The 287729-nt window shown below is 32.1% G+C and overlaps 18 protein-coding genes and 9 pseudogenes across 108 annotated transcripts; 11 read left to right on the top strand and 16 right to left on the bottom strand.

Annotated features, from left to right (window-relative positions):
• Positions 1–2400: 2400 nt before the first annotated feature.
• CLE1 (CLAVATA3/ESR-RELATED 1) lies at positions 2401–3193 on the top strand. Its single transcript, XM_089754618.1, has one exon. It carries the CDS (start codon positions 2513–2515, stop codon positions 2984–2986), a length of 474 nt encoding a protein of 157 aa, XP_089610744.1. The 5' UTR covers positions 2401–2512; the 3' UTR covers positions 2987–3193.
• Positions 3194–9788: 6595 nt separating this feature from the next.
• On the bottom strand, positions 9789–11367 carry LOC111276535 (UDP-Glycosyltransferase superfamily protein). The gene has a single exon (XM_022862280.2). The coding sequence runs from the start codon at positions 11067–11069 to the stop codon at positions 9906–9908; it is 1164 nt and encodes a 387-aa protein (XP_022718015.2). The 5' UTR covers positions 11070–11367; the 3' UTR covers positions 9789–9905.
• Positions 11368–12494: 1127 nt separating this feature from the next.
• Positions 12495–16677, top strand: LOC111275878 (transcription factor GTE4-like). Of its 2 annotated transcripts, none has more exons than XM_022861469.2 (5): positions 12495–14509; positions 14605–14650; positions 14768–14881; positions 14963–15031; positions 16359–16677. In XM_022861469.2, the coding sequence occupies exons 1-4, from the start codon at positions 12854–12856 to the stop codon at positions 14989–14991; spliced, it is 1845 nt and encodes a 614-aa protein (XP_022717204.1). In that variant the 5' UTR covers positions 12495–12853; the 3' UTR covers positions 14992–15031; positions 16359–16677. The 2 variants fall into 2 exon arrangements, with proteins under 2 accessions (XP_022717204.1, XP_022717203.1); XM_022861468.2 differs by having other exon boundaries at positions 14765–14881.
• A 301-nt stretch (positions 16678–16978) lies between these two features.
• On the bottom strand, positions 16979–21508 carry LOC111276246 (malate dehydrogenase, mitochondrial-like; annotated as a pseudogene). Its single transcript, XR_016333606.1, has 7 exons — positions 19686–21508; positions 18903–19034; positions 18796–18871; positions 18284–18328; positions 18012–18132; positions 17763–17880; positions 16979–17479 (listed from the first exon to the last, which is right to left on the bottom strand). The product of XR_016333606.1 is annotated as a malate dehydrogenase, mitochondrial-like (transcript).
• Positions 21509–21776: 268 nt separating this feature from the next.
• On the bottom strand, positions 21777–27288 carry IPT9 (isopentenyltransferase 9). Of its 4 annotated transcripts, XR_002688411.2 has the most exons (12): positions 26931–27288; positions 26690–26743; positions 26039–26081; positions 25761–25869; positions 25192–25390; positions 24824–25049; positions 24415–24509; positions 23670–23764; positions 23309–23384; positions 22834–22973; positions 22192–22687; positions 21777–22108 (listed from the first exon to the last, which is right to left on the bottom strand). XR_002688411.2 is itself a non-coding variant. In XM_022861470.2 (11 exons), exons 1-11 carry the CDS (start codon positions 27174–27176, stop codon positions 22624–22626), a joined length of 1347 nt encoding a protein of 448 aa, XP_022717205.1. In that variant the 5' UTR covers positions 27177–27288; the 3' UTR covers positions 21777–22623. The 4 variants fall into 4 exon arrangements, 3 of the variants coding, with proteins under 3 accessions (XP_022717205.1, XP_022717206.1, XP_022717208.1); XM_022861470.2 differs by having other exon boundaries at positions 21777–22687; XM_022861471.2 differs by having other exon boundaries at positions 21777–22687; positions 24415–24503.
• A 1258-nt stretch (positions 27289–28546) lies between these two features.
• On the top strand, positions 28547–31101 carry TBL31 (trichome birefringence-like protein (DUF828)). The gene is made up of 5 exons (XM_022861475.2): positions 28547–29024; positions 29144–29315; positions 29415–29614; positions 29921–30067; positions 30575–31101. The coding sequence occupies exons 1-5, from the start codon at positions 28663–28665 to the stop codon at positions 30927–30929; spliced, it is 1236 nt and encodes a 411-aa protein (XP_022717210.1). The 5' UTR covers positions 28547–28662; the 3' UTR covers positions 30930–31101.
• On the bottom strand, positions 31044–35872 carry LOC111275880 (uncharacterized). 2 transcript variants are annotated; one of them, XM_022861474.2, is made up of 6 exons: positions 35805–35872; positions 34833–35021; positions 33184–34633; positions 32983–33102; positions 32187–32341; positions 31044–31484 (listed from the first exon to the last, which is right to left on the bottom strand). In XM_022861474.2, exons 2-6 carry the CDS (start codon positions 34923–34925, stop codon positions 31284–31286), a joined length of 2019 nt encoding a protein of 672 aa, XP_022717209.1. In that variant the 5' UTR covers positions 34926–35021; positions 35805–35872; the 3' UTR covers positions 31044–31283. The 2 variants fall into 2 exon arrangements, with proteins under 2 accessions (XP_022717209.1, XP_089610911.1); XM_089754785.1 differs by lacking the exon at positions 32187–32341 and having other exon boundaries at positions 31293–31484.
• LOC111275882 (UBP1-associated protein 2C pseudogene) lies at positions 34495–42345 on the bottom strand (annotated as a pseudogene). Of its 3 annotated transcripts, none has more exons than XR_016333822.1 (2): positions 40980–42345; positions 34495–34633 (listed from the first exon to the last, which is right to left on the bottom strand). The product of XR_016333822.1 is annotated as a UBP1-associated protein 2C pseudogene, transcript variant X3 (transcript). The 3 variants fall into 3 exon arrangements; XR_016333821.1 differs by lacking the exon at positions 34495–34633 and adding an exon at positions 38160–38440; XR_016333820.1 differs by lacking the exon at positions 34495–34633 and adding an exon at positions 39042–39473 and having other exon boundaries at positions 40980–42344.
• A 40896-nt stretch (positions 42346–83241) lies between these two features.
• On the top strand, positions 83242–84325 carry LOC111276247 (uncharacterized; annotated as a pseudogene).
• A 17224-nt stretch (positions 84326–101549) lies between these two features.
• LOC111276248 (receptor kinase-like protein Xa21) lies at positions 101550–104421 on the top strand. The gene is made up of 3 exons (XM_089754765.1): positions 101550–103397; positions 103536–103895; positions 104099–104421. Exons 1-2 carry the CDS (start codon positions 101564–101566, stop codon positions 103889–103891), a joined length of 2190 nt encoding a protein of 729 aa, XP_089610891.1. The 5' UTR covers positions 101550–101563; the 3' UTR covers positions 103892–103895; positions 104099–104421.
• A 1363-nt stretch (positions 104422–105784) lies between these two features.
• Positions 105785–114747, top strand: LOC111275884 (uncharacterized; annotated as a pseudogene). The gene is made up of 15 exons (XR_016333605.1): positions 105785–106431; positions 107269–107514; positions 107690–107902; positions 108183–108458; positions 108891–108896; positions 109314–109495; positions 109960–110067; positions 110158–110218; positions 110390–110528; positions 110599–110671; positions 110843–111173; positions 112516–112803; positions 113293–113337; positions 113432–113485; positions 113881–114747. The product of XR_016333605.1 is annotated as an uncharacterized LOC111275884 (transcript).
• A 13031-nt stretch (positions 114748–127778) lies between these two features.
• On the top strand, positions 127779–133734 carry LOC111275885 (uncharacterized). 5 transcript variants are annotated; one of them, XM_089754820.1, is made up of 7 exons: positions 127779–128085; positions 128784–129087; positions 130251–130577; positions 131099–131143; positions 131270–131314; positions 131577–132252; positions 133255–133734. In XM_089754820.1, the coding sequence occupies exons 2-7, from the start codon at positions 128806–128808 to the stop codon at positions 133311–133313; spliced, it is 1434 nt and encodes a 477-aa protein (XP_089610946.1). In that variant the 5' UTR covers positions 127779–128085; positions 128784–128805; the 3' UTR covers positions 133314–133734. The 5 variants fall into 5 exon arrangements, with proteins under 5 accessions (XP_089610946.1, XP_022717222.2, XP_089610945.1 ...); XM_022861487.2 differs by having other exon boundaries at positions 127780–128085; positions 128744–129087; positions 133255–133733; XM_089754819.1 differs by lacking the exon at positions 127779–128085 and having other exon boundaries at positions 128119–129087; positions 133255–133733.
• A 61-nt stretch (positions 133735–133795) lies between these two features.
• LOC111276249 (pentatricopeptide repeat-containing protein At1g05750, chloroplastic pseudogene) lies at positions 133796–135547 on the bottom strand (annotated as a pseudogene). Its single transcript, XR_016333834.1, has one exon. The product of XR_016333834.1 is annotated as a pentatricopeptide repeat-containing protein At1g05750, chloroplastic pseudogene (transcript).
• Positions 135548–136014: 467 nt separating this feature from the next.
• LOC111275886 (ER membrane protein complex subunit 8/9 homolog) lies at positions 136015–139022 on the bottom strand (annotated as a pseudogene). Its single transcript, XR_016333837.1, has 5 exons — positions 138641–139022; positions 138122–138272; positions 137953–138008; positions 136759–136925; positions 136015–136651 (listed from the first exon to the last, which is right to left on the bottom strand). The product of XR_016333837.1 is annotated as an ER membrane protein complex subunit 8/9 homolog (transcript).
• A 910-nt stretch (positions 139023–139932) lies between these two features.
• On the bottom strand, positions 139933–142991 carry LOC111275887 (heterogeneous nuclear ribonucleoprotein 1-like; annotated as a pseudogene). Its single transcript, XR_016333836.1, has 6 exons — positions 142786–142991; positions 142577–142617; positions 142242–142406; positions 141813–141912; positions 141533–141711; positions 139933–141261 (listed from the first exon to the last, which is right to left on the bottom strand). The product of XR_016333836.1 is annotated as a heterogeneous nuclear ribonucleoprotein 1-like (transcript).
• A 2685-nt stretch (positions 142992–145676) lies between these two features.
• LOC111275888 (uncharacterized) lies at positions 145677–149969 on the top strand (annotated as a pseudogene). Its single transcript, XR_016333835.1, has 5 exons — positions 145677–146032; positions 147226–147269; positions 148245–148446; positions 148757–148788; positions 148981–149969. The product of XR_016333835.1 is annotated as an uncharacterized LOC111275888 (transcript).
• A 6988-nt stretch (positions 149970–156957) lies between these two features.
• On the top strand, positions 156958–162576 carry LOC111275892 (uncharacterized). 8 transcript variants are annotated; one of them, XM_089754201.1, is made up of 7 exons: positions 157055–157298; positions 158281–158690; positions 158782–158834; positions 159150–159187; positions 160099–160516; positions 161337–161611; positions 162438–162565. In XM_089754201.1, exons 1-6 carry the CDS (start codon positions 157282–157284, stop codon positions 161568–161570), a joined length of 1170 nt encoding a protein of 389 aa, XP_089610327.1. In that variant the 5' UTR covers positions 157055–157281; the 3' UTR covers positions 161571–161611; positions 162438–162565. The 8 variants fall into 8 exon arrangements, 6 of the variants coding, with proteins under 6 accessions (XP_089610328.1, XP_089610327.1, XP_089610326.1 ...); XM_089754200.1 differs by lacking the exon at positions 162438–162565 and adding an exon at positions 161884–162158 and having other exon boundaries at positions 157056–157298; XR_016333546.1 differs by having other exon boundaries at positions 157057–157298; positions 161337–161627; positions 162438–162576.
• A 139-nt stretch (positions 162577–162715) lies between these two features.
• On the bottom strand, positions 162716–165494 carry LOC111275891 (multiple organellar RNA editing factor 3, mitochondrial-like). The gene is made up of 4 exons (XM_022861491.2): positions 165059–165494; positions 163795–163892; positions 163642–163707; positions 162716–163528 (listed from the first exon to the last, which is right to left on the bottom strand). The coding sequence occupies exons 1-4, from the start codon at positions 165469–165471 to the stop codon at positions 162930–162932; spliced, it is 1176 nt and encodes a 391-aa protein (XP_022717226.2). The 5' UTR covers positions 165472–165494; the 3' UTR covers positions 162716–162929.
• Positions 165495–182556: 17062 nt separating this feature from the next.
• Positions 182557–187582, top strand: LOC111276250 (uncharacterized). Of its 8 annotated transcripts, XR_016333809.1 has the most exons (7): positions 182561–182863; positions 183380–183465; positions 184063–184250; positions 184343–184464; positions 185638–186055; positions 186770–187047; positions 187297–187582. XR_016333809.1 is itself a non-coding variant. In XM_089754758.1 (6 exons), exons 4-5 carry the CDS (start codon positions 185735–185737, stop codon positions 186989–186991), a joined length of 543 nt encoding a protein of 180 aa, XP_089610884.1. In that variant the 5' UTR covers positions 182557–182863; positions 183771–184250; positions 184343–184464; positions 185638–185734; the 3' UTR covers positions 186992–187031; positions 187297–187582. The 8 variants fall into 8 exon arrangements, 1 of the variants encoding a protein (XP_089610884.1); XM_089754758.1 differs by lacking the exon at positions 183380–183465 and having other exon boundaries at positions 182557–182863; positions 183771–184250; positions 186770–187031; XR_016333814.1 differs by lacking the exon at positions 183380–183465 and having other exon boundaries at positions 182560–182863; positions 183771–184250; positions 184343–184393.
• Positions 187583–188134: 552 nt separating this feature from the next.
• Positions 188135–190985, bottom strand: LOC111275890 (uncharacterized). Its single transcript, XM_022861490.2, has 4 exons — positions 190470–190985; positions 189224–189321; positions 189085–189150; positions 188135–188979 (listed from the first exon to the last, which is right to left on the bottom strand). Exons 1-4 carry the CDS (start codon positions 190901–190903, stop codon positions 188249–188251), a joined length of 1329 nt encoding a protein of 442 aa, XP_022717225.2. The 5' UTR covers positions 190904–190985; the 3' UTR covers positions 188135–188248.
• Positions 190986–192098: 1113 nt separating this feature from the next.
• On the top strand, positions 192099–194326 carry LOC111276537 (ABC transporter G family member 10-like). Its single transcript, XM_022862286.2, has one exon. It carries the CDS (start codon positions 192313–192315, stop codon positions 194140–194142), a length of 1830 nt encoding a protein of 609 aa, XP_022718021.1. The 5' UTR covers positions 192099–192312; the 3' UTR covers positions 194143–194326.
• Positions 194327–194484: 158 nt separating this feature from the next.
• On the bottom strand, positions 194485–198950 carry LOC111275893 (cold-responsive protein kinase 1-like). 4 transcript variants are annotated; one of them, XM_022861496.2, is made up of 7 exons: positions 198794–198950; positions 197569–197699; positions 197069–197184; positions 196725–196935; positions 196413–196650; positions 195895–196045; positions 194759–195487 (listed from the first exon to the last, which is right to left on the bottom strand). In XM_022861496.2, the coding sequence occupies exons 2-7, from the start codon at positions 197642–197644 to the stop codon at positions 195119–195121; spliced, it is 1161 nt and encodes a 386-aa protein (XP_022717231.2). In that variant the 5' UTR covers positions 197645–197699; positions 198794–198950; the 3' UTR covers positions 194759–195118. The 4 variants fall into 4 exon arrangements, with proteins under 4 accessions (XP_022717232.2, XP_022717231.2, XP_022717235.2 ...); XM_022861500.2 differs by lacking the exon at positions 198794–198950 and adding an exon at positions 198689–198762; XM_022861502.2 differs by lacking the exon at positions 198794–198950 and having other exon boundaries at positions 197069–197144; positions 197569–198773.
• An 8977-nt stretch (positions 198951–207927) lies between these two features.
• LOC111275898 (putative disease resistance RPP13-like protein 1) lies at positions 207928–221333 on the bottom strand. Of its 35 annotated transcripts, none has more exons than XM_089754276.1 (18): positions 216842–221333; positions 216624–216731; positions 216137–216449; positions 215587–215867; positions 214866–215469; positions 214653–214757; positions 214161–214473; positions 213604–213883; positions 212867–213486; positions 211859–212762; positions 211373–211654; positions 210917–210978; positions 210575–210718; positions 210264–210409; positions 209294–209528; positions 209015–209218; positions 208641–208742; positions 207928–208516 (listed from the first exon to the last, which is right to left on the bottom strand). In XM_089754276.1, exons 1-2 carry the CDS (start codon positions 221100–221102, stop codon positions 216718–216720), a joined length of 4275 nt encoding a protein of 1424 aa, XP_089610402.1. In that variant the 5' UTR covers positions 221103–221333; the 3' UTR covers positions 207928–208516; positions 208641–208742; positions 209015–209218; positions 209294–209528; positions 210264–210409; positions 210575–210718; positions 210917–210978; positions 211373–211654; positions 211859–212762; positions 212867–213486; positions 213604–213883; positions 214161–214473; positions 214653–214757; positions 214866–215469; positions 215587–215867; positions 216137–216449; positions 216624–216717. The 35 variants fall into 35 exon arrangements, with proteins under 35 accessions (XP_089610402.1, XP_089610411.1, XP_089610394.1 ...); XM_089754285.1 differs by having other exon boundaries at positions 211859–212166; positions 216673–216731; XM_089754268.1 differs by having other exon boundaries at positions 216137–216731.
• A 15709-nt stretch (positions 221334–237042) lies between these two features.
• Positions 237043–243939, bottom strand: LOC149511662 (putative disease resistance RPP13-like protein 1; annotated as a pseudogene). Its single transcript, XR_016333579.1, has 5 exons — positions 239323–243939; positions 239110–239213; positions 238635–238930; positions 237420–237983; positions 237043–237309 (listed from the first exon to the last, which is right to left on the bottom strand). The product of XR_016333579.1 is annotated as a putative disease resistance RPP13-like protein 1 (transcript).
• Positions 243940–246617: 2678 nt separating this feature from the next.
• LOC149511661 (uncharacterized) lies at positions 246618–258525 on the bottom strand. Of its 9 annotated transcripts, XM_089754304.1 has the most exons (14): positions 254908–255479; positions 253656–254242; positions 252216–253545; positions 252042–252110; positions 251212–251493; positions 250729–251007; positions 250542–250607; positions 250368–250432; positions 249372–250179; positions 249020–249193; positions 248760–248904; positions 247826–248025; positions 247593–247719; positions 246618–246980 (listed from the first exon to the last, which is right to left on the bottom strand). In XM_089754304.1, exons 7-9 carry the CDS (start codon positions 250544–250546, stop codon positions 249947–249949), a joined length of 303 nt encoding a protein of 100 aa, XP_089610430.1. In that variant the 5' UTR covers positions 250547–250607; positions 250729–251007; positions 251212–251493; positions 252042–252110; positions 252216–253545; positions 253656–254242; positions 254908–255479; the 3' UTR covers positions 246618–246980; positions 247593–247719; positions 247826–248025; positions 248760–248904; positions 249020–249193; positions 249372–249946. The 9 variants fall into 9 exon arrangements, with proteins under 9 accessions (XP_089610430.1, XP_089610426.1, XP_022717252.2 ...); XM_089754300.1 differs by lacking the exons at positions 246618–246980; positions 247593–247719; positions 247826–248025; ... (6 more) ...; positions 251212–251493; positions 252042–252110 and adding exons at positions 254357–254638; positions 255592–256058; positions 256895–257194; positions 257373–257476; positions 257585–258525 and having other exon boundaries at positions 252955–253264; positions 254908–255482; XM_022861517.2 differs by lacking the exons at positions 246618–246980; positions 247593–247719; positions 247826–248025; ... (6 more) ...; positions 251212–251493; positions 252042–252110 and adding exons at positions 255592–256058; positions 256895–257194; positions 257373–257476; positions 257585–258525 and having other exon boundaries at positions 252955–253545; positions 254908–255199; positions 255379–255482.
• LOC111275896 (putative disease resistance RPP13-like protein 1) lies at positions 257706–262427 on the bottom strand. The gene is given in 3 exon segments (XM_089754296.1): positions 257706–257793; positions 257795–261600; positions 261603–262427. Coding segments are annotated over 3 exon segments (4134 nt in total). The 5' UTR covers positions 261877–262427; the 3' UTR covers positions 257706–257739.
• Positions 262428–267397: 4970 nt separating this feature from the next.
• LOC111275894 (putative disease resistance RPP13-like protein 1) lies at positions 267398–286287 on the bottom strand. Of its 13 annotated transcripts, XM_089754085.1 has the most exons (12): positions 281862–286287; positions 281586–281689; positions 281095–281406; positions 279843–280438; positions 279630–279733; positions 279154–279450; positions 270532–270610; positions 270080–270254; positions 269816–269961; positions 268912–269112; positions 268691–268802; positions 267398–268098 (listed from the first exon to the last, which is right to left on the bottom strand). In XM_089754085.1, exons 1-2 carry the CDS (start codon positions 286086–286088, stop codon positions 281606–281608), a joined length of 4311 nt encoding a protein of 1436 aa, XP_089610211.1. In that variant the 5' UTR covers positions 286089–286287; the 3' UTR covers positions 267398–268098; positions 268691–268802; positions 268912–269112; positions 269816–269961; positions 270080–270254; positions 270532–270610; positions 279154–279450; positions 279630–279733; positions 279843–280438; positions 281095–281406; positions 281586–281605. The 13 variants fall into 13 exon arrangements, with proteins under 13 accessions (XP_089610211.1, XP_089610209.1, XP_089610210.1 ...); XM_089754083.1 differs by lacking the exons at positions 267398–268098; positions 268691–268802; positions 268912–269112; ... (1 more) ...; positions 270080–270254; positions 270532–270610 and adding exons at positions 276215–276712; positions 276882–277777; positions 277884–278491; positions 278606–278887; XM_089754084.1 differs by lacking the exons at positions 267398–268098; positions 268691–268802; positions 268912–269112; ... (1 more) ...; positions 270080–270254; positions 270532–270610 and adding exons at positions 276215–276712; positions 276882–277140; positions 277884–278491; positions 278606–278887.
• Positions 286288–287729: the final 1442 nt, after the last annotated feature.

The raw sequence follows: 287729 nt of genomic DNA, 5'->3' as shown, positions 1-287729 counted from the left end.
TTAGGTAATTATGCGTTATATGTTCCTCACCATATAGGTAGTATGAGATCAGCTCACAGTCTCTCGTTGCCTTCCACTTCCTTGCTGATGGTTTCCTTTGGCCATTTTTGTCCAAACAGTCTCGATCTCTATCCTTGGACTGCTTGTTATGATTCTTTTCTTTGAACAGTCTTTCTCGATCCCTTTTGTCCTTGCCCTTCCCTTTGGGCTTAGAAGACTTGAACTTGTTTTGTGGTTTAAACTCCATTAAAGACTCAACAGTAATCATGGCTTTAGCCAAGTCATGAACTCCCATCTATTATAGCTCATGCTTCACCCACGGCTTTAGCCCATTCATAAAGGCAAATAGATCCTCTATCTCACTCAGATCAGAGATCTGAAGCATTAGTTTAAAAAATTTCTAAACGTACTCTCTTACATCCCCTTGCTGGCTAAGCTAATGTAACTTTGCCCGTGCCTCGTCCTTGGCGTACTCCGAGTAAAATTGCTCCCTGAACTCCTTTTGAAACTCCTCATAGATTCCAATCATTATGCCTTTGCATCGAACATCATCACATCTGTGCCTCCAACACAGTAAGACAACATTAGTAAAATACATTGAAGCAGTGCTTACCTTGATAGTATCATCTTGAATGTCTATGGCTTGAAAGTACTGCTTCATCCCCCATAGGTAGTTATCTACTTCCTTAGCTGCCCTAATCCCCTTGAACTCTTTGGGCTTGGGAATCTCCACATGGATCTTGGACATTCTAGCGAACATGCCATTCCCAATGGCAATTTTGCAAACAGTGAGCTCACCCTTAAACTTCTCCATCTCTCTACACGTGGCCTCCATCCCATTGTGCATGGTTTCCATCTGGGCCTCTAAGACTTCATTCTTCTAAGTGATCATGTCGAGGCCTTCATTGAGAGTAGCTTGCAACTCACCCTCGAGCTTCTCTTCTATAGAGTCTAGCGCTTCAACATGAGTCTCCACATCATCAAGCTTTTTCTTCACATTGCCCATGGTCACCTCTATCTTGGACAGCCTCCCGTCTATGGTAGACCAGATGTCTCTCGAACTAGCTTTCTTGCCCCTTCCATGGCCTTGCTCCTAATCCTTTGGTTGTTAACTAACCACATTGCTTTCGGATGCCATCTCTTCGACTATAATCTAACTTGCACACAAACACAAGCAAAATTTGAATCGAGCTTGTTCTGATACCAACTCTTGGTTGGAACCTGCTCTAATACCAACTCTTGGTTGAAACTTGCTTTGATACCAACTGTCATGGGCTTCAACTTAAGACTCAAAATTTGTGTGGCTTTAGGCTTGAAATCACATCCTTTTAGCCTAAGTCAGCCTAATACGTAAGTGTGCAAGCACTAAAATAATTGAAAAGGCAGAATGCACAAGTTTGAGAGAGCAAGAAAATTGCTAGAATATATACTATATATTACTAAAGTAAAGTGTCTGATGATGTATAAATGAGGGTGGGACAATCCTCTATTTATAGTTAAAGCCCCTAGCTCTACTTATGGCTAGCTCTTAAAATCAAGGGATTACAATATCTCTTAAAAATCAGGGATTACACAGATTACACTTTAATATAGAAGGCTTATCCTGATTTTCAGGGTCAACCAGATCCTCTTGAAGGCTCTTGCCAATCATGGCTGCTTCTAGAAGATTCTAGATTGGTCCTACTCTCCTAAGCCCTCCTAAGTGCAGTGCAGTCATCTTGCATGCCTGGCCCTGACTGTGCGGGCAAGCCTTCATACTGTGCAGGTGGTCTGGACTCTTCTCCAAGACTTAATGCGCAAAACCCTGCCAGTGTCCTTGGTGCTCGAGCCTATGTGCCTGGTGCGCTCGCCCAGGGTGTGACATGGCAAGAATATTCACAAAGAAAATGGAAATTTGCTTTCCAACAAATGCTGATGCAAAATGCCAAGGCCCTAACTAGGAACACAACTTTTTTTTCCAAAAAAACCAAAAGTAAAACTCAGTATGCTAGAGCCTAGAAGATGAAAATAAGAAGATATTCTCTACTTAATCTTCAGGCGAATATGAATGGAACTTGGATTGGTGGGGTTTTAATTTTATCTTCAAAGCCGGCAAAAAGCATTGAGACGGTGCTATTATCAAAAGGAAAAAAACTTTTCTGCATTTGGTTCACACTTTGAATTCAAAGTTTAAACAAGGCCAACCAATTAGCTGTTAGCTCGGTAGTACTAGAATTGGCTCTAGAACTGAGGGTCTCCAGATCGAACCTTAGCCGTAATCCAAAAAAAAAAAAGTTTAACAACACTATAATGACAAAATGATCCAGAATTTGGAATTACTGTAAGTGTCGGTTAGTGTTCATCTTCTTCAACCATGCTTGGCCTTAAATGGTTAAATTAATCTCCCAAGTGTTGCTTTAACAATAGGTCAATGCAAGCACTGAGTTCATCAGTAGACAAAGAAAAAAAAAAAGATTATCCTTCCAATAAAATCGTATCCCATTTGACCAAACTTTAAATATTCTGGCAAAATATGGCATTGGGGTCTATATATACCTATCCATGTGCACCAAAGTTATGCAAAATCAACCCAGAATTGAACATTAAAATGGCTAGCTTCAGAGTTTTGTTCTATCTTTCCTTGCATGTTTTGTTCTTGATTTCTAGTTCTGGTACTCGTTTGTTTCATCCATTTTCGATTCATAATCAGGCACTGAAAGAGGAAGCTGAAGCACAGAATAAGGTAAGTACAGATCATGAACTAGAGATAACTGACAGACATTTTGAATCCAAGCAATTTTCAGGCATAGACAAGTTGGCATCGGCAGTTGAAGCTAAAGAACAACCAAAGGCCAGCATTGAATCCAAGCAATTTCCAAGCATTAGCAAGCGTTCACTGATAGAGGAAGCAGCAGAAGCCATTCAGGCCAGTATAGAGAGAAATGGTGGAAATCCTTACGAGTCGACACGAGTCAGTCCAGGAGGGCCTGATCCTCATCATCACTAATCCTACATTTACAGTAGCCGGTGATTTACACTAGAAAAGAGAAAAAAAATGTGTTAGAGATTCTGTTTTCCATACATTTTTTTTTTTGCTTGTAGAGTGTAGATCCTTTGGTTTCTTTGATGAAATCGGCACTGAATCTTATCACTATTAATAATGTATTAGAGATGGAACTTTTAAATAATCTATATATCCATCGTATTCCAGCTACTCAACTCTCTGCAAATTTTTTATATGCATACTTAGTCAGTGGTGCCCCTTTGAGAATTATTGGTAAAAGAATAGAGTCTCTTTAATTTTCTCTTTAAACCATTTTGGCAATGGTGGGACAATTGGACATTTCCATTGGATGCACTCATCAGTAAAATATAACCAGAATCATAAATTTTTTGCATCAATCCCCTTGCATTCTGAAGCACATGCATTTTTGTTGGTGTTGGCTACATTGCTTAATTTCATTTTCACCACAATTAGTAATACCTATTCTTGTGAATCACATTTTTCATTCTAAAATTTCAATACGCGTTATTATGAAAACAATCGCAGATGTTAGTGTGATAACACCACAAATGTATCACGGTTTTCACTCCCACGAGTTTCAAATCACATAGAATATATACAAGATGATGGCGCATGATTATGAAAAAAACTACAAATCTTAATTACCTCATGATATTAATTACTATGATAATAATTTTAACTGTAGGCCATAACTTGGTACTTCCTAAACTTATAATTTCAACCAATATGTGCTTAATATTTTGATATACTAAAGAATATTTTTGTAATTAGAATAAAGTTATATCAAGATTTTATGATTATTTTTATGGAATTCCAATGTGGGAATATTACAATGTGCAGTGTACTGTTTGTTTTAAACTACCAACCCACCAAGGAGGGAAGGCCCCATACATAAATAGCCTCCAACGACATTTGTAGGTCCTGTCAGGTGTCAATTAACAAAGAAAATCAACTCATCTATTGCTATTGAAATATGAAATGGCTATATTTTTTTAATTTTTATTAAAGTGATAAGGAATTTTTTAATTTTACTCAATATATTATTTTTTTTAATCAATTCAAATAAATTTACATATGTCGGATTTAAATATAATGGTTTTTATTTATATATGCATAACATAAAAATATATAAAAAATGAAGCTTTGAACATTGAATCTCAATTCTCTTAAAAAGATAACTGTCGTTATGCGTTTCATACTATATTCTTTTATATCGATGAAGGGTCACCATCCATTCAACAAATGTGCAAAAGAAGTGGTGGGCTTCAAGTGGATCCTACTAAAGAAATCAAGATAGGAATTGAGACGAAGACGGCTCAATGAGACCGACCAAAACAGAAAAGTGCCAATACTATTCTTTACTTTTCGAAATTGCATGATCTGATCAATGGGGCAAAAGCGTGTGTGTGCGTCTATGCATGTTCGCCTAATTTTAATAGGTAGCAATGGCTAACCATTGAGCACAAAAACTGAATCGAATTAGGTTACTTCCACATGACATTGTCCTTTCCAGCATCACTGAATGTCACAACTTCCTTCCTTTTATCCTGAAATCATTTTTTTAGTCAGTATTGATGCCGAAATCCTTACAATGAGTCAGCACATATTTTACAATGATAAAAAAAATCACTAAAAGTCCAATTCGCTGTAGTGATCATGTCAAAGAATTTCTTGATTTAAAAAATTTTAGGTTGCTTTACATGATTTGACGTCAAAACCCTTATCATGATGATCAGTCAACAAATATTTCATTGTATTTCTACTTTGATACCATGTTAAAGAATTAAAGTATGCAGTAAATCCCAAGCTAATTAATCAACTTCAACACAAGAATATTCTCATGAAAAAGAAGAATTATAAGCAGCCAGACTTTGCTGATGAAGTCGGCTTAGACACCTTACAAATGACACTTTAAGTGATAAGGGTCGGGTGGAATCTAAAAGAAACGAATATTAGCTCAAGGTATGTAGTTAACCACAATAATTTACAGAAAAACTAAGTAAAATTAATTAGAGATATAACTGGCCAACAAATAGAGAAAGATAATTTCTGGATTTGCTAAAATGAATAGAAAGAGAAATTATCATATTCATACTCGTATTTAACTCGATTGGTTAGCGCATGATTTATTTCTTAAAGAATAAAGTCGAACTCCCTTATCAAATATTATATATATACATAAAAAAAAAAAAGTAGAATTTTATTACAAGTCTTCATCGTACGGTGCAATTTTAATTTAATTAATTAGTTTCTCCAAGCTAAATGATGAATATCGTTGTATATTTACACAAGTAAAATGCATTAGATCTGGACATTGTTTTAAGTTTTTTATACCTACAAATCCTCCAAGCAATTAACCAAGAATCTATCAAGCTTCGGTTAGAATCTAAATTTTGAACAATATGACTCAAAGCGTTGAGCTTTTGAAGGCAACATGACTTAAACTTCCTTTTCGAAGAAGTAGATAGTCAATTTGGAATCCCCAAAGGACTCGATTTTTAGAATTTGATTAAAACTTTTCAGGTTGGCTCTTGCATCTGCTTTTTATCAAAATCTTCACTCTTTTTCACTTTGCCGGCACCCTTTTCCTCTTGTGTCATAATTTTCTAGCTTGGATTCTACATAGTTAAGCCTTTTTTTTTTCCTTTGGAAGTTTCAACAAAAACAATCCAAAGAGATCATATGAATTTGCATGATTTAAATGTGAAAGCCAAATTCCTACCCACCCACCTTTCCATCACCAATGTAATGGTCAAATCCTATAGTGTTCAAAGCAAAATTTAGCACAAAGATCGAATTCGAACACTTTGACAGTGACATGGATACATTCATGTGATTATCTATAGTTCAAAACAGGTCTTAACCGGCCGCCGCATTCAAGGTCTGCTTATCTTCTCCTGCCTTCCCAATACTAGTGGAGAAAATACGTGCCCCACACTTTCTTTCGGCTATGCTTCAATAGCTCATTCACTAAATGTGAATACCTTTACGTGAAAAAGGAAGATTCGAACTCAATTTTTTTTAAGAGAAAAATAAATACATTTATTATTAAAACAAATGTTCGGGCGTATAAAATGATTTTTATATATTAATGAAATTTAATGTCATTTTAAATATGACAGGTTTTTTAATACGATAATTTTATCCATAGTTACAAAATGTTATTTTTAATATTTTATTTTATTTTTTAGTATAACAATGTGTTAAATAAAAACCCTTAGTAATATTAAGTTACATGAAGTTGTTTCTGAGGTCATTTGGCTAAATTTTCATTCCAGCACACCTAATTGCACTACTATTGTAGAGGAGGGTTGAGATAATCAAAGGTATTGCTAGGAAGAGATATATCTTTAATTTGTAAACAAAATTTTTCAGGTCATAGATAAGAAATTACATATGAAGAATCAAGATTATGTATCTTTTTATAAAATCAAAGAGAATTTCTTTTGTTTTTTCTCCTTTAAAAGTATAAAATCAAAGAGAATTGAATCAACAATAGCATAGAACGGAAGATGAGGTGAACAAGATATACACAAATCCATTTCATAAGTATAAGGATAAGATGATGAAAAGCAGAAGAGGAATATGATGTCATAGAATATTTAGTTGCTCAAGAAAAAAAGCTTATGCTAGCTATAGCTAGAATCGATTATATGCTTTTCAAAGTAGATTTCCAATATATTACAACGTCCTTGAATTTTATAGAATGTTCCAATACTTCAAAGTTACTTTACCTATTTTACGTATCTTCACTCCTAATTGTTCAAATTAATGGATATATATGAGTTAGATATATATATATATATATATATATATATACATACAATAGTTAATTGATCCGATTCCCTTTCGAATCCATTAGGGAAAATACAAGTAAATTACATCAGATATCCATGACCTTTATATAATATTTCATTTTCGTTCATTACTTTTAAAACATATATGTTAGGTAAATCATACTCAACCGATGCTTAGAATTCTAAAGTGACTCATTGAAACTACCCATTTTGAGCAGTAGTAGTGTTTTTCTTGCGTAATAAGTAATATAATATACCATGTTAATCCTAAGGCAACTATATTATGATCTACTTGTCATCTAAACATATATAATTCAATCATCGATGACGATACCTTCCACCATTAAATGTGGGCATATTTGAGTATACTTTGACAAGTTTTGGTACATATGTTGACGATTGAATTTAGTAGACACTAGACATGTATGCATACTTAACATTCTACAAATGCTGTCTTAATCAACAATCTGTTTCCATGCGGATAAGGGGCGCTGATGTGTGATTCTATCCACACCAATTTTATCCAATACCTACAGACAATTCTTATTCAAACCCTACCTTAAACTTTCTGAAATTCAATACAAAAATGATTTAGTACTTGAACTTACTGCCATTTTGCCTGCAAAAATATAATGTTTATTTATCTTTACATCAATTGTAAGTATATGTTTTGGGATAGCACTTATGCCAACTTTTATGTGTGGCGGATAAGATTGTGTTGTTCTGACTCTTCCATTCTATATATATATAGAAGTTTGACTTTCCAAATATATATATATAATAAATTTAAAAAGAAATTGAATTTAACCAAATGAAAGACGTATTTGGATCTAACACTTAACTTAATTTTGAGTATATAGGTTTTAGATACAATTACGTAAAATTCGACGTGTCAAGATATGTGGACAAAAGAATTTGGTACCAAAAATGTAAATATTTTGAAGTAGACAGAACTTAGTGGAATATGCAAGCGTGCGGCTAGCGAAAGGCCAAAACAAACCACAAATATAAGATTAAAGAAGTTATACTTTCCATATTCATGCGCAAGGACAACTTTCAAATTCCCTCTATTGGAAAAACAGGCTTAAGAACAGACGAAAGGCAATATGAGCTGATGATCAAAGGTTGTATTGTCTTCATGAGCTTTTGAGTCAATTCTGTCATAATGTTAATAATTAAAGATAAGCACAAGAGAACAAGAATGACTAGATTTTCTAGTTGCCACACCAAAACAGCGGCTTTCGGCTGTTTGTGAAGGGAAAGAACACCAACTTTGCTACGCAAAAAAGGATTGGAAATGAAACATATCATGCTTTTATTGTCTAAGTTAATGGAGATGACTCAAGAAAGCAGAAAATTAGCTTTGTTTTGGAGAGAAGCCAAACCATTTTCTGTCAAATTTGATCTAATTATACGTCGAAGTTCCAATATCAATGTATCTTATATTGAAGAATTAAGGACTTTTTGTGATAATGTCATTTCAATCTTGTCTTGTCCCACTGTTAAACACAGGTTTCTCCTTCACTATATAAGATGATTGTTACTTTAACTTGCTTCATCAAGGTTGGCAAGTTTATGGATCGATCACTTACTTCTTTTCTCATTGTTAAAAGAGTAAACTATGGCCACTGCTTCAAACACTAGGTTGGTGCTGCTGTTCATGATCATGCTATTGATGCTTGTAATGAGAAACTCTGAGGCAAGGTCTTCTCATGGTACCCTATCTATGGCGAACAAGATCAATAGCAGCAGTATCTTGCAGAAGCTTGGTTATGATTTATCGAAAATTAACTACTACAGAAGGATGCTGGGAGATGATCCTGATAGGGTCTCGCCCGGAGGACCAGATCCTCAACATCACTAATAGTCATCAGCTTTGAGGTAGATGTCAGGAATTGCAGAATGTTGTCTAGGTTCTTTTCCCAAGAGAGGATAGTTTAAATTCTTTGCTCATTTGGATATGAACGTAGCATGAAGAATAAGTTCATTCCTCGGGTAGTTCGGGAAGGTGGTTTTTTGAGACTTATTGGGTTTCAAGTTTGAGCTGCAGAAATTTTCCTTGTGTACCAAAAATAATAACAGCAAGCTCATCCTTCTCAAGGATGCTTGTATGCTTGCATTTCGAGTCTGGGTCAAATAAGGCTTTTAATTCTCTTTCTGTCTCTCTTTTGGTGTAAGCAGTATGTGCTGACTGCCTGCATGTGAGCAGCCAGCTCTGTACCTTTGATTAATGTAAGCTCTATGAGATTTTCTTTTTCTTCTTAAAACCTGAATTATAACATATACAAATTTCTGTAAGTACTCTGACAGCAATCAGCAGCCAATAGCACACAATCTTCTATATGATTATTTTCATCATATGATCTTCATAAAAAATAGAGCTGCAGTAGTTGTAGATATATCAGACAATATGTATTTTTTAATTGAGAAAGCGAAATTTCGGATTAGGTAGGCAAATGTCATCTGAAATATACGTTGCTTTCAGAATTGCGAATCTACGTAGCATGATCATCCGAGAGCCTCCCATCCAATAAGTATAAGTTGTTGAATTTAGATTCTTTGGCCACTAACTGCCAAAACGGTCTTCAATCTATCTGCAATTGATCATAAAGAATTGAAGATGTCTCACAAGAATGAGATCTAGTTTTTCAGTGAACCAGCTTAATGTTACAAAGGTAGCAGATTGATACTTCTTACTGCTGATTGCTTTCAGTTTTCAGTTTAGATTCATACAGGTTTTCAGTTTCTGTAGCAGCTTGGACATGTCACTGCCTAGGTTAGAGAAAGGAAAGCTTTGATGAAGATAAGAGGAAAATTAAGCACTAATCAAATGCTAGTCTAATCTATCCAATTAATGATAGAATCAAAGAAAGAATCAAGCTTGAAGTTCAGCTAGAAATTGATCCATGAGAAATTATCTGTGGATAATCCATTATATTTCTGAAATGATTCTGTAAAGATACAGAGAGACGTTAACTGAAATTTAGATAAGGGTACAGTATTGGAGTATAAGCATATAAATAAATCCAGATTCTATAGTATATTAAATCTTCATATACCAACAGCAATTTGAGAAAAATAAAAAGGTTAAGAAAAAAATGTTTCTAACAATCTGTGGGAAGAGGGTACTGACAGAATCTTCCATTCTTCATGCAGAGAAAGAACCTTTCATAAGCAGATGCCATTTTACTAGCTGTAAACATTGAAAGTGCATATTCCCTGCAAGCAAAGCGCTTTCTGTGCAACACTTTAGGCCCATCTCTTATAACTGATTTCAAGGCTTCAACAAAGGACTCTACATTGGGTGAGAAAGTGTATCCAAAACTTTCATTGACGACTACTGTCCCAACTATACTAGGATAATTGGGGGTCAAAACTGGTTTCCCACAGTGCATTGCTTCGATCAAGGTAAGATCGAGCCCTTGAGGCCTCAACGTTGGGTTCACAAACACATCGAGGGCATTGTAGAATTCGGACAGCTCTGAAGGCTCCAATGCGCCTAAAACCTTCACATTTGGGCCTAATTCTGCATATCTTTTTCCCCATGGACCAGATCCTGCTACAAGGAGATATGTACCAGCATATCTTTTGGTTATATTTGAGAAGGCTTCACAGAGAAGTGGATGCCCTTTGTCTCTAACTAAACGCCCGGCAACTCCCAACACTAGGCTTACATTTTCAGGAATTCCATGCTTTTCCCTGAACCTTGCACCGGCTTTTGGATCATGAACAAATTTGGTCTCATCAACTCCGTTTAGTATCACATGGACATTTCTTTGAGAGAGCTGATAGATGTTGACCAGTACGTCACCAGCACTCTTGCTTATACATATATGTTGTGTATAGCTTGGAAAGAACCTGATCTCATCCACTAGTCTTGGCATTGCTTCCTGAAGCTCTCCAACTGGTTTTGGCATAGCCTCTTGTGCATTAAAAACAAGCTCTTCAATTAACTTTGAATGCATAATTTCATACCAGATCCCATGCCAAGTTACAGCCACATGAGGCACCATTTTCGCACGCCAATGAGGCAGGGAAACACTCTCAGTATGCACATAATCAAATGCTCCATTGGCGTTTATTGTGTTAAATATCTCAAATACTAAAGAACAATTTACTGAACCATGATCATTGGCTGCAAAATATACATGTAGGTTACCGTCAGGGATGTCAAGGTGGGGCTTTCTATCAGAAGGCACGGTGAAAACATGAATTTCATGCCCCATAGCAGCTAAAGCATGGTATAATGTAGCAGCATGACGCTCCATGCCACCAGGGGCCGCACCAATTGGCCATGTCTTGGAGAATACTGCAAGCTTAAGCTTCTCAAAATTATTTCCAAAACAAAGACTGTTCCAGGGAAATTTAGCATCTCTAAGGTCACCATTGAATCTTGCTTGCCTTGCTACCCAAGAGAATGGTTCAGGCACTTGCCTAATCGGCGAAATGAAGAGCTAAACTGTAGTAAAGAGGATAGCGATAGTTAAAATGGTTGAGGATCTGATAGAGAAGCAACCAGAAGAAGAAGAAGAAGAAAAGGATCTGCAGTTTTGATGTCTCAAACCCATTGCAGCCAGTAGCTTGAAAAGAAGTTTCAATTTGGTTATTTTATCAATTTGAATATAGTACAATTCTGAATGATATTAATGCAATGTACCAATTCTACAGGATCTCTCCTGGCTTTTGCAAGTTTTCATGGGGATGCACATGGCCAAACTTGAGATTTTATCAACTCCCTCCCAGCATTAATTTCAAAGCTTCAATTGCTAAAGTGAAGTCTACTTCTGAATTAGTTTGCTTATTTTAATGCCAAAAGTCCACATTGCAATTTTCCAAGGTCAAGAGGGGACAAATTCTCAATTTAAAGGTTCGTCTGGGAGTTCGTTGCCTGGAACTCCCAAATGGATCGTAACGTTAGCCGTTTTCTTCTTTTGATTTTATCAGACTTTCTGTTATCCAATACATAAATTAGTGATCTGCACTTTGTTCCAAGTGATAAAAAATTCAATTTTTTTAAAATAAAATTTTATTTTTGAATCTTATAAATAAAAAAAACAAATTTAAAAAAATTTAATTCTTTTATAAAATTCGATACGATTCAATTTTGAATTAATCGAAATTTAAAGTAATTATCGAACATTCAAAAATTTAAAAAAAAAAAATAATATTTACTCACGTTTAGCTTAAATTTGTAATGAATTTCTCAATTGCATGTATACCTTATGAAATAGTAACTCAGTTGTGTAAGGAAAATTCTAATTTTTAATTTCATTGTCAGAATTAATAAGGTAATAACACTCCTTGAGATATAATAACAAATTAAAAAAAAAAAAAGAAATGGGACAAATTATCGTCTTTTAATTTTATTTTTAAAATTAAAAATTTTATTGTGTATTAAAAATGGATTTTTTTACCTTATTTTTGTATTTTAGAAGGTATAAGATTAAGAACTATCAAATTTTAAAAAATTTTATTCATGTAAGATTTAAGAGAAGCCTTTATTCAGTACAAAATTAAAAAAATAGAAAAATTAATAAAAAAAAGTTACTCACACAAACTCATCGGCAATTTTCTTACAAAAAAAAGTAACCAAATTATGGCAAAAAACAATTATTAGCTAAATTGTATTCAGGTCCCATCTGACATGGCAATACCGTAAACATTCGTGCCCTTTTCCCTCACTCGCTCTCTTCAGCGTGTGCAGTGTCTCATCTCTCAGACTCTCACTCTTTCTCGAGACCCCCTCTCTTCTCCACTCTGAGAACAACCAAAGCAGAAAGAAAGAAAGAAATCGTACGGACCCAATCCTCCAAAACCCAAAACCCTAATTATTAATTTTCTTTGCCTCTTTCAAAAAGCTAAAAAGAATTTACCTTTTCTCCTTCCCTCTCAAAAACCCAAATCTTTCCGTACAACCCAACATAAACCCTAAAAACCCATTTTTAAGCCTTTAGCCTAGCTGTGTGTTTCTCAAATTAGGGTTTTCCCCTTTTTTTTCTTCAAAATTCTGATCTTGTTCGGGTTTTTTCTCTCTTTTTTTTTTTTTATATGAATGGCTACAGGGAATATAGAAGGTGAAGAATCAAAGAACAACAAAGTTTATACCAGGAAAAACCATAACAAACCCAAAAATCCCACCTTTGTTCCTCAACAATCTACTCATCTGACTCTAGCTACCACCACTACAACCGATGATAACAACTCCTCTCAGCCTCTGCTACACCAAACCTTCGACGTCGTGGCATCGGACGATTCGTCGAGCCATAATCGGTTGCAGCAGGGTGCCCAGAATGCTACCAATGGGATTGGAAAAGCTGGGTATGTTAAATATGATAACCTTGTTAAGATTAACTTGAATGTTTTATCCAAGAATGAGGTTAGACTTTTGAAGAGGAAGCTAGCTACTGAACTTGAGCAAGTTAGGGGTTTAGTTAAGAGATTTGAAGTTAAAGAAAGTAGGTTGAGTGGGGGGTATGCGAATTCACGGGTTTCAGGGAATGAGAATGTTGATAGAGGTGGTGTAAGCTTAGTTAGAGTGAATTCTGATGTTGGTTCTGTAGGATTGCCTAGTTCAAGGTCTTTTCATGGATTATCTGTGTCAGTAGTAGAACATGATCATAGTAACCATGGTGATGGTGGTGGTGGTAGTGAGTTTGTGGAGAAGGAGAAGAGAACCCCAAAGGCAAATCAGTATTATAAGAATTCGGAGTTCGTTTCGGGAAAGGAGAAGTTGAAGCCTACGGAGAGTAATAAGAAAATGAAACCGAAAGTTGGGAAGAGTAATGGGGGTCAAATGGGAGGTGGGATTTCAACAGAGAAGTTTTCAAATCAGTTATTTAAGAGTTGTAGTGATTTGTTAGGTAAGTTAATGAAGCATAAGTTTGGTTGGGTGTTTAATAAACCAGTGGATGTGAAGGGACTTGGGCTGCATGATTATTATTCAATTGTTAAGCATCCTATGGATTTGGGTACAGTGAAGAGTAGGTTGAGCAAGAATTGGTACAAGTCACCTAGGGAGTTTGCGGAGGATGTGAGACTAACTTTCAGTAATGCAATGCTGTATAACCCGAAAGGACAGGATGTGCACTTTATGGCTGATACATTGTCAGGGATATTTGAAGAAAACTGGGCAGGTATAGAGTCTGATTATAATCTTAATAGGCGGCTTGAAAGGAATCATGAATACAGTTTGCCGACTCCAACTTCAAGGAGAATTCCTGCTCCAGCGCCGGCTCCAGTTCAAGCTCATGCTCTACCTACGCCTGCTTCTGCTCCTGCTCCTTCACCACTACCATTTGAAGCTAGGACTCTGGAGAGATCAGAATCCATGACAATGACTGTTGATCCCAAGTCAAGAGCTGTGGACTTGACTCCTACAGGTAGGATTGCAGTACCAAAGAAACCCAAGGCAAAGGATCCTGATAAGAGGGATATGACTTACGAGGAGAAGCAAAGACTCAGTGTAAACCTCCAGAACTTGCCTTCAGAGAAACTTGATAGCATTGTCCAGATCATTAAGAAGAGGAATCCAGCACTCTTCCAGCAAGAAGATGAGATTGAGGTGGATATTGACAGTGTTGATCCTGAAACGCTTTGGGAACTTGATAGATTTGTGACCAACTATAAGAAGAGTTTGAGCAAAAACAAGAAAAAAGCTGAAATTGCTCATCAAGCAAATGCAGAAGCTGACCATAATATTCACAAGACTGTAAGATGATGGACAAGTGATACTTGAACATCTAACTGTTTTGCCTGTTTAAAATTGTTGTTCACTGGAACATTTTGTTGTTATTCTTTTGGCAGATTCTGGAACCACTTGCTGAAGACGTAATGAAAGTAGCTGAAACAGGTAATCACTATGAACCAACAATAACTTGCTCTGCTTTGGTTATTCTCACTTGTTTGGTTCTGAAGAAGGTGAAATTTTCATGCACTCATTATTAAAACTGGTTGGATTGTTAAGCAGTGGAGAAGATTGTTCCCACATCACCTCCAATTCATGGAGAAAGGCTACAAAATAATGAGAGTGGATCAAGTAGTTCAAGCAGTTCTAGCAGTGACTCTGGCTCCTCATCAAGCGGTAAACATTATCGGTTTTCCTTTTGTTATGCTCTTATGAGTGTTTGTATGCCAGATTTTTCACGCTAATACTTTCATGCAGACTCTGACAGTGATGGTTCTTCTGGATAATGTGAACTGTTCACCTTGTTTTTTAATGGACTTGACTGAGGTAGGGGTCATTATCTTGGTAATGAACTTTTTCAATCCTTATTTCACACTTAAGTTGTGCAAATTTTTTATGGTACTAGTATTGAATTTCATGTGAAATATATATCAAGAGATGAGATTACATAGTTTCTGAAATATCCATCTGAGATGCCACTTCTTATTCCTTCTTCTTTGCTTCTTTATAGAGCCTATAATGGCTGATTTTATTCGAAAGAGGCAAAAAGGAGCTCTAAGGTAGTTTTTTATCAGCACAAGTTTTGAAATTGGACCATATCATGAACCTGTCAGAGATGCTTGGATAGCATTTTGGAACTTTTGGGGTCAAATGTACAACTGTTGTTGCATTCTGCTAATGGATGATATGCATCATTTGAAGTTTTTTCCTTCTTTTTCCCCAGCTTACCCGTTACTAATTTTCCATTCTAATATTTCTTAAGTCTTTAGTTGTGTGTAAATTAACGGTTTCACTATGAGTTTTTGAATTCTTTTGCATGCAAATACTACTCCTTGATGGATTTCTCACAGAAGGTTGTAATTTTCAAAATAACTTTTATGAACAAAACCCGCAGAGAACTTGTCATTTGTTAGCCAATTCCTTTCATCGACATTATGTTTGTTAATTCTGAAGTTTTGCAGCTGTCAACTTCGTTGAGTATTTAGCTCTTTCTGAGTGGGAAAATACAGTTTCCATTAGTTTCCAAAGATTAATTCACCCAAGGTCAATGGAAGCTGTAGCCCAAAGGGATTTAAATATTAGTCTCCTTCCTCTTTATGTTTTTTAGTGGAGCCCACCTGTATCATCATTCCGCATGTTATGTGGAGTATAATTTAATTAACTGAATAAATATAATTGCATTGCAGTTTGGAAAGGGAATCATTCATGTATCCTTGATAATATTCTTGGCCACCGTCTTAAGAACTAGGAAATATTAGTTACTTATTGCCTGTAACAGATTTCGACTTCAGATCTTTATATCTGTTGCTGACAACGTTTCATCCGAATTCATTTCTATCATCCATCACGTAATCGCCTACATCACCAAGATCTTTACCATGACTGTATGAGAACTCTATATATTTGACATGAATCTTTTGTTTTAACTATGGTTTGCATTCTTCTTTAGTTTGATATTCCCCCATGCATAACAGAGTATTAAATCGGGCTTAACCTACATTCTCTCTGGTTATGATACGTTTATCTTGGTAGAACTATAAATGATGATTTTTTATTCCCTTTATAGGTGTCAGTATATGTATCATAAGAGTATTGTGATTTCTCTGCTTTTGAGACTAGGCTTGAGTTAATGATTTTCTTGTTGCTTTTGTAGATCTTAAGATGGAAGCTGGCTCAAGATCATTACCAAGTATCAACCAACAATTTTTAAAATGTGGTCCTGCTTAGCATTTCAAGAGGAACCATCGAACTGCATAACAAAGTCCCTTTTATTCTAACCTTTTAATAGGGATGAATATGATAGAATGACATGCAACACAAATTTTTGTCTAATTGAATTGCTAAACTGGTTCTTTCAGTTACATCATGCAAATCTGATCTAATGGTAATGGTTTTTTTGAACCAAATTATCAAATCTTAATACAAGGAATAAACATAATTATGGTATGAAAGTTTTCTGTAGTTCATGGTTCCATGCTTTATCAGCTGCTTATCTTTTTCTTTTCGTGGTCCACTCGTTGGAGGCGTTTAATATTAAAACAAACACAGTTGAAAAGAAAATTTTCTGATGTAAATTTTTTTAGATGAATTATCAACTTCTCTTACATCAAACACGTTAAGCCAACCAGATTGAGAATAAAGTTCAAGAATGAGTGAATCATTTGCAATTAGCAGTTCCAAGTATCCCCTTATAACTGAATAAAGTTTTAACCAAACATTCCGGTGACATGCCACTTGAAATATCCTGTAAACTTATGATATCCTATTAATTTATGATATCCTATTAATACCAGATGCAAAATTTTCATTAGTAAATAAGAAATAATTTTAATTAATTCTGGTTGACGAACTTAGTTTCCTTCTCTATAAATGCTTTCAGTTCTGGCTTAAGCCTCTTCAAGACATTAGAAAAAGTTCTAATCAAACATTCCTGTAACATACCACTGGAAATTATTGCTGGAAACTTACGGTATACCATTAAGAACAGCAAAGTCGATGCTGGCTGCAAAATTTTAATTGGTCTAATGGAATAAATCAGAAATAATTTCAATTAATTCTGGTTGTCGAACTCGGTCACCTCATCTATAAATGCTTTCAGTTCTGGCTTAAGAGTCTCCAAGCTTTCGGTCTTTGACTGAAAAAAGTTTTAAACAAACATTCCTGTAACATACCACTGGGAATTATTGCTGGAAACTTCTGATATCCTATTAAAAACAGTAAAGCCGATGGACCCAACCCCAAAACTTCCTCCACACCATTCTTTCCAAGCCTTAGCTGCAGTCAGATAGAGTTTACGTTACAATAATCCAAATCAATCAAGCCTTAATTACAAACAAGTTTGGCAAATTTGACAGCAAAACTGTAGGGAACACTGCTAGGGCTCGGTTTAAAGTATAGGGTGAGGAAGGTTTAGAGAGATCATAAATCCAACTGGTACTCTCCTTTCACACATTAACAAAGTGGAGCACAAGTAGCGTCGCTCAAATTCAAAAGCAAAGACGGGATGAGCTTAGGGGATGTCAAAGCCTTTTGAATAAATCAACAAGGGAACAATCACCTTAGAAGCAAAGCAAGGAAGTTCAGTGACAGTTGACTGCACAAATGAACATTCGATGACATCAGGTACGCCATTCAGTCCCTTAAGTCAAGTATCAGCAAAAATGGCTCCAGCATAGCTGCAGCAAAGAAACAAGACAACTTAGTCAGGCTAAAATGAAGCAACTAAAATCATATGCTTCGATTTCATGACTATACATTTGCAAGGAAATCAAAACTCGTAAATGAAGAAAGGATAATTAATACTAACGCCATTGATTATGTTGCTGAACCCTTTTCAACCTTTGCTTCCAAACTTCAGTGCCTCCATCTTGAGCTCACTTTGTGAGAGCCTTGATATCTTCTTCACCCAAATTAGCTTTTGGTGTGGCCTAAAAAATTTTTAAATGCAACTAAAAATTATCAAAAACAATTATCAACAAAAACTGAAAGGAGCACAACACTATCAAGTATTGATACATTTTGATATCATATAAAGTCAAATGATTAAAGGAAAAAGGGATAAGAGAAACAGGGAAGTACTTGAGAAAATAGTGGGAGAATGGTTAACAACTGGGACATTAACATCTGCAAGCAAGCAAAGAAACTTAGTCAACCAGCAAGTTACTCATATAATTCAAATTTTCTTATGCTTTGATATGTTTAGGGTGAAAAGACTTTCACGAAGGAGAAAAGAAATCTATTTAAAAATTTCAGTTCTCAACCCTAGAAATCCTCAATAAGCCTTAACTAAAAATTTTGGTTATTCTCGTGAAACATCAGTTTATTTGGGATAGACCAAAACTTCTAGAGGTAGACCATGGGTGCAAGTAATAAGAGATGATATGAAGCTCAAAGAAGTAGATGAAAAGATTGTTTTTGATAAAAATTAGTGGTGCAAGAAGATTCAAAACTACAACCTAACATAATTCCTTCTTTTGGTCTTTCACCTAGAGTATGGGATATAAGCCTTAGTTTGTTGTTGTTGTTCTTGAAACAACAGTTTCAAAAAAGAGAGCGTGGGGAGAGGTGAACTAGTTTTTTTTCAAACAAACCTGCAACATTTACTTGTGCCCTGGCAGCGTAGAAAGTCTTAGCCCTAACTACATCAAAGGTAGTTACACCAAACAATTTTCTCTATCATAAGTCCCTTCAACAGTTATCCCACTTTGGAAAAATAGGCTTTAACAGTCATATAGAAATTGAACCAATCTATTAAATTCCTAAAAGGATCAAGGATCCCTAATCCCTCCAAAGCTTTCCCCAATTGCTCTTCACTAGCATATATGGAAACCTGAAGTAAACACAAAAAAAAGATGATTAAGGAACAAGAGATTATCAAATGAATAGCAATAGGAATCACAGCACAAATGCAGATCATAACCCTGAAGAATGAATAATCACGTAGAAAAACAGAGTAAATCAATTAAAGCAAACTAAAGATGGGTATAACATGTATCAAAGACAAATGGACGAATTCATGAATCTATAAACACATAAAAAAAAGCTTAAAAAATAATCAGGTAAGCCAAAAAGATATACATGTATAGATAAATGACATGAAACTAAGACAGCTATGTATCAAGCTCATCTATATAGCACAATCACATGAATTTCCTAAAGATATAAAAATACACAAGTAATGAACATTGAATCAAATACCAATAATCAGTCAAATGGATTTCAGCATGCATCAATAAACATGCAACTGAATCCTAAACTCTAAAATTAAAAGTAAGCCACATACATAATTATTAGATAAAAATCTACAAAAAAAAAAAAAAGAAAGAAAATAACCCAACATAAAAGCACAAAAATAAGAAAAAAAAAACCTACATCATAATATCTTAAAATAACGTTTTAACATTAAAAGAAAAAACAAATTAAAGCTAAGAAATACACTTTTTTAAGTCCAAATAAAAAGTCAAGTTCTTTTTATAAGGACCTCGGTTTTGGTGTTGATGTGGCTGACATCAGCTGCAACGCCAGGAGTATTAGCAATATCATAGAGAGCAAGACGTGAAACAAGAGGGTTAAGCTTCATGAGTAGAGCTAAAGGTTGGCCGATCCCTCCAGTTGCACCCAACATCGCGATTTTCCGGTCAGGGACTGATTCGGTGGCATACCCTCGGTGGAGAAGGTGCTTTCCGGCGACCGATCGAGCTACAGATCGAAACATTTTTGCCGAGGGTTGAAACTGAGTAGTCAAATAAGGGGGTTGAAGGCTTGAAGCTAAGTAGTCAAAGAATGACTTTTGGAGTTTGTTTATTAAATTTCTGAAGGAAGAGAAAATGTTTGGAGTTTTGTATTTACGAGTGAAGAGTGGTGAAAAATAAGTGAACTGACTTTTACCATTTTTTACAGTTTCACTGTGGTAGTCAAAGAGTTATTTCATATTTTTGGGTTAAAAAGGTACATTTTTTTACTCTGTCATGGAACCATCTCAAACCCTCAATGAGGCCAGATTATCATTATCTAAAGGTAGTGACAACAATAGTTAAGTGTGACGCGCCGGAACTTAAGTCTAACATGGTCTTAGATTGAAAGTTATTGTTTATGTATTTAAGTCAGTCTCTTTTTTAATTTTGTGTCGAACATTTTTGTGTCGTATATTTCATTGATTATTTAGAAGTTTGAGAAAAAATTTAAAATAATTTAAAATAATTGTATTTTTATTTATTTGATATTATATGTAATTGTTCAATATTCATTAGTTATTTAGGAGTTTGAGAGAAAGTTTGATGCTATATATATAATTGTTTAATATAAATTAATTATTTGGTTATTTAAGAATTTGAGAGACAGCTAGGACAATTGTTTAATATTCATTGGTTATTTAGGAGTTTAAGAGAAAATTAAAAATGAGAGTTAAAGTAATTATATTTTTATTTACTTGATTATATATACAATTATTCAATGTTCTTACATGATTATTATTTGTCACTTTTTATTGCTTATGTACAAAATGACAGGAAGCCTTCCTATTTATATTTGAGCCATCTTGATACTTGTGGTTATAATAAATTCAAGTGTATGATCATTATCGATTTTTTGAACAGTTCTAGAATGTCTAGATAAATCCAAGTGTATGATCATTATCGATTTTTTGAACAGTTCTAGAATGTCTAGACTCCGACAGGATTAGTTAAGATCTTTCTGGAGATACGTTAGTTTCAAATTCCCTGTCGAGCCCTTGAGTTTGAAAAAGCCCGGGCACTTCTGCTAAGTGCCCGTGCTTAATGAGTTTCAGAGCCTTCTCTATTTGGGTGTCACTCTGCCTGCAGTTAGGGTCTTCTAGAGGCTTATTTACCCGTCACCGTGCTCGTGCCTGGGCATTCCAGAACCTTCGGTGACCGCACATCTGGTCTGCCGCATCTCTAGACCCTTCCATGCCCGCTCGCCTGACTTGTCTCCAAACTGTTTTAGGACTTTTTGTGTCTGACTACTCAAGTTACATATTGAGATATTCTAAAACCTTCCAACAAGTAGTCATTATCCTTAACATCGTGCAGCTCACCTCGAATATACTCACCTCGAATATACTCTTACATTTCCACTTTGGCTTTAGCTTCGGCCTACACACTTGATAAAATATGTGCTTTTAAAGTCTTGATTATAATCTTTTTTAATTTTTGGTTCGTATCATCTCGAATAAATCTCGTTACATAATTTTTTTGATCTCGAAATCGTGCGTTATCCATGACATAAGCACAAAATTTTGCTAAATCTTATCTCGATTATAACCTCATTTTATAAAAAATATATTTAATTATGATTCGATTTAATATTAAAATATTATTTTTTATATTCAATTTGCTCTATATATATATATATATATATAATTATAATTAACTTGATTCGAAATTAATTTAATAAATTTAATATAATATATATAATATTATTTTTAATATAAATTATATTTTAATTATATATAAATATAATATTTTTATTAAATTATTATCTTAAATTAAAATATTAAATAATAGTTTTATAAATAGAAAATATAAATATAATATAAAATATAAAATTAAATAAATAATAAAATATTTTATATATATATATATATATATCGGACTAAAATTTAACCTCAACTTTCTCTTACAACATATTGATCCGACTCAACTTAAAAAAAAAAAAAAAAAAAACTCCATAAAATCAAGTCAGATCAAAACCAAACATATTTGTACCCGTTTGCTATCCCTATTTAAGAGCTTTATCTCATACTAGCAAAAAAAAAACAGGCTTTATCTCATCAGAAAGAAGGAAAAAAAATGCATTGAGAAGTGACGTTAATATAGAAACTGCAGCAAAACCTTATGACATGATATTCACCAGCTACCAGTATGACAAGCAGAAATTTTATGGTACCTGAAAACACAATGAAAGAACAGTTTTTAGGGCTGAAATTAAGAAAATTTTGGCTACCATCTTCCAGCAATAACTTTACGTACTTGATCTGATATTACTACGAGCAATTGGTTCCTGTAATTGCCAAAAAGGAGAAGGCAGAGATAGATAATCTATTGAACTAGGAAATGTGGCTGCCTGTCTCCGCTAACACGATATTCAGGTGAATACATGGAAATACATAAACTCTCATAAACAATTCCTTCCTTTCCAGGTAGATTATCAGTATGGCTTCCAATGTGATGATGGCTTCTTAAACAATGATTAGTTGACAGAATGAATAAGGCTTTCTGCAGGAAAATATCAGCAAGTCGTAGAGATAACAGTCCGAGAAGGATTCAATAGATTGTTCGAGAGCAGTAGCCCCGAATCACACCTTGGCAAACAACTTGGAGGTTATTGAAAAGAATGTCTGATGTCCAGTTCTTTAAGGCCAAAATGGAGTCACATCAAACTGAAAGAACAAGTTTATGTATTCACCCTTGAGTTCTCCTTACCCAGTCAAGAATATCTGAACAATCTTCACGGTGGACAAAATGCCTTCATATTTATAAAAAAGAAAAAGAAAATAGACCCCTTTTAGCAGATTCTTAAAGCACATGCACAACATATAATATACAAATGCATGTGTGTGTGCACAAGTCCAATCTGTACAAACACAAACATATAAATAGACAGACATGTACCTGTTTTTAGCACGATAGGCCTTTAGTCCAGAAGCTTCTCGCCTGTTTGACACATCTTTCTTCATTTGAAGTGATTCAGGCACATCTAGAGTTCCACTTTTGTCATTGTATGCATTGTAAATGAAATTAATCACCTCATCCTGAAAATTTGCGCTCTAAAGATTTTAGAGAAAGGGTTCAAAAGGTTTCAAAAGAATCTTTAACGAATTTTGGTACATTTATGAAAAGAGATTTAACTAAACCAATCAAGTATAGCATTTGGTGTTCTGTAGTTGCAACTATATAGAGTCACATCAATAACAGACTTCAAAATACATCAGAAAATTTGGTTCACAAAAGCATTATGGGAAGGAAAAATAGAATAAGAAAATGTCTGTTTACCACCTAGCATAATGATTTAATTACCATCAGATCATCATGTGGAAAATAAGACTTCATTAACTGACAAAGAGAAACAGAGGTAGAAGTGGAATACCAGTGGTCTAGAAGCATTGAGCCAGTGATAAATTTGCTCATTACGGAACCATGTTAGTTGTCTTTTAGCAAAATTCCTGCAAAACAAATATATAGGAGATGAATTCATAACTTCAGGATACAGTTTTTGTACTCAATAAACTCATGTTTCAAAATCATTATACATTATTAAGTATGTAAGATATGTCAATGTGTATGATGTATGAAAAGATGAAATTAATTACTTTTTAACTAATTTAGTGCTGTACAAACTTAATATAAAATAAAAAATAAAAAGTATGATATGAGGGACATTCTGAAACAACTTTAGATTTGTAACGTAAAATGAATAACTGTGGCTACTGAAGTCATAAATACCATACCTGGATGCTTTTTGAAATTCAGATAAAAAATAATAGAAGTCTCTGGTAGAACTCATGCCTCCTTGCTCCCTACACCTCAACAAGTATTCCATTGCCTGAAATCAATTGATTACAAAACACCAAATGAGCCCTGCCATTCATTTTCAGACTTTGGAAAAGCAAAACAAAATGTCAAATAAAGAAAAAAATTCAGAAAAACAGGTGAAGAACTGAATAAGATAATTGTGAATTCCAGCAAAAGCAGAAAATCAACATGTGGTAGCCACAAGAGCAATGTATGAATTTTTTAGCCAATTTATTATGTGCATGATCATCTAAAATTCGCATTCATATCTGGAGACTTAACCAGAAATCTATTAAGATGTTAAAGTCATAAAGCAGCAAGAAACAGCAATATTACACACTAAGCTGTTCAAGACTTAAGATGCCAATACCAGACAGCATTAGCAGTTAGAACAGAAAAGAAAGGATGTAGATGAAACTGTTGACTAGGTTATTAGTTGCATTTGCCTTGTGCTGGACAGCTAGTTTCAAGCAATTTGGCTTTACCTTTGATTTTTTTAACTAATTGTCATTTAATTTCATATTACTTGTGAGGGGATGACGTGGAACACATAGGACATAATTCACAAATAACCCTATTATAAGGCAGAAGAGATGAATCAGAAAGGTACCATTGTTTGCACATCATAAAATAAATTATTATGCAAAGGGGGAAAAAGCAAGAAAACATACAAAAATATACCTGTCTGTAACCAATTGCTCGAGTTGCAGAGTTTGAATTTGGAAGAAGACCCTTATCCAGAAGCCATCTAGCCTCAGACAAAATACCATCTGTTTCTACAATTGAAGCCAAGCAACGTGAATGAATACCACTGAAGAGTTTTTTGTTCTAAGCAGAGGAAGGAAAATATTTTACACAAACACAAGCACAGCTAAAGGAGATTCACAAGACTTCTTCGTTATAAAACTAATAACCTTGCCAATTATTGAAATTATGATCAAATATGAACATTCTTCTCAAAGAACAAATGTCAAATCTGTTGAAAATCAAGACATACTTCACAGGCAGATAATTGTATACATTGCATAAAATTAAAAGAATACAACATTTGAGAATTATAAAAAATATAGATCAGAGCAATATGACCTACCTGAAAGCATATGTTCACATCGCAGGTCAATCAACCTATAGAGATCAAGTCTGGGGCTTGAGAGGAAAAAACAAATGAATTCATAATCCAAATCCTTCACCTTATCTTGCTCAGGTGCATCAGCAGAAGGGTTTAAGTCAGAAGAGTCAATTGTTTCACTTGAGTCAGACTGATGTCTGAAAGAATCATATGGTATATGAAAAGCAGATGGAGGTGATCCACTAGACTGCCACACCAAAAGACACCAAATAAAGATGAACACCTATTCTCAAGACATCTGAGCTCTATATGTGAGCGTCTGTCTGGAGAGAGAGAGAGAGAGAGATGTATCGAATGATCTATGTAGATTAAAATCTCAATAATCATACCCTGATAATCTCAAGGCTACGCCGTAAGCGATACCAATCATTGGCAGCCAAATACTGGGCCTTTGGATCTCCTGCCTTGACCACCAACTGCACAGCAGCCTCCCAGTTCCTATCTCTCTCAAAATCTACAAGCTCAGAATATACTTTAGCTGCAATTTTTGGAGAGGCCTTTGGAACATCCGGCTTTCCATATAGAAACCTAACATTATAAAATTTTTAAAAAGAAAGAAAGAGATAATAGTAAATATTTCCATATAGGTTGTTTTTCAGCAACTTTTGAGCAAGGAAATTCAACTACACAAGAAGTACCAATAGGAATTTCAATTCTGCAACTAAACCATATGATGAACCTATGCTATCCCAGGCGTTCTAACAGAGAAACAGTGAGCAGAGAAGAGCAGGAAATACACATGGGTGCTGAGAAAGAGAGAGACACAGGCAAAGCAGGGAGAAGAACATCAAGAAGAAAATGCAAATTGCTACCGAACCAAATTAGTTTATAAAACTCAAGTGGTTATATTCAGGATAAATCAAAGCTCACCTATGCAAAAGGACATGTGGAAACATACCATCGCAAGTATAATCCAGTCCCACCAGTAACAATGGGAACACGGCCACTATCAAGAATATCTCTTGTCACCTGCCTAGCATCCTCAAAAAATTGTCCTACAGAATAGTCTGCATTGAAATAATAAAAAGTTATTTTAATCAGTGAAGTAAATCAGAAACACAGAAGCAAAAAGTCACCTGAAAATCAAGAGAATGCCTTCATATATATGTTTTTTCTGCTCAGCAAGAATGCCTTAATATGCCTTATTGACATTAGTTGGGATCACCAGAAACTTACCTTCAGATGGGTGCAAAATGTCAATCAGATGATGTGGCACTTCCTGCAAGAAGAAAGGCATAAATCTTTCAATCTAAATGCATCAAAGTTTTGAAGGACTTTTAGATTTAAAAACCCGCAAGAATTGAAACCGATTTCATCTCAGCAAAAACAATATATGATGTGAATGAGAATTAACTTGTAAACAATACGGAGTAGCATTTTTCTGGATAACTCTAAGAGGTAAAAAAAACACAATGTCTCCTTACATTAAGGATTCAAAAATCATTATTTTAACCAAAAAACTGCACCCTCAAGAGTACATAAATGTTTTAAAAGACAGAACTGAAAAAAATAATAATAATAATGCCTGCAAATTTTGAAAGTGTGTCATACGGTGCGCATTGAGTAATGAACTGCCAAAGAACAACAACATAAGAAAATGCAAAAAAAAAAAAAAAAGCTTCAAAGGACACTATAAGAACACTCAATTCTACACATTAGTATACATTCATTGATATTAGAATCTAAAAACAAATTGAATTCAAAACATTTTTCAAGGAATTGATAATGCTTTACACATTGACAGTGAAATACGTTGAAACTTGAAAATGAAAATCCTAGTAGAACAAAATGCAAAGCATGTACTAATAATATACTATAATTAGGCACCTTTCTATCACTTGAACAAGGCTTCGCGGATCCAACGTCAAGACCCCGATAAACCTACAATTAAACAACATCTTAAAGAGAAAACAAACAATATTTTAAGAAACAATTAAAACCCAAGAAATTTCCTCAGCAACCAAATAAAACACAACAAAAACCAAACCCAAACAGCCCAAAACGAAAACCCAAAATTTCATTTTTACTTCTAAAAAAAAAATTTATTTTTTGGAATGAAAGAAGTAACCTGAACGGAGTCAGCACTGATGATTTCACCATTAAGACGCTTAGCAAGTTCCAAAGCAAGCCTGCTTTTGCCTGCCCCAGTTGGCCCTGATATTACTATCACCTTCTCTTTCTTCTCTCTCTTGTTGTTGAAAGAAACACAACTTGAGTTTGTAACTAAGGTTTTTCTACTACGAAGAAGTGAAGGAAAAAAGGGTTTCTGAGGCAAGCGGATGCTACGAAGGCTGTAAAGTCCACTTGGGATCATCTCTGAAAAATGGATGCTTTAGACAGATTTTTTTGGGTTGGGTTTTTTTTTGGATGTCAAAGTGTTTTTAAGGTTTTGAGGTTTGGTGTTCTTGTCTTGGGGCTAAAGTGGCACAGTGGGTAAGGTTTTATCTAGGGTTTTAGATTTTTGGTGGGAAGATATTTTTTATTTTTTCTTTTTTCTTTTTGAAGTTAAAATTGATCATTGTTTTGCCTTTTTAGTTTTTTTTTTTAATTATTATTACTCCATTATTTAATATCAGAAGTGAAAATTTAAGCTTTTAATTTAGTGTATTTTTCTTATCAGAAACACATTTTTAACATACTGAAAATCTCATTAAATTTTTTAACATGGCTTAAAGAGATTTTAATTTGTTTAACTTAATTTTGCTTTTTTCAATTTATAAAATAAATTTAGAGTTCCGTTTCTACATATTAATCGTAATTTTTTCAATTTTACAAAAGAAATTAAAAAATTATTACATGTTTCATATTTTAATTATTTTTTATTTTTTTATTATATTGTAAGCTCAAGTTTATATATCATTTTATTAATTTTATCCGTAAAAATTTATAGTTTTTCCTAAATTTACACCGTTACGAGTTAGCCACACACACAAAAAAAAATTATATTTAAAGATATTTTTACCCTCTAATAGAAAAAAAATGGAAAATATAGTATTGAGTTTAATTTTCCATATAGTATTGGTTTAACCTGAATTTAAACCATTGTTTCATTATCTTGAATTATTTTAGGTGCAAAGGTGTTTTTATTTTAATTAAAAATGAAAAAAAAAATCTTACTAACTTTTATTGACAAAGAAAACAACACACGGATTTATGACCGACAAAGCAATCGGTTGAGCTATTACTTCTAAAAATAGACTAGAAGCAATTATTATTTGCCTTAATCTAGCATTCAAGTTTCCACAGCTTGAAAATTGAATCTGTTTCCCAACCCCCAATGTGTCACAATCTAAAGCATATAAAAATCCAGAAGAATTGAAAAACATGAACCAGCAAACTCAAAGCTACCAACCACTGATGTTGATCATTGTCTAGTTTGGGAATTTGATGCTAGACCTTTTTTGAAGCATAGAAATTAGAAGGAAATAAAAATTCTCTTTTGCATGTGGGGGGGCAAAAAAAAAAATGAAAATCACTTTCATTCATGATTTCTTTTTTTTTTCTCTTACTCAAGATTAGGAAAAATTTAATCCTGATCACTGAGATTGAGTCCAACACTTTATCAATATATCACATGACTGTTGGTCCAATTTCATTCATGACGGCAAACTTCCAACTGGAGTCAAATTGAAAATCTTAGCCTGCTACCTAAACTTGATCCTAACAACTGGTGGTTACATGGAGTTTCTTTTTTTTAGATGCTTAAGTTTCAAGATAAAGCTTCAAATACATAGAAAACTGTAACCAACAATGAGCTAAAAAAGCAATACAACAATTTTTTTTCCATCCTCCTGGACTCAATGAAGACACAAGCTGCAGTGAAGATCCAATCATTGTTTCCTGTCTTATTGGCTTCCCTTCTCGTTTTAGGAACGGCACAACTAGTTTTTGATTGCTTGAAGAGTAGGAAAAGCTATGTTTTTCAGTTATATGGCAAGCCAGGGAAGCAAAGGAAATCAGTTTTTGTTTTACCAGAAGATCGGATGGATGAAAGTTGCAATCTGTTTGAAGGGCGATGGGTTTGGGACAATGTGTCGTATCCCCTTTATAAAGAAAATAGCTGCCCTTACTTGGTTAAGCAGACTACTTGTCTGAAAAATGGCAGGCCTGATTCTTTCTACCAAAACTGGAGGTGGCAGCCTCATGCATGCAAACTACCCAGGTATATGTTCTTGAAACTACAAGCCTTCAATTCTATCTTTATCGACTATCTAAACTTCTACTTAAGCAGTAATGTTACTAAGGTTCAGGAAGCACTTGAAATATTCTGTGACCTTCCAGGTTTGATCCGCTGAAGCTATTGGACATTTTGAGAAACAAAAGATTGATGTTTATAGGAGATTCGGTTCAAAGAGCCCAATTTGAATCAATGGTCTGTTTGGTACAATCTGTTATTCCCAAAGGAAAGAAATCCTTTGAAAGAATTCCTCCCAGGAAGATCTTTAAAGCTAAGGTATTCAACCTGCTTCTCCACTGAGATTTTGAATTGTGTTTTCCTGTGATAAACTTCGTTGGGTCATTCCTGATTTCCTTCTTCTGGATTTGAATTCAGGAGTACAATGCATCGATCGAGTACTATTGGGCTCCTTTCATTGTGGAATCGAATTCAGATCATGCAACAAATCATACTGTACTAAAACGTCTGGTGAACCTTGACTCTATATCTAAACACGGCAAGAGTTGGGAAGGAGTGGATGTGTTGGTATTTGAGAGCTATGTTTGGTGGATGTACAAGCCTCAGATTAATGCTACGTAAGTACTTGGTATACCTACAGACTAGTTCCTGTTCTTTTCTGTCAGTCATTTCATTAGACTTGCACTTCAACCATGGCATTGTCTTAGATTTCTCATTTCTTTGTCTTAAGCTATCATGGAATTTCAACCAATACAGCGCAGAATGAACCAGAGACATCGCTGTAGTTGTAGCACAAAATCCTAAACTCACTTGAAAGGATTTTGCATTTGATTTTCAAACTTAGTTTTTTTTTTCTGCAGAAGTTGAGAAATTTTGGAATCTGAAAGAAGGTAATAGTTTCTTTTTCTGGTTATTGCTTTCAGCTATGGATCCGTGGACAATGTTCAAGAATATAATGTCACCAAAGCTTACAGAATTGCATTGGAGACTTGGGCAAATTGGCTAGAATCCAACATTAATCCTCATCTGCAAAAGGTCTTCTTCATGAGTATGTCCCCAACACACTTATGGTGAGTTTCACTCATTATTTGACAAGTACCATGATAGCAAACTGCCTGCTTTTACATTACATCTGAGCTAAAGGCTTTAACTGGCAAAACCAAGTCTTTGTTTTCCATTTTTGTTTAACTCCTTTCATTTAATTTCTTCCCTGTTTTTAAACCACTGACAGTTCATTTCTTGGTTAGGAGAACTTTAATCTTAATTGAAAATAAAGAAAAAAAAAAACCTAAAACTTAGATGAATTAGTTCATGTAACCACCTTTAATAGGTGGCATTGATAGGTTTATGGTTCAAATCTTAACACCGGAACTCTCTTCCCCTATCTCTAAGATATGGCCTTCTTTGTAAAACTTAATTGAATTAGTTTATACAATCACCTTTTATAGGTAGCATGGGCAAGTTTAAAGTTCAAATCTTAACACTCGCAATCCTTAATCCTTTCTCCTCTCCTTAAGATGCAGCCTCTTCTATACCAAAAAGAACTCTTAAACTTATTGTAAATTTTCCTTTTGCAGGAGTTGGGAATGGAAGCCAGGCAGCAATGAAAACTGCTTCAACGAGTCTTACCCGATCCAAGGTTCATACTGGGGCACAGGATCTAACCTAGCTATCATGAAGATAATTCATGATATTTTAAGAGACCTTAAAATCAATGTCACATTTTTGAACATCACCCAATTATCAGAATACAGGAAAGATGCTCATACAACAGTTTTTGGCGAAAGAAGGGGCAAACTCTTGACAAAGGAACAGAGAGCTGCCCCAAAGAATTTTGCTGATTGCATTCATTGGTGTTTACCTGGAGTACCTGATACATGGAATGAGATTTTGTTTGCATATTTGTTGCAGAGTTATCAAAATTTTTTGTAACCTCAACAAATACTATTGCCTCTCAAAAATTTGAGAGGTACATCAAAATAATGATACAAAAAATAGTGATTGGAAGCTTAATAGTGAAGAAAAAATGGCTCCTGCCACTGTATGTATAAGAAAAATAGATAGAACTAGATAAATATACCATTGAAAGTTGAAATGTTGTGCCACTTATGGCAGACTATTTGATTTACAAGACAGATTGATTAACCGTGCTTTTATTGGAAATACCTTTACAGAAGGTGGAACTTTGAACATGATTATTTACAGTGCAACTCATTCTTATGGCACAAGCAAAAGGCTTGAGAATGAATCCGGTCAGAAGCCATCCAACCTAGTTTCTTTATTTACTTAGAGGAGTTCCCACTCAGAATCACATACAAGTTCTGTTTGCAGATTTTTGCACTCCAAGGTTGTGGTAGAGGAAGATGGCCGTAGAGTTTGTAAATGATCCTGGTTTGACCCCATATCTGCATCTCCAAACCAAATAGCTAGCTGCTCATACTCCTTTGTCAGCCTCTTTTTTGAAGTTAAAGCATCCTGGACCCTTTTCTATTGAAAGAGAATAACAAAGTAGCAGGCAAATCAAATTAGCTAAGTTTATTTAGAAAGTAAAAGAAGCTATTAGATAAGGCATAGGACATCCTAATTAGGTCCCATTTATCTAAAGCATCAACATAAAAGTAACTTAAAGTTCATTTTCATTAATATAATATCATACGCGTCAAGCAGATAGTTGGAACTCCACATACCAAGTATTCCTCATTTCTAAATTTCTAACTTCCCTTCAATCATGGAATCTCAACAGACGTAGTCTTAACTTCTAAATTCTTCCATTTCAGAATCCTCGAGAATATAATCAATTTTTGTTTTTTTAATCTAAATGCACCATTAATAATTGCTAATTATTCCCACAAAATCGAAAAAAAAGTCAATTGTGTTGGATCCTTTAGAAAAACTAATGAGAAGAAAATGAATAAAGTAACTATGAGTATCAAATTGTAAGGATTTCAAATACTTAGCAAATAAGTTATGTTTATGTTCAGAGACACTCATAATATCAACTCTCCGTTTTCATATGTACAATTTTCTCATCAACAACTTATTCACCAAGTATGATTTGATACTGATTAAACAGAAAATTCATATGGAGAACTGCTATCATATTTTGTCATGTTGAAAAGTAATAAGTCCAATGCATGTAACTATGAGTGTGAGTGCGTGTGTGTGTGTGTCAGAGTCAGAGAAAGAAACCTTGTATGATCTGTGTTTTCTCATTATACGAGAGACAGCATAAAGTGCAGTACTATCAACAATGACACAGCTATCTTCAAGCTTCACCTCATCACACAATTCAATGGTCTCCATGGAAGAAACACAGATATCATCGGTGGAATCATCTATAGGTCCTGTTCATGGTTTTTAAAATTAGAGAAGGTAAAGAATTAGAAAACCTTCCCCGGTCAACAGTTCTTTCATTCCAATGAGAATATCAAAAGCCACTGTAAAACAGAACTTTTTATGCTACGGTGCAAACCAAGTCCTCCAAAAATGCACAACATCAAGGAAATCATTCATCATTGGTAAAAACTAGTGACTTCATACTTTAGAAATACACAAACACACATACATTGATTATTTTGAAAGTCATTATGATCACATTACTGAATCATCTAACCCTATAAATATATTACCCACATATTTTTTCCAGAAACTTTCTTTTTGAAGTTATATTATTTAATTACTGGACATAGAATGGCCTTGTACTGCAATTGGCAGAAAAATAAACAACTAGAAATGTGCATTGCCACTGATGTAAAGCAAGCTAGGTTTCTGAAGGTTTGACATTTGAAGTACAAAATTATTATCATTATTACTATGTCATGCAAGGTTGAAATTGTAGAGTTTGCATCATCATTATCATCATTATTGATATCATAATTACAACCACTGCAATTGAATTTGACATTAATAAAGGTGAGGATAGAGAAACACACTTAACAAGAGGGAAGAGAAGAAAGCTATCAAATTATGCATTTTGCTTACGTACCAATATCAGAAGAGGATAAAGCCTGAAGTTGAGCAGATTCACCACCAAAGTAAACATTTTTTATTCCTGATATTGCAGTCAGAGACTCTGTGCCATTAACAGTTCTGGAGGCATCATTTTCTGCCAAATCAAAAGTGAGATGAAAACCAACTGTACAAGGAAACAAAATAGATGCTCATTACATAAGAGCAGGATACTAACCAAGTAATTCCAATGATAAGTCACTGTTAGATGACATAGATACTGCCCCCGTCAACTTCTTCTCATTGGATAGAAGTGGGGTCAACATGGAAGATGAATGCACATTGTGAGAAACCAACTCAGCCACATGAACAGAGTCATGATAAAGAAATGCTTTTGCAGATGAATTCTCAGGCAAATAAAATTCGTTAAATATTGAACCACAAGAAGAATCAACTCCAATCTCTGCCATATTTTCCTCACAACATATGACTGAAGAAGTCATTTTTGACGAAGTAATACCACCTGAGGCGTCTGGGACACACTCAGAATCATCTGTAAAGTCATTCTTAACTGTTTCTGAATTTTGGTTGCCATGAACTAAAGTTGCAGGAGAAACATCAGTGCAAACCACACGTGGACTTTTATCATTACAATCAACAAACTCAGGGACCAATGAAGCTCTGAAGGATTCTTCCTCACAAGGAGAGATCAAGTCTGAAACATCTGATGCAGATGGCCTTCTCACATCATGAACTGAAGTTACTGGAGAAACCTCCGCTTCAACCCAAAACCTTTCTTTATCATTATAATCAATGAACTCATTCAACAATGAAGATCCACAGGATTCCTTCACAACAGGAGAGATAAACTCTGACACCTCAGATGCTGAAGGCTTTTCCATTGTGGCATTTTCCTCTATGTTCACTTCAGGTTTTGTATCTTTCAAAACATCAGCAACTTGTTCTGAAGTTAAGTGTTCTTTCCCCAAAAGGGAATCCACAGAATTAGAGTTATTTGGTTGGTCTACAAGGCAAAGCTCACCAAAAGCACAATCAAGCTGTTTTTTGACCTCATCAACTGCAATGTTATTAACTGTTCCCTCCTTTTCAGGGGATTGAAACTCCATGTCATGAAATGACTTCGTAAGAGAAACTTCACCTACAAACCTGCATGAATTTTTATTATTACAATCAATGAATTCATTTGCCAATGAATCTCCAAAGGATTCTTCCTCGCTAGGAGAGATCAACTCTAGTACATCAGACCCAGATGTTTTTTCCATTATGGTATTTTCTTCTATGTTTACATCAGAGCTTGTATTTTTCAAAACATCATTGACTTGTCCTGACATTATGTCTGACTTTGCTCCATTAAGGGCATCACCAGAAGTTGGAGTACTAAGTAGATTTGAAAGGCAAAGTTCATTAGAAGCATGATCAAGCTGTTTTTCAATGGGATCAACTGCAACAGGCTCGACATGTGATAGCTTACCAACAGTGTCTATGTGATCTTCCTCAATAGCAGCCTTTGGTTTAACATAGGTATCAATTGTGGCACTTCTTTTTAAAGCAACTCCTAGACCTTCATGTTTTAAAGGAGGCAGTATTTCATGTATGACATCAGAATAAAATCTCTTCACGCTTTTACCCACACTTTGTGCCTGGTTTTCAACATATTTGACAGTGTCCTGCAGATAAAGCCATTTACAAGATTATGAAAGAATTTCAAGCCAAGCATACATATTCTTGAGTGCATAAAACACTACTGATTGCATAATATCATTCAGCCAAGTGATACCGCAGCATGGATGATAAAGATGGGAGGGGGAAGGCAGTGGGGGGAAGCGAGAAAGCAGTTCCCTCATACTCGGATTAAACTATTAATACCTGGTTCACAATATTATCCACCTCATGGCACAACGTTTCAAACTTCTGGTAAATGCCCCCCACCCAGCCGATACTGTTAAATTTAAAATCCATTTCTGAGTATCAGACTGTCAAAGCCAATTTCACGCATACATCTGTTCTTTTAACAGGTATATGGCATTATTCCTGCCCCGGGATCATTAATTTAGCCTGAAAAGATTACAAATTGTACTGAACACTCAGAGAACTTGATGAGCTTCAAAGGATGTAAGCTACAATAGACTAAATGTCAAATAGAAAGTGCAAACAGAATGTGAAAATAGATTTAACCAAAATGTCTTCCCAACTACCATGACAGCAATCAAAGTACCGTTAATTCATCATACATTATAAACAGAGTGATGGAAAAATACATTTTAATTACTCACTCCACAAATTAACAGCTCATAGTACTTGAAATCACAATACCCTACATGGCCAACCATCTCAAGAAAACAAGTTTCAAGAAATCTAAAAATTTTTACTTCCCAAAAGCTGATTTCACAAACTTAGCTACCCAAAAGTATCATCACTCTACAAACAACAACACAGAGAAAACTGTTTCCCATTCTTGCCTTCAAAAATTCCATTAAAGGAGTATTTGCCTTTCTATTATTTCCCAAGGAAAAGGGAAAGACAATGTTTATCACTTTTTCACAACCATACATACATAAAAAAATGAAGACATGCATGCATCACGCATATACAAAGAGAGTGCGAAAATCATCCGAAAATTGTATCTTTACAAAATCATCAGATTTTTTTTATAAATAAAATTCGATTTTACATAAAAATATACGTATAAAAATAGATACTTTACATAGGAAGAGAACCCAATTTCATGAAAAGCAACGATTTTTATATGAAATTTTACTCGTGAAAATTCCAAAGACTGAGGAATATAATAAAAACCCAGATAGGGAAAAAGCAGGTAGAGAAGGTGCGGTGGCTCACCAGTGGCCGGAGCAGGTTGTGTACGGGGGATGCCGTTGGTTTTTGATCAACAGAGTTTGGAGAGAGACAGAGACAGAGGAAGAGAGAGAAGGCGTTTATATGAGGGCAAATCGTAGGGGTTTTAGTAGTAATTTACTTTAAATGGGCAAAACGCACCGTTTTTTCTCCTCTTTTATATTTTTAAAATTTTATTTTATTCTAATACGACTAATTAGAATTAAGAATTCACATGTTAATATATAAAATAAAATCTACTATCTAATATAATAAATGTATAAACATCAAAGTTTTAAAAAAAATATTCAATGTGAATGACTTATATTATTGATATATGGACGAATAATTTTAAAATATGATTATATGCCTTTTAATAAATGTAATAATGTATTTGTATTTATTCGAGACAATGTTATTAATTAAAAATAATTATTTTTATTAAATTAAATATATTTATTTTCTTTTAAATATCTAATATTTGTATTTTATATGAATAAATTACAATTAATTTAATGAATAATAATACAAATAAAATATAAAGCTAATTAATTATGAATATATTTTTAATATTAAGACAAGTAATAAAAATTTTCATATGACTTAAAAATGTATACTTAAAACATATTATGCATTTTGAAAACTTAAATGTGATTTGTGTATTTATTTATATATATAAAATTAATCCATACATTTCATACAAACCGCAATTTAATTAATAATAACAAACAATTAATTAGAAAAAGTTAAAAAAATCTATAAATATAACCAATTTGAGACAGTTTTAATCTCCCAAACTGGCTCCTTTTTCTTCGTTGAACATAACTTGTCTTGGTTAACCTACAATTTCTTTGATAATGTTTTGAAACTAAAAAATAATGCATATTTAGAAAAGATTTTTGCAATTACTCAAAAATAATTATGCATTGTCTTCCTTGCCAAGTTGTCAAGTTGATTAAGGAATTGAGAGGATAATTAAAGAGTAACCAACAAGTTTACCATTCATTTGTTGGTAATATCACTATCATCACCGTTTGTGTGTATATATACATAAAAAAATTAAGACAAGTTGCTTCTTGATAATCCCATTCCCTTTCAAATTCCTATACGATGGCCAATCACTCTTTTAACTTGGTGCTTTACATTTTCAATACATGTCAAGTCTCTATCCATTTTGTCCAAAATTCTCCATAGTGAGGAAAATAAAAATATAAACGTAAGAAATTTGTTGGAATCATTGGAAATTGTCAAATATGACACTTTTTTCTCCTCATTCCTAGAAAGTTCAAATCAAGGGGGGAAATTTGACAAAGAAATCGTTTGATTTTTAATCCACATATACACAAACAAGAATGTCAAGGAATTTTCATGACAAATTTCTTGGGGTTAGGATACAATTGCATGTTCATTGCACCAATCAACCACCATGTCAGACATTTATCTCGAGAAAATTACAAGCAGGCTCATGGTTAGCCAGCAATATCTAATCTTGATTTTGTCATATGAGCAGGCTCATGGAGGGCTAATGATCGATATTTTCTCGGACTGAATCAGTGGAGATCCTCACTCCACTCCATCTTGCTTCATTTGAGTGCTGTGAATACGCATCCTCCTTCCATGATTCCATCTTTATCTTTGTGGTTGATTTTTATATCCTCAGTGAGTCATAGATCCACATCAAACGGCCCAAAGATGGGAAGCAAAGAAGGGGGGAAAAAAGAAAACACCAACGCCATTAGCATAGAATCAGAGCATCAATTCCACCCAAGACCATAAAAAGATGTCAGGTATACAACTTTCCTACCCAACAATAAAAGAAGAGAGAGAAAGAGGAGAAACATGCTCCTAGTTCCTCGAAAGAAAAAGAAAAAAAAAAAAAAAAAATATATATATATATATATATATATATTCTTGAAAGCAACCTAGATAGACAAATGCAAGTCCAAATAGGAATGACAATGAAACTAGTTAAATATTTGTGTCTTTAACCAGGACCTCTTGAGTAGTCAGTTTAAAATCTTGGGACCAAATAGCCTTATTTTTCATCTACTTATGAAACCAAGCAAGACACTCCCAATTTCCAAAAGCTAAATTTAACATCTCAGAAAAGACATTTAAGGTCAACAATGAATCGTGGTAAAAAGCAAAAAGCTTTCAACAACTTGTGCAATTCAGTCCGCAAATCGCATTTGAGGTATAATTTGGCAAGCACAAATCAAAATTATGATAAAAAGGTTTCTACAAAACCACTAAAAATCATTCACATCATTTGCATCAGAGCCTCCTTTTAGAGGAACATGATGAGAGAATTGGATAGGCGCAGATGTCAAAATCAGCTACCAAGCATATAACACATAGAAATTCTTTTCAAAAACACATTATATCCATTCCAATAGGATACTGACCACGGTTTCAGCAAGTAGATTAAAATTTTTCATGATGTACAGAAACCTAGTTAATAGATGCAAACAGCTGCCACCAGAAAAGACAAAAGGAAAGTAAAAGCTAGCCTTTCAACCAGTCTCCTATAGAACCTATCAAAATGTCTAACTTCAATACATACAGATCACAAAGTCCATCACACCACTGTGCACAAAAAAAGCGTCTCCAACAAAGACAGCCACCAAAGACAGTTGCAGCACCTGGGGGAAAAGAGACTCATTTTATGTTGCAAATGAATTGGTAAAGCCACAGCAAGAGCTCATTTATAAATCCAACAAAACCCAGCTTAGGCCACACAGATGACAATACAAGGAGACTGTCAATTATGTACATCAACACTCAACAACTAGCAGCACCACATCAAGAAGCAACCAACAAAATCACTGGCACACTTAATGAAATACTAGCTGCTCCAATATCATTAGATTCTTCACTGAAACAAGAACCCAATCAAAAAATCCATGTCATGAGGGCAACCTACCAATTTTATACAGATCCAGGCAGCCAGAAATACATCCACTTGAACAAAGGAACATTAAGTATCAGAAGAAGACTAGCAAAACTCTAGCCCCTAAGTAATAAAAAGATGGCACAAAAATCTTCAAGACATCTTTCGGTGGCAACTTTAACACATAATTGAAAAGTGAATGTTGTAACAAGAATGCAATAAATTACATTAGAAAAGGATCTTACTTAACTGAAGTGTTAAAACTCATTTATGTAACAAGAAAGTAAAATTTTTCTGGTGCAGTTTCTCAACACCCCATTAATTTATATATCAAAATAAAGAACTACATATAATTTCAATAAAAATAAGCTGCAGGTTTGTTTATAGTCTATATACCATCAGAGTACATAATAGAAAATCCAACATGAATAGCATTATCTACCAACATAGAAATAAACTTCCAAGTAGAGGAGATGCATAACAAATATAGTTACTAGCAAAATAGGCAAAAATATTATGTCACTACTTATACTATTAGAAAACTATACTAATGACTAAAATGCCCCACTGGGACAAAGGTTCCTAATAAAACATAGAAAAACTAATCTAGATCACAAGTTTGAAAACCAGCACTCAGAAATAAACATCTTAAAGATGCAGATCAAAGAGAAGTGGCTGTAAGAGCCCAGCTAATACATTCATCAAGCCAGAGAGTATATATAGTCTGCATTCACGCAATCACCAGAACCACAAAAAGCATCTGCGCCCAACAAGCTGTCATAAACCTGAATCAAACACCCATTGACAACTCAATTCATCATTCCACACCATCAAGCAAAACAAATGTCAACACTAATTGGAAGGCAATGTATTAAAGCAAAACTAGTGAAACAAAAACAACCAACCACTGCACTTACTTGAATGGGATAAGCTCAGACGTTCTCACTTGTCAAACAAACAAATAGAATAAACAGAAATGGAAAGCAACTGTAACAACTGTACACAATCAACTATAAAGAGATAAGCAAACAGCAAAGCAAACTATCACGCAATACAACTGGAAAAATTCATAATAACTCCACAGTGATGGAAAACTTTTCCTAAAAGAGAGTTTGAGACACCGAATAAAGCAAAGCTAGATTTCATTTGAAATCAAAGAGGATAATATTCCCTCAGATTAGTTAACAATGGAAATCAACACCGTTTACACATGCCAGGCTACCAAAAGCAAGTCAAAAAAAGATGAATGTCAAAGTTATAATCTACTATGCAAAAATAACATGTTTATGCCAAGTTGAATTGGAAATAATGGCCAAATAGGTATCAATAAAATCAAATCAACGAAGATGGTTACAATATGTACCCAAAAAACTAGTTTGCATACAGACGATTACTAACATTTCAATTTCAAAAAGTTTTCAAGAATGATTGTTCTTCTAAACACAAGTTCAGGCCAACAACTAGTAAAACCCACAACCTACTTAATACAGTTCTTTATACATGATTAAACATAAGAACATAATATGCCTTAAACACCATAACTCAAAAGGCAAATAAAGTATTTCTCTATGGGGTACAGCACAAAGAAGGAACCCTTGCTGCCATACAGAAATAAGCAAAGCTAGATTTTAGCACAGCAACTATGTGGGTTAAAAGAAATAAAGATGTGAGAAAAAAATAGACGGAAGAAAAACGAAGTTCTGTAACTGTGGGAGTGGGTAGTTTCTCTCAATTGCATGTGTTAAAAATTTTAAAACAAAATTAATTAAAAATATGTAAATCCTCATTTATAGGTATAATAAATGACATTTATATCCTTAATTTTATATATTTTCTTAATTAGAGAATTCATTAATACTAACAGTATAGATACCAACCATCAGCCACACATAAATAAGGTCAAGTAATGTATACATATATTAAAAAATATGGGCATATAATTGAAGATATAAAGCTAATGCCCAACAGTGAAGAACCATTTGAAAACACAATAAAATGTGGCAACATATAGTATCTTTGACAAAAAGCAACAGCAAAATACTACACGCAGACATCTACAACTATATAACACACAAGTAACACAACTCAGAACAAACAAAGCAGGAAAAGAACCAAAAGGTTTCAATTTTCAAGTAATCACACACGGGGAACAAATATCCACAATAAAGCACGAGCATTCACAAACACAGACATTATCTCATTCTAACTAATCACCAGAAAGTCAAAATCAAAACGCATAACACCTCATGAAGCATAAAAGAGTTTACAAAAAGGCAATGAAGGAGAACTACCTCAGTAGAAAGATGGTCCATTGGGATACATTCCACCAGGTGGAACCCTTGGCAAATTGGATGTCCCAGCTCCTTGATGATGTTGACCAGGGAGAGCAACAGACGAAGACAAGCTATAATGGGCACTCTCCGGATACCCACCAGACGGCAACCCTACAGAACTCGGTGGCAATCTATACAATGAAGACCCTCCACCAGCACCACTCAACCCACCATAGCCAGTCGAACCCGGTCCACCATACCCACCATACGGTCCAGCAAGTCCAGAAACATAACCACTACCAGCACCCCCTCCACTCCCACTCAAAGTACCCACCCCAACTCCGGATGAATTCAAGTGATGAGGATGACCCATTGGACCCGGCGGCCCTTGCAGCCCACCCGAAAACCCACCATAACCACCCATACCACCTGGTCCACCAGGACCACAATATCCTCCTCCATGTCCTCCCATCCCCATCTCTGCATTTCCCGGAGCCCCACCTCCACTTTGCATCATCCCATCTTGTCCTGGCTTCCCTTTTTTTCCTTCAATAGCGAACTTACAATTCATTTGTCTCCCATCAATGTTCTTCACCGGTTCCACCAACGCCGCCTCAGCCCCTTCAGCCGTCTTATAAACAAAAAGAGCAAATCCCCTTGATTTCCCCGTCTGCTTATCGAACCCCAACGGACCCTCTTCTATTTCCCCATACTGAGCAAAATGACCCAATAACTTATCCGCCGGCATATCATACGGCACATTGGCTACATAAATCTTCCTCATATGAATATCCACCAGGTTAGTATTCGCCCCCGAATTCCCAGCCGCCGCCAGCTGTGTCACCGTGACTCTCCCGTCGATTTTCTTGCTGGGTTCTTTGAGAGCAAGCAAAGCACCATCGACGTGCTTGAAAGTAACAAACCCGTACCCTTTAGATTTCCCAGTAGCCTTATCGAGGATAACGACCGCTTCTTCGAGTTCCCCATAGAGGGAAAAAAGTGAATGAAGGCCATCGGTGGTTGTGTCCGAACCCAACCCACGGATGAAGAGCTTCCGTTGAGATGGGTCTTGATCCGCAATAGATTGGACGGCGGAAAGGACGTCCTCATGGCAAGAAACGGCGTCTTGGAGGATATCAAGGAGTTGATCGACGGTGAATCGCTCGATTAGTTTGCGGCCGTCTTGTGGCGTAAGGTTGGTGATTGGGTCAGGTTCCGATACGGATGAAACGATGCCGTTATCATCCGGCTTACGTTTCTTTGTTGGATCGAAGGATTGCATCTTTGGGGTTCTTAACGTAAAACCCTAACCGTAACAAATTCTAGTGAGAGAGAGAGAGAGACGACTTTCGACTTGAGGTTGAAGAAAATACAAAGCTGTTTCTTTTATAGCGGGTTTATGGTGTTTGTGTTTGATAGTTTGGGTCGAAACTTATACGCCAATTTCGTTTTGGGCCGTAAGTCACACAATTTTTTTGCATATCAATTGTCTATTGGATTTTGGGCTTACCGTCCATTCTTGGGCTGCCGCTTGAAAGTGGTAGTAACTTCATCATGGCCTTTTTTCGACAATTCTTTTATAAGTTTTGAGATTTAATCCTTTAATCTCTTACAAGATCATACTGGCTTTCCATTACCAGTGTTCAGCTTTTGATAATTTTAAATAGGTGAAATGATTTATTCAGAATTTAATGTTAATCCACATCATACGTTTTTTAATTAAAGTTTTTTTTATTTTTTATATATTTGTTAAATTAATTAGATTAGATTGATTCATTTTAAAAGTAGAGATGGTAGTGGATGGTAAGTAAATAGCTATTCGTCATTATTCAATTAGTTTATGTTGGATTCGGATCATTATAAATGGATAATCAACAAATTTGGATATGATATTTATTATCCAAAGTGGATACGAATAATATCCTCTAGATATTCAAAATCCAAATCTGTTTCAATTTTAATGAATAGTAATGGATATCTGAATTCGTATTTAAAGCTGACATCCATTTATATATGTAAAATATATAAAATTTTATGTATGTAGAAGATTTTGGCTATTAAAAAATAACTTTTATTTATTATTAATTAAGAGTGAATTTGAATTTGAATTTTAAATTAAATTATTATTTATTTTATATTTTGACGAAATTTTTATATAAATGAATATTTTAACGGGTAATGCTTATTTAAATATATTCAGATTTGGATAATAATATTAAACTTAAACAATTATTTAATTGGATTCGAATATTATTCACGTACAAATATCTTAAAAATAGCAGATATCTGCTTTGTTTTCATTCTTATATGAAAAGATATTATTGTAGTGAAGGCTTGAAGAATATATTATGTAGACCTAAGGTTTGTTTGGATGGATGGTAAAATTGAATTTGGTGAGATTAATAATAACGATGATAGTAAATTGATTATTGTAAAGGTAACATTGGTTACTGTAGCAATGAAATTAAAATCAATGAAGAGATATATATTTGAATGCAAAAACAAGATAACAGTAAAGTGAATTATAATGAGAAGATAAAATAAATATTAAAGATATTAAATTAAAATTTATGTATAATAAAATTTTAAATTATTTGAAATTTATGAAATTAATAAATTATTAAAATTATTAATGTCATAACGGTTTTGGGTCCTCCCGACGAATTTGGAAACGAAAATAAAAAAATAACGGAATCGTCATCAATATTTTTTGGTTAGGTGCAATTGGTCACCTATTAAAACATATCCTTTTAATGAAATCTTAAAATTAATTAAAATTTATTAAAAGGATAATTTTAGGGTCTGCGTAACAGTCTGAGTTCGGGAGTCGGTTATGTGTAAGGAAGGATTAACACCCCCACAGCGCTCATTTAAAAAATGGTACCAATTAACTACATGTTATCTTTTGATTTTGATAGAAAACAGTCTTAATTTCGGTGTTTATAAAGTAATTTCTTTGATTTCTTTTTGTTTATTGCATTTTTTGGTTTTTCCTTTAATTTTATTTCATATTTATTATTCAAGTTTAATTCGAGAAAAATAAATTTGAACATTTTTATTGAAATAATTCTTAAATTGTTCCAATACGTTGATAATATTAGAAGAACTTTTTCTCACTTAGAAATTTTTTAGGCATCGCTTTTCGAAATATCTTAAAATCTCATCATCGGAGGTCTGAATTTACTTTTTGTAAAAATTATGTCATGCATGCAATGCAAATAATGACATGTAGATGCACACATCTTATTTTTTATTTTAAAAAATTTATTAATTTTTATTACTATTTTCATTTAAACAAATGAAGAAAAGAGGAATTTTTATTATATTGAAGATTTTTTATAAATATTTCAATACACTAGTAATATTTAAAAAATATCTTTTCACCTAAAGAGTTCTTAAAGCATCTATACCTGGAATATTTTTAGAATCCCATCATTGGATAAATTTTTCTTTTTTTTTCATTTTTTTGCTTATTCTTATTTATTAGTTAATTTTTATTTATTATTTTATAAGAAAAAAAGAAATTTTTTTTATAAATACTCCAATACACTGATAGTATTTAAAAAAAATCTTCTCACCTAGAGATTTCATATGTATCACTACTTGGAGTACCTTTGAATTTCATCGTCGGATAAAAAAATTTTTTTTCTTATTTTTTATTATTTTATAAGAGTTATTTTAAAAATAACAAAATTATCACAAATTTTTGTTGTATATTTCATTATTTATTTTTATTTGTTAATATTACAAAACAACAAAAATTTATTCTAGCAAATTTAAATATTTTAACACGCATAAATATTAATAACAAAATTTAAAATAACAAAAATAATATTTTTAAAAAAATCAAAAAGATCAAAAAATAATTTTTTTACCTGAACCGAACTAGTCAACGATCCGGTCAACACGAAGTCTGGTCTGGTTCGACGGCTCAATTTGGTCTGGGTGATTCAGCAGTTTAGCGAAGTCTGGGTAATTCGACGGTTCAGCGCGATCTGGTTCAGTCTAGTCTGGTTTATCTGGACCGATCAAGGTCAAGGGTGAGTCGGGTTATTGGGTTGATTTTACGGACCTCGGGTCAAGTCATTTTGGCACTTATTAAAACGGCGTTGTTTTGGCCTTTAACAGTTTCTATAAAAGCTTAAAATTTTTTTTTTCAGCTCATTTCTTCCTCTCCCTTCAAAATTTTTTTTCTCTCTTCCTCTTTCTTTTTTTTTTAGACTGGTTTAAGGCCGGTGACCATCCGCAATGACGACGATCATGTTCCTCGTCACCGGTGAACTCCGACCACCGTCGTCGGTGTTGAAAAATTTTTAAATCCCTCAAAAAACTCTTTACAACATCCTAAGTCCAGATTTGAGCTCAGTTCTATGAAAAAAGGCTCCCAATCATGCAGATCTGGCCTGAAAAGATTCAATCAAATTTTTTTTTAATTCTGACCACTTTTTTTTTCAGGTGATCTCAATGCTGGATTCCCCGTTCGAAGGGACTAAGTTGATTGTTTTGTATATTTTTTATTGTTTTTCTAGCAAAAAGCTTTTTTTTTTTTGCAGTGTATCCTTTTTGATAGAACATTTTTTTTTATTCTGAAAATTTTTTTGGCAGTTCTTTTTTTTTCTATCTTTCCCTTTTTTTTTTTGGTTTCGTTAGGAGCTCTATTTATAGAGCTCTGATCGTGCCCTATGCTTGAATGAGTGATAATTGACTAGCATTATATTAGCTATCTATTCAAGATATTTTACCACCTTCAAAAATCCAGCATCAAATTGCTTCTTCACTTCCTCTTTAATTTTCAGTAGCATCTCCGGCTTCATACGCATTAGCTTTTGTTACATCGGTTTGCATTTTGGTTTTAAAGGCAACTTGTGTTTTATAATATTAGTACTGAGGCTTGGCATATCCTGGTAAGACCACGTGACTACATCCACATATTCTCAGAGCAGCTCTTCTAGCTTTTGCCTTTCACTTGGTAAAAAGGATGTACCAACTTTGATCTCGCTTTTGTTTTCACTGTCTCCCAAATTCACTAATTTAGTAATTTTCTAGTGGGGTTCAATTAGCTTATCTTTATGTTCTATTAATTTTAACAAATCAAAAGGCAGTGTGTAGTTATCTGAATCTTCTTAATTATCAAGTTCATCAATATGAATTAAGTTTTTGAAATCAAATTCGAGATTATTGCCATGATTATCTTTATGTTTATTATTTGAGACCCTGTAAATGGTAAGATGAAGAGAATATTAGCATACAAAAATGAAATGGTAGGAAAATGATGGAAAGAGAAAATGAAAAGCAAAATAAAGATGAAAACAATAGAAGAAATGTGGATGTATCTTTTAAGTCTTTTATTAAAACGACAAACATAAAGACACCACAAAAGATCACCTAATGCTCATAAAAGCAATTAGGGATTTAAAGTTTCATAATACATTACTTTTCAGAAGTTTTAAAGATAACAGATAGCTCTACGACTCTTCAATTATTTAGCTCAAATTTGAAAGACAATGGTGCATGAACAGCTCTTCATCTCGTCTTTTCTTTTCTTCATCATCCACCATTTGAATGGTCAACTCAGAAAACTCTTCCACAAATCTTGCATTTAGGGCTTTAGGCAAATTTGGGTAAATATATCCTCCCGAATGAAAAGAATCATAGAGGTATAGAATAATTATAGGCCATCATTTTAGCCATCATTTTATTTTTTTCTCATTCACCTTTTTTATTATATCCCCTCTTATTGGCTTATATCCTAACCCGAATCTGTCTTTCTTGTCATATACTGCTGGTGGCTCTATAATTCATTATAGGTTATTTTCTAGTCCAGTTTCAGGTTACCATCCCATTTTAGTGAACTACTTAACGACCATTTTAATAGTCGTAGACAGATGCGGTGAATATAATTTAGATCTTTCAGTCATATAGGTTACATTAGTAATCTCGAAAGATCTATAAGAACATTTTAGTGCTTCATTTACTGATTTCATATAAGAAGTATTTACTGGTTGAGTTACCAGTAAATCTTCTTCTTCTATCACACATGTTAATTTTTTAACACTAATGAATTTAATTTTTTGATGCAATGAAGATGAAACAGCACCCGCCATATGAATCCATGACCTACCCAATAAGCAATTGTATGAGAGAAAGATATCCATAACTTGAAATTTCACGTTGAAAGTGTACAGACCAATTTTTAATGGTATTTTTATGTCTCCCAGCACCTCTCTTCGAGTTTCATCGAAGGCTCAAACTATCATATGATTAGGCTTTATATAAGATCCATCAATAAGGAGTTTTGCCAAAGTATTCATAGACATAACATTGATGGATGAGCCATTATCGATTAAAACCTTAACCATTATATGACTCTTACACTTTACAGTAATGTGAAGAGCCTTGGTACTTCATCGACCTTCAGGAGAAATCTTTTCATCACTAAAAGAGATATAGTTTGAAATTGTCAGATTACCAATAAGTTATTTTATGTACTCAATGGATACATTATGAGACACATATGCTTGATTAAGCACTTTCAGTAGAGCATTACGGTGTGACTTTGAGCTTAACAGTAATGATAATAGCGAAATTCTAGCTGACATTTTGTTAAGCTATTCTACCATACTATACTCATTATGTTTTATTAACTTTAAAAATTCACAAGCTTCACTCTCAGAGATCGACTTCTAATATTTTTTTTTTGAGACTGCAACAAGATTATTTTGACTTCCCTCTTTTTCTACCATCTTTGTTTTCTTTTTCTGACTTTCTCTAAAGCTTTTAGAGTATAATACCTTTCACTTCGAGTTATACCTCTTACGCCCATTATGTTCGTAATATCTGAATTGACTACGATATCATAATCGTACTTTCATGATATTGCTTTGTCATTCTGGTATGAAAAAGGGCCAAAAACTTTGATTATCACTATTGGTCGAGAGATGGGTTTTTCTGGCCTCAATTTTGACTTTTCCTCATAATAAATTATTATTGGTCTACACATAAACTTATTCTTTAAATCAATGGTAGACATTTTAGCTTTCATCAACTATTCTCTTTCTTTATAAAACTCTATCCGACCTATAACCATCAACTTCTGCACCTCTTTAAAAATTTGTGACAACTCTCGATAGAATGTCTCAAAGTATCTTTGTGATAATTATAGCTCTCGGTTGAGTTAATCGCTTCAAAGTAATTTTGAGGTTCTATTGGCATCAACAAATTAGCTTTAATCACGACTTCAAACACCTTAGCCATTAGAGTTTTGACTTTTTCTATCTTTTTCTTCACATAGCTTGCATGCCCATCAATTGAAATATTTATTGATGGTTTGATATGGTTCGGTAGAGGGTTCTTATTAACATTTGGAGTTTTTCATTGGCTGGTTTCAAAATTTAACACCCCTTCATTGATTAATCCTTACACTTTGTGCTTAAGGATAGTATAGTTCTTAGTAGAATGGCCTGAGTTTCCATAATGATAATCGTAATATGCATTAGGGTCATACCATTTGAGAAGCAGATGTTTTAAAGGCTCAACAATAACAAGGGCTAGTAAATATTTTTCGATAAATTAAGGGTACAGATTCGTGTATGTCATGGGTATGAGATCGAAAGTAGTTTTATTTTGGGTAATTTTTAGGGCTCTTGGACCATTACTAGGTCTTCATTCTAGCCTGATAAGTGCAGCAGGATGGTTGTAAGAATATGTGGATGTCTGAAAAGATGGCTGAAACTGAGATAGATAAGCTGGTTGTGGTAATGGTTGGTATGGCTAATATGGATGAATAATGGATGTGATATTATTTATGAGAGGGTAATAGGTATGATAGACTGACGTAGGGTAGGGCGTGAAACCTCTGAACTGTTGCCCTACATAGTTCACTGTTTGAACTTCATTCTCTTTTTTTTTAGAACTCTATATTTCTTTACTCTATTCATCTTTCATGCATCGAGCTTGCCATTCTTAATGGTATTTTCGATAATCTCACTCGATATCACCATATCTGTAAAGTTTTTGGTTACATTGCCTATCAATCTCTTATAGTACAATACTTTTAGAGTATTCATAAATAAGACAGTTGTTTCTTTTTAGGTGAGAGAAAGTTGAACTTATGCAGTCACATCTCTTCATCTTTGTATATATTCTTTAAAACTCTTAGTTGTTTGATTTTTCATACCTTGTAAAGATAGACGATATGAAGCTAAATCTCTGATATGCTAATATTGTGTAAGAAATGCCCTTGTGAGCTCTTTCCAAGAATGAATATGAGTCCTGTCTAGTTGAACATACTATCTAGCTGTAGATCTCGTAAGATTATTTTAAAATACGTGTACTAATAACTTCTCATCACGAACATGTGCTATCATTTTACGATAATACATGGTGATATAAGTCATTGAACATTTTGTGTCATCATATTTTTTAAATTCATGGACCTTAAATATTGGTGGAATGATCACATCTGGGACTAAACAAAGGTCACTGCATCTATGGAGCCATAAAAATTCATTTTTTCTGTGGCCCTAAGCTTTTCTTCTAATAACTTCATCTTCTCCCAGGTATTAATATCTTTCACTTTTTCAGGTATCTTTATCCTTAACTTTTCTCTCTCATTGGGATCATCCAAATCAGAAACTAAGATTGACTCAAGTGGTTTTTTCATCATAACGAGATCAACAAAATTTTGAAATTATCTTGAAGCAGGTGTAGATGTCATTCTTGGATAAGGATTGAGATATCCATTAGGAGTAAAAATTTATACTCTAGTTCATTGAGAAAGTTAGGTCGGTTGTGGCTCAAACCCTAGAAGGTAAACAAGATCTACCATATTTGGCGATTGCTCTTGAAAGTTAGGATTTTTTTCCACTATTTTTCCTTTGTCAAGTTTTTTGAGCATATCCATTATTGTATTGAGATCTCTTCTTAGTTCTTTTTAAACTTTGTTGATTCTTTCAAATCGACTATGAAAATGATGTACATGATGCATGAACATAAGTGGGAGATATTTGCTCTTAAACAAATTTTAACACTAAAAATTTTATTGATTCCATACAACTTTTATTACATGAAATTTACCATTGTAAAATTATATCCATAGAAGCATTTGACTTGTTCATAATGGTCTTTTGCTTCGTCTAGAAAGTTCACAAGGCGCTGTCTATATTTTCTTATGGGATTGACTTCTCTTCTTAACGTTTTTACCTTTTCAACCATCTCTCATGCTTTTCTTTATTACCTTGCAAACTTGATCAGTCAGGTGCTCTATGTATTGTTGCCTCCCTAAGTTTTTTACTTTCTATCTCATACGAGCATCCCTTTCTAAATCACATGTGAAAATCCAATATTTTTTTCTTCTATGCCACTCATCTATTATTGCTTAAATATGGCTCTTGTGGTCTTGTAGTTGCATCTCTAACCCTTGGATCACCTAATGAAGTGATTCTTTTTCATTCAGTACTCTAAAATATTTTCTTTTCTCTTTTGCAAGCATGACTTTCAACCTTTCCTTTTCTTTTTGGCATTTCACCAATCTTGTTGAAGCTGTAGAGTATAACCCCTTCTAATTTTGGTATTTTTGAAAAATTCTGGTGGCCTCCTCTTACTTTTCTTGAGTTTTGCCCTTTCATTAGTTCATTTCCTCTCGAAGCTCATCCATTTCATATTACCGACTAAGGTAAGACTTAGTAACTTTTTCAATTTTGAATTGGACTCGTAACCTCTTATTTTTCTGGTGTAGATATTTCAAATCACTATTGGCCACATCCTATTTTTTTATGACTTTTTCTAATCTGCTCCTCTGTATCTCTGTTTCATATTTCAATTGTCCTACTTTCTCGTGAAGTCTCAAATTTTCTCTTTTTATTTCTTCTTTTTCAGTTTTTAATTTTTTTCTTGACAAGCTTGACTTTTGATAATTGTACTTTTGTTGAAAGATTAGCCGATTGATATAAGCTATCATCAGGAGGGAGTATTACGTCTCTAAGTCCCTTTACCTTTCAAATTTGATAATCAGAGGTGATTTTATTGATGAGAGGCCCTAACCTCATTTTTCATGTTCTCTTCTATGCTTGGATCAACTACTCTGAGGTTTTTGATGGATTCGATTCCCTATAAATGAATTCTACTTAGACCAGGCCATGAGTGGTAAGAATAAACTACTTTGCATCAAACTGCCTAAGCACCATTAATGAAGCATAACTTACAATGCCCCATGGCCTTAACAACAATATTTTTGGCTCATTTTCTCTATGATACAGTAAGGGTACTCAAGGCATTCAAGGCGCTATCCATTCAATATCATCCTCGATAAGCCTTTGTAAGAATAAAACCCACTATTTCTTGGTCTTTAGTGTCAGCCATCGACTTTTACAGAACTTTTCAATTGGTGTCTTATTTCAAAGATACGGCTTTGAAAATGTACTTTTCTCGTACTTGAAATGACTTATAACCTATACATATAATAGTGATACACATCTTATGAACCGTCTTTTTTCATTCCATTGATAAAAACTCAATAATCTGAGGGTTTCAGCTAGGACTGCCAGAGCGAGATTAATTGCTTAGGTTTCAATTTGCTCAAAAAAGTCTACCACAGTTATCTCAATGTAACTCAAAATCTTCAAAAAAATTATCATGCCATACAATGCTCGAGCAAACACTGCCATACCTTGATCATCATTTAAATGCTCTTGAATGAAGTTTCGAAGAAAGTCCCAACGAACGTCAAGATGTTCACCTTTAGGCTTCGCAAAGGAGTCAATGGCTTCTACTTTAACCCCCATAAGCTTGGTCAACTTTTTACGATAACTTGATTTTAGCTTTCGGGTAAATACTTTATCTAGACATTGTAGTTTTATTCTAAGAAAAATCGAATACTCTTCAATAGTTAACACCAAATTTTTTTTATTAAAAATAAAGCATTTATAGGATGGATCCCAAAATTGTATAGCTGTCTTAACCAGCTATTCATTGATCATTATTGAGATAAGGGATGCAATCTGCCTGTACTTCTTACAAAAGTTTTTTTTCTTTCTTTATTTAACTGACCCCAGATAGCAGTTAAGTTTTCTAAATCATTCTATGTGAGATCCAAATGCACCTTCTCAGGTAACTTAGACACATAGCCGATAGGCAAGCAATCTCCATTCTTTTATTGGGTTTTTTTCGACCAAACATATACTTCATTATATGGCTCACATGGGACACTGATTGAGGATGAGCAAATCTGTAGTTTTATGGGATCTATGAAAACTTCTTAGGAGAAATATGTCTTAAAGTAAATATCTCGATACAAAACTGTATGATATGATTAATGCAAAGAAAAATGAAACAAAATTGAGTTAGTGTGAGGATACGACTTGAGAAAAACATTTTTTTTTAGTTTTGAGATTTTTTGTTTTGTTTTATTTTATATTACACATAACTTTTATTCTTAGGTATTTCTTACAAAAAGATGGATGAGACTATACCTAAGGCTGGTTTTCTTAGCTTATTACATGCTAAGTTTGGATTGACACGTGTGTAAAGGTTCTCAAATTGTTTCTCATTGTCATTTACGCTGGACTAGTGATGCACCCCAATCCTCACCCATTACAGGCTACGAACGAAAATGGTTTAATTTGAGTGAAAGTATTTCATTTGCCATTGCAGAGGTTATCACCTCACGAGGGTATAGGTACTCTACTTTCTTTATAAAAGACGGAGTCCGGGCATAGAGCTCATGCATGAAATGGATTATGTCATTATGTGTGCAAGTATATCCTAATTTATTGAGAGTAATATATACAAAAAAATAAAGCATAAGAGGCATAGTAAAAGAAACGTAAGGGAAATTTTTTCTTTTTGCTTTCGATTTGTTTTTTTTTTTCTTGACCTTTTTATTGAAAGTGAAAAATAAAAAACTAAGAGACCAATTAGAACTGTTTAAATCAAAATTTAAGGATAACACGTAGTTAATTTTGGCTTGACTCTCGAAAACAAATGGCTTCCCTAGTGGAGTCGTTAAGCTATCGTAACGACTTTGTGTCCACCTGATGAATTTGGAAACGAAAATAAAAAAATAACGGAGTTACCATCAATCTTTTTTGGCTATGTGCGATTGGCCACCTATTAAAACATATCATTTTAATGAAATCTTAAAATTAATTAAAATTTATTAAATGAATAATTTTAAGGTCTGTGCAACAGTCTGAGTTCGAAAGTAGGTTACGTATGGGGAAGGATTAGCACCCCCACAGCACCCATTTAAAAAATGGTATTAATTAACTACATGTTATCCTTTGATTTTGATAAAAAACAGTTTTAATTTCGATGTTTATAAAGTAATTTCCTTGATTTCTTTTTGTTTATTGCATTTTTTAGCTTTTCCTTTAATTTTATTCATATTTATTATTCAAGTTTAATTCGAGAAAAATAAATTTGAACCTTTTTATTGAAATAATTCTTAAAATATTTCAGTTCGTTGGTAACATTAGAAGAACTTTTTCTCACCTAAAAATTTTTTAGGCATCGCTTCTTGAAATACCTTAAAATCTTATCCTCGGAGGTCTGAATTTACTTTTCGTAAAAATTATGTCATATATGCAATGAAAATAATGACATGTTGATACATACATCTTATTTTTTATTTTAAAAAATTAATTAATTTTTATTAATATTTTTGTTAAAAAAATGAAAAAAAAGAGGAATTTTTATTATATTCAAGATTTTTTATAAATATTCCAATACACTGGTAATATTTAAAAAATATCTTCTCACCTAAGGAGTTCTTAAAGTATCTCTACTCGAAATACTTATAGAATCCCATCATTGGATAACTTTTCCTTTTCGTTTCATTTTTTTACTTATTTTTAAATTATTAGTTAATTTTTATTTATTATTTTATAAGAAAAAAAGAAAATTTTTATTGTATTAAAATTTTTTTTATAAATACTCAAATACACTAGTAGTATTTAAAAAAAATCTTCTCGCCTAGAGATTTCGTAGGTATCACTACTTGTAGTACCTTTGAATCTCATCATCAGATAAATTTTTTTTTCTTATTTTTTCTTATTTTATAAGAGTTATTTTAAAAATAATAAAATTATCACAAATTTTTACTATATATTTCATTATTTATTTTTATTTGTTAATATTACAAAACAACAAAATTTTATTCTAGCAACTTTAAATATTTTAACATGCATAAATATTAATAACAAAATTTAAAATAACAAAAATAATATTTTTAAAAAAAATCAAAAAATTAAAAAAAAATTTTTTTACCTGAACCGAACAGTCAACGGTCTGATCAATGCGGGGTTCGATCTGGTCTGGCAGCTTGGTTCGATCTGGGTGATTCAACGATTTAGTGCATTCGGTTCGGTTTGGGTGATTCGACAATTCAATGCGATCTGGTTCGGTTTGGTCCGATTTATTTGGACCAGTAAGGGTCAAAGGGTGAGTCGAGTTATTGGGTCGATTTTCACGGACCCCTGGTTGAGTCGACGGATCTTGGGTGCTTAAAACGACATCATTTTGGCATTTATTGAAACGATATCGTTTTGGCCTTTGGCAGTTTCTATAAAAGCTTGAAAATTTTTTTCAGCTCATTTCTTCCTTTCCCTTAAAAAAAATTTTCTCTCATCCTTTTTTTTTTCAAACAGTTTGGGGCTGGTGACAATCTGCCCTGCTTTTTATCCCCGGCGAACTTCGACCACCATCATTGATGCTGAAAATTTTTTAAATTTCCCAAAAAATTCCTTACGACCTCCTAAGTCTAGATCTAAGCTCAGTTCTACGAAAAAGGGCTTATAATTGCACAGATCTGGCCTGAAAGATTCGATCAATTTTTTTTATTCTGACCCATTTTTTTACTGATTTTGCTTTCTTTTTTATAGGTGATCTCGGTGCTGGGTTCTCTGTTCCAGGGAATTGAGTTGACTTGTTTTATATTTTTTGTTATTTTTCTAGTAGAAAGCTTTTATTTTCTTTTTTTGCAGTGTATCCTTTTTGATAGAATGCTTTTTTTTTTTTATTATAAAAATTTTTTTGGCAATTTTTTTTTCGATCCTTCTCCTCTTTTTTTTTGGATTCGGCCAAGAGCTCTATTTATAGAGCTCCGATCGTGCCTTGTGCCTGAGTGATTGGCACAGGGCACGGAATGGGGTGCAAGCACAAGCTTCTTACCCCTTTTATTTCTTCTGTCTTATTCGATGTGGTAGGGCATGATAGTTAGGAGTATAAAGCGTGGTGGTTTAGGAGTGCTGATGGGGTGGATAAGGTTTACATGGTATGAGTGATCAGAGAGATCGATGATTAGAGGGGTGGGTGGCCAGTGGTGCCGTGCAAGGCACCATTGCCATCAGCCCCCCTTTTTTGTTTTTTTTTGTTTTTGTATTTTTGTATTTTTTAATATTTTTGTTTAATTTAATAAAATAAAGAAAATAAAATACAAGTTGGGCCTAAAGAACAAAATGAGCTTCGAGCTTGATCGAAATCAGACTTTAGGCTCAATCGAATTGAAATCAAACCTGAAGCCTGATAGCCTGAGAACTATTAATTAAAATTCAGACAAATTTGGTGTCTATAATTAAAAGTAGTAAAAACATATTAAATGATTTTTTAAAATTTTAATAACAAGATATTTATACAAATTGATAATAATCTAAGAGTAATAATCGATTTTATTTTAAAACAATATTTATTTTTGTTTAAAATAAAGTTTAAAATAATAAAAAAAAGAAAATAACCATTTTCCCTTCAATGGATTTTTTCATCATGGCGAATATTTTGGTGCAATAGCACTATCATTTGCTTTCCAAACAATTTGCTGCAGTGAAATTGTTAAAAAAAAAGTGGCTATTTCCCATTGAAATGGAGCCTAGATAGGATCCAAATGCACCCCTAATAATTAAGAAAACTGATACGGAAATATAAAATGAAAATAATATAAAAAAATTAAAAAAAATACATATTAAAATTTTAACAAAAATTATTTATAAATTTAATAAAAAATTATTTTTTATATTTTTTATATCGATATAAATTATAACATATAATTTTCATATAAAATATGAAACGAATAAATAATTTATCATTATTTTACATCATCTAAATACATAAATTATTAGATTTAATATTAGACATATATGCCTTAAAAGATTTTAAGAGTCTTGTAAGAGACTAAGAGTTGACTTGAACCCCATTCACGGGGTAAGGTTTTCCAAACCATTTGCGGAAAAATCGGTTAACAACAAAGTAAAGTATAACCCCAAAGATCCGTCTGCAAATGGAAAAATATGGGAAGTAACCCTATTTAAACATGTTCAATCGGCTTTTCCTTTTATCATCCTCCTATTATATCAATTTAAGTTCCTTTCCACATAATAAAAAAAAATTTATTCCTTTTTTTTTTTTTTAACATACGTACATAAATATCTCATTTTGTTTAAAATTCAAAGCTAGAAATTTTTTGGAGTTTAGTAAGCCGTCGAAAATGACCTATTCAAGCTTAGGTTTTTAGATTTTGAGGCCATATTGATTTTGGGTATCATATAGACTTACTTTGGATCTAAACTTAAAAGTCTAATTTTTCTTTTATTATTTATTTTCATATTTATCTTCATTTATTTATTCTTTATTATTTTTACTTTGTTTTATCATTACTATTTAGCTATTTATCTTTTTATTTTATTATATTAATTATTAATTATCTTCATTACCTTATGTTTTGGTAAAAAAAAGTTTTGAAAAATGACCAGACATTCAAAGAGGGAAGGATTAAAATTCTTGCTAAGAGATTTGAGTGCCATAAGAATGATGTTTCAGGGTTGAATTATTTTGGCCCAAGAGACATTTTAGTTGTGATAAATCCTCATTCAAATAAACGGAAAAGATAAAATGTTTTAGTTTTAGGAAAATCCGAAGTTGGATGTTGATGAAATTGTGAATGCTAATTTTTTAAATAATATATAAGTCTTTCTAGGATTAGTCTTTTTTGATTAGGGATTCTTGTTACAAATGGGATTGATTTCTTATAAACACCCCAGCCATTCAACAAGCAACAATTACACTGACATTCAGAAGCAAAATTTTTTTGGTGAAGGCAGTGTAATTAGATTGTACACATTTTAGATGATTTGGAGTTATTATAGTTCGAATTTTAGAAAAATAGAGTGAGAAGCAGATTTGAGAAGTTAGAATCCGCCAAAAAGAGGATTTTCTGAAATTTTTAGAAAATTTTTTCTAAAAATTTTAAATTTTTGACTAAATTTTCAGTACTTTTCAATGAAAATTCGATTAAAATTTTAAATTCCAATAAAATTCTGACAGATCCTCAGTTTCCGGTAAAGTTTCTAGTTCTAGATGAATATCATGGTCAGATTTGCAGTCTTTGACAAGTTTTTCGATGAAGTTTCAATTGACATTAAAACTTTTCGTCTAAGCTTTGAAATTTCCGATTGCCGAAAATCACTTTAGAGAGAGAAGCAGAAAAAAGAAAAAAAAGGGAAGAAAAAATCTGAAAAAAAAAAAAGGAATTTTATACTCAGTCGATGCGACATTATTTCACCTTATCAGTCTTCGCTTCCCAACCTGCGTTTAGACCTGACCTGTTGCGCCTCAACCTTGACTTATCCTCACTGAGTCATTCCTGAGCTACATAGCCGAGCCGTGTTTCAAATCACCAAGCCACGTTTTGTGCATGTAGCTGAGCAGCTTTCGAGCTTGAGTCGAGCTAGCGTCCTTTTAGTTTTTTTTTTTTTTTTTTTGTGTTTTACCTTATTATTTCATTTTTTTTATTTATTTAAATTAACTAATTTTTAAATATAAAAATTTTAAAACCGAATTAACAAATCCTATCAAATTATTAGAAAATTTTTATAGGTTTAAAATTATTTTAAATTCTATTAAACTATTAGAAAATTTTATAAAAAAATTTAATAAAAATATTTTTTAAAATTAATATTACTAAATTATTGAAGAATTTAAATTTTAAAATTAAAATTTATCAAATTATAATAAGGTTTAATTATTTTTTAAGAGAAAAATATTTTTTTGAAATTAATCCTATAAAATTATTGGTGATTCCAATTTTGAATTAAATCTTTCAAAACTATTGAAAGGTTTAATGACATTTTAGAAAATTATTTTTGAAATAAATTTTATCAAATTTTTGGAGAATATATCTCGAAACATAATCTTACCAAACTATTTGAAAGTTTTATTAATTTTAATAATAACAAAATTTTGAAAGAAAATTTTAATAAATCCAATAACAAAATCTCTTTAGAGAGTGATAATAGTTTCTTTGAATACTCGTGAGAAAAAAAATATTCTTATTGCTTCTAAACAATTGGAGTAATTTTAAAAATTATTTTTAATATTAATTATTTTGATAAAATCTTTAAATATGTTTTAAGGCTTTGATTAATACGAAATTCACTAATGCCATTTTTTGGATAGACGTTGTGAGGATGTTATAACTTTCTTCACATGTAATTGTATTTTTAGATCTTATTTGGTTTTGTAGATTAGAACTTATTCTTTTAAGGAATCAAAGTTAAGCTTTGAATTTTTTAAGAATTATAGATTTAGTTAAGTGACTAATCACACTTAGTTAAAAAAGATTGATAATAATTCCATATTTGTATGTAATAGGTTAATTTGTGGACATGTATGTTATGACAATGTCCCATAATCATGAATCTCAATACTTGTTTTCATTTTGTTTATCTAATCCCAATGAGTTGGTTATAGAGGGTATTGCACAAGACTGAAATGACTATTGGTTTTTTGGTTTTACTAAGAGAATTAGACATGGTTTTATTTTTCCTGTTGAACTTCATGCTATTTGGATGGGTTTTACCTTACTGTGTTTAGGTGTGCCTGCACCTAGGTTTGATCATGTGCTCGTACCTCGATCATCAATACTCTTACTTGGGCCTGATTAGGTGTTCGCGCATTACGTACCAGCATTAGCCCTTGAGCCTTGCTCAATCTTGTTGAACCTAAACACCTTCCTTGATCTTTTAAAGTCTTGATCATTGCCTGCACAATTGTTCTAGGCTGGTTCCCTGTGACTTGGACCTCTAGTGCACTTTAGGGCTTGATCCTCTTAGATGTCAGATTATATCCTGCTAGAATTTGAACTATCACCTGATTCAGAAAGAATCCTTAAGCGTGGACTAACTTTCAGACCATGACATTAGTTTGGGAAAAAGGTATTTGATGTTTGATTATTGAATCGGATTCTTTATTGGTAGTGAAAAAATTACTAGCATATTACATGATAAAGATCCTTCATCCTTGCTATCATGTAATTACTAGTGTAAACAGTTTTTATGTAGAGATTGAGATACTAGGATTATATATATTTTTCCATAAGCTAACTTTTGTACAGGTTTTTTGGTTACTCGAGCATTTAGTGGCAATGAAATTTAAAAGGTGTTAGCCAATCCTCCATTTGGTAGTATGAAATTTATAAAGGTAGATATGTCAAGATTTGCAAGGTCTAGAGCCTTTAAGTTGTAAGTGGGATCTCCCACTATTTTGTATAAAAAAATGTTAATGTTAATTAAAATATAAAAAAATTTAATCAATATTTTAATTTAATAAGAAATTTTCAATTAATGATGAAATAGTTAATTTAATAAATTGTCAAGTGTATATATACTATTAGAGATATCCATTGGCTACATGAGCCCAATTTACAATTAAAAAATTTCGATTAAAGGTTGGTTCGACTCACCCATAAAATCTCATTTAGATTTTTAAGTTTAAATTTAATATTAAAATATAAAAAAAATAGTTTTTAGATTAATATTTTAATGTATTAAATGTTTATAATTAAATTAAATAATAAATTAATAATCAATATTAAAATAATCTCACAGGCTTAATATTGGGCCCAAACTTGAAAAACTTTATTCAAAGCCCAGTGCAAGTCGAGTATCGAGTTGTAACAGGTCTACACGTTGCTCATTATTTGTAACTTTGGAGTTCTTCCATTTTATTATACTAAGTTTAAGCATATAATACAAATATAGGAAAAGATATCGAAGATATCACTATATAATAGCATTTCATAACTAGAAATTTATAAGCGCTTAGGTAAAATGACAAAAGAAAATGCATGAAAATTCAATAAATTAGTGGGGAACATGATACAGATATTTTGGACTTCATGGATAAAATAATCTTTCATCAAACCCAAAGATATTTTCAAGAGTATTATTATTTGCACTCCAACTTCTTTTCAATACATCCCATTATTATTAACACTTAATTTTTACTCAACACACCACAAATTCAAAACATAAATTTATTATAAATCCATACACCCCATCTCTTCACACTTCATCTCCTTTCCCTATTTATTCTAGCCGAAAACCCTAAAAACCTTAAGGTAATGTTTGGATAAATATTTATAAAGGAAAGGAAATGAAAATAAAAGAAAGTTTTTTAAAGAAAAAGAAAGGATATATGTACTTTTTGTTTGGATAATTAAAATTAATAAAAGAAAGAAAAGAAAAGAAAAAGAATTGTAACACTCATTGTTTGGATAAATAGTGAAAAAGAAAGGAAATGATTCATTATAATAATTTTTTTCAATCATAACATTTCATTGCCTGTGATTTTAGCAATTTTTAGACCATGATATGTTTGCTATTTTGTATGGCCTCACAATTGTTGCTATATTAGTGATTTTTAATCAAGTGAAATAGAAAGATATTTTACAAATATGCATTGATAGATTTTTTGGTCATTGCCAAAATTTTAGCACACTACCACTTTCGTAATGTATTCATATAAAGGCTATTAAATATAAAAAAAATACAATCACATAAAAATATTACATATCATAAACTTAAAAAATATGTCTATTCATATTCAATCATTTATCAAAATCAAATCACTAAAAAACTATAAAAAATTTTTATATTGGAAGAGACATGTGAAACTTACTTGAAAAAAGAGATGGCTTTGAAAAAATTATATGAAAATTATGATGTGGTTAGGTTTTTTTTAGTAAGTTTTTAATATAATAGTCTTTTTGTAAAAATAAAATTTTTTTAGCTTTCCTTTCCTTAACTTTTCTCCCAAATTAGGGCATTAAAAAGTGAAAATTACAAGGAAAACCAAAGGTTATTGAGTTTTCACCTATTTTTTTTCCTTTAAATTAAAAGTTTATTCAAACAAAGGAAAGGTTTTTTTGTTTCCATTACTTTCCTTTATTTTCCTTTTGGTTTCCTTCATTTCCCTTCAATCTAAACATAGTGTAAGGGATTAAGTCCTAAATCAAACCCTAATCATCCATTTGACATTCGATAGCTTAGAATCAAAGGCAAATCATTTGTTCTTTCTACTCTTTTCATTTTATGTTGTATTTAGTTTTGTGAGATTTAGAATTTTAAGTTTTGGGGTGCGATTCAAATATTTCAGAAATGAATTTTCAAAAATTATTAAAGGTTTCTGAAAATAGATGTATGGAATCATTCAAGAACTTTCGAAAATTTATTTTTAAAATCTCTTAAAAGCTTCTGGATATCCATTTCTAGAAACCTTTAAGAACTTTTGAAAGTAAATTTTCAAAAAATTTAAATGATTTTCAAAAGCCTTTAAAAACTTTTGAAAATAAATTTTTGGTACATTGAAGATGTTTACCTTACTCATGTAGATCCATATCCTCTTAGTTGTTTAATAATGACTTAATTGAAAATCTTTTAACTTATGAACCCATTTACTTAATCATGTGTGTAAATAAAAGAGACATGATAGTTCTTGAGCATGCATGGTTAAAAAGGTGTTCTTATCTTGAGACTCCATCAAACCAAAAACACCATTTTGTCTATACATGCTTGAAAACTTGTTTCCAAGATATTGATCAAAATATTAAAGTCTATCTTCTTGTACCTAATATAACAAGAAGTTGAAATAAAAAATTACTTATAAAAATGCATTTTCGGATAATTATATTACTTTTCAAAAATTCATTTCTAATACATTAAATAAGTTTTCAAAAATAAATTTTTAATACATTGAAGAAATTTCAAGAAATGAAATTCTAGTAACTTTTGTTCAATTCTGAAAATCAATTTTTGGTGAATAATTACTTTTTTAAAAATGAATTTTCAAAACTTACTGAGAAAATGAAAGGGGTGTGTTCTGGGATTTGCCTTGAATATTATAATCCTACATCAAAAGTGAAGTGAAGTTATAAGAGTTTAAGTTTATCTTGTATCCCATATCGAGAGTTTAATAAAGGTATAAAACGTTTCACCCTTATAAATAAAATAGTTTGGTTTTAGTTTGGTAATCCTAGATAGTTAGATACCAAGAGAATAGCTAGGTGAGTAGGTTATTAAAGTAGTGTAATTGAGTTTTGGGTTAAGTTTTGAGTAATGAGTTTTTGGTGACTTCTCTCATTCCAAAAGTCTCTCAGTTGTGAAGATTTATTTAATAGTAGATTAGGTTTGGAGTGGGCCATTTTAAGTTGGGTAAAAATAATTATATTTGTGTGTTTTTATTTTTGATTTGAGATTGCCATTTTGTTCGTGGGTGCTACGTGTGATTAGGCATTAAAGAGTAGTAAGCTTGAGGAAATGTCTGACAGTAATTGGAATAGAATTTAGAAGAAAGCTATTAGTATTATCAGATTGACATTAGCCCAAGAGGTATAGTATAGTATGTTGACTGAGAGTACTCAAAAGAGTTTGTGGGATAAGCTTAAAGGTATTTAGGCATTGAAGTCATTGACAACAGATTGTGTTTGAAGGTGGATCTGTATTTTTTGAAGATGAAATAAGGCATTCATAATTACCTGAATGAGTTTAATAGATTGGTTTTTCAATTGCTAGCAGTTTCTGTTAATAAGTTAGAAGATGAAAAGAATGCTTTAATTTTATTGTCATCTTTGCCCAAGTCTTATAGGCATTTAGTTCAGACTTTGTTGGTAGGTAGATCTACTTTGAAGTTGGATGATGTGACTGTCTTATTACATGAGAACGAAAGGTTTATGGAAACACAAAATTCATCATCTGAACGGAGTAAGTAGCTATAGAGGGTTTTGATAGAAGGATGACTCAAAAAAAGATTGATGGATCAAGAGAGGATCCAATTTAAAAGATAGAGATTATAGTGATGTAGAATGTTATTATTATGGTGAAAATGAATATATCGAAGTGCGCTACAAAAAGCTGAGAAAAGATATGACTGTTTTCAAAAGGGCGAATGATAAAAATAAATCAAATGAAGGAAATAGTGATACTGCTACCATTGTATCGATGATGATGATGTCATTTTGACGACTTATGTGGATGAGACTCAGATTTTGAAAGGTCATAAAGATTAAGTTTTAAATTCAGCTGCTACAGTCCATGTCTGGAATGATAGGAGTTGCTTTATGAAGTTGAAAGAGAATGAAAAGTATGAGGATATTATGGTTGCAAACAATGAAAAGCTACAGATTCAAGACATTGGGAGTGTTCACTTTAAATCTCATAATGGTGTTGTTAGAACGCTTTATCATGTAAAGTATGTACCTAGTTGTAGCTATAATTTAATTGCTTTAGGTGAGTTAGCTTTTCAGGAGTACACATACTATGACAGTAATGATTCATTGAAAGTGTACAAGAATAGTAATGTGATTCTACAAGAGAATAGGGTTAAAAATTACTCGTACATGCTTGATGGAAGCTCAGTTGCTGGGATTCCTGTGATGAAAGAAAAAGAAAAAAGGCAAGTGTGTCAGCTTTGCAGGTACTGTTAAAGTATTTAGAGATTCAAGTCAATGGAGAATTTGTTGAGATTTGCTTTGAATCTCATAATCTCACATCAAAAGTAAAGTGAAGTTATAAGAGTTTGAGTTTATCTTGTATCTCATATCGAAAGTTTAATAAAAGTATAAAGGGTTTCACCTTTATAAATAAGATATTTTGGTTTTAATTTGGTAATCCCAGATAGTTAGACATTAAGAGAATAGCTAGGTGAGTAGGCTATTAAAAGGGTGTAATTAGGTTTTGGGTTAAGTTTTGAGTAAGAAGTTTTTAGTGACTTTTCTTATTCCAAAAGTCTCTCAGTTGTAAAGATTTATTTGATAGTAGATTAGGTTTGAAGTAGGCCATTTTGAGTTAAGCTGAAACAAATATATTTGTGTGTTTTTATTTTTGATTTGAGTTTGCTATTTTATTCATGGGTGCTGTGTATGCGTATTGATTTTTCAATAGTGTGAACAAAAAAATAAATAATTAATAGATATTTAAATAATTTTACTAAAGATTAGTTTTGTAATAAAAATTTTGGAGCGTATTAAATAGTTTTTGGAGTTCAAATAGAAATACTATATTTTCAAGCTTTAAGGCATTATGGACTTTGTGCTGATCTGACTGGACTAAATGGTTATGGGAATGCCTCCCAACGAGACCGAGATGGGTCTTAGACAAGCATAGCTACCTCAAATCTCGTTAGTATAACATGATCAAGCATATGTTTCATACTGCCACCTCAAGTCAGGGGTAAAAAAAATGAGAAAATAAAAATTAATATAAAATTAAAGTATTTAGTTTGATTTGAATATTTTTTTTATTCGATTCAAATTAAATTTAGATATTAAGTATATATTAAATTTAAATCAGATTTTAAATTAAAAAATAAAAATTTAAAAAAAATGAATCAGACTGAATTATATATTTTTATTAATTTATATATATTTAAAATTTTTAGAAAATAAAATAATTATTTAATATCTAAATCTATTTAAATATATTAAAAATTATATTAAAATAATATATAAAAATAAAAAATTTAAAATTTAAAAACTAATGAACCGAATTGAACCATTGAATTTGTTCTAAATTGGATTATATAAAACTTTGATTTAAATTCAAATCAAATTTAAAAAATTTATAATTTTATGTATTATCTAAAAAATATGAACCGAATATGATTCAATTGAACTATTCTCACCCTTACCTCATGTCAAATCTAACCATGTTAGCTAAGTATAAATATTCCATTTTCTCCTTAACCATAAGTTACTATTTCTCTCATTTCCTCATTTGCCAACATATTCTTGCTTTCCCTCGCTTCTTTTAATCCTCTAGCTTAAGCGTGGAAGTACATATAACGACTTAAAAAGATCAAAGCACTGGAGAGAAAACTTATGCAATCAGCAACTTATAATCTTCTTGAAAAGACTTTTGCCAATCAATCCCATGGACGAGGGCGTTGGCCTTTTCAAATCAATTGCGGAAAGTCAGTCAATAATAATCGAAGTTAAGAATAACTCCAAAGACCAAAAACCCGTTTTAAATTGATGTTTGAAAAAAAAATGGCTTTATCCTTGACTTTTGCAAATGGAATTAATCAATTCCCATAGAAAAAACTTGCCAATCAACGCCATCTCTGTTTCACCTTTTCGAACCAGTTGCTTATTTAATTCCATTGATACATAGTATGCTCCTCATAATAATACATATAATAATAGATAATGAAATTTGGATTTGGATTTGGATTTAAGATCATTTTAAATTTCAAATTGTTTAGTTGAATTTTGGATCCGGAATTCAAAAATTTTAGATGAGAGCTGTAATTGGAATCGAATTTAACAAATTCCTTGTTAAGAAAGTAAATTGGAATCGAAGTTGTACTTCCTAAAATCTCTCAAAAGTGCAATAAACTAATAATTTTTTTTATATATTTGGAGTAATTATCAAGAATTGAGTGTTGTGTCAACTAATGCAATATTTGCTAAAGAAAGAAATTTGGGTCAAAAATCGGTTTTTCATTATGTTGCAAATGGTCTTTAAAAATGTTGTCTCACGAAATAATGCCCAATGAAAAAGAATAGGATTGCACTTTAAGTTCTTCTTTAATACACTTAAATCAAAATAAAAAAAAAAAACATGAAGGAAGAATCTGATGTTTTGATTCGAAAGATGTAAAGATGTGTTAAAATGAATGTTAATGAAAGAGGGCTCAACTAGTACTTGAAACACCATTTTATCAATGAATATCTTTTGGATGAAAAATTCTCTCTTTTAGAATAAAATACCATGTCCAACAGATATATTTTTTGACTTTTCAAGAATGGCATTCGAATATTCAATTTAAGGTATTCGAATGCTTTATATTATTTTCTCAAACAGAATGAAAATTCTACAAGATAATCAACTGCCTCCATTGAGTATTCCACTGCCACAAAATTTTGTTTGGCATTCGACTGCCTCTTCATGGTCATGTGAATGCCATGTTCAACATTAAACAGAATGCATTTTGGCATAGGATGGTCCAATGCTATCTAAGCTGGTTTTCACTCCAGTACTTCCAAAATATAATTTCTCAACACATGCGTACTATATAATTCAAAACCAACGTTTTCATTTTCACGAACTTAAGAAAACATTTTCTTCCATAATATATACTATAATCGCTCGTTTATTACCATGGAATGCACATGTATACAATTCTAAAAAATGCAATGTGATTCTTATGTAAAGTGTATGTCTAAAAATGATCATGACTTGAACCTTTAGATTAAATATGGAATACAAAGAAACATATTCATACCTTACATTGATTCGTGTGTTCCTCAAAGGGTAGGGCAATTTAATAATGGATCTTTCTAGATTTTTAGCAAATACTTTAGAATCCGAGGATATATTACATTTGAAAGTAAAGAAATAATGCAAATCTATCTATATATTTTCTTTCTCTTCTCTTATTTTTCTCTGCCAAACAAAGGAAATTAAAGATGGAAGGAAGAATTATATTCTTTCCACCTTCTTTCTTCCTTGCTCTTTATTCCCTCCTACCAAACACAGTTTTAGGAAAATCCAATTTTGTAGCCATCCGCTATTCTCTTGCATCCATAGAACATGTTATGTGACAAAAAATTTTGGGATAAAATTCAAGATATTTTGTTAATTTTGTTCGGATAATAAAATAGTTACTGTTAGCCATTAACACTATGATCTATTGGTAAAGCATTAAATTTTTACTTTAAATGATCAAATCGTTGACAGTCTCGAGTACCATAAATAGTTACTCTTCGATATATATAAAAATAATAAAATTTTCAATTATATGTTTTTTTTTTCAAACCACAACAACAACTTAAACTCATTAGATATGTTTTTCCACAGCGTAAAGATCCTGGCATCGATTTATGCTAATTATGTGGTATTCAATCCTTCTAGCTCATCAGTCACTTTCATTTGGTGACTTAGCCCCCAGTCTTCACGTCTTGATTAATTGATTTTGTGGGTTGTAATTAATTTGACTGGGAAGTATGTTGAAAAAGCATGTATCAGACAAAGGATTAGCTAGCTCGTATGATATAATTCAAAAGTGAAATCAGGAATATGACTGTGTTGATAGCAAAATAACCCAAGGAATGGGGTAAGGAATTTAGCCAATTAAGTCTAAAGTAGGTTTAGCTCAATAAATGTGATTAAAGGATAAAATGGGTATAGACTGATATGTATATACAGTCCAAAAGAAGAAAATTCTACCCAATTTATCAAGTAATCCTATCTCTATCATAATTGCAAAATCATGATACAAAACAATATATAATGAAAATTAATTAATAATGTAGATAACTATTTGTGTTTGAGCCCATTAAGGATTAGGCCCGATTGGGCCCATTGATGTCCCAGATCAATTAAGCCCCATCAATGTTCAGGTCCAATTAGGCCTATTTGAGTTCAGGCCTAAGTGGAGAGCTTGTTCATTATTATTATTTTTATATTTTCGTTCTTTTTTCCTTCTTTGCTACTTTTCTTTTCTGTTTCAATCCACATGTGCACAATGGAATCGGGATCAGAATTCATGAGTCAAACACATGATCAAATTGCTAGAATTTTTTACCATAAATTATGCTAGACAGAATGCAATCCTAGGATTCAAGTTTGTGATTAATTTTGTTTGTTTCCTAAAATCATTCCTTAGCCTACCTATAAATTGGATCAATTCTAATGTTGAGGAACACATAAAAAACATAGAGGAAATTATTGGTGAATTCTGGGAAAAGTTTGGTAATAAAGATTTTTGGGATTCGAAAATTTGAATTATGGATTTGATTCGGAGTTTTGGTGGGATTTTAGGTTTCTGGAGGTGAATTTAAAGTTGTAGGAGGTTCAAGGAAGGTTTAGAACAATTTAGGAATTTTTTTGGATTTTTTTTCAAAATTTTCAAGGTTTTTTCTAGGTTTTTGGGAGGAACATGAAGTTTTCGACGACCATTTAAAGTTTTCAGCGAGATTTTCAGAATCTGGCCAAATTTTCAAAAACTATTAGGCCACTAGTTTTTTGGTTAAATTTTCTGACAACTTTTCCAAAAATCAGTGGGATTTCGATCATCGATTAAAATTTTCGGTGGACATTTCTAAAGAAAAGGCAGAAGAAACAAAGGGTAGAGAGAGAAAAGCTTAGTAGGTTTTGAGGAAAAACGTTGAAGGATAGCTTTTATATCATTGCAGCATGACGTCGTTTTGGAACAGCTAGGATCAGCGCATCGACCCGATGACTCGCGTGTTGACCCATGCTCTAACCCGACCCAATCATAAGTTTTTTTTTTCTATTTTATTTTTATTTTTTGATTTTTATTTTATTTTATTTTTAACCTATTTTTTTATTATTTCTTGGTTTTATTTTTAAAAAAAAGAAAGCAAAATTTATTTATGCCACTTTTATTTCCAAAAGAGTGAAAAAAAAAAGAGAACAAAAATGAAGAAAGAAGAAATAATTTTTTTTAAAGAAAATGAAACAAAAAAATTCTTTCAATAAAAAATATAAATATATTTTCAAATAAATAAAATAAATTTTTTTATCCCCTAAACTATTGAAAGATTGCTTTGAAGTGAGTCCTACCAAACTATTTGGAGGCTTTACTAATTTTTTTGAATAAAAGTACATTAATAAATCCAACGACGGAACCTCTTCAGAATGGAACAATAGTCTCCATGAATACTCATGAGGTGAGAGAATCACCTTAAATTGCTGCTAAACTATTGGGATAATTTTAGGGTTAATTTTCAATATTAAATTATTTGATAAATCATAAAAATGATCAAGGCTTGGATAATTTGAAATCAAATTGGTACCGTCCTTCATATGGGCGTTATAGGAGTGTTACAACCTTCTCATGTGTAACTGACTCCCGAACCTAATATCTTTTTTGCAGATCAGATTCAATTAGGTGGCCAATCACACCTAACAAAAGATATTAGTGGCGACTCCCTTTCATCCATGTCTAGTGGTAGGTCTACAGATCTATTCATTATGACAGTTTGGCGACTCCACTAGGGACATTGAAAGTCAAGCCAGTAAATAATTTTTTATTATTCAAGCCTTACTTAATAGGTTTGAAATTATTTTATTCTTTTTTATTGCTTATATCTGCTTTATTATTTATTTTTCTTTTTATTGTGTATACCTATTTATTTTTCATTGCTTATATTTGCCTAATTAGCTATTTATTGTATATATTTGTCATTCATTTGCATGTGCATAATATAAGCCCTCCATTTAGGCTTTACCTTTAGAAGGGAGTAAAATACCTATGCCCTCGTGAGATTTTATGTCTCTGCATGGGCTTGCGAAACACTCCCATTTAGATTGAACCCTTTTCACTTGTAGCCTATGATGGGTAATGACTGAGGTGCCTTACAAGTCTATAATGGACCATGATATAGGGAACAATTTAGTGCCCTTTTAGAATTAACCTAAATCGCATATAGTCAACTTTAAAAGCCCAATCATAGATAGAGCCTTGTCTTTCCACCCTTTGTAAATAATCCAAAATTTTAGGTCATGTTGTTATCTTAATTGCTATGTTTACTATATGTTTTATTGAAGTGATTAACTAACCTCTTTGCCTTTTTTATTTCTTTTCTTGCATATTCATGAACATTTTTACATATTGCATAGTATTTTTGCCCTAAAGCTATTTCAACAAAAACCCTTATAGATTCCACAGAACGTCAGGTTTGTGCCTCATCTATGTTATTCAAATGTGACTCTCCCATAAAAGGTAAGGATGGAATAAAAAAAGAGGCAACTAAAAGAAGGAGACTATTTGCCACCTTGTCATGTCCCTACACTATGAAGAGAAGTCTGCCTACTCCTCAAACATAATGATCTGAAATGCTTATTAGATATATGGAATGGTATGACCCCTTCAAGGCATGAGGCTTTTTGTGAGAAGTTTAGGCACATTGCATATCTTATGTCAGTAGAGGTTGACTGTTCACTTATTAGGGTGATGGTATAATTTTGGGATCCTTCATACCAATGTTTCATCTTTAATGAGGTTAATCTAGTACCAACTATAAAGGAGTACTCAACTTTAATGGGTATGTTTCTATTGTATCCAGACAGAATATACATGAAGAAACATAAATCAGAAAGTCGTAAGAAGTTGGGTCAGATGCTAGGAGTGGGAAAGGAGACTATAGATTCATACGTTCAAGAGAAAGGAGATCACAAAGGTATTCCATGAGAAATTCTTCGGGATTTCATCCAGATGATGATCAGGGAATGAGTGTATTTGCTCTAGCCATATATAGGTTTGTCATTTTCCCCAAGATCTTAGGATACATTGAGATAGAAAATGGTGGATCTATTTGAGCAGATTGAAATGGGGTGTAATCCTTCACCAACTATATTAGCAAAAATTATCAAATCTCTAAATTTTTATAGGCAGATGGACAAAGCACGTTTCATGGGTTGCATACCCTTATTATTTGTATGAATGAAGAGCCATTTTGAATGCAAGAAAAGTGCTTTTACCAAACTTTATTTTCGCACTTCGAGTCCAATTACGAAATTTTGCTAGAGCACTTGACCAAAAGCAAAGACTCAAAAGGAATGGAAATGTCTACTACAAAGGCTCACAGCTGATTAGGTAAAATGGTTAGCTCCATGGATGGATAGGAAACCTATGTTGTATCAATGTGAAAATGAGATAGGGGTCCCACTTTTAGGGCTATGAAGGTTAACAAGTTATACACCATTGATGGTAAGGAGACATCATGCAGCTAAACAGTTTACTCTTATGACCTGTAAGCTTGGCTAGTTTGATTGCTCATATGGGGAGTCTGAAACTTTTCAGAGGATTGATGGCATGATTAAGGCCTGGAAGAAGCCCAAAAGAGTAAACCCAGGGCCATTTATTGATCGAGTTCCTCAGAGGTATCTGATTTGAAGAAATAAGAGAGGCTAGAAGATTACATTTATGCTTTAGGATCATCACACACCGGTGGGCCAAGAGTCAGACAATAAGCTTTTTGAGTTAAAGCATAAAACAAAAAAGGAAAAACTAAAGTAAGAAATTTTGAAGCTACAAGAAGAAAATGACCAGTGGTAGAATAAAGCAAAAAAAATAGAGATCCAAGTCCATAGGATTTCCAAAGAGTACAATAAGGCCCAAAAAATTGTTAGAGAATGGGATGATGCCTTTAAAAAGCTGAAGGAGCTGCAATAGGAGGTTAGCATACAGGTACAATCCAAAAAAAAAATAACACAAAGTTGGTTTGTGAAAATGAAGAGCTAAAAGAAGAGCGTGACCAAATAGAAAATGCTTTTCATGAAGGTTTAGAAAGAGAATCAATGGCTTTCAGATTACATTTTGACTCTAACATCAAAGTTAAGTGAATAAAACAATCGTGTTAGAATCCTCATGAAAAGGCATATAGAGCTATTTTATCAGGTGTGGTGCGACAAAAAAGAAAGGTTGGGAAGACAGAGGTATATAGAGCACCTTCCAACTCAGATAGGCAAGGCTATGATCCAAGCAGGTGAAATGACAGAAAAAGCTAAGGCATTGAAAGTTTTGATTACACCAGTAGGGGAGCATGGACAGAAGCTATTGAATTTCATTGAAGAAGCTAAAGATCGGTATGAGCAAGTTAGGTGTTTTTATAAAGGAATAGTATTAGATTTGATGTAAAACAGACTCCTGTGGAATAAATGAAAGTTTTTTTTTGTTGAATTTCTTTTAAGAGACAAATATGTTATTTTCTTTTCTCCATTTTTCTTTTTTTTTTTCATGCATTAGCATCACGCTCATTCATTCATTCATAACATTATCATTAAAAATTTCAATTATGGTACTAAGGTGCAATAATAGCTACACATCAATACAATACTCGGGCTCGAGCTAGAAAGATAGAATAGGACAATATAGGCTACCTTAAAAGGATAAAAAAAGCCCAAAAAGTACTGAAAAAAAATTGAGCCAAATTCTAGAGGCCTTGAAAAAGGTAAATAAGAGGAAATCAGTGGAAGAAGATACTTCACAAAAAGCTACTAACTTGACATATCCTCTAGGCCTCGGTCCACAACAAAATTAAATCGTACCATTTTTTAAACCTCAATAGGTAGCTTTTTCGAAATACAACTACCAAGAGTGACTTATGCACTAGGTCATGAGAATGTCTAAAGCTATGATAACCCTATTTTTGCTAAAAAGGTAGCTAAGCCCATTCAACTTTCTACTACAGATGAAGTAAAGGGAAAAAAAAGCCACAGACAGCTATACCCTTAGAGAATTCTAAAACTGATTAGGTTATGAACAGGATTGAAGAAAGATTGAGGGCTATAATGGGAATAGATTTTTATGGATCCATGGATGCAGTGGGACTTTGCCTAGTACCAAATGTGGTAATGCCACCAAAGTTTGAGAAGTATGATGGTACCAAGTGCCCTATCACGCATATCATCATGTACTATCGTAAAATGGTGGCACATGCTAGTAATGAGAATTGCTTATGCATGTTGTCTAAGACAATTTAATTGGGTTCGCAGTAAGATAGTATGTCCAGTTGGATGGGACTCGAATAAAAACATGGAAAGATTTGACTCGATCCTTCATTAATTAGTATCATCATATTATTGACATGATCTTGGATCATCTTTTTTTATAGGTAATGAAGAAAAATGCATTCGAATCTTTCAAGCAATATGCCCAAAGATGGTAAGATATAGCTGCTCAAGTATAATTTTCTTAACAAAGAAAAAAACTATTGTGCTATTTGTAAGCACTCTAAAGTCACCCTATTATGAAATGATGATTGAAAATGCGACTAAAAACTTTACTGATATGGTGATTTCAAGAGAGATTATTAAAAATGCCATTAAAAATGGCAAACTTGAAGGAGGTGAGTCTTCCAAAAAAGCACCTATAAAAAAAAGAGTGAAACTCAAGCTATGAGTCTTAAGGAACAGCAATTTAAGAGTTATTTTCGACTTATCTACCCTACATACTACCACATAGTGAACCATACTTTTGTATCTACCTATCAGTTAACCACTCGACCATCTTATCCATCTTCATCAAGATCTCTTACCCACCCAATCAGTACTACAAGTAATACCAGGGAAACATGAACCAAAAAAAGATTCACTTTTGATCCTATACCCATAAGCTACACAGAGTTATATCAAGAACTCTACAAGAACCATCTAATTGCTCCTATCCCTGCCAAACAACTCGAACTTCTTTATCCCAAATGGTATGACGCCACCGCCCATTGTGACTACCATTATGGAGTAACGGGCTATTCTATTGAAAATTACCTTTCTTTAAAATAAAAAGTGCAGCATTTGATTAAAGAGGAGTTGATAAGTTTTAATACCAGTGGGAGTTCAGCACCTAATGTTAGTGAAAATTCCTTGCGTAGTCATATAGTTAATGCTCTGGACAAAGACAAAAGGTATGCAAAAAGAAAGGTAGAAGGGATTAAAATGCCATTTAACCAGTTCTATGATGCCCTATATAAAGCTAGCTTGTTATAACCAGTGACTCTATGTACTTACATGGAAGGATGCATCCCCAATCAAAAGTGTAAGTATCATAGTGGAACTCCAGGGTATTCTATTGAAAAATATTGACAATTTCACCATGAGGTGGAAAAATTAATAGACTCTTACCAAATAGAGTTATATGAAGAATTAGGAGCTTTAAAAAACATTAGGGTGGCTATAATAGATAGGTGGGTGCCAAAACCTATCATTATATGTTGTAAGAAGAAGTCACAATCAACTGAGAGCAAGTTTATTCCCAAACCAGTAGCTTTCAGAGTTCTTCACCCATTTTTTTTATAAAGATAATAAAGTAGTGCCCTAGAGATATGAATGTGAGATGATAACTTGAGGGCAACAAAGGCCAAAAGCTAAAGCTACCAATATAACATGAGTATGAGGCATAACTAGAAATGAAAGATATTATATTCCAAAAACTTTAGAAAAAGCAAGAAAAAAAAAGAGAAGCAAACTGAATCAGAAATCCCAAAGAAGGATACTCTAAAATTTATGCCTAAAAAAAAGGCCTATGAGTTTTTGAAGCTAGTTAAGCATAGTGAGTATTCTGTGATAGAGCAATTGAATAAGATGCCAACCAAAATTTTTCTAATATCACTTATCCTGAACTCTGAACCATATTGCAACACTTTGTTGAAGGTATTAAATCAAGCTTATATGGCTCATAATGTATCTGTGGGGTATGTGAATCACTTAGTAGGGAATCTAGTGGTGCCACATCACATCTCTTTCAGTGATGATGAGATTTCACTTGAAGGTAAAAAGAATACTAAAATGTTGTACATTTTCATCAAGTGTAAAGGTCATATAGTAGCTAAGGTCCTTATTGATAATGGATTCGCTATTAACGTCATACCAGTGTTTACTCTAGCTAAGCTACCCTTTGATATGTCTTATATCTAAGACAGTTAGATAGTGGTTCGAGCATTTGATGGGACTAGGTGAGAAGTCTTAAGAGATGTTAAGCTGCTTATCCAAATTAGACCATGTGTCTTTAATATAAAGTTCCAAGTCATGGATACATCCTCATCATATAGCTACCTATTGGGAATACCATGGATCCACAATGCAGGCATCGTCCCATCCTCATTATACTAAAAAATCAAATTCAATGTAAAAGGATAATTGGTGATTGTGGTCGAAGAACAAGATTTGCTGGTGCCCAACCTATAAATGCCTTATATGTGAAAGTAACAGAAAAATCATTGGAATACTCGTACAGATCCTTTGAACCTATTAATGCAATAGGCAAAGGGTTTAAATTCAGTAAGATTATGATCAATCAGATGATTAATAAGGGTTGAAGTATCCGATTTGACCTGGGCAAAAGCCTATAAGGGATAAAAAAGATTTCCAAAATTAAAGATTACAGTTATAGATCTAGATTAGGTTATAAAATAGAGAAAATGTAGAATGATAGCAAAAAGGCAAAGAAATAATCCACAGTCTTTCCCCATTTCAATGAAACCTTTATTCTTGGAGGATACATGCACCAGGAAGCTGAAGATGACACAAAAAGAGAACCAAAATGGGAAGAAGCTTTTACTAAGCTATCCATTCATATGGTGGATGATGAAAGTCAAGATGAGAAAGCTTGGGTTTACCTATGCCCACTAGGATATGAATTGAGAATTGGAAGGTCATCCAAATGCCCATTGTTTCTAATTTTCTTTCAATGTCATCACATCTCCTAATTGCTTATGCCCAAAAGCATTAGGATGAACTCTTATGTTTGGGCCTTTTATGTTTCATTATTTCAATAAAAGTAAGAGTATGCATTTTTTTTTCATTTCTTCCATTCCATTCATCAACCCATCAAAATTTCTTGCCAATATTTCCTATTATATTAATTTTCAGGTCCCCAAATGAATGTGAAGGTAATCATGATAATGATCCAGGGTTTATTGAAGAAAATTTTGAAGAATACACTTTATCTCTGGATTTAATGAGGTTAATTGAGTAGGAAGATAAATTTATTGAGCTTCATCAAGAGGTGGTTGAACTAATCAATTTGGGTGACGTCGAAAATAAGAAAAAAGTTAAGATTGGTATTTCACTTTCAATTATTAACCGCTAGTGGTTAGAGGAGTTGCTCTGAGAGTTTATAGATGTATATGCCTGGTCTCACCAAGATATGCCTAGACTAACTATCGAAATAGTAAAACATAGGCTATCATTAAAGCCAGAATGCAAACCAGTGTAGCAAAAGCTAAGAAAAATAAAATCGGAGATGCTGTTGAAAACAAAAAAGGAAGTAAAAAAGCAATTTGATGCAGGTTTCTTACAAGTGGCCAAATGTCCTGAATAGGTAGCTAATATAGTACTTGTCCCTAAAAGAGATGAAAAGGTATGGATGGGTGTAAATTATAGAGATATGAACAGAGCTAGCCCTAAAGATAATTTTTCCCTACCTCACATTGATACTTTGGTGGATAATACAACTCGACATTCAATATTCTCTTTCATGGATGGATTCTCTGGCTATAATAAGATAAAAATGGCTTCAGACGTCATGAAAAGGACCACTTTTATCACCATATAGAGAACCTTTTGTTACAAGGTTATGCCCTTTGCACTAAAAAATATCGAGGTAACTTATCAGATGGCCATTGTAACACTTTTTTATGATTGAGGTGTACATGAATGACATGATTACAAAATCCAAAAAAAAGAGAAGATAATGTAGTCAACCTCAGAAAATTATTTGAAAGGTTGAAAAAATTTTAGCTTAAATTAAATCTAGCCAAATGTACATTCAGAGCCAGGTCAGGGAAGTTGTTAGGATTTATAGTCAATGAAAGAGGGATAGAAATGGATCTAGATAAAATTTATTCTATCCAAAATTTATCTCCATCAAGCACATAGAAAGAGGTTCAAGGTTTCTTGGGTAGATTGAACTATATATCCTGATTCATTTCCCAACTCACTCTTAAATGTGACCCCATTTTCAAACTCCTTCGAAAAATATAATCCTTGGATAATGGAATGAACAATGCCAAGAAGCTTCCAATAGAATTAAGCAGTACTTATCAAACCCTCAAATATTAGCACCCGTTATTTCGAGAAAACATTGATTCTATACATAATGGTACATGAAGGTTTAATGGGATGCGTATTGGGACAACAAAATGAATTCGGTAAGAAAGAAATAACTATATATTATATAAGTAAAAAATTTACAGAGTATGAGTTCAAGTATTTGTCACTAGAGAAAATGTGTTGTGCTTTAGCTTGAACAACTAAAAGACTCAAGCAATACATGCTCTACCACACAACTTGGCTCATAGCTAAACTAGATCCCATTAAATACATATTTGAGAAACCATCACTGTCAGGAAGAATTGCAAGATGGCAGGCAATGCTTTCTAAATGCGATATACACAAAAAAGTAATTAAAGGAAACGTCATTACTAAATTCTTGGCAGACGGGTTGTTGATGATTATAAGCCTATAAAGCTTGATTTTTTGAATAAAAAATTAATGATTATCTCAGAATTAGAAGAAGATGATGATGAGGAAGAAACATGGCATATGTATTTCAATGGGGCCGCTAATGCTATAGGGCATGAGATTGGAGCAGTTTTGATATCTCCAACAGAGCACTACTATCATATTACAGCAAGATTGAATTTCAACTACACCAATAATGTAGCTGAGTATAAAGCTTGTATCATAGGATTGTATGCTGCTTTGGATGGAAAAATTAAAATATTAAAGGTGTTTGGAGATTTAGCTTTAGTCATTTATTAGCTAAAAGGTGAATGAGAAACAAGGGATTTAAAGCTTATTTTTTATGACAAATATATCTTAAAGCTGTGTAAACAATTCAAAACAATCTAGTTTAAACACTTACCTCGTGAAGAAAATCAAACTGTAGATGCCTTGGCCACCTTAGCTGCAATGATACGAATCGGTGATACTGTAAAAATTCAGCCCATTAAACTAGATATCAAAGACATACCAATATATTGTGCCGATTTGGAAGATGAAGATGATGGCAACCCCTGGTATTATGATATTATGCGATATTTAAAAAATCAACAATACCTAAATCAAGCAACAGAAAATGATAAAAGAATCTTGAGAAGGTTGGCTATGAGATTCTTCCTAGACGAATAAGTTTTGTATAAACGAGGTAAAGACCAAGTGTTATTACACTATGTAGGTGTTTTTACACTATGTAGGTGTTTTTGAAGCCAAAACGATTATTGAAAAAGTTCACAATGGCACATATAGAGTACATGCAAATGGAAATATGATGGCAAGATAGGTTGTACAAGCTGGATATTACTGGTTGACAATGAAAAAAGATTGCATCGATTTTGCTTGAAAATGCCAAAAATATCAGATTTATGCTGACAAGATTCATGCTACGCCTAGTGCTTTGCATGTCATAGCACCACCGTGACCACTTTCTATGTGGGGAATAGATGTCATTGGGCCTATCACACTAAAGGCCTCAAACGAAAATAGATTCATTTTTGTGATGATTAATTACTTCACTAAATGGGTCGAAGTCACCTTTTTCACAACTGTAACTAGATCTATGGTCTGTAAATTCATTAAAAGAGAAATAATCTATAGATATGGGCTCCAAAAAAGAATCATCTTAAACAATACAAAGAATTTGAATAGCAAGATGATGTAGAAAGTATGTGTTCAGTTTAAAATCAAACATCACAATTCAGTTTCATATCATTCAAAAATAAATGAGGCAGTAAAAGCTATAAACAAAAACATCAAAAAAATTCTAAAAAGATGACTGAAACATACAAAGACTAGCATAAAAAATTACCTTTTGCTCTAAATACATATCGAACTTTGATACGCATCTCTACTAGAGCAACTCTTTTTTTCTTAGTTTATGGGTAAGAAGCTATGTTGCCAGTAAAAGTAGAAATCCCATCTCTAAAGGTCCTAAGGGAAGAGATTAGAAGAAGTTGAATGGATTCAGAAGCATTATGAGCAATTGAACTTTATTAAAGAAAAAAGATTGATGGGCACTATGCCATGGCCAATTATACTGAAGAAAAATGATGAAGCTCATGACAAAAAGGTCAAACCTCATTAGTTTTGAGAAGGAGAGTTGGTGTTGAAAAGGATTCTTCCAAGTCAGTATGATGATAGAAGGAAATGGATTTCGAATTGAGAAGGACCTTATGTGGTAAAAAAAGCTTTTTCGGGATAAGCTTTAATCTTGTCAGAAATGGATAGAGATAAACTTCTTCATCCTATCAATTCTAACATAATAAAGAAATACTTCGCTTGATTAAAAAAAAAACAAAAAAAGAAAAAGAGAAAGTTCAAATCGAAAACCTGAAATGGCGGTTTGAACCCAAAAAACAAAACAAATAAAAATAAAAAAAGAAGAGAAAAGTTCAAGTCAAAAACCTGAAAGCGTGACTTGGATCCAACGAAAAAGGTTTGGATTGAAACTTTGAAAGGCAGCTTGAATTGGCATCACTTAGGAAGGCATACTAGGGACAGTAAATTTTGAAAAGCTTTGAAGTGCTAGGGCATTAAATTTTGATTGAGTTTTTGAAAGAGATCCAAGATTTGTTGTCATGGTTATCTAATCATTTATCTTGGGGCATTGCTACCCCAAATAGCTACCCCTAAATACTCTCATTTTATCTCTATGTCATCATTTGTAATTTATTGCTTATCCAAATAAATGAAAGCCATCTTATTATTATTTTAGTCCTATACATTGCCCTTTCTCTTTACACCATACCATGAATGGAAAAAATGCATAATTTACATCCTCACATTTTGAAATTGGGATAATGATTAATAACTGAATAAAATCATAAGAAGTATGTGTTACTTTGAAAAATTAAAAGAGACAAAGACCAAGGATGAGCTCCTACTAAATAAGAGCAAAATGGCCTCCATAGCCCTATTGGGGAAAAGATAAATATGCAGGTTAATGCAAAAAAAATATGCCTCCAAGCGGATGAAAAATAGTTTTTTTTCCAAAGATGTGCCCCAAGCAGATGAAGAATAATTTTTTTGCCAAATATGGGTATTCAGGTCGATGAAGGATGATTTTTTCATACAATGAAGATAAATATTTAGGATAATGAAAAATGGTTTCTCTGCTAAGGGTGTGCAAAAACGAGAATGTAGAAGCCTTAGTATCATAATTGATGTTTCATTTGCATAAGACATGCACTTACATTATCCACTTATCTGATCTGGGCTTAGTCTGAATCATTTTTTATGATCTGTGATTCAGTCCAATCCTTTATTTTTGACCTCAACTCGATCCTGGTAGCTTTATTTTGACTCACGGTATTGTCTCAGTCATTTGATCTCGACTTAGGTTAGATCATCGTCAGACTTGCGACATTAGTCCAATCATTTATTTTTTACCTCGATTCGGTCCTGGTCACTTTATTTTGACTCACGATATCATCCTAGTCATGTGATCTTGACTCAGGTCATATCATTATTAAATTCGTGACATCAGTCCGATCATTTATTTTTGACCTCAACTCGGTCTTGGTCGTTTTATTTTGACTCACAGTATCATCCCAGTCATTTGATCTCGACTCAGGTCAAATCATCGTCAGACTTGCGACATCAATCCAATCATTTATTTTTTACCTCGACTAAGTCCTGGTCACTTTATTTTGACTCGTAACATCGTCCTAGTCATTTGATCTTGACTCAGGTCAAATCATCGTCAAACTTGTGATATCAGTCAAATCATTTATTTTCGATCTTGACTCGATCCTGATCATTTTATTTGGACTAGCGGCATGGTCCCAATCATTTGATCTTGACTCAGGTCAGATCATCATGACTCATGACATTAATTCGATCATTCATTTTTGACCTCGACTCGGTCTTGATCATTTTATTTTGACTCACGATATCACTCCAGTCATTTATTTAATCTCAGTTTTGGTCAAATTGTATTTTGACTCGCAGCATTATCCCAGTCATTCAACATCGTCTTAGGTTAAATCATTTTACTTTTGACTCGAGGTTCACCCCCAGTCAATTTTACTTTTTAATTTGACTCGAACGGAACGGGTGTCTAGGTCTTTGCATCATCTTTGTCTAATAAAGATATGCAAAGAGATATAGCTATAGACACCCATTTGTGTTCAAGCCCATTAAGGTTTAGGCCTGATTGGACTCATTGAGGTCAGAGCCCAATTGGGCCCCATCAAGTTTGGGCTCAGTTAGGCCTATTTGGGTTCAAGCCTAAGTGGAGAGCTTGTTCATTATTATTATTATTTTTTTTTCTATTCTTTTTTCCTTTCTTGCTACTTTTCTTTTCTATTTCAATCTACACGTGCACAAAAGAATCGGGATCAGAATCCGTAGGTCAAACATAGGATTAAATTGCTAGAATTTTGGACCAAAAATTATGCTAGACAGAATACAATTCTAAGATTCAAGCTTGGGATTGATTCTGTCTGTTTCCTAAAATCATTCATAAGCTTACCTATAAATTGGACCAATTCTAACACTGAGGAACACATAGAAAACACAAAGGAAATTATTAAGGAAATTACGGGAAAAGTTTGGCAATAAGGGTTTTTGGGATTCGAAAATTTGAATTTTGGATTTGATTCGAAGTTCTGGTGGAATTTTAGGTTTCTGGAGGTAAATTTAAAGTTGGAGGAGGTTTATGGAAGCTTTAGAATGATTTAGGAAAATTTTTTAATTTTTTTGGGTTTTTTTGGGTTTTTGGAAAGAACATAAAGTTTTCGATGAATTTTTTAATGGCCGTTTGAAGTTTCCAGTGAGATTCCAATGAGATTTTTAGAATCCAGCCAAATTCCCAGAAACTAATAGGCCACTAGTTTTTTGATTAAATTTTTTAATAACTTTCTAGAAACTGATGAGATTTCGATCCTCGATTAAAGTTTTCGATGGGCATTTCTAGAGAGAAGGTAGAGAAACAGAGGGTAGAGAGAGAAGAGCTAAGTGGGTTTTGAACAAAAATGCTAAAGGATAGCTTTTATACCGCTGTAGCACGACGTCATTTGGGAACAACCAGGATCTGCACGTTAATCCGACGACCCACGTGTTGACCTGCGTTCTGACCCGACCTGATAGCAGGTTTTTCTTTTTCTATTTTATTTTTATTTTTTTATTTCTATTTTATTTTATTTTTAACCTATTTTTTATTATTTCCTGGTTTTATTTAAAAAAAAAAGAAAGAAAAAAATTTATTTATGCCACTTTTATTTCCAAAGAAGTGAAAAAAAAAAAAAGAAAACGAAAATGAAGTAAGAAGAAATAATTTTTTTAAAGAAAATGAAACAAAAAAAAATCCTTTCAATAAAAAATATAAATATATTTTTAAATAAACAAAATAATTTTTTTATCCTCTAAACTATTGGAGGATTACTTTAAAGTGAGCCATACCAAACTATTTGGAGACTTTATTAATTTTTCTAAATAAAAGTACATTAATAAATCCGATGACAGAGCCTTTTCAGAGTGGGACACTAGTCTCCATGAATACTCATAAGGTGAGAGAATCACCCTAAATTGCTACCAAATTATTGGGACAATTTTATGGTTAATTTTTAATATTAAATTATTTGGTAAATTATAAAAATGATCAAGGCTTAAATAATTTAAAATCAAATTGATACCATCCTTCAAATAGGCGTTATGGGGTGCTACAACCTTCCTCATATATAACTAACTCCCGAACCTAACATCTATTTTGCATATTAGATTCAATCAAGTAGTCAATCACATCTAACAAAAAAGATTATTGGTAACTCACTTCCATCCATGTCTAGTGGTAAGTCTATGAATCTAATCATTATGACAAATAATATATTTATAATATATTTAGTAATATTAAAAATTACTATAGATAACGAAAATAGGTCCGCTGTGTTGTAAATCAACTTTTTTTGAATTGATTAAAACATTTATTTATTTTATATGAATGTAAATACACGTTAATATTAATATTAATTCTAATAATACTTCTGAGAAATAAAATGGTTATCATAAATTTAATATGTAATGATATATATAATTATAGCAAAAGTTTACATTTATAATATGTTTCTTTGTATCTTTCATATTAATGCAAGCTTATCGGGACTATAATATATAATTTAATTTATTCTTACTCAAAAATGTCCAAATTTTAGATTTTAACATAATTATAGTTTTAGAAACTTTAATAAGAATAACAATTATTTTTAGAGAATTTTTTGAGATAATGAAATTTGAAGGAATTAGATAGAATAAAATTGGAAAGTATAGTAATTTTTAATTTGAGCCAGACATCATTAAAATAAAATAAACGAATATGACAAAAGCGACCTGGCTTGATGGGGAAGACCAGTGGTCCATCTATTAGTGCACATTTAAGGCCTGTTTGGCATTGCAATTGGAGCGTGTTTAATCAGAATTGTCAAATTTGATCATAATCGCAATGTCAAACACATTGTAGAATTTCGATTAAAATTCTAATTGTGGTGAAATTGCCATTGGAGAGTTGAAACCTATTTAAGCATGCTCTCTAGGCTTTTTCATGATCATACAACTATTTTATCAATTTACGTTTCCTCTTCCTGCTTTGTTATTCACATACGTCCCATAATCATGAATTTTAACACTTGCTTTAATCTTCTTTCAGTGTTTTCCATACAATGTTTCATACTTGGCTTAGCTATGACGGTCAGGAATCTCACCACCGGTCAATTTGCTCTTTCGGATTTAAAGATCATATCCTTGACCCTCACAATGTCTTGGCAAACAATTGGTCGGCCTCTAATTCTGTTTGCAATTGGATTGGTGTTTCTTGTGGTGTCAAGCATGGAAGAGTGACATCCTTGACTCTTCCAAATACGAATCTTGGAGGAACTATCCCTCCACATCTTGGAAATCTCTCATTTCTACTCTATCTTGACCTGAGTAAAAACAATTTCTATGGTAATCTACCTAAAGAATTGGGGCAACTGCGTCGTCTGAGGCTCATTCAATTAAGCTTCAACGGCTTTTATGGAGGAATTCCATCATGGCTTGGGAACCTACAAACAGTTAAAGAGCTGAGCTTGTACCGTAAAAATTTCACAGGTACAATCCATCGTACACTTGTTAACATGTCCAAACTAGAGATTTTGGGCTTGGGATACAATCAACTATCTGGTCAGGTTCCATCTTCCATCTTCAACATTTCCTCTTTGAAAGAGATTTATTTCGACGATAATATTCTTTCTGGTAGTTTACCGGATGGTTTGTGTGTCCATCTTCCTAAACTTGAGGTGCTTTTCTTGCATAAAAATGGATTGTCCGGTTATATTCCATCAAGTATAGGCAAATGCAGCAACCTTCAAATACTATCAATGGCTATTAATCAATTCAATAGGGTTATTCCAAGAAGCATTGGAAATTTAACGCATCTCAAGGAAGTATATTTGGGTGTAAAAAACTTAGAAGGTATGTCATGCACTTACCGTTGATTTCTTTAGTCTAAAACAAATTTTGATTTATTAATTTTCATTTTGGTTCATATCTAACCACTCCAATTTAGTTTGGAATAGAAAGAATACCTCTCTGATTTACACTAACAAAATGAGTAGCCTAACACCTTGATTTTTCCACTAAATGTGTTTGAAGGTGAACTTCCTGACGAAATTTGTAATCTTCTTAGTTTGGAGATACTAAATATTGGAGGAATTATGGGCCTTACTGGTCAGATTCCACCTTCCATTTTCAACATTTCTTCTTTGAAAGATGTTGCTCTCGACAACAATAGTCTATCAGGTAGTTTACCTGATGATTTGTGTCATCATCTTCCCAAGATTGAGGAGATTTTCTTGGATCGGAATCAATTATCTGGTAATATTCGATCAAGTATAGGCCAATGCTACAACCTGCAGAATTTATCATTAGAGACGAACCGATTCACCGGGCTCAATCCAAAAAGTATTGAGAATTTAACCATGCTCAAATTTTAAAATCTTGCTGGAAACAGTTTGGAAGATATGCTTTTGCCTTTGATTTTTTCTCCAATTCTAAAAGCATTATATCTAGTTTGTTTCTTCATTTTAGATCATAGAGCTATTTGGTTCCACAAAGTCTCTTGTTTTAGAAATTTTTAGGTCCAATTTTAACCTAATAGACTCATTGCTAGAATATTTTTTATAGGTATACTAAAATATGATCGCAACATAATTAGACTTTAGGCTCTCTTCGTTACCATACACTAGCTAAATTTTCTTCCTTTGAGATAACATTTGCAATAAAATTTGAATTATTATTTTGGTTGATTTCTTCTTTCCATTTCCCTTCTTTTTTTAAAACTTTCTAATTTAAAAAATTTCAAAAATATCCCTAATCTTTTCATTTATTAAAAATTAGCTAATAATTAGTCACATTCTTAAAAAAAAAAAAATCGAAGAGTTAAAACTTCAAAGGAAAGAAGTTAAGAACTTTCATTTGCAACTTCTGGTAACGTTAAATGTCAAACCTAAAATCATTATATTAGGTAAAAAGACCCAATTTAAATATGAAATTATAAAAATTCCAAGATTTTTTTAAAAATTATAATATAAGAAATTTAAGACTTAATATATATGTGATGGTATCAATTAACAGACCTATTCACATATAATGAAACTTATTATATGATAAATTCAAAAAAATAAAAACAATTTTTCTTAAATAAATTTAGAATATAATATTATATTAAATATCAAACTTAAAATTAGTTGACTTTAAATTAAACGCTTAACTAGAATCATGAATTTCTCACAAAAAAGAGACCAATAAAAGTCCATATATTAAACAAATCTTTACCTAAAATGATGAATGAATTCAGACTCATAAAAGTTATTCATTTTGAAACTCTTTTCGTTGAATCATAGAGATTTCACTCCATCCCACAAAGATTAATCATTAATTGTCAAACCTGACAAGTTATGTCTAGGTGGATAATAGTAACATGGATTGAAGTACCAAAAAATTAAAAGTACCCTTGTATAGGGAAAAAATTTTTAATTTACCTTATCTCTAAGAGAAAGCTTTTGCAAAAGATGAATTTAATCTCTTTTCCTTTATTTTTATAATTTAAATTCTTGTATTTATGTTAAATGTAAATTTCAATCTTTTCTTAAGGAGAATAATTCATTTATAATTCTCTTTACTATAATACTATAATTAATTATTCACAATAAAAAATTATGTAGGGTTTACCATTTAAAAGTATGAGCTTTACATAATTTTTTATAGACCTATCATAACATTTAGACCCCAAAAATCTATCCATTAAATATAAAAATCATAGTATACATTAATCTTTTTTATTTATGTGTAATTGACCACTTATATGAATCTATTTTTAAAGTTATTCTAAGTGTAAACTAATGATCCTTAAAAAGAATATATTCTAATCTATATCAACAGAACTAAGGTTCAGGTGTCAGTTAATTGTAAGGAAGGTTTTAACACCCATTAGTCCAAAATTGGTACCAAATTAATTATATGTTATCCTACTTATGTCTTAGTCAAAGATGATTTTTTATCATGCGAATAAATCAATTCCAATCCTTCATTTATTTACACAATATGGTCATACAAAAATTTTATAAAAAAAATCATCTAATCATGCAAATCATGCTAAATATCATGCCAATATATAAATTATACCAAAAATCATGCTATATATTAAATTCATAAAAGATATTATGCAAAAATTATCATGCAATAATATAAAATATCATACAAAAATTATCATGCAATAAAAACATCATGCAATAATATAAAATAAATCATACAAATAAATATATTAATGATCATGCAAATAAATTATAAGTCATGCAAAATCATGCAAATAATGCAAACTCATGCAAAATATATATTAAAGCATGCAATTAATTAAATTCATGCAAAAATAAATACCATGCAAAACTAAATTCATAAAACATCATGCAAATAAATTATAAAATCTTACCAAAGTTTCTTTTCCTCATCACTTTTAAATTCAATCACACAATAATTAATAAAACAAAAAATAAAACAAAAAATAAAAAATAAAATAAAAATCCAAATTGAAAAATCAAAAGAAAAAGAAAAGCAAAATAATGCGTTTTGAGTCGGGTTTTATTGGGTCAATGCGCAAATCCCATGCGGGTGAAAATGTAGGTCCTAGGAAGCAAAAATGACGTTGTTTGTAACCTGTATAAAAGTTTTTTTTTGCTTTTTCTCAGATCCCCTTTATTGCTTCTGTCTCTAACTTCTGTTTCTTTCCTTTTCTCTCTAGAAATCCACACCATGAAAATCAAGCAAACCTAGAAACTGGCCAAATTTTGTAGAATTTGGTATCAAAAAATTCAATCAAAACCGAAAAGTTCATGCTATGCCTAGATTTTTCTAGAAATTTAAGCAAAAAAAAATTAAAAACTCAAACTAAATTCCTAATGAACCCAGAACTCAAAAATCAATCTTAGGAATTCAAAACAACCAAAAAATAAAAAACAATGATCAAATCAAACCTAGAAAACCAAATCTCCAAATTTCCAAGATTCAAGCAAGATTCCAAAATTCCCAAAAAAATAAAAAACTCAAAATCCAAAAACTTTAACAACTCTAATTGCTTACTTGCTTCTATATTACTTGATTGCTTCTTGCTTCCTTGTTGTTTGTTAATTCCTTCTGTGATTGTAGACTGGAAGTCCTTTTATAGGGATAAATCCCACTTCAATTTGGACAAATTTTAATACTCACTGAATCTCCAAGATATTTTTTGGTGTGATTTTCCTTTTTTCCATGGATTAAAGTTCAAGAATTTCCATAGGCATTATCAGTCAATAAATTCTAGAATCAGAGGTTGAACTAGAATCGAATCCAAGATTTACCCTTTTTGCAAAATCCAATGTTTTTGTTTTTTTTTTTTTTTTTTTTGTTTTCTAACTTTTTTTTTTTTTGTTTTTCTAACTTTTAACAAATTTTGACCAAAACAAGATTAAACCAAAAAAATTAAAATTGAAAAATCCAAATCCAAATTAAAATTAAAACCAACATTAAAATGAAAATTAAAATGAAAATGAAAATTGAAATTAAAATTAAAATTTTGGGGCTTTTTTTCTTTGGACCCAAAATTCACTTTTTTTTTATTAAGGCCTAATTGCACAACCAAATCAAAATTCAAAACTCAATGAATTTCGAAAAAAATCCTCAAATAAAATAGAATATTTACAGTTACCTCTCTCTGTGCACTTTTCTGTGAAATATAAATTGTACAAAGACAAAATATATCCATTTTGTTTGGGTCTAAAAAAATTTAAAAAAAATAAAATTGCAAAAGATCTTCCTCAACAGAGGTTTTGAAACTTTAAATAAAATGCTCCCCGATAATTGAGACTTGAGACTTTAAACAAAATACTCCCCCCATAAGTGAGGCTTGAAACTTTTGAAAAATAAAGTGCTCATTCACCGAAGCTTCAAACTTTTAAATAAAATGCTTCCCCACAATTGAGGCTTGAAATTTTAAATAAAATATATATATGAAATTTTCAAGATCATACACCGAGGTCTTATAGATCATTCTTACTTTTGAAAAAATTTCTCCTTAACAAAGGCATTGAAACTTAAAAAAATCTTACCTTAAACTGATTTCTTTCATTTCAACTGGATCATCATTTATGTCTCTTCTCAAAATCATATGCACTTTCTTCTTACTACTTTCCAAGCATATGCAATGAGTGCATACAATGAATGAAAAGATTTTCCAAAATTCTTAAATGCAACTTCAAGATTCAAACTTTAGTTTTCCTATCTTTTTCCAACATGCATGATGTATGAAATGAATAAGATGAATGCATTGCATTGTTCTCAACATGATATATGCAACATGTAATGGATGCAATGAATGTAGTGAATGCAATGCATGACATGCAAAAATCTTATCTATCATAATAGTTTTGAGATTGGTAGACAATTAAAATTTTAAAATCGAAAAAAATAGGGGAGTTGTTACCAATCTTTTTCAAAAAATTTTATCTTTTTAATAAATTGGTAAAACGGGTTAGAATTTATTAAAAAGATAATTTTGGTCTACGAAAACAAATTAGGTTCGGGAGTCGATTACACATGGGAAAGGATTAGCACCCTTACAACGACCACAAAATTAGTAGCAATTAATTATGGGCTATTTTAATTCTAGATAAAAATGATTTTTTTATATGAAATTTAATTATAATTCTCTTCCTTTTTAAGAAATATAATTAGTTTAAGAAAAATCTTCATTTATGAATATTATAAAAATCTTCAAATTAAAGAAATACATTCAAAGTCTCTAACATGAAGGCAAAATTCAAAGATAGTCTTTTCATTTAAGATTTATTATAACATTTCTTCAAAAATAACACTTTTTGTAAATAATAATCATTGATCAACATCAAGGTAGAATACTAATAATTATATTTTATAGAATGTTATTTTAATGTTATTTGTTCAAAACTAAAAATTTTTAAGAAAACTCTTTATGCACTAGAATACGAATAATAATATAATTAAGACTAAACATCAGCAAACATGTATATGTATTATGAATATACACATTATTCTAAAATGAGTTATATGCAGATAATGATAAAATATAAATTCAAGAATTAAGTTTTCAAATATAAAAAGATGACTTAGACTCTTCAACATCTAAGCAGAGTTTGAGTATGACTTTTTATATTTAAACTCTTATCTTATTGTTTTTATTATTTTATATTTTTATATTTGTTATTTTAACAAAATGAATTTATTTTTTATTTACGAAAATATATGAAAATTCTTAATGAAATAAAATTTTTTAAACAACCCAACATTTAGGCAGCATTCATAAACATATTATTTCATAAAAGGTTTTCATGCAAATCCTTAAAAATTTAAAATGAGTTTGGGGTTTTGGGTAGGTTTGGGTTTAAATTTTAAGCATTTACGAACATCTCTAAAAATCTTCAACATCTAAGTAGACTTTTGGAGCAAACTCGTTTTTATAGTTCTTCTAAAAAATAAATTTTTATATTCTTATATATTTTGTATATATTTCTTCTTTCTTTAAAATTATTATTATTATTATTATTATTATTATTATTATTGTTATATTATTATGTATAAATATAAAGTACATGAAAAATAAAATATACCAAACATAAATTAAAGTATGAAAAATTAAATTAAAACTAGCATAGAAATCTAAACAATAAGGAAATTAACAATGCATAAAATTAAACTTGTAATTAAATTCAAACAACATAAAAAAATTGCATAGATATAATTAAAATTAAACACATGTAAAAATAAACTTTATTGAGAATAAGCTTTAAACCTTATATTTTAAAATTTTTGCTTATTATATTTTGAACTTATTCCTAACTAAAAGAAACTTTCTGAACTTATTTCATTTTAGACTAAACAAAAGTAGGGCAAGAAAAAATATTTAATGCAAGATCCTTACAGTAATGGCCCCTATGCCATGCCTTCGACACTTACATGAAAGGTATCAGGGAAAGTCTAAATTCACAGCCAAAGTGTAGGCATCTCCAGGGACCACCTCGGTTTTTTTTTTTTTGGCAAAAAGAAGCCATTTTTTTTACATGTACACAACATGTGAACTGAAAGGGATAATAGAAGTTTTATTTTCTATTACTTTTTGAAAGGAGAAAAGCAATCAAACCAGAACTAGAGCATTATTTTTAATGGAAAAGACAGTGGTGGATGGACTCCCTAACAGCATCAAAACATGGCTGCCATTGGTTGGCAGTGGTTTTTATTTTTAGCTCCAGGATATTGTCCACGCATAACATGAGAAACATGGAACAAACTTAAGGTTTTAAGCAATCAAGTACACCAAGCAACAGTTCATACACCAAGGCAATGGCGACAGCAGAAAAGGAAAAAACTTTAAACTTTCATGCATAGCTACTGTGTTGAGACAAAGCTGAATGTATATGAATGATGGGATTTTAAAATTCCCTAAACAAGATACGTCCAAAGAAACAGATAAGCACATATAGAAACGCTAAAACCTTAAACTAATACACATAAGCTACACACAGGAATAGGACATGGACATGCGCTAGTCGGGATGAAGCCTGGGTTTCTGCTACTGAACAATGCACAGGACTGATGAGCATGACAAGGAAACCAGTTTTAAACTACCAACCGAAGATCTATTCAGGAAAAGAAATATCAAACACGAAAAAGGCATGAAGCTCCACTCTTTTAGAGTAGGCCATGGGCTGGGGAGACAGCAAAAGAATGGAACAAAGAACTAAACTATTTTCTAAAGGCAACTGTCTATTGAACCCCCTTTTTTTTTAACAGAGAACATTCAATGCTTCAACTTCACGTGAAAATGCAAGTAGAAATGAGGAAAACAAATAAAAGAAAACTACCCTTTTTTTTTCGAGCTTAAACTTCTTTTATTTTCTTTGCTGGTTTGGCAAAACACCTTCCTTCTCTTCGCCTCTTTCTTCTTCTAGTTGCCCCTCAGTTCCTTTTTTTTTTTAGTTTCCTCCCTAAGTTTTTTTTTTTTTTATGAAAAAACCCCTCTTTTATCTTTTGTTCCTTCTTCTTCCTCTCGACCACCTCATTTACTAAACTCTTTACCACAAAACAAAAAAAAACCTTTTTTTTTTTTTTTGTTAGAAAACCTTTTATAAGACCCCAAGGTCCCTCCTCTTCCTTCCACCTCAAGTTTTTTCTTTTGTCTTCTTTGGCTTTCCTCCACTACCACCTGCAGGGCATTTATTTTATGTTTGTTCTGCTGCAGGTTTTTTTTTTTTTTTTGCTTTGTCGTTTTTCCGGCAAAACAGCTAGTTTGGCTGATTGTCCCTCCCGTACATATGGGTTTCAGGTCTCACGCGAATGAGGAAAGATCCCTTTTCTAATGTCCTGCTATCCTATTTCCTAACTACCCTTTCATGTGGGTTTTTATTTTCCATTCGGGTTCTTCTACCCCTTTTTTTTTTGGGCCATACTATGGACTTCATTTGGGCTTCATAAAAGGCTTTTAGAAAGGCGTTACGGACCGCACTTTGAGCTTTAAATGGACTTTTTTTTTTTATCAATTTTGAGCCTTATTTGATAGTTGGCTTAGGCTTTTAATCGGATCAAAAAATGAGTTATCTTAAATTATTAATTTTGATCTTCGTTTTGGTATTTTGTAAAACAAAATCGGTTTAATGATATTAGATTATTCTAGACAAAATTAAATGTTTACATTATCATGACACATGAATGCAGTGATTATAATAAATGCAATGAATGCAATGCAAAGGTCAATATCATGTATATTTAATTGTGGTAAATGGTTTTCAAGACTCTTTTTAATGATTTCTCTCTTTTTTAGCTTCCTTTTATGTTTCTTTTTAAGCTTCTTTAAAAATTGGCTAGTAAATGTATTAGCTAATTTCCTTTCACCAATTTCATCATTTGATCTTAACCTTTGGAATGTTTTTTTTTTTTCTCTCATTTATACATAAGGATCAACATTATTTTAAACTTCTTTCATCATTCTCATTTCATTTTTGATCTGCCCCGATCATTTTCAAAATTTTCGAAATAATGCAATAATTTTTCATATTAGTCATTTGTTCATTCATCATCCTTTCAATTTAATGAAAAATGTAAGACATTACATTTCCTTAAGAAATAAATGGTGAAGAATAAGGAAAATCAAAGAAATGATATTCAATATAAAAATAAGTCTAGGAAAGAACAAATAGGCTAAGAAACCATTTCAAAGTAAATTATTAAGAGAAATGCTAGAAAAGGTTTACCACATCTAAGATAATGAATATTTAGAGAATTCTAAACAAATTAATTCTAAATTCTTTTTCAAAAGCTCATTCCTTTTATATCCTTGATCTTTGGGCTCGTCAATCCAGGCATTATCCATATCTCATGAGATCTTTATTAAAGTTATTTTTTTAAGTTCCCTTTTTACTTAAATTAACTTTTTAGATTTTCAGTTTAAGTCTTCATTTTTTTCTCATTTTTCATTTTCTCATTTTCATTTTTTCAATTTTGCTTTTCTTTCTTTCTTTTTTTTTTTTCATATCTTTTCTCATCTTTTCCATTTCATTTGTTATCTTATTAATCAATTAATAACATTTCAATTAAAATTTCAAACAATCTCAAACCTGTTTTAGTTCAATTCATGATTTTACAATTTGAGTATTCCCATTTGATCAAAATAGTTTTTTAAGAAATATAATGTAGGCTAAGGTGAGGGGTTATGAAAAAAATTGATAAAATAAGCCCAAAATGTATCTGAAAGGTTACAAACTAAAGGATCATTGCTTATAATGTGTAGTACCTTGGCCTTTTACCCTATTTTTCATCAATTCTCTCTTTCTCTTTTTCTTCTTTTCTTTATTTTCTTCACATTTTTTCTTTCATCTTTGATTTTGCATTTTTTATCATTTTTCAAAAAAGATTTAAGTACAAAAAAGTTTTGCCTATAAAGTCATTAGGGCTTTCACTTTTTTTTTTGGTAAACAAACTTTTTTCAAATTTTTACCTTCTAGTGTGGAGGGTGATCTTTAGTGAGTTTTTTTTCAAAAGAGATTCAATAAACTCAAAAGAGGTAGCAAACAAATAATTTTACTTTTTGTGTGAAAGGTATATGAAATATGATAATTTCTCATTTCAAACATAAAATTCTAAATGAAAAATATTTATTGACTAAGAACAAACTTATGAATGAACCATCATAAAAATCACATACTACATAGAGTGAAACTCCTTGTTAGATTTGACTCATTTTATAAAATTTATCTTTCTTTACTTCAGTATTCTCAATAGATTAAGAGTCTTAATTTATCAATTTTACCAACATGAACGATGCTTTCAAAATTGAATCTTGAATATTGTCATAACTGTTTAAACATTTATTATTTAGAACATGGCAGTGGGTGAAATATGAAAGACATATATAATGGTTATAGAATACTGGAGGAAATGCAATGAAAATGCATTTGTCATTTTATTAAAATGATTAAAGATAAATAAAAGACATATAAAATACTCTTAAATGCTCATAAATATTTAAAGACTTGCATTATTTCCTAAAGTCCTAAAGTGATAGTCATTCATAAAAACTTTTTCAAAATTATGCCTTTATGTACTTACTCGACTCTGCTTTTTTATCAAAATTCGCCAATTCAGTTTTAACCAAACTTTACACTTTATACTTCAATGTTGTATAATTTTTTGTAGAATGGCTAGTAATCTCAGAATACTAGTCACAAGTAACATTAGCATCATACTCTTTGATGTATGAAGGCTTTATAAGTTTTAAATAAATTGGTGCATTCAAATGGCTTTTAATGAGTTGAAAGTAGCTAAGTGTATGTTATAAGGATTGGATCTATGAGAGTTTTATCTCTTTTTACCCAGTTTTTAGATTGAGCAGCTGGCTAATGTGTAAGTGTAGAGTTAGATGGCTGCATGACTGGTTAATAAGCATAAAGACTTGGAAAGATTTTGTTCATGGTTAGATAATTAGGTTGGTACATCGGATAAGGACAATATGGCTTGAAGCCTCTAACCTGTTGCCGCTCATGAATTACTACTTAGGCATCTTTTTCTTTCTTTTTTGGTATAGCTCTTTTTTTGCATTAGTTGCATTACTACCTTAAAAGCTTGTCATTCTTGATTGCATTCTCTATTATTTTCTTAGAAATTACCATATCAACAAAGTTGTTTATGGCATTTCCAATCATTTTTTCATAGTAAGAAGCTTTGAGATTGTTGACAAACAAAATTGTAGTTTCTTTTTTAATCAACGAAGGTTGAACTTGGGCATTAGCATTTCTTCACCTCTAGGCATATTTTTTGAAGCTTTCAGTATCCTTTTTTTTCATGCTTTGTAAAGACATACGATCTGGTGCCAAATCTATAATGTGCTTGTATTGTCCAATAAAAGCCTTTTCAATTTTATATACCATCTAATAGTTGAACTAGTAAGACTATCTTGAAATACACAGATGAGTAACTTTTCATCATATGTGTGTATAACCATTTTGTGATAATACATTATCACATGTGTAACAGGGCATTTGGTCTTATCATACTTCTAGAACTTAGGCACTTTAAATTTTGATAGAATTACAACATCAAGCACCAAGCAGAGGCCAACAGCATCCATTTACCTATAGAAATTTATCCCCTTAATAGCTCTAAGTCTTTCTTTTATGAGGTTCATTTTTTAAGAACCAAAGCTCTCTTTGGCTTCTACAAGGTCTATTGTTAGCTTTTTTTTATTCTTTTCGATCATTGAAATTAGAAACTTTGGTTGGATCAATTGTCTTAACATCAAGAACATGGGTAATGGGAGCAAAAGTAACAGTTATATGCATGTCAACATGTACATAGAGATAGCTTATAGTGAATGGCACTTAGTGTTGGGCCCCTTAAGATACTTGGGTCGAGTATAGGCCAAAACAAAAAAGATATAATAGGTCAGTTTCATTTTCAGGTCACCATCTCTTCCACCCTTTTTTTCTTTTTATTCATGTTTTTTAGCAATTTAGTAATTGTTTCCAATTGTCCGTTTAGTTCTTCTTGTGCCTTTTCTAGCTTTTAGAAATGAAGAATATTTTTTTCTTTTATGATCCTTGCTTAGCGTTTAGTGTTGTGGCGATTCAGATTGTTTAAAGTTTAAGCTATCCTTGAATCTTTATTTACCACAATTAAGGTGTATATTTAGAGAGATGTTCATGAAACCATCCTATTTTTAGTTTATGTATGAATGAATAAATGTATGCATGAATGCCATAAAGAGGATTTAATAGTGTAAATGCATACATATATAGTAAAAGAAAATGGTTAGTATGCAAGGAATAATATAAAAAGCTAGTATGCACTTAATATATACAAGAAACAATATAAATTTACAAGCAAAATAGTAATAAATATCCCATCATGTGTTCTATTTAAGATTTTCTAACACATGGGAGGACAGGGCTCTAAGTTAGGTTCGGACGCTTAGGTTTTATTTACATATTGGGTTCAAATGTTTAATAGTTTAAAGGCTCCCAAATTGTTATTTATATTATTGTCCTTTATACACTAATAAGGCTTTCATATCCTTACCCATTATAAGCTACAAGCGAAAAAAATTCAATTTGAATGGAAGTACTTTGCTAACCCATGCAGAGATATAAAATTTCATGAAAGCATAGGTACTCTATTACTTTTTAAAAGATGAAGCCCTAGTCTAGAGCTTATGTATGAATGAAAATATGGTGTGTGTAAAGGGATTAGCAACTCAAATAATCAAATCAAAATTTATAAAATAAATAGATAAATTAATAAAAAAAATCATAATCTACAAAATAAACAAAAGGGTTAATGCACATAATCACAAATAATCACACATAAAAATCATCAAAGCAAGGCTTAAGATAGCACATAACTAACTAATGGTTTGACTTTCTAAGTTCTCAATGGAGTTGCCAAACTATCATAATGTTTAAACTTGAAAACCTACTAATTAGACACAAAAATCATGGAGTCGCTACCAATGTTTTCTACCTATGTGTGATTGGTCACTTATGTAAATCTATCCTTTTTAAAATTGTCCTAAGTGTAAATTAAAGGTCCCTATTAAAATATATTTTGGTCTACATTAATAAAATTAAAGTTCGAGAGCCAGTTACGTGTAAGGAAAGTTTTGGCACCCCATTACGCCTAAAATTGTATCAAATTAATTATATGTTATGCACATAAATAAATTCCAATCATTTTATTTATTTATACAACGTGTTCATAAAAAAATTCTATTAAAAACACCATGCAATCATGCAAATCATACTAAATATCATAACAATAAATAAATCATACCAAAAATTATGCAAGGATATCATGCAATAAATTAAATTCATAAAGGATATCATACAAAAAAATCATATGATATAAAATAAATCATACAAATAAATATATTAATGATCATGCAACTAAATTATTATCCATGCAAATAAATTATTAGTAATGCAAATTCATTCAAATAGTCAAACTCATGTAAAACATATATTAAAACATGCAATTAATTAAATTCATACAAAAATAAATACCATTTAAAACTAAATTCATAAAATATCATGCAAATAAATTATAAAATCTTACCAATTTTTATATTCCTCATCACTTTTAAATTCAATCACATAATAATTAATAAAAACAAAAAATAAAAAATAGAAACTAAAACAAAAATCAAATTTAAAAAATCAAAAGAAAAGCAAAATAATACGATTCGGTGGGGTTTTACTAGGTCAATGCGCGGAACCCATGCAGGTCAAAGCACAGGTCATAGGGAGCAAAGACGGCATTGTTCGTAGCTTGTGTAAAAGCCAAATTTTTTATTTTTTTTCAGATCCCCTTTGTTACTTCTCTCTCTAGTTTTTATTTCTCTCAATTCTCTCTAGAAATCCCTACCGTGAAAATCAAGCAAACCCAGAACCAACTAAATTTTGCAAAATTCAGCGTTGAAAGTGGCACCGAAAAGTTCAAGTTAAAACCAAATTTTTTCAGAAATTTAAGCAAAAAAAACCAGAAATTCAAACTAAAATTTCGATGAAACCAAAACTCAAAAATCAATCTCAGGAATTCAAAACAAAAACCAAATGCTAGAAATAAAAAATAATGATCAAATCAAAACCCAGAAAACCAAAATTCCCAAGTTCCATAAACACAAGCAAGATTCCAAAAATCCTAAAAAAACCAGAAATTCACCCAAAAAAGTTTAACAACTCTAATTATGTAATTGCTTTTGTATTGCTTGATTGTCTTGCTTCGTTGTTCTTTGTTAATTCCCTTTGTGATTATAGATCGGAAGTCCTCTTTATAGGGATAAATCCACTTTAATTTGGACAAATTTTAATGCTCACTGAATCTTCAATATTTTTTTTCCTGTGATTTTCCTTTTTTCCATGGATTGAAGTTCAAGAATTTCTATAGGCATTATTAGTTAATAAATTCTAGAATTTGAGGTTGAATCATAATTGAATCCAAGATTTCCTCTTTTAACAAAATCTCTTTTTTTTTTTTTTTTTACTTTTTTTTTGGGTGCTTTTCTGGCTTTTTGACAAATTTTGACCAAAACAAGATTAAATCAAAAAAATTAAAAAAATCCAAATCCAAATTAAAAATTAAAATTAAAATTAAAACCAAAATTAAAATGAAAATTAAAATTAAAATTGAAATTAAAATTAAAATTTTTGAATTTTTAATCTTTAGAACCAAAATTCACTTTTTATATTAAGGTCCAATTACACAATCAAATCAAAATTCAAATCTCAATGAATTTCGAAAAAATCTTTAGACAAAATGATATGTTTATAGAATCTTACACAATACTGAATTATAATTTGTTAATTATACAATAATTTATAATTATAAGTGTTATATTATCTTTTTCAACACCATTCTACTGGTGATGTGATACGGTTATTTTTAAGTGTAAAAATTATTAAAACAAAATATTTGTAAAACAAGTAGATAAGCGCTAATCAACCTTCCTTCTTTCTCACTCTTTAATTTTTTTAATCTTATTTTGTTTTGTTTTATTTTTAAAAATGTTTTCTTTTAATCATTTAGACCGAAAAACATAATAGTTGTCCGTAATATTAATTTTATGAAATTTGGAGGAATGTGAGGGTTTTTATGTAGCACTCCACCTTTCCTCCAAAATGTATATATATTTTATTTTTTTTAATTTTTTAATTTTTATTAGATAAATTTTGTAAAAAAAAAATTAATAGAGATACGATGATAGAATATTTCATATCTAAAAATTTTTTATTCATTTTAATTCAGTTGTTACATTTTTTTTTTTAAAATCAAGATTGCATCGAGATCTTATTTTGTCGAAACTCGAAGTCAAGATGAAAACAGATTTAGGGTATTATGTACCATATCAAGTATATATAAAATATATATTTTATTATTTATTTAATTTTATACTTAAATATATGTATTATATTAATAAAAGTACTATTTAATATTTTAATTTAATAAATCCACATAGTACCCATTTGATTTGATTTTCTTTTCTTTTTTCCATTTTTTTTTGTTTTTTTTTTTTAGTTTTTAACTTTTTTAATTAGATAAATTTTGGAAGAAAAAAAAATCAAAGGAGATAGGAATGACAAAACAAACTATATTTGATAGGTTTCGATTCTCATCGACCCAATGGATATCAATTTTTTTAATCCAATATTGGGTTGAGATTTTTTTTGAAAACCAAGCTTAAGACACAGGCGGATTTAGGATATTTTGTCTTGTCTTAGGTATATTACAAAATATATTTGGTTATTTATTAAATTTTATATTTATATAAAGTTATTATTTAGTACTTTATTTCAATAAAAAATTATACTTATACATAATTAAGATGTAATTTATATTAAAAATAATATTTTTATAAATATTACATTAAATTAAAATTATTGAATTAACTGTTAATCAATTCGAGTTGGATGCGGGTTATTCATACATACATACATATATATATATATATATATATATATATATGACAAACTGAGATCAAGTATCAATAAATAAAACTTAATGTTGAGTCAAAATCAAAATCAAGTTGAATTATTAAAGAGATGGGTCAGAGTCAGTGTGAACATAAATCTGTCTCTACATATTTCCATCCTTAAATTGATGTATCCATTAGTCATCCCCATTAATTTGGCTTTTTTTTCCCTTTTTTCTTGGGTTGTTTCTTTTTCTTTTTCTTTTTCTTTTTCTTTTTTTCAAGTTTTGGCCTTTTTATTTTTAATTATCTATTTTAATATTTTTTATCTATGTTTGAAAAAATAAATTAGCAATAGAAGTGTTTATGTGGCACCCCATGCATTTTGTTTTTTTTTTTTAGTTTTTCCTTTTAAAAAAATAAAATAAATTTGTAAATTAGTAGAAGTTTAGATGTCATAATAATACTTATTCGATTGGTTTTGATCTGTCGATCCAATAGGGATAATTTTTTTTTTAAATTGAAGTTGGGTCAAGATAGGATGATTTTTCCATTTTAAAGATCTAGGTCAAGTTGTAGGCAGTTTAAAGTGCTTTGTTCTATCCCATCACGGTGTATATATATAAGAATATATATTTTATTTAATTTTTATATATATTACATTAACAAAGTTATTATTTAATACATTTATTGAATAAAATATTATATTAATATATAACTAAGATGTAATTTATATTAAAAAATTATATTTCATAAATATTATACTATTAAATTGATTTTAGATAAAATCAGACTAAATACTATAAATATATATGTCAAGTCAAGATCAAGATCAAGTATAAATATATATATATATATATGATATCGAGTCAAAGTTGGGACAAATATAAACCCGTCTCTAGCCTACCCATTACCATCCTTAAATGGAGATATTCATGTGGTATCTCTATTTGGCTTTTTTTTAGTTTTTTTCCTTTTGCTTGGGTTTTTTTTTTTTTAGTTTTGCTTTTTTAATAATTTATTTTAATATTTTAAACTATGTTTAGAAAAATAAATTTGAAAAAATGAGTTTATATTTGAATTTTTATAAAGTTATGAGAATGAAATGTATATATTATTCACAGATTAATTAAAATATTTTCAATAGACGTTGTTTTTATTAAAAATTATAAAGGAATTTATACTCATTAATTTATCAAATTCAATATTATTGAATACAAATAAAGAAATTTTGGATCAACAGGTATGTTGCTAGTAGCAATAAAAAATTAATGACATATACTTGCCACATCACCAAATTAATCCACATCATCAATTCAATTTTGCTTGTTGATGGAGGTACCAAAGTTCACACTTAATGCATATAGAAACGTAATTTTGAAAGTAAACGAAGAGAGATCAAAATACACTTTTACAAAGAAAAAAAAAAGACTAAATTTATAATTTAACAGTCAAGTTAATGGTGTTTACTATTTACGCATAAGGATTTGTTTAATTGGTAAGGAAAGAGCTTCTTTTTCTTTTGTCAATTTTGGTTCAATCCCTATGAAGAATATTCCGAGAATGATTCTTAATTGTCGTTCCAAGCTTATGTAAAGGTGTGTGCCCTTGAAATTATTAAAAAGAAGATTAACTTCAAACAAAACTTGAAAGATACCCTTTGACTATATTACCCAAAAAATGGTGTCCATAATTTCTAATCTTTGTAAAAGAAGCATTAAGTTTGAATAATTTGATTAAAAGAATGAGATAAAAACCAACCCTCCATCAAATTAAATATCAAAAGCAGCTTACATGTGTCCATTAGGTTGATGGTAGTCATACATCAAGCTTCCATAACAAAGATACCAAGTTCAAAATATCCTCCTTTAATTCGAAAATAGAATTGTTATATGTAATTTGGTATTTATTCAATGGTGGTTAATTAGTTTGTGCAAAATTTCGTGTAAGAATACCATAATAATTATTACAATTCAATGCATTCAAGAATTTGGCTCCACGACAATGTTTAGTACCTGTAACTAATGCTTAAGGACTGAGTTAATCCCTCATTTCTTACATTAAAAAACTACAATTTAATATTCTTCAAATTTAATTCTTGAGAATGGTGCGATGGAAACATTTTATATGGCCAGAAACCAAACGGTTTCTATGCGTACCCAAAAATATATTTGGAGAAAATTCACTTAGAGCCTTTATACCATAATTATTGCATGGGTGAAAAAAAGTATGAGGAAAAAAAATATTTACTCTCTTTGACAAAATTGTGATAATTGCATAGAGTACTGATTTAAGGTGCAATTTTAACAGGTAATTTACCACCCATAACCATGGCGGGAAAACTTGAACGGCTTATACTGTGGGGAAATAATCTTAGCGGAAATATTCCCAACTTCATTTCCAACTTTTCCATGCTCAAGTCGCTTGCATTACAAAACAATTCTTTCTCCGGCCTTATACCGAATGATTTTGGCAACTTAAGACACCTTGAGTGGTTCCAAATTGGTTACAATAATTTGGTTACAGAACCTGTGGTTCACGAGTGGAGCTTTCTCTCTTCTTTGACAAATTGCATGAATTTGAAATTGTTAGAGGTTTCAGGAAATCCATTGAATGGCATTCTTCCAACTTATGTTGGGAATCTTTCAACATCTCTTCAATATTTTTATGCTAGTGATTGTGAGCTTAAAGGTAATATTCCAATTGAAGTTGGTAACTTAAGCAACATGCTGCTTTTAGACCTTAGTGTCAATAAATTGAGTGGATATATTCCACCAAAAATAGGAGGACTACGAAATATGCAAGGTTTGAGTCTTATGGATAATGGATTACAAGGGTCCATCCCAAAAAAAGTCTGTGGATTGGAGAGCTTATTTGTGTTGGAATTATCTTTTAATAAGCTCAATGGACCGGTACCCACATGTTTAGGCAATTTGACTTCTTTGAGATATCTTTATTTAAAATCCAATAAATTGAGTTCTGCAATATCCTCAGCTTTGTGGAGCCTTAAAGATATTTTAGAAATAGATTTGTCATCAAATTACCTTAGCAGTTTACATTCATTTGATATTGGAGATTTGAGGGCATTGGTGCATTTGAATTTGTCAAGGAATTTACTAATTAGTGATATCTCATCTACAATTGGGAGTATTGAAAGTTTGGTTTCTTTAGATTTCTCTAATAACAAATTTCATGGTCATATCCCTGAATCAATTGGTGGCTTGATTAGTTTGGAATTTTTGGATTTAAGCAATAATAATCTCTCCGGAATCATTCCCAAGTCTTTGGAGAAGCTTTTGTATTTAAACTATCTTAATGTATCCTTCAATAGATTGGAAGGAGAAATTCCCAGTGGAGGATGTTTTCGAAACTTTTCTAATGAATCATTCATGAAAAATTATGCACTTTGTGGTCCTCCTAGATTCCGAGTCCCGCATTGCAAAAGTAGCATCCACAAAATTTCCAAGATGACCGTATCGCATTTTTTAAGGTATGGTTTACCAACAATTGCTACTTTACTGGTAATAATAGTCTTAACTGTTATGTACAGAAAATGCAAAAGTAGGAGTGCAACTCTACCACATAAGGAAGATTTATTATCTTTGAGAACATTGAGAAGAATTTCACATGCTGAACTTTCACTTGCAACTGACGGATTTGACGAATGCAATTTGCTTGGTTCAGGGAGTTTTGGATATGTATATAAAGGGAGGCTTTCAGATGGAATGAATGTTGCAATAAAAGTTTTTAATTTGCAAATAGAAGGAGCATTTAGGAGTTTTGACATTGAATGTGAAGCTATGCGTAATATACTCCATCGCAATCTTGTCAAGATCATTACTTGTTGCTCCAATGTTGACTTCAAAGCCTTGGTGTTTGATTTCATGTCTAATGGAAGTCTTGAGAAATGGTTACATTCTGAAAACCATTTTCTTGATATCTTACAAAGGATCAACATAATGGTAGATGTTGCATCAGCTTTAGAATATCTCCATGCTGGACATCCAACACCTATAATCCATTGTGACTTAAAGCCAAGTAATATCCTACTAGATGAAGATATGGTTGCACATGTGGGAGATTTTGGCATTGCCAAATTGTTGGGAGAAGGTGAATTAATGAAGCAAACCATGACTCTTGCGACTATTGGCTATATGGCACCAGGTGATATTTTAATTTTTTTATGGTTATTTTCCATTTTGACATTTTTTTCTTTTCCTTTAACGAGTATACATAGAGTTTGATAAGCATTTTAGAATTAATTAATGATTGATGATGGTTTCGATTATGTTTCAAATGCAGAATTTGGATCAACTGGAATTGTTTCTATTAAATGTGACATCTATAGTTATGAGATTCTCTTAATAGAAACTTTCACAAAAAAGAAGCCAACTGATGAAATTTTTAATGAAGTGATGACTATAAGACATTGGGTGAAAATGTCACTATCTAAGGGAATCATTAATATTGCGGATGTCGATTTATTAAGAAGAGAGGACAAGTATTTTATTGTTAAAGCAAATTTTATCTCATCTATCATGGAGTTAGCTTTGAATTGTTCATCTGAGTTACCTGAAGAAAGAAAAGATATGAAGGATGTTGTGGCTACACTCAAGAAAATCAAACAAAACTTTTTGAACAAAATTGAGCAGGTTTAATACGGTAATATGTATTTACAAGTCATTGATTTATTCTTAATTTTGTATTTAATTCAATGTTTTAATTTATTGTGATGATGATTTGACTTGTTTTGTTATTAAGATTTGAAAAATCATAAAATACTTATAAACTATGAAAATAAATAAAATTGCATGAAACTCATTAACTCATTTTAATTTGCTTACTCAATTTCTCTCATGCACTAGGCTCTCTCAGTTCAAAGTTTTATTGCAAAACCCAGCCTGAGACTCAGCAACCAGAACCGAGCAGCAGGCTTTTCATCAATCAATTCCAGTTTATGCTGGCAGCGGGATCAAATTATTTTCTTATATTGTTAGACTGATGTCTGTTTGAGTACTTTGGTTATGTCTTTTACTGTATAAGAGGTTTTAATCTTTTGTTGATGATTTTAGCGTGGCTGTACTTTGTATTGGACCCTTTTTTTTTTGTTACAGAGATTAAATTTTAGTTGCTGAAATTAAAAATTTAGTACTCTATCAATAGATCATATGACTGTTGATATTTAGAATCTCCTTTGCGTCTCTCTAGTTAAATATGATATTTACTTTCATAAAAAAAGTTTTTAGGTATGCATTTCAATTTCATTTATCTGTTAAAAATAGATGTATCTTGTTTTGGGGATAAAAATTTGTGCACTACCAAACTCCATTATGTAGCATAACTGACAAGTCAGGGCGCCAAGTTAAGAACAAGGTATGGATCTTTACTCAATTTGGTTGTTAAAATTTATATAATCTATTAAAGATTTGTAGAATTTTTATCCCCTTTAATTTGAGGTGTTTTCTAAAGTTTCAATATTCTTAATTGTTTAATGCAAATAAGTCTAACATAGTGATCTTGAGCTAGACTACCTCATCGGGTGTCAGATATCTTCTCTTTCTACTAAAAACTCAAAAGAAAAATCAAATTTAATGTGACGTTGAGTTTGATTTTCATGAATTCTTATTAAGTTGGAAATTGGTTTGAACAGCTATACCACTTTTTGAGGTCATTTGTCATTCTATCTGCGTTTATTATTTTGCAAAAGAAGTTAAAGTTAGTCGTTTGCAGATGCTCATTTTATTAGATTTTTAAGGAAAACCCCCTGTTTTATGCCTCTAATGTTTTACAATAAGAAGAAGCTAGCCAAACTTATTTCCTCACCATCTATGATCTAACGGTTCCAATAATTTTCTTAGGGTCTAATGGGACGGTTCAAGTAGTTTCTGAGTCCAACTGTTTTGTTGTTGGAAATTTTTTGATTCCTTGGAGACTGAATGTGCAAGTTGTTGTCGAGAAAAGTAAAGCAGCTTTATTACAGGATTCTCAATCAGGTAAGTGTTTGATTTTTTTTTGGTCTTTATAAATCTGCTTTGATAGAAATGTATTAAAAAATTTTTTTTTTAATTTATGAGTCGAAAAAAGTATATTTTTTTCATGCCCTTTTTCTTTGTTTTATTTAAGAAAGTGAAGTGTGAACTCCATACTTACAAAGTGAACCACGGAAACGACCAGAAGATTCAAATGAACGATGACGTGGAGTTTTCGCTCGCGCGATTGAGATAGGCAATTGACTAAAGTGTAAACTCTATCGTTTAAAACACTATAAAGAGGATGTCGCACGATAAATGATCCGATGGTTGAGATTGAAATGATTTTTCGTGCGTGTTAATCGGACGGTTCAACAGCAAGTCAACTTCACACAACATATAAGGAATATATTTATTTGGGATTGTTAGTCTTTACTAATTTGGTTGGTAAATGAAAGAACATTTCATTTTGTTTCATTTCATTACAAACTTGAATTTCCAGGCTGGGTATTAAACCGCTAAAGCAAAGAAACAAAGCAGGATTATTCTGGGGAAATTTTGAATTTGTGAGCATTGGTTTTCATTCTTCAAGCTGTTGGTTTATAGAACTGTTGATAGTTTGATAGAATACCATTTTATTCTTCTTGAATTTACGATCACAATGGTTTAGCAGCCTAGATAATGCTTGGAGAGCAGTTCTTCTGTGGAAATGGAGGGTTCTGCATCTATAGAAAGTTCAATCTCTTTGTGCTTTTTTTTTTGTTATTTTATTTTTACAGTTTCCCTGTTTGGGTTTTTAGAGTTGACAAATCTTAATCTACAACATTAGATTTTCAATTTCTTCCTTAAATCTAAGATTTTATACGACTTCCATCACATTAGGTATAGTGTTTTATTCTGAATTATTCAATTGTGTACCGTCTAGATCAACAACAACTGTCAGTCTGACAATCTAAATACAACATCCAGGAAACATGAAGGATACATCATTAGAAGCTTCTGCGTCAATGCATGGTGGAATTAACCAGACTGATCAATCGAAATTTCGGCATTGCACAAATGGGGGAATGGTACACTCTCAAGCAGACCAACACGAATTGATTCGAATAGAACCACCTGAAGTTTCAGAGCAACCAAGAGCAAGAAGATGTCGTCAGGTTAAACTAAGTGAATCTCAAAAAAAAGAAAGGAAAAGAAAGAGTGATGTGAAGTATCGGCTAAAGAAGAAGGTATTGAAAGCGAAATCTCTATCTTTCTTAATGCTTTCACTCATTTTTCCCAGTAATTAAATTTGTTGCTATGAGGGTAACGGTATATGATGCTATCTCCAAAGGGAAATATGGAGAATTTAAAAGATTATTATGACAAATTAAGTCTCCATTGTCCTGATTGGGCTGATACTGCATGTGAATTTTGGATGCATTTGAGTCTTCCCATGAGGATGACATTTCACAGAAACTTAGAACAATGACAAATTGAGACTCTATTGTTCCTGATGAAGTTGATATTTCAGAGAAACTTCAATTGGCATTTGGAACTATTTATATCTGATATTTTACACCAACTAGTAGTAGCAGAAAAACATTTTTTTTTTTGTTTCCTACCTTTCTTAGGTCAAAGGGAAAAAGGTGACCGAACCAGTCATCAGAAATATATTCTACAGTGCTTTGCCAAAGTTTCAAATGACAAAAGGAAAAAAGAAAAAAAAAAGAAAACATACATATTTTTTATCTGCAAGTCTCTTCGTTGATGGTTTGATGCTGTGCAGAAGCTTTAATGGTCCAATGGTTGTTGCTTCAAGACCTTCATTGCTTTGACATCCTGAGCCTAAATTCTCAGGTCAGCACCACCCTTATGGATTAGGAGGGTTGCTGTCACCAGTAGGTTGTGAAGGGTTAGGGCCAGGATAGATTTATCAACCGACCAGTATTTTCAAAACTGATTTCCTAGAGTATGTAAAAGACATTTTTGCAGCAGTTATGAGTACATTCAGACAACTTTTAAATCTCCACGAATGTATTTGTCTCTTCATTGTTCTCTCTGTTGATGTTAGCTTATCTGTGCAGACAAAAGTAAATGAAATGACTGCCCAGAACAAATCCTCTCAAGAGGAAATTGGACGGTTGAGTACTGAGAACAGGCGCTTAAAAGAAGAAACAGGACGGTTGACTTCCGAGAACAGACACTTAGAAGAGAGTATCAGACAGCTGAAATCCAAGGAAAAGCTTCCACAACAAGTTCTATTACAGATAGAAGGCAGCAATATTTCCCAATCAACAAGCCAGGTTGATCATCAAAGTGTTCATGTCCAGGTATCAGGCATTGGCTTCAGTTCTATTATTTTAGGAACTGAAACCAAAGCAGAATTGATTTACACTCTTAAGTTCTCTTTGGTTCATAGTTTAACATCTTTTGCGAACTAATAAGCATTCATATCATGATATCTTTAATTTCATTTCTTAAACTTTAAATGAAATGACTGCCCAGAACAAATACTTGCAAGAGGAAATTGGACGGTTGAATACTGAGAACAGACAGTTAAAAGAGGAAACAACAAGGTTGACTACCGAGAACAGACACTTAGGAGAGCAAATTAGACAGCTGCAATCCAAGGGGAAACATCCAGCAGAAGTTCTACCACAGAGACAAGACAGTTACATTTCCCAATTAATCATCCAACTTAATCGTGAAACTAACCAGGTATATCAAGTGTTGGCTTCTGAAGTACTTAGCATGCAAAGATAATTGAATTGAACTTGATTTAATAAAAAATTGCCTTGAAAAACCTTTGAAATGACTCTGGACAAAATGAGGTGTGTACAACTCGTACATTCTCAGTTCTATTATTTTAGGGACTGAATCAGAACAGATTTTCACTCTTCAGTTATCTTTTTGCTGCATATTGTATTATCTTTGGGAAACTAATAACCATTACTATCAAGATTTATCTAATTTCGTTTGCTGCAATTTTTTGGGTCAGATCCTTGAAAGAATACATATCACCACCCAGCATTATATGAATATTGAGGCTGAGAACTCTGTGCTGAGAGCTCAAGTTATGGAACTTTCGCAAAGACTGCAGTCTTTGAATGAGATCATCATTTTCTTAAATGAAAGCAACAATGATGCTTCTGATGCTGAGTATACAAGCCTTGCTTTCATTGAGCTTGCTGAGTCCGAGTATGACAGCTTCCTGAACCCCCCATTGAATTTTCTCCAGAAGCCAATTTTAGCCTCTGCATGTATGTTTCAGTATTGATCTCCAGGAACTTACTGGAATTTGTTCTCAATTCTTATGAGTCTCAAGCTAGGACGAAAATGAAGACATTGTTTTAGTATGTTATTATTTATTTAATAATGGATTTGTTTTTTTTTTATTTTTTTTTATTTCTATCTATGCCAAAATAATTTATTAATAAAGAAACAAAGAGGCTACAAAGATCCAGCAGCTTGGTTAGTAAAAACAAAGAACAAATTAAAGAACTTTAGAATAACAATATCAAACAAATTTAAATTGAAAGTCACAGGCGGCAATAAAACTATAGTTATCTGCGATTGTAGAGCAAATTACAACCCCATGGCACGTAAGTTTGCTCCAACCTCCTAATTAGCTAGGATGTAGTTCTTGAAAATTATTTATAATTCAGCATAAATTATCAATAAGTCTTAAACTTAAAACCGTTTGCAGGTAGAAGTTAATTGAGTTGATAAAATTTAAATATCTCATATATAAGATTTAAATTTGAATTTTATTATCAATAATTTTTTATAAATAATTTATAAATTCAATATAAAATTGTTTTTTTCTGAATTTTGTGATCTGTACTCATTTTGAAATAGAAACTTATCCTGACCTTAAACTTTTTCCACACCAATTAAAAAAACGTGACAAAAAAATCACCCAATTAATATATTACCAGTTTTTGATATGATTCTAGATGGCTTAATACATTGATATTTCAAACGAAAAATATATAGGTTGTGGTGGAGATTGGAGAATTGACCCTTTTTTTTTTTCTCTTTTTTAAGACAGTCGAACGACAACTTGTGCTTTTCGCGCGACATATAAATAGACGGCAGTCGCATTTTAACACATGTCATGATCTGACAGTTCCAAATGATTTTCTTGCGTCGTCATCGAACGGTTCAGAAACAGGCCTTACTCACTATAACATCTTATAATCAGTTTTTATCTAGGAAGTCTTTTGATTCATTAAAAAACCAGGAAGTTTCCGGGTTTGAAGTGAACCAACAACGTAAAAATAAAAAAAAAATGCAAAAGCAAGATTCTGGGTAGCCATGTTTGGTACAACACATCAAATTGGTAAGCATAGATTTTCCTTCTTTTTGTTAGTTATTTGATACTTTATAGAATTAGAATTTTGTTATGATTCACTTCCCAAAATTAGAATCAGTTTATTTTCTTTCTTTTGTTGTCTGATCTTGGTTTTCTTCAATGGAAGATGATTCTTTTGTTTCCCTTTTTTTTTTTGGAGTTGACTCACTTCCTGTTTGATCTGTTGTTTTTCTCTTTTTAGTTTAGCTAGCAATAATCAGATAATCTGACATGACAACACCATTAGCTGCTTGTCTTGAATGAATCAAGCAGCCAAGTGAAACTGAAATGTTCAGCTCTTAATTTGTGTTGTAATTTGTAAATTATCAGTTTTTTTGCTAATTTTTACCATTTTGGGTTACTAGTACATTAATTCGAGTATCTAGAATCTAGATAATGCTTGCAGTCGATTAATCTGCAGCGCCTATACCAGATTCTTCGTTGATAGTTCTTGGTGGGAGGCCTATTCTTTTTTTTTCCCCCATAATTATCCCCTCTCACTTTCTTCCCATCCAATCATTGGTAAACGGTTTCTCTTTATATTCTTCGAATAATATTTGATATGATTTTGAACCCCGGTAAGTTGAGTGGTGTTGATGGTGTTTTTGGGATGTCTTAGCTGTGAGGAGGAAGGTGAGGTGGAGAGGGAAGACAACGGTGACCTGCAGCCAGAAAATATGGTCAGGGGGGCGCCGGAGTTGTTACTCCTGGGTGTGCTCCGACACCTAAGTCAGTATGGTACCCTAGGTAAGATTGGGAAGTAGGAAGGTGAAGTGTGTGTGGGAAGTGTCTATGGAGAGGAAAGAGTTCAGAGAGTTGGGTATAATCCGTGTTACTTTGCGAGTATCTAGTCTTTTACCTACCTCTTGCTTGAGATCAAGGGTGACGGCCTGACTGAGACGGTTGACAGTCGATGGAATGACTGTGTGGAGCTTGAGAAGAGTCCATGGGAATGGATGAGAATTGCATTTACTGATCCCAGGCAAACATGTACCGCATTTAATGATCTCAGTCCCGTTAGGTGTTGATAGGTCATTTCTGATGTGGTTGACTTGATAAGTTACTGGTGGGACATTGCGGAGTCCTTTAGTGGATGGTGAGCTGTCCTTTAGAGTGGATGACGTGACCTTTAGGTGTGTTTTGCCTGAGGACCCAGCCATGCTGACCAAGCGTTGACTGTTGACAGGTTAACTTTAGGCATAACAAGTGGAATGTCTTCCTTATCATCTGTTTTTTGATTCATAACCTGCAGTTTATTCACATCTGTGTTGTTAATATTATTGTTATATCATTGAATTCTCCAGATCAACTAGATTCTGTCAATCTACACAGATAAATTTGACATCTGGGAATATGGAGGATACTACATCTGAAGCTTCGAGTCCCTTTTTAACCTCGCAGATGGCATGTGTTACAATGTATGACCAATTTAACCATTCTGATGCATGGAACTTTCGGCAGCATACAAATGGTGTAATTTTGCATTCTCAAGCAAACCAATACCAATTGATTCAAGGGGAACCATCTGAAGCTTCGGATCTACCAAGAGCAAGAGGCTGCAGGGCTAAACTGAATGAGTCTCAGAAAAAGGAACATAAAAGACAGAGTGATATAAAGTATCGGCAAAACCAGAAGGTAATTAAATAGAAATGTCTTTCTCATTTTTTTTACTCATTTTTCCTGGTAAAGTTGTTTTTCTATGAGGTTAATGTGATCTCCACGTGAAAATATGGGGGAACTTAAATGATTATGATGTATCAAGGCTTTATTGCCCTGATGAAGCTGATACTGCATGTAAATTTCTTGAGGCATTTGTAAGTCTCCGGATGAGGATGACAATTCACAGAAACTTAGAGATTGTCCTTGCTGAAGATCATATTGTGGAGAAACTTCAATAAGCATTTGTAAGTCCCTTTATCTGATATTGCACAGAAACTTCAAAATTTATTTGTAAAGTCTCTTTTATTCTTTTTCATTGAACCAAAATCATTTCCAAAATGCTCCGATACTAGAAAACATGGTAAGAAGAAAGATCACAAATGATAACTAATGTTTTTATGCCATACATATCCTTATGTTATTTTTATTAGCTATCTAGCTTTAAATCCAATATTTGACATCATTGTTTGAAGCCCTAGATCTCCATCATAGAAAACATTTTTTATGTATTCGGTCATTTACTCTTGCTTGGCATGGTTTATGAGAAGGAAGATAGTAAATATATGGGAAAGTTAAATGGGACTTGTCACAATTTCATCAGATTCACATGAGGAGAAGCAAATTCTGATCATTTGGTGATTGTGATGGGAATATTTGATTCTTCAGAAGATAGGGATGCTGCTGGATATTCTTGATTCTTTGTGACACGTGAATCTGATAACATGTGACAAGTCTTTTGTAACTTATATGCACTCAACTATCTTGTTCCTGGTTAATTGTAATATAATAGTTCACTTCAAATAGTATAGTGGCTACAAAAGGCATTTGTTTCCTAGCTTCTTTCACCCCTCGAAAGTGACTAGAACAGTTATCATAATTTTATATCATCCATCTTTGTGTACAAATATAGTGAAATAAAAAATACATATCTATGGTATCTATAAGTCTCTTAAGTCTTGTTGGTGGTGTTGCAGGTACACAGAAACTCCAAGGGACTTTTTAATGCCTTATGCAATGCTAGAGCCAAAAGGAGATGAAAAAAATTGAGTTATTTAATGGTTCAATTGTTATTGCTCGAATGCTTGATTTCTTTGAAGTCCTGAGGTCAAATCCTGAGGCCATCAACCTCCTCAAGGAAGGTTGCTGTAATCACTATCAGTAGGTTGCAGAAGGTTCAGGATGGGCTAGAATATCAACTGTACTATAAAAATTGATTCTTGCAAGAGATAAAAATAATTTTGGATAATGGTATTCCTGGCATGTATTTGGCTATCCACCTGTATCTTTCCTTAGATGATGTCAGTTTTCTCTTGTGCAGATAAAAGTAAATGAACTGACCGCTGAGAACAAACGCTTGCAAGAGGAAAATAGGCAGTTGAGTACTGAGAATAGACACTTAAAAGAGGAAAATGGGCAGTTGAGTACTGAGAATAAACACTTAAAAGACGAAAATGGAAGCTTGAAAGTTGACAACAGACACTTAGAAGAGTGTATCAGAGGACTAAAATCCAAGGGGAAACTTCCAGCAGAAGATACGCAGAGACTAGACAGTTATATTTCCCAATCAATCAGCCAGCTTGATCATCAAAGTGTTTATGTCCAGGTGGCAAGTGTTGGCTTCCAAAGTAGTTTAGTACACAATTATTTAGGAACTCATTTCCTTAGTTCTCTTTGGTGCATTGTCTTAATATCTTTGGCGAAAGAACAATCATTGATATCAAGATTTTCCCCATAAAATTAGTTAGTACCATTCTTGTCAAAATTGACATCATATATATTGTCATAGGTTGGCAGATATCTTCCTTCTTATTGCTGGTAATATCAAGCAAATATTGTTAACTTGGGAACACAGAAATATCATGAATATGTTTTCTTTTTCCTTCTCTGATGCACTTTTCATGTTTCCTTTTTCCTTCTCTGATTCACTTATTCTGATTCCTATCTGTTGTTTAATTCCACCATCTCCAAGAATCGTTTTGGAGTAAAATTTGTTGTTTGATTTCTTAAACAAATTGTGTTATCTGTTATGTGATAATTAAGACCTATCAACTTATCAATTACTCATCTCTCACATAATCTTTTTCTTAACTTGCAGGACCACCATGGAGTGGACTCTAATAATGAAGAAGCTGTTTACATGGTAGGGTTAAGTTGTAAATCCTTATTATCACATTTGGTTTTAGGTATCTACAAAGTTACCTCTAATCTTACATATCTTTTTATCTCTTAACTAGCAGGAGCAGGACCAGCGTAGGATGGACTCTGATATTGAAGGAGCTGTAGACGGGGTATGATAATAGTTTCAGTTTCTTTAAATACATTCAGTTTTAAATGTGTTGAAAAATTACCATAGCAGTAACCTTACATGTTTGGAAATCTTTCAGGACTTTTGTAAATGAAAGTGTCTTTGGTCCAAAAGTTAAAGAATTGTATCTTTTTTTTTTTTTGGTGGGTTTACGATTTTAACTTGATAGAAATGAAGCTTATTGTAGTTTGGGATATCTTAAAATTGCATGTTATTCAATAATGACTGGTGCTTGGAGATTTAAGATAGCTTGTTATTTTTCCTATTCCCTGAGAACAGGATGCCTAAAGTTTAGCTTCAATATCTCAATCTAAACGCACCATTTCTTTAAAGTTCTAATTCCTGAAGCATGATATGTTTTCTAACTTCTTGTTTCAGGCTGATGGTTTGGAAATAAATGACCTGCGAAATCTGTTGTTACCTGAGAATGAAACGAATCAAAATGGAAGAGTTGCTATCCACGAGTCTGCTTCAGAAAATGCAGAGAGTTCTCTAAGTTGCATGCACCATGCTGATATGGCTATGAAAAAATTCCTTATGAAACTTGATGAAGAAGTTTTAAGCAATGTAGACTTCTCAGACTTCACAGGCTTAGACGGGGAGCAGACAACAGTTGGGAGATACAGTTTCCCATTATCTCTAATTCCTACGGTTGAGAGAATCAATGATGTATGTGGCGATGTTTCTGCAAAAAGTCTAATAAATCCCAGTGCTGCCACGACAATCTATATTCTGTTCTGTGCTACCATTAAAGAGATGGATGATCTACAACTTGAGCAAGTTACTGAGAAGAAAATGTTGAGGTGGAGGGATGCAATCAAGGATGCACTACGCATTAATTTCAATGTGAGATTTGCGATGGAACATTTGAAGAAAGTTGCGTGTGCTTACTTTGGTCTAATAGGATGCATACTACTCCAGAGCATAGATGCAAGGATCTCACAATTAGAGGCTGAGGTGAATGATTGGAAGACGAAACGTGCTGACATATGTGAAGGATCTAAGTTGTGTATAGCTGCTGCCGAGGAGTTCATTGGAGTGCCTGTCAGCACAGGTCTATTTCCTTAGTCCTCTTGCAACAGATTTATTCATATTTGACATTCCTATACCTTTCTGACACTTACACTTATGAAACAGATAAAGCATCTCACTTGGTATCTTGTTCCACCAAATTATTGACAGTCTTTTGTATTTAATTCTTATTTGCTAAAAATATAAATAATAACACATCATTTTTTTCCACCATCTCCATCAAAATATATCCATTAATAGCACAGAACCACCACCGATCACCATCACTGTCATTTATATCTGTTTCATAACACTCCATGTCTCCAATGAACTCCACCAAAGGCTTTCTTTATCAGCTATTTATGCCCAAACTGTTACCTAAACAATGTTGTTGGTTGGCTCAAACAGACAAAGACGCAGACAGCCAAAAGGAAAAAACAATTGTTCCTCAAAGATTGAGAGAAGATCTACCACATAGTTTTGGAGTACTTCAATTGGAGAAAAAAAAATCATTGTATAGTTTCTTTTTATTTGTAATAGAATTTTTTTTTGTTCTTATTTGATTTATTCTACTTGTTTTTATCGCCACCTGCATAAGCTTTGTAAATACTAATTACTTGTATATTAGCAGCTTTTGGAAAACTGTTTGATGGTGATTGTTTTGATCTATTGATTGGTTATCTTAATTGATTTTTTTTCAATATTGAGACCCTGTTAATTACTAATATGACTTCAATTACTAAATCCTAACTCATATTAAAGAGATTGTTAGCTTGATATTAATAGGATTGATTTACAATAGACCATGCTAACAGAAACTTCTGCATAAATTGTTGCTTAGATGATTCTATTTTTTATTTATGATTCTTTTGACTAGTACAATATTGATGTGGCAACATTCTGCATTTCTTTGATAAACAAAATTTTTATTACTAAAAAGCAAAATTGAAAAAAAAAAAAAAAAGGAAAAAAATATAATTGAGTTACTATATGAATATCACAGTTGTGCTTAATATATTTTTTTAAATTAATATATTAAATAATAATTTTATTAATAAAAAACAAATAAAAAAAAACAGAAATCATTGAGGTGACATTTAAATTGAGTTTAAAACGATAATATCTTAAATTAAAGTATAAAATAATAATTTTATTAATATAATATATAAATATAAAATTAAATAAATAATAAAATATATACTTTTACATATATCACAAAGTGACTTGAAAAAAAAAATCTTAAATCCGTTTATAAATCTATGCTTTTTATAAAAATTTTTATTTGATTTGATTTAATATCATTTTTTTTTCAAAAATAATATACTAAAAAAATGAGAGGGAAAGAAGTCTGAATTTATAGTTTGTGAAGTTTGATTTGATTGACTTTTCGCTAAATGTTCAATTTAAAATTTAATATTTGAATTAGTTCTCAATTAAAAAATACTATTTAATTTAATCCAAATTAGGATCATATGTTTTTAAATTTGATCAAATAAGAAATTTTAACGAAAGATAAAAAAATGGCCAAAGAAGTATTATAGTTGACAAATATTTTAATTTTTAAAAATAAAAAAAAAATCCGACGTGTTACTTTGTTTTTGTTTGATAAAAATACATAATAATTTTGCGCAATGAAGTGATAATAAAATATTTTCTTTTCATTAAAGCATCTCAACTTTAATTCATTTTTCATTTCTCTTAATTAAGTGAATGTTTCTAATTTAATTAATCTCCTATTGGATTTATACATCTTAAATGTTTCTAATTTAATTAATCTCTTCTTATATTCATACATCTTGTTTTTTCTAATCGGATGGTTATTTAGAATTTAAAGTTTATTAGAACTCTGTGAAAAATAGATTAAGTATAAGTGATAAAAGATTGAGTTCTACCTAATATATTTTCACGTTCCACAAAATCCGGATTTAACTAGCAACTAGATCAAATATTTTTTACCACAAGGTTCATTTACTTATAGTATAATTTTACTTTTTACTTTTTAGTTGGTTAATCTGTTCATTATATTTATTTGAAAGAAGTGATTGACTAGTGAGGAAAAATTATTATAACTAAGTTCTTAAGCTTATTTCTCGTCAAACATATATCGATGAAATTTAGAGATTTTAACTTGTAGATTTTTTTTTTTCAACTTTCAAATCTTGTTATTGTCAATATCAATTAAACATGTAATCAATCCAGCTTTCAAGTTCTGAAATTATAAAGGATCCAACACCAATAGTTTCACATCATTTTTAATTTCAAAGACAAAAAAAATATTCATGTCAAATTAAGTAAATCAATTAAAATTATTGAAAATTTGAAACAATTATCAAACTAATAACTTTTCAGATAAATGAATAATATTGTATGTATAAATTATTATTTTTACATGAACAATATTAAATTCACTACCTCGATCTATCTTCAAAAAAATATATATCTTTAAAGTAGAAAAAAGAACCATGAACTATAAAAAAAAATAAAATAAAATTGCTACCATCGTATAGAACTTATTACTCAATTTAATGGTCAAGATTGAACCTTAAATATCACACCACCTAACATTTCCTTGCCTAATTTTTCAATGGCTAAGATTAAATTTTTGTCAATTTTCAACAAATTTTCGCCTTGATCAAATAAAACTATATACATACTTTCATATTTTTTGTATAAAAATTTATACTTATGTTTTATTTATAGTAATATTTCTCAAAACAGAGAACCAACGTAGTTTATCATAAAAAATAAAATTAATAAATTCTAAGAAGAATTATCACTTCAACACAGGGATGCACTCTCAACCAACAAACCACCATCTGTACAATTAAGCACATCAGATTCAGATTGGGATTGATGAAATAGCTTTATGTGATTTTCAAGTTATGGATGGTGCAATCTCAACAAACCAGCCAATCTCAATTGAATGAAGCATATCAGGGTCAGAATGATCCAATTAAACTCTCCACAATCTACAAATGGTGAAGTGATTCTCAACAATATCAATTGAATCAAGTGGTTAGAGTCAGATTGATCAATTGAACTCCTTCCAATATACTTCCTTTATCCCATATTTTTGTTTTGTTTTGTTTTTTTTAATGTCCCAAAACTATGTCTTCTTTTTTAACCACCTAAAACTCTTACTTTTTTATATTTTAAAATTATTTTTCATGAATTTTTTTTACTTGTTTACATTAAAAATCATAAAAAAACAATTTTAATTTTATAAAACATCTATAACTTTAATTTTATAAAAAAATTTTAAATTTTAATATTAAATACAGTAAAGGAAAATTTTTCTCATAAATCTTGCGAAAGTTAGAAACTCCAAAATAATTTGGAACAGAAGGGAGTACAAGTACAATGATGCGTTCTCTACAAACAAACCAACCTCTTAATGCTACATGTTAAAGTTAAACTGATCAATCAAACTCTTTGCAATCCACAAATTGAGTGAGGCATTTTCAGTAACCTCAATTGAATTAAACACATTTAGACTAATCAAGTAAACTCCCCATAATGTACAAGTGGTAGAATGTGCATTTTGAAGAAACAAGCAACCTCAATTGAGAAGAACCATCTCAACATTTACAACAAACAAAATCTAGAAATGACAAAACAATTAGCAAAGCAGAAAAACTAAAGAGAAAAGCTCATTATAAGAATTATTAAACAGAGGGAGGGGGAAAAAAGGTAAAGAAATATATGAAAATAGTAACATGAAAGTAAAATTTAAATATCTAATAAATTAATACATTTTGATACTTAAATTTTAAATATCAAATGGATAATTTGATTATAATTATGTTAAATGCTAATTTAATCTTGATTTTCAAGCTCATTTAATCCATTAAAAGTAAATAGCTCAGATGGGAAATTGTGAGAAGAACAAATTTTTTTCTTCTTCTTTTTCCAAATTAATAAAAATTTAATTATTTATTTTATTTATAAAAATTTAATTATGCATCATAATTTCATTTTTTCATAAACTCTGTAACTGTTTATTTTATTTTTATATTTTCATCTTTATTTATTATGATTGTTTGAAAAATAATCTTTTATATTGGAGGAATTTTTTTAGAGCCTTCCAAATTATTCTAGGCAAAAAAAGAAAAAAAATTATTCCTCACATTAAAGATATTTCTTAAAAAATATTATTACACATTTTCATGAAATTTTCAACATCGGGGACTTTCCAAACATATTTTTATATGTTAATTTATTTACCAAATAATCTAACCAATATCATATATTTTTAATGTCAAATTGCTATGCAAAAAAGAAAAAAAATTATATTAATAAAGTTAGATTGCATCTAAAAAGGTTTGAATTATATTTTTTATGTTTGTAGAATTTGTGTTCAAGAATGAAATGTGCATTAACCTTTCATTCCAAGCTGGTCAATCATTGGTTGTTTCAGTACTTTGTTTGTAATAAAAAATTAATGAAACGATCATATATATTTATACAATTTAACAAATATATTAAACTTAAATTACATTAAATATTAAATAAATTCATTCACAATTAATTGAATTCATGAATATCATAAATTCATGAATAATTAAGTTTTTAAATAATTAGATTCATTCAATTTGAATTTGATTTATAATTAATAAATATTTCTAAATTGTTTGAGTGATATTAACTTTCACATAGTTTTAAAAAAAATTGATTTTAATGCATTTAATATTAAAATTAATTTTTTTTATAAAATTAAAGTTTCATGACTCACCAAATGCCAACACATCATTTTCAAACCATTTAAATGCTTACACTCATCAATCATGACTCCATATAAACATTTACTTTCGCTTAATAATATTATGATAAAAAAGGGTGATAATCTTTTCCAAGATAATGAATAATTGAACAATCAATTTTGAAACTAAAATTTGGATTTTCTAGAAGATTAGGCAAACATGATATTTTTTTCTTAAGAATTTGGATGTGGTAACTTGATAAATGTTAAAGCTATGTTGTAACTCCAAAGTTTTTTTAAAAATTAAATAAAATTTTTTTAAAAAAATTAAAGCCACCTAAACCTTTTTAAATGATCATAAACATACCAGCTTTCTAGTTCTCCGTAAATTTGTTCTTATCTAGATCCTTGGAGCACATTAGCCAAAAAGAAAAATTTTATTGTCCTTAAGACAACCTGAATTGTGATCAACCTTATAATGGAGTAATATGGAGTTTTTGACACTTTAAATAAGTTTACTCCACGTGACTATTTTTCTCACATTAACCTTTATCATGGGTAATTTGTCAAAACATGATATTTTTCTCGAATGATAGTTGAGGGCATGCAAAAAAAAAAAAAAAAGAGAGAGGAAAAAGTTAAAAAAGAAAATAAAAAGAGAAAGAAAATAAAATAAAGAAAGAGAAAAAAGAAAGAAAAATTTTGGTTATGGCATCATGTATAGGGATGTAATCGAGCCGAGTCGAGTCGAATAGTGAGAAGCTCGAGCTCGACTCATAACTCGGAGCTCGATACATAACTCAAAGCTCGATACTCGATTCAAGCTCGATCGAGTTTTATTTTTCAAGCTCGAGCTTGATTCGTGATCGAATTCGAGTTATTCGAGCTCGCTCGATTAAACTCGATTAACATGTAAAAATAAGCTCGATTCGTATACTTGACAAGAGTTCGATTATTTATGCTCGAACTCGAAATATTTTATTAATTAAAATAATAAAAATATATTTAAATATAAAAGCTCGATTAAGCTCGCGAGCTACTTGAGTTGAATATAAGAATACTCGAATTCAACTCAATCGATAAGTCGAGCTACTCGAGCTCGAGCTCGACTCGATAATAATCAAACCGAATTCGAGTTTTTTTCGAATCGAATTCGAATAACTTGCGAATACTAATGTATCATTTACACCCTTAATCATGCATCTAAGATATTCAAAGAAATCTAAAAATAAAAAAAGTTTCAAAAAATTCATGAAAAAATCAATGAGAGAAAACCAAAAAGTTCAAAAAAAACTTTTTTTCAAACCATTTTTCTAAAAAGAATTACTTTTCAAATTTGAGTAATCAAGCTTAAGATAATAAATGGTCATCTTTCATTATTTCTTCACAAATATTAATATTTATCCATTGTTATCCTTTTTTAGCCTAATAAAATTTTTTCTAAATAAACTTTGATCAAGGATCACAGAGATGCATTTAGGGGTTTAAGTGCGATAAAATACCTAATGAAAGGTTCCAAAGTTTTGAATCTATTCTAAAGAAAAAAAAAAAAGCAAAAAAAAAAAAAAGTAAGAAAAGGCAAAGAAATGAAAAAAAAAAAAGGAAAAAAAGAAAACAAAATGAGGGGAATAAACAAAAGAAAAAGAAGAAAAAAATAATGAATGTTTGAATGGAAGGTATGAAAAAATGAAAAAACAAATGCCCCAAAGTGAATCCTTAAAATGAAAAAAATGATATTTGGTTTAATTACCATCAAACACTTATTTTGGGCTAATTTAATTTTTTTTGGCAACTTTGGACTTTGGCCTACATTACATCCCAACAAAAATTCATATTGGATCAAACACAGGTATTTAGAATTGAAGAAGCTTTCTTTAAAGAATGACCATCAAACCTACAAACCTTTTTATGTCTTTTTATTACCTAACTACTCATTTGGATCAAGGGTCATTTTGGATAAATTTGAATTGATGAATGCATGGTGTGATAATCAACAAAAAAAAGAAAAGAAAAATGAATGTGGCTCTAGGGTTAAAACCCTATAAAAGGGTAGTTTAGAGCGAATTTGGAAAGCCTTAAAACCATTATTGATGTTAAGAAAAATAGATGCTAACCAATAATAATACAAACTCATGATAGATCTGAAGAAGTTAAGATCCCCAAAGGTTTGAATACACAAAAAAGGATCATTTAAAGAAAAAAGAAAGACAAAGAAAGAAAAAAATATTTTAGGCCTTTTCATCCCTAAATGATTTTTCAAAATTTTGAGCTCATCACAACTAATCTTGCCATCCATCAAAATGCCACATTTGAATGCTAAAGAAAGTGTCAATTATGTTTGATTTTCAAGAGATTCATGCTTTAAACAAACTTATATCTTATTTATGAGCCAACACTAAAAAGTATACACCTTTTTTTTTTTTTATCTCTTTCAAGTGTGAAACCCCTTTTTGATTAAATTAAAACCTCTACATGCTGAACAATCCAATTTGTTGAAAAAAAAAATTTCATCTCTTTCATTTCTAATAGGGAATGCCAATTTTTAGAAAACTCTCAAAGTCACATTTGTTCAAATATTTCATTATCTTTAACTAAGAAATTTAATTATATGAGGCAAATTTTTTTGAACATTTTGAAAATTTTTGAATAACCAATCATGCATTTTTGTGAAAAAATAAGGAAATCATATTTGGTAAAAGAAAATCATTAGACTATGATAACTTTTAGACAGATTTATATTCAAGAAAAAAAAATTTTTAATGGAATAATTAATGTTGTTGAAAAAAAAAGAAGAAAGAAAAATGTTTTTAAGAATGATGGTGTCTCTTCTTATTAAGTTCAAACATATGTTGTATATTGAGTGTTACATGTTGCATGATTGTATGAAAGCTTGTTGAAAATGAAAGGAAAATCAAGAAAAACATTTTGACAAAATAAAAAATGTAAAAATTGGTAAAAAGACCATAGGGAAGATAAGTCAAGGAACAAAGAAAAGGATATGAGAAAATGGAAAAAAAAAAAAAAGACCTTTTCGAGAGGAAATTAAAATGCTAAAAAGAAATCATTAGAAATAAAATCTAAAAAATAAAAAAAAAATCTTGGCATTTGTATCTTTATGCAGACACTTGCATTATGTAAAAAGAGTGTACATTTTTATCATGGTAAGGATTTTTGCATTTGCATCATCATATTTTCATTATGAAAAAGGTCTTTATGCCCGCATCATCGCGTTACATTTGCATTGCTAGGATATAAATTTGCATTTATATGGATCATTTGCATCAGGAAAATATATTTGCATTTGTATCAAGAAAAAGACATTTGCATTTGTATCAGGAAAAAGACATTTATGTTTGCATAGAGCATTTATTTGGACTTTTACATGAAGTAGAAAATTTTTAATTGCATGATCATTTCAATAGCCTTTTGCATCTTGGTTATGCTTGCCAAATTTATGTGGTAAAACAAGAAAGAGGAAATATGTTCTTTGAACTTTTAAAACACTTAAGAAATGGCTTAAAGCACTTTTGGGGGAAAAAAAAGGGTTATAACAAAGATGAAATATTGAACATTTTCAAATCCAAAAAGATAAGATCTTTTGGAACAAAGAGTGAAAAAAAAACTTTTAGAGTGAAAAATGAAAATTTCAAACTTTAAAGAAGATTATGATTGAGTGAATGAGTATAAAACTTTCATTACCTTTGGGCAAAACTTTAAATTTTTGAATGATTTCTAAAACTTCCAATCAAAATTTTAAAATTTTGAAAGATTTCCAAAACCTCTAGGCAAAACCTTAGATTTTTTATTTATTTCTAAAACCTTTAAGCAAAATTTTAAATTTTCAAAAAATTTTGAAAGACCTTTGAGCAAAATTTTAAATTTTTTTATGAATTTTCAAAAATCTTTGAGTAAAATTTTAGATTTTTCACAAAGTTTTTTAGGTACAATCTCAAAGTCCTCTGGGTACAATCTTAAAGTCTTCTAAGCACAATTTCAAAATTCTTGGGACATAATCTTTAAGTGATTTAGATAAGATTTGTAAGTCTTTTGAATTGAATCTATTTTTAATGTTATGATTTGTAAGTTCTTCGAGTATAACTTTTTAAAATTTCAAGGTTAAGATTTTAGAATTTTTAAAACTTTTGATAGCAAAAAAAAAAAAAAACAACAACAACAAACAAAAAAAGAAAGAACAAAAGAAAGACTTTTCGAGATCAAACTTTCAAAACCTTTTCAAAATGAAATTTTCTTAAAAATCCCTTACTATGTTTATAAGAGCCCTTTGTAAAAAAAAAAAAAAAAAAAAAAAACCTCTAACTTGAGAACAAACAAGTAACACACAAGCGAACTTTTTTAGTCCTTGGTCCTAGACAAAATCAATGTATTTGATTTTTGTATTATTTTTTATTATCAGAAATATGTAAAGAGAGACAATTGTAAATATCTAATTTTATCCAAGCAAAATCTGACTACTTATGAAGCTCTTTAAATTCAATTCAGTTCAAATATAACATTTTGTTAGTTTACGAGTTTTTAAAATCAAAATTTGGACTAATTTAACCCAAATACCCCAAAGTCAAACCTAATCAAATTTGATTAAATAAAGTTAAAATTGGCCAAACTTGATCAAAATAGATAAAATCTTGGTCAACATTCAAATTTCACTACCAAATTAGAATTAATGTGGATTAAGATTGAAATTTGTGAATTTTAAAACATTGAAACCTTGTTTGCACTTCGAGAAGGGTAAAGTTACAAAAGGTATTTTTATAATTTAGTCTTCTCGAAGTCAAACTGTTGTGAAAATTTTTATATCATAATTGAATTTTTTTTTATAATTTTTATGCATTAAAAATTCAGATCACATTTTGGGATGAGTGAAATTATAAAAATACCTTTGGAGATATTTTCATAATTTGATCTTTTCAATGTTGAAATTTTGTGAAACACTCTAGATAATGGTTTGATATTATTTGATAATTTTTAAAATTTTAAAAATCCTGATTGTACCTTAGAAAGTGTAAAATTATCAAAATGTCCCTCAAGAGTAATTTCGTAATTTGATTTTTTCAAGATTTTTTTTTTTGTAAAATTTTTTATATCACATTTTTATAATATTTGATGATTTTTGGTGCATTCAAAACAATAGTAATACCTTAGGAGATGTGAAATTACCAAAATACTTTTTAGGGATAATTTTGTAATTTGGTATTTTCGAGGTTAGATTTTCATAAAAAAATTTTAGATCTTAATTTTATAATATTTCATTATTGTTGACGCTTTAAAAAAATGAATATGGGAACATTGATTTTCAAGAAAATGGCATAAAGATAAAAAATTTTATATTAAGGGCAAAATAGTCTTTTCACTTGGTTTTAATGGCTGTAAAAATCTAACATTTGCAATGAACAATCTAGACCGTTAGATCACATAGGGAATCTTGATCCAATAACTAAAGTTTGCTCTTTGAAATAAAAACAAGAAGAAAATTTTGACCTTTTGATGAACTTTTGATCTTGAGGTCAAGATTCAATTTTAATGAGATATTTTTCCATTTTCTTCAAGAGGCAAAGAGGACATTTTTTCCATGGAAAAACCAAAAGAGAATAGTGTAGAATGGAGGAAGAAAAATTGAGAAAAAAATCTTGAAAAAATAAAAAAAATAATCCCTGTAAATAAAGTTTGAAGGTATACTTTTTTTGTCATCTATTTTGCATTTTTTTTGCATTCTTGTCATATATTTCATAACATTTTCATATTGTTTCTTCCCATTTTCTTTGTTTTGTTAAAGCTTTTTAGTTAATTTTTTTGTTTGCTTAAAGTTTGAATCATCTTTATTCAATTAAGTAATAGTTTGTTTGAAGCTAAAATTCAAGCAACAAAAATCAAATCCACCATAGAAAAACCAAATTAGAGTTTGGCCATGGTGTCCCTCTTGTTGGCCGAACCTAATTTTGGCTCTTTTCATGTTTTCCTTGTCTTTAAATATTGCTTATGATAAATATATGTTGAATTTGTTGATGTTTTGTATGATTTTTGAATGATTGGATATATATGTTATTGTTTGGTTGATGTTTTTGTTCACATGAATTCCTTACCGTGTTTGGATCATTACATATTTTTTAAAGTTGTTTTAATGCTATAAATCCCTTCATGAGGTAATTTAGAAATGAATAATGCATGTTTGGATGAAATGAGATAAAGAAAATGCTAAAGGGAATGCCAAGTAGGTTCGGCCATGGTGGAGCTCTTGTTTGGCCAAACTTTTTTTTTATGTTTGGCGATTGATAGTTCTTTGATTCATGTATGGGATTATATTTTTTTTTTTTTTATGATTGACAAGTTTTTGAAGTGTTAAAAGAAATTTTCATTGAAAAAAAGTTAGTTTATTGGTTGTTTTGGTTGAATTTTGAAGTTGTTTGGTTGAGTTTTTAAAAGAAAAAAGTGGAACATTCAGACAAACTTCAAAGTTTTTTTTCATATTTGATCATTTTATTCTTGAATTTTCATGTACAACATGTTTGTAATTTAATTTTATAAATAGCTTGGTTTGTAATTATTTTTTAATATCATTTTTTTATCATATGTATTCATTAATGACATTTTTGTAATTTGCTTTTGTCATACGCCCAAAAAATCTTAAATTCAAACCCTAAATTCCAAACTCTAAATTTTAAATCTTAAATTATAAACCCTAAACCTCAAACCAAAATCCTAAACCAACCTTAATCCCTAATCCTAAACCCTAAACCAACCAAAATCCTAAAACCAACCCTTAAACCCTGCAACCAATCATGCATTTACATTTCATTTTACCTTGTCATCACAAAAACATTTTATATTGCCATACATTCATACTTTATTATTCATGTTTAATGTTCTTGCATTTATCATATTATCATATTCATATATTTCATGCATCTATTTTCAAAAATATATTTTTAAAAAGTAAAAATATTTCAAAATAAGATAATATTATAAATATAGTAATCGATATATAACCTAACTATAGGAGGACTCTCGGTGATTATTATTTATGAGAGTTGTTATCTCGGTTTTGTGAGGCAATTTGAAAACTTTTAAATTAAAAATATTTCAGAAGTTCTATCTAATTATAAGAGAGTGAAAGAAGTGTTTCGATATTTAAAATATTTTTATTTTGATCTAAAAATTTAAAAAAAAAGTAAAAAAGTTTTGTTTTTAAAAAATTTTGATTTGTTTTTGTTTTCTAAAAAAAGAAGAAAATAAATTAATTTAAACATTAAGAAAAATATGACCGTTTTAACCAAAATTCAAGTATAATATACAATCAATGGGGTAGTAATCTTTTTCGACATGTAATCGACTCTGAGACATAATTCTAATTTGGTAGATTGCAAATGTGTTCTTTTGTAAAACTTTTAAATTCGTTTTTAAATGTTTTATAAATGATAATTTTTTTGAGTGATCGATCATACCCAAAAAAAAAATAGTAATGACTCCTTATTTTGTTTTTATTGAAAATATTTTTAGCCTCTGTTTTTCAATTCCTCATTCAAATGGCTTTCGAGTCACCCACTTTCGGATCCTGAGGCGTTCCGATACTATGCACACCAAGGTTTGATCCTGTTCTTTTTATATTTTTATTTGATATAAAAAATCATTCTTCTTATAAAAAAATGATTCTAATAATAAAAAAATTATTTAAATTAATTTTTTTAAAAAATTACTAATGATATTTTAATAAATTATTTTTTATATTTTTAAAATTAAAATTTTATTAAGAGTATTTTAGTCAATTATTTTGAGCACATTTTTAGTCTAATTATAAAAAAAAAAAGTTTTACAATAAAAAATTCATTTAAATTAAAATTTATAAAAACATTTATAAAGAATATTTCAACCAATCAATTTTAACATTTTTGAATTTAAAATGTTAAGTAATTTAATTTCATATAAATTCTATTTTTAATTTTAGTTGATTTAAATTAAATTTAAATAAATCAATAAAAATTATATATTTACAAATAAATTTATTAATTTAAAAATAAAAAAAATTTAAGTTGATCACTATTATTATTTTTAAAATTTAATATAAAAATGATATATAATTCAATTCATAGTTGACCTATCAAATCCATGTAATATTTTGGCGAGGATGAAAAGTGTAAACCAAAGGGAATGTGTTAATTAGTTCGTTTTATATTTTGAGATTGTCACGATTAATTCTGATCACTATTAAATAATCATACGGTAAGTGCTAATGCCATTTTGACTCTCATCGAGTTTCAGTGTGCTAAAGTTCAGCATTAGATCACATAATTGTTGAGATATCAGATAGATTTGGACGAAGATTTTGTAGTTGATTTTAGACATTTGAAGATCTGACCTTTCGATGATTCTACAGATGATTCTAGACGATTGAGGATTTGACCTTTCAAAGGTAGGTAATGGTAATAGTGTGGAAGACCCTGACTTTGCAAGGCTTGTGTGTGAACTGAACTCTAACTGTTATGTTGACAGCTATAAATGAACAATACTGTCGAAATCCGAACAGCAACGTGCGACTCTCGCGCGACTAATGGAACGACGTTAAAATAATGGTGGCTGCGGGTCAGCATTCGGCAACAGCTGTTCTGCACGTGTCATGATCTAACAGTTCCAAATGATTCACTGGCGTCATGATCCAACGGTTCAGTAACGACCCTTTTCTCACTATAAAAATGTTCCCCATTTTTTTGGCATCATGAGTCTTTACTTATTTTGTTCTTAAAATGCCCTTTGATTGATGTTTGAAGCTGGGAAAAAAAACCGACTTGGGAAATGAACCTCTAAAGCACAAAGTAAAAGCAAGATTTTGGGCAGCAATCATTTTTTACTATACTTCAAATTTGGTAAGCCTGGATTTACCTTGTTTTAGCTGATAACTGATACTTTATAGAATAAAGTTTTGTTGTATATTCGGTTTAGAAAGTTGAATCATCTTCTCTTCATGATCTCCCCTTTATTGTCTGATTATTATTCTCTTCAATGATTGATGATTTTTTTTGTTTCCATTTTTTTGGTAGAGTTGACTTATCTTCAACTTTAGTGTTGACTTGATTCTGTTTTTATGGTTTTGCGAACAAGATTCATATGATCATGGACCATTTAGATCACCATTACCTGCATAATCCCTTAATCTTTACATGGATCAATCATATAATGAAATTAGCCAAGGAAATGTTTGTCTCTTAATGGTGCTACAATATTGGCTTTCTTTTTTACTCTTACCTTGTTGAAGTTACTGTCACAATAATTCAAGTGTCTAGATAATGTTGCACACTATAAATCTGCTGATCTTATGCCAAATTATGCATGCAAGGATCATGGAGAGTTCTTGATGGGAAGTCGAATCAGTGTTTTTTGTTTTTTGAGTTTCTATTTTTTGGGTTGATATTGACTTATCTGCAACATGTGAATTTCATTTTGTTCCCATCTAATCATTAAGAATATTTGTCATTTAGTTCTGCAGCAAGATTTTGTTTATTTTCACAAAATGTATCTTTGCAGTTTTTACTTAATCTCAACTACAATCTGTCAATCTGAGAAGCCAAATTCTTCATCTGGGAAACATGGACGATACTAGATCAGAAGCTACCAATCCCTGTTCAACCTCAGAGATGGCATCTACATCAATGTATAATCCATCTAGCCATACTTATCAATGGCACTTTCAGCAGCAAATGAATGAGGGAACGGCACATACTCAAGCAAACCAATACCAATTTCTTCAAGGAGAAGCATTTGAAGCTTCGCTCCAACCAAGACTGGGAGGTCGTAGACGTACACTGAGTGAAGAGGAGAGAAAAGAACGCAGAAGACAGAGTGATTGGAACTATAAGCAAAGGAAAAAGGTAATGACAAACAAATCTTTATCATTCTGAATGTGTTTTCCTCATTTTTCCTGGTAAAATTGGTTGTATATGAGGGTGACATATCGCACAAACTTAAAGATGATGATGACAAATTGAGGCTCTATTGTCCCTCATGAACATGATATCGCAAAGAAACTCCAATAGGCATTTGTAAGTCCCTCATCCTCACATTGAACGGAAACTTCAAAAGGTAATTATATGCCATATTTATGCTCCAACTATTCCTATTGTTTACCACCAATCTAGCTTCAATATCTACCACCATCTTTGGAGCCCTGGATGTCATGTGGAAAACATTTTGATTGATTTTATCATTTCTCTCTTGCTTGGCATGGTTAATGGGAAAGAAGATAGTAAAGGGCTAGGAAAGTTACATGGACCTTAAGCTTATCGGATTCATATAAGGAGACAGGGATATCTGATACCATCAGAAAATTTGATTCCACAAAAGATAGTGATAATGCAGGTTGTTCTTGATTCTCAACATCATGTGATGAATCTACTAGTATGTGACATTCTTATGTAACTTCTATGCTCTCTGCTATCTTTTTCCTCATTAATGGTAAAATTAAAGCCCATTTCAGCTTTGAAAGCTTGTACTAGCTGCAAACTTTTTCCCCCTACTTTTTGAGTCCAAAGAAAAGTGACCAATCTGGTTATCAGAAATTTATTCTGAATAGCTTTGGCACAGCTGCAAGTGAAGGAGGAAAAAATAAATAGAAGAAACATACATACATGTGGCATCTGTAAGTCTCTAAGTCTCTTCGGCAGCATGCAGGTGCACAGAGACTTCAAAGGACTTCTTTATGCTCTATGATGCTGGAGCCAAATGAAAATGGTAATATTCAGTGATTTAATGGTCTAATTGAGTTCTTTGAAGTCCTCATACTATATCCTCTGGCCAGCAACTCCCTTATATATGGATAAGGAAAAGTGCAATCATCGGTAGATTGTGAAGGATCAGGATGGGATAGAACTATCAACTGAAGTTCTGAATTAGAATAAAAGAAAACAAACAGGTTTCTTATAAGATTTCAAGAAAATGTTGCAGCAGTTACAAATATTATAATCAATATTTAAAATTCTGGCTTGTATTTGTCTCTTCCTTTTTTCCTCTTTGATTTTAGCTTCCTTTTATGCAGAATAAAGAAAATGAAATGATTATCAAGAATAAATTCTTGCAAGAGGAAATTGGGCGGTTGAGTATTGAGAACAGACACTTTAAAGATGAAAGTGTACGGTTGAGTATTGAGAACAGACACTTTAAAGATGAAAGTGTACGATTGAGTATTGAGAACAGAAACTTAAAAGAGGAAACTGGACAGTTGACTCTCGAGAACAAACACTTAGAAGAGCGTATCAGAGGACTGCAAGGCAAGGGACAACTTCCAGCACAAGTTCTTCAGAGACAAGACAGTTATGTTTCCCAATCAATAAGCCAGGTTGATCAACCAAGAGTTCATGTCCAGGTAGCAAACGTTGACTTCTGAAAAAGTTTATGATACAAACTTGCCTCTACTTAGCTTTACTGTTTTAGGAACTGAAACAGAATTGATTTTCACTCTTGGCGCATAATGTAATATCCTTGGAAAACAAATAAACATATTGATCAAGATTTCTTTGGTTTCAATTGCTGCTACCTTGTGTTCTGCATACACCTCCCCCATTCCCCCAATAGCATCATTTTTGCAGTCAAAACTGATATACTATTTATCATCAAAGGACAATAGATATCTTTCTTTCTTATCTGCTAATACTAAGTGATCGAAGTTAATTTGGGAACACAGAGAATATCATGAATAAGTTTAATTTTTCCTTCTGCAATGTACTAACTGTCATTTTAATGTATCATTGAATTTCACCATCTCCAAGAGCCACTGTGGAGTAAATTTTATCGTTTGATTTAATTTTGCTGTTATTTTATGATTAAAACTACATTAATCATATCATTATTCATCATTAAAATTCTATCCTTTGTCTTAACTTGCAGGACCACTATGGAATGGAGCCTAATAATGAAGAAGCTGTTTACAGGGTATGGTCAATGTTATAAATCCTCTAGCACATTTGGCTTGTGATATCTTTACTGATTACTGTATAATTGTCAAAGAGGAACATTGCTTTTAATCTCACTCAGCCATCTGTTTCTTTTAACTTACAGGAGCACTACTGGATGGACTCCAACAATGAAGGAGCTGTTGATGGGGTATGGTAATTCTTTCGATTTCTTTAAGTGCATTTGACTTGAGATATCTTAAAAAATTACCATACAAATATCCATAAATGCATAGAAATCTTCCATGGATTTTCTAATTGAACCAAAAGAAAAAGAATAACATTTTTGCTTGAGAAGGTGGGTGCCAAAATCTCAGTTGATAGAAATGTTATTAGTTGTACTTAGGGATATTCTGCATTACATATCAATCAATAATTGCTAGGACTTGCTGACCAGAGGTTTTCTTTTTCAGTTTGACGGTTTGGGAATGGATGACTTACTATGTCTATTGTGCGCCGAGAATGCGATGATACCAAATGGAAGAGTTGCTATCAATGAGCCTGCTCATGAACATGAAGAGTGTTCTCATAGTGGTTTATGTCCCGCTGAAATAGCCAAGACAAAATTCCTTATGAAGCTCGATGAAGAAGTTATGAGCAAAGTAGACTCCAATGACTTCACAGGCCTAGAGGGGGAGCCGAGAAAAGTTGGGAGATACAGTTTCCCGTTGTCTCTGATTCCGACTGTTGTGAGAATAAACAATGTCTATGGTGATGTTTCTGCAACAAGTTTAATAAGTCCCAGTATTTCTGGGACAATCTATTTTCTTTTCTGTGCCACAATCAGAGAGATGGAGAATCTACAACTTGAGGAAGTTACTGAGGATAAAATGCTGAAGTGGAGAGATGTAATCAAGGATGCCCTACGCCTTAATTTCAATGTGAGATTTGCCATGGAACATTTGAAGAAAATTGCCTGTGCTTACTTTGGTCTACAAGAGTGCCCACTGCTCCAAGGCCTAGATGAAAAGATCTCAAATTTAGAGGCTGAGGTGAATGACTGGAAAAAGAAACGTGATAACATATATCAGGAGTCCAAGATGTGCATAGATGCTGCTAAGAAGTTCAGAGGAGTACCAGTCAGCACAGGTCTATTTCCTTAGTCTTCTTCCAGCAGAAATTTGCATTGCTGAAATTTCGACTCCATTCTTACACTTGCTACAGAGAAATAGCATCACATGAAACTGGCATATCACTTTACCTGATATCTTGCTTCTGCAAAACAATGACACAATCTTGCTGTATCGTATTCTTGATTTCTAAAAATATATTTGGCATTGTTATCCACTTTAACCCTTAAATTTTAGAACCCAACCAAATAAGAACACATATTTTCTACCATCTCCACCAAAAATATCCATTACCTGCCTCAAAACCACCACTGATCACCGTCACTACCATTTACATCTGTTTGATAATATGCTACTCCAAGTCAGCAGTGAGCTTTCTTTATCAGCTATTGATGCTCAAACTGCTAACTAAACTTTGTTGTTAGTGGCTCAAATATTGGAGGTGTGGTCGGCTAGCAGCATGGAACCAAAAAAGTAAACTTGTTATACAAGGATTGAGAGATCTACAACATATTTTGGACTTCAATTAGAGAAAAAAAAATCAGTGTATAGTTTGTACACTATCTTAATTCTTGTATTCTTCTCACTTGTTATGAGTCTCTGAGTATGTCTCAAAACTGAGACATTAATATTTTATTTATTCATTTTATATATTTAATAGCGGATTTCTAGCTGTTTTTTTTTTTTTCCTATAATCTATAGTTTTCACTTTACATTGGAATAAAATGTGGTTTCTTTGTATCATTAGTTAGGCTAAAATACTAAAAAATCCACTTTCTTTTTCTGAATTTTCCAGGTGAGCTCTTATCCTTCTATTATGTCCAATTAAGTTTTTAAAGTACTATTTAACCAAATCAAAGCAAAATTAATTTTATGAGCGGCCTCTGAATTAATTTTCCATTGTTCACATAAACAGGCTCTGAATTCTGATACAAGCCGGTTTAATTGTTTTCTGCAATTTCACCACATCCCAATTCTCCACTACAGTAGCATAAAATTTAACATGTGTAAATTTTTGTAGATGACTTTTATCTGGTGGGATGTTTGACTTTAAGACAATGCGGAGATAGTGAAACATGAAGCAATAATCGAGTCAGGCGACCGAAACGCACGAGTAGAAGCTCTCGAACGATTGAAGTAGCTGGCAGTTTTCGAACGATGATTTTAAGAAAAGATACAAGTAATCCCAAAAAAAAAAGTTCTAGCTGTTCAGAAAACTTTTCTTGCCGTCTGATTTGGGGTTCTAAAGCAACAATTTGTCTGATCTACAACTAGTCTATGAATCAGGTGATTCAGGTCATCTTAGTTCAAATGTTTAAGGTCAAATTGACGTCAGGTTTCAGCTAAAGTAAGGCCCAAGAAGCATTCTGTTCTGTCTGCAGATCTTTTTTGGAGGATTTTGGTTGAGGTAACCCTTTATTTTTCTAGTTGGTCGAATGTCATATAGTTCAAACGTTGTTAAAGCATCTTCTCTTCATTCTACTCTTGTCTGATCTCACTTCTTTTTGGTAGAGTAACTCATTTCCATTTAGTTAAGATTCATCAGATTGGAAGTAGGATAAGGCCTGTCAGCTGGCTAGTTTTGCTATTATTAGAATGATAAAATCTAGTTTTTCCTTTGCTTCTTTGTTTGTGTTACCAATCCAATACATGGGATCCAGTTGAGCAAGATGTCTGGTAGCTTCCTCTGCCAATTCAATGTTTTTGTGAACCTTGCATCCACCAAGGAGAGCTCCTCATACAATCCCATTTGGTTTTATAGGCATGTTCATTATAAACTCATGGGCTTCTTGAAGGAGCCCTGCTCGGCTGAAAAGATCCACCATGCAACCATAATGCTCAATTTCGGGAATAATACCATAGTCTCTATTCATGCCTGAAAAAAATCGACGACCTTCATCAACCAACCCCATGTGACTTCACACATGCAAGAGTCCAATAAAGGTTATCCCATTAGGCTTCAGCTCCATCTCAATCATCATTGAGAAAAAGCTTAGAGCTTCTTGAGCTTGTCCATGAATTGCAAGCCCTTGTATCATAGCTGGCCATGACACAACCGTCTGTTCATCCATCTCACCGAAAACCCTCCTAGCTTCCTCCAAGCAACCACATTTCACATACATATCAATCAAAGTATTCAAAACTCTAACATTCCTCCCAAAGCCATTTCTTTTCGAGTATTGATGAACCCTCCTCCCCAACTCAAGTGCGCCCAAATCAGCACAAGCTGCAAGAACAGCCACTACAGTGACCTCATTAGCCTGCATTCCAATCTTCTCCATCTCCATAAACAACTCAACCCCTTCCTTGGGCTTCCCACAGTGAACACACCCAGAAATCATCATTGTCCACGACCTCACATTTCTCTCAGGCATACGCGAAAAAAACCCATAAGCACCCTCAAAGTCTCCACTTTTCACCAAATGGGCAATCATAACATTCCAACTGACAACATCCCGTTGAGGCATATTATCAAACAACAACCGAGCCGTACCCATTTCTCCACACAATCCATAAAAATTCAGGATCATGTTTTGCAAAACCAAGTTCCATTTAAACCCAAGTTTCTTAACAACCCCATGTACACATTTACCATTTTTATCATCCAACAAAGCCGTGCAGGCCTTGAGAACGAAAGCACAGATGAAACTATCAGGAACAACATCGCATTCGCGTAAACGGCTGGACAAAAGGATTGCCTCAGAAGGGGACTCACTTTCAGCCAAACTTTTCAAGCAAGAGTTCCAAATGACGACTTGGGATTGCGTGAAATGCGTTAAAAGTCGATGGGCGTAAGAGAAGTCGGGAGAGAGAGCACAAACGGAAGCGATATGAGAAGGAGGGAGGAGAGAGAGAGGGGTGTTGGTTTTGATGAGATGGGCATGAGTTTGTTTCCGTTATAGTGGGGAGTTGAAGTTGGAGACAAGGGTTTGTGCTGATGAAGGAAGAGAGTGAAGTGAAAAAGAGAGGGAAACTTTCATTGCTTTCTTTTCCCTTCGGTCGGCTGATGAGATTAGATGACTAACGGTTTTTCGAATTTAGCGGCTTGTCTTGTCTTGTCTTCGGTTGCTTTAACGTTGCGAGTTTGGGTCTTATGTTGGAAAAATATTTTTTTTTTGACTTTTTAGCTTCTCCGAAAGACAAAAGCATATTAAAATAAAAAAAAAAATTAAAAACCAATCTATAGAGGTTAGCATAAGTGGTTAAAGATTTAGAGTTTAAATACAAAACAGTCAGATTTGAATCCCACGATTATTTGTTAGTAGACGATTTATAAGTTTGAAAATTTTCAAAAATTTCATAAATTTCATTTGTGAGTTGACAAACAAAAATTCAATAATTATTTAAATTTTTATTATTTTTTCAATCAATTAAACCTTCAAACATTTATTTTCATTAATTAAACCTTTGTTAGAAAAAAATTTGTTAATTATTTTCGTTTAAGAATTCAAAACTTAATTAATTATAATAAAATATTAAAATATTAAAAATATTGAATTTTTGATTGCGGATTTTTTTAATCCTTTTTGTCAATCCAAAACAATATTTACGGTAATAAAAATTGAAGATTAATATAACAAAACATAGATTTAGATACAAAGAAAATGTTATGTTTTATTAGAGGATTTGTATTTCTAGCCTAGCCAGGATCTTGCCCAATGAGGGAAAATTTAAGATTAACTGCATTTTTTTAATCTTTGTTATGTAAAAATGGGTTTGATTGCAATGAGAAAAACCTCCATGGAGAAAAAAATCACTTGCTTATGGAATGTCCAGTTGGTTTTGTCATAACTTGATGTGTAAATATTTATAAGCAATGATAATTTAGTGATATGACTTTCTTGGGAGAAATGCATGTAAGTGCATTCTTGAAATGATCAAAACATAAAGCAAATCAAAGATCTTGAACTGGTTCCTTGAACTTGAACTGTGGTCTCCATTTTCAGAACTAATCATGTTCATCTTCTTTAGAGCTTGTTGAACATAGCCCATGCATCCCTCATGGGTCAGGTTCATCCCTGGCTTCATTCAAGGATAACTGCTTGAAAATGCCATTTTAGACCTGTCTGAGGTGACATCATGAATTCATGACCCATTAACATCCTCGTAGTCAAACTCAATCACTAGGTCAATACATTCAAAACATAATGGCTTTGCATTCTACTTACGAGTTCCAAAACAATGAACTCAAAACACATGTTTCACTAAAGAAATGTTGATGATATCTTCTTGAACTTATGACAAATACCCCATTAATACATCACAACAAAATCTTCTGGCAAATAGAATATCTGTAACCCTATGGTTTGTCAAATTAGTTGTCTACTTCGAGGTTTTCAAGACGTGTCCGCGTCAGCCATTGTCTTCAACCAACCGATGAAGGATCTTACTTGAAGAGTTCTGGATTAAGCTAGTCCCTGCAAGCAGAAAGATAACATGTAAAATGACATAGAACCAATCAAATATAGCCAAGTACATCAAATATTTCAACGTTCTTCTGTTAAGAGGAGACCATAGGACTTACTTCTTAATGTCATCAAGGTGATCATCAAAATCTACAACATCCTGCCATTTCTCAGATGAAATGTAATCCAACAAAACTACATTTGCCACAGGCTCCTTAATTACCAGTCGGCTGCCTCCATCCGGTCCAGCCAGTTTCCAGTTCTTGGATGCATCCCTTATATAAAGCTAATGCATGACGAGACAAATATTACCATTAACCAAAGGCATAGCAACACTATTGGACGATGAATACCCCATCATTCAACAACTTTTGAAGGAAAATACCTCTAAATGACCAGAGACTGGCATCAAAAGTCAATTTCAAAAAAATCTAATTGAACTTAAACAGTAGCTATTGGAGGCCATATGCTGTAACTAATGCACAAAATCTGATGGTCACTACAAACATTCAATGCAAAATAAGACACTTCCACATCCACTAACGAGCAACAGGAATATTTTGAGAAAGTTTTTTTTACCAGTGGCACTGATATTGTTATGCTCGGCATGTAGCACATATTGACAAAATGATGTTTAAAGCATTAAAACGGGAAGAAAATCAGGGGATAGGAGTGGCAGTGAATTCACATATGAAATAAATAAATCACAGCCCTCCCAAGGAGCAACAGACAATTACAGTCACAACATTCACATTAGTTCCTTTGCTATTCAATCCTTTCAAACAACAGACAGCTTATATTTCAAAAGCCAAAGGGCCCTTGCTCCTTTATGGTATCCAACCTTCTAATTCGGAGAGATTCGGAACGACTACACCTCTGAATAGGGAATAGCAATTAGATTTGCGGCCTACTCTATAGATAGGACTACAACATAGACCAACAAACACAAACCAAATATACAAAACCCCAAGGTTGGCAACGTACTCAGCATGACAGCTGAAGTCACGGGGAGCAGATATGTCAAACAACCTTACACGCATATATGAAACAACAGAACCTTCAGCTATACCTTCAAGCCCTCTGATTTTAACTCCTATTACAGCAAATCCTAAGAAAGAACTAATGCCAGCTCCCTTCTTGCATCTGCATATAGCTTTTATCCTAAAATTTTCTTCCAACTATAATAGTGCTTTTTTTTTTCCCACATTTACACCGAAAGTAATTACTAAGGCCTTATTCCCGTCACTTCCCCCAAATCAGCCAAAACCAAAAAGGCAATAATTAAAACTCAAAATTCACAAGTAAATACAAACCTGCATCACAGGACTCTGGTCTTTCCCCTTGGGCAACGCTTCAAGCTTTTTGTTATCTAACTACAAAAGAGAAAAACACAAGCAAAACAGAACTGAGACCTATCCCTAACAAGCTTAGCAGCGTATATATATCCAATAAGCAAAATACATTATACAACAATCAAAATACATAACAAGAGAAGAGCAGCTTGGGGAAAGTACCGGCAAATATGATCACCAATATTCTTTGCCACAATGCCAACCTCTGCATCATCAAACCTCTCATTTGCATGGAAATAACTCACAATTCCCAAGCCCTGAGATCCATAATGCTCCTCTACCTGATCAAAGCCAACCCATCGGAACAGCTCTAATATATATATATATATATATATATATATATATATATATATCATCATCATCATCATCATCATCATCATCATCATCATCATCATCAAATTTCAAAGCCAATAACTTCCAACAAAATAGCCCAAGAGGGACTTTTCTTCAAAAATTAAAAAAAAAAAAAAAAAAACTTGGACAAATCAACAACGGTTTTTAGCTAACCAATTGAATCTCTGGTCAATACCCAATAATTAAACCACCATAAAACTCTGATTTTTCAAAACCATAAGAGTTCCAAGAGAAAGAAATTATTAAAAGAATAAAAAGCACATTAAAGAAAACCCTAAAAAGAGAATATAGAGACCATGATGAGGGCGATCTCGAGGGGAGGCAATAAAGCAAGATTAGAGTGAAACAGAGGAACTGAGTCAACGATCTCAACGACGTTTTCATTTTGTGGGTTGACTCGGCCGAGTAAGACGCCGTTGACCGCCGTGGTTTTGTGCTTCAAAGCATGTAGAACCAACTTCATGTAAGCGTTCTGTGAGATCTCGTACTTCAGCTCGGCCACCATTTTTTTATTTTGTTTTCTAGATTGGTTAGACTCACTGAGTCTCTGAGTTAATTGGATCGCCGACAATGAGAGTTTGTAGTGAATTCAACTCGGCTCTTTACTTCTGTAGAATTTTGAGTTCAATGCTATTAAGGCTGACAAAAATGGATTTCCTAGGAAGCTGTTAGGAGTGACCAAACGATGCCGTTTACACCTTTTTTGTTATTTTAGTGGAAAAATCAACTCGGCTTGTCAAAAATGCATTTTTATTTTCCATTTAATTATCTTTATCACTCGTATTTACGTTTTCTACTATTTTATTTAACATTTTTATTTGCAAAAATTATTTTTATTTTCAATCTGTATTTAGAGTTACATACATCTTTGGCATTGTTTCTTGTTTTTAAAGGTTTTAAAATAAAAAATATAAAAAACGATAACATACAATATGATATATAAAAATATAGATTTTGAGTTTTATAGGAAGCCGGTTTCATGGTTTTGAAAAATTTAGTTAATTCAATGTAGAGATCGAGATGTAAATATAATAATTTATGTATTCGATTATTCGTATTATATAAAATATTTAAATTTTTATAATTATATAATATTTTATATAAAAATTCGTGTTACAATTTTTATTGACCCATAAAATATGAAAATATTTTTTTAATTTTATTAAACCTATTATTATTAAAATTTTAAATTATTTCACTTTTATTTTTTTATTATATTCGTGTTATTAAAATTTTTCGTATTGTGTTTATATTATAGATCAACAAGTCTACCGATGAAATATCGGAGCCAATTATAAAAGCTTTTGACTTTTTGATGGAGTCAATTATTTATAGCTTGTTTGCATCTTGAATAGAATTTGCATTTTAGGGTTACACAAAATGCTCTGCAACATTGTTAACATGAAGCAAGCACTAACAAGTAACAAGACTTGTTGTCCATAAAATCCCATCATATGTTATAAAAATGCTTTGAACACATTTTATATATTGGAAGCCATTATAATCAGAATGAGGATTTTTCCCATCATCAATATCAGCATATCATGCGCACACAACATCCAACATTTTCATCATAACCATCAAGCATATTTCACAATTGTTTGGTAACAGATTTTTTCATTGAATATGAGATGTCCATATTACAATAACATTGAAAAGAAAAAGAGAAGCTTTACATGCTTTTTCACAATTTCACCAACAAAAACCAAAAGTAACAACCTATGAACAATTGTAAAACTACGTCGCCGGACAAGAGCAGTAAGCAGCATACCACCAGGATGATGGAACAAATATATTAAAGCCTGCAAAAAATCTTCCTTCCTAAAGGTATCTCATATGAACATTAGGAATAGGGGGTGATAAGAATACATCCAAATACCAACCAGTTCCTAACAATTTCCAGGCATTTCCTATTTTAATCCCTATAATAGTAGTAGTAAGTTAGGTGATCGAATATCAAACTAACTTATATGTTCTAACATTTATAATTGCAAATCTATGCATTGATCCATGATGAGTCGACATTTGCAGTAATCTAATTGATTGCTAAAAAAGGATTAGACTGACCTAAAGAAGATATAGCATTACTATATAAGAAGCTAAAACAGAACTAAAGCGGATAGAATATCTAACTAGCAAAGTCCAAAACAGGTTGCTATAGTCTACATGACAAACCAAATAAAAATAGACCAGAACAAGGCAATCAAGCACTGATATGAAGGTTTTCTAAACCATACAACAGAACAATAGTCTAACATGATGTGTCCTCTGATCTTGATAGCCTTCCCCACATGCTATAATTAGAAGACTTCTATTACTTGTGTCAGAAAGTGCCTAGTGATGCACAATGCAGATCTAAGGAGCCTGTATGGAACTTCTATGGCAAATCACAATGCCTTCATTCTATCTTGCATATGGATGGTATCGACTACTGCTACTATAGCCTCCCCTTCCATAGAGCCCACCTGCTCCACCATAACTAGCACCAGGACCATATTCATAACCACCACCATAGCCTGTACCTGCATAACTACCATAACCATCACCTCCTTGGCCATAGCTGCCTACACCACTTCCACCATAACCCCCTCCAAAGCCAGCAACATAACCAAAGCGGCCAGAATAACCAAGGGAAGATTCACCTCGGTAGCCTCCTAAGCTGTTGCCTCCAAAACCCCCATAACCTCCACCAAATTCACTACCACCACTACCATACCCATAATCACCACTGAGTCTACCACCAAGACTCACAGGTGTTCTATAAGGAACAGGACCAAATCCTCCATTAAAACCCCCATATGAACCACCATATCCACCAAAGCCATCATCATAAGAACGGCCCCTAGAGTTGCTACTGTATGCAGGAGCAGGTGGTGGGTTTGAGGCTTTCTTTGGTTCAGCTTTCTTGATCTCCACCTACAGCAAAGCAACTTAGTTAACCTAAGTTTGGCTGCGTGTAAACTAAATTGATAGCCCTTTCCCAGGGGAGATCTACACATGTATCAATCTCCACCTATAATTTGAAACATAAACCACTGGGGTAGTTTATGTGGTTTGGTACTGAAAATTAATCGAACTAGCAAGCCTACTATTATATATATTAATAAGATAAATGGAAAATGCAAAAATGCAAACTCCACCAAAACCTTTTTACATGCTGATTCTTGGAAGGTATGTCCAATTTCACTAAGCTTAGCAAGTTACCTGCCATATCAATCATATTTCCTTTTGATAACATATCATCTATAACCTCTTCACTGTCAAAAATTATAAAGCCAAAGCCACGGGACCTATTGGTTGCATGATCACGAATAATTTGGTGCTTCATCACAGTTCCATACTTGGAGAAGAAACTCCTTAATTCATCTGAATAATAAAGCACCACACAGACAAGATTTTATATTAAGCAACACTTTCATACTCACTCTACTACTAAAATGAAAATACCTAAGACTTGGCATTCATACCTTCCGTGATTGAGGATGGTATACCACCGCCAAATATTTTTTTTGTCTTAAAATCCTTTGACCGACTAGAGACTTTAGGAATTGTCCTCTTTATCTCAACCTGCTTAAAGTTGATTTTGTGAGCATCTTCCATGGTTTGTTTAAAGAATAATAATATTATACAAAAACCAAAATTTCATAGTTCATTGACCAAAAACTTTCACCAACATCCTAATTACGCTACATATTTCAAGCATCAGCTACCTGATATCATGGCAGAATAACTCTATAATTGGTTTTACCCATAATTGCTTTCAACCACAAAAGAAAGATTATTGACTAGTAAAAACTTCTCAACAATAAATATAAAACACAATTAAAGCATAATCCGGGAAAAAAAGTATTAAATTTATTGTATCCTCAATTTTGTAATGTTACAAATATATTTACCTGTTTTCCATTGATGACATGGTCTTCTTCAATGACCTTGTCCACAACAGATGGATCAGCATATGTAATAAATCCAAAACCGCGAGGCTGAGCAGTGTATCGATCTTTCATAATTACAGAATCTATTATCTCCCCATACTTTCCCAAATTGCTTATTAAATTGAGCTGAAGATCCATCAATTCAATGGCATTAGAAATAAAACAACAAATTAACAAACGAATTACTTCCTAAAATAATAACCCAAAAAATCTAATAATCAACAAAATTAAATCCAATTCAATAAATCTGAAAAAAAAAAAAAAAGAAAGAATAAATATAGAGAATCACGAGTCACGAAAGGTAGCCTCTTTGGCCAGTCCTACGATAAAAATATTCCTGCAGATAAAAAAAATTTAATATAAAGAACTTGGTTAGACGAATTGGATAACAAAAAAAAAAAAGCATGACTAGAACAAAAAAGAAGAATTTGATCGAAAGTTTTTCTCAGGAACCAAACATGTGAATTTTTTAATTGAATCGAGAGGCAAAAAGAAAGATACTAACCCGGGGCTAGCTCCATCCCCACTGAGGGGGTTATGGTTCTTGGATTTGGAACGCATTCGATTAATTCGCTTTGTTTGTTTGTCGGGAAAATAATTTAGGGGAAATCGAAGGCGGATTACGATTTTTTACGATGAGAACGTGAGTGGAGAAAATGTAAAAAAGACATGCTTTGTTTATGAATAACAGGTTTGCCACCAAATAAAGTAACAAATAGACAAATATATAGACCGACATCTCTGTTAGCCACGTAAGATTATAGATAGCGACATGACCAAGTCAGGTTGTCTTGTCGGCTTGATGGTTTAAGGAATCGTGGCAAATATCTGTACTGGGATTAAGGATACTAAGGGTAACTAATGCCATTGATATCACATTTATTTTGTCATTGATTAATTAATAAGTTTATTTTGCTAATTAAAAAATAGTTTTAATTTTTTTTGAAAAATACTAATGGTATTTTGAGTTAAAATAATTAATTACTATATTTAGATTTTAGACTATAATTTTTCATTTTTTGTTAATTATCCCTTACGTTTTTTTTTTTCATTTTTTTAGATATTTTTAAATTATATATTTTTTAAATATCTAAAATTCTTATTTTTTATAAATTTTTTTTTATTTTTTGACATTAAAAATCATAAAATTTTAATATTGTATATATTAAAATTAAATTTTTTAAAAAAATTCGTGAAAATTAATAACATTTAAATAATTTGAGATATTTTTTATTAAAAAAACTATGGCTTCCAAATTTTTATTGTATTTTTTCAAATTTTTTTATTTTCAATTTCTTACATAAAAAGTTAAGCACATACTTTTTCTTTTTATTTAGCAAAGTTGACCCATAAAAACCTTATATTTGTTTCATGGTAATAAAAATGAAAAATACGGAAAAAAGGGTTGTGGTAGATCAAGTGATGTAATCCATATCTATAATTGATGTTTCATTGATTCCCTTTAGCCTTCAAATCCAAAGCAATTGAACTCAATTTCAAAAGGTACAAAAAGCACATGCACATTATTATTCCCTTACAAAGGTGCAATGAAAAAAAAAAAAATCTAATTTCATGAACTAATTCCCTCGACACTTCACAAAGTGTTGTACTAACACTTTTCACAATTCTCCTATTAATATATTTTCCTTATGAAAAACACCTATTATATGAATATTTCTATATTTCTTTATTTTTAAGTAGAATATTAGTGTAGTTTTCTCTGTTTTCCTAGTAAAATATATATAAATTATTTCAATTTCAATTAGCATATGTCATGTAATAAACTCACTTAAGTCATTCTATTAGAGCCCTCATTCAATAATGATTTGATTCTTACAAGAATTATAATGAAAAATGTAATCAAGTCGAATTAAATTAATAAAATGAAAATTTTGAGTTCAATTTGAAATTTATTTTTCAAAATTTAAATTACAAGTTAATCGAGTTTTAATTTTTAAATTTAAATTTAATTTGAGATAAAAATTAAATTATTCAAATTTTCTCAATTAAACTTATCTATTGAATAAAAAACACTTAATTTTTATACTCAATTTCAAATCTTGATTATTTGTTTTTCAGCTTGAATTCAAGCTCAAATATATAAATAATTGTAAGGGCAAATAATAAATTTTTAATTAAATTAATTATAATATATTAAAAAATAAAATTTTGATTAAATTGGTGAGTTACTTGAATTGGATATTATGATATTTAAACTCAACTTATTTGATAAGTCGAGTTGTTTGAATATAACTTAACAATGATTAAATTGAATTTGAGTTTTATCCTAATTAAATTAAAATAACTTTATAAATATTAATATATTATTTATATATTTAACTTTGGTACGTTACAAATAAATTAAAAAACCTTTAAATTCCTTTAATAATACAATAAAAATGGAATTTCAATGGTTAAAGTGCAGTTTAATGTATGTAAGACATTTTGAAAATTTTTAATAAACAAATTTAATTTAAATAATAGGCATCAATTTAAATCTATCTTTTACAAAAAAAAAAGCTTAAATAAATGAAACTAGCAATATAAACACGTTTTTATGTTAGGAATGGGTATCCAACTGCAAAGGAAAAAATAGTAAGAATCTTGAATTGACTTGATTATTTCACATATTTTAATTGATAAATAAGATTTTTTTAATAAAGATAAAATAATATTTTTATATTAATTAAATTCCCTCTACAAAAACAGAAAAGCGACACCCATTATCAGAAATTATAATTTTATTCATACTAATAATCTTAATTATAAGGAAATAAATACAATAAATACTAAAATAAAATAAAAAGAAAAACCTTTGCTTCTCTTCTCATTTTTTCACTTTTTTTTTTATAGACAAATAACTAATCATATCATTATTTAAGAATATAAATGATATATCAATACTTATAAATTATTTAAATTTAATTTGATCATTATTAAATTAAACTCAAGCTTGAATACTTTATTTTATTGAATGAATCAAATTTAAATATTTTAATATTCAAATAAAAAAAAGCATAAGTTTAATAAAAATTTTAAATTTTAATATATTTTTATTATTTTAATTAAAAATTATTATTTTACTTTATATATATTTTAATTCGAATTCAAACTCTAATTTAAGCATATAATCAAATTTAAAATAGAGTATGAAAATGAATTTATCTTTTAAAAAAATTATAATAAAATAAATTTAAATAATTTAATTTTTATTTTAAATCAAATTAAAATTTAAAAATTAAAATTCATTTAAACTTGAACTAAATTTTAAATAATAAATTTTAAATTAAAATTAATTTTTTATTATTTCAATTCAATTAAGCTTGGGCTCAACTTAATTACGTCGATACTCTCGTTATTTATACAACATCAATTAAAAACTCCAAAAAGTATTTACGATTTTTTTTTTCACAATTCCTCCTCTTGTATTATGCCCTAAGTTATTATTGTAACTATAAATACATAGCACATTCAATTTTCTCTTCTTCTGTTCTTTGCTTCTTTCTCCCTTTTTGTCCTCCCCTGTTTCTTTTTATCTTTCTTTGCTACCATGAGCAGCAAAGGTGGCGGCGGCGGCGGCCGTGGAGGTGGCGGTGAGGGGTCAAGGGTTTCAATCCCAGACAATGTAAGGGAAACGATCCAAAGCATTAGGGAGATCACAGGGAAGCAACACAGTGATGAAGAAATCTATGCAGTCCTCAAAGAGTTTTCTATGGATCCTAATGAAACTGCCCAAAAGCTTCTTTATTTGGGTAAAAACAAAGATTTAGATATTTCTTTTTGGACTTCTTTATATGTTTTGTATGTTTTTCTTGCTTCTTTTTTAGGGTTTTGCCATTTATAAGGGTTTGCTGGGTTTATGATCTGTTTTTCCTGTGTGGGTTTTGTGTTTAAAGTTTCAAGAAAGTTGGGATTTTTGAGAGGTTGGATTTTCTTGCTTTTTCGTATGTTTTTGCTAATGGAAAGTGGATTGTCCATCGTTTGGTTTGTTGGTTTCATGTTTTGTGTTGCAATAGTGAAGAAAGTTAAGATTTTGAGAGGTTGGATTTTCTTACTTTTCGTATGTTTTTGCTAATGGAAAGTGGATTGTCCATTTTGTTGGTTTCATGTTTTGTGTTGCAGCAGTGAAGAAAGTTAAGATTTTGAGAGGTTGGATTTTCTTGCTTTTCGTATGTTTTTGCTAATGGAAAGTGGATTGTCCATCGTTTGGTTTGTTGGTTGCATGTTTTGTGTTGCAATAGGGAAGAAAGTTAAGATTTTGAGTGGTTGGATTTTCTTGCTTTTCGTATGTTTTTGCTAATGGAATGTGGATTCGTTTGGTTTGTTGGTTTCATGTTTTGTGTTGCAATAGTGAAGAAACTTAAGATTTTGAGAGGTGGGATTGGCTTGTTTTTGTGTGTTTTGCTAATCGAAAGTGAAGCTTGCTCTGTTTGGTTTCTTGGTTTTGTTTTTGTCAGGAAGAATGTTGTTTGGTTGCTGGGAAATGAGAGTAGATTAAAGAAATTCAATATATTGAATAATATTTAACAGCTATAGCTGTCTGTAGATCTCTTTGTTTTATTTTTTCAATCTTTGTCCTGTTGATTAGACTTTTAAATAATTAGTTTTTACCATCATCATTTGATAATGTTGTTCAAAACAACAAATCATTGTTCTAAAATTTTTCATCCTTGGTTTGGTGGTCAATGGTAGATAAAATTTTCTTTAAGTCAAAAACCACCGTGTCTAACTTAAATGCATGAAAATGCTTAAACAGCTCATTGCTGGTAAGTAATTTTTCTTCTTTGTTCTATTGAAGTGTGCTTTCTGGATTGACATACTGAGAGCAGCATTATTTTTTTTTTTGGGGATATTCTAATTGCATTTAGTGCATACTTTGTTCTTGCATAATGTATCTTACGCTTTACTTTTTGAAATTATGACTATCACATTGTTTGGTTGGCAGATACATTTTATGAGGTGAAAAGAAAACTCGATAAGAAAAAGGAGGCAAGTGTTCATTTCCTTTCCAATGCGAAAACAAAACCTTTTTCATTTTAATCTTCTTTACTTCCCACCTGCAGTTAGAATTTTGGGTAAAAGGGAAGTGCCATGTCTGTTGATGTTACAAAGAAACATTAAGATACATTTGTAGCTTCCACAGAACTGATTACAAATATATTGTTACTTATCCTTTACATTCATCCATGATAAGAACTCCAGCTGCATTCAATAATTTGAATAACTGGATATGCATGCAGTGTTAAAACTTGCAATGGTTGTGCTTTTCATCCAAGATAGATTGAAGAACTGAATGTCTAGTAGAGCCAGGCTTCCATAGTTGGGAGGGGAAGGTGGCGATAAAATGAGTGGTGTTATCTTGCATTAGACCTGGCAATTCATGTCACCGTGTCATATAAAATATTATATTCGTATTATATTTTATACGAAAATCTTGTGTCACAGTTCGTCTTGATACTAAAGCATAAAATATAATTTTTTGGTTTTATTAAACATATTTATAGTTTTTCTAAAATTTTAAGCCTTATTATTTCTATGTTCTCTATTTGTATCATTTTCAGGTCATGTCACCATGTCGTGTTTCAAATTGTCAAGTCTATCCTGCATCGGTTGGCATTGACATTTTTTGTAGTTTTATGTTCCAGTTAGATCTCTTCATCTATTACCAATTGGTTTTGGATGGGATTAAATGGTACCTACACTAGATGATAATCGAGAATATAATAAAGAAAATAGAAAGTTGTTAGATGGAAATGTTGGGATGAAGGAAGATGCCAACAGTTGCGTGATGTATTGGTAAAATGCTAAATTTTGAATTTTAGTCTAGAGTAAAAAGAAACTTGGCAGTCAATTAACATTATATTTTAAGAAAATAGCCTTAGTAAAGAAATTTTGAAATTTTAATGACCCCAGAAGCAATTTTTTGGCTTTGCATGTCTCTTGATGTTGCTTTTTAATGTGCAGTTGACATTGAAAGAATTGACTGCCGAGAACAGTTTCCTGAAACCAGGGTATGATCGGTTGACTGATGAGATAAGAGAGTTAAAAGTGTATATTAAATGGCTGCATCCCAATCGGCAATTTCCAGACCAAGATTTAAACAAATTAGAGTTATATTTCCGAATCAGCCAGCCAGCAGCATGATAATGAAAGTCTTTTTGTCCAGGTAGCAATCCTTGGCTTCTGAAGAGTGTTAGCGTAGAAACTCATAGTCATATCTACTCTGTTTTATATCTTAGGGACTGATGTCATACCTGCACTCATTCTTTGACAAAAGAAATATGTATCTGATAAGCATAAATCAAGAGGAAAAAGTGACATTTGTTGCAGCTTTTGCTTTTTCACTAATATTACTATCATTCTTGCTGTCAATGAAAATTCTTTTTTGTTATTGCTGCTAATACATTCTAAGCAATTTAAGGTAATTTGGAAATTAGAGGATATCATGAATAAGTTTTCTCTCTCCATTTTGGCAGATTAAATTATATATATTCCTCTGAAGCAAACAGTAAGAACTCCCAATACCTTTCTCTGTTTGAATTACAGCATTTCCAAGCATCATTTTTGGAGTGAACTTTTTGTTGTTTGATATGACACTTGTCATGTGATTACTGGAAGTCAAACCAAAGACATCAATTACTCCTACCTTTTCTATCCCTTTCTCCTTATTTTCAGGACTGACCTATCTGTTTCTTGCAAGTTGCAGGATCACCATGGAACTAACGCTGGAGCTACTGACAGGGCATGGCAAATCCTCTTAACTTAGATGCGTCTAATTGGGTTTTAGATATCTTATCTTGCTTGTCTAATAATCTCATACTAAACCATCCTTTTGTAAGCATCTAATATTGGAATCATGGTTTATTTCTTCTCAACTTTTTGTTTCAGCTAACCGGTTTAGAAGGGAATGACTTAGACTTGCAAAATCCGAAGATTCCAATTACTGCGGTTGCCACCAATACACCCATTGCCCAACTTTTTATGCAAAAAATTGAGGCAGACGATGATAGCAATGTTTGCTTCTCAGACTTCACAGGCTTAGATGGAGAGTACGTAAAAGTTGGGAGATATAGTTTTCCAATCTCTCTGCAGCCTGTTGTAGAGAGAATCATTGCTGTCTATGGTGATGTCTCTGCAACAACTAAGATGAACCTGTTTATTGCTGAGGCAACATATATTCTGTTCTGCGCTTCTGTCAAAGAGATGGGTGATCTACAGCTTGAGCAAGTGACTGAGGATAGAATATTGAAGTGCAGAGAGATGCAATCAAGGATGCTTTACGCATTAATTTCAAGGTGGACTTTGCCATGGAACATTTGAAGAAAATTGCCTGTGCTTATGTTAGTCATATCGAAAGCCAAGAGCTTGAGAGCTTGGGTGAAAGGATCTCAAAACTGGAGGCTGACTTGAATGCCAGAAGAGAGGAACTTGCTAAGAGAAAAGAGCAGTGCAAGAAGTACATGGATGCTGCTAAGGAGTTTAATGGCAAGTCTCTCAGCCTATTTCCGTAACCTGCATATAGCAGATGTATGTTAATTCTTTTTCTGAGCATGCTAACACATGTTAATATTGATTATCAGCATCCAGTGAAAACTTTTGATCCAAGTTTCATTTATAGAACATATTGCATAAAAGGTTAATTGTTGTATTGACAAATTTAGATATGGTTATTTGGAGTTCTCACCTTTATCTCCTTTTTTTTTCCTTAATCTCTTGAAATTTCATATGTATTTATTATTGTCACCATGCTAATTAAAATATTGGTTAATGTAGCAAAACTCAAAGGTAAAGTTTGGGTTCGACAAATAAAATAATAGTGATCGTATCTTTTCTCTTATAAGATACATGATTTTAAAAGACGAGAATTCGAATCCAGCTCAAAAATAAAAACAGCATACATAACGTTCGAAAGCCATATACATACATGTAATCAAGCAAACCACAAAGATAATTTATTACAAGCTCTCGAAACGTAACATGAAACGCTCCCCACCTGCTTATTTCTAGCAAAAACAACAAACCCTTTTCTTATAATCTTCAAACATCCATACAACTATCCAAACGTTGGGTCTCAAACTAAGACATCCAAAATTCTGACAATACAGTACATAAACACATATTAAAAAAAGCCAGCGGCAGCAGCTTACTTTGATATTTTAGCCCCGGAGCCACTCTTTGTCTTTGGTCCAACTTTAAAATTGGAAAAACATATGGCCATACAAGTCCTGCTCCTGGTATTCTCCATGATCGAAATATCTTTCTTTTTCTCTTGTTCCTTTTCAATCTCAAGATTAGAGCAACATAACAGGAAACAAGTCCTCTTCCTGTTTTTCTTATGCTTCTTTTTCGGGCCGTCGACCATGGGATCAGGCCCCCGAATCACCTGAACAGCTTTTGCCTCCTGAGAGGACACCGTGACGATGTCTTTGACGTTTGCATTTTCAGTGTAACCCATGACTTGATTTGCATCAAAATTTGCAGGTTCCTACAAATTAGAAAAATACATACATACAGCTTAAATATATATAAAGGGAAAAGTCAAAGGCTGAGAACATTTCTTAGCAGATATTGATCTTAAAATTTTAAAACCAAATTTAAATTAAGGTAAGGTTTTGAATTCAAATTTCAATATTTGTAATCTATTTTTTTATACTAAACTATGACTATTTTTGTAAATTATTCCGGTTGACCGATTAAATCTCAAACAATCTTAATTGCTTCCGGCGGAAGGCAACTTAAAAAGTCTTTTATATAGACTATTGTTTTGATATTCACAGGAAAAAGACATTGATTATGATAAGAAAACATTTTATTTTGAGAAAGATGATAAGAAAAGATTTAATTTGTTTTACAAACACTAGCGGATGGCGTAACACTTAAACTAATTCAATGTCTAATTAAATTTATTTATAATTGTGGACATCAAATTTATCCGATCATAGAAAAAAAATAAATAAAATAATAATATTATTATTAAATACAATAATAAATTAAACAAAAATATCAAAATATAAAATACAATAAAAAAATAAAGACCGGTGATAGTGGTGCCTGGCGTGGCATCGTTGGCCACCTTATCCCACCATTCTACGCACCCATAGCACCGACTGCCTTACCTTATCACCTATACCATTACCATCACTCAATTGGATAAAACAAAAAAAAAAAAAAATAATAGGGCATGGGGCTCGTGCTTACACCCCATGCCGAGCCATGTGCCCTTCCCTCAAACACACGTATGGTCGGAACTCTATAAATAGAGCTCCTAGTCGAATACAAAGAAAAAAGAAAGAAGCTACAAAAAAGGCTGTAAAAAAAAAAGCTTTCTGTCCAAAAAAAAAACAAAAGCTTAGTCCTCTCCGCAGGGATGAACCCAATGCTGAGAGCCCCTGCACAAAGACAAAAAACAAAGTCAATTTCAAAAAAAAAAAAGTTAGAATATCCAAAAAAAAAAAATTTCACCAAAACTTCGAAAACAGATCTAAAGAATTTGGGACACTTTTAGGTGAACCCAAGCTCAGATCTGTGCTCAGGAGGCAGGGAGAACATTTTGGTGTTTTTGGACATTTTTTGACGATCGACCGGCGACTACCGACGGTGGTTTGATCCTATTTCAGATTTTAAATTTTAAAGTTGTTGAGCTTCTGTTGAGAGAAGCTTTTTTAAGATAGATTTTAAAGTTGTTGAGCTTCTGTTGAGAGGAGCTTTTTCAAGAGAATTTTAAAAGTTGTTGACCTCTATTGAGAGGAGCTTTTCTAAAAGAATTTTAAAAGTTGTTGAGCCTCTGCTGAGATGAGCCCTTTTCAAGATGAGATTTTTAAAGTTGTTGAGCCTCTGCTGAGAGGAGCTTTTTCAAAATAAGATTTCAAAAATTGTTAAGCCTCTGTTGAGAGGAGTTTTTTCAAGATGAAATTTTTAAAGTTGTTGAGCTTCTGCTGAGATGAGCCCTTTTTAAGATAAGATTTTTAAAGTTATTGAGCTTTTGCTGATATGAGTTTTTTTTCAGATTTTAAATTTTCAAAAGTTATCGAGCCTCAAGTGAAAGAAGCATTTTTTATTTGAAAAAAAAAACCTTTTTGAGTAGTCTATGTTCAAAAAAAAAAAAAAAAATCGTTTCGATTTCGGATAAAATTGTTGTCTTTGTTTTTACCCTATTACTGATTATCGATAATGTGCAAAGAAAAGCAACTGTAGACATCAAATTTGTCCGATCACAGAAAAAAATAATAAATAAAATAATAATATTATTAAATACAATAATAAATTAAACAAAAATATAAAATATAAAATACAATAGAAAAATAAAAACAAAAAATAAAAAAATGAAGACCGATGGTAGTGATGCTAGACGCGGCACTGCTAGCCACCTTACCCCACCCCTCTGTGCACTCATACCACTGGCCACTTTACCTTACCACTCATATCACTATCTTTGCTCAGTTGGATAAAACATAAAACAATAATATGGCATGGGGCTCGTGCTTACATTCCATGCCGAGCCTTGTGCCCTTCCCTCAAGCACACGCACGGTCGGAGCTCTATAAATAGAGCTCCTGATCGAACACAAAGAAAAAAGAAGAAAGCTGCAAAAAAAAGCTTTCTGCCCAAAAAAAAAAAACAAAAGCTCAGTCCACCCCACAAGGAGGAACCTAGCGCCGAGAGCTCCTGCATAAAAGAAAAAAAATAAAGTCAGTTTAAAAAAAAAAAGAAGTCAGAATATCCAAAAAAAAAAATTCACCAAAACTTTGAGAGTAGATCTAAGGAATTTGGGACACTTTTTAGGTGAACCTAAGCTCAGATCTGTGCTCAAGAAGCAGGGGAAATATTTTTGTATTTTTGGGCATTTTTTGATGATCGACCGACGACTATCGATGGTGGTCGGAGCGACGGCGATGACGGTTTAACCGACCGACCGATCAGTTAAAGAGAGGAGCTCTGAAGAGCGTAGAGAGAGAGAGAATGGGGATGAGAAAATGAGAGAAATTTTTTTTTTAAACTTTTATAGAAAGCTGAAAGCCAAAATGACATTGTTTCATTAAACGCCTAAAACGACATCGTTTTAACCTCTGAGGATCCGCGCACCTGACCTGCGACCTGTGTCTCCTTCAACCCCTGACCGATCCATCTAAATGGCTGAAATTGAATAGGACCACCCCGACCAGCTGACACTATATCGAACGTCGGACAAAACCCATGTTGACCAGACCATTGATCGGTTCGATTCAGGTAAAAAAAAAATTTTTTTAAATTTTTTTTTTGAATTTTTATATATTATTTTATTGATATTTATGCATATTAAAATATTTACACTTGTTAGATTAAATGATAAAATTTTTAATTTTGTTAATTTTTTAAAATAAACTTTAAAAACAAAATAAAATAAAAATAAATTTAATAATAATACAAAACTAATAAAAAATGTAGGAAAAGGAAATTCTTATCCGACGATGAGATTCAAATGTATTTCGAGTAGTGATACCTATGAAATATCTAGGTGAAAAATTTTTTTTTAAATACTATCAGTGTATTGGAGTATTTATAAAAAAAATTTCAATAAAATAAAAATTTTTCTTTTTTTTTGTTATAAAATGATAATAATAAAATTAACTAATAAATTAAAAATAGTTAATAAAAAATGAGAAAAATAGAAATTTTGTCCGATGATGGGATTCCAAAAGTATTCCGAGTAAAGATGCTTTAAGAAATCCCTAGGTAAGAAGATTTTTTCTTAAATATTACCAATGTAATGAAATATTTATAAAAAATCTTCAATACAATAAAAATTCCTCTATTCTTCATTTCTTTTAGATAAGAATAATAATAAAAATTAATAAAATTTTCTAAAAAATAAAAAATAAAATGTGTGCATCATGTTATTATTTGCATTGCATGCATGATATAATTTTTACGAAAAGTAAATTCGAACCTTCGATGATGAGATTCTTAGATATTCCGAGAAGCAATGCCTAAGAAATTTCTAGGTGAGAAAGAATTCTTCTAATATTACCGACTTACTAGAGTATTTTGAGAATTATTCAATAAAAAAGATTCTAATTTATTTTTCTCGAATAAAATTTGAATAATAATTTTTTTAAAATAAAACCAAACAAACCAATTTCCAATAAAAAAATCAAGAAAATTATTTTTTCAAACACCGAGAATGAGACTATTTTTAATCAAAATCAAAGGATAACACGTATAAGTGATACCATTTTTAAACGGACGTCGTGTGGGTGCTGATCCTTCTTCACGCGTAATCGACTCTCAAATCCAGACTATTTCGTAGACCGTGAAATTATCTTTTTAATAAATTTTAATTAATTTTAAAATATTATTAGAAGGATAAATTTTAATAGGTGATTAATCGCACATAACCAAAAAAAATTGTTAACGACTCCATTTTTCATTCTTTTATTTTCATTTTCAAATTTATCAAACGGACACAAAACCGTTACAACAATAATTAATTCCGGTTCTAATTAATTTCGGTTCTTGTCAATTGTTATCTCTTTAATTAACAAACCATTTCACAAATTTTTTTTAATATTATCAATTAGTTATTACAAATTATTATATATAGCATCTAGAAAGAACAGCATTACCCGTTGCATTTTTTCCTCTAAAAAACTGAGTTTGTGTTTGGATTCGTGCATGCTGCTGATGGAGTGGATTGTGAAATCAGATTTATAAAAGAAAAAAAAATGAGAGCATAGTGTGGTTACTCAGTCATGCTTGTTCTTTGACAAATTCCTAGCATGGTTAAGTTCTCCACATATATTTCTCACAAAGAAACGAGGATTATATTTTCTCCCATAGGAAAATGTTGCTCATAGTAGAATTTGAATTCTTACTTAAACGTCATGATCATTACATAACTAATTGAATAATCTTAAATTGTTAAATTCTTTTTTTTTTTTTTGTAATTAAATCTCAATCTTACAAGATCTTATTCTGTTTCTCTTCATTTTATTTCAACTTTTCAAATGGAATCTCAGGGAAAAATACAAAGATATTTTAGTCATATTCAGGCCCTTCCAAATGCATCTACATCGTTGCTTAGTGAAAATCATAAAGCAACTTGCTAAACGTTGTTGACTTTCAATTTTACAATAACTTGGGCTCGAAGGACCAGAAATCATAAAAATATATCAATGAAAATGACTTCTACTGAAAAATTATTCACACTTTATTTAATTACAGACTAGAACTCCAAAAAAAAAAAAAAAGCAACAATTGTTTATAATTAGATATATTACAATAAAATCACATTTTATCCAAAAACTACAAATCAAGCTAATTAAATCATTTTTCTTTACACACAGCCATATAAAAATTTTTATTTATTTTACAATATCCCCAAAAATAAATTCTTAGGTATTTTATATTTTAAGAGCTATTTTTCTTAATCTTTTATAATTTTTTCTAATCTCAACTTTTTTTCCAAATGGAAAGGAAAAGTAGCTCCAATTTGCCAAGCTAAACCTCACTTGGCAATCTTCTTCGGCCCAAATTCATCGTTAGGACCAACTTGAAAATTGGAACAACACATCACCATGGCAAGTTTGCTGTTTTCACCCTTAAAAAACGCCAAGGTTTTTTCCTTTTCCTCCTCGTTCTCAAACTGCATGTTGGAGCAACACATGAACAAACACCTTTTCTTCTTGTTCTTGTTCATCTTCTTCCCTTTAGAGCGTGAAACGTCCACAGCCGGGGGCGGCATATCCATGGCAGCCGCAGGAAGCATCTTAATGTTGCTTTCATGAGGGGTCGCCGTGGTGGAAACGGCCATGTGCTCAGTAGTCTTGGTGGTCTCGGTATAGCTAGCCATAGCTTGCTTTAAAATTTTCGATGTGCAAACTAATGGAAAAAATATAAGCATATATAAAGGGCAAAGTCAACTAAGCAGATAATGTTTTAGACTTTAGATACGTGTATGATAAGCAATTGAATAAAAAACAAAGTTATATAAAAAAAATTTATTTAACGATTAGTCTATATGAATCACATAGCCAACAATAACCGTATAATCTGTTAATAATATATTAAAATTTTAATTTTAGGAAAAATTCTAATAACTTCAAGCAAAAAAAAAAAACTTGAATTATGTAACGTTTTGTGAATAATTTCATGATTTTTAATGTTTTTTTCAAGGTTTGTTGCTTTGTTCTATGGGCATTACCAATAGGGATTATAGTAATACAGGATAAAAGAAATGGATTTTATGAAGAACATTGGGTTACGCCCATTGAATTCTAAAAAAAGTAAAAAAAAAAAACAAATGGAAGACTAGAAAAATGAGAATAAAAGAGGATAGGAAACAATTGAAGGTTGTTTCTTGTGGTACCGGCAGCTCAATGGCTAGAGGTTTCTTCAGCACATTATTTGGCAATTGAAGTTTCTAAATAACCGGCGGAGTTTTTTCTTTTTTTCTTGCCATAATAAACATACATCTATGCTACTCTTAAACCCACCACCCAACCTATTTGACAATTAACATCCTGGCCGGATGAGATCGCGGGTGGCATTGAACCAAAACTCAGTTGGCAACCAGCCAACCAGCAAAGATTTCATATTTGAAAATGTAAGACTTGGTATTAAAACAATATTTTAATTTTCTTAATTATAGTATTGACAACATCGATGGCTAATTATGAAAAGGGTTTAAAATAATTTTTAAAATAAGATTTTTGTTCTTTTGGTTTGCTAAAGCCAAGATGATAGTTAAATATAAGACAAGTTGTGGAAAACTATTTGTTCAACCCCTTTGTTTTGCACTTAACCTGTTGGTTAAAAAGTTAAAAAACAGAGTGAAACAAATCAAAAGAAAGAAAAGCAATCCTCAACGTCTGGTTATTATTCAACTGCTTTTCTCTCTCTCTCAAACTGTACTCTGAAAGCTCATTTCTTCATTAAAAGCTAAACCCATAAAAAAAGAACTCCAATAACATTGCTCCTCATCTCGAATCTGACTGTTAAAGGGGTCTACAATTGATCATCTAAGATGTCATATTTTCACTTGTAAGTTACTCTCTCTGTCTGGAACAGTTAACTTTTGTAAAGAAATGAATAAAACAATATTGCCTTTCCTGTTGTTTGCGGCTTAATTGACCATTTGAAAAGGCTCTGTCTTTTCAATTCTGGGTTGATTTTGAATTTGGGTCTTAAATGTTATAGAGATTCTTTTAGTAAAAGTATCAAATTTGCTTTTCTTGTGGATACCTTGTCTAACTGGAAAATAAAGGATAATGCTTTGATGATTCATGATTCTAATAACAGAAATGCAACATTGAAATTATAGGCTTGAATTGCCAACAAATATGAAATTTCTTACAGTCTTGCATTGGAGGGACCAAAACTCTGAATTCTGCTTGTCCTATTTGCTAAATTCTGTATATTGGGATGAATTCCATGAACCTGGAAAATATCCTACAATGGTTAAAGAGGAAAGGGTTTTTGACTGATATTTGAAATGTTTTGCTTATTGTGATTCGTTGGACTGGTCACACTGTGATTTATGGCATTGGCGTGCTAGGAACTTTATGAATTTTGCCAGTAGCTTGAGTTTTGATGTGCAGCCTAACAGAATTTGGAAATTGGAATTATTAGCATTGCCTTGTGGTAATCTTTTTGGCCACTGGACCACAATGCATTTCCCATGTATTCTTGTTGCATAGTGAACTCTTGGATAAAACTTGTTTGAATGATTCATTGTATTGTCAAGTACTTGTTTGAAAGAGAAAACTACATGACTGACATTCTTGTGATTGTAGTGAAGTTCTATTATCATAGAAAAGCTGTGATTGTTCTTCTTGTCTAGTCTACACAGCATTGATCTTTTTTATGCAATGTCTTTAAAATCAAAAGCATACTCTCATTAACTTATACTCCTAGGTTTTTTTGCATTCAAAGGAATGATTTTATATGCTCAAAAAGTTGCTTCAGCATCAAGACTGTTCCAAAGTATAACCTTTTTTTTTTTTTTGGAGTTTTGACCCACCAGGAGATTGTCTGTTCGACATCCACCTTCCAGTCATGTTCCATACACCCTTTTGTGGCCTCTTTCCTCTGTGGAGGATTATACGCCTTCCCATCCAAACATATTGCAGTCAAATTACCATAAATTTGTTATAAAGAAAGTATATTTCTCATACTCCCTTAGATGTTCCTTGAGTCTTCAACCTGTTAGAGCCTTGCAAACTTCCATGGGTGCAGGCAACACTAGTTGGTCAAAAGATAGTCTAAAATCAATACAGATGCAAAACTTGAGTGAGAAGGCTCAGGTATATGGTTGTTATAGCTCTCAGGAATACTCTAATGATGAAGACTACAAGGAAAAGCAAAGGAGGAGGAAGATAGGGCTGGCAAATAAAGGGAGGGTGCCATGGAACAAAGGCCGGAAACATAGTGCTGGTAACTCTGTCCTAAAATTTAAATTAATCGCTTTGGTTTCAATCTTTATGCAGCTAGTGAATTCCTAAGTCTTAAATTTTGTATCATGTAGAGACACGTTTACGAATCAAGCAAAGAACAATAGAAGCCTTGAATGATCCCAAGGTGAAGTCATATAAGACTGAAGTACTTTTGGGATGTTTTTAATTTTTACATGAATATTCTTGAAATAGGGGGTAAGCACTCATGATATGTTGACAAACAAATAAGAGTTGTTCTCAGTACATCTGCATTATCATTTGCTACACATAGGCGTCAATTTTAATATACTTATAGAAGTAATCACTTTTACTAGCGACTAGTTTTTCAATAGGCAGCAAAAATATGGCATCTTGTTTTCCTATTTTATCTCTATTATTGTTTTTGTTTATTATTTTTCCGATGATTTCATTGAAAATTTGTCCATCCCTCCATTTCCAGGTTAGGAAGAAGATGTCTGAACATCCCCGACCTCATAGGTAATTTTGCATAGACAAAATATCATTTTTGACTCAACAAAAATATTTGCAGTGGATCTGTCATTAAGCATCAAATATGAAGTTGATTCCATGCTTTTACTTTAAGAGATGTATTCAGAAAGCCTTAGATCTAAAAGCTTAAGCAATAGGTTGAGACCAAACTTACATTATGTTTGCTATAACTCCCCCTACATACAGGCCGGCTAAACCTTAAATGTATTAAAATTAAAATTGCTCTGAACACTAATCCTTATAGTTGTTAAGATTAAGTTATAATATAAAAGGGATGCTTAGAGCTTCGGATCATTGTATCAAGCTAGTATTAGTACCCTGACAACCCTGACAGCCAACCATAGTTGGCTATATTACAGGCATGCTGAACCTAAGGATCAAAAAGTTCAAAGCTAACTATCTGACTAAAAAGCTAAGTGAATTGAAGATTTGCCATTCAAGATGTTAATATTACAGGATAACATTATGAAGGACATTTATTTCACAGAGTCATATCAAAAGCAACTACACATGATTTTCTTTTAGATGGTCTCTAAAGGTCTTTCCAATGAATAGCTGTTGCTGTTTGCATTACTTATCAATGCCATACATGGGTACTGTGGTTTCTATCTCAAAATAACAAAAAAGGCATGTTATTGATGTGCATGTTTGCATTATCAACATAAGAAGTCATCATGTATGTGACAAGTTCTGTAAAAATTAATTTTAATCATCCTTGGCTGCAGATGCATTCTTTCATTACTTTATATCTATTTTCTTAGTCTTTTTTCTCTTAATAAGCATCTTGGAATGAGCTTCTCAAACTTTTAGCATGAATTTGTATCTCATTGCAACAAAGATAACTAGTTCGGTAGTTCTCACCTCCAAAGATCTTGAAATAGAGAATGATAATCCTGCAGTGAGGAAAGCAAGGCAAGAATTGGGTCTTCAGTGAGACGTGTTTGGTGCAAGCGTTTGAAATGTAAACGGTTAGGGGAGAGATTCTTTCTATCATGGATGAAAAGTATAGCTGAAGCTGCTAGGAAAGGAGGGAGTGACCAAGCAGAGCTAGAATGGGATAGCTATGACAAGATAAAACAAGAAATAGCTTTTGAACAGCTCCAGTGGACTACTGAGGAGGCCAAGGGAAAGGAGATGGCCAAGGAAAGAGCAGCAACAGCAAAAGCAGAAAAGATAGTTAGGATCGCTCAAAAGAGAAAAGAGCAGGAAGAGAAAGAAAAAGCAAAAGAACAAAAGAGAAAGATGCAAGAAAAATCAAAGAAAGATGAGAAGGTGGCAGATTCCCAAGGATTGAAACTTAAGCAGAGATTAACAATGGTAAGAAACCTCAGAAAGACATAAATTTTGACCCTCCAACCTGCAGCAGTTCTGTACTAACAATTATTGCTTGTACATAAATGCCATAGCATGAAACTTGACCTTTTGTGTGGATAAGTTGATAACTCTGCCATTTTTGGGTGATCATAAATAATGAGGATGTTTCAAAAAGGTAACATGTAATTTTGTAGTTTGCCCAAGAATGGACAAAGCAGAGAAACTTAAGAGAAAATAAAAAATAGAAAATTCTAATCATAACTATGTATAACAATGGGCAAAGGATATTTCTAATCACTGGCTGCTGTTGGTACATTCTTAGGGCAGTTTCAAATATTCTCTTCCCAAAGTTTCTCTTTGAAAGAAAACTCTTCCATCATATTTTGATTGCCTGTGTACAAATACTGATTGAATGGAATAGAGTGGGATGGACATATATCTTTGAAATATTTCCCATCTAAAGTTCATTTCAGGGAACGATCAGCACCATAGAAGTCCTCTTTTTCCCCCTTTCCAAACCTATTAGATAAAATTGCCTAAATATGTGCTTGCATTCTTATGGATTGTCATTCTATTGTATTAGAGACATGTAGCTTTTGAAGGATTTGTGTTGATAGAACTATTATCAGTAGTTTCAGCATACAATAAGTCTCTTGTTTCCATGGTTCCGTTCTTATGGATTGTCATTCTATTATATTAGAGACAAGTAGCTTTTGAAGGATTTGTGTTGATAGAACTATTATCGGTAGTTTCAGCATATAATAAGTCTCGTTTCCATGGTTCTGTAAGTCATTTTCTCTATGGTAATATCTTCTATCCTTAGATCCGCAGAAAGAAATCCATAAATAGTCAAGTTATTATTCAAGGAGACACAGTGCATATCCCAGCTCTGGAGAAATTGAACATAGAGCTTATAAAGAAAGAGAAAATGCAAAGTGAAGTTTCACTTGCGGAGCAGATCAAAGCAGCCAAAAGCAGAAGAGCAGGATCAATTTCTGCAAAGGTTCTGGCAGTTTCATCATCCATTCTCTCATACAGTGAGAGACTAGAAGACTAAGCTCCAAAGATGATTGTTCCTGTAAACAAAATCAAAGCAAGGTATATCAGCTAGAAGGTGATTGCCCTTTCCTAGCTTCTATGCTTCCTTTTGCTGATATGTTTATTCAATGGTTTCATTATCACTTTCATGGTATAGGACAACAGTCTAAATATTGGATCCATTTCGATTGTCCATGTCTAATCCATGAAGTAAATTTTGATCAAAGTGATCATTGACTTGCTTTGTTCTTCCCCTGCTTCTTGCTCTTGCTTTATTCATATTTTTCCAATAATGTTCAGTCTTCTAATTTCCTGCTCTTGTCACTGGGTAGCTTAGTGGATGCTTTGCACTTTGAGCTATTACCTCTCATCTGATTACCATATTCAGACTCAAACTGGAGCAATTGCTGATATCGGGTTAAAGATTTTTTTGAGGTTTTGAGAAATAGAGTTTAGTGTTGCTTTCCCATGATTCTGGTGAAACTAGTATGCGTATGAAACATCACAGTAAAGCTTCTTAGTTATTCTTCAATACTGCTATACACTTTGTGATGTCAACTAGCATGCAAATGAAACATCACAGTAAAGCCTGTTAGGTATTCTTTAATACTGCTCTATTCTTTGTGATGTCGATTATCACGGTAGCTGACAAAGAAATTCTGTTGATTGTATCATTTTAGTTATCAAAATGGTATGTTTACTAATTCTGATTCTTGTCCAAACTTTTTAACACTTTTTTCTTTTTATCTTAATCTTCTAGCCATTTTTTAAAAATATTGAAGAAATCTTTAAAATTGTTGGGATTCAAGGGATACTTCAATAAATCTTTTAATTGCAAAACATAGATCGTATTGTAAGATTCATGACCTCTTTTGAGTTGGTGCAGACACGTCTTTGCAAGCTCGGTAAGGTGATAAAAGATTTTGAATGCTCCATCTCAAACAAATTTCACATTTCCACTATCAATGCTGAAGATGAGATCTCCATAAAAGAAAACCGCATGTGCTTTTGTTTAAGAAAGGGAAGATGGATGGAGTTGCTAGATATAACTGCTCTGAATGAACAAACCAAAGAGCAGGAACAACTTATATCAAAAGAAATAGGATGCAATAAAATCTTAAACCTGGGCTAAATCAACTCATAAACCTGGGCGAAATCAACTCATAAACAGGCAAAAATTTTACCTAACACCAACCTTGCCATAATCATCATGCTAAAAATCCCACCAAATTTCAAGCTATAGGATACAAACAAAGGAACATTGATAAACCTACCAAGAATCGTAAGTCCTAGACACGTTCTCTTTATCTACAGCATTATCTAAAATAACAACAGCATTACCTAAAATAGTCTGAGTTCATGTAAAACAAACGTTTTTTTAAGATCGATAGTTCCCACCAGGCATGTTCCCTGCATCCATGTTTGGAGCATAGTTATTCTGGTACTGGTATTGTGCATTTGGTGCAGCACCTTGGTAAGGCGTGTTTCCACAGTCAGGGCCATTTTGGAAGTTCTGTGCATTTCCAGGCATGTTACCGGACCACCCTTGATTTGGTGGCACATTCCCCATATTCTGCTGCATTCCTGGCATTCTTCCTCCCATGTTGTTTGGTGCCATTCCTCCTCCCATGTTGTTTGGAGGCATCCTTCCCATGTTGTTGGATGGCATCCCTACCCTATTGTCGGGTGGCATCCCTCCCATGTTGTTTGGAGACATTCCTCCCATGTTGTTTGGAGGCATTCCAGCTGTATTAGGACCAACATGCTGCATGCCCTGATTTGAAGGAGGCATCTCCCTACTCTGATTATCTCGGGGCTGCATGCTCTCCCTTCTTCTCTCATAGTTTTTTGATCTATCATAATTACGAGGCCTATCATTTCGCCTATTTCTTTCATTTGCTCGAGCATTGTTCCTCACCCATTCCTCATGGTACTTTGGATCATATGGAACTGCTTGCCCATTAATAAAAGGTTCCCCTGAAAAATGATAGATTATTATAAGTACTAATAGCTTAAAACAAAAGGATCCAATGGAAGAAATATTAAAGATTGAAAAAAAAAAAAAAAAACAGATAAAAGTGCTTATGTACCTCCATAATCCTTATTCTTCACATCCAAGTAAGAATCAGGAAGAACCCACCTAACTCCAGGAAGTTCTGAAGGAACATGAGAACATCCATAAAAACTTTTTGTTAAAACTTCACTATAGACAAGAAAATTTGATCACTTAAGAGGACATGCACCTTTGATCTTATATGAGAGCTCTTCAGACACAAGAGCTCCAAATGCATAGTAGTGTCTGGTAGAAACTGAATAAATTTTCATTCTTGCTTCCTCCTCACTGTATACAAGAAACTCAGGAAATAAACAAACCATTATATACAAAGAAACGCACGCATTCTCATTACATATATCATTCTGTTATGGAGTGATAAAAAACAAGCATATAAAGAAAACCATTCCTAAAAATACTAAAATCCCAATGGTTAGATGATAAGTTACAAGCATCATGCTGATAAATGGTGCTTTTGCTACTAATAATAGTCTAACATGCTGCAGTGCATAAAACCAAACCTAAGAGCCCTTGTAAAATAAGGATCATATGTTTCCAAAACAAAGAGGGAAACAAAGCGGGAAAAAAGTTGTTTTGAAGACAGTAGCCAATATGCAGAGATTCTTCAATCCATATCCATTATGTGCCGGCCAAAAAAAAAAAAAACCTTACCATCAACACAAATATCTGTTTGTGTATCACAAAGTGATACTCCAAATAACACTCCCATTCAGAAAATTTCAACAAAAAAAAATGCGGTTCATAGGAAACAAAAATTACAAAAGTTTAGGAACCAGAGCAACTAACAACAAGTTTAACATTGCATTAATAAACAAGTTCCATTCTAATTGAAGGACATCATTAGTAAAAGAATCACCACCACTATACTAAATCTAAAACCTTATGATTTTCTCAATGCAGCTTATAAATTAACAACCAAACAAAAAATTGTCAAACACAATATATTATTTCTCTTCTTTCCATTCTCTTCCAAACTCAAAGAAAACAAAACCATGTAACATCAATAATAAAGCAATAAACCCTGACTACCAGCAATCAAGATTAAGCATTGCAACTTAATTAAAGAGTAATCCAGCAACCTCTAGTCTCACTAGAATCATTTTTCTCATAAAAAAGATACTTTAAAACATAACAATGAAACTACATTCAATCTCCACCATAACTATTTCATCAGCATTCAATGGAAGTAAAACTGTAAAACAAATACATGCCGTAACTATTTCATCAGCGTTCAACTGGAAGTAAAAATGTAAAACAAATATATGAATAAATAAGGCTCTATAAATAAAACAATTAAAAATTAGTAAAAATAGGTCTAAAAATTTAACGCACACATAAAATAAAATAAATAATTTTTCTTATTAAAATTTATTTTATTATTTAATTACAAACAATTAAAAGAAACTATTATAAATAAAAAATAATAATAATACCTGCCCAGCACTTGAGACAGGGTTTTGATATATCTATCAATAATTTCATCCCTAGTAGCATTCTCTGGAGGTGGCTCCATCACGACGAGCCAATGCTCAAAATCACAACCGTCCAGCAAAATAGTCTCTTTCGGGGGCCGATTCGAGTAGTTCGGATTTGGGTCATTGAGGGAGGACCTCACTGCTCGTGTGGAGAACGATTTGACAGAAAGGGAGTCAAGAAAAAGGAGAGAGAAGAAAGGTGGGCCACGGATGCGACGAAGGAAGAAGAGGGGAGGAGGTGGCGATGAGGGGATTAGGGGTTTGGAGGAGGAAGCTACAGTGGAGGAAAAAGAAGGGGTAAAGGAAGAGAAATAACGGGAGACAGGGAAGAGGAAGGAAGAAAGGGTTTTGGGTTTGACGAGAATAGCCATTTGGAGACTGAGAAGAAAAGAACGAAAAATGAGAGTTTTGGAAGGGCTTATATAAAAGATGGGAAATTAGATATTTTATTTTGCGTTGAATCTTTATTTAATTATTATTATCTCTCACTTTATTTATTTATTTATTTATTTATTTTTGTATAATATTTTTGAGTGTTTTTATTAGAAAAAAATTATAATAGCGGTGTATTTTTAAAATAAAAGAAAATAATTTTCGTGGCAACAGAAAAATGTGTCAAAATTTGTCCCTGCATAACTTTTTTCAAAGTTTTATCATGTTTTAATTTTATTTCTTTCTCTTTGTAACAAAAAAGAAAATTATCAAACTGGTCACAATAAATTATATTAAGTCTTAATCATATTTGTAATAATCTTTTTATTAAATTAAAAAATTGAATGATAATTAAATTATAAATGTTAAAATTTTTTTATTTATTAATATATTTATATAAAAATTTTATAACTGTGATATCTAGTGAATGGTAGGTGATTAAAGCTAATTTAAACATATTTTATATCACCTTGAAAGTTTAGGCCTTTAAATGTCCCATTGAATGTATATAGTTTTGAAATCAAAACATTTAAGAATGTGTTTCTTTTATAAAGATAGCTTGGTTTGGATTAGAGTTGGCATCGAGTTGGGTTCGGGATGAGCCGAAACCCGACCCTACCAGAAAATTTTTTTGTTTTTTTATATTCAAACCCGAACTCGATCTGGTACTATATAAATCGTACCTGATTCAATCCGAAATTAATAAAATATTTATTTTTTTAATATAAAATATTTTTTTAAATATAAATATTTAAAAATATCATTATATAAATATATATAAATAAAAATTAAATAATTAATTAAAAAATTTTTTTATATAATATCAGGTCAGGTTTTGCCTAAAACCTGAACCCGATTGTTTTCATAACATTATCTTACTCGATCCGAAACTCGAATTTTAAAAAAAAAAAAATCGACCCATAAGATTAGGTAAGGTCTGAACCCGTTGGGTACGGGTTGAATTGTCATCCCTAATTTGGATAAACAAATGCTAGATCAAAAAGTTATCTTAATTTTATAGTTCTAACGTGGGATTTAATTAATTGATTAAGTTTAAGATTGACAACTAAATTAGGAGCAATTGTATTTTTGTACTTGTATCAACTGAGTTTATCACGTGATAGTGCGTTTATCATTGCTTTTATATTTATTATTTTTCTGATGATTTCATTGAAAATTTGTTCATCCCTTCATTTCTAGGTTAGGAAGAAGATGTTTGAACATACCCGTACTCATAGGTAATTTTGCAAAGACGAAATTTCATTTTTTGACTCAACAAAAATGTTTACGGTGGATCTGTCATTAAGCCTCGAACATACAGTTGATTTCACGCTTTTAGTTTAAGGGATGTACTCAAAAAAACCTTAGACCCAAAAGCTTAAGCAATAGTTTGAGACCAAACTGACATTATGTTCACTATAAATCCCCCTACATACAGGCCGGCTAGGCCTTAATTTATTAAAATTAGAATTGGCCTAAACACTAATCCTTATACGTGTTAAGATTAACTTGTAATATAAGAGGGATGTCAAGATTAGAGCTTTGGAGTGAGCTTAGGAAAATTTTAAGATCTAAAATATTGAATCAAATTAAATTTGAATGAGCATATAAAATATTAATATCAAATATAAATTCAATTCAAATAAATACTTTAATCTTTCCCTTATAAGATACATTATTTTTAAAAACAAAAATACGAATCCAGCTCAAAAATCAAATCAGCATACATAACTTTCAAAAACCCATATATAAATGTAATCAAGTAAAACCACAAAAATAATTTATTACAAGATATCGAAACATAACATGAAACCCTCCGGACCCGCTTTTATCTAACAAAAACAACAAACCCTTTGCTTATAATCTTCGAACATCCATAAAACTATCCAAACCTTGGGTCTCAAACTCGAACATTCAAAATTCTGAAAGTACAGTGCACAAAAGCATATTAAAAAAGCCAGCAGCAGCAGCTCACTTTGATTTTTTAGCTCCGGAATCGCTCTGTGTCTTTGATCCAACTTTAAAATTGGTAAAACATATGGCCATACAAGCTTGTTACTACTATTCTCCATGATCGAAAGATCTTTCTTTTTCTCTTCTTCCTTTTCAATCTCAATTTTAGAGCAACATAACAGGAAACAACCCCTCACCCTGTTTTTCTTATGCTTCGTTTTGGGGGCCGTCGACCATGGGATCAGGCCCCGGAATCACCTGAACAACTTCTGCCCCCTGGGAGGGCACAGTGACAATGTCTTTGATGTTTGTATTTTCAGTGTAACCCATGACTTGATTTGCATCAAAATTTTCAGGTTCCTACAAATTACTAGAATACATACATACAGCTTAAATATATAGTGGGAAAAGTCAAAGGCTGAGAATATTTCTAAGTAGATGCTAATATTAAAAATTTAAAACAGTACCTGATTAAACTGATATATATAACATATAACAAATCTTGAGTTTAAATTGTTAGACTAAAAAGTTTTTAATCCAATTAATTATTCAAGTCAACGAAAGTATAACAAACAATCAATTAATTAAATAAAAAATAATAATTTAATATAATTCATTCAACCGATTTACATCAATGAATAAGAAAAAAAGTTATTAATTGTATAAAATTATAAATATACAATTTTCAATTAATCACTTACAATTAATATTTATAGATCTTTTCATTTTCGTAAATGTTTTTAACCTGAACAAATACATACTCATGTACACTCGTACATTACATCTATATAAATCCTCTCATTCTTCTTTAATCCAATTAAACATATGCTTCATAAAGACATTAATCTTTTATAAACTCTCTCATTCTCTTTTAGTTTACTTAAACATATATTTCGCAATCTTCTAAAGTCTTATAACATATGTACCTAATAAAATTTTACAATTTTTTTATATATTTTTTTATAATTAATTTATAAAAAAAATTTACCTATTTATATATTTTCAAACGTGCTTTCAAAAATCTTTTTTTTCTTAGATTTTTTTTTATAAATTTTTTTGTCTGCTAGCAATATTTAATCAATTTCAAATAAATTTCTTAATGAGAATTAAATCACTATTTTCAACATAAATTTTAATATCCGCAATTCATTTTTCTATACTAAATTATAACTTCCTTTGTAGAAATATATATATATATATATATATATTAACTTTAAAAGAAAACAGTCCAATTATACATAGGGTTGATAGATTAGATCTTAAACAATCTTAATTTGTTACAGAAAAAGGCAACTTAAAAGGTTTTTGTGGACTTAATTGTTTTGATTTTCACAGGAAAAGGACATTGATTATGATAAGAACATATTTTATTTTGGGAGAGATGATAAGAAAAGATGTAATTCGTTGAACTAACATTAGCTGCTGCCGTAGCACTTACACTGATTCAATGTTTAATTAAATTTATTTATAATTAATTTCGGTTCAAAGAAAGTATTGTCAATTTTTTTTATCTTTAATTAACAAATCATTATATATAGCATCTACAAAGTTTGGTTACTCAATCATGCTTGTTCTTTGACAAATTCCGAAGATGGTTAAGTTCTCCACATATATTTCTCACAGAGAAACAGGAATTATAATTCCTCCATAGTTTAGGGATAGAAAAAAATATTAATGTTAGATTTGAATTACAATCTAAATGTCATGATGATGGCATTAATTAATTAAATTAAACTTTTATTTTTTATTTTTTTAATAATTAAACCTCATTTTTAAAGATCTTATTCTATTTTTCTTCATTTTATTTTAACTTTTCAAATAGAATCTCACAGAAAAATACAAAGATATTTCCAATTATTAATTACTTCCCTTATTTCAGAATATTTTAGTCATGTTCAAGCCCTTCTAAATGCATTTACATCATTGCTTAGTGAAAATTGCAAAAGAACTTGTTAAACGTTGTTGACTTCCAATTTTACAAAAACCTAGGCTCGAAGGAACAAAAATCATAAAATTATACCAATGCTAATGACTTCTACTGAAAACATATTCACACTTTATTTATTTACAATACTGGAACTTGAAAAAACAAAAATGAAAAAAGGCAACAATTGTTTATAATTAGATATATTATAATCAAATCACATTTTATACAAAACACACAAATCAAGCAAATTAAATCATTCTTCTTTACACACAACCATATATAATTTTTTATTTATTTTACAATATCCCTAAAAATAAATTCTTCAGTATTTTATATTTTGAGAGCTATTTTTCTTATTCTTTTATAAATTTTTTTTAATTTCAATTTTTTTTTTTCCAAATGGAAAGGAAAAGTAGCTCCAATTTGCCAAGCTAAACCTCACTTGGCAATCTTCTTCGGCCCAAATTCATCGTTAGGACCAACTTGAAAATTGGAACAACACATCACCATGGCAAGTTTGCTGTTTTCACCCTTAAAAAACGCCAAGGTTTTTTCCTTTTCCTCCTCGTTCTCAAACTGCATGTTGGAGCAACACATGAACAAACACCTTTTCTTCTTGTTCTTGTTCATCTTCTTCCCTTTACAGCATGAAACTTTCACCGCTGGCGGCTGAACGTCCACAGCTGGCGGTGGCACATCCACAGCAGCCGCAGGAAGCATCATAATGTTGGTTTCTTGAGGGGTCTCGATGGTGGAAACCGCAATGTACTTGGCAGTCTTGGTTTCAGTATAATTAGCCATAGCTTGCTTTAAAATCTTCAATGTGCAAACTAATGGAAAACATACAAGCATATATAAAGGGCAAAGTCAACTAAGCATATATTGTTTTAGACTTTAGATACGTGTATGCTAAGCAATTGAGTATGATAAGCAATTGAATAAAAAATTAAGTTATATAAAAAAAAAAACATTGTTTAACAATTAATCTGTGTGAATTATATAGATAACAACAGTCGCGGACTGCCATAGGAGCATGAGGGGTCTTTGGCTCCCATCGCAAGTTTTGAAATCCTCTTCATATATATCATACACTAATAATTTTATATGTATTTGTATTAAATTAAAATGGCTTTCACATTAAATTGTAATTTATTTTTTTAACTTAATTTTATGCATTGTACTTTAAGCAAATTAATTACATTATTATTGATCTATTTATTATATTTACAATCGTTATTCGTAAACTCTTAAAAATTATAAAATTGTCATAAATATTGTCGTATTCACATAAACTTATAAGAAAGAAAACCTCATTAACTTTCTAGTTTTTTCTATTAGATTCCAAATCTTCAACTAAATATCAAAACTTTATTTTGTTTTAGTTGACTGCACTTATCTTTTCATATCTCTGTGGCTGTTTTCAATTTTTTCGGTTTGATAAATTTTCAAATGAATTATGTTAATTGTTTGATTCTTCATTTTTCTTGATATATCCGTGTTTGATAAATATACTATAAATATAGGTACAAAGCACAAACAATCCAAATATATGAAAATTTTTTAAAAATGAATATATTTATGTTTAACACATATACTGGTATTTGAAACTAATCCCTGAGTTCGAACAATATAGCAAATGAAAAATATATGTAATCTTAGTTGGTTTTTCTAAAATTAAATTTCAAGATCTGTCATTGACTAACAATGTTATAATCTATTGGTAATGTGTTGAATTTTTAATTTTAATATAAATTCTAACAACTACAAGCAAAAAGAATACCTGAATTATATAAGGTTTTTGTAGATAATTCCATGATTTTTAATGTTTTCTTCAAGGTATGTTGCTTTGATCTGTGGGCATTGCCACTAGGGATTATATTAATACAGGATAGAAGAGATAGATTTTATGAGGAACGTTGGGTTAGGCCCATTGTGTTGTCAAAACAAAAACAAATTGAAGACTAGAAAAATAAGAATAGAATAGGAAACTATTAAGAGTTGTTTCTTCAGCAGATTATTTGTCAATTGTAGTTTCTTGTTTTCTTGCCATAATAAACATCCATACTACCCTTAAACTCTCCACCCAACCTACCTTAACAATTAACACCTGGCCGGATGAGATCGCGGAAGCTCGAACCCGAACCGGCTAACGACTCTCCAAATTATGCCTCAACAACACCCGGTGCCATTGAACCAGAACTTAGTTGGTAAGCATCAAACATTTCATACATGAAAACGTAAAACTTAGTATTAAAACAATATTTTAATTTTCTTAATTATAGTATTGACAACATCAATGACTAATTATGAAAAGGGTTAAAAGTAAGATTTTTGTTCTTTTGGTTTGCTAAAATCAAGATGACTAGCATTATTTTTGCGTTTTGCTGTGGATCAAAAAATTTTTATTTGTAATTAATAATGTTTATGATTAATTTAATAAATTAGTGATGAGTATAATTTTGTTTATATCTTTTAATAAAAGTAATGATCATCGAAAATTTATTAACTTATTCATTAAAGAATAATTTATTTGTCATCATCATTAGATTAGATCACAAAAAATTAAAATTGGTTTTCTATAGGTAATTGACACTTAACAATTCAACAAAAGATAAATATCTATTTGCAATCCAAAACAGAGCAATAACCAATATCTTAATATAAAAAGAAAGATCTATTGCTTTGAAACACCAAGTAATAAAAAAAAATCATCGGTGTTGATTGTTTAATTGGAGGTATAACAAAATATCAGTAACTTGTTGAGTTGGGTCATGGAATATGCTCAGCATTGCATTTTTTTTTCTAGTAATGCATTAAGCCATACTTGGAACTTATTAAAAAAAAACCAAAAAATAAATCTATAATTTGAACTTTCATAGATGCAGGGAATTCAACCTGGTCATTTAGCTGTCCTGGTATGAGCCATCAGCTTCAGATTTCTCAAAATCCCAGTTCATCCTTTTTCAGCTAGAGTTGGGTAAAGGAAGCAGGAAATCATGATCATTTTCAAGAGAATAATTTTCAAGGAATGGGGATCAAGTTCTCTTGAAAATGACCATCTCCTAACTTACCAAATCCTTTTCGGTAAGAAAAAATTCTCTACTTTTTCATCTATGTTAACAGTTAATATTATCATCTTTATTTGCTAACTAAGCTAACATTACTAATCACTCCTACTTTTATCTGATCCTCATGCTACATCTGCAAACTCATAGTCTCTCACTACGACTTGCCTGTGACCCGAATAGTCTAATGCTATTCTAAGTTCATTCTCAACATCCCAAAAATGATTATCCTTTTTTTTTTTTTAATATAATTGGTCAGCAGATAAGCCTAAAACCACTGATTTCTAAATTTTGCAAACTCAAAAAAATAAACATTCAGTCACCTCATGTATCAAAAGAACTTCACTTTTAATGAATTTGGATGAAATTTTCTTTAAATAGAAAAGCAAAACCACACTGTCTATCACTAATTGCAAAAAAAAAAAAAAAGAATAATAACAACATCAAATTATTAACTAAAAAAAAAAAAGGCAAAAGAGCTCATATAAAAGGAAAAAACCATCCACTTAGAAAAAGAATCAAAGTTAATTAAAAATTTTTAAAACCTCAACTTGAATCTTTTTCCTGAGGATTCTTCAACTAATGACAGGAGCCGAACTCTAGATCAACAACTTGCTGTCAATCACAAATAACCAAAAAATTCATATTAAAAAAGCAAGAATGGAAGTTGAACATAAGAATTTAAAACATAACTTTAAAGCAAAAAAAAAAAAAAAATTAAAACATTGAAGAACAAGTCATGAAAAAAATTGAAGAACCAATAATTTTCATTAAAAATTCTCATTAAAAGAAAACATGCAACCTCAAGTTCAATTTCCAAAATTCAATTTGAAAATGAAATAAATCACATTAACGCAACTGTCAAATAAATTCAAACTTGAGTCAAGCAAGACATGGACTGCTATTTCAACACTGACATTATTAGTTTGAAAAGAGAAATATTCTCCTCTTCAATTGTAGGTTCTTGGACTTAGGCTTGCAAACTCCATGGAGGAGTTGGATCTTGATCTCAGGCTTGGGGCTCTACCAAAGGTGAAGTAATGAATGGATCAAAGTGTTGCAAGAGAATGATATCAAATGAAGATATTGTTTGCTCTTAGAGAACTCAACTGATCATTATCAGTCTAACTTTGATTTTGTTTCCCTTTATTTCATTTCGTTGATATTCACTGGAAAAAGAAGTCAAAGCCTATAATTGTTCAGACAATGAAACCTTATTTTTCCAATCATTTTTCTTATATTCTAGTAGATAATAGCTTCTTAGTTTTTCAACCTTTTTATATGTTTTCAGTATTTCAACTATCCTTCATCTCATGACAATAATGATTTGCAAATGATAAATGGCACTTAAAAATCTTCATGGTCAAAGATAAAATCTTCATGATCAGAGGACTTGAATCAAATGATAAATGTTAGCTTGACTTTTACAGTTTACGGAATATATAGGACTATTTGAGGTTGATATGTATAAATACTCAAATCGACTTTGGACATTCCAAAAACTTGATAGTTTATATATTTTACAAATAATTTCAAGTTTGCAAATATTAATTTCCCCGTAGATAGCAAGATTAAGAAGTTACTAAGTGTTCAATATATCATATTATTTCTAAAAATATTTTAACTAATCTTAATAAGTGTAAAAATAATACTTTAACTAATCTTACTAAGTGTTTTATAAACTACTTTTAATCAAATTTTATAATTTCATTATATCATATCAGCGCTAAAAAAAAAAAAAAAAAGGACACTCGTATAATAGAGCTGTGTTACTTAGCGACATTATCCTCTTCTTGCTTGTATATTATTTACTCATCATTTCTTCTTTATTAACATTAGAAGTGGCAATTGAAATATTACTAAATTTAGCTTCAGTTTATAAAAAAAGTTCACTTCACTAATTCTACATTATTCCAGTATATGGCCATTAAAAATCCTAATAACTGTTCAAAGCATCTGAATTAATGACCATTGGTTCCATGCTTAAAAGATCCAATTAGAACAGGAGATGAATACATAACAAATAGCTTTGGTCACATCAGTGAAGAAGATAAATACCAGTTCGAGTAGGGCTTAACAGTCATAATATATAAATTCATTGATTTATCGCTAGATATGACTTAAAAGTCATCATTAATTTTTTTTATTTTAATGTGATTGATCATCTAATTAAATTTATCTCATTTTAAAAAGAAATTTCAAACTTGATCTGAGTATCTTTAAAAGGTAAATACATGTCTATGAAATCAAAACTAAGTTTAGAAATACAATTATGTATGAAAAAAGTTATAACACCTTTATAACGTTCATCTAAAGAATGGTACTAGTTTGATTTTATGTTATTCAAGAGCTTTAAAAATTTATCAAATAATTAATTATTAAAAATTATTCTTAATTGACCTTAATACTTTAACAGAAAATTAAAAGAATTCTCTCACCTTAGTAGTATATAAGAAACTATTATTTTTTTTATAGAAGTTTTATCATCGGATTATTTAACATTTTTAAAAAAATTAAATTCTAAAGAAAAATTAATATTTCAACTTTTTCCTAAAAATTTTACTTTATTTTAGAAAAAATTAATGCTTTATTTAAGGGATAATTGATACTTTCAACTTTTTGCCATAATATTTTTGAAATATTTTTTGTTTAAGAAAAACTAATACTTCAATTTTTTCTCAAAACATCTTTTGAAAAAAAATTTATTCTAGGAAAATTGATCCTTCAATTTCTCCCCAAAACATTTTTTTGAAAATTTTTATTTTTGATAAAAATAAATTTTATCTTCTTCTATTTTTTAATTAATCAAAATAAATAAAACAAAACATATAACCTAATTTAAGAGATAAATAACTAAACAAATTAATTAATTAAACAGATAAATCAATACGATAAAATAAAAAATTTGAAAAAATATATTAATACAGATAATAAAAAAACTAAAATTAAAATAAAATAAAATTTCACAATTAAGCTTAAATTAGGTCTAAGTTCAATTGGTTTGAGTTTCAAACTAAATAAAAGTGTTTATATTGACAAACTTAGAATTGGATCTGAAGTGAATATCCAAAAAGCTCAAGGTGTTCAACCATGGCCTTCTTCATGGTTGGCAACCCACATTATAGAATCTACAAATTACACTATCAAATTAGAGTTTATTCTTGGTACTTTTTATTACAAAACATTTTGTATCCATGATTCAGTGGCAAGATCTGTATAGTTAAGCATACTAAGATTAAAAAAAAAAAAAAAAGCTTAAGGAGAAGAGTGCAACGTGGATAGGCTGAGAGATAGTCAAGGAAATTTAACCTCTTTCCCCTCAACAATGCATCTATTTTTTTTTTATTTTTCTTTTCTCATTACACAATAATACTGATATAAAAGAAAATTAAAATTGATCTTTCGCAACTCGCTTACTCGATAATGTTTCTCGAGTCAAAAGTCAAAACTTTTTTTAGATTTACGTGCATTAATATATTATAACATGTGAGTGTCATATGATGCCAAGCTACCAAAGATAACCCTAAGTAAAAAGATTGGGTCCCACATATCATACTTAATGAATAATATTATCAAAACCACATTCTTTTATATAAAAACGTGATTTTTGTTTAAAAACAATGTTTTGAAAGTAAAAAACGTGGATTTTGTTAAATTTTCAATCAGGTTTTTTATGCAAAAATGTAATATTTATAATGTGTTCAAAGATTATCTTTTTTATGTCAGAAATATGATCTTTTTAATTTAAAAATTATATTTTAATTTAAAAAATATTGTTAAAATAATTTTTTAAATCTAATTTTTTTATTTATTATCAATCATGTTTTAAAACTAAAAAGGTGGTGTTTGATAAATTATCAACTATAATTTTATATTAATAAACGTGATTTTTGTTAACAAAAATTATATTCTTAAGTATCATAAATTTTTTTTAATATTATATCAATTATTATGTTTTTCACAAAAAAATATCGTTCATATAAAAATATTTATTTTATTTTGTTATTATTTTAATTGATCTCTTATGTTCAAATATAAAAAAATATAATGTTTTCTAAAATTAAAAAATATAAAATATAAAATTGTAATCATTTATTACGTTTATTTTTTAATAGTTGTCTCCAAAATTAATTATCTAAACCTTCTAGCAATCCCTTTATCATTTTTCTTTTAGTTAAATCAATGAATAACTGTTGGGCTAAAAGCCTCAAATCCAATCACACTAGCAGAAGCGAAATCAAATAATAAATCAAACACACAAGAGACAATAATTTAATGTGGTTCGGTCCAACTGACTTACATCCACGAATGAGAAACAAGATCCACTAGTTGTAGAGAATTACAAACTTACATCAAATCATCAACCTCACTCAACAATCAATACTCATAAGACACTCTCAATCTTCTCTAGTCCTATGGAGTATTCTCAACCCAAACAAATACAAACTCAAACCCTTGTGCACCCTTTCAACATAACCAAACACATACTTATATGCTCTCATACATCATACCTATGTGGACCTTCTCAGTTTTCTCTAGTTCACTCACAAACAAACATACACACTCATAAGATGTAGAGCCCCAATACTCCTATGGGGTGTCTATCCCACAAACCTAACCCTGTAGAGACTTCACCTATTTATAACCATACAAACTTACCCATTAAGAATCTCTCTCCTCTTAGAATTCTTCTCCTGTAAGTCAAACTTGCCTATTAAGAATCCCTTTTCCCTTAGAATTCTTCTCTTGTAAGTCAAACTTACCTATTAAAAATCATCTTTCTCTTGGAATTCTTTTTTTGCAAGTCTTTTTGTCCATCAAGCAATATCTGAAAAATCTCAAACAAATCTCTTATGGGATTTGAGTCAATATTCCCAACAATCTCCACCTTGACTCAAATTTCATCAATCATCTGTCTTCATGCTAGACATGTTTGGCTCCACCTGCAATGAAAATCTTATAATCATCTTCTCTTCTCTTGTGTCTTCACGCTTCATACAAACCAATCCTCAATCTTCAAAACTTGAACTCGAACTCTTCTCTTGAATCGAGCTTCTCTAAGCTTACTTCTTTCTATGTCTCAAATCAAGCTCTTCCCATATCTCAAACTGTCAACTCTTCTTATGTCTCGAACCATCGGCTTTTTTCACATCTTGAATCTTTAACTCCTCTCACGTTTCAAACCTTCAACTCCGATACCACTTGTTGAGGAACACCACAGCTCTGATACCATTTGCTGGGGAACACCACAGCTCTGATACCATTTGTTGAGCTAAAAGCCTCCAATCCAATCACACCAGCAGAAGCGAAATCAAATAATAAATCAAACACACAAGAGACAATAATTTAACGTGGTTCGATCCAGCTGACCTATATCTACGGATGAGAAACAAGATCCACTAGTTGTAGAGAATTACAAACTTACATCAAATCATCAACCTCACTCAACAATCAATACTCATAAGACACTCTCAATCTCCTTTAGTCTTATGGAGTATTCTCAACCCAAACAAATACAAACCTAAACCCTTGTACACCCTTTCAACATAACCAAACATATACTCATATGCTCTCATACATCATACCTATGTGGACCCTCTCAGTCTCCTCTAATTCACTCACAAACAAACATACACACTCATAAGACGTAGAGCCCCAATACTCCTATGGGGTGTCTATCCCATAAAATCTTACAACTCTCTTACATCTTTTTCTCATACCTAACCCTGTATAGACTTCACCTATTTATAACCATACAAACTTACCCATTAAGAATCCCTCTATTCTCAGAATTCTTCTCCTGTAAGTTAAACTTGCCTATTAAGAATCCTTTTCCCCTTAGAATTCTTCTCTTGTAAGTCAAACTTACCTATTAAAAATCTTTTTTCTCTTGAAATTCTTCTTTTGCAAGTCTTTTTGTCCATCAAGCAATATCTGAAAAATCTCAAACAAATTTCAAACAAATCTCTTATGGGATTTGAGTCAATATTCCCAACAATCTCCACCTTGACTCAAATTCCATGAATCATCTATCTTCATGCTAGACATGTTTGGCTCCACCTGCAATGGAAGTCTTACAATCATCTTCTCTTCTCTTGTGTTTTCACGCCTCATACAAACCAATCTTCAATCTTCAAAACTTGAACTCGAACTCTTCTCTTGAATCGAGCTCCTTTAAGCTTATTTTTTCTCATGTCTCAAATCAAGCTCTTCTCATGTCTCGAACTGTCAACTCTTCTTATGTCTCGAACCATCGGCTCTTTTCACATCTTGAATATTTAACTCCTCTCACGTTTCAAACCTTCAGCTCTGATACCACTTATTGGAAAACACCACAGCTCTGATACCATTTGTTGGGGAACACCACAGCTCTGATACCATTTGTTGGGCTAAAAGCCTCCAATCCAATCACACCAGCAGAAGCGAAATCAAATAATAAATCAAACACACAAGAGACAATAATTTAACGTGGTTCGGTCTAACTGACCTACATCCACGGATGAAAAACAAGATCTACTAGTTATAAAGAATTACAAACTTATATCAAATCATCAACCTCACTCAACAATCAATACTTATAAGACACTCTCAATCTCCTCTAGTCTATGGAGTATTCTCAACCCAAACAAATACAAACCCAAACCCTTGTGCACCCTTTCAACATAACTAAACACATACTCATATGCTCTCATACATCATACCTATGTGGACCCTCTCAGTCTCCTATAGTTCACTCACAAATAAACATACACACTCATAAGACGTAGAGTCCCAATACTCCTATGAGGTGTTTATCTCACAAAACCCTACAACTCTCTTACATTTTTTTCTCATATCTAACCCTGTAGAGACTTCACCTACCCATTAAAAATTCTTCTCTTCTTAGAATTCTTCTCCTGTAAGTCAAACTTGCTTATTAAGAATCCCTTTTCCCTTAGAATTTTTCTCTTGCAAGTCAAACTTACCTATTAAGAATCCTCTTTCTCTTGGAATTCTACTTTTACAAGTCTTATTGTCCATCAAGCAATATCTGAAAAATCCCAAACAAATCTCAAACAAATCTCTTATGGGATTTGAGTCAATATTCCCAACAATCTTCACCTTGACTCAAATTCCATCAATCATCTATCTTTATTCTAGACATGCTTGACTCCACCTGCAATGAAAGTCTTACAATCATCTTCTCTTCTTTTGTGTCTTCATGCTTCATACAAACTAATCCTCAATCTTCAAAACTTGAACTCGAACTCTTCTCTTGAATCGAGCTCCTCTAAGCTTACTTCTTCTCATGTCTCAAATCAAGCTCTTCCCATATCTCGAACTGTCAACTCTTTCTATGTCTCGAACCATCGACTCTTTTCACATCTTGAATATTTAACTCCTCTCACGTTTCAAACTTTTAACTCTGATACCACTTGTTGGGGAACACCACAGCTCTAATACCATTTGCTGGGGAACACCACAGCTCTGATACCATTTGTTGGGCTAAAAAACTCCAATCCAATCACACCAGCAGAAGCGAAATCAAATAATAAATCAAACACACAGGAGACAATAATTTAACGTGGTTCGATCCAACTGACCTACATTCACGGATGAGAAACAAGATCCACTAGTTGTAGATAATTACAAACTTACATCAAATCATCAACCTTACTCAACAATCAATACTCATAAGACACTCTCAATCTCCTCTAGTCTTATGGAGTATTCTCAACCCAAACAAATACAAACCCAAACCCTTGTGCACCCTTTCAACATAACCAAATACATACTCATATGCTCTCATACATCATACCTATGTGGACCCTCTCAGTCTCCTCTAGTCCATTCACAAACAAACATACACACCCATAAGACGTAGAGCCCCAATACTCCTATGAGGTGTCTATCCCACAAAACTCTACAACTCTTTTACATCTTTTTCTCATATCTAACCCTGTAGAGACTTCACCTATTTATAACCATACAAACTTACCCATTAAGAATCCCTCTCCTTTTAGAATTCTTTTCCTGTAAGTCAAACTTGCCTATTAAGAATCCCTTTCCCCTTAGAATTCTTCTCTTGCAAGTCAAACTTACCTATTAAGAATCTTCTTTCTCTTAAAATTCTTCTTTTGTAGGTCTTTTTGTCCATCAAGCAATATCTAAAAAATTTCAAACAAATCTCTTATGAGATTTGAGTCAATATTCCCAATAATAACTGTTTTTTTTTTCTTAGATATTTTTAAAACGCAAAACAAAAAAACCAAAAAGCAATATAAATGAAAAAACCATAAAAAAACCCATGTGGCACTCTTAACGAAGAGCATTGTGCTCCATGCATTTGCAAGGATGGAGGGATAGTGGAATGGATGGATGGATGGATTTTCACAAAAAAATCATTCAATGTTTTTATTATTTTATGTTATGTTTTATACAATAATAATAAAAAAAGATAGTAAAAGTGTACGATGATTAAAAATATTCATTTGAAAAAGCAACTAACAAACTAAATAAAATCAAACTATTGGAAAGTATGAATTGAAAAAGCAACTGACAAACTAAATAAAATCAAACTATTGAAAAGTGTGAAGATAACCCATGTTCAAATGTGAGGTAAAGTGGGTTTTAGTCTAAAAATAGGAGGTGATATTGGTCTTTCAGAAACCATTTATAGAAAAGCAGGTGTAAAGATCACGTTTTATACATAAGAAACGTGGTTTTTGTTACAAAATTTTCATTTTGAAAGTAAAAAATATCATTTTTCTTAGATCTTCAATTATGTTTATATAAAAAATATGGTTTTTATAATGCATTTAAAAACTACATTTTTTATGTTAGAAACATGATTCTTATAGTTCAAAGATTATGTTTTTTTGTATAAACATATAGTTAAAATAAATGTTCAAAGCAAATTTTTTTATTCATTATCAATCACATTTTAAAATAAAAAAATATAATTATTGATATATTATCAACCATATTTTCAAATTAATAAACATGACTTTATTAGTAAATACTATATTTTTAAGTATTATAAATATTTTTTTAATATTATATCAATTAATACATTTCTTACATAAAAAACATTGTTAATATGAAAATATTTATTTTATTTTATTATTTTAATTGATTTATTACATTTTAAATATTAAAAATATAATGCTTTTTAAAATTAAAAAATTAAAAAATATAAAATTACAGTGATTTACTATGTTTGTTTTTTTAATAACTATCCCAAAATTTATTACCTAAATGTTTCACCTACCTCTTTCATTATCTCTTTTGTTTCTCGTATATTTCTACGATGAAAAAAAAATCATAAAAAGAAAAAAAAAAGAAAAAATCATAAAAACACCACCTGCCACTCCTATAAAAAAACATTGTAAAATTTATCTTATGAATCGATGGATGGACTAAAATTATATCTATGCTTTGTTGTGTGTATTTTTATTTATTTTTAAATTACATTTTAAATATAAAAAAAATTTATATTAAGTTTTAATAATGATAATATATAAATAATTATAAGTGTACTTATTTTTTAATAAAAATTATAACTTAATTATAAATAAATGTAAGTTTTACAAAATTGAGACAAAAATTTATATAAATATTAGTAAAATTTATATAACCTAAATGACACCAAAAAATTTTTAAAATAAAATGATATACAGTTCATCTACTCCCATCAATCCTTTTTAAATCAATTCATTTATTGTTCTTCACATGTGCTTCCTTCATCCACGTGGTTATCTAGGCCACTAACAGTAGCCTCTTCCTTCCGTAAATACATGATGAAAAGCTAAAAACTATATTTATAAGTTTAAAAGCGTATTCTTTAGTGTTTGTCAACTAAACATTGTATTTTTAATTGAGAAAATATAAATATATATATATTTAATTAGTGATTCCATTTATTTTTTAAAAACGCTATTTTTGTAAATTTTTTTTAAACATCAACTATAAAAATATAAATCAACTACTAAGAGCTAAAGGAAATCAAAAAGTAAAAAAAAAAAAAAAATCATGAAACAGTCACGTGACACTTTCAATAAAAAATTTTGTGTTTCGTACAATTGCAAAATTTATGGTATGGATAGTAAAATATATGACAAGTCGTGGAAAAACGTTGGTTCCACTTTCTTTTGCTCTTAACTTGTTAGTTGTAACTGTTAAAAAACAGAGTGAAACAAATCAAAAGAAAGAAAAGCAATCCTCAACATCTGATTATTATTCAACTGCATTTCCCTGTCTCTCTCTGTCAAACAGTACTCTGAAAGCTCATTTCTTCATTAAAAGGCAAACCCATTTAAAAAAAAATCCGATAACATTGCTCATCATCTCGATTCTGATTGTTAACGGGGTCAACAATTGATCATCTGAGATGTCATATTTTCACTTGTAAGTTCCTCTCTCTGTCTGGAACAGTTAACTTTTCTAAAGAAATGGATAAAACTATATTGCATTTCCCGTTGTTTGTAGCTTGATTGACCATTTGAAAAGGCTTTGTCTGTTCAATTCTGGGTTGATTTTGAACTGGGGTCTTGAATGTTATAGAGATTTTTTGAGTAACAGTATCAAAATATGCTTCTCTTATGGATACCTTTTCTAACTGGAAGATAAAGGATAATGCTTTGATGATTCTAGTAACAGAAATGCAACACTGAAATTATCGTCTTGAATTGCCAACAAAAGTGAAATTTCTTACAGTCTTGCCTTGGATGAACCAAAACTCTGAATTCTGGAAGTCCTATTTGCTAAATTCTGTATATCTGGATGAATTTCATGAACCTGGTAAATCTGCTACAATGGTTAAAGAGGAAGTTTTTTTTTTTTTTTTTACTGATATTTGAAATGTTTTGCTTATTGTGGTTCGATGGTCCGGTCACATTGATATTTATGGAATTGGCATGGTAGGAGCATTGTGGATTTTGCCAGTAACTTGAGTTTCGATGTGCAGACTAACAGAATTTGGAAATTGGAATTACTAGTATTGCAATGCGGTAATCTTTTTGGCCACTAGACCACAATGAATTTCCCATGCATTCTTGTTGCATAGTGCACTCATGGAGAAAATTTGTTTGAATGATTCATTGTGTTCTCAAGTACTTGTTTGAAAGAGATAACTATATGTCGACATTCTTGTGGTTGTAGTGAAGTTCTATTATCATAGAAAAGCTGTGATTGTTCTTCTTGTCTAGTCTATAAAGCATTGATCTTTGTTATGCAATGTCTTAAAAATCATAAGCATACTCTCATTAACTTATACTCCTAGGTTTTTTTTTTTTTTTTTTTTTTGCATTCAAAGGAGTGATTTTATATGCTCAAAAAGTTGCTTCAGCATCAAGACTGTTCAAAGTATAACCATTTTTCTGGAGTTTTGACCCATCAGGAGATTGTCTGTTCAACATCCACCTTGCAGTCATGTTCTAGACACCCTTTTGTGGCCTCTTTCCTCTGTGGTGGATTACATGCCTTGCCATCCAAAAATATTGCAGTCACATTACCATCAATTTTTATTAAGAAAGTATTTTCCTCGTACTCCTTTAGATGTTCCTTGAGCCTTCAACCTATAGCCTTGCAAACTTCCATGGGTGCAGGCAACACTTGTTGGTCAAAAGATAGTCTAAAATCAATACAGATGCAAAACTTGAGTGAGGAGGCTCAGATATATGGCTGTTATAGCTCTCAGGAATACTCTAATACAAGGAAGAGCAAAGGTAGAGGAAGATAGGACTGGCAAATGAAGGGAGGGAATCATGGAACAAAGGCTGGAAACATAGTGCTGGTAACTCTTTTCTAAAATTTAAATTAATCACTTTGGTTTCAATCTTTATGCAGTTAGTGAATTCCTAATTTTTTAAATTTTGTATCATGCAGAGACACGTTTACAAATCAAACAGAGTAATAGAAGCCTTGAATGATCCCAAGGTGAAGTCATATGAGACCAAAGCAGTTTTGGGATGTTTTTATTTTTCACATGGATATTCTTGAAATAGATGGTAAGCACTCATGATATGTTGACAAACAAGTAAGAGTTGTTCTCACTACATCTGCATTATCATTTGCTACAGATAGGCATCAATTTTAATAGAGTTCTAGCAGTAATCACTTTTACTAGCAACTAGTTTTTCGATAGGCAGCAAAAATATGGCATCTTGTTTTCCTATTTTATCTCTATTATTGCTTTTTGTTTATTATTTTTCTGAATATTTCATTTAAAATTTGTCCATCCCTTCATTTCCAGGTTAGGAAGAAGATGTCTAAACTCATAGGTAATTTTGCATAGACAAAATTTCATTTTTTGACAACAAAAATGTTTGCAGTGGATCTGTCATTAAGCATCAAACATACAGTTGATTTCACACTTTTACTTTAGGAGATGTATTCAGAAAACCTTACACCTAAAAGCTTAGGCAATAGGTTGAGACCAAACTAACATTATGTTTGCTATAAATCCCATACAGGCCTGCTAGGCCTTAAATGTATTAAAATTAAAATTCGCCTAAACACTAGTCCTTATATGTGTTAAGATTAACTTATAATATAAAAGGGACACCAGGATTAGAGCATTGGATCATTGTATCAAGCAGGTATTAGTACCCTGACAGCCAACCATAGTTGGCTATATTACAGGCACGCTGAACCTAGCAGTCAGAAAAATTAAAGCTAACTATCTGACTAAAAAGCTAAGTGAATTGAAGATTTGCCATTCAGGATGGTAATATTACAGGATAACATTATGAACAGACATTTCTTTGACATAGTCATATCAAAAGCAACTACACATGACTTTCTTTTAGATGGTCTCTAAAGGTCTTTCCAATGAATAGCTATTGCAGTTTGCATTGTTTATCAGTGCCATACAAGGGTAATGTGGTTTCTATTTCAAAATAAAGGCATGTGATTGATGTGCATGTTTGCATTATCAACGTAGGATGTCGTCATGTAATGTCACTGACAAGATCTGTAAAAATTAATTTTAATCATCCTTGGCTGCATATGCATCCTTTCATTACTTTATATCTATTTTCTTCATCTTTTTCTTTTAATAAGCATCTTGGAATGAGCTTCTCAAACTTTTAGCATGAATTTGAATGTCATTGAAACAAAGATAACTAGTCCAGTAAATCTCACCTCCAAAGATCATGAAATAGAGAATGACAATCCTGCAGTGAGGAAAGCAAGGCAAGAATTGGTTCCTCAGTGAGACCTGTTCGGGCCAAGCGTTTGAAATGGTAATGGTTAGGGGAGAGATTCTTTCTATCATGGATGAAAAGTATAGCTGAAGCTGCTAGGAAAGGTGGGAGTGACCAAGTAGAGCTAGAATGGGATAGCTATGACAAGATAAAACAAGAAATAGCTTTTGAACAGCTCCAGTGGGCTACAGAGAAGGCCAAGGGAAAGGAGATGGCCAAGGTAAGAACAGCAACAGCAAAAGCAGAAAGGATATCAAGGATTGCTCAAAAGAGAAAAAAGCAGGAAGAGAAAGAAAAAGCACGAGAACTAAAGAGAAAGATGCAAGAAATATCAAAGAAAGATGAGAAGGTGGCAGATTCCCAAGAATTGAAACTTAAGCAGAGATTAACGATGGTAAGAAATCTCAGAAAGACATAAATTTAGACCCTCCAACCTGCAGCAATTGTATGCTAACAATTATTGCTTGTACATAAATGCCATAGCATGAAACTTGACCTTTTGCATGGGTAGGTTGATAACTCTACCATTTTTGGCTGATCATAAATAATAAAGATGTTTCAAAAAGGTAACATGTAATTCTGTAGTGTGCCAGAGAATGGACAAAGCAGAGAAACTTAAGAGAAAATGAAAAATAGACAATTCAAATCAAAACTATGTATAACAGTGGGCAAAAGGAGATTTCTAGTTGTTGGCTGCTGTTGGTATATTCTTAGGTCAGTTTCAAATATTCTATTCCCAGAGTTTCTCTTAAAAAGAAAATTCTTCCATCATATTTTGATTGCCTGCGTACATATATTGACGGAATGGAATAGAGTGGAATGGACATATGTCTTGGAGATATTTCCTATCTAAAGTTCATTTCAGGGAACAATCAGCACCATAAAAGTCCTCTTTTTCCCCCTTTCCAAACCTAGTGGATAAAATTCCCTGAATATGTGCTTGATTCTTATGGATTGTCTTTCTATTGTATTAGAGACAAGTAGCTTGTGAAGGACTTGTGTTGATAGAACTATTGTTAGTAGTTTCAGCATATAATAAGTCTCTTGTTTCAGTGGTTCTTTAACTCATTTCTATGGTAATATCTTCTATCCTTGGATCCGTGAAAAGAAATCGATAAATAGTCACGTTAGTATTCAAGGAGACACAGCGCATATCCCAACTCTGGAGAAATTGAATATAGAGCTTATAAAGAAAGAGAATATGCAAAGTGAAGTTTCACTTGCGGAGCAGATCAAAGTAGCCAAAAGCAGAAGAGCAGAATCAATTTCTACAAAGGTTCTGGCAAGTTCATCATCCATTCTCTCATACAGTGCGAAACTAGAAGACTAAGCTCCAAAGATATTTTTCCTGTAAACAACATCAAAGCAAGGTATATCAGACAGAAGGTGATTTGCCCTTTCCTAGCTCCTGTTGCTTCCTTTTGCTATGTTTATTCAATGGTTTCATTATCACTTTCATGTTATAGGATGAGAGTATAAATATTGGATCCGTTCCAATTGGTTATGTCTATACATGAAGCAAATTTTGAGCAAAGTGATCATTGATTTGCTTTGTTCTTGCCCTGCTTCCTGGTCTTGCTTTATTCATAGTTTTCAAGTTATGTTCAGTCTTTTACTTTCCTGCTCTTGTCACAGGGTAGCTTAGTGGATGCTTCGCACTTTGAGCTATTGCCTCTCACCTGATTACCATATTCGAACTCAAACCAGAGCAATTGCCAATGTCAGGTTAAAGAATTTTTTTGAGGTTTTGAGAAATAGAGTTTAGTGTTGCTTCCCCATGATCTGGTGAAACTAGTATGTATATGTAACATCACTGTAAAGCCTGTTAGGTTTTTCTTCAATACTGCTCTACTCTTTGTGATGTCATTTATCATTTATCACAGGAACTGGCAAAGAAATTCCATTGATCGTATCTTTTTAGTTATCAAAATGGTATGTTTATTAATTTTGATTTTTTTCCAAACTTTTTAAGATACTTTTTTTTTTTATCTTAATCTTCCGGCCATTTTTGAAAAATATTGAAGAAATCTTTAAAATTGTTAGGATTCAAGGGATACATAAATAAATCTTTTAATTGCAAAACATAGATCGTATTGGAAGATGCATGACCTCTTCTGAGTTGGTGCAAACACGTGTTCGCTAGCTCGGTAAGGTGATAGAAGATTTTGAATGCTCCATCTCAAACAAATTTCACATTTCCATTATCAATGCTGAAAATGAGATCTCTATAAAAGAAAACCGCATGTACTTTTGTTTAAGAAAGGGAAGATGGATGGAGTTGCTCGATCAAATGGATATAACTGCTCTAAATGAACAAACCAAAGAGCTGGAACAACTAGTATCAAAAGAAATAGGATGCGATAAAATCTTAAACCTGGGTGAAATCAGCTCATAAACGGTAAAAATTTTACCTAACACCAATCTTGCCATAATCATCATGCTAAACATCCAACCAAATCCAAATTTCAAGATATAGGATGCAAACAAAGGAACATTGATAAACGTATCAAATATCATAAGTCCTAGACATGTCCTCTATCTACAGCATTATCTAAAATAGTCGAGTTTATGTAAAACAAACACTTTTTTAAGACCGGTAGTTCCCACCGGGCATATTTCCCCCATCCATGTTTGGAGCATAGTTATTCTGGTACTGGTATTGCGCATTTGGTGCAGCATCTTGGTAAGGCGTATTTCCATAGTTAGGGCCATTTTGGAAGTTCTGTGCATTTCCAGGCATGTTACCAGACCACCCTTGATTTGGTGGCACATTCCCCATATTCTGTTGCTTTCCTGGCATTCCTCCCATGTTTGGTGGCATTCCTCCTCCCATGTTGTTTGGAGGAATTTCTCTACCGGACCACCCTTGATTTGGTGGCACATTCCCCATATTCTGCTGCTTTCCTGGCATTCCTCCCATGTTTGATGGCATTCCTCCTCCCATGTTGTTTGGTGGAATTGCTCCTCCCATGTTGTTTGGTGGAATTGCTCCTCCCATGTTTGGTGGGATCCTTCCCATGTTATTGGGTGGCATCCTTCCCATGTTGTTGGGAGGCATCCCTCCCATGTTGTTGGGAGGCATTCCAGCTCTATTAGGATCAACATGCTGCATGCCCTGATTTGAAGGAGGCATCTCCCTATTCTGATTATCTCGGACCTGCATGTTCTCCCTTCTTCTCTCATAGTTTCTTGATCTATCATAATTTCGAGGTCTGTCATTTCGCCTATTTCTTTCATTTGCTCGAGCATTGTTCCTCACCCATTCCTCATGGTACTTTGGATCATATGGAACTGCTTGCCCATTAATGAAAGGTTCCCCTGAAAAATGATCGCATATTAAAAGCACTAATAGCTTAAAACAAAAAATCCAATGGAAGAAATATTAAAGATAAAAAACGAAAACAGACAAAAAGGCATATTTACCTCCATAGTCCTTATTCTTCACATCCAAGTAGGAATCAGGAAGAACCCATCTAACCCCAGGAAGTTCTGTAGGAAAATAAAAATTTATGAAAAAATCCATAAAAGCTTTTATTAAAACTTCACTCAAGAGGACACGCACCTTTGATCTTATATGAGACTTCCTCAGACACAAGAGCTCCAAATGCATGGTAGTGTCTGGTAGAAACTGAATAAATTTTCATTCTTGCTTCCTCCTCACTGTATACAAGAAACTCAGAAAATAAACAAACCATAATATACAAAGTGATGCATGCACTTCTCATTACAAGTATCATTCTGTGGTGGAGTGATATTAAAACAAGTATATATAGAAAACCATTACTAAAAATACTAAAATCCCAATCGTTAGATGATAAGTTACAATCATCGTGCTGATAAACGGAGCTTTTGCTGCTAATAATAATCTTACATGCTGCAGTGCATAATAAGCATCATATGTTTCCAAAACATAGAGGACAAAAGTCATTTTGAAGACGGTAGTCAATATGCAGAGATTCTTCAATCCAGTTATATCCATTATGTGCCAGCCAAAAAATAAAAAAACTTACTATGACACAAATATCTGTATGTGTGTCACAAGAGACACTCCATATAACACTCCCATTCAGAAAATTTCAAGAAAAAAATATGCAGTTCATACGGAACAAAAATAATCCCTTAACAAAAATTATAAAAGTTTGGGAACTAGAGAAAATAACAATAATTTTTACGTTAAACTAATGAAGAAGTTCAATTCTAATTGAAGGACATCATTTATTAAAAGAATCACCACCACTACACTAAATCTAAAATCTTGTGATTTTCTCAACGCAGCTTATAAATTAATAACAAAACAAAAAATTGTCAAACATTGAATTCAACATATTATTCCTCTTCTTCCGAACTCAAAGAAACCAAAACCACGTAAGATCAATAATAAAGCATTAAACCCTGACTACCAGCTATCAAGATTAAGCATTGCAACTTAATTAAATAGCAATCCAGCAACCTCTAGTCTTATGCAGTACAATCATTATATTGTAAAACATAACAATGAAATTAAATTCAATTTCCACCCTAACTATTTCATTAGCATTCAGCACCAGACAAGAAACGAGTGGAGTAAAACAAATACATGAATAAATAAGGCTCAATTTCCTAAAAAGTCGCTAATATGTAAATATAACTAATAAAAACTAAAATCGTCTAAAAATTTAACCCCAAATAAAAATAAAATCAATCATTTTTCTTATTAAAAAATTGTTTTATTATTCAATTACAAACAATTAAATTAAAATTAAATAATAGATCAAACAATCAAAGAAAACCCATTATAAATAAAAAAAAAAGGCCAACAAAAATTATACCTGCCCACAACTTGACTCAGGGTTTTGATATAAGAATCAATAATATCATCCCTAGTAGCATTCTCTGGAGGTGGCTCCATCACAACGAGCCAATGCTCAAAATCACATCCGTCCAGCAAAATAGTCTCTTTCGGGGCCCGATTCGAGTAATTCGGATTTGGATCATTGAGGGAGGACCTGACTGCTCGTGTGGAGAACAATTTTCCGGATTTGGTGGCAGAGGAAAGGGAGTCAGCGAAGAGAGAGAAAAAGGGCAAGGCACGGGAACAACGGAGAAAGGAGAGGGAAGGAGAAGGCGATGCGGTGATTAGGGGTTTGGTGGAAGAAGCGACGGTGAAGGAAGAGAAACGGAAACGGTAGGATGGGGGGAAAAGGAAATAAGTTAGGGTTTTGGGCTTGGAGAGCATAGAGCGAAAGAGAGTTTGTGTCGCCATTGAGATAGAGAATATGAAGGAATACAGAATAAGGGTTTTCGAGGAGAGGAAAAGGATGAAAAATAAGGGTTTTGGAAGGGTTTATATAGAAAATGGGAAATTAGATATTTTATTTTATGTTGAATCTTTATTTAATTATTATTATCTTTTTTATTTATTTGTTTTTCTATAATATTTTTGTTTTTTTATTAGAAAAAAAAATTATAATTACAGTGTATTTTTGTGCCAACGAAAAAGATGTGTCCAATTTAATCAATTAATAACCTTGTTTTAAAGTTTTATAACGTTTTAACTTTTGTTTTTTAACAAAAATAAAAATATAGAATTGGGTCACAATGAATTATATTAAGTTTTAATAATATTTGTAATGAATCTTTTTATTAAATTAAAAAGTTACAAAATAATTAAATTATATATTAAATTATTTTTAATTATTAATTTAACTTATATCTGGTTTATAGTATGGGATTAAAGCTAGTTTAAGCATATTTATGCCACCTTGCAAGTTTATACCTTTAAATGTCCCAAACATACGTTGAATTTATATAGTTTTCAAAGTAAAACATTTAAGAATCTATTTCTTTCAGGTTAAAGAAAGGAAACTATAAAGATAGCTTGGTTTGATAAACAAATACCGAATCAAAAGTTATCTTAATTTCTTAGTTTCAATATAAGATTTAATTGATTGATTAAATTTAAATTTGATGACCAAATTAAGAGTAGTTGTGTTATTTATTCTTATATCCCTTTCAAATTTATCGCATGATAATCACATCTACACATAATTAGATTTATTAAAGTAATATTATTAAAATATATTAAATATTAGGTTTTATGTGATTTTATATTAAAATTAATCTCTTTAATTAATATCAATTGATTTTAAGTCAAATATTTTAAAGTGTTACATTTTCATATTAAAAAATTGAAATTAATTAGGATAACCAATTATTTTATTTTTCTCCCACCAATTTTATTTTAGCTGTCAAACTAGGGAAGATGGGTGAGGCCACCAACATTAACCCCTTTGGCAGTCAATGTATTAGGTCACCTGAAAAACCTTTCACTGTCCAAACACTATCGTTTAATTTTTGTTTCATTTCTTTGTTTCTTTTTCTTCTTTTTGTGTGTTTTCTTTGGGTTTCTTGTAAACTATTTCGTTTATCCAAACCCCAACAAAACTCTTCTTTCCTACAGACAACAAAAAACCAAGTCAAGTAAGCCCAAAGACCCCTGAACAGGCTAAATTCAGATGCATGCAAAACTTAACTATTCATTTATTTCCTGCTTTTGTTTGTTCAAGTATAACCAATTTGGTGTGTTAGTTCATCTCCTTTTAGTTTCTTCCTTCACAGAACGTCAGGCATCCATCCCAGTTTTCCTCTCAACTTTTAACATTCTTTCTCTCAATGGAATTGCCTGTGAAGTCACCGGTTTCCGGTGGCTGGAAAGCTTCATACAGATTAGAAACAAAAAATTTGTCTTACAAGTTAAGCAGCAAATTTGAAGAGTTGAGATTGATTTTTGGCGGCTGGATTAATCCAGATAGAACTCCCAAGTTCATTTTAAAGGGTGTAAATTGTGAAGCTAAACCTGGAGAGATTACAGCAATAGCTGGACCAAGTGGAGCAGGAAAAACTACATTGCTAGAGATTCTTGCTGGAAGGATACCACCCTGTAAAGTGTCATCAGGGGAAGTTCTTGTCAATGACAGGCCTGTTGATGTTAAATTTTTTCGGAGAGTTTCAGGTTATGTTACTCAAGATGATGCTTTATTTCCATTGCTTACAGTTGAAGAAACGCTCATGTATAGTGCACTTTTGAGGCTACCAGGAGGGAGGAAGGAAGCTGCTTCTAGAGTGAAAGGGCTGTTGAATGAGCTTGGATTGGAGCATGTGGCAGGTTCCAGGATTGGTGGTGGATCAAACAATGGCATTTCTGGTGGAGAAAGGCGCAGAGTATCAATTGGAGTTGATTTGGTTCATAACCCTGCTGTTATCCTGATTGATGAACCAACTTCAGGATTGGATTCAGCTTCAGCTCTTCATGTAGTGACACTGCTAAAATCAATGGCAGTTAATCAAGGTAAGACTATTGTTTTAACCATTCACCAACCTGGTTTTCGGATCCTCGAGCTGTTTGATCGCATTGTTTTGCTTTCAAATGGATTTGTTGTTCATAATGGATCGTTGAATCTTCTTGAAGAAAAGCTAAAGTTTGCTGATTATCGTATCCCTACTCGTGTCAATGTTCTTGAATTTGCCATCGATGCAATAGAAAGTTTGGCAGTTTCAAATTCTGTATCTGAAAGTAACATAAACTGTGAAGATTGTAGAATATTGAGGAGGCCCATTCATCTTGAAAGAAAGCTTCTCTTCTACCCGAATTCTCGGTTGGAGGAGGTTTTGATATTAAGCCAAAGATTTTGCAGCAACATATTCAGAACCAAGCAACTCTTTGCTACAAGAGTTATACAAGCCTTGATAGCTGGATTTGTACTTGGAACCATATATTTCAATGTTGGAAATGATAAAGGAAGGATTGCTTTACAAACTCAAACAGGATTTTTTGCCTTCACCCTCACCTTCTTGCTATCTTCCACAACAGAAGGCCTGCCTATTTTCTTGCAAGAAAGAAGAATTCTAATGAGAGAGACTTCAAGAGGAGCTTATAGAGTTTCCTCTTATGTCATGGCCAACACCATTGTTTTTCTTCCTTTTCTTTTGATGGTTGGCATCCTCTTCACATCACCAGTTTACTGGCTAGTTGGTTTAAGAAAGGAAAACATTGATGGGTTTCTTTACTTCTCCTTGGTGGTTTGGTTGGTTCTTCTAATGTCCTATTCTTTTGTGGCATGTTTCAGTGCTCTTGTGCCAAACTTCATCATGGGGAACTCAGTAATTGCAGGTCTAATGGGATCTTTCTTTCTCTTTTCAGGGTATTTTATCGCTAAAGATAAAATACCAAATTACTGGATTTTCATGCATTATTTGAGTTTGTTTAAGTACCCATTTGAGTGCTTTATGATCAATGAATTTGGAGGAAAACAAGGTCAAAAGAGATGCATAGAATTTGATAATGAAGAATGTCGTTTATTTGGCAGTAGGTTCTTAAGACAGCAAGACCTGAAAGATTCACAGAAATGGAGCAATTTAGCTGTGATGTTGGGCTTCATAATTGGCTATAGAGTGCTTTGTTTATTGATTTTGTGGTACAGATGTTACAGAGCAAGAAACTAGACAATCTTTTCTTTTCTTTTTTTCATTACTATTATTATTTTCATTTTTGAGTATTTATCATTTTTTATTCACTGATCTACCTATGCATAACGAAAAATCTAGATACATGATCTGTTTACATTCATGCAGAAAAGGGATTGTAGCAGATAGTTCACAAAAAATATATGTAAACTTGCTATCAAATTAATTGTTCAAGGCATTTTAGATGAATACATGAATCCAAAGGTCTTCTTGCTGCTCTTCCCCTCAGAATTCCCAGTTCCTGCTGTTCTTCAAAATTAACATAATTACTTTCTCATCCATAGTTATTGTTTCTGCTAAAAGAACTGAAACATGCTGTAAATGAATCAAATGTTCGCCGCATGAGTTTGACCCGAAGCAGATACTATATCAAAGTTATGATAACATTGTTGATTTCCTATTTACTTGTTTTTCAGCTGATAAATAGTATGGCTTCCAACTTGAATCCTGCCAACACCTAAGAAACAGGTTTTGTAAATCATTTCGGTGCTATACCTTGTTGAACAAAAATTGCCTTATTATTGCATGTTGATTGGATCAAACTAAAAAACAGCTCAAAGAGTGAAGAGATCCATTCATTACAAAGTGCACAGAATAATCAAAATACACCAGAGCATTCTGTTTATAGAGGAAAGAAGAAGCTGTCTGAGCAAACAAAAGTTCACTCACCTGAAATCACAAAGTATTGCTCATATACTCTCTGAGTTTGCAGTACTTTTTCCTGATCTTTCTTCTTTTAACATGACAGTGAATTTAAAAAGAATAAAAAATATAAAGGCCTAATTGGTTAAAATTTACATAAATTTACAGCATTCTGGTCTCAAATGCAGGAAAGGTGAACAAGGTATATAGTTTGGCTGGTAATTTCCGAAGCCCTAACTTTTTCATTGAAAAACAAGGGAGAAAAAATTTCAGAATACTAGCCAGAGAATACCAAAACAATAATTACACAAACCTAATTGCTTCGGTCATATATCGAATTGAATGTCATTGTAGCATATGATGTGGTAATATTTCCTGATGGCGAAGATGAATTCCCCCCTTCGCCTGTGCCTTCAGAAGTCATGTCAGGCTTGCCTTTTGCGCCTCTGAGACTCATGAATTCCGAAAGCAGGCCAGGTTTTGATATATTCAGGTCATCCATAGATTCCTCACCCATTAGCATCTTCACCACTTCAGACATGGATGGTCGGAGCTTTGGCAAGTCTTGGGTGCAGAGTAAGGCAATCTTTAGGAACTTCTGAGCTTCTTCATTGTTATAGTCTCCATTCAATGATGTATCAACTAATTCCACTAGTTGTCCATGCTCATACATGTTCCATGCCTGCAGTTGTAAATCTACTAAGCAAGGAGTCTCAAAATCATATGTCTTAACACTGAAGAACCAAATTGAAACAGATGAAGCTCACTGTACACCAAAGTACAGTATACATTAGTGGAGATAATGAGGCAAGACTTTCAAGTCATGCCATTTATCTACACAGAAATGTTTCTAGAATTAGGATACCCCTGAGAAAAGCACCAAATGCTTTGAGAAATTAGAGGAGGTATCAGTTTGATGTGAAACTATGATACATTGAATAAGTATATTCCACATGGGTTATTATCTCTCCAAGTGTCTCTGCATTGAAAGACTATTCAAGCTATGAGTGATGTGGACAATACATAAAGACTCAAATGACCCTATCAATGAAGGCTACAACAAGATAAGAAAATAGAGGAGATCCGTACCCTTTCGAGAAGATATTGCTCTGACAGAGGTAATTTCCTGTTTGTGTTGCTTCTACCAGTAACAATTTCCAATAGCAAAACACCAAAACTGTAAATATCTGCTTTTCTCGTCAACTGACCTCTTATAGCATACTCAGGTGCCAGATAACCTCTACATAAACCACATAAGGATACACAAACAAATTAAAAATGCTGACAGAAAGTTATGTAGACTGTTAAATAAATAAAATAGAAAATTCAAAGCTTGTATCATGCCTGATAGTTTTCAGTACAATCAGATTTTACTGCTTTAGTTATCACTCACCCACAAAAAACAAAAAACAAAAAGTGACTAAAGAAACAGGTTAAACATGATAAAGTGTAACCAAGATAAAAAAATGTGTAATGCCAGAATACCCGGTAGTTAGAAGCATCACCAACCATCCCACATGGAAAAACATACACTCTACATTAAAATGTCTGTTCACTGAGAATGAGAAATAGAACTGACAGGTATATACAGCAATTTAAGAACTCACGCTGTTCCAGCAACACGTGTAGTTATGTGAGTCAAGTTGTCTGGGAAAAGCTTTGCCAGACCAAAATCTGAAATTTTGGGCATGAGATTTTTGTCAAGGAGGATATTGCTTGCTTTAATGTCTCTGTGAACAATATGAGGTCGAACTTCCTCATGAAGAAAAGCGAGCCCCTTTGCAACACCAATGCAAATGTTACGTCTTGCTTGCCAGCTGAACTGCATACTGCTATGGCCTCCCCCTAAAAGGTAAGAGACCTTAGACTATTATTGTTCAAGCAGTTAATAAACACAAATCCAAAGTAGTAGTAATTACCAAGAAGCGTTTGTGCAAGGCTGTTATTCTCAAGATAGCCGTAGACCAAAATTCTGTGGTTTCCTTCCACGCAACAGCCACACAACTTAACCAGGTTTTCATGCTCTATATCTGCAATCACATTTATTTCTGTCAAGAACTCTCGCACCCCTTGGTTTGAGTAAGCTGACAGCACCTTTATAGCAGCCATGGTACCATCTCTGAAAGTTCCCTGTTCATTAAAAAAATGATTGATAAGAACTTAGCATTGGATGTTAAAATAATAAAACAGGCTTAGTTTAAAATTTAAGCAATTTATTAAAGCATTCTTTCAAAAAGATTTGAAAAAAAAAGATTGCAATCACCTTGTAGACAGCGCCGAAACCTCCTTCTCCAATTTTATTGGAATAATGAAAATTTTCGGTTGCCATTTTCAGCTCCCTGTAAGTAAACAGTGTAGTGTTCTGAATACCTGAAACCTCTGTGCAAATGAGTATGCATTAGGGGCTTTTGCGAGCTCATAATAGATATAGAAGGAAGCATTTTCCAGGATGGGAGGAGGTCTTTTAGCTGAGAGATGGAATACATATCTAGCTCCAGATGATTTTAAAAGAAGCTTGACCTAATAAGGAGTTCAGAAAATTTTAGCCGTTCATAGGGGCTAGCTTACATTTTTTTCCTTCTCTCAAGTTGATCATAGTGTAGGGTGACTAATGCTCTTGCAGGAGTTATGTCAAAGTCGAATAAACTTCACTTAATTTAGCAATCCCCTAACCAAGCCCCATTTTATAGCGCAATAAGCCATTTTCTTAAGATTGTTAGTTGCAAACAGAGGACAGAACATTAAGTCAAGTTAGCAGCATACCTTCATCAATTTCTACTGTGTTTTCATCTGAGAAAGGTGCCTTCTTTCTCGAAAATAAAAATGAGAAACAAGTCATGACCAGCCGTTGTTCAGCTTGAATGCCTTAAACAGATGGAAACCCTGCCTGGGCACTGTAAAGCATCAAATAAGAATCATCATCTTCTAAACCCATCAAAAAGAGTATATTGTTGCCTTATCATATCTTAATTAACCATTAAAACATTCCTATAGAAAAATAGATAAATGAAAAGGTCAATCTATCTCTGTGAGTATAATTACGATCATCATTGACCTCCTAAATTATTTCGGCTTTAGGCTTATAATTCAATAAAAAGAAACAATGACGCCAGAGATTTTGTTAGAATTAGATAATAAGCCAGAGATAATCCATCACTAGCATATCAAAGAAAATAAGATAGAACTGAATGAAGGATTAAGTAGTAAAGGTCTTAATTTAATTTTTTTAAAAATCCCACATAACTGGATGCTAAAAAATTTTAGTCAAAAATTCAGCTCAGGTAAATCTAAAGATCATTCTGAGTTCAATTCTATTGACAGGATCATTAATTAAACTTCCAAATGTGTTTTGCCTACTAATTTTAGAAACATAACAAATTTTCTTGAGAGTTGAAAGGTCAAGGGGAAAACTTAAAGATCTCATGGAAAGTCCCCTCGAGTTCAAACCTCCAAAACAGGTAAAATTTTCTCAATTCTCCACAGTTTTTGAGCACATCAAGAAATTATAATCTGATCTACAACACTTACAGTTACAAAAATGAATATACATCGTATTTTGAAGGGGGAAAAACAAAGAACATGGGAAAGCATTGTAAAATCTTCCATTGCACAAACTTGAAACTTTTAAATAGCACAACCTTTATCAGAATTCAAAGCTAAACCACTATAACATTAGCCCCCCAAAAAACCCAACATTCCTTTTTCTGTGTTTTGCTAAGAACATATAGAAAATTGAATCTAGAATCTTTCTCTAGTGTCAGAAAGAATCCAAAAAAACAAGAAAAAAACAAACAGCCATGAAGACCAAGCATCCGAATTTCGTCAAGTAAGCTACTTTTTGAGTATATTCAAGCAAACCAACCAAAGATAACGAGATCTTAACTATTCTAAAGCATAATTTTCTCTTTCTTTTTCTTTATTCCTGTTTTTTTATTTCATTTTCCTATATTTTCATGACAACCAAACTAAACCCAGATTGGAAACTAACCTTAAATGCTTGTGCAAGCTGCAACAAAAGATTCAGACAACCTTAGAATCGTGTAATGATAGAGTTTTGCAGTTAATGCTGGTTTTTCTCTAGTCGTTACTTGTTAAAGTGGAAGATGATTGCATTAACGAAAGGCAAAATAAAAAAGGAAAATTTTCTATTCTGCCCCTAAAGGAAAGTTCTTTGAAACTATCATTTTGTGATTTATGACGTCATTTTAAATGTTTTAATGAGAATTATTGACGCCATCCTTTGGCTTGGATTTGCCGTCATTATTTTATTAAAACTTTTAGAAAAAAATTTGATTAAATTCCCACGTGAAGGTGATGACTTGTGCCGGGTGCTGGAAAAGTAGAGTTGGAAATGTGGAAATACGACTGTCCATGGTTTATCTTTAAATAATTGAGATCAACTAAGGTTGCTTTCTTTTGAAGACTTTATGATATTTTATGAGTATTAATAATTTAAAATATTAGTAAATGTTACAACGCAAAAGCAAAGATAACTTAGCTTTGTTACCACTTTAATACTCTCAACTTGTAAGCATCTTTCTATGTAATTGTAAGCATCTTTCTATGTAATTTCTTTCATCAAATTGCATGGATGATATATGACTTTTCTAATTTAGTTACATTTTTTTTTCTATCATCCACAGGTGCTTGTTGGTATCACCATATGGTGCAATAAAAAGGGGTTGACATTGGAAGCAATTTTGGATTTGGGTGATAAAGGGTTTATTAATCGTGATAGGTTAGTAAAGTGTTAAATTTTAATTTTAATTATTAAAATTTAATGTTTTAATAATTTTAATTATAAAAAATACTACATATATATTTTTTATATGAAAATTTAAAAAGGATAAGGCGTCTTGGACTCATTTCTTCTAGTCAAATTTGGGATCATTAATCGTACTTGTAACAGTTAGGTTAATTCAAAGATCCCAATGCTAGGTACCGAAGACATGCGTTCAAACCTCACATCTCAAGTTCACCCTTGGTCACGTTTTAATAAATTTCAATATTTATAATTTTTTTTTATCTTATAATCTTAATTCAAAAATTCACTCAAATTTTAAGAAAATTTGTTCAAAATATTAAGATTCACTAACTGTATTTAAATATAAATTTTAAGTTTGTTTAAATTTCGAAGTAAACTTTAAATAAAAAAATTAAAGTTTGAGTTTAATACAATTTAACTCCTTTAAAATATATAATTAAATTATTATAATTATTTATATATATGTATATGTGTGAATAACGATTTGAATTTTACGTTGAAAGTTTAAATTTTAATTAAAAACCTATTACAAAGTTAAAAAAATAAAACTTTGGAAACAAAAAAAAATCACAAAGAGAAATTTTATTTTTTGAATTTATTTATTATATAATTTGAGTATTAAAGAAAGGGTTTGGGTAACAATTTTTCAATTAGGTGGATTTGAAAAAAAAATTAAAATCCTATTCATAGGGTCAAGGGTCTTGGAGAACAAATTCTTACGGTCCTTGATATCATGTTTATACTTGGTTTGATTTTTGAATAAATCTATTCATATTACGACCTGCATTATGTTAAAAAATTTTCTTTTAAAAGACGCATTAATTAAAACTCCATGCTAATTACATAAACTTACAAATAATTCAAATTAAAAATAACTTAATCTAAAAATATTCGAAAATTTAATCAAAACTCAAGCTCGATTTACTACTTGCTAATAAAATAAATTTGATATATTGAGCTGAGTTATAGTAGCTTGATCTAATTCAATTTAAATACAAAATCCGACAATTCAAATCTTATTCTAATTTTAATAAAACTAAAATTCAAACAATAGCCAACTCCAAAAAAAAAAAAAAGTGAAAAAAATGAATAAAAAGAAACCTAAAACTTTTTTAATTTCTCGTAAATTTGCTTATTTTTTAAGAAAGATGGAACGTTTTATAATGATTGTCATCAAATATAATTATGGGGATAAGATGCATGAAAAAGATGGAAGATTGATAATAAAATGGGTTATTCACTATTCTTTAGCTTTATTATAAGGAGATTTAATATTTGTGTAATTTATTAAAGGATATGTGTTATCTTGTTAATCCCATTTATGGAATTTAAAAATTTTATTATCATTGTTAAAAACTTTATTATCATTATATTTGATTATTTCTCTACAACTTATTCTAACCAATAAGACTGCCCAAGATACAATCAGATCGTCATGCAAGAAGGATTATAATATAATTGCTAAAACATATATAAAATTACTCTCTATACTTAACTAAATCTATCATATGAATTCATATATTTTTTATTACAACATTAAATTCTTAATTGATTTTTTGACCCTAGACCATATGACACGAATGACATGAAATAAATATTTCTACAAAAATATTTACTAAGCATTTACGAAAAAATAACTTTGGGGCTTATGTCAAAAATTATTAAAAAAATTGACCTTTTTTTAAAAAAATTTTAAGACGTGTCTAAAACAGGTCACAATAATATTTATTTCATATTAATACTGTATATGTCTCAAGATAAGTTCATCTCGCATAAAAGACGTGATTAAAATTTTAATTTAAATAAGGCTCAATTGATTAGAAAAATTTTATTAAATAATCAAATTGTACCAATAATCATGTGATCAAGCTCAATTGATTGTAAATAATTCTTAATTTCAATAATCAGAATTTAATTTTATCAACCTCAAAATACTAAAAAGATAAAACAAGTTTGAGTAGAATAAAAATATAAGAGCGGAGAATGATTAATTTTGTATTTCAGCCTAATATAATCTAGCTTCCAAATGGCCTTGCCCATGCTTGGATTTTTCTTTCTTAAAGTGATAGAACAAGTTAACTTCGTACAAGAAAGGGAAAATTGCACCGTGTGAAATCATAAATTTTCTATGATACCATTTGTATAGGAAAAAGAATAGGCCACTTAAAATCATCCTAACCACAGCTTCAATGTTCATTGATGACTAGAAAAATATCTTTGACTTCCATATCTACAATCTCAATAGTTTTTAAGATGAATTCTCAATTTTTTATTCGAAAGCATTCTGTTTAATAGTTTTCACATTTAAAAGGATCAATAATTTTCTCTGGTTTTAATTAAGGTTATATTAGATATGATTTGAAGATTTCTTAAATAAACTAATATGAATCTTCATATTTTAATTATGCCTTCAGTACAAAAAATATATTTAGTTTTGTCAGCAAAAAAGCCAGCTCTAAAACCCATAATTTACTTAATCTAGTAAAAAATCAGAAATTTATAAAAGTGGGCTTATGATTCAATTTCCTTTTGTCAATTTTCAATCGCCTGCTTAGTCAAATATTATAAATTAATAAGTTTTCTTACACTTTGTTTTTTATATTAACAACATTTTGATTATCACATCATTAATACTCAAGTATGACATCAAAATAAACAGTCACGTGTTCAACTAATCACGTTAACATATATGAAATATAAAAATAAAAATTAGACCATACATGTAATATTTTTTACTCAACTTTTTCTTTGCTTTCTAATTTTACCGTCTTTCTTTTTACTTTTAATCTCTTGTTAAGAAATTTGATTGATTTGAACGTTGAAATATGTCTTAAAATATTACTTTCGATGCTTCCTAACCTTTTTCTTTATTTATGACATATGTAACATACTCTCCAACTCAACCTTCAACGAATTCCACCTACACAAACCAGGAATTGCATCATCAACCTTAACTACCACTTCCTTATTGGTTTCTCAATATTCAGTTTTCTGAGGTAAAATTCAATTATTTATTTTAAACGGGAAATTTGACCCTTACAAGCATAGCAAATGGTTCACGTGAACAACAAATGTCTATTTTTAATTGTCAAATCTTGCATGGAGTTGGAGACTTTAAGGGAGAATTTGGTAAGGTAAAAAGAGAAAGAATTTAAATTATTAATTAGAAAAAATATTGGTCAAAATTTGGCTTTGAAATGCTGATTTTGATTGTTCTTGCTTTATTAGGTAATTAGGATGCCGAAGATGTTAACCAATGACATTATTTTCAAAGGAGCAATGTCAGCTATGCTCCACGAGTTTGGAATATTTGAGGGAGAGCTATGAAAGTGACATAATAATAATAATAATAATATGAGGTAGCAAATTGGTTAAAACTACCTTTTAAGTTCGGATAAGAGATTTGTTGACCATAGTTTATAGTATTTACATTATTTCCCTATGGTTTTTTAATGATTAGCTGACAATATTGAATCTTCATCTTAGACTAACTATGAGGTTAACTCTGTTCATATATTCATATTTTGAGAATGTCTATGATTTTAAAAGCTAATATATTTATTTATTTTACAAAAGATATTATAATTTTGAAATAAAAAAATAATTATAAGTGTTAAGATTTTAAATTTTAAATATGTTAAACATTATATTTTAAAAATGATTGCTTGAATCAATCAGACTAAATTTCAGATTCATTTATCTTGATTTTGTTTAAATATTTTTAGCATTATGGATAAATTTCAATATCTTAAAAATCTTAATAAATTAATCAAAATTGATATTTAAAAGCTTGATTGTACTGAATTAGAGAGATGGATTGACACGACAATATAGCATGGAATGTTTAGCAAACAGATTACAAATGAATGTTTAGCATGAAACTTTGGTTATGCCATGCAAACATAAGTCGTCAAGAAAAGCTACTTTCAAAAGGAGATAGAGCATCGGTTACGCCGGGACGTATTGACCATCCCTTAAATATTTCAACAATTTACCGTAAATTTTCTTCTTCTTTTTCTTTTTCTCAAGAAAGAGGGAACGTTTTATAATTTTTATCATCAAATATAATCATGGAGATAAGATGAAGATGGAAGATTGATAATGAAATGGTTTATTCACTATTCTTTAGCTTCATTCTAGGGAGATTCAATATCCACGCCTCAATTGTTTAAAATATAATTTTCTTTATTCATTTCATATCAAATATTATATATTTCAAACGGTAATTCTATCCCAGTTGGCATAAAGACATGATTAAAATTTTCATTTAAATATGACTAATTGATTGTAAATAATTTATTAGATGCTCAAATTATACGAACAAACATGTGATATACTATACAATGTTAAACTTTTAATTTTAATAATTAGAGTTTAATTTTTTATTATTCTAAAATATTAAAATAAATAAATTAAGTACAATAAAAATATAAAAATTCGTATTATAAATTTATAAGTAGAATGATCAATTTTGTGTTCCAACCTATTACAATCTTAGCTTACAAGTAGCTTTGCTCATGCTTGGATTTTTCTTTCTTAAAGTGAACTTCGTAGAAGTAAGGGAACTTCGTAGAAGTAAGGGAACATTGCGCCGTGGGAAATCATATATTTTCTATGGTCCCATCCCAATTGGATAGGGCAAATAATGGGCAAATTAAAAATATCCCAGCTACAGCTTCAGTGTGCATTTGAAGACTTGGAATTTCTTCTTATTTTGGGCTAAATTTGACCACTATGTTCATTTCTTAAATCATGGCCTAATTCTTCTCCTTTATTTTCCAAATAAGAATTTCAGGGTAGTTAACTGAGTTGACTATGTTATTCTAAATGTGTTAGAATTAGATGATATCTATCCTATTAGGGTTTTTATTTTTTTTCGATGAAGAGGATCTTTGAACAATTAAATAGATATTAATCATTGAATCAAAATATTAAACCTTAAAATGTAACTTAATTAGGTAAAATAAAAATAAGAACTTTTGAAGGATTATTATCTTATACATGTTTTTAAAGTTTATAAATGAGTATATATCTAATTGATATATATATTTATTTAATTTTTATTAATTGTTTATTTGCAATCAAATGAATACATGAGAACCCTAGACACTTACTTTATTGTTTTAAAAAGCAAGATTGGAAAATTTTTGTTTCTACAAGAAAAAAAAAATCTTTGACTTTCACATCTACGTACAATCTCAATAGTTTTTAAAACGAATCCTCAAATTTTTTTTTCTTGGGTAGTATTCTAACTAATGGTTTTCACATTTACAAGGATCAATAATTTTCTTTGGTTTGAATCAAGACTACACTAGATGTGATTTGAAGAATTTTTGAATAAAACAGTACAAGTCTTCATATTTTATGCCGTCAGAACAAAAATATACTTAAACAAAGCTAGCCCTAAGATCCTTAATTTACTTAATATAGCATAAATAAAAGGTGATAAAATGGGGCTTATGATTCAATATCCCTTTTTCAATTTTCAATCCCCTGCTTCTAGAATGAATCCATAAGGCTAAAGTATTTAAGGTTGCACTAAAAGTTGAACATGTTATATGATTTTTATGAAATCATATTTTTTTTTATTATAGTAGTTTATTTTAATAAATTTTGTTATAATAATTTTTTAGTGGATCAATGGTCTCTGATATATCAATTTCATAAATTCTTTTATATAAAAGATTTACTATTGTGATGAATGTAGAAAAAATTACTTATGTCACTGCTAATCATAAATAAAATGATAAATTGATCTGTTGCTATAGTGAGAGAAATAAAATAATTAAAAATAAAGTAAATTTAAAAATTCATAACAAATTATATAAATTAATTTTAAACTCGTATTATGCACGGGTGGACAAATTAATTATAATTTTTATAGTATTTATATAATGATCTTTTTAAAAATTAATAGTAGAGAAGATTTTTGTAAATCAAAATAAAATTTTGATTAATCTAGTTTTAAAGAAATTATTGAACTATTAAGTTTCAATTCAATGCAAAATATTAAAAAAATTAAATATAAAAATAAAAATCAACATCAATAATAGAACTTATTTTTTAAATAAATATTTTAAATAGACAATTTCTCAATGAAAAGTAAAAGAAAAAAACATATTTCTTTTTTTTTAATAAATAGGGAAACTTAAAACATTTAATCTTGTATTAACTATTTTGTGTCACCAAATTTACTTGTATAGCAAGTAAGTGAACTTTGAACATACAAGTGTCCTTAATCAAGATATATAAACTCCCTTTTAACCTCCTTAATAGACCACAAACAACCAATATTCCTTTGCTAAATCCACATGTAAATTTTGACCAAAAAAAAAAAGTCCGAATAAAAATTATTTATTTTTTGTATTCAGTTTATTTTTTATTTTTTGCTTTTCATTTTTTTTAAGAAACAAAATTAAAAAATAAAAAAAAATCAACCAAATTAAATCTGAATATCTCATTCCAAGATAAAACCAATGTTATTTAGATTATAAAACTAACAGATCTTAACCCATATTCCAAACAATAATACTAAAAATACAGTTGTAACTCTCAAGCAAAAGGATATTAAGAGTACATATAATACAAGAAATCAAATAGCAATAACATTTAAAAAATCAATCAAACATATAAAAAAAATAAATAGGGAGCCGAAAAAGTAAATAATTAAGTATAATACCTCCATGAAACTTGGTGATTAACAAATTTATAAAACTATCATAATACAATATTTAACAAAATATTGCTAACTTCTCAATATAGAGTCAAACGACCAAAAAAGTTAGCAGAAAAAAAAAAACATACATTAGTTCATGTAAATATAAAAAGATGTTTGAACCAAAAAATATAATATATAAAAGGATGATCTGTTTGTTTTTTATGAATCTTAAAGTGATTTATTTAAAGTAAGTTGTGATAGATATTTGATTGTTGAAATTGAAAAAAGAAATCAATAAATAATACTAACTTTGCAAAAAAATTACATGTATTTTAAGTAACCTGCGATTAAGGAATTATCTAATGGCAATCAATATTTTTCATAAATTAGCAAATTGCAATAAATCAAGTTTACCAGATGTATATAATCAACAATGGCAAAGCTTAATGGGCTTAGTGGGGGATTAAGCCCAGTTGACATAAAAAAATTATGAAATTATGTATTATGGATAAAGCTCAAAGAGAATTTTTTTGACTTAATTTATTTGTTGTTTAGATTAGCATTGTGTCTATTAATTGTTATCACTGTCACAATAAATGAAGCATTTTCGGTAATAAACAATTTGAAGACTGTTTGTATATCGAATGCAAGCTAAATAGTTGAATAATAATTTAATTGTGTATATTGAAAGAGTATTGATAATGAAATTATAGTAAAACGTTTTTAAAGTATGAAATTGTGTAAAAAATAATTGTAAAATTTTAACTTTACTTTTCATATATTAAGAAACTCAACGACATGTTTTAGTTTTTAACCATAAATGTAAAGTTTGGATTACGGCTGAGATATAATTTTATAAAAAAAAATTGGTTTCTTAAATTAAAAAAAATCAAATCAAATCATACAATTTTATTAGTGGACACATGATACCTTATATATAAATTTAATTAAAAGTGACTTAAAATAAATAATAATAAAAAATATAATTCATTTAAATAATTCAAATAAAATGAATTATATTTATTAAAGGACACAATTGTTTTTCAAAACAATCCACTTATCAATAATATAAAAGTTTTTCTTTGACAAAGATAGTTTAAAATCTTAATTCCAAAAATAGAATACATTTAAACTTTAATCTTAAGCAATGGTACTTTAATGGCCACTATAAAGGGAAGAAGAGATGCTTGAAAAAAGTCATTAACAGTGTCAAAATTTCCATTATTTTATGTTTGGAGCTATAAATCTTAATTTTGATGACGTTACATGTGATCAGTCCATAAATTGGGCCCTGCAATTGAAAAGCATACGGTAGAGAGTCGAATCCGGAAGGATAAAGAAAACCCTTACGGCAAGAATACATAGCTGACATGGTATTTAAATGCTTACATGGCAAATAATATCCTATTTCAAGAAATAAGAATGAAAGTATTTTATTTTGAGAATAAAGTGTTTTAAGTACTTTGATTTAAAAAAAAAAAATCAATGATATAAATCATCCACATTGAATAATTATTTTTTTACTAAAAACTTCAACCTTTATATATTTATATAAAATTAATAAGCTTTGTTCCACTTTAATGACCGCAGTAGCAACATTCTGATTCACATTATCAATGCCTATGCATGGCTTCAGGAAATTTTTTTCTAAGGAAAGGTATTCTAAAATCTTTATTACTTAATAGGGCTAGTTTTAAACTTGTTTATCTATAAATGACGTTGTCAATTTGTCATGCCATTTATATTTTTTTTATTATCTTTCTCCTTTTACTTACAAAATACAAGAGATTACACGTTCTCTGCTTCCATTCTTTAACTCTCTTACAATCAAAGACCCGTAGCAAGCAGAGTAGGAAAACTTTAGGTGGGTTCATAAACAGGGAACGGAGATGTATAAGCCAAATTTGTCCCTAGTGATGACGCTTTGGGAAGATCTTTAACAGGGCCATGATGCTTGGGAAAATGTGTTGAACTTGGAGGCGGAAATGGAGATTTTGCTGGAGGCTCGACTAGATTACTAAAACATGCGACTGAGAAGGAAATTCATTGGGGGATGAGTTGACGACATAGCCTTTCTCTCAACTATAACAACAGTGATCAGTTTTTGCCCCTTTTGGCAATGACCCTCTTGGCCATTAATGAAAAAGAAGGGACCAGAATGAGAAAACTAAAACTCAGAACTTCCACTTGTCATTTCCTTTATAGGCCAGGGTTCTTTCAGTTGCACTTAAAGTAATCATCTTTATGCACCAACAAAACCGAGTCTGATCCTTTCTCATATTTGAAAACTGTCCGAACCAGAAACATAATCCATATACCAAAATCAAATTAAGAAGACAATTGAACGTAAAAATGGCTATGAAAACAAGACCAAAATATTGAATCAAAGCAATAAGAAAACGGAAGACTTACTAAGGGTGTCATTGACTTGGAACCCTTTGTCTACCAGCCCAGCCATTGTACTTCTCTTTAGGCTGTAAAACTCAGCCATCTTTGCCACCAACAAAGAAGTTTCTGGACGCATGAGAGAGAAAAAAGAAAAGCAAAGAAGACTAAGGAAAGGCAGAGAGATTTTTGAGATTTCAAAATGAGAGATTATAAACAAATGTGATTTGTGTTTCGGATATGTCAATATTTGTTTCTGATTGTAGTAAGTTATGAATTACTTAAAAACATGGGTAGATTAGATTTTAGAACATTGGTTAAGTCATGCAAAAATTATTCCCTAAATGCAATTTTCTAAAGGCAGCGATGTTAATGTGAACATGAGAGCTTCATAATGATACCTTGTGTAAGCCATTGGGAACCAAAATCAAAGCTAGTGATGCACATATACTCGGTAGGTCTTTTAGCTTGCTTGTTTGTGCAGTTCACAATCTTCTTGCCAGAATCAAAGCTAGGGATGTACATATACTCGGTAGGTCTTTTAGCTTGCTTGTTTGTGCAGTTCACAAGCTTCTTCGGGTTGAGGAATGCTAGAGAACTACTTTCTAAAATGAAAATATGCAACACACAGTAAAAAACTATAATAATAGAGAAATAAACAAAGAAAGAGTCAACCGCACCTATCAGAAGGAAAATGATGCAATCCCATCTTACTGGCAAGAATATGATCTCATGTGAAAGTTTGGAAGCTTCAAGGAGCATACAAGTCACAAATTTAACTTTCTGGGAAGCCAGAATTTACATTTTGTCTCCAAAAGAGGCCACCACAATATATGCTTATGCTTGCAGAATATCAATTACCAAAACTGCTTCAAATTCTTCTATGCCACTTGCAATTGGATCAAGAACCTGAAGCTAACCAAAAAACATATTCATTATTGTAATGAAATGGGAATATAACCACAGAACTTCAACTCATACTAATACAAGGAAGACAAAACTGAATCTCATAATAACCATCGGAATTGAGCAATAAAATACATAAATCATGTTACTTTTGATTGCACCTAATCTCATGAGCGATGAAATGATGAACATATGGAAATCAAGATAACTAATTTTCCCGCTGCAGTCAACCTACGAAAAGAAATAAATAGCAACTGCCATTCAAAACCAACAATAAATCTTGCTCATGCTCCAATCAGATGCACCCAGCTACAGCTTTCTATTCCAGAACTAATAAAATGGAAAGCAACCAAATGCAAGCTTTGATTCCTTTTAATTAGAATAGAGTTCGAAGTTTGTCTACTGAGGAGAGCACAAAAATGATAACAGCTAGTTTACACTGGGACCCACGGATAGGTTGTGTTTCGCCAGGACAACCTTCAGACTTATAGAAGCATCATGTTTGGGTAGCGTAATGTGTCTTTTGTCACATCACCTAAATTTGTATAGCTGAGTATACATTCCAAACGAAAGCCACCCGTGTCTTAAGATCCAATCCCTTCATCAAACTACCAAAGTGAAAATTGTTATCTCATATGCATGTAAACACACAAGATAATGTACATTGGGACATACTTCAAACATGCATACTATTATATTAATAGTTGGTAAAGTGAAAGTAGTAAATCAAAGCTAAAATCTCACCTGGCTAGTTATGGAATTTCACTTTTTTTTATAAGAATAACAATCAATCTAATGCTCCCCTATCCAAACTTGATTTACTCTTCATACTCTTAATTTAACAGCTATATGGATGTAAATTGCTCCATAAATGACAGATGACAAGCAGCCTGTCAGAAAAAATCCCTCAATTATAAGTTTGATCATACCTATAATCCACTACAGTACTGATACCAACGATGGCATATCTGAAATGATCTACCAAGCCATCATCAGTAAATACATACTTTCAATTACTTCAGCAGACGGCATTACTGGGTACATACTTTTGATACCTTAGCAGACACAAGCAAGTAAAACTGCAGGGGAAGTACATGGGCCTATAAAGCATCCCATCTGCTGCATGCTTCTTGATGCTTTCAAGGACTCCATAATTGGGACCAGGCATGCTTATTTCCTCCCTATAGAAAAAACTAAATCTGAAAAATATAACCTACTGGAAATTAGTACAAGTATAAAGCAAGTGCAAACATAGTAAATGACAGTCAGCAATATGGAAACTAATGAGAGAAGATTAATAAACACAAGATGACCACAACCATTTCTACCAGACACGTTTTAAATCTTAAAACTGTTTATTAGATGACATAATAAAATGGCTGCAAATTTAACCTTACATTTTTTTGTCACACAATGACTTCTAAGATGTTCTGGATGTCCTTTTGATGCTAAACAGGAACTGCAAATTTAGCAAGTGTAGGCACAAAAAGTTAACACTTGTACCATTTACAGTATGAACCATGAATTCCAAGATTAATTACTAACAAAATATATTTACAATAAAACTACCTAGCATTTTAAATACATAAAATTTTCTTTTATTGGCTAAATGTTGAACATTGATAATCTTTAATTTCAACGTATATGAGGACAAGTCTTTCAATTTCTTGACCTCTGAAGTCTGAATAGAAAGCCCACTTTGTCACATATTTGACTTTGAAACTAAATTTGCTGGTAAAAATAATCAATAACATATCATACTTGCTAGTTGCTACAATCTTCTATCAAATGAGAATCAATAAATCAAATACTTGTATTTAATTATCTTGCCTATCTTTGAAACCGTGTCATACCTTTGGTATGACCATGAGAAATTCATGGCTGCCCTAAGAATTGTGATGATGCATCCACCAATAACACAACAGAAGGTGTGTGGCTATCTTGGACCATTCTCAAACTTTATCCCCTTTTCACCATATTTTTTGCAAAGATGGTTGCCCAAATGAGAGAAGTATGTCTTTTTCCAGAATAGATGTCTGCTCATAAATGCACGAATACTGAAGAGAGATGAGGTTTTGAAAGCTCTTGGAGGCTATGTACTTCAGATTTTGGAGATGATGGCATCTCCAAACATCCTTCAATGGTATAATGAGATGTCAAATATCTTCAACTAAAATCCCATATGCAATCTTCTTTATTAAAAGTTAATAAAAAAATAGTGCACTCTTCATGTTGATTAATAAATCAAGTAATGAACAACACCTTGTCCTTGTCAAAATTTAAATCAATCATTGAATTGAAAATTAAAAAGAATAAAAAGAAAATTAGGATAGACATACCTATGATTAAAACTATGATTGAATAGGGTATATTAATTGGTTTTCTCACAGTTTCTTCTAATGAGGTCAAGAAGATTTCACTTGTCCTCCCAGATAACAAGTAATCATCTGTTACTAACACAAGCATAAAGCAAACATGCAATCTTCAAGCAGCCCTTCCTTTATCCCTTCCATGCTGTTAATTTTGCAAGAGAAAAGCCATCAATGCATAGTTTGAGAAGAAAGAAAGCAAATCCTTTCCAGAAGGGGTGCGCAAACTTGGAGTGAAGTTCTGAAAGCTCTTGAAGGTATTCATAATCAGTGAATCCCTGAGGAAAAGGAAGTATAACACGTAAGCAACATTATTCCTATCTCATATGTGGCCAAGCTATTGCCTCCTAACATCTATCACCATCAAATAACTTCTAATGATTGGCCAAAAAATGTCTAATAAAGGTTAGTTTGTGCAGACCTACTCAAACAAATTTATGAAAGTAATGTTAACAGAGATGCAATCTCATTCCCCTTTCCTCTAGCTCTCCAAGAAATTTACAAAAGTAAGATCAAAAAGTTAAATGAGCACAAAGAGACTAGATGTGAACAATGAAAATGTAAGAAATAAGTTAAACGGTTGGCAAAGGAAGCATGGTTGGCAAAGTTTGAAATTATATAAAAAGTATACAAAATTCATCACATTAAGAATGTGGAAGATTTTTTCAATATATAGAGCTAGTTTTTAATTGTTACGAACAATTTTAAGGACGGAAAAAAAAATTCTGCATTGTAGATAAAAGTTGCAGAGAATTAATTAAATGACTGCTACATTAATCAAATAAGCCAAAGCAGATTTAGATAGCTACACCATTTCCCTTGAAAATATTGTTTAAATAAGCCCATTTTCCCACCAATTTAGCTTCCAAATTGTCTGCAAAAAATATACTAATCACTATTAATATCTTGATGCTATGGAAAATAAAATAAATCAAATGAATAGCTTTGGAATGCTCTATCCTTAAAATGGCTTCACACCTGTGTTTTTGAGCAATGAAACGAGGATTGGATTTTCCAACTTAATCTTCACTTCAATTCCTTCAGGATGATGCTTTCATAGTCTATTTCAACAGAAGGTATGTGGGCAATCTTGAACCACCCTCGTTCTTTGCCCCTTCTGCACTCTTCTTTTAGCAATAGGCAACAGTGAATCTCTAGCTTCTCAAGCAAGAGAAGCATGTCTTTTTCCGGAAGAGATGTGAGCTTAGAGCAATCAAAGATGAATAAATATTGAAGAGAGGTGAGGTTTTGAAAGCTCTTGGAGAACATGTGTTTCAGATTTTCGAAATTTTGTATGGAGGTAAAGGTGAGAGGACGCAGCATCCTTCCTATCTCTTCTTCTGGAAATGACACCACATCTGAGCATCCTTCACCACTAATGTAGAGTTGTAGACTGTAGAGTTTAAAATGCCCGTAAAAACCACATCTGTAGTTATAAAGGCATTTTTCTTTGAATGGTTAAACTTCAGACTTTGATGTTGCTAGTGTAAACATCAGTGTGGTAGAAAAAAGGAGAGGTGAAGCCTTTCAAGTACTACTGAACCTTCAAATAGAGTGATAGAACACCCTCTGTCAAGATTTAGCTTCGAAGCTTCAGGCTGCAAAAATGAACAACATATCACGTTGATATTACTACTATCTTCTATCTAACAAGAATCAAATAAACCGAATATTTATATTTAATTATTTTTCTTATCTTTTAAATTATTTCATACCTTTGGTATGAACATGGGAAAATCAGGGCTGCCCTGAGAATTGTAATGATGCATCCACCAACAATTACAACACAAGGTACGTGGCTAAATTGGACCATTCTCATACTTTATCCCTCTATTGCTATTTATTTAGCAAAGATAGTTGCAAGTGAGAGAAGCATGTCTTTTTGCAGAAGATATGTGTGCCCAAAAATGTACCAATAATGAAGAGGGGTGAGATTTTGAAAGCCTTGGAGGATATCTATTACAGATTTTGAAGATGAATGCATATCCAAACATCCTTCAATAGTAATAAGGAAATGTCAAATATTTTTTTTTAACTAAAATGCCATATGCAATGTCATAAATTTTGCAATCTTATTTCTAAGAAGTCAATAAAAAAGAACATATTGTGATCATCATGTTGATTAATATGTTAATGAATTTAATCCTTTTGAATTCATATTCTCGTTGAGAATTCTGCATATAAAACTAAATGAACACCTTATGCTCATCAAAATTTTGATCAATCATTGAAAATGAAAAAAAAAAAAAGATAGGAAAAAAAATTGATGTACCTATCGTTGAAACTCTGATTGAATAGGGTATATTCACTAGTTTTCTCCCAGTTTTGTCCTTGTGAGATCAAACAGATTCCATTTTTCCTCCCAGATACCAAATAAGCTGTTACTAGTACAAGCATAAAGCAGAAGGCTATCTTCAACCAATCCATCCTTAATCCCTTCAACGCTGTTAACTTTTATGGAGAAAAGCCATCATAAATAAATAGTTGGACAAGAGAGAAAGTAAGTCCTTTCCAGAAAGGATGCTTAAACATTCAGTGAAGTTCAAAAAGCTCTTGAACATTGGTTTTAGATATTAGGCAAATCCCTGGAGACAGGAGAGATATAAGAGGTAAGAAACATTACTTCTATCTCATATGTGGCAAAAGATTACATCCTAACATCTATCACAGTGAATGAATGTCTAATGAAGGTTAGTCAGTGAAGACCCCTTTCCTGTATGCCAAACAAATGTACAGAAGTAATTGTAATAGAGAATAAACTAACCACTCAATCAATCATTAAGCTAAAGCAGAGTTCGATATGGCTCCACCATTTTCCTTGAAAGGATCTAATAAAATCCCATATTGTCACCAATTTAGCTCTCAACGCCTGCAAAAATAATAAAAATATTACACTGATTGCAATTATTATCTTGTTGCCAAGGAAAAACACATAGATGACAATGAAAATTGATCAATATTTAAAGTGGCTTCACACCTGTGGTTTGAGAGTAGGCAAATCAGGGCGGAATTTCCATTTAATTCCTTCGGGACGATCCTATCTCAATCAATTATAACAAAAGATATGTGGGCAATCTTGGACCACTCTCGTCCTTTACCCCTTTTGCACTCTTCTTTTAGCAATGGACAATCCTGAATTTGTAGTTCCTCAAGCGAGAAAAGCATGTCTTTATCTGGAAGAACTGTGAGCTTAGAACAATCAGAGATGTACAAATATTGAAGAAAGGTGAGGTTTTGAAAGCCCTTGCGAAAATGTATTTCAGATTTTCGATATTTCCTATGGAGATATGGGTTAAAGAGGGAGGCAGCATCATTCCTATCTCTTCTTCTTGCAACAACACCACATCTTAGCATCCTTCACCACTAATGGAGACTGCAGAGTTTAAAATGCCTGTAAACACCACATCAGTAGTTATACAGGCATTTTTCTTTGAATGGTTAAACTTCAGACTTTGATGTTTCTAGTGAAAACATCAGTGTGGCAGAAAAAGGAAAGATGAAGCCATTCAAGTACTGCTGGACCTTCAAATAGAGTGATAGAACACCCTTTGTCATGATTTAGCTTTGAAGCTTCAAATTGGCTGTAAAAATGAGCAACATATCACATTGTCATTACTACTATATTCTATCTAACAAGAATCAAATAAACCAAATATTTATATTTAATTATTTTTCCTATCTTTTAAACGATTTCATACCTTTGGTATGAGCATGAGAAAATCAGGGCTGCCCTGAGAATTGTGATGATGGATCCACCAAAAATTACAACACATGGTATGTGGCTAAATTGGACCATTCTCATACTTTATCCCTCTATCGTTATTTATTTAGCAAAGATAGTTGCCCAAGTGAGAGAGGCATGTCCTTTTTAGAAGAGATGTGTGCCCAAAAATGTACAAATAATGAAGAGGGGTGACATTTTGAAACCCTTGGAGGATATCTATTACAGATTCTGGAGATGACCGCATATCCAAAAATCCTTCAATGGTAACAATGAAATGTCAAAAACATTTTAACTAAAATGCCATATGCAATGTCATAAATTTGGCAATCTTATTTCTAAGAAGTTAATAAAAAAGAACATAGTGCGACCATCATGTTTATTAATATGTTTATGAATTTAATCCTTTTGGCTCCATATTCTTGTTGAGAATTCTGCATGTAAACTAAATGAGCACCTTGTCCTCATCAAAATTTGATCAATCATTGAAAATGAATAAAAAAAGATAGAAAAAAAGATTGACGTACCTATGGCTGAAACTCTTATTGAATAGGGTGTATTCACTAGTTTTCTCCCAGTTTTGTCCTCGTGAGATCAAACAGATTCCATTTTTCCTCCCATATAACAAATAAATTGTTACTAGTACAAGCATAAAGCAGAAGGCTATCTTCAACCAATCCATCCTTTATCCCTTCTATGCTGTTAACTTTTATGGAGAAAAGCCATCATAAATACATAGTAGGAGAGAAGAGAAAGCAAGTCCTTTCCAGAGAGGATGCTCAAACATTCAGTGAAGTTCTCAAAGCTCTTGAACGTTGGTTTTTGATATTAGGCAAATCCCTGAAGAGAGGAGAGGTATAAGAGGTAAGAAACATTACTCCTATCTCATATGTGGCAAAAGATTGCATCCTAACATCCATCACAGTGAATGAATGTCTAATGAAGGTTATCTGTGAAGACCCCTTTCCAGTGTGTCAAACAAATTTATAGAAGTAATAGTAGTAGAGAATTAACTAAACACTCTATCAATCAAATATACTAAAGCAGAGTTCCATGGCTCCACCATTTTCCTTGAAAGTATCTTTTAAAATCCCATTTTGTCACCAATTTAGCTTTCAATTCCTGCAAAAATAATAATAATAAATTATACTGACTGCAATTATTATCTTGTTGGCATCGAAAAACAGATAGATGACGATGAAAATTGATCAATATTAAAAGTGGTTTCAGACCCGTGGTTTGAGAGTGGGGAAATCGGGGCCGAAATTGAATTTTCGGGATGATCGGATCACTATCAATTTGAACAAAAGGTATGTGGGCAATCTTGGACCACTCTCGTCCTTTACCCCTTTTGCACTCTTCTTTAAGCAATGGACAATCATCAATGCATAGAACCTCAAGGGAGAGAAGCATGTCTTTATCGGGAAGAGCTGTGAGCTTAGAACAATGAGAGATGTTCAAAGATCGAAGCGAGGTGAGGTTTCGAAAGCCATTGGAGAACATGTATTTCAGATTTTCGAAATTTCCTATGGAGATATGGGATAGAGAAGGAGGCAGCATCATTCCGGTCTCCTCTTCTGGAAACGACTCTACATCTGAGCATCCTTCACCCCCGATGAGAAGTTTTCGGAGAGAGGTTAGTCTATGCAATCCCCATTCAAAAAGTGACCTACAAATTTTGGGTGCTTTGGAGATTTCTAGATATGTGAGGTTGGAAGGGAAACCCTCTGTCGGAAAGGATATGTCAGCCGAACACGAGCCAATACGAATCTCCTGAAGGGATGTGAGGTTTTTCATGCAACTGGGAAGGGCTCCAAAATTTTCACAACGCTCGACTGAGAAGATTCTGATGTTGGCGGCGGCCGACCCACTTTCTTCCAAAGAAACCAGATTTGGACAGCAGCTAATGTGAATCTGATGAAGATGGCTGAGCTTGTCTAAACCTCGCGGTAAAGATTTAATGCTTATACAGCCAAGGATCAGAATAGATTCAAGACAAGTGGTTTGATGAAATTCTTGGGCTATGCATTCCAACTTTGGACAAGAATCAATTTGTAGCAGTTTAAGCGTTACAGGTAACGCGGCGTCAAAAAATAAGGAAGTCAGCTTTTGGCAAGAATCAATCCTGAGATCTCCAAGCCGAATGAGAAAATCACTCCTTGATGATAAACATATTAGAGACTTACAGCCTCTAATTTCCAAGCGCTCAAGAAGACATTCGTTACTCGTACTCTTATTTTCTCTTTCATCCACCAAATATTGCAAATTATCGCACTCCCAAATCAGCAGCCTTTTTAAAGCAGGGGGCAAGTTATTCTTTGCAAAAGAAACCAAGCTTGGGCACTTTCTAATTTGAATCTCTGCAAGAAATGTGAGACTATGCAAGGCTTTTGGTAGTCTATTAAGCCTGTCACAGTCTTTTATTGTCAGAGATTCAATACTGGAAATCTTCTCAAGTTGCAATTTCTCTTCGTTCACCTCCTCTGTCTCTAAGGACACCAGTTGGGGGCAGTCAGAAATTTCAATCTCGCGAAGGGAGCTTAGATGCCCAAGGAATCCTAACCCATTTTGAGATAAAGGTGCCAACTCCTTACAACCAGCAACGCTAAAAAGTTCCAATTTAGTCAATGTGGACACTATCCTCTCCGGTGGAATACCATACTTTGAAATGCCTGAAAGAGAGACTCTTTTCAATGAGGTAACGTCCACACAATTGCCATGCATCAATTCTTCACACCCATGTATTTCTAATTCACATAGCGATGGAAGGCTTGAAATCGAAACTACCAACTGCTGACACTCACGAATTACAAGTCTCTGCAAAGAATGAAGACAGTTAGGCAGTCTTCCCAACAATTGAGGACACCGTAGGATTGAAAGCTGACGAAGCTTGGGGAATTTCGAAACTTGATCATCACATTCACAAGAGTCCCAATTCTTCCAGTTTAGCATATCCTCAAAACACAGATCCTCCAATGAAGCAAATGCATTCGGTTGATTTTCTCCAAAGAACTCAACACCAATTTTTTTTACCTCATCCATTGCCCTAATGTAAAGATTTTTCAACCTCGGCAACTTTCCAATAGATGGTAGTGATTTGCAATTTTTACAATTGATGAGCTTCAAAGACAACATATTTACAAAGGAAGAATCTGCTATCCAAACTGAGAATTTTGCACCTCCAAAATTCTCAATGCTGAGCTCCTCAAGCTTCCTTTTATGAGGACAAAGAAAGTTCAACACCTCTTCTTCCACTTTCTTATTCCTTATGTTATTACCAAAGTCTCCACTCCATTTTAATTCCAACTTATCAATCTCTGACTTTTCCCTTAACTTAGCTTCCAAAGCATCTTGACCTTTAACAACATTCTCCAATCCTGAAAGACAAAATTCACCCCTGAGATTTGACAAATTTTTGACCTCTTTTATAAGATGACCATCACCTCCGCCTAAAACAAAATCAGATAACTTTTCAAGATTGGTTAGTTTACCAATTCCTGAAGGCATCCTTTTTATTAAACGTGCACCCCTGATGTCAAGATAATGCAAGTTGACCAAATTTTCTATCTCCAGAGGCAATTTCTCAAGTTTGTCGCACCATTTCAATTTCAAAGTTTCCAAATGATAAAGGGTAAATAGAGAATCAGGTAAACATTTTATTTGAGTGCCAGAAAAATTCAAGTAACGTAGATGTTTTAAATTTTCAAAAATGTCAGGCAACTCAGTGATGACATACCCCTTAAAAGAAAGCACCCTTAAGCATGAAAGTCTAGGCAACAACTTATGAAGGGCATCATCGGTCAAATAAGAACAAGGAAATTGCGGTTGCAACCTGAATGGTAGAAGGGTTCGCAAATGCTCCACTTGATAAAATGCTTCAAACTTCTTCAGTCCATCATACGGACTTTGAACATAAGATAAATGTCGAGTGCGACGTGAAATTTCCCGTTGTTTATTGCCTTCAAATTTGGAGCATATCTTTCCAGCAACAAATTGAGCTAAATCGTTGATAAGGTCATGCATTACGAACAAAGACTTGCCTTTATTAGACATTTGAAAAAATGACCTTGACACTAAATCTCGAAAGCATCGGCTACCGAAATCTCCACATTGACTGCCAGCTTTCTGTTGTAGTAAGCCTTCTGCTCTCCATAACAAGATTATTTCTTCTTCTTCAAATTCATAATCTTTAGGAAGTATAGAGCAGTATGCAAAGCATTGTTTCAAATGCGGAGGAAGATGACAATAGCTCAATCGCAGAGCTGGAACTATTCCACATCGATCTTCCGGGGATTCCCATATCTCGCTCTCATATATTTTTCCCCATGCACCCCAATCTCTAGTTGTGCGTAATAGGCCTCCGATGACTTTTGCTGCCAAAGGTAAGCCGCCGCACCTCTTCACTATGTTATCGCCAACATCTTTAAATTCGAGATGTCCATTGAAATCCCTTGCTCCTAATGCATGTTGAGTAAATATAGATAAACAATGAACATGTGATAATTTATCCAAGTGGAAAGCTTTCACAGTAACCATATTAGATGAAACACCTTGAAAGCGAGTTGTCACAATAATTTTTGTTCCTACCCCAAATGGAGACCGTAAGATGGTCCACTCATTGTAACTCATATCCCAAATGTCATCTAAAACAAGCAAGAATTTTTTTCCAGATAACTTCTCCTTTATCTTGACTTGAAGCAAACCAAAGTCATTGTCATCACATGCCTCGGAAGGAGTGATGAATTTTAAAATTGACTTTGTTATCTTCATGGCATCAAAGTCATCAGAGACGCATACCCAGGCCTTGTGATCAAACGAATGTTGTATGCTGGCATCATTGTAAACAAGCTGAGCAAGAGTTGTCTTACCCATCCCTCCAAAGCCAACAATGGAAATGACAGAAACTCCATCTTCAGGGCCGTTATTACTTTTGAGCAATTCGAGTATTTCTCGCTTCTCATCGTCTCTACCAACATAAGCAACAGTTTCATCCATCACAGAAGTGGGTTGCAGCCTTGTTTTCATCCTCGTGGAGCTTGCACCTTCAGAAGTCTTTGTCAAGCCCAATATACTTCTTCGTTTTTCCAAACCATCCAGTCTAGAGTTAATCTCTTTTATCTTGGGAATCATCTCATTACAAAATGTAAAAGAAGTTGCAGAGAATTTCCGTTTCTTACTCCTGCTGGCTTGAGCTTGAGTTTTTTGTTGGAGCTTGAGACGTAAAGCTTCATAAGCAAACTGGTCCAAGATGTCACCCGCATCGTAAGCCAAGTCTTGGAGATCCGCCAACCACTTCTTCACGAGCTCATCCTTGATCTGCTTATGCTCTGCAGCATTCAGCACTGCTAGGATATCTGGCAACTTTGATTCCCACTCCTTGAGCTGCTTGCTAACTTGCTTGTGATCTGTAACAAAGTTGAGTGCAGTATCGACCAACTTGTCAAACAACAGCTGCAAAAACGCAGAAAGAGCAGCCTCTCGAATGACAGGCATGGTTCTTTCTTCAATCCAGCAAGGGAAATACAAGAAATTAAGCCGTAGAAGAGAGAGATCAACAAAGGAAAATAGAAATAGAGAAAAAAGAGCGATGTGTTGCTTTGTGGAGGCTTAATAAAATGAACAGCTTGTTGAATATTTCCTCTTATTGTTTAAACTCAATTACTGAATGCTGAGTTGGATCCCATGCGATTGTAGGAGGCGACTTTTATTATGATATTGATTATTACTATTTGCTTATGATCTTTGATTATCAAATTTGAATACCTCAATGTGTTTTGCTTGGAACATACTATATATATAACATCTTATCGTTTTCTTTTTCTTTTTTTTTTTTTGTTGAGGTACATATATAAATCAATATTGACAAATAATATGCAAAAGCATTCACATACAGACATGAATTTCTTCTTTTTGTTGAGACAAATGATTTATAAAAAGTGTATTATATATCACTCCCTCCGTGATATTTTAAATGTATCTCTTCTACTTTAAAGGAGTTTTACAAATAAATTTAGTCTATTTTATATTAAGATTTTAAATTTCTTCATAAATTTGATATTTCATTATTTTTTGTAGTATAAAGTTAAAAAATATAATATAAAATTTAAATATATAAAAATAAAGTATTTTTAAGTAATAGGTGTTAAAAAGAAAAAAATATAGTTTTAGAACATATAAAAATATTTAAAAAATAGGCCAACGTAATATATATATATATATATATATATATATATATTGTCTTCAAATTTTATACATGTCAAATGGTGGTTGAGAGGCCGGCAATTGATGGAAAATATATTAGTATTATTTTTTCAACTTGTTTGAAAAAAAGGATGAACTACAAAAGAAACCCATTGATTAAACCTAAACTAAATTTGTCCCATAATGTTTGAAAATCGACGTTTAACTACCCCGAGACTTGTTAGAGGAATATATATTTTTTGGTCTTAAAATTTTATATGCGACAAATGGTGGTTGAGAGGACGGCAACAATGATGGGAAATATATATTTAAAATATTGTGTTAAAACAAGATAAGAACCGTAAAAATTGAAATATATATTACTCCTTGACTCTCTCCTCTTAGCCCAAGTGGTCCAGAGGCAGTGAGAAAGTCACCTAGCCGAGGGTTCAATTCCCGCCATGTCCCCTCTCCTTCTACGAGCACTAGCCCCCTTTAAAACCAAAAAAAAAAAAAAAAACATATATTATTACTTTCAATTTTTTATAGTAAAACTGTCATATTTTTTAACGCTTATTGTATTTATGATTCATTTAGTTGGAAGCCGACAGTGACGGGAAAATATATTTATATTTTCTGCAACTTGTCTTATAAAATAATTCTTGAAAATGTTTTTATATCTTTTTGGTAAATGAATTCATGCAGTTGTTGTAGGCCGGCAGTGATGAAAAAATATATTATACAAATTTTTTAAAAATTTATTCTCGAGAATACGTTACTCTAAATATTGTTTGGTTGGTAAATATGTAAATAAAAAGTTATTTTTTTTTTATCTTTAATTATTTGATTTAATGATCAAAATAATTTTAAGAAGACATTAAAACCCTAACTTTCTCCCTTCTCCCCTTAACGTAAGATTCCGAAAAAAAAAAATTTATTTTTAGTGGATGATGTGAAAAGTATACTTTATTATAAGCCCTTGATTATTTATGTTTCCATAGTATAATGGTTATTAATTCTTGTATACCATGGGTAGCTTTTGTTGTCTCCCAAAAACAGAAGTGCTTGAAGAATATTATAATTAATGTTTTGGTTTATAAATTAAATAAATAAACAATGTATTTAAGTATTTGGTTTAGGTAACACAAACATGCGTGTGGGAGAAGGTGAGTCTTGAAATTCTCCACTCTGTAAAGATTGGTGTTGAAAAAATGCTTATTGCAATTTTTATGCATGTGATTTCTCATAGGAATTGTATAAACCATACCAAAATTTCAATCCCCAACAGCTTTCGCTTTTTTTTGTAATGGCGAACAAAGCTGTAAGCATAAATATTAATTATTCTAGTTAAAATGCATACTGCCATTTTGTTTATAATCTGCATGAATCCACATGATTATCAATGATGCTAAGATAAAAAGAAAATTTAGCAAGTGCAGGATCAAAAGGTGAAGCACAAGGCTGATATCAGACGAAAACAAAACATACGTCCTAAAAAGTCAAAGTAGATATATTGTTGATATGAAATGAGGGCACTCACTATTTATATTACATAAAACCAATTAAGATAGGATATATATATATATATATATATATATATATTGTGCAAAGGAGTTGCTAAACTATTTACAACGTAGAGGTCCTAAACTTTGTTATGCTTAACATATCCTTCTCTATAAATTTAATAATACCATGCGAGGAATAGTTACAACTGTTAGGAAATCAATGCACGCGCAGCTCCCACGTACACAAATAATAAAGTAATCCTAAAACAAGAATAATAATATATAAATATATTTATTTTAATCTATCTAAAAATGACATACTCCAAACTCAATCTACTAACAAATAAAACTTTTACAAATTTTTGAAATGAAAAAAATCACCAAAAAACTCATTATTCAAAACTTAATCAAAAACTCAATTACACATTTTTAATAACCTACTCATTTTTTTAGTGTCTGATTATTTGAGATTGCTAAACTAAAACTAAAACATCTTATTTATATAGGTGAAACCCTTTATACTTTTATTAAACTGTCAATGTGCGATACAAAACATACTTTAACTCTTATAACTTTACTCGGTGAGATTTAGAGATTTAAGTCAAACCCCAACAAATCTTTCATTGACTTAAATCTCAAAACACTTTAATAGTATCTACAAAGCTGGCATGCATGCCTTTATTCTTTTCCTTCATTGTAGGAATCCCACCAACCAAGCCTCTATTAAGATGTACAAATGATTTTTGACCTTATTCCCTTGTAAAATTACATTACCATTTTTGAACGCTTTGCAACAATTATTTTGTCTATAATATGTATACTTATGAGAAGTTTACTCATCAAAAGCAATCAAATTATAATTACAACTCGATACATACCTTACCTGACGAAGTGTCTTGACAACACCATTATGAGATTTAAGGCGAAAACTTCAAATGTCTTGAATTTTACACCTTTTTATTGTAGACGGCCATAACATCCCCATACTTCTCTTGCTCTTTTAATTCCACAAAATAACTTCTATCATTGTAGACATGAACTATAATAGCTAAATTTAAAACTCAACCTTTATCGCTTTTTAAAATCTAACTCTTATCTGTACAGGTTGTCAAAATGACCTTATCATAATTGGACACAACAACAACAATATCACTTTTCTTTTATTTGATTTTTTCTTATCATTTGCCTTTTTAAAAGTAATTATATCCCTTCTTAGCTTCTTACAACGTATTTGAATATGTTCTTTTTCATCACAATAATAAATTCTATATCACTGTAATCTTTGTCTCTTGACTTGGATCTCCCTCTTGATCCATCAACCATTTTTTTAGTCCTCCCTCAATCAGAACTCTCTATAGTTAATGCACTCCCTCTAGATGATGAGTTCTATGTTCTTATAAACCTTTTCGTTCTCATGCAATAGGATAATTACATCACCTAACTTTAAAATAGACTTACGAACAAAGTTTGAACTAAAAGTCTATAAGATTTGGGTAAAGATGATAATAGAATTAAAGCATTCTCTTTATTTTCTAACTCATCAATGGAAATCGTCACCAATTGAGAAACTAACCTATTAAACTCATCCATGTGATTATGAAGACTTGCACCTTCTTTCATCTTTAGAGAATACAAATCCATAATCAAATATAATCTATTAGTTAATGACTTTGACGTATAAATATCTTCAAGCTTATCTTCAAACTTTTTAGAATACTTTCAATCAATACACTGTACTTTACTTCTGGAGCTAACGCTAATCTGATTATACTGATAACTTTCTTTTGAATTCTATTTCAATTACTATCAGACATTCCCTTAGGCCTACTACTTTCTAATGCTTGATCCAACCTTTGTTGTACTAACAGATCTTGAATTATACTTAGCTATAACATAAAATTACTTTTTTCATCAAATAAAAAAATATTAAACACTGTACTTTACTCTAATACCACTTGTTAGAAAATTAACACGTACATGTGGCATCGACACACAAATAATAGAGTAAGCCCAAAATAAGAATAAAACACACAAATATATTTATTTTAACCCAACCCAAAATGACCTACTCCAAACTCAATTTACTAACAAATAAATCTTTACAACTGTAACTTTTGAAATGAAAAAAAACACCAAAAATTACATACTAAAACTTAACCCAAAACTCAATTATACCATTTAATAGTTTACTCACTTAGCTATTCTCTTGGTGTTTAACTATCTGAAATTACCAAACTAAAATCAAAACATCCTATTTATAAGGGTGAAACACCTTATACCTTTACTAAATTTTTGATGTGAGATACAAGACAAACTCTTAACTTTTATAACTTAAGTCAATTTTCGATGTGAGATTAAGAGATTCAAGGCAAACTCCAACAATAACGACATGCATTATAATTTTGCTAAACATCTAACTAATTATAAAAATCGACACAAAAATTAACCACTCTAAATATATGTCAAACCCTGCACACCTAATTTCTGCAAAGAAGTTGCTTACATTGCTTAATAAAAGGGATTCTTTTCTTACAATACACTTGCAACTTTTGAAACAGTCAACATCAAATTGGATTCAATAATTATCTTTCGAAAACCTTGTTCCCAATCTAAAGATAATCCCATCGTAATAGCATAAAGTTTAGCATGAAGAATTGAACCTTGCCTAAGTTTTTTAGAAAAACCAAACAACTAATGACCATTAAAATCTCAAGCTACACCACCAATGGCCACCTCTTTAGAGTTTGAAAGTGTATTGCCATCCTCATTAAGTTTTAATTATGGAAACCTACACCCAATCTGTGAGGTATTGTTCTTTTTTATCATAAAATTTTATGATTTTATCTCATAAAAAGCACCCTACAAGTATGAGTTTAGTTTTTCTACATATATACTATATCATATCCTCACATTCTTTCGATGTAGGATTAGGGGTATTATAATCTTCTTCTGTTAAAGCTTAACGTCCTTGTCAAACCTAATACAAAGCATATACAAAATCATACACACAGAATCATAAAGTGAAAATCACACAAGATGTTAGAATTCTAGAGATGGCTCACATCGTATGGCACTTAACTCCTTCGAAATTCTAGAAGTGGTTTTCTAGTGTAACATTAAGCTCCTGTTCAATTGATAACTACTCTTATACTATTTGTAACAACTCGTACCCAACTTATGAGATATTAATTGTATGCTTTGACTCAAATGTCTCATAATTTTATCTCACTAAAGGTACATCATAAGTTTTAGGTTTAAATCTCTCTCTCTATATATATATATCATATCATATCAAATCTCTATATTTTTCAAATATAGGATTGCAAACATCATAATCTCTTCACATTCAACCTTGACATCTTCATCAAGTTCAACATAAAATAGTCGTAAAATCACAGAACTAAGACCACACTAAATATTGAGATTTTAGAGGTAGCTCTTACCATGTAGCATTTAGCTTTCTTGGAATTTTAGAGGTAACTTTCACGATGTAGCACTTAGCTTCCATCCAACTAGTGACCACTCTAATATCATTTGTGAAAATTCATACCTAACCTATAAGGTATTGATCACTTTAACCAAAAGGTATCACAATTTTTATCCTAAAAAAGTGCCTTACAAATATGGATTTAGATCTCTACATATATACCATATCATATCATTATATTTTTCTAATGTGGGATTAGGGGTATCACAATCTTCCCTCATTAAAGATTGACATCACCATCAAGTCTAACACGAAGCATATACAGAACCACAAAACCACAAATACAGAATCATAAAATCATGATCACATCAGACATTGTGATTTTAGAGGTAGGGCTCCCACCGTGTAGTACTAAACTCATTCAAACTTCTAAAGGTGACTCCCGTTGTATAACACTTAGCTCCCATTCGACTAGTAATAGCTTTGATTCTATTTATGGAGACCCGTACCTAACCTATAAGGTATTGTCCACTTTAACTCGAAGATCTCATAATTTTATCTCATATAAAATGCCTCACAAGTAGAGTTTAAGTCTTAACTTATATCTCATAATAAATCCTTAAAATATCCTAATATGGGATTTTGGTGTCACAAACTCCCCCATTAAAGTTTAACATCCTCATCAAGCCCAACACGAATAACACACAAAAGCATAGTCCCCTACACATAGAGTCACAGAACTAGGATCACATCAGACGTTGAGATTCTAGAGATGACTTCTATCATGTAGTACTTAACTCTCTCAAGATTTTTGAGGTGCTCCCGTCTGATTGATGACCATTCTAATACCATTTGTGGATATTTGTACCCAATATACAATGTATTGTCTACTTTGACTAAAAAATCTCATAGTTTTGTTTCATAAAAGGTGCATCAAAAATTTTAAGTTTAGATCTATATATATATATATATATATATCATATCATAATCTTGCATTCTTCTAATATGGGATTGAGAGTGGCACAATTTTCCCATAAAGCACACAAAACCATAGAATAAAGATCACACCACATATTGAAATTCTAGAAGTGACTCTCACTATATAACACTTTGCTCATTTGGGATTCTAGAAGCAGCTCCTATTGTATAACACTTAGCTCTTGTATGACGGGTAACCATTCTGATACCATTTATGGAGATCAGCACTCAACTTACGAGGTATTATGATATATACCATTTATGAAAGTTTTATAATTTTGTCCCACAAAAGACACTTCACAAGTTTGAAGTTTAAATCTCTTTATATATACCATATCATATTCTCACACACTTTCCATATGTGATCGGGGGTGTCATATTAATAAAGGACAAAAGTGGAAATTGCCAAGCAATACAAAAAACCTGTTTCAATGATGTTAACATTTTAGACTTCCCGTAGTTTAAGAACTTCATTATTCTAGCTTAAACAATCTTGTCAACATACAATGGCCAAGTAAAACCCTTTTAAAAAATGCACTTATTTCGTTATTTCCATGTATAACAGCAAACTACCAAAGTGAATTATTGTCTTGGAATGCAATTCAACATCCATTCTTTATTATTGTGCATGATTTCTCTAATGGCTTTGATGGATGATGATATTAAGATGACAATATGTGGGGGACTGTTGGAAATGCTTTTAGTGATTAAGGAAACTGAAGAGGCAGAGTCATTTTCTATAATCCTTTCTTGTTACCCATAATCTGTACAAGCATTGAACCATGATACAAACCCCATAATTTTGCAAGATCGATGGAACATATCCCCAAATAGCTCATCAGAATTTCCCTTTTTGGATTATCTCTTATCAGTTTTATTTATGGCATGTTGCCATTCTTTCATGAGCTCGGTAATCCATCCAAGCTTCTTTTTAAAAGGAATTTGTTCATTCGAGAAGACTCTTCGAATTTTCTAAATCCAAACAAGCCAACAAATGAAATATAATTATGGAAAAAAAGAATTTTCCAAATCCTTCTTTTAGGTAAATTGCTGATATGGAATATAATTGTGCCAAATTACCTAATTTTAAGAATAAAGTTTTAAAGTACTCTGTTTTAAGAAATAAGATTTCAAACAACTTTGTACGGGAAAAAACTCGTATTGTTTCTATAAGTTTATCATTGTCACAATAAATGAATCATTTTCTGGAAGAAACATTTTGATTGGATTCCACATAAGCAAAGATACTTTATCCAATTGGATTTCACATTAGCATTACAATTCAAATCAGCGTCTCCTACATATAAATTACAATTGCAATCCAACTTCAGCTATTTCCGTTGGTCTACACTTTAACAGGAAGTTCTTATTCTCATTTACACCTGTTTTTCATGAACTAAATTTTTTTTATGTTTTTCAAATCTCCATTCATTCTTAAGTATTGCTTTTACCATTTAATCTAAGTCAAAAACTACAAATGAGATTACATGAATAAAAGAAATGGATAAATCTGGAAACAAAAGATTTAGGTTTCATTGTCCCTATCCACTACAAACTGAAATCCAGATGCCAAACGTACAGATTTCTTATCTCCTCTTGACTCAGAGTTTACCCTCACTCCTTCATAACCCAGCTTTGAAATTGAAGCTTACTGTGGCTTTTGCTTTCAAGTTCAGGCCAAGAATTTTGCTTCAATTTGTTCAAAGAGCCATGCTAAAGATCAATAGGTGTTGAAGAGTCTGAGTTTAGATCCTATCCTCAAATTTCTTTGGTGTTGGATCGACCCTTGTTTTGATTTAAAAATTTACCATGATCACATATGTTACCATTGAAAGATAGGGGTTGAGATCTCGATTTGTAGTACATTTGGGGATTTTTAGAAGCAAATTAAAAAGCAAAAGCCAATGGAATGAGAAGAAGAGATGCTTGAAAAAAGTCATTAACAGTGTCAAATTTTCCATTATTTTATGTTTAATGATATAGAGCTATAAATCTTAATTTTGATGATGTTGCATCTCATCATACCATAAACGGGACTCTGCGATTGATAAAAATACTTTATTTTGGGAATAAAATTTTTAAGGACTTCGATATTAAAAAAAAAAAAAAAAAGACACTCGATAACATAAGTCATCCACATTGTGTGGATAGATAATTACATTTTTACTAAAAATTTTAAATTTTATATATTTACATAAAATTAATAAGTTTTGTTACATTTTAATGGCCCATACTCACGTTAGCAACATTTTGATTGTCACATTATTAACGCTCACACATGATTTCTAAATAAATTGTCATATGTTCAATTAATCACATTATTATTTATGAGATATAAAAAAGAGAATCAGATAAGATATGCAATATTCTCTACAGTACTTTTTCGTTTTCTCCCGTTATCAATTTTCGTCTTTGCTATCTAATTTTCCTAAGAAATTTAATTGATTTAATCATCAAAATACGTCTCGAAATATAACTTCTAACATCTTCTAACGCTTTTCCTTATTATCCGTCGAGCTTCATCTACACCAAACAAGAATTACATCAACAAGCTTAATTACCACTTGTTGGTTTCTCAATATTCAATTTTTTAGGTAAAATTCCACTACTTATTTTAAATTAAAAAATTCACCCTCACAAACGTAGGAAAATGATTCACATAAGCATCAATGTCTATTTTTAATTGTCAAATTTTGCTTTGAGTTGGAGAGTTTAAGGAGAATTTGGTAGGAAGAAAAGAAAGAAACTTAATTAGTAGTTAGAAAAATCATTGGTCAAAATTTGGCTTTGAAATGCTAATTTGAATTGAGCTTTGCTTTATCAGGTGAATTTGTATGCTGAAGATGTTACCAACGAAGGATTTTTTTTCAAAGGTGCGATGGTCGCCAAGTCCCAAGAGTTTGGAATATTTGAGGGAAAACTAGTGATAATGATAAAATAACAATCTAATGTAACAAATTTGTTGAAACTTCTTTTTTAAGTTTAGATATGAGATTTTTTTTAACCAAATTTTATAGTATTTACATTATTTCCGTATTGGGCTTTACTGATCGACTGACAATGTTCAATCTTTATCTGCGTATAACTATGAGACCAACTCCATCATATATTCCTATTATGAGAATGTCTATGGTTTTGAAAGATGATATATCGATCCCAATTTTGTTTATAGATATTTTTGACATTGCAGATAAATTTCAATATATTTATTCATATCTTAAGTATCTTAATACATTTATCAAAATTGATATTTGAAAGCTTGATTATATTATACTAGAGAGATCGATTAACACAACTATTTAGCATGGAATGCGGATATGGTAAGAACTTATAAGTGTCAACAATGGGAGACAACCACATTAAGCTTACAAGGATAATGAATTGAATAATTCCCAGAGATATAAGTCCCTGGCTACTGCTGGTTATGAAGTTGCCATCAAACACAATTTCATTCCTGCTGATCTGACAGCTAGCAGCACATTGCAGGAAAAGCTGTCTCTTTTTGCCCTGGACCAAAGCAAAATACAACCAGTATTTAGCCCAGAATGCTAAAATCCTCAAGACTGAAGTATATAACTTTCTTAAAATTCAAACTTTATATCTCAAAATGAGTCTAATCACCAGGGAAATTATAACAATTTCAAAACCTATTTCAAAGTTAAAAATTTGCAAAACCATAAATCACATGCATAAATCTAAAGAATTGTCAATGAACATGTATGTGACATTCTCTTGTAGAAGGTTTAAGATCGTGTGCCTGAGGCACACTGCAAGTGAGATGGTTAAAGTAGGCGGTTATCTCCTGTTGTGTAATTTAGCCAATGAGTCAAGAGAAAGACAAAATATCTAAACAGCCACCACTAAAAGATAAACCACAATAGAATCATGTTCAAGTCACAACCCTTTCGATACTTGTTCATAGAGCAACACTGAACTGTGTTTTTTTTTTCTCCTTTCAGTTTTTGAAGTCCATAAATTTGTTTTCTGATTGTAGTAAGTTATGAATTACTTAAAAACATGGGTAGATTAGATTTTAGAACATTGGTTAAGTCATGCAAAAATTATTCTATACATGCAATTTTCTAAAGCTAGTGATGTTAATATGGACATGAGAGCTTGATAATAATACCTTATGTAAGCCATTGGGCACCAAAATCGAAGCTAGTGATGCACATATACTCGATAGGCCTTTTAGCCTGCATGTTTGTCCAGTTCACAAGCTTCTTCGGGGTGAGGAATGCTAGGTAACTACTTTCTAAAATGAAAATATGCAACACAAAGTCAAAAACTATAATAATAGAGAAACAAAGAAAGAAAGAGTCAACTGCACCTATCAGAAGGAAAATGATGAAATCCAATCTTACTGGCAAGAATATGATCTCATATGCATGTAAATACACAAGATAATGTACATTAGGACATATTTCAAACATGCATACTATTATACTAAGAGTTGGTAAAGTTAAAGTAATAAATCAAAGCTAAAATCTCAACTGGCTAGTTATGGAATTTCACTTGTTTGGATCAGAATAGCAATCAATCTAATGCTCCCCTATCCAAACTCGATTTACTCTTCATACTCTTAATTTAACAGCTGCACGGATGTAATTTGCTTCATAAATGACAGATGACATGCAGCCCGCCAGAAATAATCCCTCTAATTATAAGTTTGATCATACCTATAATGCACTATAGTACTGATGCCAACAATGGCGTATCTGAAATGATATACCAAGGCATCATCACTAAATACATACTTTCAATTACTTCTGCAGACAGCATTACTGAGTATATACTTTTGATTCCTTACCAGACACAAGCAAGTAAAGCTGCAGGGGAAGTACATGGGCCTATAAAGCCACCCATCTGCCGCTTGCTTCTTGATGCTTTCAAGGACTCCATAATTGGGACTAGGCATATTTATTGCTTCCCTATAGAAAAAACTAAATCTGAAAAATATAACTAAATGGAAAGAAGTTCAAGTATAAAGCAAGTGCAAACGTAACAAATGACAGTCACCAATATGGAAATTAATGAGAGGAGCTTAATAAACACAAGACCATAACCATTTCTACCAGACAAATTTTATTGCAAATTTAACCTTGCATTTTTTTGCCACAAAATGACTTCTAAGATGTTCTGGATGTCCTTTCGATGCTAAACAGGAACTGCAAATTTAGCAAGAGCAGGCACAAAAACACTAGTACTATTTACAGTATGAACCACTAATTCCAAGATTGATTATTAACAAAATATATTTACAATAAAACTACCTAGCATTTTAAACACATAAAATTTTCTTATAATGCCTAAACGTTGAACATTGATAATCATCAATTTCGATGTATATGAGGACAAGCATTTCAAATTTCAATTTCTTGACCTCTGAAGTCTGAATTGAAAGCCCACTTTGTCACATATTTAGCTTTCAAGCTTCATATTCCTGCAAACATAATCAATAAAATTTCATACTTAGTATTATCTTAGTATTATCTTCTATCCATCTAAAGAAATCAAATATTGGTATTCAATGATCTAGACTTTCTTTTAAACAGTTTCATGCCTGTGGGTTGAGTGTGAGGAAATAAGGGCTGCTCCAGGATTAATTTTGATGTTACATCCATTAACAATTATAACACAAGGTATGTGGGATATCTTGGACCATTCTTGTCCTTTATCACTTTTACACTGTTCTTTTAGCAAAGAACAACCTTAAATAGTTGCTGCCCAAGCAAGAGAAGTATGTCTTTCTCTAGAAGAGATGAAAGCTTAGAGCAATTATAGATGTTCAAGTACTTCTGAAATCCCTTAAAGGATAGGCATTTTGGATTTTGGAATTTTGTTACTATTGACAACGATGAGGGAGGGAGGCAGAATCAGTTGCATCTCATCAATGACACATCATACAGACTTTAATGAGAATAACCCCGGAAAGAGCACTGAGGAAATTCCTATTTCTTAAATTTAAAGTAGGCATGCTCCAGTATAAACAAACTAGCAATTTCACAAGGCAAGTATAATTAAAAAAATTCCATGCATATTTTCTCATAATCTTTTTAATTCCTTATTGTAAATGACATTAAAAGCTGCACAGAATCAACTGATTCTTCCAACCTTGATGTTTTACTAGTTTTGAAGGACAAACCAAGAGATTTGCATAAATGGATCTTGTGAAATGCCTGCATTTATACAACCATTAATCTTTTAATTTTAAACTTCTCAAATTGATCATGTGATGGTTAATTTCAATGCAGATGGGAAGAGAAAAAAGACAAGCCTTGAAAGTACTTCTTGGCATTGCGTAATAGAAAGCCCACTTTGTCACATATTTAACTTTGAAATTAAATTTGCCTGTAAAAATAATCAATAACATATCATACTTGCTGGTTGCTATGATCATCTATTTAATGAAAATCAATAAATTAAATACTAGTATTTAATTATCTTGCCAATTTGAAACTGTGTCATACCTGTGGTATGATCATGAGAAATTCATGGCTGCCCTTAGAATTGTGATGATGCATCCATCAATAACACAACAGAAGGCGTGTGGCTATCTTGGACCATTCTCAAACTTTATCCCCTTTTCACCATATTTAAGATAGTTGCTCAAATGATAGAGAGAAGTATGTCTTTTTCCAGAATAGATGTGTGCTCATAAATGCACGAATACTTGAGAGGTGAGGTTTCGAAAGCTCTTGGAAGATATGTATTTCAGCTTTTGGAGATGATGGCATCTCCAAACATCCTTCAATAGTATATGAAATGTCAAATATTTTCAACTAAAATCCCAAATGTAATCTTCTTTATTAAAAGTTAATAAAAAAATAGTGCAATCTTCATGTTGATTAATAAATTAAGTAATGAACAACACCTTGTCCTCGTCAAAATTTAAATCAATCATTGAATTGAAAATTAAAAAAGATAAAAAGAAAATTAGGATAGACGTACCTATGATTAAAACTATGATTGAATAGGGTATATTCACGGGTTTTCTCAAGTTTCCTTCTCTTGAGGCCAAAAAGATTCCACTTTTCCTCCCAGATAACAAGTAATCATCTGTTACTAATACAAAGCATAAAGCAGATATGCAATCTTCGAAAAGCCCTTCCTTTATCCCTTCCATGCTGTTAACTTTGCAAGAGAAAAGCCATCAACACATAGTTTGAGAAGACAGAAAGCAAATCCTTTCTGGAAGGGGTGCACAAACTTGGAGTGAAGTTCTGAAAGCTCTTGAAGGTATTCATAATAAGTGAATCCCTGAGGAAAAGGAAGTATAAGACGTAAGCAACAGTATTCCTATCTCGTATGTGGCAAAGCTATTGCGTCGTAATATCTATCACCATCAAATAACTTCTAATGATTGGCCAAAAAATGTCTAATAAAGGTTGGTTTGTTCAGACCTACTCAAACAAATTTGCAAAAGTAAAATTAACAGAGATGCAATCTTATTCCCCTTTCCTCTGGCTCACCAAGAAATTTACGTAAGTAAGATCAAAAAGTTAAATGAGCACAAAGAAACTAGATGTGAACAATGAAACTGTAAGAAATAAGTTAAAGGGTTGGCAAAGGAGTTTGAAATTATATAGGAAGAATACAAATTCATCACATTAAGAATGGAGAAGATTTTTTCAATATATAGAACTAATTTTTAATTGTTATGAACAATATTGAGGACGAATAAAAAATCTGCAACGTAGATAAAAGTTGCAGAGAATTAATTTAATGACCGCTACATTAATTTAAGCCAAAGCAGATTTAGGTAGCTCCACCATTTTCCTTGAAAATATTTTTTAAGTAAGCCCGTCTTCCCACCAATTTAGCTTCCAATTGGTCTGCAAAAAATACACAAGTCACTATTATTATCTTGATGCAGAGGAAAATAAAATAAATCAAAATGAAAAGCTTTCAAACGCTCTATCCTTAAAATGGCTTCACACCTATGTTTTGAGCAATGAAATGAGGATTGGATTTTCCAACTTAATCTTCAATTCAATCCCTTCAGCATGATGCTTTCATAGTCAGTTTCAACAGAAGGTATGTGGGCAAAATTGAACCACTCTCGTCCTTTACTCCTTTTGCACTCTTCTTTTAGCAATGGGCAACAGTGAATCTCTTGCTTCCCTAGTGTGAGAAGCATGTCTTTTTCCAGAAGAGATGTGAGCTTAGAGCTTAGAGCTTAGAGCAATCAAAGATGAGTAGACACCACATCTGTAGTTATACAGGCATTTTTCTTTGAATGGTTAAACTTCGGACTTTGATGTTGATAGTGTAAACATCAGTGTGCTTATAAAATAGAATATAGAACACCCTCTGTCAAGATTTAGCTTTGTAGATTCAAATTGGCTGTAAAAATGAACAACATATCACATTGTCATTACTATCTTCTATCTAACAAGAATCAAATAAACCAAATATTTATATTTAATTATTTTTCCTATCTCTTAAATTATTTCATACCTTTGGTATGAGCATGAGAAAATCATGGCTGCCCAGAAAATTGTGATGATGCGTCCACCAACAATTACAACACAAGGTATGCGGCTAAATTGGACCATTCTCATGCTTTATCCCTCTATCGCTATTTATTTAGCAAAGATAGTTGGCCAAGTGACAGAAGCATGTCTTTTTTCAGAAGAGATGTGTGCCCAAAAATGAACAAATAATGAAAAGGGTTGGGATTTTGAAACCCTTGGAGGATATCTATTACAGATTTTGGAGCTGACCACATATCCAAACATCCTTCAATAGTAATAATGAAATGTCAAATAATTTTTACCTAAAATGCCATATGCAATGTCAGAAATTTTGCAATCTTATTTCTAAGAAGTTAATAAAAAAAAAACATAGTGCGATCATCATGTTTATTAATATGTTTATGAATTTAATCCTTTTGGCTTCATATTCTTGTTGAGAAGTCTGCATGTAAAACTAAATGAACACCTTGTCCTCATCAAAATTTTGACTGATCATTGAAAATAAAAAAATAAAAAAAGACAGAAAAAAAGATTGACATACCTATGGTTGAAACTCTGATTGAATAGGGTGTATTCACTAGTTTTCTCCCAGTTTTGTCCTCATGAGATCAAACAGATTCCATTTTTCCTCCCAGAAAACAAATAAGCTGTTACTAGTACAAGCATAAAGCAGAAGGCTATCTTCAACCAATCCATCCTTCATCCCTACTGCGCTGTTAACTTTTACAGAGAAAGGCAATAAAAAACACAGTTGGAGAAGAGAGAAAGCAAGTCCTTTCCAAAAAGGATGCTCAAATATTCAGTGAAGTTCGCAAAGCTCTTGAACATTGGTTTTTGATATTAGGCAAATCCATGAAGACAGGAGAGGTATAACAGGTAAGAAACATTTCTCCTTTCTCATATGTGGCAAAAGATTGCATCTTACCATCCATCACAGTGAACGAATGTCTAATGAAGGTTAGCCTGTGAAGACCCCTATCCTGTGTGTCAAACAAATTTACAGAAGTAATAGCTAGAGAATTAACTAACCACTCTACCAATCAAATAAGCTAAAGTGGAGTTCGATGGCTCCACCATTTTCCTTGAAAGGATCTCTTAAAATCCCATTTTGTCACCAATTTAGCTTTCAACGCCTGCAAAAATAATAATAAACAAATTTTATACTGATTGCAATTATCTTGTTGCCAAGGAAAAACAAATAGATGATAATGAAAATTGATCAATATGTATAGTGCTTTCAAACCTGTGGTTTGAGAGTGGGCAAATCAGGGCCGAATTTCCATTTAATTCCTTCGGGATGATCCTATCCCAATCAATTACAACAAAAGGTATGTGGGCAATCTTGGACCACTCTTGTCCTTTACCCCTTTTGCACTCTTATTTTAGCAATGGACAAACCAGAATCAATAGTTCCTCAAGCGAAAGAAGCATGTCTTTTTCTGGAAATATTGAATAGAGGTGAGGTTTTGAAAGCCCTTGGAGAACGTGCATTTCAAATTTTCGATATTTCCTATGGAGATATGGGTTAGAGAAGGAGGCAGTATCATTCCTATCTCTTCTTCTGGAAACGACACCACATCTGAGCATCCTTCACTACTAATGTAGAGTTTAAAATGCCTGAAAACACCACATCTGTAGTTATACTGGCATATTGCTTTGAATGGTTAAACTTCGGACTTTGATGTTGCTAGTGTAAACATCAGTGTGGTGGAAAAAGGAAAGGTGAAGCCTTTCAAGTTCTACTGAAACTTCAAATAGAGTGATAGAACACACTCTGTCAAGATTTAGCTTTGAAGCTTCAAATTGGCTGTAAAAATGAACAACATATCACATTGTCATTACTACTACCTTCTATCTAACAAGAATCAAATAAACCAAATATTTATATTTAATTATTTTTCCTATCTTTTAAATGATTTCATACCTTTGTTATGAGCATGAGAAAATTAGGGCTGCATGCATCCATCAACAATTACAACACAAGGTATGTGGCTAAATTGTACCATTCTCATAGTATATCCCTCTATCGCTATTTATTTAGCAAAGATAGTTGCCCAAGTGAGAGAAGCATGTCTTTTTTCAGAAGAGATGTGTGCCCAAAAATGTACAAATAACTAAGAGGGGTGAGATTTTGAAACCCTTGGAGGATATCTATAACAGATTTCGGAGATGACCGCATATCCAAACATCCTTCAATAGTAATAATGAAATGTCAAATATTTTCTAACTAAAATGCCATATGCAATGTCATAAATTTTGCAATCTTTTTTCTAAGGAGTTAATAAAAAAGAACATAGTGTGATCATCATGTTTATTATATATGTATGAATTTAATCCTTTTGGCCTCATATTCTTGTTGAGAATTCTGCATATCAAACTAAATGAACACCTTGTCCTCATCAAAATTTTGATCAATCATTGAAAATGAAAAAAAAGATACAAAGCCAGATTGACGTACCTATGGTTGAAACTCTGATTGAATAGTCTGTATTCACTAGTTTTCTCCCAGTTTTGCCCTAGTGAGATCAAACAGATTCCATTTTTCCTCCCTGATAACAAATAAGCTGTTACTAGTACAAGCATAAAGCAGAAGGCCATCTTTAACCCATCCATCCGTCATCCCTTTATGGAGAAATCCATCATAAATACGTAGTTGGAGAAGAGAGAAAGCCAGTCCTTTCCAGAAAGGATGCTCAAACGTTCAGTGAAGTTCTCCAAGCTCTTGAACATTGGATTTTGATATTAGTCAAATCCCTGAAGACAGGAGAGGTATAAGAGGTAAGAAACATTACTCCTATCTCATATGTGGCAAAAGATTGCATCTTAATATCTATCACAGTGAATGAATGTCTAATTAAGGTTAGTCTGTGAAGACCCCTTTACTCTGTGTCAAACAAATTTACAGAAGTAATAGTAGTAGATAACTAACTAACCACTCTATCAATCAAATAAGCTAAAGCGGAGTTCGATGGCTCCACCATTTTCCTTGAAAGGATCTTTTAAAATCCCATTTTGTCACCAATTTAGCTTTCAAAGCCTGCAAAAATAATAAAAAAAATTATACTGATAGCAATTATTATCTTGGTGGCAAGGAAAAACAGATAGATGGCAATGAAAATTGATCAATACTTAAAGTGGTTTCACACCTGTGGTTTGAGAGTGGGTAAATCATGGCCGAAGTTCAATTAAATTCCTTTGGGATGATCCTAACCAAATCAATTATAACAAAAGGTATGTGGGCAATCTTGGAGCACTCTCGTCCTTTACCCCTTTTGCACTCTTCTTTTAGCAATGGACAAAAATCAATCCATTGTTCCTCAAGCGAAAGAAGCATGTCTTTATCTGGAAGAGCTGTGAGCTTAGAACAAAAAGAGATGTACAAAGATCGAAGAGAGGTGAGGTTATGAAAGCCCTTGGAGAACATGTATTTCAGATTTTTGAAATTTTCTATGTAGATATAGGTTCGAGAAGGAGGCAGCATCATTCCTGTCTTCTCTTCTGGAAACGACACTACATCTGAGCATCCTTCACCCCCTATGCGGAGTTTTCGGAGAGAGGTGAGCCTATGCAATCCCCATTCAACAAGTGACCCATAAATTTTGGGTGCATTGGAGATTTCTAAAGATGTGAGGTTGGAAGGGAAACCCTCTTCTGGAAAGGATATGTCAGCCGAACACCCGCACACTCTCAATTCCTGAAGGGAGGTGAACTTTTTCATGCACCTCGGAAGGGCTCCAAAATTTTCACACTCCCCGATCGAGAAAATTCAGAGGTTGGCGGCGGGCGACACACTTTCTTCCAAAGAAACCAAATTTCGACACCGGCTAATTTTAATCTCCTGAAGATGGCTGAGCTTGTCTAATCCTCGCGGTAAAGATTTAATATTCATACAGCTGGAGATCAGAATAGATTCAAGACAAGTGGCTTGGTGAAATTCTTGGGCTATGCATTCCAACTTTGGACAAAAAACAATTTCTAGCAGTCTAAGCGTTACAGGTAACTCGGCGTCTAAAAATAAGGAAGTCAGCTTTTGGCAATAATCAATCCTGAGATCTCCAAGCCGAATGAGAAAATCACTCCTTGATGATAAACATATTAGAGAATTACACCCTCTAATTGCCAAGCGCTCAAGAAGACATTTGTTACTTGTACTATTATTTTCTCTTCCATCCACCAAATATTGCAAATTATCACAATTCCAAATCATCAGCCTTTTTAAAGCAGGGGGCAACTTATTCTTTGCAAAAGAAACCAAGCTTGGGCACTTTCCAATTTGAATCTCTGCAAGGAATGTGAGACTATGCAAGGCTTTTGGTAGTCTATTAAGCTTTTCACAATAATTTATTGTCAGAGATTCAATACCGGAAACTTTCCCAAGTTGCAATTTCTCTTCGTTCACCTCCTCTGTCTCTAAGGACTAAGGACACCAGTTGGGGGCAGTCAGAAATTTCAATCTTGCGAAGGGAGCTTACATGCCCAAGGAATCCTAACCCATTTTGCGATAAAGATGCCAACTCCTTACAGCCACCAATGCGAAAACTTTCCAATTTAGTCAACGTGGACACTATCCTCTCCGGTGGAATACCAAACTTTGAAATGCCTAAAAGAGAGACTCTTTTCAATGAGGTAACGTCCACACAATTGCTATACATCAATTCTTCACACCCATGTATTTCTAATTCACATAGCGATGGAAGGCTTGAAATTGAAACTACCAACTGCTGACACTCACGAATTACAAGTTTCTGCAAAGAATGAAGACAGTTAGCCAGCCTTCCCAACAATTGAGGACACCCTACGATTGAAAGCTGACGAAGCTTGGGGAATTTCGAAACTTGATCATCACATTCACAAGAGTCCCAATCCTTCCAGTTTAGCATATCCTCAAAACACAGATCCTCCAATGAAGCAAATGCATTCGGTTGATTTTCTCCAAAGAACTCAACACCAATTTCTTTTACCTCACCCATTCCCCTAATGTAAAGATTTTTCAACCTCGGCAACTTTCCAATTGATGGTAGTGATTTGCAATTTTTACAATAGATGAGCTTCAAAGACAACATATTTACAAAGGAAGAATCTGCTATCCAAACTGAGAATTTGCACCTCCATAATGCACAATGCTGAGCTCCTCAAGCTTCTTTTTATGAGGACAAAGAAAGTTCAACACCTCTTCTTCCACTTCTTTATTCCTTATGTTATTGCCAAAGTCTCCACTCCATTTTAATTCCAACTTATCAACCTCTGACTTTTCACTTAACTTTGCTTCCCAAGCATCTTGACCTTTAACAACGTTCTCCAATCCTGAAAGACAAAGTTCACCCCTGAGATTTGACAAATTTTTCACCTCTTTTATAAGATGACCATCGCCTCGGCCTAAAACAAAATCAGATAGCCTTTGAAGATTGGTTAGTTTACCGATTCCTGAAGGCATCCATTTTATTAAACGTGCACCCCTGATGTCAAGATAATGCAAGTTGACCAAATTTTCTATCTCCAGAGGCAATTTTTCAAGTTTGTGTGACCATTTCAATTTCAAAGTTTCCAAATGATAAACGGTAAATAGAGAATCAGGTAAACATTTTGTTTGAGTGCCAGAAAAATCTAAGTAACGTACATGTTTTAAATTTTCAAAAATATCAGGCAACTCAGTGATGACATACCCCTTAAAAGAAAGCACCCTTAAGCATGAAAGTCTAGGCAACAACTTATGAAGGGCATCATCGGTCAGATAAGAAAAAGGAAATTGCAGTTGCAAACTTAATGGTAGACGGGTTCGCAAATGCTCCACTTGATAAAATGCTTCAAACTTCTTCACTCCATCATACGGACTTTGAACATAAGATAAATGTCGAGTGCAACGTGAAATTTCCTGTTGTTTATTGCCTTCAAATTTGGAGCATATCTTTCCAGCAACAAATTGAGCTAAATCGTTGATAAGGTCATGCATTACGAACAAAGATTTGCCTTTATTAGACATTTGAAAAAATGACCTTGACACTAAATCTCGAAAGCATTGGCTACGGAAATCTCCACATTGACTGCCAGCTTTCTGGTTTAGTAAGCCTTCTGCTCTCCATAACAAGATTATTTCTTCTTCTTCAAATTCATAATCTTTAGGAAGCATAGAGCAGTATGCAAAGCATTGTTTCAAATGCGGGGGAAGATCACAATAGCTCAATCGCCGAGCTGGAACTATTCCACATGGATCTTCCGGTAAATCCCATATCTCGCTCTCATATATTTTTTCCCATGCACCACAATCTCTAGTTGTGCGTAATAGGCCTCCGATGACTTTTGCTGCCAAAGGTAAGCCGCTGCACCTCCTCACTATGTTCTTCCCAACATCTTTAAATTCGAGATGTCCATTGAAATCCCTTGCTCCTAATGCATGTTGAGTAAATATAGATAAACAATGAACATGTGATAATTTATCCAAGTGGAAAGCTTTCACAGTAACCATATTAGATGAAACACTTTGAAAGCGAGTTGTCACAATAATTTTTGTTCCTACCCCAAATGGAGACCGTAAGATAGTCCACTCATTGTAACTCATATCCCAACTGTCATCTAAAACGAGCAAGAATTTTTTTCCAGATAACTTCTCCTTTATCTTGACTTGGAGCAAACCAAAGTCATTGTCATCACATGCCTCGGAAGGAGTGATGAATTTTAAAATTGACTTTGTTATCTTAATGGCATCAAAGTCATCAGAGACACATACCCATGCCTTGTGATCAAACGAATGTTGTATGCTGGCATCATTGTAAACAAGCTGAGCAAGAGTTGTCTTACCCATCCCTCCAATGCCAACAATGGAAATGACAGAAACTCCATCTTCAGGGCCATTATTACTTTTGAGCAATTCGAGTATTTCTCGCTTCTCATCGTCTCTACCAACATAAGCAAAAGTTTCATCCATCACAGAAGTGGGTTGCAGCCTTGTTTTAATCCTCGTGGAGCTTGCACCTTCAGAAGTCTTTGTCAAGCCCAAAATACTTCTTCGTTTTTCCAAACCATCCAGTCTAGAGTAAATCTCTTTTATCTTGGGAATCATCTCATTACAAAATATAAAAGAAGTTGGAGAGAATTTCCGTTTGTTAGTCCTGCTGGCTGAGCTTGAGTTTTTTGTTGGAGCTTGAGACGTAAAGCTTCATAAGCAAACTCGTCCAAGATGTCACCCGCATCGTAAGCCAAGTCTTGGAGATTTACCAACCACGTCTTCACGAGCTCATCCTTGATCTGCTTATGATCTGCATCATTCAGCACTGCTAGGATATCTGGCAACTTTGATTCCCACTCCTTGAGCGGCTCGCTAACTTGCTTGTGATCGGTAACAAAGTTGAGTGCAGTACCGACCAACTTGTCAAACAACAGCTGCCAAAACGCAGAAAGAGCAGCCTCTTCAATGACAGGCATGGTTCTTTCTTCAATCCAGCAAAGGAAATACAAGAAATTAAGCAGTAGAAGAGAGAGATCAACAAAGGAAAATAAAAATAAAGAAAAAAGAGCGCTGTTTTGCTTGTGGGGGCCTAATAAAATGAACAGCTTGTTGAATATTTTGTCTCTTATTGTTTAAACTCAATTACTGAATGCTGAGTTGGATCCCATGCGATTGTAGGAGGCGACTTTTATTATGATATGATTATTATTATTATTTGCTTATGATCTTTGATTATCAAATTTGAATACCTCAATGTGTTTTTCTTGGAACATACAATATATATAACATCTCACCGTTTTCTCTTTTTTTTTTTTTTTTTTTGGTTGAGGTACATATAGTAAATCAATATTGGCAAATAATATGTAAAGGCATTCAAATACAGACATGATTTTTTTTTTGAGGAAAATTATTTATAAAAAGTATATTATATATCATTCCCACGGTGATATTTTAAATGTATCTCTTCTATTTTTAAGGAGTTTTAAAAATAATTTGTCTATTTTATATCAAAATTTTAAATTTTTTTATAAATTTGATATTTCATTATTTTTATACTATAAAGTTAAAAATACAATATAAATTTTAAATATACAAAAATAAAGTGTTTTAAGTAATAAGTGTTAAAAAGAAAAAAAAATATAGTTTTAGAACATATAAAAATATAAACAAAAAATAGAACAGCGTAATGTATATTTTTTTGTCTTCTAATTTTATATATGTCAAATATTAGTTGAGAGGCCGGCAATGATGGAAAATATATTAGTATTATTTTTTCAACTTGTTTTTTAAAAAAAGGGTAAATTACAAAAAGTACCCATCGATTATACCTAAACTAAATTTGTCCCGCAGTGATTGAAAATCGACGTTTAACGACCCTGAGACTTGTTAGAGCTATATATATTTTTTGGTCTTAAAATTTTATACACGCCAAACGCTGGTTGAGAGATTATACAATTTGACTCATAACTCACTCAACAACTTTATTAATAGCATATAGATTAGTATTATTCATCTCATACAATGAGAAGGTAGATATGATGAATATGTTATATTGTTACATTATTATTTCTTTTTTCTTTTAATAAAGATGTTACATTATTTTTTTTCTATATATAAATTGATGGATACATTATTATTTTTTATATTTTTAACATGTTATTATATAATTTTGTATCTATTACTTATATTAGAGAATGGTATTCGAACCATGGGACATTATCCCTCGTAAATAGAGTTGTTCATTATTTGATTAAAATCTACAAAACCAAATCAACTAAACCACTAATTAGTTTGGTTTGGTTAATTAGTTGGCTACCAAGAATAAAAATTTTCATCAGTTTGATTTATAAACCAAACCAAAATTTCAATCTCCAAAAGCTTTCGCTTTTCTTGTAATGGCGAACAAAGCTGCAAGCATAAATATTAATTATTCTAGTTAAAATACACTGTGCCATTTTGTTTATAATCTGCATGAATCCAGATGATTATTGATGATGCTAAGATAAAAAGAAAATTTAGCAAGCGTAGGAACAAAAGGAAAAAGCACCATGCAGAGGAATAATTATAACTGTTATAAAATTAATATGCAGGCGTAATTTTGACACACATACAAACAATGAAGTAAGTTTAAAATAAAAATAATAATATATAAATATATTTATTTCGGTTTAACTTAAAATGATTTATTTTAAACTCAATTCATTAATAAATAAATTTTGACAAACTTTTACAATGAAAAAAATTATCAAAAATTCTAGCTCAAACAATCTTGCCAACATGCAATGGCCAAGTAAAACCTTTTGAAAAAATGCACTTATTGCGTCATTTCCATATATAACAGCATCTAAATGCAAATAAGAGAGGCCAAGGTATTTGCCTATATCAACCTGCACAATCCATTTGTCAATAATATAAACCGTCCACATTAAATAATTATTTTTTTATTAAAGGCTTTGACTGTTATATATTTGTTTAAAATTAATAAGCTTTGCTACACTTTAATGGCCATATCAGCAACATTATAACCATCACATTATTGGCTTTAAGATAGACAACTATATGGCCAACTAGCCATATCATTATCCACGAGGTATAAAAGAGAAAATCATATCAGACATGCAATATTCTCTACTCTAATTTTCTGCTTTCTCTCGTTATTTTCTTTCTCCTCTACTTCCTAATTTTCTTAAGAAATTTAACTAATTTAAACATTAAAGCACGTCTCGAAATGCTATTTCTGACACTCTCTAACCATTTTTTCTTGTGACAGATTTGATATGTTCTCCAACTCAACCTCTGAAAAGCTTCATCTACACCATATCAAGAATTACGTCAACAAACTTACTTACCACTTGTTGGTTTCTCAATATTCAATTTTTTTAGGTAAAATTCCAATATTTATTTTAAATCAGAAAATTGACCCTTTTAAGCATAGAAAATAGTTCACATAAGCATCAAATGTCTATTTTTAATAGTCAAATCTTACTCAGAGTTGGAGGGTTTAAGGGAGAATTTGGTAAGATAAAAAGAGAAAGAAGCTAAATTATTAGTTAGAAAAATCATTAGTCAAAATTTAGCTTTAAAATGCAACTTTAGATTGTTCTTGCTTTATTAGGTGAATTTGTATGCTGAAGATGTTAACCAATGAAATTATTTTCAAAGAAGCAACGTTAGCTAAGCTCCACGAGTTTGGAATATTTAATGAGTACTATTGATAATGACATAATAATAATTAAACTGAAATAAAATCCGATTCTGCCTTTTTCTTTTTTCTTTTTTTTATACAAAAAGAAATGATAATATAACATGAGAATAAAATACGAGATTGAAGGCGTTGAAATTTAACTTAGGTAACCGCTGATCCACCATTTAAAGGTCTAATTCTTATGTTCATCCATCCCAATTTTGTTTATAATATATATTTTTTTATATTATGGATAAATTTCAAGACCTTAAAAATCTTAATACAGTCATCAAAATTGATATTTAAAAGCTTGATGACACTATATTAGAGAGATCGATTAACACGACCATATGGCATGGAATGTTTAGCATACAGATTACAAAGTAATGTTTAGCATGAAACTTTGCTTTGTCATGTAAACATAAATCGTCATGAAAGCCACCTTTAATAGGTAGCTTTCAGTGGTATGAAACTTTACAGAAGCATTCTGTTTATTTTGTAGAAACCAATTTGAATATTTTCAGTCCTTTTAAAAAACTTCACCAAAATTCCTAGCGTAAACTCCATAGAAGGCCATGGCTACTGCAGGTAATGAAGTTTCCATCAAACACAATTTCATTCTTGCTGATCACCTGACAACTTGCAGAACATTGCAGGAATAGCTGTGCCCTTTTGCCCTGGACCAAAGCAGAATACAACCAGACCAGTGTTTAGCCAAGAATGCCTAAATCCCTAAAGACTGATGTTCAAACTTCATACCTTAAAATGAGTCTAATCACCAGGGAAATTATAACAATTTCAAAACCAATTTCAAAGTTAAAAAATTTGCAAAACCAAAAATCACATGCATAAATCCAAGGAATTGTCAATGAACTCGTAGCCATTTGACATTCTCTTGTAGAAGATTTAAGATCGTGCTCCCGAGGCAGTGACGAGTGAGATGGATAAAGTAGGCAGTTATCTCCGGTTGTGTAATTTAGCCAAGGAGTCAAGAATAGAGAAAGTATCTAAAACAGCTACCACTAAAAGAAAATCACATTAGAATCAAGTTCAAATCACCCCTATAGATACTTGTTCACAGAGCAACACTCAAATGTGAATTTTTTTTTCTCCTTTCAGTCCTTTAAGTCCACAAATTTGTTTTCTGATTGTAGTAAGTTATGAATTACTTAAAAACATGGGTAGATTAGATTTTAGAACATTGGTTAAGTCATGCAAAAATTATTCTATACATGCAATTTTCTAAAGCTAGTGATGTTAATATGGACATGAGAGCTTGATAATGATACCTTGTGTAAGCCATTGGGCACCAAAATCATAGCTAGTGATTCACATATTCTCGGTAGGTCTTTTAGCTTGCTTGTTTGTGCAGTTCACAAGCTTTTTCAGGGTTGAGGAATGCTAGGGAACTAATTCCTAAAACAAAAATATGCAACACAACAGTCAAAAACTATAACAATAAAGAAATAAAGAAAGAGTCAACTGCAACTATCAGAAGGAAAATGATGAATTCCCAACTTACTGGCAAGAATATGATCTCATATGGAAGTTTGGCAGCTTCAACGAGCATATATGCCACAAATTTAACTTTCTGGGAAGCCAGAATTTACATATTGTCTCCAACAGAGGCCACCACAATATATGCTTATGCTTGCACAATATCAATTACCAAAACTGCTTCAAATTCTTCTAAGCCTCTAGCAATTGGATCAAGAACCCGAGCTAACCAAAAAAAATTCATTATTGTAATGAAATGAGAATATAACCACAGAACTTTAACTCATATTAATACATTGAAGACAAAACTGAATCTCATAATAACCATTGGAATTGAGCAATAAAATACACAAATCAAATTACTTTTGATTGCACCTAATCACATGAGCAATGAAATGATGAACAAATGGAAATCAAGATAACCAATTTTCTAGCTAAAGTCAACCTACTAAAAGAAATAAATAGCAATTGCCATTCAAAACCAACAATATATCTTGCTCATGCTCCAATCAGAAGCACCCAGCTACAGCTTTCTATTCCAGAACCAATAAAATGGAAAGCAACCAAATGCAAGCTTTGATTCCTTTTGAATACAATAGTGTTCCAAGCTTGTCTAATGAGGAAAGCAGAAAAACGATAATAGCAAGTTTACACTTGGACCCATGGATAGATTGTGTTTTGTCAGGACAAGCTTCAGACTTATAGAAGGATCATGTTTGGGCAGCGTAATGTGTCAGTTTCTCACATCGCCTAAATTTGCATCACCCAACATACATTCCAAATGAAAGCCACCCACGTCTTAAGATCCTATCCCTTCATCAAACTACCAAAGTCAGTATCCTTATCTCATATGCATGTAAATACAAAAGATAACGTACATTAGGACATACTTCAAACATGCATACTATTATTTTAAGAGTTGAAAAAGTGAAACTAGTAAATCAAAGCCAAAATCTCACCTCGCTAGTTATGGAATTTCACTTGTTTGGATCAGAATAGCAATCAATCTAATGCTCCCCTAACCAAACTTGACTTACTCTTCATACCCTTATTTTAACAGCTTTACGGTGTAATTTGCTCCATAAATGACAGATGACAAGCAGCCTGTCATAAACAATCCCTCTAATTATAAGTTTGATCATACCTATAATCCACTATAGTACTGATACCAACAGTGGCAAATCTGAATGATAAAAAAAGGAATATTACAAATACGTACTTTCAATTACTTTAGCAGATGGCATTACTGCATACATATTTTTGATTTCTTAGCAGACACAAGCAAGTAAAACTGCAGGGGAAGCACATGGGCCTATACAGCCACCCATCTGCCGCTTGCTTCTTTATGCTTTCAAGTACTCCATAATTGGGACTAGGCACGTTTATTGCTTCCCTATAGAAAAAACTAAATATGAAAAATATAACTAAATGGAAATAAGTATAAGTATAAAGCAAGTGCAAAAATAACAAATGACACTTAGCAATATGAAAACTAATGAGAGGAGATTAATAAACACAAGAAGACCATAACCATTTCTACCAAACAAATTTTATTGCAAATTTAACCTTACATTTTTTTGTCACGCAATTACTTCTAAGATGTTCTCGATGTCCTTTTGATGCTAAACAGGAACTGCAAATTTAGCAAGTGTAGGCATAAAAGGTTAACACTTGTACCATTTACAGTATGAACCATGAATTCCAAGATTGATTATTAAAATCTGTTTCCAATAAAACTACCTAGCATTTTAAACACATAAAATTTTATTTTAATGGCCAAACGTTGAACATTTATAATAATTAATTTCAACGTATATGAGGACAAGCCTTTCAATTTCATGACCTCTGAAGTCTTAATAGAAAGCCCACTTTGTCACATATTTAGCTTTCAAACTTCATATTGCCCGCAAACATGATCAATAAAATTGCACACTAAGTATTATCTTATATCCATCTAAAGAAATCAAATATCTGTATTCAATGATCTAGACTTTCTTTTAAACACTTCCATGCCTGTGGGTTGAGTATGAGGAAAACAGGGCTGCTCCAGGATTAAGTTTGATATTAAATCCATTAACAATTATAACACAAGGCATGTGGGATATATTGGACCACTCTCATCCTTTATCACTTTTACACCGTTCTTTTAGCAAAGAACAACCTTAAATAGTTGTTGCCCAAGCAAGAGAAGTATGTCTTTTTCTAGAAGAGAGGTGAGCTTAGTGAAATTATAGATGTACTCAAGTACTTCTAAAATCCCTTGAAGGATAGGCATTTCAGATTTTGGAATTTTGTTACCGTTGACAACGATTAGGGAGGGAGGCAGAATCAGTTGCATCTCGTCAATTACACAGCATACAGACTTTAATGAGAATAACCCTGGAAAGAGTACTGAGGAAATTTCAATTTCTTAAATTTAAAGCAGGCAAGCTCCAGTATAAACAAACTAGCAATTTCATAAGGCAAGTATAATTAAAAAAAATTCCATGCATATTTTCTGATTATCTTTTCAATTCCATATTGTAAATGACATTAGAAGCTGCACAGAATCAACGGATCCCTCCAACCTTGATGTTTTACTAGTTCTGAAGGACAAACCAAGAGATTTGCATAAAGGGATCTTACATAGTGCCTGCATTTATACAAGCATTAGTCTTTTAGTGTTAAACTTCTCACACTGATCATGTGATGGTTAATTTCAATGCAGATGAGAAAAAAAGAAGGACAAGCCTTGAAAGTACTTCATCTTGGTGTTGAGTAATAGAAAGCCCACTTTTTCACATATTTGACTTTGAAACTAAATCTGCCTGTAAACATAATCAATAACATATCATACTTGCTAGTTGCTATGATCTTCTATCAAATGAAAATCAGTAAATCAAATACTACTATTTAATTATCTTGCCTATCTTTGAAACAGTGTCATACCTGTGGTATTATCATGAGAAATTCATGGCTGCCCTTAGAATCGTGATGATGCATTCATCAATAACACAACAGAAGGTGTGTGGCTATCTTGGACCATTCTCAAACTTTATCACCTTTTCACCATATTTTTAGCAAATATAGTTGCTCAAAGGAGAGAAGTATGTCTTTTTCCAGAATAGATTGTGCTCATAAATGCACGAATACTAGAGAGGTGAGGTTTTGAAAGATCTTGGAGGATATGTATTTCAGATTTTGGAGATGATGGCATCTCCAAACATCCTTCAATAGAACAATGAAATGTCAAATATCTTCAACTAAAATCCCATATGCAATCTTCTTTATTAAAAGTTAATAAAAAAAGAGTGCAATCTTCATGTTGATTAATAAATGAAGTAATGAACAACACCTTGTCCTCATCAAAATTTAAATCAATCATTGAATTGAAAATTAAAAAAGATAAAAAGAAAATTAGGATAGACATACCTATGATTGAAACGATGATTGAATAGGGTATATTCATTGGTTTTCTCACAGTTTCCTTCTCGTGAGGTCAAAAAGATTCCACTTTTCCCCCCAGATAACAAGTAATCATCTGTTACTAATACAAGCATAAAGCAGATAAGCAATCTTCGAGCAGCCCTTCCTTTATCCCTTCCATGATGTTAATTTTGCAAGAGAAAAGCCATCAATACATAGTATGAGAAGAGGGAAAGCAAATCCTTTCCTGGAGGGGTGCACAAACTTGGAGCGAAGTTCTGAAAGCTCCTGAAGGTATTCATAATAAGTGAATCCCAGAGGAAAATGAAGTATAAGACGTAAGCAATATTATTCCTATCTCATATGTGGCAAAGCTATTGCCTCCTAACATCTATCACCATCAAATAACTTCTACCAATTGGCCAAAAAATGTCTAATAAAGGTTAGTTTGTACAGACCTACTCAAACAAATTTACAAAAGTAAAATTAACAGAGAAGCAATCTTTTTCCTCTTTCCTCTCTCCAAGAAATTTACAAAAGTAAGATAAAAAAGTTAAATGAGCACAAAGAGACCAGATGTGAACAATGACAATGTAAGAAATAAGTTAAAGGGTTGGCAAAGGAAGCAAAGTTGGCATAGTTTGAAATTATATAAAAAGTATACAAAATTCCTCACATTAAGAATGGAGAAGATTTTTTCAATATATAGAACCAATTTTTAATTGTTATCAACAATATTAAGGACGGAAAAAAATTCTGTAATGTAGATAAAAGTTGCAGAGAATTAATCAAATGACTGCTACATTAATCAAATAAGCTAAGGCAGATTTAGATACCTCCACCATTTTCCTTGAAAATATTTTTTAAATGAGCCCGTTTTCCCACCAATTTAGCTTCCAAATTGCCTGCAAAAATCATACTAATCACTATTATTATCTTGATGCTAAGGAAAATAAAATAAATCAACATGAAAAACTTTGAAACGCTCTATCCTTAAAATGGTTTCACACCTGTGTTTTGTGCAATGAAATGAGGATTGGATTTTCCAACTTAAATCTTCAATTCAATCCCTTCAGGATGATGTTTTCACAGTCAATTTCAACAGAAGGTATGTGGGAAATCTTGAACCACTCTCATCCTTTACCCCTTTTCCACTCTTGTAGCAATGAGCAGCAGGGAATTTCTAGCTTCCCAAGCAAGAGAAGAATGTCTTTTTCTGGAAGAGATGTGAGTTTAGAGCGATCAAAGATGAATAAATATTGAAGAGAGGTGAGGTTCTGAAAGCTCATGCAGAACGTGTTGCAGATTTTCGAAATTTTGTATGGAGATAAAGGGGAGGAGGCAGTATCATTCCTATCTCTTCTTCTGGCAATGACACCACATCTGTGCATACTTCACCACCAATGTAGAGTATAAAATACCTTTTTTACAGGCATTTTTCTTTGAATGGTTAAACTTCGGACTTTGATGTGCTAGTGTAATATTTTCTAACTAAAATGCCATATGCAATGTCATATGAAATGTGAAATATTTTCTAATTAAAATGCCATATGCAATGTCATAAATTTTGCAATCTTATTTCTAAGAAGTTAATAAAAAAGAATATAGTGCGATCATCATGTTTATTAATATGTTTATGAATTTAATCCTTTTGGCTTCATATTCTTGTTGAGTATTAAAACTAATTGAACACCTTGTCCTCATCAAAATTTTGATCAATCATTGAAAATGAAAAAAAGATTGACCTACCTATGGCTGAAACTCTGATTGAATAGGGTGTATTCACTAGTTTTCTCCCATTTGTCCTTGTGAGATGAAACAGATTCCAATTTTCCTCCAAGATAACAAATAAGCTGTTACTAGTACAAGCATAAAACAGAAGGCTGTCTTCAACCAATTCATCCTTCATCCTGTCTACGCTGTTAACTTTTACCAAGAAAAGCCATCATAAATACATAGTTGTAGCAGAGAGACAACAATTCCTTTCAAGAAAGGATGCTCAAACATTCAGTGAAGATCTCAAAGCTCTTGAACATTGGTTTTTGATATTCGGAAAATCCTAAAGACGGGACGTATAAGAGATAAGAAACGTTACTACTATCTCATATGTGGCAAAAGATTGCATCCTAACATCTATCACAGTGAATGAATGTCTAATGAAGGTTAGCCTGTGAAGGCGCCTATCCTGTGTGTCAAACAAATTTACAGAAGTAATAATAGTAGAGGATTAACTAATCACTCTATCAATCAAATAAGCTAAAGCAGAGTTCAATGCCTCCACCATTTTCCTTGAAAGGATCTTTTAAAATCCCATTTTGTCACCAATTTAGCTTTTAAAGCCTGCAAAAATAATAAAAAAAAAATATACTGATTGCAATTATTATCTTGTTGCCAAGGAAAAGCAGATAGATGACAATGAAAATTGATCAATATTTAAAGTGGTTTCACACCTGTTGTTTGAGAGTGGGGAAATCAGGGTCGAATTTCCATTTAATTCCTTCAGGATGATCCTATCCCAATCAATTATGTGGGCAATCTTGGACCACTCTCGTCCTTTACCGCTTTTGCACTCTTCTTTTAGCAATGGACAACCCCGAAACCATAGTTCCTCCAGCGAGAGAAGCATATCTTTATCAGGATGAGCTGTGAGCTTAGAACAATCAGAGATGTACAAAGATTGAAGAGAGGTGAGGTTTTGAAAGCCCTTGGAGAACATGTATTGCAGATTTTCAAAATTTCCTGTGGAGATATGGCCTGTATGGGTTAGAGGAGGCAGCATCATTCCTATCTCTTCTTTTGGAAACGACACCACATCTGAGCATGCTTCACCACCAATGCAGAGTTTAAAATGCCTGTAAACACCACGTCTGTAGTTATACAGGCATTTTTCTTTGAATGGTTAAACTTCGGACTTTGATGTTGCCAGTGTAAACGTAAATGTGGTGGAAAAAAGAAAGGTGAAGCCTTTCAGGTACTATTGAACCTTCAAATAGAATGATAGAACACCCTCTGTCAAGATTTAGTTTTGAAGCTTTGGCTGTAAAAATGAACATATCACATAGTCATTACTACTATCTTCTATCTAACAAGAATCATATAAACCATATATTTATATTTAATTATTTTTCCTATCTTTTAAAATATTTCATACCTTTGGTATGAGCATGAGAAAATCAAGGCTGCCCTGAGAATTGTGATGATGCATACACCAACAATTACAACACAAGGTATGTGGCTATATAGGACCATTCTCATACTTTTTCTCTCTATCACTATTTATTAAGCAAAGATAGTTGCCCAAGTAAGAGAAGCATGTCTTTTTTCAGAAGATATGTGTGCCCAAAAATGTGCAAAAAATGAAGAGGGGTGAGATTTTGAATCCCTTGGAGGATATCTATTATAGAATTTGGAGATGACCGCATATCCAAACACCCTTCAATAGTAATAATGAAATGTCAAATATTTTCTAACTAAAATGCCATCTGCAATGTCATAAATTTTACAATCTTAATTCCAAGAAGTTAATAAAAAAGAATATAGTGTGATCATTATGTTTATTAATATGTTTATGAATTTAATCCTTTTTGCTTCATATTTTTGTTGAGAATTCCGCATGCAAAACTAAATGAACACCTTGTCCTCATCAAAATTTTGATCAATCATTGAAAATGGAAAAAAGATAGAAAAAAAAGATTGACGGACCTATGGCTGCAACTCTGATTAAATAGGGTGTATTCACTAGTTTTCTCCCAGTTTTGTCCTTGTGGGATAAAACAGATTCAATTTTTCCTCCCAGATAACAAATAAGTTGTTAGTAGTAAAAGCATAAAGCAGAAGGCTATCTTAAACCAATCCATCCTCCATCCCTTCTACGCTGTTAACTTTTACTGAGAAAAGCCATCATAAATACATAGTTGGAGAAGAGAGAAAGCAATTCCTTTCCAGCAAGGATGATCAAACATTCAGTGAAGTTCACAAAGCTCTTGAACAAATCCTGAAGACAGGAGAGGTGTAAGAGGTAAGAAACATTGCTCCTATCCCATATGTGGCAAAAGATTGCATCCTAACGTCTATCACAGTGAATGAATGTCTAATGAAGGTTAGTCTGTGAAGACCCCTTTCCTGTGTGTCAAACAAAGTTACAGAAGTAATAGTAGTACAGAATTAACCAACCACTCTATCAATCGAATAACCTAAAGCAGAGTTCGATGGTTCCACCATTTTCCATGAAAGGATCTTTTGAAATCCCATTTTGTCACCAATTTAGCTTTCAAAGCCTGCAAAAATAATTAAAAAAATTATACTGACTGCAATGATTATCTTGTTGCCAAGGAAAAACAGATAGATGACAATGAAAATTGATCAATATTTAAAGTGGTTTCACACCTGTGGTTTGAGAGTGGGGAAATCAGGCCGACTTTCCATTTAATTCCTTCAGGATGATCCTATCCCAATCAATTATGTGGGCAATCTTGGACCACTCTCGTCCTTTACCCCTTTTGCACTCTTCTTTTAGCAATGGACAATCCCGAAACCATAGTTCCTCGGGCTGGAGAAGCATGTCTTTATCACGAAGGACTGCGAGCTTAGAACAATCAGAGATGTACAAAGATTGATGAGTGGTGAGGTTTTGAAAGCCCTTGGATGCGAGCTTAGAACAATCAGAGATGTACAAAGATTGATGAGTGGTGAGGTTTTGAAAGCCCTTGGAGAACATGTATTTCAGATTTTCAAAATTTCCTATGGAGATATGGCCAGGATGGGTTAGAGGAGGCAGCATCATTCCTATCTCTTCTTTTGAAAATGACACCACATCTGAGCATCCTTCACCACCAATGTAGAGTTTAAAGTGCCTGTAAACACCACAGCTGTAGTTATACAGGCATTTCCTTTGAATGGTTAAACTTCGGACTTTGACATTACTAGAATAAACATCAGTGTGGTGGAAAAAGGAAAGGCTATTGAACCTTCAAATAGAGTGATAGAACACCCTTTCTCAAGATTTAGCTTTGAAGCTTCAAATTGGCTGTAAAAATGAACATATCACATTGGCATTAATACTATCTTCTATCTAACAAGAATCAAACAAACCAGATATTTATATTTAATTATTTTTCCCATCTTTTAAATTATTTCATACCTTTGGTATAAGCATGAGAAAATCAGGGCTGCCTTGAAAATTGTGATGACGCATCCACCAACAATTACAACACAAGTTATGGGGCAAAATTGGACCATTCTCATACTTTATCCCTTTATCGCTATTTATTTAGCAAAGATAGTTGTCCAAATGAGAGAAGCATGTCTTTTTTCAGAAGAGATGTGCGCCCAAAAATGTACAAATAATGAAGAGGGTTGAGATTTTGAAACCCTTGGAGGATATCTATTACAGATTTTGGAGCTGACCACATATCCAAACATCCTTCAATAGTAATAATGAAATGTCAAATATTTTTTAACTTAAATGCCATATGCAATGTCATAAATTTTGCAATTCTAAGAAGTTAATAAAAAAGAACATAGTGCGATCATGTTTATTAATATGTTTATGAATTTAATCCTTTTGGCTTCATGTTCTTGTTAAGAATTCTGCATGAAAAACTAAATGAACACCTTGTCCTCATCAAAATTTTTCTCAATCATTGAAAATGATAAAAAGAAAAAAGGATAGAAAAAAAGATTGGCATACCTTTGGTTGAAACTCTGATTAAATAGGGTGTATTCACTAGTTTTCTCCCAGTTTTGCCCTCGTGAGATCAAACAGATTCCATTTTTCCTCCCAGATAACAAATAAGCTGTTACTAGTACAAGCATAAAGCAGAAGACTATCTTCAATCAATCCATCCTTTATCCCTTCTACGCTGTTAACTTGTACGGAGAAAAGCCATAAAAAATACATAATTGGAGAAGAGAGAAAGCAAGTCCTTTCCAGAAAGGACGCTCAAACATTCAGTGAAGTTCTCAAAGCTCTTGAACATTAGGCAAATCCCTAAGACAGGAAAGGTATATGAGGTAAGAAACATTACTCCTATCTCATATGTGGCAAAAGATTGCATCTCAACATCTATCACAGTGAATAAATGTCTAATGAAGGTTAGTCTGTGAAGATCCCTTTCCTGTGTGTCAAACAAATTTATAAAAGTAATAGTAGCAGAGAATTAACTAACCACTCTATCACTCAAATAAGCTAAAGCAGAGTTCGATGGCTCCACCCTTTTCCATGAACGGATCTTTTAAAATCCCATTTTGTCACCAATTTAGCTTGCAACGCCTGTAAAAATAATAAAAAAATGTTACTGATTGCAATTATTATCTTGTTGCCAAGGAAAAACAGATAGATGACAACAAAAATTGATCAATATTTAATGTGGTTTCACACCTGTGTTTTAAGATTGAGCAAGGGCCAATTTTGCATTTAATTCCTTCAGGATGATCATAATAAACTACATCCCTTCTCAAAGCCGTCCATCTCAACCAAAGGTATGTGGGCAATCTTGGACCACTCTCGTCGCTTACCCCTTTTGCACTTTTCTTTTAGCAATGGACAATCAAGAATGCGTAGTTCCTCAACCGAGAGAAGCATGTCTTTATCTGGAAGAGCATTGAGCTTAGAACAATCAGAGATGTACAAAGATCGAAGAGAGGTGAGGTTTTGAAAGCCCTTGGAGAACATGTATTTCAAATTTTCGAAATTTCTTATGCTGATATGGGTTAGAGAAGGAGGCAGCATCATTCCTGTCTTCTCTTCTGGAAACGACACTACATCTGAGCATCCTTCACCCCCGATGCGGAGTTGTCGGAGAGAGGTGAGTCTATGCAATCCCCATTCAACAAGTGACCCATAAATTTTGGGTGCTTTGGAGATTTCTAGAGATGTGAGGTTGGAAGGGAAACCCTCTTCTGGAAAGGAAACGTCAGCCGAACAGCCGCACACATTCAATTCCTGAAGGGAGGTGAAGTTTTTCATGCACCTGGGTAGGGCTCCAAAATTTTCACAATCCTCGATTGTGAAGATTCTGAGGTTGGCGAGGGACCCAATTTGTTCCAAAGAAACCAGATTTGGACACCTGCTAATTCTAATCTCCTGAAGATGGCTGAGCTTCTCTATTCCTTGCGGTAAAGATTTAATATTCATACAGCTGGAGATCCGAATAGATTCAAGACAAGTGGCTTGGTGAAATTCTTGGGCTATGCATTCCAACTTTGGACAAAGAAAAATTTGTAGCAGTTTAAGCGTTGCAGGTAACTTTAAAAATAAGGAAGTCAGCTTTTGGCAAGAATCAATCCTGAGATCTCCAAGCCGAATGAGAAAATCACTCCTTGATGATAAACATATTAGAGAATTACACCCTCTAATTTCCAAGCGCTCAAGAAGACATTCGTTACTCGTACTCTTATTTTCTCTTTCATCCACCAAATATTGCAAATTATCACAATCCCAAATCATCAGCCTTTTTAAAGCAGGGGGCAACTTATTCTTCGCAAAAGAAACCAAGCTTGGGCACTTTCCAATTTGAATCTCTGCAAGGAATGTGAGACTATGCAAGGCTTTTGGTAGTCTATTAAGCCTTTCACAATCTTTTATTGTCAGAGATTCAATACTGGAAATCTTCCCAAGTTGCAATTTCTCTTCGTTCACCTCCTCTGTCTCTGAAGACACCAGTTGGGGGCAGTCAGAAATTTCAATGTCGCGAAGGGAGCTTAGATGCCCAAGGAATCCTAACCCATTTTGCGATAAAGATGCCAACTCCTTACAGCCACCAGTGCGAAAACTTTCCAATTTAGTCAACGTGGACACTATCCTCTCCGGTGGAATACCAAACTTTGAAATGCCTAAAAGAGAGACTCTTTTCAATGAGGTAACGTCCACACAATTGCTATACATCAATTCTTTACACCCATGTATTTCTAATTCACATAGCAATGGAAGTCTCGAAATTGAAACTACCAACTGCTGACACCCACGAATTACAAGTTCCTGCAAGGAATGAAGACAATTAGGCAGCCTTCCTAACAATTCAGGACACTCTAGGATTGAAAGCAGACGAAGCTTGGGGAATTTCGAAACTTGATCATCAGATTCACAAGAGTCCCAATCCTTCCAGTTTAGCATATCCTCAAAACACAGATCCTCCAATGAAGCAAATGCATTCGGTTGATTTTCTCCAAAGAACTCAACACCAATTTCTTTTACCTCATCCATTCCCCCAATGTAAAGATTTTTCAACCTCGGCAACTTTCCAATTGATGGTAGTGATATGCAATTTTGACAATTGATGAGCTTCAAAGACAACATATTTACAAAGGAAGAATCTGCTATCCAAACTGAGAATTTTGCACCTCCATAATGCACAATGCTGAGCTCCTCAAGCTTCTTTCTATGAGGACAAAGAAAGTTCAACACCTCTTCTTCCACTTCTTTATTCCTTATCTTATACCCAAAGTCTCCACTCCATTTTAATTCCAACTTATCAACCTCTGACTTTTCACTTAACTTTGCTTCCCAAGCATCTTGACCTTTAACAACGTTCTCCAATCCTGAAAGACAAAATTCACCCCTGAGATTTGACAAATTTTTCACCTCTTTTATAAGATGACCGTCATCTTCGCCTAAAACAAAATCAGATAGCCTTTGAAGATTGGTTAGTTTACCAATTCCTGAAGGCATCCCTTTTATTAAACGTGCACCCCTGATGTCAAGATAATGCAAGTTGACCAAATTTTCTATCTCCGGAGGCAATATTTCAAGTTGCATGCACCAGTTCAATTTCAAAGTTTCCAAATGATAAAGGGTAAATAGAGAATCAGGTAAACATTTTATTAGAGTGCGAGAAAAATCTAAGTAGCGTAGATGTTTTAAATTTTCAAAAATATCAGGCAACTCAGTGATCCAATACCCACTAAAAGAAAGCACCCTTAAGCATGAAAGTCTAGGCAACAACTTATGAAGGGCATCATCGGTCAAAAAAGAAAGACCTGTCCCTGTCCTTTGCAACCTTAATGGTAGAAAGGTTCGCAAATGCTCCACTTGATCAAATGCTTCGAACTTCATCACTCCATCAAACTCACTTTGAACATAAGATAAATGTCGAGTGCGACGTGAAATTTCCTGTTGTTTATTGCCTTCAAATTTGGAGCATATCTTTCCAGCAACAAATTGAGCTAAATCGTTGATAAGGTCATGCATTACGAACAAAGATTCGCCTTTATCAGACATTTGAAAAAATGACCTTGACACTAAATCTCGGAAGCATTGGCTACCGAAACCTCTACATTGACTCCCAGCTTTCTGTTGTAGTAAGCCTTCTGCTCTCCATAACAAGATTATTTCTTCTTCTTCAAATTCATAATCTTTAGGAAGTATAGAGCAGTATGCAAAGCATTGTTTCAAATGTGGAGGAAGATGATGATAGCTCAGTCGCAGAGCTGGAACTATTCCACATGGATCTTCTGGTAAATCCCATATCTCGCTCTCATATATATTTTCCCATGCACCACGATCTCTAGTTGTGCGTAATAGGCCTCCGATGACTTTTGCTGCCAAAGGTAAGCCACTGCACCTTCTCACTATGTTCTCCCCAACATCTTTAAAGTCGAGATGTCCATTGAAATCCCTTGCTCCTAATGCATGTTGAGTAAATATAGATAAACAATCAACATGTGATAATTTATCCAAGTGGAAAGATTTCATAGTAACCATATTAGATGAAACACTTTGAAAGCGAGTTGTCACAATAATTTTTGTTCCTACCCCAAATGGAGATCGTAGGATAGTCCACTCATTGTAACTTATATCCCAAATGTCATCTAAAACGAGCAAGAATTTTTTTCCAGATAACTTCTCCTTTATCTTCTCTTGAAGCAAACTCAAGTCATTGTCATCACAAGCCTCCGAAGGAGCGATGAATTTTAAAATTGACTTTGTTACCTTAATGGCATCAAAGTCATCAGAGACACATACCCATGCCTTGTGATCAAACGAATGTTGTATGCTGGCGTCATTGTAAATAAGCTGAGCAAGAGTTGTCTTACCCATCCCTCCAATGCCAACTATGGAAATGACAGAAACACCATCTTCAGCACCGTTATTACGTTTGAGCAATTCAAGCATTTCTCGCTTTTCATCGTCTCTACCAACATATGCAATAGTTTCATCCATCACAGAAGTAGGCTGCGGCCTTGCTTTCATTACCTTGGAGCTTGCACCTTCAGACATGATCTTACTCAAGCCCAAGCTACTTCTTCGTTTTTCCAAACGATCCAATCTAGTGTTAATCTCTTTTATCTTGGGAATCATCTTATCAGAAAACTTAAAAGAAGTTGGACTGAAAGTACTAGTACAGCAGGTAGGAATAAGTAGTTGCCGTACCTTACTAGTGCTGGCTTGAGCTTGAGACGTAAAGCTTCATAAGCAAACTCGTCCAAGATGTCATCCGCATCGTAAGCCAAGTCCTGCAGATCCGCCAACCACTTCTTCACGAGCTCATTCTTGATCTGCTTCTGCTCTGCATCATTCAGCACTGCTTGGATATCTGGCAACTTTGATTCCCACTCCTTGAGCTGCTCGCGAACTTGCTTGTGATAAGTAGCAAAGTTGAGTGCAGAATTGACCAACTTGTCAAACAATAGCTCCAAAAACGTAGAAAGAGCAGCCTCTCCAATAACAGACATAGTGGAATGGAATTATAAGAAACGAAGGTGAAGAGAGATGAACAAGAAGAACGGAAATACGGGTAAAACGAGATCGCTCTGTTTAATTTGTAGAAGTTCAAAAACTTGGTCATGCAACTTACTGAATACCTAATTTTCTGCAGCTAATAATTCAGACAATTAGGCAGGCATTGACTTGAAGTCGTCGAATTCGGATTGATAGATGGACCCCAAGCGGCAAGCAGTGTTGATGGCAAAATAACAGGAAAGCAGAAAACAGTTCCCATTAAGCCACTGTATGGGTAGTGCTCTGATAAAGATGAAATTATCGCACACCTCTCATTGGTTAGCTGTCTTCAATTATTGGTCTTTTTTTCGTTTGGTGAAAGAAAAAGCAAAATTTTTAATTTAGTGTATTTTGATGGTAATAAAGTGGGTTGAAGTTTGTTTTGATTTTTCCATAACTTGAAATGAAATTTGCTTGGAGATTAAGGTGAATAAATTCAAGAGCAATTGAGTTAAAAGCAAGGAACCACTTTCAGAAAAAATTTAAAGTACGAATAATAATAAACATTTCATCCCAACAATTGTTCCCACATTTATCTTGAAATGAAAAGTTTTGAGTAGCCAACACGTCAACCGGCCACACTGTTTCAGCTAACCCTTACAATTTTCTTCAACTGACTTGCTGCTTAATTTCTGGGTAAACCATCACTCAATTGCTAAAAGATCGTACAAATTTTCTTTGGACTGACTGGGTAGTGAATTTCTTGAAAATACATGCATAATTAACGGTGCAAATGAAACAGAATTTTTGTTAAATTATTCGTAAATATCTTTCGTATTTATATATTTATGTTGGGTTATTAAAAAATATAAACAAAAATTTATTTAATTTATTTATATTTATAAATAAATTTATTTAAAAATAATTTAATATTTATTTATTTAATATTTATTTTTATTTATTCTTTTATTTATTATTATTATTACATTTTCAATCTTAACTCGAATTTATTTTAAAATTTATTTATATTCATTTTATAATTTATTTATTTAATTATAATTTATTTATATTTATAAATATATTTATTTATATATTTTTATAAATATATTCGTTTAATATTTATGAATAATTTTATTTAACTTAATTAAGATGAATATAAACTGAACTAAACACTAACATTTAAAGTAATTAAACTTAAACAAATAATTCTTTTAAATACAAATTAAACTCAAACAACTTTAAAAATAAATATATAAATTACAAACATATACGTATTATCATTTATTTATATTTTATTGATTTATACACCACGCATAAATCAATTGAAAAAAAATGATAAAATTTTTGGTAACTCTATCGGCGTAAGAAAAATATTACTTTTGCAAGCTCTAAATCTTTCAGGCGTCCAGAAAACTTTTTCACAATTCCTAGTGCAAACTGCAAACTCGACGGAAGTCCAGGCCTCGCTTTTAATGAGGTTGCCATTCAGCCACTGCTCTGTTGTTAATGAACCTTTGATTTGATCATATATTATATATTGTAAATACTTAATTTTATTTTAATTAATCGAAATAAATTCTTAATAAATTCACGATGTTAATGTATTCAATTTGAATTTATTATAATATTTTAATCATGTTTATTATATATTTGATTTAATTATTACATGTTTTTATATTGATTAATCATTAAAAAAAATTAAAAAAATCAAAAAGGCAAAAAGGGCCAAAAAAATGATGACCTCCCATGTGCTCCCCCTGTTTTTTGGCCATCTGGTCACAACCTCTCGTGCTCCCATGTGTTCCGGATTTTATGGCGATCTTTTTTTTTTATTCTTCATTTCATATAAGGGGGCCAATTTTGAACAAAGAGAGTCGGCCATCGAATCAGCCGAAAAAAAGATACCATCGTCAATTTATGAAAGACCACTGCTAACACCATCACACGGAGCCTTCCGTATCCTTAGTTTTGGCCAAAGCACTGCTCTCATCACCCAAAAACCCTCAGTCGAGAGCACCACTTCCATTCGGCAACCACATATCTCAAGCAATAAGAAGCTCTCCCATTGCCTAACTTGGCTGCATACACTTAACACAATTGTAAATACTTCATTTTGTCTGATATCTTTTTTATATTATTAGAATTTGAGTTTTAAGTTTTGTTTGTTTGATAAAAAAAGTGACTTGTAAAAAATAATTTTTGTATTTTTGTGTTTGTTTATTAAAAAATTAATTAGTTAACAAAAAATGGTTTACTAGTCAATGAAAAATAAAGTAATTTTTTTTTTTAAATTGCCTTACACTTTTGAAAAGGAAAAGATAATTTTTGGAAAGCACTGATTATAAGTAAAATTATTTATCAATATGTTTAAATATAATTTTACTCAAGTCAAACCTTATAAATGATTTGTTTAAGTTTAAACTTAATTTGATCTGGCTTAAAATATTATTATATTAATAAATAATATTTTTATTTAATTTTTTTAAAAAATAAAATATTAATATTAAAAATATTTTAATATTAAATATTTTTATAGTTTTATTCAAATAAGACTTTAAATATAATATTTTAAACTCAAACTTGATTTAATTCGACTTAAAATATTATTATATTAATAAAAATATTATATTTAAATTAAAAATTAAAATATTAATGTTAAAAGTCTTTTGATATTTTAGTTTTAAATATTTTTATTTTCCATATTATTAAAAATAAAAAATGTTAATATTTCAATAATAAATAGTATTATATTATTATTATTTTAATAATAAATAATAACATATATAATAACATTTTTATTATTTTAATAATTAATGTTAAATAATTTAATAATATTATTTTCTTAATATGAATATTTTAGTAATTTCTTATTATTTTTAGTTTAAAACATATAATTTTATATTTTATTTATTAAGGTATTTATATTACTATTTTAATAATAAACATAAATAAAAGTTTTTTTTTGTGATTTAATGATAGATATGTTAATATAAAATATAAATATTTTAATAATATATTTTAATATTAATAAAAATATTATTTTAAGAATAGTAATACTATTTTAAAATATTAGTACAAAGAATAATAAATAGTTTTAATTTAAGTATTTTTATATTAACATAATATTTTAATATTAATATTATTATTAAAATATAATTATTCTTGAATATTAATAATTTTAATAATAAATAATTTCAATATACTTTAATAATAAATAATGTTTAACATTTTAATAATTATATTATTTTTATTTTAGGAAAAATATATTTTTCAAAAAACAAATAAATAATAAAAAATATTTTTCATTGACTCATCCAAATAATAAAAAATCTCTAATTTTTTGAAAATGTAAAAAATTTTTAAAAAATATTTTGTGAGAGTCAATTTCCATAAAACGTTTAATCATACCATTTATTTGCAGGCCAAAATTAAAGGCCCAAAATTGTGTTTTATTTTAATTTATGAACATATATTTTTACTCTCTTTTTTTATAGCTTGTGATTTTATTTAAATTTGAAATTTAAATATTAAATTTGATTTTAGTAATTTTTGAAATTAATTTTTTACAAAAAAAATAAATTTTGACAGAATCTTAATAGATTCTATTAGTATTAAATTTTTTCAAAACAAAAAGGAATTTAATTTTTATATAAAGAGCTTAATTACAAGCTCAAGCGAGGGGGAAAAGAAAAAAAAATTCCAAGAAGCAATACAATCAATAATTTATGCAATACAAAGTTTTGAGTTTTAAGGAGAGACTATGAGAGTAATTAAAGGCTTTAATCAACAAGAAGAGAAGCAATATAAGGATAATAAGAAGCAAGGTAGAAACACGAATCGTCAAGAAACAAAAGCAAAAGAAAGTTTGCAAAATTTGCCAAAAAAAAAAAAGGGGAAAGCTGGGTCACGGCACGGTGGCATAAGGCTGGAGCTAAAGGGTTTCGTGGAAAGCATGGCCTTGACATGGTATGATACAAGTCAAAATTAAACAAGAAAAAGGAAAGTAAGAATCATGTAGACCCCATTTGAGTGCTTTAGTTATTTTTTTTCCTTTTTATTTGTTATTAATCTACTTATTTATGATGATGTAAAAAAAAAAAAAAAACTTTGATATTAACTTTTATGTTTTTGTATGATTTTTTTATTATTTGATTTTTTATTTTTTTGCATTAATAGTTGTTGCTTAATTTATTATATATTTTTGCATGAGTTTAATTATTTGCATGAATTTACTTGATTACCAAATATTTATTTGTGTAATTTATTATTATCATAATTATTTATTATTTGTATGATTATTAATATATTTGCATGATAGTTGTATGTTTTAATTATAATATTATTGCATAATATTTTTAATAGAATTTTGTATGACAATGTTGTAAACATAAATAAAAAAATTAAAATTAATTTATTTGTATGATAAAATACTACCTTTGATTAAAATTTAGGTAAAATGATATATAATTAATTTGATATCAATTTTAAACATAATAAGATGCTAAATAAAGATGATAATAAATTAAATCAGGACAAATTTTTACTCATCCGAATTCGATCTGATTTTTATAAACTCAATATCCAAATTCCACTCGATCTAATATTAAAATATTATATTTATAAACGAACTCATCTCAATTCGTGTATATTTAAACTAACAATCAATCCAAATTAAAATTAATAAAATATTAATTTTTAATATAAAATATTATTTTTTAAATATAAATATATAAATTAAATAAATAATAAAAATAATATATATATATATATATATATATATTTGGTCAAGTTAAACCAAATTTGCATAAAATCTGATCTTGATCTTACGCAATTCAAAACTTAATTTAAAAAAAAAATCAACCTTATAGGTTGAGTCTATTAAAACTCGAAAGGTACATATTAGATTGCAAACTCTAATGCTAAAATCTTTCATAGATGTAAATGGCTACTAAACTTTTGTTTTATTGATGTAAATCAAATTTATTCTTTTTAAAGATTTTTAATTTAAATTTAAGATAACTTAAAAAAAATAAGTACACATAAATAATCAATAACACGTAATTAAAAAAATTTAATGATAATTTAATGATTATATATATATATATAATAGACAAATTTTCGAATTTATACGTGACGACAACGATCATGAAAAAAAAAAAAAAACATGTCTTGCCAAAAAGCAGAGACAGTGAAGCAACAATGGCCGCAACAACCAAAAATCCATCATAAATCGAATCACCCCCACTAGCATCAATAGCCAAGCACCCAAGAAAAATCAAACACATCCCCTGAAATGGGGAGAAGCAGTGCCAACATATACAAAAAAGAAAAAAAGCAGCTACTGTGGTTTTAGTAAGAAGTAGTTTCATGGGTTTAGAGTTGTTCTTAGGTAGGCTTGGCAGCATTTGTAGAGAAGAAAGGAAAAAGGAAGAAGAAGAAAAAAAGAAAGATGAAACGGCATTGGCGTAAAGAGGATGGTTTGCGGCGGCCAGCTTTTAGGACAATCCGAAACGGTGGAAAGGTAGAGGAGGAGGATGAGTCAACATAGTTTAGTTTCGGAGAGATCGGACGACGAAGGGAAGATTTTGGGGGTTCTAAAATTTCGGGCTTCAACATTAGATCTAGGACTTTAGAGCGTGATTTAGGAAAATCCGGGCTCAGATCTGAGACGAGAAGGCTGAAGAGAGCGAACGGTGAAAATTTGGGCTGAAAAAATCCCCATGGCGTTGTGCGATGATCCGACAGACTGTCGGTCGCCGGAATCTGGGCTATGTGTTTTTTTTTTGAAAGAGGCAGTTGGTTCCTTATAAGAAAGAAGAGAAAGTTTTTTTTTTTTTTTTAAAAAAAGCAGCAGGAAATGATTGTGAAAAAAATGTGGTTTCATATTAAAAAAAAAAAAACAGATGAAAATAGAAATATTTAGATAATTTTAAGAGTTGTAAAATTATTTTATTTGTATCATATAAGAACTCTTGCAAATAGTTAAGCTTACAAGGATAATGAATTGAATAACTTCCAGAGATGTAAGTCCCTGGCAACTGCTGGTTGTGGAGTTGCCATCAACCACAATTTCATTCCTGCTGATCTGACAGCTAGCAGCACATTGCAGGAAAAGCTGTCTCCTTTTGCCCTGGACCAAAGCAGAGTACAACCAGTGTTTAGCCAAGAACGCTAAAATCCCGAAGACTAAAGTATAACTATCTAGCACATTGCAGGAAAAGCTGTCTCCTTTTGCCCTGGACCAAAGCAGAGTACAACCAGTGTTTGGACCAAAGCAGAGTACAACCAGTGTTTAGCCAAGAACGCTAAAATCCCGAAGACTAAAGTATAACTATCTTTTAATTCAAACTTTATATCTTAAAATGAGTCTAATCACAGGGGAAATTACAACAATTTCAATACCAATTTCAAAGTTAAAAATTTCCAAAACCAAAAATCACATGCGCAAGTCCAAAGAATTGTGAATGAACTTGTAGCCATGTGACATTCTCTTGTAGAAGGTTTAAGATCGTGTGCCTGAGGCACACTACGAGTGAGATGGATAAAGTAGGCGGTTATCTCCTGTTGTGTAATTTAGCCAATGAGTCAAGAGAAAGACAAAGTATCTAAACAGCCACCAGTAAAAGAAAATCACATTAGAATCATGTTCAAATCACCCCTTTAGACACTTGTTCATAGAGCAAAACTGAAATGTGTATTTTTTTTTTCTCCTTTCAGTTCTTTAAGTCCATTAACGATTAGATTTAGAACATTGGTTAAGTCATGCAAGATTATTCTATACATGCAATTTTCTAAAGCTAGTGATGTATGAGAGCTTGATAATGATACCTTGCGTAAGCCATTGGGCACCAAAACCAAAGCTAGTGATGCAAATATACTGCTTGCTTGTTTGTGCAGTTCACAAGCTTCTTTGGGTTGAGGAATGCTAGGGAACTACTTTCTAAAATGAAAATATGCAACACACAGTCAAAAACTATAATAATAGAGGAATAAAAAAAGAAAGAGTCAACTGCACCCATCAGAAGGAAAATGATGAAGTCCCATCTTACTGGCAAGAATATAATCTCATATGAAAGTTTGACAGCTTCAAGGCGCATATATGCCACAAATTTAACTTTCTGGGAAGCCAGAATTTACATATTGTTTCCAACAGAGGCCACCACAATATATGCTTATGCTTGCAGAATATCAATTACCAAAACTGCTTCAAATTCTTCTACACCACAAGCAATCAGATGAAGAACCTGAAGCTAACCGAAAAAAATGTTCATTATTGTACTGAAATCAGAATATAACCACAGAACTTCAACTCATTAATACATGGAAGACAAAACTGAAATTCATAATAAGCATTGGAATTGAGCAATAAAAAACGTAAATCAAGTTACTTTGGATTGCACCTAATCACATGAGCAAAGAAATGATGAACATATGGAAATCAAGATAACTAATTTTCTAGCTGCAGACAACCTACAAAAAGAAATAAATAGTAATCGCCATTCAAAACCAACAATATATCTTGCTCATGCTCCAATCTGAAGCACCCAGCTACAGCTTTCCATTCCAGAATCAATAAAACGGAAAGCAGGCAAATGCAAGCTTTGATTCCTTTTAATTAGAATAGTGTTCGAAGTTTGTCTAATGAGGAGAGCAGAAAAAAAATAGTAGCAAGTTTACACTTGGACCCATAGATAGGTCGTGTTTCGCCAGGACAAGCTTCAGACTTAAGGATCATGTTTGGGCAGCGTAATGTGTCACTTTGTCACATCACCTAAACCAAAGCCACCCATGTCTTAAGATCCAATCCCTTCATCAAACTACCAAAGAAAATATCCTTATCTCATATGCATCTAACTACAAAAGATAACGTACGTTAGGACATACTTCAAACATGCATACTATTATATCAAGAGTTGGTAAAGTGAAAGTAGTAAATCCAAGCTAAAATCTCACCTGAATAGTTATGGAATTTCACTTGTTTGGATCAGAAGAGCAATCAATCTAATGCTCCCCTATCCAAACTCGATTTACTCTTCAAACTCTTAATTTAACAACTTTATGGATGTAATTTGCTCCATAAACGACAGATGACAAGCAGCCTGTCAGAAATAATCCCTCTAATTATAAGTTTGATCATACCTATAATCCACTATAGCACTGATACCAAAAATGGCATATCTGAAATGATATACCAGTGCATCATCACTAAATACATACTTTCAATTACTTCAGCAGACAGCATTACTGAGTACAAACTTTTAATTCCTTAGCAGACACAAGCAAGTAAAACTGCAGGGGAAGTACATGGGCCTATAAAGCCACCCATCTGCCACTTGCGTCTTGATGCTTTCAAGGACTCCACAATTGGTACCAGGCATGCTTTATTGCTTCCCTATAAAAAAAAAAAACTAAATCTGAAAAAAATAACTAAATGGAAATAAGTACAAGTATAAAGCAAGTGCAAACTTAACAAATTTAGTCTGTGTAGGCGCAAAAAGCTAGCACTTGTACTATTTACAGTATGAACCATGAATTCCAAGATTGATTATTACCAAAATATATTTACAATAAAACTACCTAGCATTTTAAAAACATAAAATTTTCTTTTAATGGCTAAACATTGAACATAGATAATCATTAATTTCAATGTATATGAGGACAAGCCTTACAATGCCTTGACCTCTGAAGTCTGAATAGAGTAATGAAAGCCCACTTTGTCACACATTTAGCTTTCAAGCTTCGTATTGCCTGCAAACATGATCAATAAAATTTCACACTCAGTATTATCTTCTATCCATCTAAAGAAATCAAATATCAGTATTCAATTATCTAGCCTTTCTTTTAAACAGTTTCATGCCTGTGGATTGAGTGTGAAGAAATCAGGGCCGCTCCAGGGTTAATTTTGATGTTACATCCATTAACAATTATAACACAAGATATGTGGGATATCTTGGACCACTCTCGTCCTTTATCCCTTTTACACTGTTCTTTTAACAAAGAAAAACCTTAAATATTTGTTGCCTAGGCAAGAGAAGTACGAACTTTTCTATCACGACTCAGTTATGACTTGATTAAGGTTTTAGAGATTAAGAAGAGAACGAAAGAGAATTGAAAAAACTAAGGAGAGAGCAGAGAAGAATTTAGGAGACTAAAAAGTGAACAGAGAGGAATTTAGAGGAAAAAATATCTTTTCATTCATGAAAATCAATTATAGCCATAAATTATTTAAATACAGCTATTGTGGAATTGTTGTGCAAGCTGTAAAAAATACAAAGTTGCAAGAGTATTACTAGTCAATAGATTAATAACTAACCATAATATATTAATAACTAACATCACCATCTTCCTTCTCATATTCACGCCTTTTGTTGTAAGTGTTCGGCTCATCTCTTAATGATTCTTGTTATTTTTTGTCATAGTCTTGCTCATGCCACTATCGCTCTTTTCCATCAAGCTCATCACAATACCCTCATTTTCACCACATTTTTATCCCTAAGGATCAAATTCTGGAAACTATGACTTCAATAATATATAGTCTTCCCAAGTTGAGTTATCAAGCCCTAAATTTGACCATACCACCAGGAGTTGGGTAACAGTTTTGTTATGCCTCTTAACCATTTGTTTATCAATCATAGCAGCAAAATATACAAACAGTTGTCTATCTTCATTAGTTTCTGGTGGAGCTAGGCTAGGAACTACCTTGTTTCTAACTTTTTTTTTAACAAACCGACATTAAACACTAGATGAATTTTAAAAATAGGAGGTAACTGCAATTTATAAGCAACTGAACCAATTTTGGCTAATATAGAATAAGGACTATAATATCTGGATGAAAGTTTTAAACTCACAGCAAAGAGGTTTGTTTATAAGGTTGGAGTTTTAAAAACTCTCTTTCACTTCTTTTCTTGTCAGCATATAATTTCATCCTCTATTGAGCTTTATTCAACTATTCAACTATCAACCTACTGACTTGTTCTTTATCTTTCAGTAATTCCTCCACATTCACCCCTTTTGCTTAAGTATTTGCATCCCATGCTGTGGTTTATAACCATACAAAGCCTGAAATTAAGACATTCCCATAAAAGGGTAATAGTTTGTATTATACCACCATTTGGCTAACGGTAGCCATTGAACCCAACTTTTAGGCTTGAAAAACACATACACCGTAAATACTGCTTCAAACATTGATTAACTCTCTCAGTTTGCCCATAAGATTCTGGATGATAAGTTGTACTGAAATGAACTGTGGTTTCTAATAATTTCATCAACTCTTACGAAAATAGACCAGTGAATACTAGATCTTTGTTAGAAATAGCAATTCTAGGAATCATATGTAGTTTATGAACTTGGCTTAGATATATTTTAGCTACTTCCATAGCTGTAAAAGGATGGGACAAAAAAAAAGTGACTATTCTTAGTGAATTTATCCACTATCACTATTTAAATTTTTTAGATAAGGGCAACCCTACAACAAAATCCATGTTGATTACATTCCAGGCTTGCTGTGGTATAGGAATTGGATGCAGAAGACCAAGATAAAAAACATGTTCATCTTTGTTCTTTTGATAGGTATCACACTATTAGATATATTTATGGACTTATATCTTTATCTCAAGCCAATAAAAATTCAATTTAAGTCTGTGGTAGGTAGCTTGAATTCTTGAATGCCCCATTGAGGTGAATCATGCAAGGCTTGCAAAATTTTCTCTCTTAATTACCCACTATTACCTACATACACTTTACCTTTAAATCTTAAAACTCCATTATTGAATAAATAGTGAAAATTATAGAGGATGGATGATAGGAGCTTTAATTTGCTCTTATGACAGTGTATCACCATTATAACTATACTTGATCTCCTTTATCTACTCTAGTATAAATGTAGTGGATTGCAAGCTATAGCTTTGTGCTTCCTCTTCATGTTGCCTAGATAAGGCATCTGCTGCTATATTCATCATGCCCTTTGTATACTGTATAGAGTAATCCAATCCAAGTAATTTGGTTAGTTTTCTTTTTTGAATGGTGGTGGTCAACTTCTGCTCAAGCAAATGCTTTAGGCTTCATGATCTGTCTTGATAATGAATGGTTTTCCTTCCAAGTAGTGTCTCCATTTTGTTATTGCCATTAGTATGGCTAAATACTCCTTTCATAAATAGAAAGGTCTCTATGTTGTTGCTAGCATCAGTTTCTAGTATAAAAGATTTATTGATATCAGGCAATGATAGGATAGAGGCAAAACACATGGCTCCCTTAAGTCAATTAAAAGCTGATATTGTTGCAAGTGTCCACTTAAACCCATTCTTTTTAAGCATATCTGTCAGTGGCTTATTGATCTCTCTATAGCTTTTTATGAACTTTTAGTAATATCCAGTCAATCCAAAAAATCCCCTTAAAGACTTAAGGCTCTTAGGCTGTGACCAGTTTTGCATTGCTTTTATCTTAGCATGATCTATAGATACCCCTTCAACTGATATGATGTGCCCTAAATATTCAACCTGTCTTTGACAAAAAAAAAACACTTGCTTTTTTTTTTTGCACAAAGTGTGTTCTTGTTTAGTATTATAGATACAATGTTTAAATGTTTTGCATGTTTTTTCAAGTTACAACTATAGACAAGAATATCATCAAAAAATACTAGCATAAATTTTCTCAAATAAGGAGCAAATATATCATTCATGAGAGATTGAAAGGTCACAGTTGCATTGGTAAATCTAAATGGCATTACCTTAAATTCGTAATATCCTTGATAAGTTCTGAAAACTGTCTGATGAATGTCATTTATCTTGATCTGAAGGTTTTTTTAGAAGTAATGGGCTCCTTTCAGCTCATCCAGAGGTTTTCCACTATAGGTATAAGGAATTTATTTTTCACTGTCATTGCATTTAATTTTCTGTAGTGGATACACATCCTCCAAGTGCCATCCTTCTTCTTAACTAACAAACATAGAGAAGCAAAAGACTCTTGCTAGTTCGTATAACGAAGGAAGACAACATTTATGCTATTTGACTTTCAAGTTGAATCTGTGAGGTCTTAGGCTAAAAGGTTGAGAGCCTAGTTTCAAGGGTATGTTATGATCTTGCACTCTCTCTGGTGGTAATCCTGTAGGCTCCCTAAATATGTCCTCGTAAGAAGCTATTATTGGCTCAAGCACAGTTAGTGTTTCCACATGATCACACTTCTCACCGATCATGAACATTTCTCTCAACATCTTAGGATCCTTGCAGGCTAGCTTCTGTAAATTATCTCAAAAAATAAGCTTTAGGCTAGCTTTCTTAGGACCACCTTCTTTTAATGCAACTTTTTGTCCTTCTTTTAATGCCAAGAGAGTTCACCAGGAGAGTTTACTTCATTGATGTTGTATTAGGAGTGACTTTTTGTGGTTGGGACCAAGGTTTATAAGGGATCTCGAAAGGAATATAGGTGTTATTGGTGGAACTGGGTTTAGCAGGGTATTCAACTTCCAAGGCTAGCTGATATAACTTAGCTAACCTATAAGCTGTTGTCAAAGTCCAAGGCTCACTAGCTTAACTCTTGGTTTGAGATTTTTCTTTAGGTCATTTATAAAACTGGATACAAAATATAACTCATCCAAATGGGGGTTATTCTGAAGCATGAATGGCCTAAACTCTTTAAATTTCTCTTGATATTCTTCCACTATGCTCTTTTGAGTTAGTTTATTAAATTTCTCAATTACATCTAAACCGATCTTGTCTAAAAATCTCTGACAGAGATCATGAGAAAATTTTTACCATGTAAATTTTGGTTTCTACATCAAATATCCATCAAACCAGATTTCTACTCTACTAGCTAAATACATAGCAGCTATCTTCATTTTTTGATGAGCTAACCATCCAAAAATGCTAAAATACTTCTGACATTTTCTTAACCATCCTCTAAGATTCTCACCTTTGAATAATGGAAGTTCGATTTTTGGCCAAGAAGTAAAAACATTTAAGCTTATGGGTAGTTGGTTCTAGATGAAGCTTATTGCCTGCCATCATGCTATTATGTATATTATTAAGGTTACTGTCCTGAAGTTTGAGTAGTAACCCCGGATCATCAGTCCTATAGCTAAACTTATTATATTCATCAATAACAGTTATCTTAATAGGATTCTTACCCTCCCTTTTAGTTTGCACAAGCCAAATGAGAACTACCAACATGCTCATTTCCTCCTAGATCTGGCTGGGTTAGATATTCTCCTTTCTGCAATAAAGATTCCAGCATCTTGGTCAAACTGTTTTGATTCTCAACCATTTTGATTTCCAACTCCTTTTTTTTTTATCTTCTCATAGTTTTGACATGCAGATCTGTGTTGCCTTCATGTCCTTCAACTACGTCAAGATATTTTGGACTTGTTCATGCAAGCTATTCAATCGAGTGCCTTCAGCAAGAGTTTTTCCTACTCTTTCCCAACGTTGATATAAGATCGCAACGAGCTCTGATACTAATTTATCATGACTCAGTTGTGACTTGATTAAGATTTTAGAGATTAAGAAGAGAACATAAGAGAATTAAAAAAACTAAGGAGAGAACAAAAGGAATTGAGGAGACTAAGAAGAGAATAGAGAGGGATTCAGAGGAAAAAATATATTTTCATTCATAAAAATTAATTACAACCATAAATTATTTAAAGACAGCTATTATGGAACTGTCATGCAAACTGTAAAAAATACAAAGTTGCAAAGTATTACTAGTCAATAATTTAATAACTGACCCCAATATATTAATAACTGACATCACCATCTTCCTTCTTATATTCACCCATTCTATTGTAAGCTTTCGGCTCATCTTATAGTGATTCCTGCTATTTTCTGTCATAGTCTTTCTCATGCCACTATTGCTCTTTTCCATCAAGCTCATCACATTTTCTAGAAGAGATTTGAGCTTGGAGCAATTATAGATGTACAAGTACTTCTGCAATCCCTTGAAGGATAGGCATTTTGGATTTTGAAATTTTGTTACTGTTGTCAACAATGGAGGGAGGCAGAATCAATTGCATCTCATCAATGACACACTACACAGACTTTAATGAGAATAACCCTGGAAAGAGCACTGAGGAACTTCCAATTTCTTAAATTTAAAGCAGGGATGCTCCAGTATAAAAAAACTAAGAATTTCACAAGGCAAGTATAATTAAAAAAATTCCATGCATATTTTCTGATAATCTTTTCAATTTCGTATCGTAAATGACATTAAAAGCTGCACAGAATCAACTGATCCCTCCAACCTTGATGGTTACTAGTTCTGAAGGACAAACCATGAGATTTGCATAAAGGGATCTTGAGAAATGCCTGCATTTATACAAGCATTAGTCTTTTAGTGTTAAAAGTTCTCACATTGATCATGTCATAGTTAATTTCAATGCAGATAGGAAGAGAAAAAGGACAAGCGTTGACAGCACTTCTCTTGCCGTTGAGTAATAGAAAGCCAACTTTGTCACATATTTGACTTTGAAACTATATTTTACCAGTAAAAATAATCAATAAAATGTCATACTTGCTACTTGTTACAATCATCTATCGAATGAGAACCAATAAATCAAATACTCGTATTTAATTATCTTGCCTATCTTGGAAACCATCTCATGCCGGTGGTACCCTTAGAATTGTGATGATGCATCCATCAATAACACAACAGATGGTGTGTGGCTATCTTGGACCATTCTCAAACTTTATCCCCTTTTAACCACATTTTTAGCAAAGATAGTTGCTCAAATGAGAGAAGCATGTCTTTTTCCAGAATAGACGTGTGGCCATAAATGCACGAATACTGAAGAGAGGTGAGGCTTTGAAAGCTCTTGGAGGATACGTATTTCATATTTTGGAGATGATGGCATCTCCAAACACCCTTCAATAGTATAATGAAATGTCAAATATCTTTAACTAAAATCCCATATGCAATCTTCTTTATTAGAAGTTAATAAAAAACTAGTGCAGTCTTCATTTTGATTAATAAATGAAGTAATGAACAACACTTTGCCCTCATTAAAATAAAAAGAAAATTAGGATAGACATACCTATGATTGAATAGGGTATATTCATTGGTTTTCTCACAGTTTCCTTCTCGTGAGGTCAAAAAGATTCCACTTTATCTCCCAGATAACAAGTAATCATCTGTTACTAATACAAGCATAAAGCAGATATGAAATCTTTAAGCAGCCCTTCCTTTATCCCTTCCATGCTGTTAATTTAGCAGGGAAAGGCCATCAATACATAGTTTGAGAAGAGAGAAAGCAATTCCTTTCCGGAAGGGATGCACAAACTTGGAGCGAAGTTCTGAAAGCTCTTGAAGGTATTCATAATCAGTGAATCCCTTAGGAAAAGGAGATATAAGACTTAAGCAACATTATTCCTATCTCATATGTGGCAAAGCTATAGCCTTCTAACATCTATCATCATCAAAGAACTTCAAATGATTGGCCAAAAAAATGTCTAATAAAGGTTAGTTTGTGAAGACCTACCCAAACAAATTTACAAAAGTAATATTAACAGAGATGCAATCTTATTCCCCATTCCTCTGTCTCTCCAAAAAATTTACAAAAGTAAGATCAAAATGTTAAATGAGCACAAAGAGACTAGATGTGAACAATGAAAATGTAAGAAATAAGTTAAAGGGTTGGCAAAAGAAGCATAGTTGGCATAGTTTGAAATTATATAAAAACTATACAAAATTTTCATCACATTAAGAATGGAGAACATTTTTTCAATATATAGAACTAATTGTTAATTGTTATGAACAATATTAGAGATGGAAAAAAAACATTCTGCATTGTAGATAAAAGTTGCAGAGAATTAATTAAATGACCGTTACATTAATCAAATAGGTCAAAGCAGACTTAGATAGCTTCGATATTTTCCTTGAAAATATTTTTTTAAACAAGCCCGTTTCCCACCACTTTAGCTTCCAAATTGTCTGTAAAAAATCATAGTAATCACTATTATTGTCTTGATGCTAAGGTAAATAAAATAAGTCAAAATGAAAAGCACTGGAACGCTCTATCCTTAAAATGGCTTCACACCTTTGTTTTGAGCAATGAAATGAGGATTGGCTTTTCCAACGTAATCTTCAATTCAATCCTTTCAGGATGATGCTTTCATAGTCAATTTCAACAGAAGGTATGTGGCCAATCTTGAGCCACTCTCGTCCTTTACCCCTTTTGCACTCTTCTTTTAGCAATGGGCAACAGTGAATCTCTAGCTTCCCAAGCAAGAGAAGCATGTCTTTTTCCTGGAAGAGATGTGAGCATAAAGCAATCAAAGATGAATAAATATTGAAGACAGGAGAGGTTTTGAAAGCTCTTGGAGAACATGTGTTTCAGATTTTCGAAATTTTGTATGGAGAAAAAGGTGAGACGAGGCAGCATCATTCCTATCTCTTCTTCTGGAAACGAAACCACATATGAGCATCCATCACCACCAATATAGAGTTTAAAATGCCTGTAAACACCACATCTGTAGTTATACAGGCATCTTTCTTTGAAAGGTTAGACTTTGGACCTTGACGTTGCTAGTGTAAACGTAAGTGTGGAGGTAAAAGGAAAGGTGAAGCCTTTCAAGTACTACTGAACCTTCAAATAGAGTGATAGAACACCATCTGTCAAGATTTAGCTTTGAAGCTTCAAATTGGCTGTAAAAATGAACATATCACATTGTCATTACTACTATCTTGTATCTAACAAGAATCAAATAAACCAAATATTTATATTTAATTATTTTTCCTGTCTTTTAAATTATTTCATACCTTTGGTATGAGCATGAGAAAATCAGGGCTGCCTCGAGAATTGAGATGATGCATCCACCAACAATTACAACACAAGGTATGTGGCTAAATTGGACCATTCTCATAATATATCCCTCTATCGCTGTTTATTTAGCAAAGATAGTTGCCCAAGTGAGAGAAGCATGTCTTTTTTCGGAAGAGATGTGTGCCCAAAAATGTACAAATAACTAAGAGGGGTGGGATTTTGAAACCCTTGGAGGATATCTAATACAGATTTCAGAGATGACCGCATATCCAAACATCCTTCAATAGTAATAATGAAATGTCAAATATTTTCTAACTAAAATGCCATATGCAATGTCATAAATTTTGCAATCCTATTTCTAAGAAGTTAATAAAAAAGAACACGGTGCGATCATCATGTTTATTATATCTATGAATTTAATCCTTTGGGCTTCATATTCTTGTTGAGAATTCTGCACGTAAAACTAAATGAACACCTTGTCCTCATCAAAATTTTGATCAATCATTGAAAATGAAAAAAAAGATAGAAAAAAAGCTTGACATACCTATGGTTGAAACTCTGATTGAATAGTCTGTATTCACTAGTTTTCTGCCAGTTTTGTCCCAGTGAGATCAAACAGATTCCATTTTTCCTCCCAGATAACAAATAAACTGTTACTAGCATAAGAATAAAGCAGAAGGCTATCTTCAACCAATCCATCCTTCATCCCTTTATGGAGAAAAGCCATCATAAATACATAGTTGGAGAAGAGACAAAGGCAGTCCTTTCCAGAAAGGATGCTCAAACGTTCAGTGAAGTTCTCCAAGCTCTTGAACATTGGAATTTGATATTAGGCAAATCCCTGAAGACAGGAGAGGTATAAGAGGTAAGAAACATTACTCCTATCTCATATGTGGCAAAAGATTGCATCTTAAAATCTATCACAGTGAATGAATGTCTAATGAAGGTTAGTCTGTGAAGACCCCTTTCCTGTGTGTCAAACAAATTTACAGAAGTAATAGTAGTAAAGAACTAACTAACCACTCTATCAATCAAATAAGCTAGAGCAGAGTTCGATGGCTCCACCATTTTCCTTGAAAGGATCTTTTAAAATCCCATTTTGTCACCAATTTTGCTTTCAAAGCCTGCAAAAATAATAAAAAAAATTATACTGATTGCAATTATTATCTTGTTGGCAAGGAAAAACAGATAAATGGCAATGAGAATTGATCAATATTTAAAGTGGTTTCACACCTGTGGTTTGAGAGTGGGTAAATCATGGCCGAAGTTCCATTTAATTCCTTTGGGATGATCCTGTCCCAATCAATTATAACAAAAGGAATGTGGGCAATCTTGGACCACTCTCATCCTTTACCCCTTTTGCACTCTTCTTTTAGCAATGGACAATCCCGAATCCGTAGTTCCTCAAGCTAGAGAAGCATGTCTTTATCTGGAAGAGCTGTGAGCTTAGAACAATAAGAGATGTACAAATATTGAAGAGAGGTGAGGTTTTGAAAGCCTTGGAGAATATGTATTTCAGATTTTCAAAATTTTCTATACAGAAATGGGTTAGAGAAGGAGGCAGCATCATTCCTATCTCTTCTTCTGGAAATGACACCACATCTTAGCATCCTTCACCTCTATTGCAGAGTTTAAATGTCTGTAAACACAACATCTGTAGTTATACAGGCATTTCTCATTGAGTGGTTAAACTTTGGACAATGATGTGGCTAGTGTAAGCATCAGTGTGGCGGAAAAAGGAAAGGTGAAGCCTTTCAAGTACTACTGAAACTTCAAATACAGTGATAGAACACCCCCTGTCAAGATTTAGCTTTGAACCTTCAAATTGGCTGTAAAAGTTAACAACATATCACATTGTCATTACTTCTATCTTCTATCTAACAAGAATCAAATAAACCAAATATTTATATGTAATTATTTTTCCTATCTTTTAAACTATTTCATACCTTTGGTATGACCATGAGAAAATCAGGGCTACCCTGAGAATTGTGATGATGCATCCACCAACAATTACAACACAAGGTATGTGGCTATATTGCACCATTCTCATATTTTATCCCTCTATCGCTATTTATTTAGCAAAGATAGTTGCCCAAGTGAGAGAAGCATGTCTTTTTTCAGAAGAGATGTGTACCCAAAAATGTACAAATAACTAAGAGGGGTGAGATTTTGAAATCCCCTGAAATATCTATTACAGATTTCGGAGATGACTGCATATCCAAACATCCTTCAATAGTAACAATGAAATGTCAAATATTTTCTAACTAAAATGCCATATGCAATGTCATAAATTTTTTAATCTTATTTCTAAGAAGTTAACAAAAAAGAACATAGTGCAATCATCAAGTTTATTAATATGTTTATGAATTTAATCCTTTTGGCTTCATATTCTTGTTGAGAATTCTGCATGTAAAACTAAATGAAGACCTTGTCCTCATCAAAATTTTAATCCATCCTTGAAAATGAATAAAAAAGAATGACATACCTATGGTTGAAACTCTGATTGAAAAGGGTGTATTCACTAGTTTTCTCCCAGTTTTGTCCTCATGAGATCAAACAGAGTCCATTTTTCCTCCCAGATAACAAATAAGCTGTTACTAGTACAAGCATAAAGTACAAGGCTATCTTCAACCAATCCATCCTTCATCCTTCTACGCTGTTAACTTTTACCGAGAAAAGCCATTATAAATACATAGTTGGAGAAGAGAGAAAGCAACTTCTTTTCAGAAAGGATGCTGAAACATTCAGTGAAGTTCTCCAAGCTCTTGAACATTGGTTTTTTATATTAGGCAAATCCCTGAAGACAGGAGAGGTATAAGAGGTAAGAAACATTACTCCTATCTCATATGTGGCAAAAGATTGCATCTTAACATCTATCACAGTGAATGAATGTCTAGTGAAGGTTAGTCTGCGAAGACCCCTTTCCTGTTTGTCAAACAAATTTACAAAAGTAATAGGAGTACAGAACTAACTAACCACTCTATCAGTCAAATAAGCTAAAGCAGAGTTCGATGGCTCCACCATTTTCCTTGAAAGGATCTTTTAAAATCCCATTTTGTCACCAATTTTGCTTTCAAAACCTACCAAAATAATAAAAAAAAATACTGATTGCAATTATTATCTTGTTGGCAAGGAAAAACAGATAGAAAACACTGAAAATTGATCAATATTTAAAGTGGTTTCACACCTGTGGTTAGAGAGTGGGGAAATAAGGGCCGAATTTCAATTTAATACCTTCGGGATGATCCTTACCCAATCAATTTCAACAGAAGGTATGTGGGCAATCTTGGACCACTCTCGTCCTTTACCCCTTTTGCACTCTTCTTTTAGCAATGGACAACCCACAATCCGTAGTCCACCAAGCGAGAGAAGCATGTCTTTATCTGGAAGAGCTGTGAGCTTAGAACAATGATAGATGTACAAAGATCGAAGAAAGGTGAGGTTTTGAAAACCATTGGAGAACATGTATTGCAGATTTTCGAAATATCCTATGGAGATAGAGGTTAGAGAAGGAGGCAGCATCATTCCTGTCTTCTCTTCCGGAAACGACACTACATCTGAGCATCCTTCACCGCTAATGAGGAGTTTTCGGAGAGAGGTGAGTCTATGCAATCCCCATTCAACAAGTGAACAATAAATTTTGGGTGCTTTGGAGATTTCTAGAGATCTGAGGTTGGAAGGGAAACCCTCTTCTGGGAAGAATATGTCAGCCGAACACTCCCACACTTTCAATTCCTGAAGGGAGGTGAAGTTTTTCATGCACTTGGGAAGGGCTCCAAAATTTTCACAACCCTCGATTGAGAAAATTCTGAGGTTGGCGGCGGGCGACCCACTTTCTTCCAAAGAAACCAGATTTGGACACAAGCTAATTTTAATCTCCTGAAGATGGCTGAGCTTGTCTAATCTTCGCGGTAAAGATTTAACATTCATACAGCTGTAGATCCGAATAGATTCAAGACAAGTGGTTTGGTGAAATTCTTGGGCTATGCATTCCAAATTTTGACAAGAATCAATTTGTAGCCGTTTAAGCGTTACAGGTAACTCGGCGTCTAAAAATAAGGAAGTCAGCTTTTGGCAATTCTGAATCATGAGATATCGAAGCCGAATGAGAAAATCACTCCTTGATGATAAACATATTAGAGACTTACAGTCAAAAATCTCCAACCGCTCAAGAAGACATTCGTTACTCGTACTCTTATTTTCTCTTTCATCCACCAAATATTGCAAATTATCGCACTCCCAAATCATCAGCCTTTTTAAAGCAGGGGGCAAGTTATTCTTGGCAAAAGAAACCAAGCTTGGGCACTTTCCAATTTGAATCTCTGCAAGGAATGTGAGACTATGCAAGGCTTTTGGCAGTCTATTGAGCCTTTCACAATATATTATTGTCAGAGATTCAATACTGCAAATCTTCCCAAGTTGCAATTTCTCTTCGTTCACCTCCTCTGTCTCTAAGGACACCAGTTGGGGGCAGTCAGATATTTCAATCTCGCGAAGGGAGCTTAGATGCCCAAGGAATCCTAGCCCGTTTTGCGATAAAGATGCCAACTCCTTACAACCACCAAGGCGAAAACGTTCCAATTTAGGCAATGTGGACACTATCCTCTCTGGTGGAATACCAAACTTTGAAATGCCTGAAAGAGAGACTCTTTTCAATGAGGTAACGTCCACACAATTGCTATACATCAATTCTTTACACCCATGTATTTCTAATTCACATAGCAATGGAAGTCTTGAAATTGAAACTACCAACTGCTGACACCCACGAATTACAAGTTCCTGTAAGGAATGAAGACAGTTAGGCAGCCTTCCCAACAATTGAGGACACTCTAGGATTGAAAGCTGACGAAGCCTGGGGAATTTCGAAACTTGATCATCACATTCACAACAGTCCCAATCTTTCCAGTTTGGCATATCCTCAAAACACAGATCCTCTAATGAAGCAAATGCATTCGGTTGATTTCCTCCAAAGAACTCAACACCAATTTCTTTTACCTCATCCATTCCCCTAACGTAAACATTTTTCAACCTTGGCAACTTTCCAATTGATGGTAGTGATTTGCAATTTTTACAATTGATGAGCTTCAAAGACAACATATTTTCAAAGGAAGAATCTGCTATCCAAAATGAGAATTTTGCACCTCCATAATTCACAATGCTGAGCTCCTCAAGCTTCTGTTTATGAGGACAAAGAAAGTTCAACACCTTTTCTTCCACTTCTTTATTCCTTGCGTTATTACCAAAGTGACCACTCCACTTTAATTCCAACTTATCAACCTCTGCCTTTTCACTTAACTTTGCTTCCCAAGCATCTTGATCTTTAACAACGTTCTCCAATCCTGAAAGACAAAATTCACCCTTGAGATTTGACAAAATTTTCACCTCTTTTATAAGATGACCATCGCCTCCGCCTAAAACAAAATCAGATAGCCTTTGAAGATTGGTTAGTTTACCAATTCCTGAAGGCATCCTTTTTATTAAACGTGCACCCCTGATGCTAAGATAATGCAAGTTGACCAAATTTTCTATCTCCAGAGGCAATTTTTCAAGTTCCTTGCACCTTTTCAATTTCAAAGTTTCCAAATGATAAAGGGTAAATAGAGAATCAGGTAAACATTTTATTTGAGTGTAAGAAAAATCCAAGTAGCGTAGATGTTTTAAATTTTCAAAAATATCAGGCAACTCACTCATCCGATACCCCTTAAAAGAAAGCACCCTTAAGCACCTAAGTCTAGGCAACAAATCAAAAAGGACAACTTCGGTAAAAAAGGAAACACGTTTCCGTTGCAACCTTAATGGTAGAAAGGTTCGCAAATGCTCCACTTGATCAAATGCTTCAAACTTCTTCACTCCATCATACCGACTTTGAACATAAGATAAATGTCGAGTGCGACGTGAAATTTCCTGTTGTTTACTACCTTCAAATTTGGAGCATATCTTTCCAGCAACAAATTGAGCTAAATCGTTGATAAGGTCATGCATTACAAACAAAGATTTGCCTTTATTAGACATTTGAAAAAATGACCTTGACACTAAATCTCGAAAGCATTGGTTACCGAAATCTCTACATTGACTTCCAGCTTTCTGTTGTAGTAAGCCTTCTGCTCTCCATAACAAGATTATTTCTTCTTCTTCAAATTCATAATCTTTAGGAATTATAGAGCAGTATGCAAAGCATTGTTTCAAATGCGGAGGAAGATGATGATAGCTCAATCGCAGAGCTGGAACTATTCCACATGGATCTTCCGGTAAATCCCATATCTCGCTCTCATATATTTTTTCCCATGCACCACGATCTCTTGTTGTGCGTAATAGGCCTCCGATGACTTTTGCTGCCAAAGGTAAGCCGCTGCACCTTCTCACTATGTTCTGCCCAACATCTTTAAATTCGAGATGTCTATTGAAGTCCCTTGCTCCTAATGCATGTTGAGTAAATATAGATAAACAATCATCATCTGATAATTTATCCAAGGGGAAAGGTTTCATAGTAACCATATTAGATGAAACACTTTGAAAGCGAGTTGTCACAATAATTTTTGTTCCTACTCCAAATGGAGACCGTAAGATGGTCCACTCATTGTAACTCATATCCCAAATGTCATCTAAAACGAGCAAGAATTTTTTTCCAGATAACTTCTCCTTTATCTTGACTTGAAGCAAACTAAAGTCATTGTCATCACATGCCTCGGAAGGAGTGATGAATTTTAAAATTGACTTTGTTATCTTAATGGCATCAAAGTCATCAGAGACACATACCCAGGCCTTGTGATCAAACGAATGTTGTATGCTGGCGTCATTGTAAACAAGCTGAGCAAGAGTTGTCTTACCCATCCCTCCAATGCCAACGATGGAAATGACAGAAACTCTATCTTCATGGCCATTATTACTTTTGAGCAATTCGAGTATTTCTCGCTTCTCATCGTCTCTACCAACATAAGCAACAGTTTCATCCATCACAGAAGTGGGTTGCAGCCTTGTTTTCATCCTCGTGGAGCTTGCACCTTCAGAAGTCTTTGTCAAGCCCAATATACTTCTTCGTTTTTCCAAAACATCCAGTCTAGAGTTAATCTCTTTTATCTTGGGAATAATCGCATCACAAAATGTAAAAGAAGTTGCAGAGAAATAACTAATAACGAAGGTAGGACTGAATTTCCGTTTCTTACTCGTGCTGGCTTGAGCTTGAGTTTTTTGTTGGAGCTTGAGACGTAAAGCTTCATGAGCAAACTCGTCCAAGATGTCATCTGCATCGTAAGCCAAATCTTGGAGATCCGCCAACCACTTCTTCACGAGCTCATCCTTGATCTGCTTCTGCTCTGCATCATTCAGCACTGCTAGGATATCTGGCAACTTTGATTCCCACTCCTTGAGCTGCTCGCAAACTTGCTTGTGATCAGTAACAAAGTTGAGTGCAAAATTGCCCAACTTGTCAAACAACAGCTGCAAAAACGCAGAAAGAGCAGCCTCTCCAATGACAGACATAGTGGAAAGGAATTATAGAAACGAAGGTGAAGAGAGATGAACAAGAAGAACAGAAATACGGATAAAACGAGATTAATTCTCTTTAATTTGTAAGAGTTCAACAACTCCGTGATGCTAACGGAAGACAGTCTAACCCATAGCCACCGAATTTCGATTCGGTTGGATGTTTTAAAATCTGATATATTTTTTTAAATAGGATATCTAATCGAGTCAAATAATAATAAAATTAAATTAAATTACATTTGAGATCGAATTTTAAATAAATTTAATTCGATTTGATATATAAAATTTATTTTTAATTTATTATTTAATTTTATATTTATATTAAAATAATATTTTATTAATTTTAAATAAAATAAAATATAATTTTATATAATATTAAATTAAATCAAATTTAAATATAAAAAAATAATCAAATGATATCGAATTCAAATTTTATATATACAATTAAATCGAAATAAGAACGAATAAAAATTTAGTCCGATCTTATCGGCTGTCGTACCTAATCAATGTTGTACCTAATCCACGCAGCTTCCTAATACCTAATTTTCTGCGGCTAATAATTCAGACAAGTTAGGTAGGCATCGACTTGTAGTCGATGAATTCTGATTGAAAGGTGGACCCCAAGTAGCCAGTAGTGCTGATGGGAAAACAGCAGGAAAGTAGAAATGGCGTCCTATTAAGTAAGGCACTGTGTGGGTAGTGCTCTGAAAAAGATGAAATTATTGCACACCTCTCATTTCTTATCTGCCTTAAATTGTTAGTGTTTTCTTTTTTATTTGTTGAAAGAAAACAAAATTTAGTGCACTTTGATGGTACCATGTGGGTTGAAGTTTGTTTTTTATAGCAGCAAGTATCTTTTGCTTTATTATCTCTACGAACAACAAAATTATAACAATAAATAATTAATTAAATCAATTAAGATTATTTTTTTTTATAAAAAAATTTTAAATTTAAATTTTATCAATAATTATTTATTAAAATCATTTTAAATATATAATTTACAATTATTTATTTTAAATTATCAGATATAATATATCTTATTTTAATTTTAAAAAATAAATATTCTATTTGTCCTCAAATTTTATGAAAAAAAAAAAAAAAACAGTTATTCTACAAAACATAAAAAATAAAAGGGAAGTTCCATGGAAGTTCCAGGGCTTCTGCTTTTAATGAGGTTGCCATCAACACAACTCTGTTGTCAATGAAATTCTGATCTGACAGCTTGTCGCACATTGCAGGGAAAGCTGTGGCTTTTTTGCCCTAGACCATAGCAGAATACAACCGTTAAACATCCTAGAATACCAAATGCAGAAGATTCCTCATGACTTGTGTACCATTTTCTTTTCACTCGAGATCACATGTTTGAGGCAAAAATATGATTACAAGAATCGGACACAAACTTAAAGCACATGTATGTTTTATGACAATTAATAACACAATTCAAAGGGCAAAAGCAAGCACAGTTCCAACTTAGCTCCTATCAAATTTTATAATCAAGAAATGCAAATGTTAAAATGATCAAAATTAGACCTTAAGTAAGCCATGAGGCCCCAAGAACAAAGCTGGAGATGCACATATAGCTCCATAGGGTTTGTTTGATTCTGCCTGCTTTTTTAGAAAGTTCACCAGCTTATCTGA

This window comes from Durio zibethinus, chromosome 25 (assembly GCF_047325235.1).
Source record: "Durio zibethinus cultivar Kanyao isolate XHJ-2024 chromosome 25, ASM4732523v1, whole genome shotgun sequence".
Lineage (NCBI taxonomy): Eukaryota > Viridiplantae > Streptophyta > Magnoliopsida > Malvales > Malvaceae > Durio > Durio zibethinus.
Note: the sequence above shows the minus strand (reverse complement) of the source record. Positions and strands in the feature narration are given on the sequence as shown.

What these genes read in the sequence shown, in the direction of transcription:
- LOC111275880 (XM_022861474.2), bottom strand. Translation starts at nt 34,925, where the DNA reads ATGGATTTTAAATTTAACAGTATCGGCTGGGTGGGGGGCATTTACCAG. An exon ending in TTTATCCTCTTCTGATATTG is followed by an intron (nt 32,342 to 32,982) that starts GTACGTAAGCAA and finishes AACCATGAACAG; the next exon opens with GACCTATAGATGATTCCACC. An exon ending in GAAAACACAGATCATACAAG is followed by an intron (nt 31,485 to 32,186) that starts GTTTCTTTCTCT and finishes CTCTTTCAATAG; the next exon opens with AAAAGGGTCCAGGATGCTTT.
- CLE1 (XM_089754618.1), top strand. Translation starts at nt 2,513, where the DNA reads ATGGCATTGGGGTCTATATATACCTATCCATGTGCACCAAAGTTATGC.
- TBL31 (XM_022861475.2), top strand. Translation starts at nt 28,663, where the DNA reads ATGAAGACACAAGCTGCAGTGAAGATCCAATCATTGTTTCCTGTCTTA. An exon ending in CATGCATGCAAACTACCCAG is followed by an intron (nt 29,025 to 29,143) that starts GTATATGTTCTT and finishes GTGACCTTCCAG; the next exon opens with GTTTGATCCGCTGAAGCTAT. An exon ending in AAGCCTCAGATTAATGCTAC is followed by an intron (nt 29,615 to 29,920) that starts GTAAGTACTTGG and finishes TATTGCTTTCAG; the next exon opens with CTATGGATCCGTGGACAATG.
- LOC111275898 (XM_089754268.1), bottom strand. Translation starts at nt 221,102, where the DNA reads ATGCCTGTCATTCGAGAGGCTGCTCTTTCTGCGTTTTTGCAGCTGTTG.
- LOC111275891 (XM_022861491.2), bottom strand. Translation starts at nt 165,471, where the DNA reads ATGGCTATTCTCGTCAAACCCAAAACCCTTTCTTCCTTCCTCTTCCCT. An exon ending in CTGTCTCAAGTGCTGGGCAG is followed by an intron (nt 163,893 to 165,058) that starts GTATTATTATTA and finishes TCTTGTATACAG; the next exon opens with TGAGGAGGAAGCAAGAATGA. An exon ending in GCTCTCATATAAGATCAAAG is followed by an intron (nt 163,708 to 163,794) that starts GTGCATGTCCTC and finishes ATGTTCCTTCAG; the next exon opens with AACTTCCTGGAGTTAGGTGG.
- IPT9 (XM_022861470.2), bottom strand. Translation starts at nt 27,176, where the DNA reads ATGATCCCAAGTGGACTTTACAGCCTTCGTAGCATCCGCTTGCCTCAG. An exon ending in TCAGTGCTGACTCCGTTCAG is followed by an intron (nt 26,744 to 26,930) that starts GTTACTTCTTTC and finishes GTTTAATTGTAG; the next exon opens with GTTTATCGGGGTCTTGACGT. An exon ending in GAGCAATTGGTTACAGACAG is followed by an intron (nt 23,765 to 24,414) that starts GTATATTTTTGT and finishes AATTGATTTCAG; the next exon opens with GCAATGGAATACTTGTTGAG.
- LOC111276537 (XM_022862286.2), top strand. Translation starts at nt 192,313, where the DNA reads ATGGAATTGCCTGTGAAGTCACCGGTTTCCGGTGGCTGGAAAGCTTCA.
- LOC149511661 (XM_089754300.1), bottom strand. Translation starts at nt 257,019, where the DNA reads ATGCTTGTACTAGTAACAGCTTATTTGTTATCTGGGAGGAAAAATGGA. An exon ending in AATCAGAGTTTCAACCAAAG is followed by an intron (nt 256,059 to 256,894) that starts GTATGCCAATCT and finishes TGGTGTTTACAG; the next exon opens with GCACTTTAAACTCTACATTG.
- LOC111275885 (XM_089754820.1), top strand. Translation starts at nt 128,806, where the DNA reads ATGGACGATACTAGATCAGAAGCTACCAATCCCTGTTCAACCTCAGAG. An exon ending in ATGAAGGAGCTGTTGATGGG is followed by an intron (nt 131,315 to 131,576) that starts GTATGGTAATTC and finishes TTTCTTTTTCAG; the next exon opens with TTTGACGGTTTGGGAATGGA. An exon ending in AGGAGTACCAGTCAGCACAG is followed by an intron (nt 132,253 to 133,254) that starts GTCTATTTCCTT and finishes AAATTTTTGTAG; the next exon opens with ATGACTTTTATCTGGTGGGA.
- LOC111275892 (XM_089754201.1), top strand. An exon ending in AGGCCGGAAACATAGTGCTG is followed by an intron (nt 158,691 to 158,781) that starts GTAACTCTGTCC and finishes TGTATCATGTAG; the next exon opens with AGACACGTTTACGAATCAAG. An exon ending in GAACATCCCCGACCTCATAG is followed by an intron (nt 159,188 to 160,098) that starts GTAATTTTGCAT and finishes ATAATCCTGCAG; the next exon opens with TGAGGAAAGCAAGGCAAGAA.
- LOC111275894 (XM_089754085.1), bottom strand. Translation starts at nt 286,088, where the DNA reads ATGTCTGTCATTGGAGAGGCTGCTCTTTCTGCGTTTTTGCAGCTGTTG. An exon ending in CTTCTGTTGAAATTGATTGG is followed by an intron (nt 281,690 to 281,861) that starts GTAAGGATCATC and finishes TTATTTTGGTAG; the next exon opens with GTTTTGAAAGCAAAATTGGT.
- LOC111275878 (XM_022861468.2), top strand. Translation starts at nt 12,854, where the DNA reads ATGGCTACAGGGAATATAGAAGGTGAAGAATCAAAGAACAACAAAGTT. An exon ending in ACCATAATATTCACAAGACT is followed by an intron (nt 14,510 to 14,604) that starts GTAAGATGATGG and finishes TTCTTTTGGCAG; the next exon opens with ATTCTGGAACCACTTGCTGA. An exon ending in CTCTGGCTCCTCATCAAGCG is followed by an intron (nt 14,882 to 14,962) that starts GTAAACATTATC and finishes ACTTTCATGCAG; the next exon opens with ACTCTGACAGTGATGGTTCT.
- LOC111275893 (XM_022861496.2), bottom strand. Translation starts at nt 197,644, where the DNA reads ATGACTTGTTTCTCATTTTTATTTTCGAGAAAGAAGGCACCTTTCTCA. An exon ending in GTTTCGGCGCTGTCTACAAG is followed by an intron (nt 196,936 to 197,068) that starts GTGATTGCAATC and finishes TTTAATGAACAG; the next exon opens with GGAACTTTCAGAGATGGTAC. An exon ending in AGCAATATCTTCTCGAAAGG is followed by an intron (nt 195,488 to 195,894) that starts GTACGGATCTCC and finishes TTACAACTGCAG; the next exon opens with GCATGGAACATGTATGAGCA.
- LOC111276535 (XM_022862280.2), bottom strand. Translation starts at nt 11,069, where the DNA reads ATGGAGCGTCATGCTGCTACATTATACCATGCTTTAGCTGCTATGGGG.
- LOC111275890 (XM_022861490.2), bottom strand. Translation starts at nt 190,903, where the DNA reads ATGGCGACACAAACTCTCTTTCGCTCTATGCTCTCCAAGCCCAAAACC. An exon ending in AGTCTCATATAAGATCAAAG is followed by an intron (nt 189,151 to 189,223) that starts GTGCGTGTCCTC and finishes ATTTTCCTACAG; the next exon opens with AACTTCCTGGGGTTAGATGG. An exon ending in GAAGAATAAGGACTATGGAG is followed by an intron (nt 188,980 to 189,084) that starts GTAAATATGCCT and finishes ATCATTTTTCAG; the next exon opens with GGGAACCTTTCATTAATGGG.
- LOC111276250 (XM_089754758.1), top strand. Translation starts at nt 185,735, where the DNA reads ATGAAAAGTATAGCTGAAGCTGCTAGGAAAGGTGGGAGTGACCAAGTA. An exon ending in TTAAGCAGAGATTAACGATG is followed by an intron (nt 186,056 to 186,769) that starts GTAAGAAATCTC and finishes ATCCGTGAAAAG; the next exon opens with AAATCGATAAATAGTCACGT.
- LOC111276248 (XM_089754765.1), top strand. Translation starts at nt 101,564, where the DNA reads ATGGCGGGAAAACTTGAACGGCTTATACTGTGGGGAAATAATCTTAGC. An exon ending in TATTGGCTATATGGCACCAG is followed by an intron (nt 103,398 to 103,535) that starts GTGATATTTTAA and finishes TTTCAAATGCAG; the next exon opens with AATTTGGATCAACTGGAATT.